The sequence below is a fragment of the Dasypus novemcinctus genome, chromosome 22, assembly GCF_030445035.2.
Source record: "Dasypus novemcinctus isolate mDasNov1 chromosome 22, mDasNov1.1.hap2, whole genome shotgun sequence".
In the NCBI taxonomy this organism is placed as follows: domain Eukaryota; kingdom Metazoa; phylum Chordata; class Mammalia; order Cingulata; family Dasypodidae; genus Dasypus; species Dasypus novemcinctus.
Genome location: NC_080694.1, coordinates 43,509,399 through 43,797,756, shown reverse-complemented (window position 1 = coordinate 43,797,756; position 288,358 = coordinate 43,509,399). Strand labels below are relative to the sequence as shown.

Genomic DNA, 288,358 nt, shown 5'->3' with positions numbered 1-288,358 from the left:
CACCAAGGCCAGAAGTCCTGAGACCCTGATTTTTAGATGAGCCACGACAGGGAGAATAATCTTCATTTTCTTCCCTTGTAGAAAAAATATATAAAAGCAAGTGTGTATTAAATTCTATTTGTAAAGGGTGCATTGATCTGAACAGAGGAAATGAGGAAAGGTGAAGAGCTCTGTCACCAAACCCCACTAGCAAAACGTCTCTTAACTATTTGAAGTTCAGATTAGGACAGTGGTTCTGAAAATGGGGTTCCCAGAGGAGCAGCATCAGCCATCACCTGGGACCTTGCTAGAAATGCAAATTATGGGGCCCGCCCCAGCCTTATGGACTCCGATTCTGTGTGGTTCAACAAGAACCGCAGCTGACTCTGATGTACTCTCAAGTTTGAGAACCACAGATATTATGCAATTTACTACATTAAAGATAGAGGTCTCTAAATTTAAGTCACTTAGATGGTGTGGCTTACTGGTGAGATAATTACAGGGGTAGGACTTCTGAAGCACCTGAAACATATTCCTAGCATGATCCTCATGCTTAAGAAAAGAGTGTAATGAAAGATTATAGAATACGTTTTATTGCTTTTGTTTTGTTTTGTTTTACCAAAGCTCTTTCATGTAAATGGGGGAAATAAATTGTGTTACATAAAGGTAAAAAAAAAAAAATCCACTTAGATTATCTTTTGTTCTTTACGATAAGAAATATAACATATTCAAGTTTCTCTGCCTTTTGTAGTTAGCAACTAGGAATACATGACAAAGGCAGGCAAAACAACCCAGTTTTACATTATGGTTAATTAAAGGAGAGACACCAGATCTCCATATGAACTTATTTTCTGGAAGGGCAAAAGCTTTCATTAATTATATCACTTTAGTACCCAGTCCACTTCTTAGTCTGAAATAGGTGTCCAGTAAATAATCATTGAAATGAGGGGAGAAGATAAATAAAGGAAAAAGACATGGGAAGTAAAAAGAGAGAAATTAAATTAAAATAAATAAATAAAAAACCCTGGGAGTAGAAGGAAGACACCAAAAAGGGAAACAGAAGATGATGACAGAAGGGAAAAAGCAGAGAAATGAGACCTGGAGATAGAAAGAAGGGAATTGATGTCTAAATGATAGGAAAATGGCTCATGAACTTCAAGTTCAATAACCTAGCTTTTAAGGTACAACATCGCTCCTAAAAAATATTTATGAAAATCCTCGTCCCAAAATGCTGATCAAGTTTTGAGGACCAAGAAGTAGACACTTAGAGAGGTCAGATGCTCTGGAGTGGGGGGACCACCTCTGGTCACGTGGAGCTATTCAGAGGAGCTCAAGTCAAGCAGGACAGGTAACGGTGAGGAACATGGCAGATGTATCAAAAGCAGGGGTGGGAGGGAGAGCGTGGTTCCTTTAAAATCTTCAACTTTGCTGAGAATATTTCTCAAAGTTTCGACTCTCAGCAGCTGTTTCACAGAAATGTGAGCATAGGAAACATGGCTCAGTGGACCAGGCCTGGGAATGTTCACCTCAAACCATAATTCACCGTTAACCCCCCAACCAATCACTGCCTAGCTCATGCTTGGTTTCATCTCTAAAATGGGGATATACTCTACTGTCAGTTATGCAGAACGACTGAGAAAGGCGTTCAAAGGACTTAAAAATGCAAATGCTTAATAGTCACCTTTTTAAATTGGTGGGTAGTATCTTATAGCTGTAACTGCATATTTTGAGAGCAGTTGTTGGCAGGGTGGGTCTAGGGAAAAATATGATCTGACATAAATATTTACAGGAAACATTCCACCCATTCTTGAGGAGAGTGGTTTTTTATTTTTAAGAAAGAAGACTTCAGAAAGACAAACTATCGCAACACTAAAAGAGGGTTCATAGTCATGTTTTAGTCATAGGAGTTAATCTAACTCTGGAAAAGGTCCATCTTTCTTTCTTCTTTCTTTCTCTCTTTCTCTTTCTTTCTCTCTTTCTCTCTCTCTTTCTTTCTCTTTCTTTCTCTCTCTCTTTCTTTCTTTTCTTTCTTCCAATTAATATATCCATTCCAAAAAGCACCAGCCTTTGCTGTAGCTTCACCAAATGATGATTGTCCTGGTTTGTCTTTTGTGGACCCCAGAAAATTATGTTCTTAAGCTAACCCACTCTTGTGCCTGTGAAAGCATTGTAGAAGAGGCCTTTTAATCAGATTCAGTTAAGGAACCTTTAATTTAATCACTTTTGTTTAGATTGTTTTAGGCTTTTGATTAGACTATGTCACTGAAGTGTGACCCAGGTGAGGTCTCCACCCTCTTCTTGGGGTCTTACATAAACTGATAACTGAAAGCAGAAACACACAAAGAAAGACAGCCAGCATTTGACCCTGCCATGTGAGAGAGAGACCAAGAGAAGCCCTGAGAGGCTGAGAGAGGCCCCAGAGGCTGTGTATGCTCTAAATCAGTAGAGCACAGAGGCATGGGAAGAGGTACCCGAGAGGCTAAGCCCATGGAGCAGCTCAAAGCTGAAGAGATGAGCCCTGCCATGTGCTTATCACCTCTAGCTGAGCTCCGAAAGAAAGTAGGCTGGAGAAGGAGAGAAGAGACCCAGATGGAGAGCTGCCATTTTGCCTTGGCCTGTGGCAGAAGCCAAGGACCTGACCGGGAGCTGATCTTCGGTGAGAAAGCACCTCTGATGATACCTTGATTTGGACATTCCTGTAGCCTCAGAACTGTAAGCTTTTACCCCAAACAAATTCCCTACTATAAAAGCCAACCCACTTCTGAAATTTTGGCATTAGAAGCCTTAGCATACTAAAACAATGATCATATCATCATCTTGGGCAATAAATAAGAGACAACAATGTGGAGGAAAAAACCCACACTTCTATTCTTACTTTTTAAACTCAATATGTTTATTTATTGGAAACTGAAAATCTCTAATAACATCTCCAACTGATTGGATGAGGTGAGTCCTCTCATTGCTGAAGACAATCTCCTTTGTTGGTGGTAGATGCCAGCAAATATAGATGCAATCAACTGACTAGAGATGCCAATCCATCTATCAAATGCCCTCACAGCAATGATCAGGCCAGTGCTGCCTTGACCAAACAATTTGACATCACAACCTGGCCAAACTGACCCATGACATTAGCCATCACAATGTGTAGAGAGGTAAGAATGTCCGTATACTAACATATACTATCCTCAAACACTATGGAAGGACCTCTTCTTTGCTCTCAGGAAAGCCTTGTGAGAGATAGGGATTTGTGTCCATCTCTCACTGGTCCCCTCATGCCTTCTTATGCACATCTTCAAAGTAAAGAGTATTGGGTCAACAGGAAGAAACTTTTCCTTGTGCAACACTATCTCACCTGGTATAATAATTAAGACTGGAACTTCATGTGCATGATTCTTAAGTCAAGTGAGCTAAAAAGGCAAATAATATTTAGTATTATTTTGGTATTATTTTATTCATCGATAAAATATTTTAAAATATGAATTTAGGGCATTTTCTATAAAAAGTTATCTTTAGACCTTTTTTTTTTTAAATCCGATCAAAGAAAGAGGCAAGACTTTGATTTTATGGCTGCCAAGAAATGATTACACAGTGATGGCCTTGGGTAGAGATTGGGAGGCAGCACTTCCTCTGCCGGCATCAAGAGCTGACTGATGACACGTGGTCAAGGTTAGGGTGTTCTGGAGCAAAGGGAAATGGGAAACAGGTATAGTCCATTAATGGACGGTTCTCATCCTGGCATTTGCTTTCCCACTTGAAGTAAATACTGGGTTGATTTTATCAGAACCTATTATTAGGTTTCCAAATCAGCATGTTTTTTGAAATTGTGAATAGACTCTAGCAGAATGTAAAAGAGAGAGGAGACAAATCAGTTCTTAAGCACCCTTGTACACAAGAAAAATAAAGTGGAAATGAATTTTTTTTTTAAAGAAAACACATTTCTATTTTCTGAGATCACATTCTTCTCTTGCCTTGTAAAAGTTAAGAGAATGAACATTATTTCCTTAAAATTTCCTTTAATTTTCACATCTAAGCAAGGTAGATATTATTATTATCCCCGTTTACAGATGAGAAAACCACAAGCAAGAGGATAAAAAACTCAGTGTTACAAGAGAGCTAGTGGCAGAGGTGGGATTCAAACTAGTTCTGTTCAATTCCAAAACCAAGACTTCCTTTCATAAATTATTACACCATTTTCTAGCAATATCAACTTGGAGTTCTAACATGTCTTCTCTCACTCGTGGTTGTAAAGAAATAAATATTATATATGCACCCCCACACTCCTCTATCTATATATGTGCCTTTATGAAAAGTGATATAATGTGTTACAGAATGAAACTGCTTGGGTTAAAATATCAGTCCTGTCTAGTTGTGGAATATGGGGCAATGTGCTTTGCCACTCTCTGCCTTATTGGCCTCATTTGTACAACAGGTATAGTAATATTAGATGTCTCAGTTTGCTAAGGCTGCTGTAACAAAGACTACTTACTGGTTGGCTCAAACACCTGGAATTTGTTGTCTTATACTTTTGAAAGCTAGGAGTCCAAAATCAAGATGATGGCAAGGCCATGCTTTCCCCGAGGTTGGTAGTGTTCTGGTGAGGGCAGTTCTCTGTTGTCTGGTAATCGCTCTCTCTTCTCTGGCTTTTTGTCTTCTGGTTCCTCTCGACTAACTGCACTGGAATTTCCTCTCTTTAAAAGCCCTTTAGTCATAGATATTAAGGCCTACCCTGACCCAGTTTAGGCTCATCCAAAATGGGATCTTCTAAGATTCTATGCACAAATGAAACCACACCTTAGCTAATAAAAGCATCTTCAAAGGTCCTGTTTATAAATGCGTTCACACCCACAGACATGTATCAAGACTTGAACATGTCTTTTGTGGAGCACACGATTCAATCTCCAACAGCATTTATCTCTCTCTCTCTCTCTCTACCTATCTATCTATCTTCTTTGTTTTATTTATAATTAATTTTGTTTTATTTTTAAAGAAGCTTTAGATCACATAAATGTTAAATAAAAAATATAAGGGATTTCTATATGCCCCCTTCCCCCTCCTCCCACACTTTCCCACATTAACAACATCCTTTATTAGCATGGTATATTTGTTACAATTGATGAACCCATTTTGAAGCATTGCTACTACCATGGACTACAGTTTACATTACAGGTTTCACTCTGTCCTGCATAATTTTGCAAGTTATGACAAAATATACAATGGCCTCTATCTGTCACTGCAAAGTCATACAGAACAAATCCAATGTCCCCAAAATGCCCCCATGTTATACCTATTCTTCTCTCTCCATTCCTCAGAACCTCTGGTGGCCACTGCCTTTATATCAATGATAAGAGTTCTTCCATTGCTAGAATAATAATAAGTCTATGGTAGAATAATAATAAGTCTACTTCAGACCATTGTTCGTTCCCCTGTCTTGAGGATTTGGGGATTCTCCGATAGTATTTGTACCATTAGAATGGTATTTGGGACATTTCAAGCATTATACAAGTATCTGCCATAACTGTTATATCAATAAGAGCTCTTGAGTACTATTTCTCATTCAGTTTACCTTGGTTGAAGCAGTATGGGCAATAAAAATTAGTGCTAAGTAGGCCAAGATTAAAATTTAGATCAAATTATTGACCATTTTAAAATTTCTGCTCCATACCCAAAGATTCTCTAACCCCACTCAGCTATATAAATGAAATTGTGTATCAAAAGGGATCCTTGAATTAGAACAACTCTAACCACTCTACAGAATACATTATTTCATGTCTTTTTGAGAGCTGGTAGTAGGCTAGTCAGTGAAATCAGCTACGAACCTTTCGTGGTTGCAATTAAAAATACTGATTTCAGTTCAAACCAGGAGTTGCTCTCCTGGAGGTCTCCAGTTAGTGGGAGGGGCTGTGCTGTGACTATCTGGAAGGTCTGATGGAATTTTTGATGCATTTTCCTGTCAACAGCCCAGCGCAGTGCTACACTGTGGCTGGGATTCTTTGATTCTTTGCTAGGGGAGCTACAAAGATGACTGTTGAATGAAGGAGTGTGCGTGGAGACAGGTGCATGTGGCTACCCCTAAGGGGTCACCCTGTTGAACTTCTCTCCACATGGAAGAACAGGTCAGGGCTACTGGATCACACGATTGTCAGGCATAATGGTCTGTTTCTGAGTTTCGGATGGCACCGTTAAAATTCTAGGCAATATCCCAGGGTCCCTTTATTGGTACCCATGTCTTTGCATGGCCTTTCAAGGTCAAGTCTCCAGTTCAGAATTTGGGCAATTCCCCAAAGCAGGATAGTTGTGCTGCCTTGTGGATCAGACCTATTTAATTTCTGTGATCAATGGCTTCCATCTGAACCCTTTAGTCAGCTGCATATCCATTCTTTAAAATGTTTGTGAATTTCACAAGCATGTCTGAATTCCATACCCATTATATGGAGGAAGGAGGACACATTTCAACACAAATGAGAGCCATCTGCAAGTATAACATATTAACTAATAGATGATTATCCTTGAAATAGTAGCGTAGTATAAATAGGAATCTATTTATTTTACTAAAACCATTCATTATCAGTGTTAGCACAAATTCTCTATCCTCTCTTTGACTACTTTCAAGTGTGTAAAATGTGTGAGTTAAAGTGTGAGTGTATAATATCTCTGTTACATGGTATAATGAATTGTAATGTGAAACATATATGGTGTAATGAAGTGTGATTTGAAGTGAAGTGTAGCTCACCATCAAGAATAGACACTTTGTCTCTGATACCTGTGACACCTACCACCTCTTTGAAAGAGGGCACTTCTCAAATCGCACTCAGTTGGTTTTACAGAAAACAAAATGCAAAGCCACAATGTTTCACCTTGAAAGTCTCGTGATTTAAACGCTTTTTAAAAATAGAAGCCATTCCGAAGCCTGAAAGTTACCTGTTACTGTAAAGAGGCCAAATTTTTACCTTTGACCACAAAGCTGCAGAGAGGTTTGGTCAACCTACACCTGCGCTTTCCGTCAACGCCAACCTTCTTTGCCCACGAAGAGGCCAGGGCAGAACCCAGCTAAGGAGGGGAAGTCGCTGTCAAAGGACTGAGATGAAAGCAGCACTGGAATCAAATGACTCAGTACAATGACTGATTCTCTTTTGCCCCATCTGAAGAACCGACCTGTCCTTGGTCTTGAAAACTGTTGCTTTCAGAACATCAAGCTGACAGGGGCTGGAGAGAAGCCACGGCAGGTGAGGCCATTGCATATGATCAGTGGGTTCTGGTGGCAAAAAAAAACCCAAGTGATTCTCAGGTCCCAGATGCCAATGCCGAGCCTCTGGGCCAGCAGAACTGTGCTGGTTCTCAAGCAACCCAACCTAAGAAACTGAAAGTGCCCTTAGCAGGAACTGTTTCAGCCAGGGGTTGCAATCCTTTTGATGAGAAGGGGAAGTGGGTGCTTTAAATCAAGTTTCCCTTTTGAGTTCCACCGAGAACAGGTGTGGGCTTTGCTCAGGGAAAGATTTCACAGTGGTGATTTCATGCATATCTAAAAGCAGTTAGTAGGTCTTTTGGGCTATTAAAATGTGGTTGATTTACATGATCCGAGCATTATTGCTCCAGTGGCTTTCTAGACGTATGATATAAAATATGTACCTGTGTTGGTGTGTACACAATGCCTGAATCCAGGTAGAACCGTCGCTCCCCATTTCCCCAGCATTCCTGTGAATATTTGCAACATAAGCGAGTTATCTTCGTTTTCTAGGGCTGCAGTAACAGGTACCTCAAACTGGGTACCTTAAAACAACGGAACTCCAAAATCAAGGTGTCAGCAGGACCATGCTCCTCGGAAGCCTTTAGAGAAGGATCCTTTCTTGCCACTCTCAGCTTCTGGAAGCTGGGGGCGCTTCTTGGTTTTAGCAGCATAACTCCAATCTCTGCCTCCTTCTTTGCTCCGCGTGTCTCTTCTCCTCGTAAACCAACACCAGTCATATTGGGTTATGGCCCCCAACTCCATATGCCTCCTGGTAGATTTAACTATGTACCCCAATATAGACATGTTCTTTTTTCATTTTCCTTTCTCTCCACCCCCCCCCCCAGTTGTCTGCTCTCTGTGTCCATTCGTTGTGTTTTCTTCTGTGTCCACTTGTGTTCTTATCAGTGGCACTGGGAATCTGTGTCTCTTTTTGTTGCGTCATCTTGCTGCGTCGGTTCTCCATGTGTGTGTTGCCACTCCTGGGTGGGCTGTGCTTTTTTCATGCTGGGCGGCTCTCCTTATGGGGAGCACTACTTGCATGTGGGGCTCCCCTACACGGGGACACCACGTGTGGGATGGCACTCCTTGTGCGCATCAGCACTGCACGTGGGCCAGCTCATCACACGGGTCAGGATGCCCTGGTTTGAACCCTGGTCCTCCCATGTGGTAGACAGACACTCTACCCTATGAGCCAAATCCACTTCCCATAGATATGTTCTTCATCTTAACTTGCCTTCCTGTGGGTGTGAGCCCATTGCAAATAGGATCTCTTAAAGATGTTATTTTTAGTGAAGCAGTGGCCCAACTGAATGAGAGTGGATCTTTTTTTTTTTTTAAAGATTTATTTTTTAAAATTTATTTCTCTCCCCCCCAAGTTGTCTGCTCTCTGTGTCCATTCGCTGTGTGCTCTTCTGTGACCACTTCTATCCTTATCAGCATCACCAGGAATCTGTGTTTCTTTTTGTTGTGTCATCTTGTTGTGTCAGCTCTCCGTGTGTGCGGCGCCGTTCTTGGGCAGGCTGCACTTTCTTTCGTGCTGTGCAGCTCTCCTTACGGGGTGCACTCTTTGCACGTGGGGCTCCCCTATGCGGGGGACACCCCTGCGTGGCAGGGCACTCCTTGCGTGCATCAGCACTGCGCTTGGGCCAGCTCCACACGGGTCAAGGAGACCTGGGATTTGAACTGTGGACCTCCCATGTGATAGGTGAATGCCCTATCCACTGGGCCAAGTTCACTTCCCGAGAGTGGGTCTTAATTGGGATTACTCGCGGCCTTAGAAGGAGCAGAAACTGGAAGTCAGGGTCAGAAAAAGCCACAGACAGAAGCAGGGAGTCAGAAGGAGCCCAGGTGAGAAAGAAGAGGGCATTACCATGCAAAAGGGAAGCTGAGGATCCCCAAGGCTCACCGGCAGCCAGCACCAGATCCCTGCAATCTTTGGAAAAAACATACCTTGCTTGCTTTGTTAATGTTGGACTTCGGGCCTCTGAAACTGTAAACCAATTAATACTTACTGTTTAAGCCCAACCATCATGCGGTATTTGGGATAGCTGCTCAAGAAAATGAAGACACACCTCGGCTCAATTAATTATATCTGTAATGATCCTATTTGCCAATGAGCTCACGTTCTGAGGTACTGGGAGTTAGCATTTCACATGCCTTTCTTGGGGTCACAATTCAACTAATAATAGAGGGACTCTCTTCTCCTCGAGTTTTAGTAACAGAAGTACTTTATACACAATATCTCTTTTAATCTTCATCATAATCCAATCAGATAGGAATTATTATCTTGTAGCAATTTAATATTATCAATGAATTCCAAAAAGAAATATTGGATTATGCTTGTTATCTGATCTGTACCTGGCATGATCGAATTATGATTAGGGCATTGGGGTGGGGACTCACAGATAAAAGCCAGGACAAAGAACAGTGTTGAGGGTTTCTGATGTTGGAATTTTGATATTGGAGTTTGATGCTGAAGACTTAAGCTGGAGTCCCGGGAAGTCAGCACACAGAGGAAAGAGAAACCAGCCCCAGGAAGAAAGGATCCTTGAACCCAGAGAAAAGCAAGCACCAGGAACGTAGGAACCCAAGAAGCCTGAACCCTTGCAGACGTTGGCAGCCATCTTGCTCCAAATACACTTTGGTGAGGGAAGTAACTTATGGTTTATGGCCTGGTATCTGTAAGCACCTACTCCAAATAAATACCCTTTATAAAAGCCAACCAATTTCTGGTATTTTGCATCAGCACCCTCTTTGATTGACTAATACATATCCCTACTATATAGATGGGGAAACTGATGCTTAAGGAAGTTGAAGGAATGGATGTGACTCAGGAGATTGGGTTCCCACCTACCATATGGAAGGTCCAGAGTTTGATTCTCGGGACCTCTTGGTGACAGCAAGCTGGCCCACAGGGCAAGCTGGCCCAAGTGGAGAGCTGACCTATGCAGAGTGCTGGCCCACATGGGAGTGCTGGCCCACACGGCAAGCTGGCCTGAGAGGAGAACTGGCACAGCAAGATGATGCAACAAAAAGAGACACAGAGGAGAGAGACAATATGGGGCACCGCAGACCAGGGAGCTCAGGTGACGCAAGAGATTGAGCACCTCTCTCAGTCCAGAAGTTCCCATGATTGATTTCCACCTAAAGATCAATCCCAGGATTGATGCCACCTAAAGAGAAGACAAATAGACACAGAGGAAAACACACAGTGAATGGACACAGAGAGCAGATAACAGTGGAGGGCATGGAATAAATAAATAAATCTTAAAAAAAAATAAAGAGGTTGAATAATATCTAAGGTAGCATAACCAGGAAGGGGCAGAGTTGGGATCTGAGCTGAGAGGTCTGGGCTTTGCTCTCAGTTGTGCTAACACAATATAAGTAGCACACATTGTAAAGGCGGCACAAGACGCCAAGAAATCCTGGGCCGCCATCTGTAAAGCCCATTCAGCTACTGATTTCCCACTCCTTCACAGGGCTGGCCCACAAGCCTTTAAAATATGGTACCACCTCTCCCAGCACTCCTCGGCTTATGCGGCTGCTAATGCTTTCCAAAGTTAATTTGACTTAATTTCTCTCGAGGGCCCCCAAGGCCAATCCTCACAACAGTGTGCACTGAATTATCGAGTGTGCACTCATATTCCCTAGTGGAATGGGCATCCCTCTATGACTTCTGGAAATACAGTTTATGCAACTGTAACTAGCTACCTACTCTCCTCTTTTCTTCAACTCCTTGCTTGTTCCATAAGGAAGAACAAAAACTCCGCTTTGCTGTGATCATTGACTCTTCTCTTTCCAACCCACCTGTATGTCTTTATGCTTTCTCTTTCTGCTCTTCACTTGGGTAGATTCTTTAAGAGGCTGAATTGAGTTTGTGATGTTTAAGTTCACATATAAACGTGGCTAACTTATGTTGTCTAATATTTGGTCAAGCAAGTTCTGGCTTGACCATTGCTTTCAAGGTGTTTCATATTGGGTTTGAATGTAAAGTCAGCTGATTGCATCTACAACTGATTGCATCTACGATAGACAGAGGATATCGCCTTTAGTGTAGAGGGGCATCTCCTTGTCTTATCAGATGGAGGTCATAAAGCCAGAACTGAGGATTCCAGAAGTCAGAAAGAATTTCTTTCACTCCTTCAGCCAGCCAGCTTCTCCTGGGGAATTCAACTTCATCTTAATTGGGGTTTCTAACTTGTGGCCTGTCCTATGGAACTTAGACATGCCAATCCCCCTGGTCATGTGAGCCAATTCCTATAATAAATCTCTTAATATTTCTATATCTACACATGTATGTATGTGTGTGTGTGTGTGTGTGTGTTTGTGTGTTCTATTTCCCTGGAGAACTCAGATTGATGCAATCGTGCTATGTTTCTGGAGTATGTGTATATGTATGTGTGTATTGTTGGTCTGGAATCCCTCAGAAGGAGACCCTGAGATAATGATTGACAAACAAGTAGGAAACATTGGTAGGGGAATGGAGAAGTGAGCAACAGGGAAGGAAAGAAAACTCTTTAAAGAACAATAATCAAGCAAATTACCGTAATGGGCATATGGGTCTTAATTCCATTGAGGAATTCTGGGTGACAGTGTAGAATCTTGTTATTCAAAGTGGATCAGCAGCATCATCATCTCAAGCTCCACCCCCAAATCCACTGGATCAGAATGTGCCTTTTAACAAGATTCCCAAGTGTGAAGCATTGGTATAAAACATGCCTCAAACTTAATCTAACTAAGGGGCAAGAAAACTGTCATATTTATCTGCCAGCTCCCTCCTTGACATTGGTTGTGAGCTGCCTTTTGAGGGTTTTATTTCTCTGGCCCTTCCAGCTTGCCCTCTGTGTGAACAGAACATTCACGTTCCAGTGGCCAGGAAAAATGTCCTCAGAGAGAAAATCAAAGGTATTAGCCATAAGCAGCCCTTAGCCTGGCCAGTGACTGCAGGTTCAGCCTCTGTGCAGTTAGATGCCCACATGATATTAAAGCTGAGGTTAACTTGCAATAATAAGAACAATATTATTCAATATTGGATTCAATAGTAAAGATGCATTAAGTAGATTGAAGCAAGCAGGATTTCATCTAGACTTTTATTCTACATAAGGCAGTTACAGAGGAAATGTCACTATCACAATTAACTTTAGAGGTCATAGGCATTCAAGTAACTATAGCATTGTGTTTTACTCAGTCGTTATTTCAGGCTCTCTCCAGCAGGCCATCAGAGAGGTTAGGAAACAAGTTTTCATGTTTCCTTTACTTGTTCTAATTCCTGACATTAGCCTTTGGGGGAGTGGGACCATGTGACCAGTGTACGTCACTGCAAGGACAAGCTGTGCACCACACTTCTTCTGGAGTACATTCAAGAGTTGAAATGATAGTGGAAACAGAGACTTGACTCCTATAACGTTAACCACTGGTAAAGAGATTTGGATAAAATCCAGAAAAATCCAAGATCGCTCCCAGACACAATAAAGTAACTACACAAGCAATGAAGTTTCCATGAAGATGTTACTTTTGTTACCCATAGCTTGTGTTTTCAAGGGGTATCAGAATATTCTGTATTGTACAAGGGAAAAATGTATTTTATTCAGAAAATGCAAGATCCATGAGAAGTCTCTAAGTCAGCTTGGGGAAAAAAACAGAATAGAAACCTCTTAGAAACAACAAGCTTAAATAAATAAATCCCCCAAAAGATTTTTATGTTTAAGTAATGGAACTATAGAAGAGTGTGAATCCAAAATTGTTGAAGATGGAAATTAGGACCTATTCATTTATGACTGCAAATGATAAATTCAGCTCTGTGGGCTTCAACAAATAAAATTTAAATTAAAAATACATTAGTGATATATCCTTCTTTACACTTTTTTTTTGCTCAATGCAACCCCGGATGAATTTGTAATAGATGCACAATATTGTAAAATTGTGCTTTATGTCCATTTATTATCCAGCTACCAAATTAAAAAAAAATTCTGTCATTTAGAAAATGAAAAGGCAATGAATACGGGATTTCCAACATGAAATAATAAAATCCTCCAGACTATTTTCTTCCTAGACCTCCTGGCTCTCGCTGGCCCTTCCTTCATCTCCTCTCTGCCCTTTAGCTTCCAGCAGCAAAAGCAACTTTATATCTATTAAATAAGTCTTGGCCGAGTCCGTTCAACATAAAATTTTCTCTGCATTTCATCACAGCACAAATTGGCTGCCTCATTTAGAATAAAATCGAGTGGAAATTCTGCTCCTGCTAAGGTTGTCTCTTTCCCTGCTCCAGCTACAGCACTCGGGAAGTCATTAGTAGCTTTAAGTCATTGATTTATGTCCAATATCGTTAAAAGACTCTCATTGATGTTATGGAGAAAATCTCTACCAAATTTGACAACCCACTCCTTACTCAATCCTAAACATTTTTATTTTAAAAAAATAGTTGGGAACACTAACTTGATTGAAGGGAGTCATTTCCTCAGTCACTTAAAATTAATACCCTAGCACCTGAGGTGTGTGGAGAAGACAACTTGTTGAGGGGTTGAGGTGAGAATGCTGGGAGGTAGGCTAAGGAACATTTACCAGCCAATGACTCGCTCCCAAGACTGCAGCTAGGAAGTTCGCAAAACATCATGAGTCTCTGGGATGAGAATAAATCTGAGACCACCAAGGATCTACTGTGTCAAAAATCAAATGGGATGTAGAGCACTGCTGTTTGAAAGAAATGTAATGTGAGCCACAGAAGTTAGCCACATGGGCAATTTTATATTTTCTGGCAGTCACATTAAAATACTAAAAAGAAAGAGGTGAAATTAATTTTAATAATACATATTATTTAAACAAATATACATGAAGTGTTATCATTATTAACATCAGTGATATATTTACCGTTCTTTTTCTATTCCGTCTTTGAAATTAAGTGTGAATCTTATTCTTATTGTGGATCTCAGTTTACACTAACAGGACATGTCAAGTGCCCCAAAGTCACCCGTCATGAGGGGCCACATGTTAGTCAGCTCAGGTTTAGACAATCTATTAAATGAACTAAACTGCCTTTAAAATAATTGCAGGGTCTTTAAAACCCACATCAACAGTACTACCTAAATTAAGGAAGCCAAAACTACATTGCTACCAAAGTGACTGCTCTCTTTTATACTTAGAACTTCAGCCACCTACGGCCTTTTCTCTAAGGATAATTTTGTAATCCAATTCAATTGTATATACTCCCATTCATTCTTCACACAGGCTAAGAGTACCCTCACCTCCTCACCCCCAAAGCTCTCATCCCCCAAACCCTGGGAATGAAGAAAATATTTGAATGCTGATTCAAGTTTTGAGTGCAAAAAGCAGTGTCAGTACGTTCTGCTGAAAGATGTGATCTAAGAACAGAAAACCCTTTACGTCAAAGCTTTATCCAGGTCTTTGTGTGGCCATAAGAAGGAGAGCAAATGGTTCTGTTGCTTGAAAAAGTAGTGAGTTAGGGCTCATTTCTAATGTGTTGTGAGCCTCTGGTCAAGTTTAGGGATCAGGAAGGAGACGAAGGGTAGCCTAGCACTTCCGTGCTTAATTAAAGATACTGCCAAGCCTTGAGGGAGTGGTCTGTGCAGGCCATGCTGTAATTAGACAAACTTTCTCACCCTTAATATGGACCTATTTTGAAATGATGCTAAAGTGTAATGTCTGTCCCAGGAAGAATGGTATATTTGCAGATTACAAAACCAGGGAGATTTCAGAGAACACTGAACTTAGAGTGCTAACATTTATCCTGGACTGTGCTTAGAAACCCCTCTATCTCCCGGTGATAGTCTATAGAGAATAATTCATCTTAATTCAGAAAATTTCCTGCTCCAAGTTATGGCCCTAGAGACTGCACTGGGTATAAAAATGGGTAGGATGGGAATTCTAGGACATGACTGACCCCTGAATAGGTTATAGGATTTCTCAAAGGGAAAATGGAGATTCATACTGTGGTGGCTTGAAAAAAGAAAGTCTTCCTTAAAGGAGTGGGGGGATCAGGGAGCAAGGCTGGGTGTGGTGTGTATACTTATGAAGGGTGTAACTCTGAGCAATTTTTTCTTGGAACTTTTGGAATAGTTTGTGAAGCAGACACTATTGATTTTTTTCTCCTCCTATATTGTAATTTCCTTTCATTTCTTCCAACTTTCGAATAAAACTCTGGTGTGGTTGAATTAAAGTAAAACTGGCTACATGATTTGCAGGGCCAAGTGCAAAATGAAAATGTGGGAACCCTTGTAGTATGGATTGAATTGTGTCCCTCAAGAGACTTGTTCAAGTCCTAACCCCGGTCCTGTGAATGTAAGCATATTTGTAAATAGGATCTTTGAACATGTTATAAATTAAGATGAGGGCCTCAATAAACCAATATGACTGGTGTCCTTATAAGCAGAGGAAATCTGGACACAGAGAGTAAGAGAGTGAGAGGGACAGGCACACAGAGAGAGCTGGCCATGTGATGGAGGCAGGGGTCGAGTAATGCCACAAGCCAAGGAACGTGATGAATGCCGACCAGTGCCAGAACCCTCCAGCCTGCAGAGGGTGCATGGTCCTGCTCACACCTTGATTTGGACTGCTGACCTCCAGAACCATAAGACAATATATTTCTTTTGTTTAAGCCAATTAGTACATGGAACTATGGTACAGAAATGCTGGCAAGCTAAGACACGATTTTCAAGATGGCAAATGCAGAACGTTAAACCAAGGGCAGAACATCAAACAAAGCCCTGGTAAACATGGGGCCCTTTGTGACTGCACAGATCATTCACCCAAGGAGATGACCCTGGGTAAAAGGGATAAAGTAACGAAAGGAAATGTGGCCTTCCAAAATCACTTCCTGTCTTGTGGCCTTTTCAAGTTTGCTTCCTGCCTGGTGGACTTTCCGAGATCCCTTCCTGTCTGATCTCCAAGCAGGGATGGGATCAAGGAGCTTTATGGTCCCAGAGTTCCTGATAATGGTCAGCAGCAAGTAGCAGAATGCTAAAGACAGAAGAAAATCTTAAAAGCAATCAGGAAATTAAAAAACATAGATTACTTGCAAAGGAACAACAATTAGGCGAATAGCAGAATTCTTGCTAGCATTAGTGGAGGCCAGAAAACAAGAATAATCCCTTTAGGTGTTGGAAGAAAATTACTTTCAGGCCCAAAACTCTCTATAGCTACATTACTATTTAAGAGTAAGGGTGAAATCGAGACAATTTCAAACACATCAAGCTGGAGAGAGTCATGGACTTTCCCTCACTGAAAGAAATACAAAAGGATGTATATCAGTGAGAAGAAAACTAAACCTAGGATGAAGGAGTGGCATGAAAGAAATACGTTGTAATTTCTTTCTACCTCATGTTTTCTTAACAATTTTTCATATTTTCCATCCTTTTTTCTCTCCATGCTACATTCTGAGTAGTTTCTTCAGATTTTCCTAGTTTACTAATTTTCTTTATCAAGTTGGTCACAAGTTCTGTAAAATTTAAGATTTTCAGAAGTAACAGAAAAACTCAAGATAGCAGTGGCTTCATAAAAGGTATAAGGAGAAATTCAGCCTCCGGCTAAGAGGGAGTAACAGAGCCTGGATTTCTCAACTACTGGAAACAAAATAAAACAAACAAACAAATAAAAGAAAATATAAAAAGTAACCATTTCCAAGACACTGGCTGTGGTAAATTGAATAATGTCCCTAATGATCCATGCATATATGTGAGGAAATTAACTGAGGCTCTGGAAGGAACAACCCGAAAAGATTTAGAAAACAATGCCCAAACTCACAGCGCCAGAAATAGTGCTTATTATCACAAGCTTAACTAGAAAACCTCGTTCATGGTGCATGGGATAAATATATAGAAAAACCTTCCTCTTAGTGGGAATAATTAGTCTGAAATCAAGTACTGCTCCAATCGTGCCTAACAAATCTTCAAAGGATCAAGCCATTTTCAAGTAGTTTAGCTGCATCCCAGAAGAAAGCTTAAGAATATTTACAGGAATACAAAAATATACCGTAGCCACCAAGGTAAAATCCACAATGTCTACCATCCAATAAAAATTTACCAGGCATGCTGAGAAGCAGGGAAATATGATTTATAATAATTTTTAAAAAGTGATTGATTAAAACTGAGCCAGGATTGAAACAGAGTTTACAATTAGCAGATGAGGACATTAAAACGGTTGTTACAACTGTATTCCATATGTTCAAAAAGTTAAGTAGTGACATGGAAAACATTTTTAAAAGACCAAATCCAACTTCTAGAGGTGAAATTAAAATGGATTCCAAAAAAGGTAAATTGGATAGGATTAACAGCATATTAGACATTGCAGAAGGAAAGATTAGTGAACTTGGAAACAGTAATAGGAACTAAAATGAAACAGAGAAGGGAAATTTTTTAAACAAAAAGAGCATCAGTAGCCATGGGAAAATTCAAATGAATTAATATATGTGTAACTGGAGTATCCAAAGATGAGGAATGAGAGAAAGGACCCTAAAAATATTTGAAAACATAATAGAAAAAATCTTGCAAATTTGATGAAACTTATAAAGCCACAGATACAAGATCAATGAATCTCTCACAAAGAACATGATGAAAATGACCCCAAGTCATGTCATAATAAATTTCTCAAAACTAGTGCTAAAGAGAAAATCTGAAAAGCAGCCTGAGACAAAAGGCATGTTACCTACAGAGGCACAAAATAAGGGTGACAGCATATTTCTCATCAGAAGTAATGCAAATGAGAATACAGGAAAAAAATATCTTTAAAATACTGAAAGAAAAAAATTGCTAAACTAGAGATCTATACCCAGAAAAAATATCCTTTAAAAATGACGATAATTAAGGACCTTTACAGATATACAAAAGCTGAAAGAATATATCACCAGCATACCTGCAGTATAAGAAATGTTAAAGGAGACTTGCAGGCTAAAGATGGAAATATATATCTAGATAAATATACGAAGAGCAACAAAAGAGTAACCATGTGGGTCAATATAAGATTATTATATTTAAATCCATTCAAAATATAATTGGCTGTTTATATAAAAATAATAACAGTGTAGGGTGGGGCTTAATATGTAGAAGCAAAATGTATGACAACAGTAGTACAAAGGCTGCAGAGAGAAAAATGAAAGTATGCTATTATAAGATTTTTATACTATACATGAAGTGATATAACATTGCTTGAAAGTAGACTATGTTAATTATGTTTATCATCAATAGTAAAGCAACCAATAAAATAACAAAAGAAAGAGTTACAGCTGATGAGCCATCAAAGATGAAGTGGAGCTTTAAAAAATAATCCAGAAGAAGAGGGAAGGGAATGAAAACACAGGGTCAAATAGAAAATACATATAGATGATCTGATCGACTTAAACCTACCAATGTCAATGCATCCTTAAATATAAATGACCTAAGCCTCCTGTGACAGTTTGAAGCTTTTCCTGGGTCCCAGAAGAGATCATGTCCGTAGAGCTAATCCATTCCTGTGCATGTAAACCAATTGTAGGTGGGTACTATTCATTGCTTACTTCTTTAAGGCCTTTGATTAGATAGTGTAACTCAGGGTGGGTCTTTTTTTTTTCTTTTTATTTTGTTTTAAATGTTACATTAAAAAAATATGAGGTCCCCATATACCCCCCACCCCACCCACGCCACCCCTCCCACATCAACAACCTCTTTAATCATCACAGCACATCCGCTGCACCTGGCGAATACATTCTGGAGCACTACTACACCACATGGACAGTGGTCCACATTGTAGTCCACACTCTCCCCCAGTCCACCCAGTGGGCCATGGCAGGACACACAACATCCAGCATCCGTCCCTGCAGCACCATCAAGGACAACTCCAAATCCTGAAAATGCCCCCATATCATATATCTTCTTCCATCTCCTTACCATCAGCAGCCACCGTGGCCACCCTCTCCACTTCACTACTACAATTTCTTCCCTTTCTGATAACAATAGTTCCCCAGCAGAACACTGTGTGGACTCAGATATGACCTTTCTACACATGCCTCTTCTGTTACTTTTACTGGACCTGTGGTTGGTGTTTGGGTTGGTGTATACTCAGGAGACCTGAATCTCTGGACTGTCCAAGTGACAGCCAGGCCCTGGGCCTCAGCAGACTTGCAGCTCCTACCCTCTGGTTTGTTGGACTTATGCTGGCCAGCAGACAGGGAAGTGAAGAGGGTCAACCACCACACCAGGGAGCCAAGAGTACCTACAGCTACAAGCAGGAGAATTGCACCCATCATCCATGTGGAATCTAAGCCCCCTCTTGATATAGAGGTGGAGTGGACATAACCATCCCAGAGTCCACAGGATGGAGGAATAGAGTATGGATTAGAGTGGACTTACTGGTGTTCAGGGTGGGCCTTAATCTGCTTCCTGGAGTCCTTTGTAAACAGAGGATTAAAAGGATCAGATACAGAGAAAAAGATGTGGAGACAGAGAGGAGGAACCCAGGAGCCTGGAGAGAACCCAGGAGAGAGAAAAGCCACAGACATCGCAACCTGAAGCAGAGCTAGCAACCAAGCCTGGAGGAGAAGGCAGGGACCGGCAGAGCCGGTCTTGATCGCCCACCAGGCGCTTGATTGCCCACGGCTGCAACTGGAGAGACAGCAACTCTTGAGGATGCCTTGATTTGGATGCTCTCCTGGCCTCAGAACTGTAAGCTTTCAACCTCATAAATTCCCATTATAAAAGCCTGAACTTTTCTGGTACATTGCTCCAGCAGCTTTTAGCAAATGAAAACACATCCCAAGTAAAAAGGAGAGATGGTTGGGTTGATAAAAGAGCAAGACACGACCTTATGCTGTCCTTAAGAACACATTTTAATATAAAAATACAAATGGTTAAGAAAAAGGTGGAAAAAGAGATGCCATACTCACAGTATTCAGAAGCAAACTGAAGCAGCTATATTAACCTCAGATCAAAGTAGATACCAGAGCAAAGGATATGACCAGGCATAAGGAGTCAATTCCTAAAGAAGACATAGTCCTCAATGTGTATGTATACAAAGCTTCAAAATATGTGACGCAAAATCTGCTGGAACTGCAAAGATAAATACACAAGTCAATCCACCTTTCTTAAAATTAATAAATAAGCAGACCAAAAATTCAATAAAGAAAAAAAGACATGCATAACACTAGCAGCCAAACTGACCTAATAAACATTTATAGCACTCTCCACCCCAACAACAGCAGAATACACTTTTCTTTCAAGTGCAGATTGAATATCTCCCAAGATAGATCATGTTCTAAGATGTAAAACAAGTCTCAATATGTTTGAAAGGATTCAAGACATACAAAGTAGATTCTCTGACTACAGTGGAATTAAACTGGAAAAGCAAAAACAGAAATATCTCTGGACCATCCACCAACAACACACTGCTAAATTACATGTAAGTTAAAGAAAAAAACAAAAGGGAAATTAGAAATTCTTTTTAAAAGAATGAAAATGAAATCACAAAATATCAAAATTTGTGGGCTGTTGCAAAAGCTATAGTTCAGGGGAAATTTATAGCACTGAATATGAATTCAGAAGAGAAGAAAGACCTCAAACCAGTGGCCTTAGCCTCCACTTCATTGAATCAGAAAAAAAGCAAATGAAACCCAAGGTCAGCAGACAAAAGGAAACACTAAAAATCAGAATAGGTATCAATGATGCAAAAACAGAAAAACAATAAGGAAAATCAGTGAAATCAAAAGCCAGATCTTGGAGAGCAATAAAATGGATAAAACTCTAGCCAAAAAACTCAGCCAAAAAACAAAACACAAATGATCAATATCAGGAATGAGAGAGATGATGTCACTACAGCGTTTATGGATAAAAAGAATATTAAGGGAATATTAGGAACATGTTATGCCAATAAATTTGGCAATTTAGATTGAACAGTTAAATTCCTTGAAAGACAAGGTATCAAAGCTCATTCAAGAAGAAATACAGTGCTTCAATTTGTGTTCATCAATTGTAACAAATATACCACTGATGAAAGAGGTTATCAATGTGGGGAAGTGTGGGAGGGGAAGAGGGTGGGGTACATATAGGAATCCTCATATATATGTATTTTTTAAAGTTTTATTTATTTATTTATTTCTCTCCCCTCCCCCCCCCCCCCCCGCCCCAGTTGTCTGTTCTCTGTGTCTATTTGCTGAGTCGTCTTCTTTGTCCGCTTCTGTTGTTGTCAGCGGTACAGGAATCTGTGTTTCTTTTTGTTGCATCATCTTGCTGTGTCAGTTCTCCATGTGAGCAGCGCCATTCTTGGGCAGGCTACACTTTCTTTCGCACTGGGTGGCTCTCCTTACGGGGCGCACTCCTTGCGTATGGGGCTCCCCTATGCGGGGGACACCCTGCGTGGCAGGGCACTCCTTGCGTGTATCAGCACTGTGCATGGGCCAGCTCCACACGGGTCAAGGAGGCCCAGGGTTTGAACTGCGGACCTCCCATGTGGTAGACGGATGCTCTAATCACTGGGCCAAGTATATTTCCCCCATATATTTTTGATGTAATATTTATGAAATCTAAATCTTCTTTCAAAATAAAAAAAATTAAAAAGACCTATATAAAAAGAAGAAGAACTACATAATCCAAATAGCCCTACATCTACTGAAGAAATTGAATTTGTAGTTAAAAACTCACAAAGAAAACAGGCCCAAATGTCTTCACTGGTGATTTTTTCCAAACATTTCAGAAAGAAATAATACCAATTCTATATAAACTCTTTCAGAAATTGAAGAAGAAAGAAACTTCATAACTCATTCTATGAGTCTGGAATTATCTTAAAAAATACATTATAAGACAAGAAAACTACAGATCAACATTTCATAAAAGATAAGATGTAAATATTGCAATATTACTGTTAATTATCATCCATAAGTTATATTAGTTGCAATTTTCCCAAGTATCACCATACTCTTAACATTTTGTAAAAGAACATTCCTATATGTATTCTATTAACCATTATCTTCATCCACCACTAAAATGACGCAGCAATGGCAAAGAAGATATTATATCAATTCCAAAGGACAACAATATGGGAATATAAGGAGTATGGGATTTTTCCTTTTGGAGTAATGAAAACATTCTAAAATTGACTGAGGTGATGACAGCACAACTCTGCAATGAAAATGAGAGCCACTGAGGGTGCACTTTAAATCGACTGTACAAAGCATGGGACTGTATAACAGGGAATCCTGTGGTGGAAGATGAACTGTGGTTAACAGAACAAATATGAGAATGTTCTCTCATGAAATATATAATACTAATACAGGCTGTTAGTAATCGGGTGGGTTGGGGGAAAAATACACCAAATGTGAGACATGGGCTATAGGTAGTAGTAAAATTTTGACGATGCTCTTTTATGGTTTGTAACAAATGTTTCACGACAGTGCAAGGTGCGGGTGGTGGGGTGATGTATGGGAGCCCTGTATGATGACTTCATGGTTGTTTTGTAAGTTCACAACACGTTGTTTATGTGTGTTCATGTATGAATGATATACTTCAATAAAAAATAGATGTAAGAACTCTGAACAAAATTTTAACAAATCAAATCCAACAACGCACAAAAAGGGTTACCTATCATGACCAAGTGAGGTTCATTTCAGAAATGGAAATGTAAGGTTGGTTTATACAGTCAATGTAATTCACCATAATAACAAACAAACAAGCAAACAAAAAGAAAAATCATATAATCATTTCAATAGATGCAGAAGGTCTTTGACAAAATCAACATTCATTTCTGTTTCAGCAAATTAGAAATAGAAGAGAACTTCCCCAACTTCATAAAGGGCATCGACAAAAAAAATCATACAAATAACATCAAAGTTGATGTTTTCAACACTGAATGTGTTCCCTCAATAGGAGGAAAAAGACAAAGATGTTTGCTTTCACTATTTCCATTCAGTATTGTATTGGAGGTTCTAGCCAGTGCAATAAGGCAAACAACAGAAACAAAGATGCCAATTATGGAAAGGAAAAAGTGAAACTATTTGCAGGCAGTATGATCACTATACAGAAAATTCAATGGAATCTCCAAAAGAGCTACTAGGACCAATAAGTTAGTTTGGAAGTTTGCAGTATACAAGATCAATATTAGAAATTACTTGTATTTCTGTAAACTAGCAACAAATAATTGGAAAATTGACATTTTAAAAATACCACCATTTACAACAGTACAAAATTGAAATACTTAAGGATAAATCTGACAAAGGATGTGCAATACTTGTAACCTGCAAACTATGAAACATTGCTTAGAGTAATTTAGGATAAATTAAATAAGTGGAGAGTTATACCTTATTCATGGTCAGAGAGTTCAGTATTGATAATATTCTATTTTCCCCAAGTTACTCTATTGAATTAAATGCAATCCCAATAAAAATCCTGGCAGCCTTTTTTATAGGAAATGAAATCTGATTCTAAAATTTGTCTAGAAATGCAAAGGCCCTAGAATAACCGAATTTGGGAGAGAACAAAATTGAAGGCCACTGCTGGACTTTGAGAGGAAGGGGAGGTAAGAATAGGTACAAGGACTTAATAATAAGTTTGTCTGGAGTGTCTTCAAATTAAAGGCTATAAGACATTTGTTATGTGGGGATATAGTAAAAAAAAAAAGATGGGTATTGCATCACATAGATTGGCAAAGTATCATCTGGACTGAACCCAATAAATACTTCCCAGATTTAATAAAAATCAGTTAGGCAATAAAGGATCTTAACCATTGGGGCACATTAGAAATAAGCATCTTTTAAACTTGATAAATACAATTTATTATTGTTACTCCACCCACTTCTAAAAAAGACTTTCGAAGTAGCTAATAATTAGCAAGAAAAATAACCAAGGATGTAATACCTTAAATATGCATTTCAAACCCTTGCGCATATCTTCAATTCTCCTTCGATCAGAGGTGGGATTTCAGAATGGTTTCCATTCTATAATACTAAATAATGGGGGGAAATATGGATCTTCTATATATTTTCCACTGTCTAGACTTCTTGCTTATTTTAGATCCATCCAAAGCATGAAGGACAATGGGACATTTTCCAAGACTAGAAGACGCGGCATGCAATGGGAGTTGTCGTCATCCTCTTTCTTCTATGTTAGGAAATTTCCCATCATTGTTCCAAGAAGGCACACCCCTGGGAACCACACTGCAGGAAATGACTGGTTTCCAAAAAATGGCCATTTGCCACGCAGACCACAGTGTCATACAATGTCTTACAACGATGGCATTTCCTACTCAGCATCTTCCCTTCCTGATCTTTTCTAGAGAAGAAATTTGTAACTGAGGCTTTACGCTTTCTCTGGGAGAGAAGATTTTCTCCACGTTTATGAAAAATAATATTAGCAATAAATGAGACTTAACATCAGGCCTTACGACGACATTTCAGCCATGCCACTGCGTTGCCAGGAATCAGGAAAGTCTTACACGTGTGAAGAAAGTGCTATTTTTTTTTTTTTTTTTTTTTTTGAGGGAAGGGAGGACATTTAATAGTTCGAGAGTCCATGCTACTCTGGCATGGTGAAGATGACTTTCCATTTAAATCTTATAATAATTGTAAAGGAATAAGGGAGACAAATGAGCCCACGGGCTTCTCCCTGGCCTGATCTTTTCTCAGCATGTGGATCTGGGGCCCCTCGTCTGAACTCAGACAAAGTTTCATGGGGCCTAAAGTGGCCTTTCTAAAACCGAAGAGGTTTCTTTCTTCCTCCTACTGTTTGTACCCCCTAGTGTAGTTCACCAGAACCTTCTTGATCTAGCGCTTACCTCTCTAGCTGCATTTCCTTCCCCACCCTCCAGCATCAGGCACCCACACATGTACTAGCCCCTCTTCCACCCGCCCTATTCTACCCACCCCCCTCTAGGCCCCACACTGACACCCGACAAGGCAGTCGTAGGAAATCAGTTCAGTTCCATGTATGGCCAGGCTCCCACGGGCCCCGGGAACTTTGTTGCATCTGCTTAAAACTCTGCATCCCCCATCCTCTTTGTTTGGCTAATGTCCACGGAGCCTCAGTTTCAGCTCACAGGGCATTTCTTGGCAACATTCTTGGTGGGCTCTTCTAATCGAAGGTTCCCCAGTCTCCCCAACCTTACTACTTCTGTCGCTGGGTTTGTGTGTGGTCGTTTGAGGCTTTGGGGGATGGCAGAAGATCAAGTCCTCAGAGCTAACCCATTGCTGTGGGTGTAAATCTGTTGTAGGTGGGAGCTTCCTTTGATTAGGTCGCTTGAGTAGGACATGGCCTACTCTTACCGGAGTTCTTTATTAATGGGATGACTATGAAGAGGGAAAGCTGTCGAGATGGAGAGAAACCCATGGAAGCTGAGCGAGGACACCATGGAAACCAGGAAGCTGAAAGTGACGAGCCCTCCATTTGACACAGGAGTTCAGGATCCATGGCAGCTGGTCTTCAGGGAGAGATACCTTGATTTAGACATTTTCACAGCCTCTGAACTGTCAGCTTTTTAAAAAAAGATTTATTTATTTATTTATCCCCCCCCCCCCGGGTTGTTTGCGCTCGCGGTCTGTTCTCTGTGTCTATTCATTGTGTGCTCATCTTCATTTTTTTCAGGAGGCACCAGGAACCAAATCTGGGACCTCTCATGTGGGAGGGAGGCACTTCATTGCTTGATCCACTTCCATTCCCTGCTTGTTGTGTCTCTCATTGTGTTTTCCTCCTTGCGTCTCTTCGTTGTGTCATCTTTGCATCAGTTTACCATGCCAACCCATTGCGGCAGCTCGCTGTCTTGCTCACCTTCTTTAGGAGGCACTGGGAACTGAACCCAGGACCTGCCACGTGGTAGGTGGGCACCCAACTGCTTGAGCCACATCTACTTCCCAGAACTATAAGCTTTTAAGCTAAAAAATCCCCATTGTAAAAGCCAGCCCATTTCTGATGTATTGCTTTTGGCAGTTTTTAGCAAAGTAAAACATCGTGGCAGATTGTATGTTTTACAGATGTTCACAGCAATAGCTCCTAACCCTCCTGCACCTACTTTGCCATTCCCTCATCAAGATATTGGGGCAGAGGTTGGGGGACTCTAACTCTCCTCCCCTTGAATCTAGGGCAACTTCAGTATCACAAAGAGAATGTGGAGAAATGATGCCACATGACTGCCAAGGCTGGGTCAAAAAAGGGCGTGTCTGTCAAGATGCTTGCTCTGGGCGGAGGTCACCATGTAAAAAGTCTAGGTATCCCAGACGGGCCTGCTGGAGGGGGCACATGCAGGGGTGCAGCAGCAGGCTGCCTGGGCTCCCAGATGTCAGCCAGCATGAATAACCAGACACAGGAGTGAAGACAGTTCTAGAGAATTCCAGCCCCCAGCCATCATCACCTCAAGCAATAGCTTCTGCCCAGCTGAAGCCCCAGACATCCTGGAGCATAATAAAATGCTCATAATTGTTTTAAGCTGCTACGTTTGGGGGTAATTCGTTACATCCCACTAGTAAGTGGAACAGTATTATATAAATGGTATTAAGCTATGTAGGCTGTTAAGATACCATATCAGACAAGCATGAGGGACCACATTCGTTTTGTTTACCAGTACATCCTGGTACATTGTATGGATTTATTAAATGATCTGAACTAAATGAATAGATGGATGGATGGATGGATGCTTTCTTCCTTTAGCTTTGTGTTTATCTACCCCTTTCCTGTACCTTAGTTTGGTGATCCAGTTAAGATAGGTGGTGTGCCCAAGACATTGTTTTTCTTGGCTGTCACGTTCCATATCATTAATCCCTGCTGGGTTTCTCTTGACCATTCCTTGCTCCAGTGCTCTGTGTTTTGGAATACCCAAGTGGCCAAGGGAAAGTGTCATGCCATGGGCCTCAGAAGCCTGTCTGTGACAGCTCCAGGATGGTCCTACTTTCACCTAGAAGGGACCCGAGTGGTATGAGGAATAGCTGGAGACCATAATCTTTCAAATCCTGTGATCTTCCTGAGGGGCTGTATTAGTCAGCCAAAGGGATGCTGATGCAAAATACCAGAAATTGGTTGGTTTTATAAAGGGTATTTACCTGGGGTAGGAGCTTACAGATACCAGGCCATAAAGCATAAGTTACTTCCCTCACCAAGTCTATTTCCACATGTTGGAGCAAGATGGCTGCTGACATCTGCCAGGGTCCAGGCTTCCTGGATTCCTCCCTTCCAGGGTCTTGCTTCTCTCTGGGTTCAAGGTTTCTTTCTTCCCAGGGCTTGCTTCTTCCTGGGTTCAGGGTTCCTCTCTTCCCAGGGCTTGCTTCTTCCTGGGCTCAGCGTTCCTCTCTTCCTAGGACTGGCTTCTCTTTCCTCTGTGAGCTTACTTCCTGGGGCTCCAGTTAAGGCTTCAGCATCGAACTCCAACATCAAAACTCCAACATCAAAACCCCCAACTCTGTCCTTTGCCATGTCTTTTATCTGCGAGTTCCCACCTACTCCAAGGGGTGGGGACTCAATGCCCTAATGATGTGGCTCAATCAAAGCCCTAATCATAACAATCATGCCCAGGTATAGACTAGATTACAAACAAAATTCATTATCTATTTTTGGAATTCATAACCACATCAAACTTCTACAGGGACAGAACCAGCCATCAGACAAGATGTTGCTGCTCTCTTTCCAAATGCCCATGCACAGCAGGAGAACTGAGGAAACTGTAGAGGGAGAGCAAACATAAAGCACCCAGCATCAATGCCCCATGAGTTGATAAGGGGGCAGGTGGAGGTGAGGGGCACTGTGCTGTATGAGATAACAGCTCTGCCTTAAAAAGTCTGTGCCATCTTTCCTCTACACCCCACCCCCTTTTGCTGTCCTCACACACACTCATCCACAAACACACCTGGCCGGGTGGAGGCGTAGCATCCTGAATCACATCTGGTGTTTCGCCGCGTGGGTGCAGCCTTCAACGCTGGAGTACTTGCTCCAGTTATTGAGACACAATAAGGATAATAATAGAAGGAGAAGAAAAAAAGAAGAGAAAGAAAAAGAAGGGCTATCTTTTATTTCATGTTTCATGTGTACTATATGCCATGAATTGTAACTTAATCTGCAGCAACAACTCTGCAAAAATAGTTGTGCTATCTAACTTATTGTTGAAAAAACTCATATTCAAAGAGTTTAAGTAACTTGCTCAAGATCACATAGTAAATGTTTTGTGTTTTTAGGAGGTACCAGGGATCAAACCCAGGGACCTCATATATGAGAACCAGGCAGCCAACTTCTTGAGCTACATCTGTTCCTCTACATAGTAAATGTTGAAGCCAGAATCTTTGGCCAGGTCTGACTGCCTCTCAATTCTAGGCTCTTTCCTGTCAATTAGGCTAGTGGGCTTTTATCATTGCCTAGAAGTGTCTACAACATAGGGATCACATTGAACCTGGCCCTGTATGGAACTCCCTGTTATATGACTTGTCTGAATTCCACTCTCTCCACACCAGTACCTCAATGCCTGCACACAACCAGGAACTCCAGACTGGTCTGGAGTACAGTGTCCTGGCCATGCCTCGGGGATGCCGGATCAAGGCCAGAAGATTCCAACACAGTGCATGGCACCATGGAGCAGATAGTCTAGGAATCTGATTGCTGCCTTTCAGCCATACATTGCTCTATGACCAAAAGTGAATCCCTGCTTCTGGCAAAGGAAAAGTAATTTCCTAAGATCCAGTCTGGTCGACCAGTTAGTTGTTCTGATCCTAGCAGCCACTGTGAATTGAGTTGGTTTTACTATTTCCCTATTATACAGTGTATACAAGCTCTGTTTTCTAAGGCAACACAGAGCCAGTAATTTCTCCAATTTTACAGTAATTGACAAGAAAACAAATGGTCAGAAGCAAGTGCCTAGTTTCTGGATCAATTTACTTGAAGATTACAGGAAATTCTCAGAAGTATTTCAAAGTTTCGGGAATAGTCTTCCTTGAAATACAGGCTTGTGCTGCTGAGAACACAAGCCTGGGGTTCTCTATCTGACAACCACACCACGAATTGTGGAATGACCCTCCAGCAACCACTTTAACTCTTTGTCTTGTTTTGCTTCCAATTCAGCAAACATTTCCTGATTATTCACCACTGCAGGACACTCTGCTTGGCAAATTAGCCCAACGGAGGTCACCAAGAGGGAAAGAACATGACCCCAAGCCAATAGTAGAGTCTAATGGACAAAACATAAGGACTTAACTAACAAATGCCCCAGAGGGTGGGAGCCTCTCTGCCCCTATGCCAGGGAAGCAGGAGGGGGAAGCTTATTCCAACCAGCAGAAACGTATTTCATTTTGATCATGGGTTTGATTCGGTTTGACATTTGAAGCCTCACTGTGCACTAGAAATTAAGTTACAGAGCAGAAATAAAACGTCCCTACATTCTGAGTTCAACTAGCTCACTGTACCTAGTGATTATAGGAAAGAACTTACATATTTCAACAGATTACTTTGTCATTTACTACTCTTTGGTGGGTATGAACATAATTGTTCAAAACACATGTGTGCTGGTATTTAGTTCTCCAAGACAGGCTGTGTGGTTGACTATGTAATTATAATAGATGATGAAGTATATACGAGTTACCAGGCCAGTAAGTGGCACTTAGGCTGTTCGCATGGCCACTTTCTCCTACATCGGGGAAAAAGTAATGAAGCGTCTCTCTATAAATTGTACTTTTGAGAATATGACATAAGAAGTTGAACTCTACCTTGAGACCTGTTTGGCAGAGTGGCAGTACTCTATCTTCATGATAGAAAAATCCAGACTCCCCAGTGGAGATGGTTTACATTAACTCCAAAAGAGAAAAGAGGGAAGTGGGTGCAAGGAAGAATAAAAACAGATTTTAGCTCCAGAAGAAAAGAAGGAGAAAGTTAGGGAATTAAGAAAGAAAAGGGAATGAAAGGAAAGAGAAAAGACAGACTGAACACGTCAAAAAAGAGAAAAAGTCCGAACAGCAACCTGATTTCCTGTAGTCCATCACTACTTTGCTAATACACCCAAAATAGAATTCAACTTAGTTCCAATAAATGACATCAAATGCCAAAAGCAACGAGTGACTCATAACTTAGAAAATCAGTTGAATGAACTATGAAAATGAACCTGAGTCTATCTTTAGTCTTGGTAGAGCTGTTTCATTTTCTTCTAAAAATAGGCCAGAACATACAATGGCATTCTCTAAGGACTAAAACGTATTTAAAAATATCGCGAATTCTATTTTAACATGGTACTCTCCTCTTTTGATTTTATTTTTAGTTAAGTGTATTCCAGAAACACTCAAAAAACTGTCCAATCCCGATACTTGACGAAGAGGAAGGAGTTATCACGGGGGTGCGATAGTAGAATGAATTACAGAATTAATCAAAGCCGTAAAAGTGGTATTGGACGTGATGCTTCTCACTTTAGTATCTTGATATTTTTCCAGGTTTCAAAAGTTCATTGTCAACTACATTTTAATAGGCCTTACTTTATTGAATCTATGTTTTCTCCACCAGAGACTTTTGCTTTTACTTTTAGCTTGTAGTCATCCACCGCATAAAAATACCAAAACTAATAAGATGATTGGATGAAAACGCAGCATAATAACCATGTAATATGTAATATGCCATAAATGCTGTGGACACACATTATATATTATGGCAAACCTTAGTAATTGCCTGTCTGGTTTAATTTTCAGCTGAGTAAAGGGAAAACAATCTGAGGTTATGCTATCTTCTCCTCTAGTATTATTATTATTACAAATATCTGTGTTGGTCAGGGAACCACACAAATCCATCACTCCTGTTTTATAGTTTGGTAGGGGAGGAGTTGGAAGCTAACCTAAGGTAAAATACTGACCCAAGCTTAGCGTTCCAGAGTTTTCCTACTTTTCTCATCAGAAATGAATTTTGAGTTAACCTTTAAATAATAAGAAACAAGAGTTGCCTAAGAAATTGTGGGATAGTGAAACGGCAGGGGGTGGGCAGGAGGCATGGGGCAAGAACATCGTGTGCTCGCTCGTCCTTGTTACCAGATGGCTTTAATCAAGAATGCTCTTGAACCTTGGAGTCTCACTGGGAGAGAAGTAGAACAGAGAAGGTGTCATGTTTGGGGAGATGAGACAAGGAGGGCGAATACCTGGGCAAAATTAGGTCGGTAATTCCAGCTTCCCATTGTTCTACCTTCTACAGTCACTTAGTTTGCCAGGGCTGCTGTAACAAAGTACCACAGACTAGTTGGCTTTCAACGACAGAAATTTATGATCTCACAGTTCTGGAGGCTAGAAGTCTAAAATTCAGGGTGTCAGCAGGTTCATGCTTCCTCTGAAGTCGGGAGGGTTCTAGAAGGGGCTTGCTGGCCATCCCTAACTCCGTCTGTGCCTCTGTCACAGGGTCCTCTCTCTCTCTCTGCATCAGTCAGTCACCTTGTCTCTGTGAAAATGTTCCTCTGTTTATAAGAACTCCAGTTGTACTGGTTTGGGGTCCACTCTAATCCAGGTTGGCCCCATCTTGACTAAGAGGAACTTCAACGATCCCATTCACAGATGAGTTTACAGTCAAAGGATGGGGGTTAGACTTGAACATCATGTCTTCTGGGGGAACACAGTTCCATTCACAACAGCCCCTATCCTCTAAGTGCAGAGGTGGCTTTTTTCCCTTTGGGTCTCTCCCCGAAGTCTTCTGTGTCAGATGGCATTTTCTGAGAGGGTCAGGAAATGGATCCATTTAAGTCACTGGACAGCTCAAGCCTCTACTCTGGTGGCTCAACCCTCAGGCTTCAGCAAACCTCCAGGAAGGGTCTATTCTCTGCTGGTCACTGTGCAGAGTCTGTGTCTGCTGGTGATTCAGAGCCTAGTAGAGGAGTTCAAATTCGAGGGACTGAGCGTTGTACAATCCCCACCTCTCCACGCTGAGCTTCTTCTCCTCCTGAGGTACAGCACTCCGAGCTTCTACAACCCAGTGCCATTAGGAACCCCTACTTCCAGTCCCAGCTCCTCTCTTACTTCACTGCTTTGCTCAAACATTCCACAAACCTTTGGGGTGCCATTTTGGCTTGAAAATCTATACTAAGCTCCAATCTGCTCCCCAGTCTTTGCCAGGCACTTCTCCCCATCCCATTCTTCTCTGCACACAGACACTCCTTTGTGTCGATGGCTCTTTATTCTAAGGGGTTCACTAACAGAAAAATTTCAATTTAATAAACATATTTTATGTCTACTGTTCTAGGTTCTACTCCCAGAACACACACACAATCCAGCCTTGAGTGAGAAACTCGAGTCTATTGAGGGACAGCTAGACATAAACCATAGAGGAATAGATACTTTGGTAGGGAATAGATACTTTGCCCAGGCTGGGGGCAAAGGAGAGGAAGCAGGGAAGGCGTCATGTAAAAAGAGACCGCTAGGCTGACTTTTGGTATATGTGCAGTAGGACCTCTCCAGGCAATGACATAAAAGTGGAAAGGTGGGCAGCTGGGGTAAAAGGATGCTGGGACAGGTAAGTACAAAAAAAGGGACTGTGTAAAAAGATGCTAATATTACGTACTGGAAACCTCAAGGGAATAAAAAGGAATAAGGAGAGAGGAGGGTAATACATTTAAAAGAGGCAGGTACAAGCTGTTTTCAACAGGTACAAACAGCATTCCCTGTTTTATTAATTGTCTGTCATTAATTGTCAATTTACCATTATTAATAGGAGAAATGAATGCCTGTGAAAAGGAACTGATTGCTAAGCCTCCTCCCCCACTGACTCTGTTACTCTAAATCCTGAGACTGCCCTTTCTTTGTTCACTCAATTCTGTGTGGGCTAAAATAATAGATCCTGACCCACTGTAAGGGTAGACCTATCTGAGACAGTCTTATTATTTAGCTATGTAAACAGTGGCTTCTGCAGAAACCCACTGGCATGCCCAGCTCAGGGCTCTGGAAGATGGCACAGCTTTCGCCAGCACAGGCCTTGAAAGTCTCAGCTGGACATGGAAGACTCGCTCAGTTGCCTCCTGTACCATCAGTGGTTCATGGGTTGCTATCACTTTGTCACACTGGTCCTCAGAAGCCTACCATGTACTGTTGAGTTGAAGACAAACATATTGCCTCCTTCACCTGAAAAGAGCGCTCTTCATCCCCTGATGCCTTCAAATGAACATCTGAATTTGGGTAACTATAAAAGTTCATCAGAGGGTCAAATAAGTCATAAAGTTTAAGGAAGATTACTATGAGGGCTGAAAATTTTTATTGAGTCTGTGTGGTAGTTTCAGATTATTTATGAATTCCAAAAAGAGAGATTATGTTTGTAAACTGGTCTGTTCCTCTGGGTGTGACACCCTTTGATTGATTAGATTCAGCTGAGATGTCTGATTAAATTATGTTAAGATTAGGGCTATGATTCAATCACGTCATTAGAGTGCGACTCAGTCTTGACTCGCAGCCTCCTTGGTGGGCTGACAAAGCAGACTCTCACATGGAAGTAGAAACATAGAGAAGATACAAGGGAGCAAGACAGCTCCAAGACATGGCAGAGGCCCTGGGAAGAGCAATGAGCCATTGGCCTGATAGTTCACACCTGACCTTGTGAAGAGACCAGAGCAGCTGAGCCCAGAAAGAAATGAGCCCCGGGGAGAAAGATGAGCCTTACTGCGTCCTACAGCTGAGATCAGACGCTGGGACCATGGAGCCTTAAGAGGAAGGCTGAACCCTCTCAGACATGGCCCGCCATCTTGTGTCAACACATGGCAACAGGGTTTGGGTGAGAAAGTATCTCTTATGGTACTTTGATTGAACTCTTTAGGGCCTCGTGACTATAAGCTCATACCCCAAATAAATACCCTTTGTAAAAGCCAACAGATTTCTGGTACTTTGCATCAGCACCCCTTTGGTTGACTAATACTATCAGCACTAAACACAATAAGGTGGAAATACGTATCTCACTGGTTGCATAATCTTCAGCTTACTTTTATAAACAAAACCTCAATGTTCTTTCAAAGCAGAGTTGTTATCAGAAAGTACACAGCTGATGTCATTCACTTTTCTTGCAAGTCATCAGGAGCCTTGACTCTGTCTTGTGCCTTAGAAACGTGTCATACACATGCCATTTGTCATCTTTTAGATTACACTGTGTTGGTGGGAAGGGGGGTGCTGGTGAGAAAATGAAGAAGACACATTGTACACATAAGAATCCACGTACCAAGAATAAGGGCAATAACAAAGCCACATGGGTAACCATAATTTGGCTTCTAAACCATACAGCAATTTGTGTTCCCTGCCCTGAGTCTTGTCTGCCTTTTTTCAACCCAGCTCTTTCCCAGTGGTTTGTGGTGCGGTACCCAGAGAGTCAGCACACAAATATCCTCAGGTCTTAGCCTCCAGCCCACCAGAGGAAGAGGAGGAGAGACTGGGATTTCACAGGCCAGGCTCTGGAATTCCGCCCCATCTCTAAGCAGGAGGGAGATGTGTTTACCACTGCCATCCGGTTTGGGGTGGGTGATTCCCTGAGACCCGTTTGGTACAACAGGAATCCTGAATGATGATGCAGAAAACAATCATGGGATGGTTTTGGTAAGAACTGAATGGATGCCTTTTCTTTCCGCATTCACCCTTAGTTATTCTGAGGGGTCATTGACAGTTTTGGTTCAAACACTGCGTGGCAGAGAAGGGAAAAAAGAATTAATTAATCAGTTTGGTATATTCTCATTGCAGGGCACTTTATGCTGGGGGATGCAAAGAATGATTCAGCTCTGTGTAAGCACAGACCTCGCTAAGACAGTTTTTTAAATTATTCAGCCGTGCCCAAGGTGGCTTCTCGAGAACCCAGACTTGCCAGCTCAGGGCTGCAAAAGGTGACCCTACAAATCAGCTTGGGACCTGACTGCCAAGCTGGTTCATTGTGTTTTCTTGGTCACTCCATCTCCAACACCTACCACAGTGTTTCCTTAGGACCTTCTCCATGCCCAACAAATGTTTGTCAAAGAAATGAACATGCCCAACACCACGGGAGGAGAGTAAGACTTTTCCAAGCACTCCTGGCTTGGGGATTAGGGAAGCCTTCCTGAAGGAGATGGAATTTGATCCACACTTTCAGGAAGGGGTGGGATTCTACCGGGTGTGGGGGGTGTACTTTTTCAGAGAAACGGAAAGACCCAGAGTATTTTCAGAAGGAGAGTGGCTGGAGCGGCGGAGGCCAGGGTAGCCTGGAAAAGGGGACTAGAATCCGCCTGAGCAGGGAGCACGGGTGGAGCAAGGGGGCATCTCAAGGTCTGGCCAAATCGCCTTGCCTCTGGGATCAAGTGGGGAACTTGAGATAAACTGGAGCGCTGTGGCCGGGGAGAAGTGGACAGCAGCAGGACTGGGAACCATGCCAGCTGGTGCTCTGGACCTTCCTGGCTTCATGTTAACTTGTAGATAAGAACATTTCAAAACAAGCAAATGGCAACAAGAGAAACCCTCTGACTTCCGGTGTACTCTTCCAGGTGAGTAAGGAAGCTGATCAGAGTCACGATTTTGGAATCAAGAGGTGAGTAGGATGAACAGACCCCCAGCAGCCCCAGGAAGCCACCCTGGCCCCAAAGTGTCTCAGGAGGGAAGACACCATCTAAGCTCTCCTCTCCCCAAGGTCACGGGGCGAGAGACGGAGGAAGGTCGGGCTAGCAAAGGATATGGGGTGGGGGAGTCCTGGGCACTGAAGGGCTTGGGGAAGAACAAAAGTAATTTGGGGGGGAGTGGTGTAGCTCCGTGGTGAGTGCCTGCTTCTGTGTATGAGGTCCTGGGTTCAATCCTTGGTGCCTCCTAAAATAATAATAATAACACTTATTATTATTTGGGGCATTGATGTACCTCTCCCCACACTACTACGCTTTGTGTCTTGAGCAGCCCCTGTGTATGCGGGAGCTGAGTTGTCTCTTTTTTTTTTTTTTTTAAGTTTGTTTGTTTGCTTTCTAAATTTTTAAAAAAATTTTTTAATTTATTTCACTCCCCCCGCCCCCCAGTTGTCTACTTTCTGTGTTCATTTGCTGTGCGTCCTTCTGTGACCGCTTCTCTCCTTATCAGTGGCACTGGGAATCTGTGGGTTTTTTTGTTGCTTCATCTTGCTGCATCAGTTTTTTGTGTGTGTGGCGCCATTCCTGGGCAGGCTGCACTTTCTTTTGCGCTGGGCGGCTCTCCTTACAGACTCTTTACATGTGGGACTCCCCTATGCGGGGGACACCCCTGCGTGGCAGGGCACTCCTTGCGCGCATCAGCACTGTGCATGGGCCAGCTCCACACGGGTCAAGGAGGCCCGGGGTTTGAACCGCAGACCTCCCATGTAGTAGACGGACGCCCTAACCACTGGGCCAAGTCCGCTTCCTGAGTTGTCTCTTTTTATCTTTGTAATTTGAGTGTGTTAAGACTTAATGGTCTTCGGTTAAACTGGACAATCTCCCTAATGGTAAAACAAAACAAATTAGTCAGGCGAGGGGAGAGAAGAAAAAAATGCTCATGAGATTAGATTTCCCAATAAAGAAAAAGTTACAGGAAATTGTTTCTACTCCAGGAGAGAGGAAGTTTCTATAATTAACTCTCCTACCCGTGTGGCCATGGTCTCTCTCATTCACGTAAATTGGAATTATCCTGCCGCTTTGGTCTTTTTCTTGTTCTCCTGCCTCTTGGCAGGCTGGGGGCTCCTGGGATGGTAGGAAATTATCCACTTATCTAGAACATTCCTTGGCTCAGAGGAGGTGTTCAATGAGTGTTTGGACTGAAGTGGACCTGGGAGGGGCTTTGAAGGGCAGTGTCATTGGGTCTTCCTTAAGGCATGAAGGGCAGAATGACCTGCCATTGAAACCACAGACGACCATCGACACGCATGCACGTGCCCGGACACATGCACATCGGCCCGAAACAGGCAATACTTTTTGAATCATTTGGTGTATTTCAATATCCAGAAACAAGTCCATTTTCTGACCAGGGCATCATTTCCTCCCTCCTTGAGGCTCGTGCTTCGCACGCACATCCTGAAAGATGTCAGTGCCACCCTCTTTTCCCACTCCACTCTGCGCCCTCAGGTGTACTCCAGGCTGTAGGCTGAGCCCCTGACCTTGCCCTGATCTTTGCCCCTGACCCCTGGTTACGAAATCCAGGTTCAGGAAGGACCTCGGAACCCAAGACAGCTGGACAAAACCTGGCTTTCCACCTGCGAGGCCCCATCCCTTGTGTTCCATCTCAAAGCGACTTTCCACTGGAGGAAGAAGGACCACGACTGACAGGCTGTACCAGGACCACCCACCCCTACCTCGGTTAGACTGGGGGGAACGGGTCAGCTGAGGGGAGTAGACAGAGCCGAGGGGAGCCATTTACTCTTCCGGTTACCAAAAAAAAACCAAGCTCTTCCAGTTCTACAAACAGGATCGCACAAACATGTCACAAACGTTGGGCAAAAGTGGAAAGTAGGTCATTATCTGCGAGCCGAAATGCTTTGGGAAGACTCTTCCAAGCAGTGGGAGGGGAGTGCAGATGCTTGAGCATGCTTTGGGTAGGTGGGATGGCGTGGGGGGGCAGCGGGGGGGAGAGCATTCCTGGCATTCCTGCCTGAAGGGTCAGCCAAGCCCGGAGCTGGGCGGGGCTGCCAGTGGGGTGTGGGCACGAGCGCCTTGCAAAGGCAGCGTGTGCACGTTTCTGTGTGCATGCGTGTGGCTGCATCCGTGTGAGTGGTAGGAATGCGTGCTTGTGCACTGGCCCACATATGTGTTCACAGAAATCTTGGTTTGCATGCCCTGTCCTCAAAACCCTTTCGCCCCCCTAACTTTCATCAGCAAAATAGAGTGCATTAGTCACCATAAGTGTCCCATGTTGGTCAAAGGGCAAACAACTGAAGAGGCGCTTTCAGATTTTTGCCGAGTTCATCGCATTGCATCACTGCCTCGTTGGAAGTGCCCCGACCTGTACCCACTCCTCGAGGATGCTTACCTGGCTGGTTTTGTGCTTGAAAAACACCCTGAGCTAAAGGGGTGGCTGAAATATTCCTTCTGTGCTCGGAGAAGCAGATGCAAGTAGGCACTTAACCCTCACTTGATTTCAGAAGTCTGCACCCCCCAGGAGGGCCAGGAGAGCAGCAGCACGAAGCCCCGGGGCGTTCTTCTTCAGAAGGGAGGGTTGGGGCTGGGTGACGCTGTTGCCACCCTAACCCCACTATTTCCACACGGAGGGTGGGAAGGAGCTGGAAACCCATCCGGGGAGTCAAGGAATGCAAACCCTCCCCGCTGCGCACGCACTCCTGCCAGCCACTCCCCACCCGGTCCAAATAAGGGAAAAGCGTCATTGGGCAAAGCCCACCTGAATGCAAGCCCCGGCTGGGGGGGGGGGGCGCTGGACCCAATTCTTCCCCGTCTGTTGGTTGAAAGCCTCACGCTGTGGGGGACCACGGACCCGTTCCGCAGACTCTGCCTCCCCTGGGCTGTGACTCGAGGCAGGCCCGCGGCCCCTGCGGGTGGAGAAAGCATTCTTAAAGACCTGGTTTAGGTTTCCTGGAGAAAACATAAGCATGCGCGGTGCAGCAGGCCCGACCCCACCGTGATCATGCACAGGCGTTGGCCCTCGACTGTGAAGGAATGGGCTTTGGCGCCGAGGCTTACCCCTCTGCAGTCACCAGGCAGGTTCCAAATTCTAACAGCTTTCCAGGTGAAGAACCACGGCATCATAATATGATTTTTGAAATGGCGGTTATTATTCGCGTGTATGTGTGTGTGCTTACTCCAAGCCAGGTGCTATGCTTAGCTGAGCTATGACATCATTTAGTCTTCAACCAGCTTATGAAGTAGATATACTCCGTCTCCTACCTGAGAAACCTCAAAATCCCGAGGGATTGAGCAACTTGATCTTACAGCTAATAAACCACAGCACTGCGACTTCCATCGAGGCTTTTCTAACACCCCCTCACTATTTGGAGGAAGGTACAGTTGCCGCATGTTAATTCATTCTTTCAATAAATTTTTATTGAGCTCCTATTAAGTACCTGGAGCTGGAAACACACCTGTGAGCAAGACAGACGAAGTTAGGACTCCCTTTGAGTTTACTTTCTGGTGTGTAGAGACGGAAAATTAACCAAAACATAAAACGTTACATGGTGATAAATGCTGTAAGAAAAAACCATGGCAAGGGAGAGACCTCCAGGGTGGGAAGTTTTATTTACAAAGGAAATGAAGCCTTCCTAATGATAGAACCTAAAAATCCTTTCCACCCTGTCAGGGACTCCTGGAAATTGTCATATCCAACTGTGATGACAATATGATGGTCCCCAGCCAGCATCAGGCGAGCCCTTGCCAAATAGGTATATTGCAGCTGATTGGAGAACTCGGTGGGATGGAAATGTTATGGCACAGATGGACTGGATGACGGGGGAATGATTTTAACCCTGGGAGCTTCACTTCCCTCTACCTTGATTGGGTGCTCAGCCCCCCCTTCTTTGTTCACAAGGAGGTTTTGAAAACTGACCCTCCTCAATCTGGAATCCATTTGGAGACTCCCAAGAGAAAAGGGCTGTGTACCAATATGATTACTGGTATTGTTTTCATTAAATATGACATGATTGGGAAGTACTGGGGAAACCATTGGTGATGAAGGTGTGGGTCTCCAAAGATGAGACAAACGAGCATGTCTAAAGACTAGTCACACAATCATGGGGTTGGTGAACTATCAATGTTTCTAAGCTGTGTAAACAGGCAATTTTATAAAGGAGTGGGATTTAGAGACATGGAGAGAAGATGGGCCCAGGCTTTAGAGTACGAGTTATTTAATAATGTAACAATATACTTTGAAATATTGACTTTCCCCGGGAGTAACAAGCTTTGTGAATACCCACACAAAGGATAGGGATTTCTTTCATCCAAACAGATCTGGCTTACTGCTTGAAAGACTGTAAACAGTCTATCAAAATTACAGCTGGAACACTCAGTAAAATCCAAAGTCCTTTGCTTAGGGTGAGTTGGAAATTACTCTCAACAGAAAATAAATCCATATAAATCCATAAACTCCATCATGCTATACATTTCTCTCTCCCCTCCAGCAACTTCAAATGCTTTTTGGTAGTAAATTAGGTATCAACCCTTAATTAATTTCTTAGGTAATTAACATAACAACCATTTCAAACTCTACATATTCTCATTTCCTGTTACCTGGAAAAAAGTAAACTTTAATTTTCAGAAATCAGTTTTTTAGAATTCATAATATAAATAGTCTTGTTTCTATTATACATTTGTACACTTTAAACCTTCTTATACAGAAAAGAAACTAAGGTGACTTCTCCAAATATACTAATATTGTAGCTATAAGTATAATATATATATAAATAAGGGCTTTGAAGCCATCTGAATTTTACTCTGCGTGTCTTAGCTCTATAGAATTCTTAGAAGAAATGTCTAATAAAATCCAAAGTGCTGGTGGTGACTAAACTGTTTAGTATTGCTTTATAAGTGCTATAAATGTATGCTGTCCAGCCCAGAAGCCCCTAGCCACGTGTAACTGTTAAACATTTGAAACATTGCTAGTGTGAAGTGAGATGTCCTAGAAGTGTAAAACACACATTAAATTTTGAAGAATTGGTACGAAAATGAGAACATGAAATCTCTTATTTATAATTTTTATACTGGGTTGCATGTTGAAATGTTGGTATGGTGGATATGTTAGGTTGAATAAAATATATTAAAATTACTTTTGTCTATTTCTTTTTATATTTTATAAATAAATATATATTTCATATATTTTTTATTTCTAGTAGCTACTAGAAAATTAAAAATTACATGTGTTGTTAGCATGTATTTCTATTGTATAGCAGTGCTGTATAAAGTTTAAGAAGGCATCAAGAAAATGTTTCTTTTGGTTGGCCTCAAAATAGTTGTAAAGTCATTTGGAAGTTGCATTTAAGCAAAACTCACCCAAAAGGGGCATCAAGTTTGGATCATCAAGTACAAGCTTTGCAGTACCCTCCCTGCTTCAAACATGAACAGTAATGGAGAAAATGTAAAATAGATTGATAGATCAACCAATCAATGAATTTTTAAAAAGAAACAATCAGGTTCAAAGTAAGATATACATCTACAAGGATGAGGTATAAGGACCAGAAAAGCAAGGGAAGCATTAGTGTATGGTGCAAATTATGGGTCTGCTGATTTCTAGAGGAGAAAGCAGGCAGAGGCAGGTGGGGGTTTGGCTCACTTGAGTGAGTAAAATTATTCTATATGAAATGGCGACAGGTATGAGGCCAGAGAATGGGGTAGAAATCCACCTGACTAAAAACAAAAACAGAATGCTGAAAAAAAGCTTCTGCTTAATTGTTGCCTGGAAATATTTCTCCTACGAAGTTAGTAGAAGGTAAAAATAATCTCATCTCCAGGAACTGAAATAAACTGTTGCCACTATGACCAGAAGGATCATAAACTCAATATCCTTGAAATGTATGAACCCATAACCTGCAATTTAAGACTTATTTCTATCAGGGAGCCTCAGGAGCCAGGGAGGGGCAATCACAAAAGCTATGAGAGAGGGAAGGATGGCTAGAGAGGAAAGGAAAAAAGTTAACTCCTTCCCAAAATAAGCCTGCAAATCATAATACGAAACATAAAGAAATGGAATGCAAAGACAGATAACCAATATAAATTAGTTAGAAGATGCATGTCTACAAACAAAATTAAAGTAACAGTCTGACAAAAACTTTAAAATAAGCACATAAAGGAAAGAAATCAAAGAATAACATCCACTGAAAATAGAACACAAATTTGGCCCATAAAACAAAAAGAAATTCAATGAAAGAGATGGACCTAAAGGCAATAAGTAAAAAAATTTAGACATGAGAAATATCCTTAGTTTAAAAATCTTAAAGACATGAGTCTTTAAAGCAAATGTTTAGCTCAAGGATCCAAAAGGATAAATTTATATTAAATATATATCTTAATACATGTAGTAAGACTACCAGTCATTGAGAACAAAAAAAGAATAATCTTTAAAGCTACTGCAGAGAAAAAGACAGGTTACTTACAGCGTATTAACAGTTAAACTGACAGAAACAATAGATACCAGAGAATAAAAGAATAACATCCTCAAAATGCTAAGTGAAAATAACTCACCCTAGACTTTTATACATGGACAAGCTATCATTTGAAAATTAAGAGGAATAAAGTCACTTTTAGACTCATGAAGAAAGAACAAGAAAGCTTACCATCAATTGACACATGTGAACACAAATACTAAAGAATGTACTTAAGCAAAAGGAAAAGTGGACCCAGAGGGAAGGCATGGGATACAAGAAACAGTGGTAAATGTATTAACAAAACATATTGATCAATTTAATTTCATGTTGACTATTTAAAAGTCAATTCTAGCAATTGTATGGGAAATAGTTTATAAACTCCAGAGGTGCTTATTCAATGGGCAAACATGCCAGGGTGTTGAATTTATAAATTAAGGTGAGGACTATTGCCTTCTTAGCAACATTGCCTTCCAATCCATGAATATGGGATGTCTTTCCCCCATGGTGTCAGAAGTGGCCTAGGAGAGAGTTGGGACTTTTACCACTACCCGGGGTTACAAACCACACACTCCTATGGGGAAAATGAAGTTATGAGACACTCCCCCCTTCCCAGTCAAGTTGGTATCAGTGGAGGACTGATTCCCAGTCAAGTCAACTTCCCAGTCAAGTTGGTATCAGTGGAGGTATCAGTGAGGACACATTCTCCCCATCCAATTGTAATAAGAACCTCACCCTCAGCAGTCAACAGAGCTCCAGTGGAGAATATGGCAATAATGAGGTGGCAATCACCCTATCTCTACTGGAGCAGTGTCAAAGAAAGTCGGCTAAAACAGAAGGTTTAAATAAGATCCAGAGTCTCATAACATAATACTAAAAATATCCAAGTTTCAGCAGAAAATCATTTGTCATACCAAAGATCAGGAAGATCTCAGACAAATGAAAGAGGGATTGCCAACAGTGAGATGACAGAGAAGTTAGAATTATTTGACAATGATTTTAAAGCAGCCATCACAAAATTATTCATGAGTCATTAGAACATGCTTGAAACAAATGAAAAAAGAAGAGTCTCAACAAAGAAATAGAAGATACAAAAAAGAACTGTATTAGTCAACATTTGCCAGAGAAACAGAACTGACAGTGTGTGTGAATGTGCATGTGTGTGAAAAAGACAGAGTGAGAGAGAGAGATTTGTTGTTAAGAATTGGGCTCATGTGGCTATAGGGGCCAGCAAGTCCAAATTCCACAGGGCAGGCTGCAAGGTGGAAATTCTGATAAAGGTGATGTGAATGCTTAAGCGTTACCTCCTGAAAACTTCCTTGTTACTCAAACATGGCCTCTCTCTAAGCCAAACTCATCAAAAAAACTCACTACCTTCCCCCAGCATGGGATATGACTACTGGGGATGAGCCTCCCTGGCACCAAGGGATTATAACCAAAAACCAACCAATGGTGCATTTAGGGACAGACCTTGACCAAAAGGGGGAAGCATTAAATAAAAAGGAGTCCTTATGACTAAGAGATTTCAATGTGAGTCAGGAGGTCACTCTGGAGGTTACGCTTATGCAGGATTCAGGCAGATTTAGCTAACTGCCACAGTAAACAAAACCTCAACCAGGAGGGCTCCAGAGACATCTGGACACTATAGGCAAGGCACACAGCCGCATGAAATCGGTGGGCCCTATTTGGTAATATACAATGAAATTTTCCCCCAATATAACAGGGATAGACTCAATTATAAATTCCCTACTCACTATCCTTCTATCTCTTTTATTTGAACCTATAATTATCACTATACCTGTTAAATATATGTCTTAGAGACTTAATTCTTTGGACTATTCATACGCTGGTTGAGTTCTGAGTCCCAGTAGAGTTGTGGCCAAATTCTACTTTACAGTTCTTCAGACTTGCGCAGGACAACTAGCAAAATGATGATGATGGACAAGCCCCAATCTAAAAAAACAGGGAGAATCTACAACAGCAAGCAAAATAGTTCCTTCGATCTGCCCCATAATATTTAAACCCTCTCTCAATCTGAACCAGTCAGAGTAGACATCATCCCAACTTCCTCAAGATTGAGAAAGGAACAAACATAAGGGGTGGAGGGTAACCATGGGCCAAGGTAGACTTATTGTTATTGTAGGTATTATCATATGGTAAGGGAAAAACTTGTAACATTATATAAAGATAGTGGTTACCAGGGTTTGGGGGTGGGGTAGGGGAGCAGGGATGAATTGGTGGAACACAGGGCATTTAGGGTAGTGAAACTGTTCTGTATGATACTGCAATGATGGATACACAATAGTATACATTTTTCAAAGCCTATAAAACTGTACAGCACAAAGTGTAAACCATAAACTACAGACCTTGATTAATATCAGTGCTTCAATTTAGTTAATCAATTTTAACAAATGCCCCTCCCTAATGCAAGATGTGAATAAAAGGGGAAAATGTATATGTGGGTAGGAGGGAGTTATATGGGAATCCCCTATACTTTTTTGTAATCTAAAACTTCTCTAAAATAATTATTTAAAAAAAAAGGTGACTGTGAAGTCTGGCAAGTCCGAACTCGGTAGGGCAGGCCACAAACTGGAAACTTGGATAAAGGTAATCCCAAATTTAATTCCAAATTCCCCTAGAAAAACTTCTGGGTGAAGTTGAGGCAGAAATTATTCTTTCTGATCTCTTAAATGCTTAGCTCTAGCTTTTAAGACCTCCAGCTGATTGGATGAGGAGACTCCCCTCATTGCTGAGGGCTATCTCCTTTGTTGATTGTAGATGCAACCAGCTATAGATGCAAACAAATGGTTATAGATGCAAATCTATATGTAAAATACCCTCACAGTAAAAATCAGGTTAGTGTTTGCTTGACCAAACATCTGGACACCATAACCTAGCCGAGCTGACACATGAAATTAACCACCACAAAAACCAAATGGAAATTTTAGAACTGGAAAATGTAAGAACTGAAGTAAATCTCATACACAGAAAAATTACAATGTGTTAAGAAAGGGTATCTTCAGAAGTTATCAATGGACAACTTACAATCATACACACGCAAAAATGACCCAAGAAAGTAACTGAGTGTTAAAATCAGCACAATCAATGCAACTGGTGTGAAAAACACTGCAAGTGCTATCACAGTGATTGTCTTTTGAATATATAATGATTTTTGACAGTATTCACTCCTCAATATTTTCTAGGCTTTTCTATCAGGGTCCTTTTCCCTTTCTTTCCTCCCTCCTTCTCTTTCTCCTTCCCTCCCTCCCTCTTCCTTCCTTCCTTCCTTTCTTCTTTCCCCCTCCCTCCCTTCCTTCCATCTTAGAAAACACTCCTCACATTTTTGTCATTCCTAACCAGTGCCTTAGCTGAATCTTATATCAACTGGTAATTCAGTCCCTTAGTAACCAGCTCTACCACAGGTTCAAATATAAACTTAGAGGTTTATATAACAAAATTTTCTTACACCAGAAATTGTTTTCTTCAATTAACACATAAACAGAAAATGTGACCTGTTTTTAACTTTAAAATTTTAAATTTTATGGCCATATTTTTACTTTATGTAAAACTAATTTCTTTTTATTAGAGAAGATAAGCTCATTATAGAAGAATTAGAAACAAAAGAGTAGGTAAAGGAAAATATTTATTCCTATTTCCACTTCTAACAAATAAAATTTTGATATAATTCCTTCCAACCTTTTTGATATTCTATTCTTAGATTTACATAGCTGTGATCTTACAATTACTTTGTAACTGTACAGTTTTGCATCCTGTATTTTTCATTTATTGTTGTCATTAGAATTTTAATTATTTTTATTTTTATTTTTTTTAAAGATTCATTCATTTATTTATTTATTCATTTATTTATTTATTTATTTATTTATTTATTTCTCCCCCCCCGCCCCGCCCCAGTTGTTTGATCTCTGTGTCTATTTGCTGTGTCGTCTTCTTTGTCCGCTTCTGTTGTTGTCAGTGGCACGGGAATCTGTGTCTCTTTTTGTTGAGTTATCTTGCTGTGTCAGCTCTCCGTGTGGGCAGTGCCATTCCTGGGCAGGCTGAACTTTCTTTCACGCTGGGCAGCTCTCCTTATGGGGCGCACTCCTTGTGTGTGGGGCTCCTCTGTGCGGGGACACCACTGCGTGGCAGGACACTCCTTGTGTGCATCAGCACTGCACATGGGCCAGCTCCACATGAGTCAAGGAGACCCAGGGTTTGAACCGCAGACCTCCCATGTGGTAGATGGACGCCCTAACCAATGGGCCAAGTCCGCTTCCTGTCATTAGAATTTTTTTATATCGCTGAATAATATTAGCTATGAATTTCTTTATTCTCTTTCATTTCTTTCTTTTAAGTCACTTAAAAATAAACACTTCCCAAATATTTAGGGTAACTAGCAGTGAATAAAATTCTTATTAAATGGCAATCATGTTACAATTAATAGAGACTACATGCGTATGTATTTTTGCGTATATTGCATACACCTGACATACTTTTCTTTCTGCAGCTTAGAGGTGTTAAATTGTGTTTTTATGTTACATTATTTTGTAAATGTTATAAAGGGGAAAGTAGAATGTAAAATAAAGGAAAAGTAGAAATGGAGAATTGGTGGGGAGTGATTATTTTCACAAAAAAATTGTGATACTCTTTACTGTAATGCATTGTAGACACCAGAAAAGTTGTAGGGAAAGTGGATAAAACCCTTTTTCCTTTCCCTAGCATGGACTAGGAATGAAAATAAAATAATTTTTTGAACAAAATTCCTCCTCAAGGACATGAATCTTCCTCAATCTCTGCAAAGCACTCAGGTCATAGTTCAGTTATGGTGCTTGATGTTCTAAATCTTACCGTCTGGATTATTGGATTTACCCTGGCCAGGGAGGTGAAGACAGTCAACCACCACATCAGGGAGCCAAGAGTGCCTACAAGTGCAAGCAGGAGAATTGCATCCATCATCCAGGTGGAATCTAAGACCCCTCTCAATATAGAGATGGAGTGAACATAACCATCCCAGGGTCCACAGGATGGAGGAATAGAGTATGGATTAGAGCGGATATACTGATATTCTACTATGGAACTACTGTGATTGGTAATGGAAGAAATTGTAGCATTGATGTGGAGAAAGTGGCCATGGTAGCTGCTGAGTGTAGGGAGAGGGAAGAAGAGCTATGATGTGGGGGCATTTTCAGGACTTGTAGTTGTCCTGGGTGGTGCTGCAGGGGACTGATCCTGGACATTGTATGTCTTGCCATGGCCTATTGGGTGGACTGGGGGAGAGTGTAAACTACAATGTAAACCATTATCCATGTGGTGCAGCAGTGCTCCAAAATGTATTCACCAAATGCAGTGAATGTCCCACGATGATGAAAGAGGTTGTTGGTGTGGGAGGAGTGGGGTGAGGGGGGTGGGGGGTATATGAGGACCTCTTATATTTTTTGAATGTAACATTTTAGAAAAAGAGAGAGAGAGAGAAAGAAAAAGAACATTATTATGTTTAGTTTGCCAAAATCTTTAGGCTTTTTCTCTTTTTTGCAGATTAAGATGCTGATCATCAACCTGGAAAGAGAGTTGAAGATGACTGGTGTGAGCTCGTGTGTGTGTGTGTGTGTGTGTGTGTGTGTGTGCCCATGGCCATGCCTGTTGCTAATTGATCTGGACGATTGGTGGGGGGGATTGGGAAGTGGATTGTCTTCCCTTTAGGACATCATGACTGGCATGCACATAAAAATCTGAACGTGGTGAGAAAGGGCTTCTTCCAAAGTTGTCAATGGAAAATTGACAATCACACACGCACACATACAAATGACCAGAAAGTACACTGAGTGTTACCATCAGCACAATCAGTGTAATTGGTGTGAAGAACACTACAAGTTTTGGCAACAAATGAGGACACACCATTGAAGAGAAGTTAAAGGGTAACCCTTTTAAATACAAGGCAATCTTAAGACCCAACAAGCAACAGTATGCCTCAGAAATATGTATAACCAACTTCAAAGCTCCTATTAATTTCAATAACATGGGTCCCTCAAGCAGATCTTTAAAATACTTTAATGATTTGGAGGACTTTTCTAGTATCTGATAAACAGTCACTTTGAATCAAGAGTGTGTGGTAGTATAATCCTAGGGAATGTGTGGCTAGGGCCTAGAAAGCCCCATTTCCCTCATTTCCCTCTGAGATTAAAAGCATCCAAAAGACAGGTATTGTGTTTGCTCTGGGACCATGCAGCCCCTTAATTCCCATTGGCACCATCTAGACTAATTCCATTTTGAGATCAAGTAGGCGAGATCTCTCAATCTTTGTCAGATCTCTTATCACAAAGTCAAATCTGTAAATAGCAGTGGCTTAGCCCTTCTTCCCTTGTATTGCCATATAAAGTGTTAGCCCTTAATGACTCCATTGGAAAAATAGCAGAGGAAATCGTAACTTAGGAAATCTGATGACTCATAAGACTGAGCTCATGAGTTTAAAAGGGGGGCCACTAAAATACTAAATGAACGGTGGAAAGAACTTAGTTTCTATTAATATCTTTAAGTTACAAAAGTAGGGCAAAAGGTTCAGATGAAGACAAACACGTGGATGAAAACATAAAAAGAGCTTTCAGCTAAGGAATGCCTCCGAAAGACAGCACCAAGAGATGGCTTATTTTATTTTATTATGTAATAAAAAGGAAAAATGGAGGGATTTTTTTCAAGGATCAGGCCAAAGAAGTTTGGGGCATGTGCTATGCACTCATTCACAGAGGCATTAATATATTTTAGGGCAAAGTCATCTAAAAATATCTTGCTTCATCAGTTCAATCTTTTGCCAAGAATCCAATTAATGTGTGTGTGTGTGTGTGTATTACTTTCAGGCAATTTTATATGGCTTTTATATCTCATATTCCTAAATAAAGAAAATTCATATGGTCAAGTGAATAATACATGATATGTGAATAGCTAAGATGCTGAGGCTTAGAATGCAATTACTTGATTCCCTCTAGCTCAGGACATTTATAAAGATTGTTTAACTCAGTTAAGCTACTTTTAAATCTCTCTTCCTCTCAGTCCCCTGGTTCCACCATATTTCACTTCTGCAAAGAGCTGGGGCTCAGACTCTCTGTCTCTGTAAACCTGACAGTCAGTGGGCATATGAAAAAAAGACAGAATGAGAAGTAGGTGCCAGGCATGAACTTGCATTCTTGCTCAGAGCTCATGCAGGCAGGCACCAGGAAATGTTTACATCTAAAGGGTGAAGATGGCCTCTCTTCCTGGCGCATCAGTCAATAATAATAACAATAACAATATGAATAGTAATAATAAACTATGTCAGATAGAGTAAGGAATAGGAGGCTTGTGAATCTGTAAGGTAAAACATGGTAGACTTCAAAGCTATTTCATGATTATTCTTTCTAAGTGGGCTACTTTGGGCTAAGTCTCCTGCCTCCTGGAGGTCTCTTTCCACACATCACAAAGCCTAATTTCAGGAAATATCTGTGGTGGATTATTTATTTCTGAGGGGACTATTATCAATCAAGCAAAACATTCAAGACAGATCACCATTAGTTAAGAATTTTAAAATTGGAGTGGGCCTTAAAGATAACCTGGTCCAACCTCATGTTTTAAGATGAAATTGAGAACAATGATAAAATGTCGAGAAAGGTCCATGGTTAATGTTCTCCAGGTACTGTCCGATCAGCTATTCTCAGATCACACCCTCCCATCTTTGATTACTATTTTCTTTTTACATACAATGCCTTCTCCCCATAGGGAAAGCATACTCACTATTCAAGACCCAACTCAGCCTTGCCAGAGGGCCCTACTTTGGAATTTATGCTCCCCCATGTGACAGAGATGGACTCAGTTATGGTTTCGCTAAACATGGCTCTTCTGACCCTTCTATTTGAACCTATAATTAGTACTAGCATTGATAGGTGTATGTTCAAGAGGCTAAAAATCTTTGGGCTTTCCATGTGCCAGCTGGGCCCTGCATCTCAACAGACTTGCAACACCTACTCTCCAGTTTCCTGGACTCACCCAGGACAAATAACTGGAGATGATGATGAACAAGGATCATCCCAAGGAACCAGGAGAGTCTACAACTGCAAGCAAGAGAGTCCCATCCATCTGCCCCATGGGTTTGAAGCCCCTCCTCTATTAGAGGTGGAGTGGGCATCACCATCCCAGAATCCTCAGGATTGGGGAATGAACTATGGACTAAAGTAGACTTACTGGTATTCTGCTATAGCCTTATTGTGATTCTAGCAATGGAAGAAATTATATCATTGATGTGGAGGCAGAGGCCACTGGAGGTGCTGAGGGCAGGAAGAGGGAAAACAGGTGAAATATGGGGGCATGTTTGGGAGTTGGGAATTGTCCTGACTGACATTACAATGACAGATAGAGGACATTACATTTCTTGCTATAACTTATAAAATTGTGTGGGAGAGAGTGTAAATTACAATGTAAACTATAATCTATGCTTAATCCACCCCACTAATGAAGGATGTTGTTAATGTGGGAGATGTAGGGAGAGGGCATATGGGAATCCCTTATATTTTTATGTAACATTTATGTGATCTAAGTCTCTTTAAAAATAAATATATATTAAAAAAGAACCCCTCCCTCCAAAAAAATGTATCTCCTTGGAGAAACCTTTCTCTGCTCTTGCAGCTAGAGTTAGCTACTTCCTCCTCTGAGCTTAAAGGAATTTAAATATAATTTTGCTTTAGTCTATCCTGTCTTAAAAATTTAAGTAAATAATATCCCTTCCTGAGCCTACTATCAATTGCTGCCTTTCCATTTCCTCCTGTCACAGCTAAGATTCTCAAAAAAAATTTTCATATTCATGTCCTACTTCCTCACCTCCACTCATCCCTCAGTCCACCCCACCAGTTTCTATTCCTTCTCTTCCCTAAGATAATACTTGGTGAGGGCACCAATGATGACTTGGTGACCCAATCCAATGGCTGCTTTACAGTTCCTATTGTACTTGCCCTCTCTTAAGCTTGTTACATAGTTGACCAGCCTCCTTAAAGCACCCTTGGCTTCTGTGACACCACACACTATTGGTTTTCCTCCAATGACCCAGGACATTTTTTTTCAATCTTCTTATGAGCTCATCTTCCTCCCTGAGACCTTCAGTATAAGAGTTCCTCAAAGCCTAGACCTCAGTACCCTTCTCACTCTCTTTTTTGTTCATTCTTGGTTATCTCATCCTCACCTGTCTTCAAAATCTATGTCTATTTCAATAACTTTCAAAAATATGTCTAGAGGTAGATTCTTTTCCTGAGTTCCAGACTGTAAATCCAACTGCTTACTTATATCTACAGGACTGGCATGATTAAAGTGATAGAATTCCACCAAGAACTAACTAAAACAAAATGAAACAGAGAGCTAGAGAGAGACAGAAAAAGAAGAGGAGAAGGAGGAGGAAGGAGACTGAAATAGTGCTAGGTTAATAGACAGATACTGACTCTATTTGCTTACATAACCAAACCAGGAGCAGAAGCAGGAGGACTCAGATGTTTTTAGGACTCTTTCTGTCTCTTATTTCTCTGCCGATCAGCTTCATTCTTCCAAGTCAATGTAATCACCACAGTGGGGACGTATTCACCAACAGCTCTGAATTTATAGCCTCACAGTTTTGTAACCAGAGTGTACCAAACTATAAAAAAATCTTTCTTCTCTCTGCTCCGATTAAGAGAAGGAATTTGATTGGCCCAGTCAGGTTCATGTGTTTCTATGAGTCAGTCACTGTGGCCCGAGAGTCAAGATGTCATGATTGGTTTAAATTGGGCTGTATGCACAGTTCATAATTACTGGAGGAATAATATGGGGCCAGGCAGTCACTCAACATATATCACTAACCTACTCAACATTTCAACTTGGATCCCTCACAGGTATCTCAAGTTGATGGAATCCCTAACTGAACTAACCATGTTCCTCCAGAAAAAGTAATTCTTCTCCAATATTTTCATTCTCAGAAAAATGACACCAGCATTTATGGAATCTCTCAGGCAAGAAAATAAGAATAGTACTTGACTCTCCCTCTCCCTTACTATTACCACCCACACCCTTATACAACTATTGTGTCCTATTAATTCCAAAATATGTTTTGGATCCATCTTCTGTCTGTTTTCAATTGTCATTTCATACCAAAATACTGCAATAGCATCCTAATTGATCTCCTACTGCCCACTCTTGATTTTTTTCCCCATTCTTTATCCACAAAGCAGAGTTATTTTCTGAAAATTAAAACCCACCATACCTCCCTTCTGCTTAAAACCTAAGAAGAACTTCCCACTGCTCTTGAGAGGAATCCAGCATTCCTAACTTGCCCTACTAGGACCTGGTGATCTAATCTCTGCTCTCTTTCCTAATCTCATCTCTTCCCACTTTCCCCTTCCCCTTATACAAAATGTTTCAACTATACCCATCTTTCAGTTTTACAAAAGTAATTTGGGCTTTTTATGGGCTATAGTGTGCTCACATGAGCCAGGCACACATGTCTTTTATATGCTCTCCAGACCTGGTGCTTCTTCACATCATTTATCACATCTCATACTTATTTGTCCAAATTTTAAACTTTAAGATCCTTAATAGCAGAGATTGCATCTGTCTTGCTTGACATAGTACTTATCACTTAGTTGGTGATAAATCACTATTGGTTGATTGAGTGAGGAATTATCCCATTTTATTGTCTTTCTTTATATCTGTCTGGTCTGCAAGAATATGAGTCCATTTGTTCATTCTTTCATTCCACAAATATTTATTGAGTGCCCACTTTTAGCCAAGTTATGAGTTGGATATTGGGAACAGAGGTGTAAATGAGATAGAAATGTTCTTTACCTTTGGAAGTTTGTAGTCTTTTTTACTATGCAGAAGTTGGTTTTCATCTCTATATCTCAATTGCTGGCATGTGTTAGCCATGTAATAAATGTTTTCTGAATGGATAGGTGAATAAATTAGTGAACACTCTGAATTTGACCATCAACTTCTCCCTGGTTTCTTGTCACCATTTCTAATCCTGAGTTTTGAAATGTCCAAGTGGCCCATGGCAGAGAAAAACATGGGTCATCAAGCTAAGGGTTTCCTGTCTGGCAGTGAGCTGGGCCAAACATGATGATCACCCACTGGGCAGAAGTAAGGTAGGGAGTTCAAGCCGGGACACTGGTTCAAGGGAGAAAGGAAGGCTCTAGATGCCTGGTACCTGGGAGTCATGAGGCAAGGGGAGGGGAGAAGAATTTTAACATCAAGAGAGTAAGAAAGGGAGAGGAAGAACTGGGGGTAAAGCTCAGACCTGCCCATTTTTCATTGCAATTTCTTATTTAATGCCTGTCTCCTACTTTGTGCTGTAAGTTCTGTGGCAGCAGGAACAATATCTGTGTTGATGATGAAATTGTGCCCAGAGCTGGACAAGAGATCACACATCTTTGATCAATGCATGAATGAGTAAATGAATGAATGTTTGTGCAAAGCAGACTCCAGGCCCCAGGATTACAGCTTCAAGAAGCTGATGAGACCAGGACACTTGTTGCTATGTAAGAGTCTCCCAGGTAACACACATCCAGGGGCTGCTCCTGCAGCTCACCCTCTACAGATAAGAAGGAAAACTTAAGAAGAGGTTCCCACACCAGGTCTATAACCTGTCCCCAACCTCCAGGCACCCCAAACCGTGGTCAAAGGACAAATGGATTCTTTAGCTGCTGGTGAATACCTGAAAATTCTCAGAAGAAAAACCCCAAGCCTTTCATAGTTAGAGATAAAAAGTCTAAAAGTGCATTCATACTAGAAGATCAATTATCAGTATGAATGAGTAAATGACATTGGGTTACTTTTCCAGAGATGGGGAAGTGGCTGTAGGGCAGTATATACTCTAGGAAGGCTAGGGTACCTAAAGTGAGGAGGGGTGGCTTTATGGAGAGAAAGGAGATACAAATTAAGGAACCTGAAGACAAGACCTCAAATCTAAACCTAGGGGGGATCTTCTACCCAGAGCAGACCTTTTTAATCTTCATTTGGGGAAAAGGTGTATTTGTGGGCCTTTCCTAAGTAGAAGCAATATCACATCCCAGCTAAACATGTGGTCTCTAAATCTTGGGCCCCTGGATTTGAGTCACGGCGCTACTGATTGTGGACCAGTCCCTCAGCATCTCTGGGGTTGAGTTATCTGATCTTACAATGAGGAGAGTAATGAGACCATCTCTTAAGGTGTTGAGAATATTAAATGAGGGAATCCCCACCAAGAAGCCGACACATGGTGAGTGCTCAATAAAGAGTCTTTATTACTATTACCCTCACAAATGACTTGGCAGGAGGTGCATTCACCATTTGAGCCAGTCTGTAACCCACCCTGGGGACTCAAGGAGAAGCAGATGAATGTCAAGAATCTTTCTAGAAGAGAAGAGTCCAAGCAGAGCTGGGCACCCAGTCAGTGCTCAGTAAATGATGACTTTCCTTCCGTCCACTTGTGTCATTTCGATATTGCTATGAAATTGAATCTGAAGTGTAAAATTCGTCCTGCTCTGCCTTCAAGCTCTCCTGTGCCCGCTAAAGCTTTTTCTAGCATGGAGACAGCTGGGCACAGCCAAGCAGCTGCCCCAAGGGAAAGAGGTCAAGAACACAGATCAAAGAGTTTCCCTTGTAAAGATAATATGTTTTAAGGCAACCGTCCAGATGCACCGCTCACTTTAGAATCTAATCAAGTGCGGTTAATGCAAAGTTATAAAACCAGATTTTTTTCTTCTTCCTCTTCATTGAGCATTTTAAGGGCCCTCTGCTCAGGAAGGGGGTGGGTGGTTGTTTCCTGGCTCTGGGCAGACGTGTGAAGGAAGTGAAGTTCATTGCCACGTCCTTCCCCTTTCCCCTTCCCCATTCTGCTCCCCCAAACCCTTTGCCCCTTGCTTGTGACCCAGTGCCATCCCCTATTTCCCAGTCAAGCTCGTCTCTCAAGAAGGATCTGAAACTCATTTACATCAAATACATGTGAAAATACAAATTAAAAAACAACGGAAAGTGTTACCCTAAGGATTGCTTTTATCTTAAGCCAAATCCCTTGGCCACATTTCAAACCGACTCCAGCGAGGAGTGGAGATGCTTCTTCAAGAGACTGCATAATCTTGCTAGTGGGTATTTTTGAGATGAATTCCTGAAATCTCACTGAGTCGTAAACTAATCAGCAGAGGTTCAAAGACTCTAGATCCATCCTGATGGCTCGAGATCAAGCACAGACAATGTGAAGTTTTAAAACCCAGGGAGAGCTACTAGTACCCCCATAATAGTAAGCCTCCTTTCATTCTTTTTGGCAGAGGGAGACAGAGACGAGCTGAATTTAAGTCACCTGAGGCATTTATATCTATAGACATTCTTATAGTTCAAGTCACTGCCCTGACGTCTCTCCATAGATCCAGGTTAAAACCCTGGAAACGGATTTTTGTGACAAGCATTTTGGGGTGATGGAGAGGATCAAATAAGAGATTAATGAGAAGGACCTGACTTCCCACATCTGGGCTCCAGCGAACTGGGCATTACCTGGATCTCTCATCTCACTTGCTGTGACCTCGTCTGTGGAGCCCCAAGTCTGACTTCCCAGCTCAAGCTCGCATTAACTGTCAGGTGCAGGCATTTCCAAACCGCTTCACTTTCCTCGCCAAGCCAGGCTACATGCTGCTGACAGCCATCTTTCTATAAAGTACAGTTTTGAGCATGTCCAAGTTGTTCACACTCCACCCTTTTCCCTATAACACCCTTGCGAGCCAATCTTCAAGAGCAGCAAGAGTTATCTTTTTTAAAAAAAGAATTTAAAAAGCCCTTTATCATGGCATACAAGGCCCCTCCATGACCCGCACTCATCTTTGCAGCCTCATCTCACACCAGCTTCCTCCACTCCAGCCACACGGACCTCTGACGGATCCTCCAACAACTCGTGCCTCACCACTTCCTCTTGCCTCAAGGCCTCCAGCTTGCTGTTCCTCTCCCCACGGTGCTCTTCCCCCAGATTCCTGCAGGCCTGGCTCCAGTGCATTGTTCGTTCTGGGCTCAGAAATTCCCTCCCATTAGAGCCATGCCTGCAGTCTAAACACACCACCCTTTATATTATTATTATTATTTTTTTACCAGCACTTCCGCCATCTGTAATTCCCTGTTTATTTATATGGTCTCGTACTCATTACCTGCCTGCCCCCTCCCGGGTGTAAGCTCCATGAGGGCAGGGAGGCTTTCCCATTCACAGTTGTATCCCCACTGCCAAGATGGCAGCCGACACAGGGTTGATTTTCAATAAGCTTTTGGCATTAGAACCATGTCGTTCCTTCTGTTCACATCCTTGCATGCTTCTATGTTGTCATCAAGTGCAAATGCACATCGCTTGGCTTGTGATTGATCAGCCTCTATGTTTTGTTTCAGCCCACTTGCTAAACTATGTTCGTGTAGCCGCTCTATTAAAACAATTCACACATCACATTTAAATTATCTGCAGGAGAACTCCAGGGTAAACTATTATCTGTGTAGTGCAGCAGTGCCCCAAAATGTGTTCACCGAGTGCGATGAGTGTACTGCAATGATGAGGGAGGTTGTTAGAGTGGGAAGAGTGGGGTGGGGGGTATACAGGATCCTCATATTTTTTAGTGTAACATTTTTTTTGTGATGTATATATCTTCAAAAAAATACAATTTACAGAAATAATGTGGTGGGGGTGGGGAGTGGGTTATATGGGAACCTCTTATGTTTCTTGTTTTTTTGTGTTTTTTAATGTAACATTCCTTGTGATCTATTAAATTTAATTTTAAAAATTTTTTAAAAATTATCTGCAGGAGTTTCTCTGCTAGAGACCTTTGCTTGTCAAAGTGTGCTTTATAAAGTGGCCTTATTGGCTTGTTGGAAATACAGAAACTGAAGTCTTGCTTGGAGCCGGCTGAATCAACCTGTAGCTTAACATGAGCCCGGAGTGACTTGGACGCACAATGAAGTTTGAGAAATACTGTCCTCCACTAGTGTGTGAGCTGTCCAAAGGCACAGACCAGGTCTTATTAGTCACATTGTAAGCCAGTGTGCCTCATATAGAACATCCGCAATATTTGTTAAGCTGAACTAAAAAAACCTCAGTCTAACTGGGAGATCACCTAAACCATAACAACGTGACAGCCTACTTAACAAATGCATTGAAAAAATGAGGAGGCTCTCAACTAATGAGGAAAATTTGAAGGATATTAAGGCAAGAGAAGTGACAGAACGTGGTCACCAAATGGCTTAGTTGCCTAGGACTGCTCTAGCAATGTGCCATGCACTGGATGGCTCGTGACACAAGAGAAATGTCCTGTCTCACAGCCTGGAGGCTGGAAGTCTGAACTCAGGAGCCGTGCTCCCTGGCCTCTTCTAGTGTTGTGTGTTTGCCGGTCATCTTGACCTTCATCCCATGGCTAGTAAATGTGTCACTCCACTCTCTGCCTCCGTCCCCACATGGCCTTCTCCCACGTATCCATGTCTCTTCTTATAAGGTCACGAGTCACACTGGAGTAGCGCTCACCCTACTCCACTAAGACCTCGTCTTAACTTTACTAATTCCATCTGTAACAACCCTATTTCCAAGTAATGTCACATCCTGAGGTCCTGGGCATTAAGACTTTGGCCTAACTTTTTTTGGGGGGAGGGGGCATAATTTTATCCATAATAGGAGTATTACGGAGGATGGGATCAGGAATGATCCCCCAGGCTTCTGCTCTGGAAATGGGGAGCATGGCGGTGAGCGTCTCGGAAATAGCATAGGAGGAGCAGGCTTGGGGAGGGAAGAGAGACACTGAGTTTAATTTTGAAAATGTTGCATTTGCAGTGGCTGTGGGGAAGCTGGGGGATATATATTGGTAGGCAGGTGAATATATGAGTTTGGAACGCTGAAGAGATATGAGGGTTCAAAAATAGATTTCAGAGCCAACGTGCACTGGCCCATGTTCATTTTGTATTTACTGCCCTCAATTCTACCTTTCCCGGGTCCATTTACTTTCCCACCCTCTAAGATGACTTTGCCACAGCCAGTTCTTTGTCCTTAAGCTTCCATCACCTCCTCCCCAGACTTTATTCTTAGTTGATGGCCTGTTTCCTATTTCACGGAGACAACAGGAGGGTTAGAAGAGGCCATGTCAACACTCACTCTCCTCACTGGTGGGCTGCACTTCCTCCTGATAACAGGCCAGCCTCTCTGCTAGTTTCCTAGATTCCGTCTCCCTTCCCCTTTGCAAGGATCTCACTCCCACAATTCTCCCCCTCATTCCTGCACCAAAAAAATTTCCCTTTCAGGTGAGCACGATGCAGCTCGTGTGGTTGAGCGCTGGCTTCTCACATACAAGGTCCCGGGTTCAATCCCTGGTACTGCCTTAAAAAAAATTTCCCTTTCCATTAGATTCCTTCTGTTGTCACTCAAGCACATGAAATCTACCTTAAAATGAAACAACCCCCCCTTTCCTGAGCTCCCCAGCCTCCTACAGCTACCACTCTGTTCCTTTGTTCTCTTTTACAGCAAAATTCCTTAAAGGTGTCATCCACAGTGCTGCCTCCAACTTCTCTCATCCCGTTCCCTCTCTCTCTCCCCTTTTATTTGAGAAGTCGTGAGTTTACAAATCAAGCATGCATACCATACAGGATTCTCATCCATTGCCCCACCACCAACGCCTTACGATGTTGTGACACATTTGTTGTAACTGACTGGAGAACACTGTCATGATATACTGCTATCTATAGTCCATAGTTTATATTTGGTGTATTTTTCCCACCACCTATCCTGTTAGTAACTCCATGTATTAGTATCATATCCTGGTTTTCTCTTGAAACCACAACTGCTTTGCCAAGGTCAAGGTGACCTCCGCATTATTAAAGCCATCTGTCAGTTCACAGCCCCGTCCTACCTCCCCTATCAGCAGCTGGGTTCTGTCTTGCCTCTTCCCAGACACTGTCTCCATGTGTTTTCTGGGGCACTGCACACTTGTGGTTGTCCTACCTCTCTGGCTGCTCCTTCTTGGTCCCCTTGTTGGTTTTCCTGCTCTCCCCAACCTCTACGTGTTGGCATGCCCAATTGTCAGTCCTCAGTTGGCTTCTCTTTTCTATGTACACCCCTTGGTGATCTCATCCAGCATCACTGCTTTCAAGATCGTCTCTATGCTGGGAACCCCATAGTTCTAGCTGCAGCCAAGACTCTCCCCTGAAACCCTCATAACTTCATTCTCAATGTCTACAACTGGATGTCTAATAACCATGTAGAATTTAACCTGCCTCAAATATAACTTTATGTTCCAATCCTGCCACAACTCCCCTATGTCTTCCATATCGCTGAAAATGACAACTCCTGCCATTTGCTGAGGCCAAATCCTTTGGACTCAAATTTGAGTACTCCCTTTCACTCCCCCACATCCAACAGAATATCCTGTTGATTGCACATGAAATGATAACCAGAATTCATCTATTTCTCACCAATTCACTGCTACCACCCTGATTCAAGCCACAGTTATCTATTGCCCTGAGAGCTGCAATGTCCTCCTAATAGAAATCCCTGCCTCTATTCGGGCCCTCCTATGGTCAATTCTTTCTCAACATAGCAGCTAGACGGATCCTCTAAGAGTGTAAGTCAGATCCTGTCACTCCTCTCCTGAAATCCCTCAATGGCTCCTCATTTCACTCACTGCAGTCCTTACATTGGTCCACAAGGCCCCCCCAACCCCATTTCCTCCCTCTTTCCCCATTGCTCACTCCATTCCAGCCACACTGGCCTCTTGGCCATTCCCACTTGGGGTGGTTGTGCTGGCTCCCTCTGCCAAGCCTCATGGTTTGCTCACTGGCTTCTTTGAGGTCTCTGCCTAAATGTTATGTCATCAAGAAGGCATTCCCTAAGTACCCTATAAAAAAACAGAGGTTTCCCCTGCCTCATGCCTGCCCTATCTTACTTACCAAGCATTATATTTTCCATAGCACTTACTCTACCTAACGTACAAAATGTTTTTATTTATTTGTTCACTGTCTGTTGTGTATTGCACTGATATTAATGATCTTGAACCCTAAGAGCATTGCAAGCAGGTTGGCCACAGTTGAAAAAAAATTATTTTTGTAGCAAATAACCAGACATCCATGCACGGATATGATTATGGATTGGACTGACATCTGCCAGAAGGGCATTTCCTTAGTAAGGACATCAGGAGCCAGACCTCTGAGGCATAAAAGCTCAGTGCAGATGCCACGCGGGGTTGTATCAGGTAGAGGCAGACTGGTGCAAGGCTTGCTGCCATCCTCACTGCACTGTGACCATCACCTTGCACCAGCATCTTTAGGTCCTCCCCTAATGCTGTGTCAAAATGACTCCTGAGACCTCCCATTAAAGGTATCTGCCTGCCATGTGTCATCCCTTGAGCCGACAAACTTGGGAGACTCCAGTATCCTCCACCTTTAAATGTGTTGTGTCCCCTTGACCTGGTGATTGACTACGGGTTGTACTGGCAGCTTGCGATTAAGCAAGCAAATAAGCTTCACTGAGCATCCAAACTGCAGTCATGCTGAATCTGCTTTCAATCTACAATCATTTCTCAGGTCACTGTACAATAATTTTATGACACCGACACCATACCACCTGTGTCTTCTCTACCATGTAAGCTTCATGAGGGCGTGCATTTGTCTATTTTGTTTATTGCTGTATCTCAAGCATGCAGAACAGTACCAGGTATACAGTGGGTGTTCAAAAATATTTATTGAATAAATGATTGCATCAGATATGAATTAAATATTCATTGACTGTCTAATATGTGCCATGAGCATATAGGTGGGAATTGAAGACAGGGGAATGGATGAGCTTTCATCTCAGGGGTTCACAGGTAGAGGACACAGTTCTGTAGAAGTAAAAAAAAAAAGAGGACCCTGTAAGAGAGCATGAAAACAAGTTGCTAGAGGAGTAGGAGATAGACAAGGAGAAAGTTGTCAGGGGACACAAGGAAAAGTGGGTTTTCAAGACAGGCTGTCGCCAAGAGTAGCAGAGCTGCAGAAAGTTAAAACAAGAGAAAAAATGGAAGGCACCCCTTGGATTTAGCAAAAGCATTGTTGGGGAGCTCAGTGACTCCTAGAACTTGTGATATTATTGTCTCCCCCAGGAAGTCTGTACATATGTATATCATAGCGCTTCTCACGTAGAGTATTACCTGATTGGAGTACAAGACTGAATCCTGCCCGAGAACTTTGAGGAAGGGAATAAATAGCATATACTGGGTAATTCCTCTGGGCCAGGCACTGTGCTAGGGATGATGCATATATTAATATATTGATCCTCACAATAACCCAAAAAGATAGATGCGATTTCCCATTTTACATATGCAGAAATTGAGGTTCCAAGAAATTAAGTAACTGATCTGAGCTCTTGCAGTAGCAAAACTGATACTGGTCCCTTGTTTTTTTCTGATTAAAGGATAAGGGAAGGAGAATGTGGTGGCTTGAAGCTGTATGTACCTCAGAAAAACATGTTCTTAAACTTAACCCATTCCTGTGGGTGCGAACCCACGTAAGTAGGATCTTTTGATGAGGTGACTTCAGTTAAGGCATGGCCCAAATCGATCAGGATGGGTCTTAATCCTGTTGCTGGAGTCCTTTATCAGCAGAAGGAAATTTAGACAGATACAGAGAGGGCCAGAGGAAGCAGCCAGAAGCTGGTGGAGGAAAGCCAGAAGACAGGGGAGGGGTCAGGAGAGGCCACCATATACATTGGCATGTGACAGAGGAGCCCAGGAACAAGGATCACCTGGCTGCCAGCCCCAGAACACCAGTCTTTGGGAAGAATGCATCGCCTTGATGACACCTTGATTTGGACTTTATCCTACTCTCAAAACTGTGGGCCAATAAATTCCCATTGCTTAAGCCAGCCCATGGGTGGTATTTGCTTGAGCAGCCTAGGAAACTAAAACTGAGTGTTCTCCCCTTGCCTCCTCTGTCATCTAGGAGTCCCATACTGTAGCAGTTTGATATTATTGATGAATTCCAAAAAGGAATATTGGATTATGTTAGTACACTGATCTTTTCCTGAGGGCATATTAGATTATATTGGACTCATAGGTTTACTTGACTAAGTAATTCCGTAAACCTCTTGTGCCAGTAGGGTGTCCCCACCAAAGGGTGGGGACTCACAGATAAAAGGCATGGCAAAGGACAGAGTTGAGGGTTTTTGATGTTGGAGTTTTGATGTTGGACTTTGATGCTGAAGCCTTAAGCTGGAGCCCTGGGAAGTAAGCTCACAGAGGAAAGAGAAGCAAGCCGAGGAAGAAAGGAACACTGAGCCCAGGATGAAGCAAGACCCTAGAAGGGAGGAACCCTGAACCCAGAGAGAAGCAAGACCCTGGAAGAGAGGAACCCAGGAAGCCTGAACCCTTCAGACATTATCTCGCTGCAACCTGTGAAAATAGACTTTGGTGAGGGAAGTAACTTATGCTTTATGGCCTGGTAACTGTAAGCTCCTACCCCAAATAAGTACCCTTTATAAAAACCAATTTCTGGTATTTTGCACCAGCACCCCTTTGGCTGACTAATGCACATATCAAGGCAGATGCTTCTGGTTTCTTATCCAATAGCCATGCCTGTCCCTGTTTGTGTACAGGGTAGCCTTGTACTTCAATGGATATTGAGTCCTTTCCTAACCCCAGGGGGCAAAGTTTCACTGGTCTAAGCTAATTATGACAACTTCATTTGCCTTTCTGTTGATTGGCTTAGGAATTGGTTTGTGACTCAGTTCAGCATCCCAAGACTTGGAGACATAACTGCTGGGGAATTGTTGTGGGTGATAGTGGTGGTGGTTCCTTTCTAGGAAAGGAATCATCTCTCAGAAAGAGGTATGGGGACTTAAAGAGAGGAATGTCTCCCTACTGGGCTTTTTTGGTTGTTGTTGCATTTGGATGTAGCTGAGAATGCAATGCCTAAATCTACTGCAGCCACTTTGTAATCATGAGGGAACCAACCTAAGGACAAAGCTGACATGATGGCTTTTATTGAATCACTGAATGAACCAACTCTGGGACCACACTATCCCAGGTTTCTTGTTCTATGAGACAACAAATACTTTTACTGCTCAAGCCATTATAAGTTGCATTTTTATGTTATTTATATGTAGCCCAAACATCCCAATACATATATTACACTGTAAGATTTTACTCACTAGTTTATTCCCAGCCCCTAACATGGTGCCAAGTGAGAATTGATTGACTGCATGAAGAAAGTTGTGTATTTCTGAGTAAAAATTATTGATTTTAAGTAATTATTATTGGGTGAAGGAAGTTGAGGAGGCAACACACCACCAGAGTTCTCTCTAAAAGCACACCATGAGGAGAAGAAAATAGCATCCCACGTAGAAAAAGCCCTGATCTTATGTAATATGGCAACATCCCAATTCTCTGCCGGCAAAGTGCCATCAGGGAAAAGAACTTGTGCTAGACCGCTCTCTACCCAATGGCCTTTTTCTCCCATGTAATTAATTGAAATTTGGAATCAGCTTTTGTCCCCGGTTACCTAAGCCCAGACTAAAAACAGACCAGAATGTTCTCTCAACCAGGAGGCGGCTGTATTTAAAATTTGTCTTGGCATCTCTGAGCTGTGACCACAGCACACATTTTTGTGGGAAATATCAGATGAAACTTGTACATTCTTCCATGAGGGAGGGGGTAGTGGTGGCAGGGCTCAGCATGCCCAAGGAAGCGTTTCTCCTTCTGAAAATTGTTTAGACTCTTGTTCTTTCCAAGTTTATGAGACCATTTCCCCCCTTTGAGGCAAATGTAACTGGAGGAAGAAATGGGTGCAAAATTTAGAAACATCAGAGTCCCGTTTCCAAATCCTTATTTCGCAAGGCCCCGTGTGGTTTGCGGGAGTAACTTGAGGTCTTGGTTACTGATAAAAATGATATAATTCTGGAACTTTCATAAGCCCATGTGGTCTCTAAAGGTCAGCAATTAGAGCCTTAATATAACTCCAAGAAGTTACCTAAGCTGAAGCTCTTCCTTTCAAAATGGCGGCATTCAGCATTAGCTCTGGACACTGCTCTCCTCCTTTTATCCAGCCCTGCTCACATGCAGGTCAGCTCCAGAATTCTAGTGGTTCCCAGATATGTTTAACTTCAGCGGGGATAGAAAGAAATTCTGGCCTTGGATTTGGAGAAGAGTCTGTTTGCGTCCACCTAGTCTGTGGCCCTTTTCTGAGGGAAGAGACCCTCCATGATTTTGTACACACAGCTTGTCCTGGCGGATGGTACTAGGAAATGACAGTGTCTTTGAAGACTGCCTTACATAACCTGACTGGAAGCCTGAGAGGCCTTGGGGGAACATGAGATTATGCCAGACCTTTTCTCTTAGGGAGTTTGAATGTCAGACATATGGTTCAAGTGTAGGAGGTCCCAGATATCCAGAGATTCCTGGAGAGGAGAGCCTGTGGGTGGGGCCTCAGGGCTATAAAGACAAGAATTGAGTGTTAAAAGAGGGACACTGGAGGGAGTTAGCTGGGGTCAGAGAAGTGCTAAGAGTGAAAGTAGAAACAAAGGCCAGAGATGCCTGCTGTTGAGAGGTCAACGAGACAATGGTGTCAGAGATTGAGAATGGGGGCTTGATTCTATGTCTATTCCAACTCTTTGCAGTCCTTCCTCATATCCCTTTTCTCATAAATTTCCATTAGTTGAGACTCTGATTGTATCTTTGGACCTTGCAGTCTAAGAGAATTTAGCTAATAGAGTCAAAGTTTATCAGCTTTGGGACATCGAACAAGTCACTTAAGCTCCCTGAGCATTACTTGTTTGATCTCTATATGTGACAGGCAGACTAATGGCCCCAAAGACGTCCACAGCCTAATCCCTGGACCCTGGGGCTATGTTACCTTGCACAGCAAAAGGGACCTTGCCGATGTGACTATGTTAAGGGCCTCGGGTTGGGGAGACTGGCCTGCACTGTCCACGTGTGCCCACTCCAGTACCAGGGGTCCTTGAAATGGGAGAGGGGAACCTTTTCCTGCTGTGGTCAGAGGGAAACATGACTACAGACAAATGGCCAAAGAGATATGACAGTGCTGACATTGAAGATGGAGGAATGGGCCACGAGCCAAGGAATGAGGTAGCCTGTAGAAGCCAAAAAAACGTCAAGGAAAAGGAGTCTCCCCTAGACCTTCTAGAAGTAGCACAGCCCTTCCAACACTTTGAGTCTAGCCCAGTGAGATCTGTGTTGGACGTCTAACCTGTAAAAAGAAAATCAATTTGCCCAGCTGTGGCATCCTATGAGCTATCCAGGAAGTTGCTAAATTGCCCATCTATATCTTGCCTCTCCTTCAAATCAAACCCCAGGTCTCAACTCCTCTGTGAGGGGATCACCGATTTCAGATCTCTTCTGATGCCTTTACTTTCTTTTCCTCTGCTCAGGAACATTGTTTGTATTTCACCCCATTTTGGTATGTGTGTATGTGTGTTTCTATACTTTTGTCATGTGTACTTTTTGAAAGGTTTATTTCTTTGGTAAACGATAAATTGGACAAATATTTGTTGAGGAGATTCTGTGTATCCTCTTGAGGTTGTTCAGATGACACAGTCTCCATTAGGCCTGGTGTTGCTCATTATGACAGATTTCATGATTGTGCTAGTAGAGCTCAACATCTACAAAAGAAATTTTAAAAGGAACGCAGATGTGGCTCAAGTGATTGAGCTCCCACCTACCACATGGAAGGTCCCAGGTTCAGTTCCCAGTGCCTCCTAAAGAAAACAGTGAGCTGGCGCGATGGGCGGGCGCATCAAGATGACACAACAAGAAGATGCAATAAGAGACACGAGGAAAACATAATGAGAGACACAACAAAGCAGGGTACAGAAGTGGCTCAAGCAATTAGGCACCTCCCTCTCACATGGGAGGTCCCAGGTTCGGTTCCTGGTGCCTCCTATACAGAAGACCAGCACCCAACAAACAGATACAGCTAATGCAAACAACGAGGGGGTGGGAAGAAATAAATAAATTCAATTAATCTTAAAAAAAAAGATTAAAAATTTAAAAAAAATAAAGAAATGTAAAAAAACATTTTAGTGCCCTCTTAGACAAAACAAAGCTCACCTGTTCTCACAAGGGCCCAACAGCCTAGCCTAAAGTCTGAAAATTCTTAGGGCCCATTCCCAGTCACTGAATGTCAACAGGGAGGCCACTCCAGCCTTGAGAGTTGCTGCGATAAGCACAGCAAATAAAGCAGTGAGACTCATTAGAAGGGACTTGTGAAATACTTGAGCTTCAGTGTTTGGTGAGTTAAAAATTCAGAGTATGCCAGCAATATCAGTTCTCACTTGAGCAAGAATTTGTTAGTCCTCTTATCAAAGCCAACCATCTCCAGGGGCTTTGAATGACCCTCAACATTATTTGGCATTGGGACAGGACAATAGGTACTATTCACCACCTGATCAGAGAATAGGACAAGGCTGGTTGCCATTAGGTCGCTTTGATCCAAGGCTGAGCCAAATTCCCTGGGCCTGTCCCCAGCCAAAGACGCCCCAGAGGAATGAAGGAAATAGAGCTGAGTTTTACAAGTATCTATCTCAGTACTTTTCATCATGACATTATTCAACAAATATTCAGTAAGCACTGCTGCTACGTTGTCAAACTTTCATGTGCGTAACAATCACCTGGATGCTTCTTAGATATACAGACTTCTGGATTCCACTCCCCAAACAAGCAGATGTGCCGCTCCGCTGTGGGCCTGGGAATCTCTACTTAGGAGCCTCGTGGGTGATTCTGGTGCAGGGCCTCCAGGGGCCACTTTGTGAAATGTTTAGTCTGGGCCTCACAAATGAAGCAGCAACAGCTCCTGCTCTTCCCTGCCCTCAGGAGCCTCGAACTGCAGGAGTGGGAGATGCTGTGTGACATGATGAGATAACGCGAGGAGGGGAGAACTCCATCCATGGCAGTGGGGTCTTGAAGGCCGTTGCCAAAAAGAGAAAGAGGTAAGGAATTCCAGGCAGGGCAACAACCTTAAAAAGCCATAAATGAGGCAGGTTAGTCTAGGGAAAGGGAACACAAATCTACGACCTGGCATGAAAACACGACTGCCAAGCACCGTGGCCATAGAATCCCGCCTGGAAACCCCTGGAGGATAAACCACCACCAATACGGCTGCCGGAAGCACCCGGCGAGAACCCCATTTGGAACGAGATCTCATTTGGGGTCAAGGGAAAGTCCCGGATACCCTCAAGGGGCCTCACCATTGGCCCGCTGGGGAACTGACAGGTGGGGTAACCAATCAGAACAACAAACAGCTGGGGCCCCTCCCCCAAACATTAGCAAGGGTAGGAATAATTAAGGGCTTAATAGAGGTAAGCACCCAAGTCAAATCGCTTTCTCTGCCTGGAAGAGCCTGCACCTTCACCTGGGGTGTATTCTGTTACTTTCTCTCATTTCTGTCCTTTTCTCTCATTTTCTCATTAAACTACTGGCCAACCTAAAGTGGCATGTTCTTAAATTCCTCTATGTAATGTAGCCAAGAACCTAGAGGAATCCATCATCCCCCCAACTTAATAATTATGAGAAGTCATGGAATATTGGGCAACAGTGAGGCGGTGTGGGTGATGGGATGTGAAGGGCTCTGTAAGGGTAGAGGAGGCAGGAGAACATCTAAGAAGCCATTGTAACTTCTTTCTGTAGGCAACAGGGAATTGGTGGAAGGTTTTTTGCAAGCAGGGACAGATTTGAAAAGGTGTCTTTGAGACGATCTATTATTGTGGGGATGTTCATTCAGCGACTGCCCAAGGACCTGCCATGTCCAATAAAGCGCTAAGGATTCAAGGTTAGAAGAGAGCTGTAACTGCCAGGAACTGTACAGTCCAAGTGTTAGGAATCTAAACTGAGGGGGTGGCAGTGGATATACACAGGGAAACTGAATTGGACAACTAAATTTGAGATTTCATTTTGTTAAAGCAGAATTTTGTTAAAGCAAATTAAATTTAAGAAGCAGGGGAAAGTTTTGCAGTGTTGGGAGGCAAAGACTAAGCTTACGGTGATGATATTAACATGAAGGAAAGGCTTATCCCCCGATCTAGATGGAAGAGATGAGACCACCCAGAGAGGGCAGTTGAGTGAAAATGTGAGAGGTCCAAAGGCAAGCCATGGGTAACGGTAAGTGGGTGGGGCTGTTGTGAACCATGGGGGACCCAAACCAAGTCTGAGTGGTATCCCTGAAAGAAAGTAAGGAGGAGTCTGAAGAAGGAAAAGAAGGGACCCATCAATTTAAATGCAACTGAAAGATTGTGTTGGGCAATGACATTTCTTTTTTGGGGAGGTACTGGGTAGTGAACCCAGGACCTTGTTCATGGGAAACAGGTGCTCAACCACTGAGCTACATCTTCTCCTCAATGAGAGTTGGTTTTTTCATTTATTTTTAGGAGGTAGCAGGGATCAAACCTGGGACCTCATACATGGGAAGCAGGTGTTCAACCACTTGAGCTACATCCAGTCCCCAAAGACAATGACCTTTTAGGTCATCTCCTGCCTCCTCCCGCCTTACCGAGTCCCTCCCACTAGTGTCAGTGAGGATGGTCGGGTGACATTAGCAAGGACAATTTCAATGGAGGGCTGCCGGGTGGGAGCCCGATGTTCCAGGGAAGGAAGGCAATGAAGAGGGAAGGGATGGGAGGTGTAGCGTTAGGCAGGGTAGACTCCTCTTTCAGGATGACTGACTGAGAAAGGAAGAAGAGGGAGAGAGACAAAATAAGGAGAGTAGAACAAATCCAGGACCACACACAAGGCTTTTGTTTATGTGATAGGAAAGTTGTGGTGAAAACAGGACAGAGGAATTGGATTTCCTTTTTAAATTGAACGGTCTTAGAGTAGAATGAGTAGAATGACTATATACAAATGAAAGAGAATAAACAGATAGCATTTGGGTTTTAACTACTGGGGTGCAGTGACAAAAATATTTTTAAATTTTTAAAGTAGTAAAACCTTCACTAGGGGATTGTGAAACACAGGCTGCTAAGGGAGCAGGAAGGAGGAAAATGTCCAAGGACACAGAGGGTTCAAGAAGCAGCCATGATAGAGAAGCACCTGAGGGGCCTCCCAGTGACCTCAGTGTCAGCTGTAGCATCTGTTCCTCCAGAGACGCTTGATTTGACTTGACTTTTTCAGCCAAGGTCATTGTGCGGGTAAGCAGGAAAATCGGGAACACTGCTTTCTTCAGTGGCTAACGGACCTCTGGCATTTGATCCGGGAATCTACTCAGAGGCAAATCCGTCGGATGTAAATCCACATTTTCATACATTTAGAAAACAAATGGGCAAAAATCAGATAAACTGAGGTGGCTGACTTCCTCAGTCATTGAGAGCAGCCATGCAGTTTTATTTTTTTGTATTCTCGTGAATAAGATGTTGTTTTCAAATTGTTATTTCATGTGAAACCAGAACAGGAGTTTATACAGTTCCCTCAGAAACTGAGCATAATTGCATGGTTTCATTCTCATGTTCTGTTTGTGTATACAAGCACGCGCAAGGGGAAAATTGTACATGTGCACAATTGCAAACTGACAGTGACTACACATGTTTATATAAATGCATGGACGATGTCTTGGGAGAAGACATCAAAATAGCAGCAGTTAATTGGAAGCTAAATGGGAGGAAACTGAGGTTAAGGCTGATGGTCAAAAGGCACTTTATACCCTTATCTGCAATGGTAATTTTTCACATGATAAATTTATAACTTACATCATTTGAAAATTGGCTTTTTAAAAGTTACAGAAAAGTTAACACTAACAAGATTTCCCCCATCTTCCTATTGTTTTTTTTAGAGAAAAAAAGTCCTATTTTTTTTAAGGAAGTTGGAGACAGATCATACAGAAGGTAGGAATTTGGATATAAGTAATGGAGAAATTAGTGCTGGCCAGATGCCTACATGCGATGAATACTTCCAACATATCAGAGTCTCGATTTTGCCATCAGATTTCTCTTCAAAAGAATTCAATATTTCTTCCTTTTTGCTCTTACAGGTGCCCATTTTTCTCCAATCAGCCATTCTGTGAGCCAGAAGAATAGTTCCAGCTTCGGAAATGTCATTTGTCCCCTAATAATGTATCTCAGAAAGATTTGCTATTACTATCACTTTCAATCAAGCGGCAGTGCTTGAAGCCATAATTCAAAAGATTGAGGAAAACACAGTGAGCAGGATGGAAGGATCAGCAAAAGTCTACAGGGAAGACAAAGGAGACCGAAGGAGCTAACATCAGCAGCCCTTGGCCTCAGTGTGAGAAAAGTTTGAAAAGGATGCTGCAGAGGACCTGGAAGGTGAGAAAATGATTCCTGAGCTGCAGAAGGACCTCAGTCAAGCTTATAGTCAGGGAGAATTTGCAATGGAACAAATTTTCCTTTGGTGATGTTCTCCAGGGAGTCTGGATGACTCTAGACTATGACAGCAAGTGGGTTGCTCTTCTGCTCAAGACTGGAGATGGGCAAGGTGAGCATTCAGAACAAGGACAATAACTAAACACCATATGCAAGGCTGAAATAGCAGTCTGTGGGGTTCTGGCAGCATGGAGGGCACGGCTAATGGCACCAAGACTTGGCTAATGGACTTGGAGAATAGGAAGAGGTGGAAGACAAGCCTGCCTTGTTAAAAGAGAGATGTAGAGGAAGAGACAGAGGTAGAGGAAGAGGTAGAGGAAGAGGTAGAGGGAGAGGGAGAGGAAGAGGTAGAGGAAGAGGAAGAGGTAGAGGTAAAGGTAGAGGAAGAGTAGAGGTAGAGGTAGAGGAAGAGAGGAAGAGGAAGAGGTAGAGGAAGAGGTAGAGGTAAAGGTAGAGGAAGAGGAAGAGGCAGAGGCAGAGGCAGAGGCAGAGGCCGAGGCAGAGGTACAGGAAGATTTGTTAGCAGCCAGAAGAAAGCAGAAGGGTAAGGTTCATTTTGCTCTGCCTAGTAGATTGCAATCTTTTTGAGGAAAGAACCAAACTAATTCTCATTCATTTCTTATTTATCAAAGCACATATTCATTAAATGTTTTCAAAATCATGAAGGAACCAATTAAGGGGAACCATTATTTCACTAGGTTAATCTCCCCACTCAGTTACCCAGGGAAGCTCAGGGAGTTTGCAGGTACACAGAAGTTACTAAATAGATAATGAACAGGAGTTTTATTTAGCTCGGATTTCCTCATTTAAAAGTGAAAACCACAAGACTGACTCCTTTTCCTGAACAGGACTGAGGCCTGCATTATAATACTAGTCAACTTTGCTCTTAAAACTTGCCAAACCAATGTTTGAGCATATTCATTTAAGTTCTTCAGAAGGCAGCTGATTCCTCCTGGCTAATATTGTCTTCAGTCATGGAAGGAAATGAGTCAAGCAAATGGAATTATAAATACACACACACTCATGCACCACCATGGCCATAGATTTTTCAATTTTTTTATCTTCTCAAAGTCTCCCCAATTCTCCTTCCTCCAGCCCTCTTCCTGCATCCTCCACTCCACATAACAGTTGCTTCTTGGATCAAACATACATGACAAATTCAAAACAGTTGTCTGGCATTTGGGTACTGCTTAACAGGTAGTTATAAACTATTCTGTGGTGCTAACCAAGATTCCAGCTAACTGAGATGGCATGAAGAAGCTAATTAAAGCAGTCAAAAGGACAAAATAAAAATGAAAATGTAAGTACCTTCTTCATTGAATGAAATGACTGGAAATTATGGTTGTTTGTGTTTTGTTTTGTTTTTTTGTCAGAATCATCTGTGGTTTGTCAAAATCTTGACATGTGGCATAACCTGTTACTAATTAAAAAGAAAAAGAAAACAAAATTCCTTTCAAAAACAACACCAAGACTTTAAGTAGGAAAACAGACATGGCAAGCTGTGTCTTTCCAAATGGAAAAAATATTTAACTTGTTTCTTTAAAATAAGTCTGATCTTTTTTTTTTTTTTTTTACAAAGTCTCAGGTCCTTAGTTTGCCTCAACTGCTATGTCCTCTCTCCATTCTAAAAAACCCATCAGGGGAAGTCCAGGCAGTTTGAACTGGGAAAAGAAACTATGAGGATGTAGGTTAGAGAACAGAGCTAATGAAGTGGCCAAACTCAAAGTACTTTATTTAAAAGAAATCTAGGCCTAGCTTTTTTAGTCTATATGGAGACAACTTTAGGCATTGATATTCGAGTTGTCCTATTTTTTGTATTTTTTCTAAAATTTACACATTTCAATTTATACAACTTAAAATCCTAATGAAGAAAATAATACCTGATATGGTATGATAAGAAATGCACAGAGGGACTATTTTTTTAAAACGTTTTTTTTATTTTATATTTTTAAAAATATTTTTTAAAAATTTTAATATCTGGACTTCTCTGCCTCCATCCATTAAGTAATTAACAGAATAATACTCGGTACTATGAAATAATGGGAGTAGAATAATTCTACCTCAAATCTACATATCTGAAGCAATTTCTGATACATAGCATTTACTCAAGAATGGTTTGTAAGGATAGGGAAAGAGGAAGAAAAAAAATAAAGCACCTTGATGACATTTTCCCCCCCATGGATTTTGTTAATTACACTTACAGATACAATATATGTATGACGATTAATTTATTCCCAATTGCACACAGCATGGAACTGAGTGTTGATATCAGGGTTTGTTTAAATGTGGCATCTTCTTGGCAGAGTATGCCTGAGCAAGGTTCAGACCAACTCAGTTTTAAATAAATGAAATGGATCTGAATTTCAAAGAAGTCTTAAAGAATGTGAAGGTTTCAATTTTGTGGATCCAAGAATAAGATTATGATCTTGAACTAACCCATTCTAGTGGGTGTAGGGTCTTTTGATTGTATTAAATTCAGTTAAGGGGCCTTTGATTTGATCACTTGATTAGATTGCTTTAGGACTTTTGATTAGACTATCTCAGTGAAGTGTGACAAACTGAGAATACACAGATAAAGGGAGCTCTACCATTTTGTCCCTGCCATGTGAGAGAGAGGATTCCAGGTTCAACTATAGCTGAAGAAAGACAGTGAAGTCCCATGAGGCTCAAGGAGAACAGCCCAGGGAGAGATGCCTGATCACCCACAGCTGAGCTCCAAGAGAAGGTAGAAACAGACTGGCAGACCTGCCATCTTACCTTGCCACATGGCAAGACTCCAGGATCTGCTAACAGCTGACCTTTGGTGAGAAAGCATCTCTGATGTTCCCTTGATTTGGACATTTTGCAGCCTCAACACTGTAAGCTTTACCCTAATAAGATTCCCAGTATAAAAGCCAACCCATTTCTGGTATATTGCATTGGCAATCTTTGGCCAGCTAGACAAGGAAATTAAAATAAAACAATAAAATAGAAGTCAAAGACCATAACGTAAAACATGAGCATAAAGTCGTAAGATAAAGGGAAGGGCCATGGGCAGCCCTTTCCTTGTCTTGGTAATAGAGTAGGTGGTGATTATGAATAATACTATGAACCCATGAATAAACTTTAAAATTAGTTTATTACTTTCTATTTTAAAATTCTGTGGGGATATTTATTGCAATTGCATCAGATATATAAATTTAGGGTCAAACCCGAGTCTCAAACAAGATTTTCAAGTTCCTTTTATGCAGCGTGGGGAGTCAAATGGTACTTTTGGAGCAGAAAAGTTAGGTACCCCTGGGTCACTTATGGAGTATCTATTGCTCAAATCATCTCTGGCTCCTCAACCTTCCATGTCCATAATTCACTTCCCAGTCACCAGCGAGGGGTAGGAAATGGGGAAGGGAAGAGAAAAGCCAAGGTCAGAGCTGATAATAACAATTTGTCGGGAAACGGACTTGGCCCAGTGGTTAGGGCGTCCGTCTACCACATGGGAGGTCCGCAGTTCAAACCCCGGGCCTCCTTGACCCATGTGGAGCTGGCCCATGTGCAGTGCTGATGCGCGCAAGGAGTGCCCTGCCACGCAGGGGTGTCCCCCGCGTAGGGGAGCCCCACGCGCAAGGAGTGCGCCCCGTAAGGAGAGCCGCCCAGCCCGAAAGAAAGAGCAGCCTGCCCAGGAATGGCGCCGCCCACACTTCCTGTGCCGCTGACGCCAACAGAAGCGGACAAAGGAACAAGACGCAGCAAATAGACACAGAGAACAGACAACCCGGGGAGGGGGGAAATTAGATAAAAATAAATAAATCTTTAAAAAATAAAAAATAAAATAACAATTTGTCATTAATAATACTAGGAAGCTCATATAGTGGTATCGGAGATTGAATCATGTCTCCCATAAGGACATGTTCAAGTCTTAATCCCTGCTCCAGAGGATGTGAACCTATTTGTAAATAGGACCTTTGAAGATGTCATTATTAGCTAAAGCATAGACTCAGTTGTGCATAGGATCTTCTAAGAGCCTACTTAGATGAGGTCGAATTGAATTAGGGTGGATCTTAATTCATACGACTGAAGACCTTATGAACAGAGGAAATTTGGATGCAGTCAGTGAAAGCCAGAAGGAGAGACCAAGGAAGTGAATCACCATGTGATGGGAGACAGAGAAAGGATTGCGGCAAGCCAGTACCAGGTCACGACAGACCGTGAGAAAGCATGACCTAGTGAGACCTTGATTTTGAACTTCTAGTCTCGGAAATCATGAGCCAATAAATACCTATTCTTTAAGCCAGCCCATTGTGTGCTATTTGTCGTAGAAGCCCCAGCAAACTAAGACAAGTCCTTCTGTACTAGTTTGTGCCAGGCACTCTTTACATGCTTCACATACATTAGTTCATTTAATTCTCACAACAATCCAATAAGCCAGGAACTATTTATTCCCATTTTACAGATGAGGAAGCTGAGACACAGAAGGGTGAAAAGCTTTTAATGGGTGCAACCCTAATTCAAACCCAGGTGGTTCACGTCAGAGTTAATCCACTTGTCTACTACTCAAAAGCACAGATAGAAGATGACAACTGATTTGGGGTGAGATAACTTTCAAATTCCTTTCCACATGTTCAGATCGAGGCCTCCATACCACATTGTAAATAAGAGACGCTCTGTTGGGCTACAGAGCCCCAATTGCAGTCTACGAGCTCAGGAAATATTTGTCAGATGAAAGGATGTTGCATGTTGATCTACAGTAGAACCCTCTGAAACATAGTAAGTCCATGAAAATCCCAAGTTCCCAATTTAGTTGGCTAGAAATAGCCTCATTTTTGTCTCAGGGCAGCCTAGAAAGGAGCTCATGCTACCCAAAAAATATTCCACAGACTTTCCTTGAAACAGTCACTTAGAGATCAACCATCATTCTAAAAATAGAACAGGGTGCAGATTAGAACTAGATTTCTTACCTGCCCCTAAACTACAAAGCATCTTCAGTTAGAGGGCCTCAGAAGGTCTGACAGTGAGGGAAAAAAAAGAAGAAGAAGAGGCACAGAGAGGAAATCAACAGAGACAACATCGCTCCACAGCAACCGGAAGGAAAACACATGCACACATTCGCCACTCGCACAGTCTGTTTGTGGTTGCTCGGTAGGGAAATGCTTACAGCTGCCTTGCGAAGCAAGTCTGGTTGTGGCAGCAGGAGAGACGCGTAAGTGTGCAGCGCGGCTGAGCCGTCACCACCTGCCCAACCGCCCAGAGAGAGGACCAGGGCGCCATGGAGACGAGCTGGTCCAGGGACAGGGGTTCAGCGCCCAGGTGAGTCCTCAGCCTCTTGCTGTGGCCTGCGGGGTGGGAGGAGGGGACACTTGCCCAGACTCTGCCACTTCCTGCGTCAGTGTGGGACTCTGGTGATGTTCCTCGCCGTGAACAACCTTTAACCAGGGCTGGCAGGGACTCAACGTGCCCCAAAGAAGGAAAGGCTGGCCTCAGTTCTCCTGCCCATCGTTTTGGAGGTACTGGGTTTCAGCGCAGCTTAAAACCGGCATGGTTTCTGCTTTTTAATCATACCAGGTAGGTGCTTCCTGGTGCCCCAAATCTGGCTCCTCCCCGTTTGCTACTTTGGTCAGAGGGCTTGCCCTGCAATGGATGAGCCTCAGCTTTTCACTTTTCCTAAGTTATTCCGGGACTTTAAAGTGTGGATGGTCCCGCTTTGGGCTGGAATTGAGTCATTTACGTCAATTTCAGTTTCTCTTGGGTGACTCTTGAGGGCAAGAGATGGGGCTTGAGGCTGTGTGTGTCCAGCTCTGCCAAGAACTGCTTGTCAACATCATCATCTCTATATTAATTAGTTCTTCTGTCATTCATTCATTCAGTTGCCCTCCCACAAAGGAGTTGCAGCAACATCTTTGTCTTGCTGAAATGACTCTAAAATGAATAATGGGTAACCTTTAAAGGGGTGTATCTAGTTTAAAGCCACATGGAAACTGGCGAGCGATTTTTCCCTTCTGCTGGAGATGATGTGGAAGTGGATGTCTCTAGCCTTGGAAACTCTGCATGGGAAGCCCCTCCTTTCCACTGCCCAGCACCTCACCCCTGAAAGCCGCTTTCCCGCCCAGAAGTGGGTGTGGCGAAGGTTGTCCTTCACTGAACCGTGGGAACTGGCTAAGTAGTTTTCCTCCTTGCTTCCTTTCTCCTCTAAGCTTTGTTAATTTCAGTGATAGTCCTATTCTAAGAGTGGGGCAAAGTGGAGGGGTGGAAAGGGAAGGATATGAAGTCAGGTTTGAATTAGAGCGCCACCAGCGCTCGTTAGATGATTTAGTCGTAGAATCTACTGAGTCTGCACTATGTGGCAGTCAGTGAGTAAGTCAACACTTATACAAGAGGGAGGGAAACTGACGTTCCTGCCCCCCAAAAGCTTACAGTTCTGGAAAGAGACAGACATTACTAAGTAATTTCAAAAATACATAATTACAAATTGTGACCAGGACCAGAACCTATTACAGGGAATTCCGGTCTCCTTGGGGAGCCAGGGAAGTTTCCAGAGGAAGATGAGATGAGAACTAGAAAAGGCAGTGGCATTAAGGCAAGGTGGGGGCGGGGGGGGGGGCACGTTGTGCTCCAGGCACGTCAAATAGCTTAAACAAAGCCCTGACATGGGGACCACAGAGGAGACTAGTGAAATTACGGCCAGCGTGGTTCGAGATTGAAGAATAGTGTGGCACCAGATGAGCCAGGAGGAGGTAAGCCTAGAGACCAGATTGCCCAAGAATGTGCAGCCAGTGTTAAAGATGCTGTTTACTCTAAAAGCCGTGGAGAAGGTGGGGAGCTGTCATCTGATCTGCATTCTTAAGCGATGGATGGGCGTGACCACGTCTGTAGACAGGACACCAGTTAGAAGGTTGAAGCAGTCATCCAAGCAAGAGCACTTACCAGTATAGAGCACCGCGGTAGCAGTGGGGCTAGAAGTGGACAAACTGAAGAGTCGTTGAGAAAGGGAAATCCACAGGACTTGGGAGTGGAGCAGAAAGGAGAGCAAGGGTGAAGTGTCAAAGGTGATTCCCTGCTTTTCTGGTTTGGGCCACCAAATCAATGGTGGTGCTGGGACCCAAGCCCTGGAAGATGACCTGGCAGTTGTGAGTCCAGTTTTGGAACTGATGATTCTGGAGGGTTTTGCAGACACCCAAAAGTAGGTATCAACCGGACAATTGGATATGCTGGTCTGGAGCTCAGAGCAGAGGTCTTGGGCAGTAAATTTTGGAGTCTTTGGCCTAGAGATGGTAACTGAAGCCATGGGTAGGGATGATACCCGAAGATGGGGTGAGAGTGGATCAAATGAGAAAATAGGAGCAGTGGGCTGGCACAGAATTGAGCCTCAAGAAATTCTAACATTTAAATGGTGGGTAGTGAAGAATGAGCTGCCCAAGAAGACTAAGAAGGGGTAACCAGAGATAGAGCAAAAAAACCCAACTGCATGACCTAGGTTAAATGATGTAACTCCTTGGTGCCTCTTCCTCTGTATGTAAATAAGGGGAATGGCTCTCTTGAAGGGCTGTGGTAAGAATTAAATGGGATAACACAGTTTTTCAGTATTTAGAACAAAAGAGATCTAGTAGCACCAGTCTGAAGCCTGCCTTCTCCCTTCATGCCCCGTTACTTTGCTGACTTCCAAGGCCTGAATATCTTATGATCCCAGGGGTTTCTCCTGGCCAGGTAAGGCCTTTGCCATCGCCCAAAAGGAAACTTTGCGATTCCTATAATTCTGTAATCCCTGTAATTCCAGGGATTGCCATCTCCTAGAAATTAACTTTCCAGAAGTATTATCCTATGGGCTTTAAATATCTCCCTTAGCCCTAAATGTTATAACTTTTAAAACTTGTCTTTTACTCTTTCCCAGAGTTTCCCCCATGGCCTTAAGCTCCAGTTACCCAGAAAGGTAGCTGCCCTTTACAGCTCCCTTCCCTTCCAGTTTCACTTCCCAGCAATGACACCTGTCATCATCCTTTAAATTCTTGCACTAGAGTCCTGTGTCAGAGTCTTCTGGGGATACTTTAGCTGAGACAACCTGCTACTTGGTACAAGAGATACTCAGAGAGTTGAGTCCTCTATCCTCCAGGCAATTCCATTTGACCTTAGAGGTCTCTCACTTCCGGGCAAAGACTGTCACAGGGGAGGGTCTCCTGGTCCCCTCCTGAGATCCACTTTCAGCAAGGAAAAAGCTATAGCTACAGAAGTGCGCCTTTAGACCTGGCACAGGTGGCCCACTTGGGTACACATTCTACCACAAATAACCTCCACTTTCCTTCTACTTACCTGCCTCCCCCACAACTCGTTTGATCAAAATTTCCAAAGCGTGGGCCACAAATATGAAGAGTTTATATATAGCACGAGAGGCACAGATGTGGCATCAAATCACCCTCAGTCCAAAGATAGAAAATATTTCCTCCTCACTCTTTTGATGCTTCTGATCCAATCTAGGAGAGAGAGACTCACTGTTGGCCTGATCTTTGATGCCCCCTAACCCTTGCTCACTTATCTTTCCGGCAAAGACAAAGTCAACCTTGGGCTGTGAACCATCAGCAGGCAGCTAGAGCTAGCTAGAATTTAACAACATGGCTGTGCTTTCATGTACTTAATTTTTTAAATTCCCTTCTATGAATCCCGATGACATTTGTATTCGTTTCCTAGAACTGCGGTAGCAAATTACTCCAACCTGGGTGACTAAAACAGAAATTTATTTGCCCGGGAGTCACAGTGTGGGCAGAACCAAGTTCCCTCTGAAGACTCTAGGGGGAAATTATTTACTGGTTCTAGCCGCTGAGGGCCCCCGGGGTGCCAAGCTCCACTTCCATCTTCGCATGGCCTTCTTCTCTGTTTCTCTTTTCTTTTATGCACTCCTTCTCTTGCTTTATAAGAACGCCAGTCATGGGAGGTAGGCTCCATCCTAAATCCAGGATGGTCCCACCTGGAGCTTAACTGAACCACATCCTCAAAACCCATATTTCCATTCACAGAACCTTGGGTTAGGATGAGGAGACATTTTTTAATCCACTATGACACTGGTTTTTTATTGGGGGGGGTATAAAAATTCCTTTTAAAATATAAATTTCTCTAAGTAAAATTAAAAAGCGAGTCCATTCATAGCACTCCTCCCCTGGCAAACCCTCGAGGGTGGGATTTGAGTAAGAGAAGATGCCTGTGCCAGAGCGAGCTCCTCAAAGGCACAGCTGCATCTCCTCTCACCCCCCAGGGCCATGTTGGGGTGGCTGTCCTGGGAGGCAGGTGGGCAGGCCACCCTTGCTAGCTGCAGGCTTTTTCAGTCATCAAAGGACGACCTCGCAGTGCTGGGGGCGAAGGCCACTCCACCTCGGCACACCGCAAGGTTCCGGTGAGGGGTAGTTCTGTCCCAACTAAGAATCCTCGGGGTCCAGAAATAACTCAGCAGTGGTGAGGTGAGGTGAGATGACAGGCAGAGGTGTCCGTCCATCCACAGTCCTTTTCACTTTCACTTTAGATTCCAAGCTTAGGAGAACCGAGGTCTAGAACTCTATGAGCAACAGGTTCACCGTTGAGAAGTGTCTATAGACAGCTGTCCAAGGAAGGTGATAAATGAGGATTAATAATCTGGGTATATTTATCATTTAAAAAATATCAAGAAGTATCTCACACTACAAAAAAAGTACATATGAGCTATATGTACATTTTAAATAATAATAGAATTAAGTACATGTTTGCTTACTGCTCACTTTACCAACTCTCGAAGCCTGCTGCATGCCCCTAACCAACTGCATCCATTTCTCCTACTTCTCCCACAAAGGGAATCGCTGCCTTGAATTTTAAAATATATTTTTATTTATTTTTAAAAGATACATAGATCACACAAAATTTAATTTTTATATTAACCATTCCTTTACTTTTCCTTTTAGATTGACCATGTGCACATGAACATGTGCATAATTTATACGCAGCTTATTTTTGCCTGTTTCAAAACTTTAAATAAATGGAATCATATCATGTATATTCTTCCAGGACTTGCCCTTAGGCTCAATGGCTCTTTGAGGGTTATCCGTGTCAATGCACACAGGCATTGTTCATTCTAGTGCATGCTGTTGGTGGAACAACTGCGCAGTGAGTTTTCCAGTTCTGTCCATTGACAGCCCTTGGCAGTTGTCAAAGATGGAGGCTGGAAATAGGATTTCGGGAGGGCACAATGTCCTCCCAATCGTTCCCTTCTGACTTGGAGTTGTCCTGGGTGGTGCTCCAGGGACAATTGCTGGACATTGTATGTCCTCCCATGGCCCACTGGATGGAACGTGGGAGAGTGTGGGCTATGGTGTGGACCACAGGCCATGGGGTAGAGCGATGCCCAGAGATGTACTCACCAGATGCAACGGATGTGCCATAATGATGGGGGAGAGTGTTACTGTGGGGGGAGTGGTGGGGTGGGGGTGGTGGGGGTGAATGGGGACCTCATATTTTTTTAATGTAATATTTTTTAAAAAATGAATAAATTGAGTAGAATTTGGGAAAAAAAATCGTTCCCTTCTTCGGGCACAAAATAACTAGCAGCAGAGATGGGCGACTTTGTCTCAGGTTAGAAAAAGTATGAGGTGAAGTAATTAGGGACCTGAGAGCCAGAAGGAAAGAGATTCAAAGAAGCGGAGGGGCCGTAAGCGGGAGCAGGCGGAAGAGATAAAGATGACTCCTTGCCGTTGTGCCTGGGCCAGCACAGGGACTGAGGGTGGATTGAGGAAGACTTTCACTCTCACTGTCCACTTCCCCTACCACACACACACTCTGTGAGGGGCCTGTGTGAACGCACCTTCCCCAGGCCAGCAAATGGGGCTTTTACTCACTTTCTAGATCCTGAGGAAAACTCAGTTTTGTAGCAAGTGCCCCATTGATGTGCTTTTTCTATTCATCATTTCCTTTCAGTACCTGAGACTCATGAACTACCCACAGTCATCAAATGGTACAACGTCCATGAACCTTTAGTAACCTCTTCACTAGTTTCCATGACTTTGAAATTCCCCCACCCACAGCTTCACTTGTGAGGAGTGGAAATATTTAGAGGAAGTGATACTATCAGCGGCTCAGCACTGCCATGGGAAATATTTCCCCCTAAAAGCACAGTAGTAGGCCACCCCTCGGATCACACCGTGGGACTTGTCTTCAGCCAGTAGAACGTTCTCTCAGCACCTGTTTCTCCAGCTAGAGAGTGTGCTGGGCCTCTCTGCCACAGAAGAAATGAAATGTGGAGGAGGTAATGATTTCTGCTCCTCCGTCAGAGTAGAGAAGTTGAGGCCACGTGCTTGGGGTGGGTTTGGATTTGGTGACTGTGGGGCTTCCACAGGGGAGTAGGGTTCCTGGAAAATGACATACATTGATTGATTCATGGAGAGACTAAACCGGTGAGAGATACCATATCTCGTTTCAGAAAATGAGTTAGTAGTTATTGACTCAACATTTGTTATGGGCCCACTATGGGTGAAGCACTTTGCTAAGTTCTGGGGATTCAGCCAAACGGACAAAACTCCCCTTCTATGTTGGGGGTTGAGCTTACATGTTGGGAGTTGTCCAAATAACTAAAAACATGTGCAGGTTTCATCATGCACTGCAAACACAACTAAAGCCAATCAAATACAATTTTTCCTTGTAAATACGGTATTGGGGTAACACAAGCTCTACCTTCTACCTTCATGAACTTTACAGCCTATGGATGACCTCATATCCAAATTATACGATGGCCAGAGACACATTTTAACAATCCATGTTATGTTATCCCTTAGAAAGTTTTCAAACACACTCACATATATATAACTCAGCTATAAATGATGATGAGGATGAACAAATTGCATAAAATTTTATTTAAAAATTACATGACCAGGGTGCTTTGGACCTAGGTCATTTTTCCCACAATTTATTTGTATGGCAAAAAAAAAAAGATAAAGTTGTTATGATTTCAGGAAGATTTATTTGGGAAGACTTAGAACTACTCAATGGTTTTTGTTTTCTTGTTCTAAGTTGTTTACTTATTGACCTGTTTTTCCATTGTGTTTCTGTCTTGTTTTGCTTTTGTTTTTGTCTGAGGCTAGGGCAGGCATGAGAAATGAAGGCATTAGTTCATCCTGTTTAGAGTTATGACTCCATCTTCTTAAAATGGAAAATGCATCTCTTCTGGCTTTCCATAACTTCTATACATTGCCCAGGCATTGACATGCCACATTCATTCCTTACATACCTGAAGAACATCTGTATTTTTGTATTAGAATATTTGAGTGTCACAGGCTAGTGGAATAAGCGGATCTAGACCCAAGGATGTGTCCTAAAGATTAGTGGACTTCCAAGGGTGGGATTTTGTGAATTAAATCACCACCACCACTCATCACCTGTCATCTCCAACTGGCAGCCCCCAATGCCAAGAAGCTTGCCTTCAGGTTGAGGAGACTAGAGTGTTTGTAAAACAACAATCACATTTACAAAGTAGCTCGATGGCTTCCTTGATGGTTCCCAAAAGGCCACGCACTCGCCCAGCTCAGGATTTTTGCACTTACTGGTCCCTCTCCTGAGGCCCTTCCCAGAGATACCTGCTGGGCTCCCTCTCTCCTCATTCAATTCCGGTCACACGGCACCGTGGCACCGTATCTGCATGGCCCTCCCGTACCATGCTATATAAAATACACCCTATCACCCTGTAGTGATGCAGCAAATAACCATTCATTTGTCTGTAGCCTGCTTCCTCCCACTGGGATGTGGACTCCGTGGGTGCAGGACTGTCTTCACTGCTGTGTCTCTGGCACGTGTTCAGAAAACGGTTGTCAAACGAATGAACGAGTGGGCGAGTGACCGAATTGCTGCGGAGCTGGCGCTAGAGACCGAGACCGGCGCCTGGGTCAGGGGAAGAAGAAGTCTGCTCCGGGGCTGTGGGGCTGGGGCGGCCGGTGCACGGTAGGCAGGATGTCGAACAGCAGGAGGACACGGGGGCCACGGGAAAGCTGGCCTGACTGCTGCTCCGGGGCACGAGGGCGCGCCAAGAGTGCATCCTTTTGTCTGGAGCTCGGGATCCGGCTGGATAGCAGGGATGGAGAGGCGCTGGGTGAGTGAGGCCAGCCCACCCCCGCTGGCCCTCCCTCGTCAAGCCCCTTTGGATCTGCCCCAGTATTTGAATAACTATCCCCCTGGAGATGCAGAGTTGTACTCGATATAACGGAGCAAAGAATATTTTTGACCTCAGCATATTTCGAGGAAATGTTACTCGTCGCTTGTTGCAGCCATTGGAAAACCCCAGTGATGCTTTCCAGCGATGTCTGGCTCTGAGCAGGAGAGTGATTCATTGGGAGAGGGTGGCCCTTCTGCGATCCTGCCAGGGTGATTGAGCTTTGCACACACCAGCTAACATCCCCAGCCACGATCTTTCAACACCCAGTTTGAGAAGAGTTGGTCTCCTCGGTCATATTTTCTCTTTGCTGTGTGATTTCTTTTCCCCAAAGTGTCGAACAGCTACTTGACCCAACACTCTCCATTTGAATACAACCTAGCTTGAGTTTCTTTGTTGTGAGGCTGCTTGACATGAACTTGTGCACGATATTGGAAACCTGTAGCCAATCCAAATGTCCATCGGTAGGATCCTTTTTTCCATTTTGGCAATTCACTTTGGAATGCTACGTTACTGTTAGAAAAGAATGAAGGAGATCTATACTCAAAGACATGGAAAGATGGGAACTAAGTCCAAAGCACTGACTACGACAGCATAATATTGTTTTTACAAAATAATTATTTTAATCTATCTCTTTGTTTAAAAAAAAATAGTCTGGTAGAATAGACACCAAAATTCTTAAAACTGTTTATATGGTTTATATCCGGGGTTGGGATTATAAAGCAGACTCACATTCTGCAATATACGTTGTCAGTATTTGGATTTTTCTTAAAATTTTTTTTTCAGGTGCTGGGGCAGTGGATTGAACCCCGGACCTCCCACGTGGGAAGCAGGCGTTCAACCGCTTGAGCCACATTTGCTCCCCTGTATAGTTTTTAATGAGTATGGGTTGCTTTCGTGTTTGAAACAGAATTTAGAACACATTTTTGTCTTTCGTGTGTATGTGCAAAAGTGTGTGTGTGCATTACTTTATGCATGCAAGTGTGTGTGCAAGGGAGTGCCTGCACACAGGTGTGGGTGTGTGTGCACAGGTGTGTGGGTGGAGGGGGCGGTTCCACATCTAAACAAAATAACTCTCAGCTTAAAAATAGTTCTTCCATCAGAAGGCTTACTTTTCAAATATTACCTTTATTTTTGTTTGCTCCTTCATTTGTTCATCCTTTAATAAATAATTGGCAAAATAAACCAATTCGTTTTCTTAAAAGAAAATATCAGAAGCCGTCATGTGAATTCCACTTAAGAAGGTCCATTCTCTGCAGCATTGGAACAGTCTCCAAACAATTCGCAAACAGCATAAATTAGAGAAGTGATTGTAGGGTTCAGAAAAGAGGCAGATCCGAGAGAGCTGGGACAACGTGGGGGATGGAGCAGTGTGTACGGGGCAGCACTGCAGCCGGACGGCCTGGGCTCAAATCCCAGCTTCACCAGGTGTGTGCTTTTGAGCAGATGACTTTCTCTTTCTGTTTCTCAGTTTCTCACCTGCAAAAGAGGAATAATAGTGGTCCCAGCTTCACACCATTGGTTGTTATATGAGTTGATATATGCAAAGCACCTAAAGCAGGAGCTGGACATTAAATGCGCAATAAACATTAGCTTGTAGGAGGAAGAGAGGGAATGAGTTCTCATAAAAGCAAAGGGGCCTGAAGAATGAGTCAGGTTTGACAATAAGAGGAAATTCCAGAAGAGAAGAGCATGGAAAACCAAAACAAGATGAACAAAACAAACAAAGAACAAGTACTGCTTCTAGGATGAATGAAATGATCCAGTTAAATCCAGCTCAAACCCTGTAAAGAAAGTCAAATTGATAGATCACCCCTTACTCTATAAGTGTAAAGCTATTTAAACTAGAGTCAAGGGGGATTTTAAAAGTCAGCTTTTCCTTGCTGTCACATAGGCCATTGGGGCATCAGTTATCAGCCAACCAATATTTACCAAACCTCCGTAGTGTCCAGGGCACTGATGGCAAACCAGACAGAGGCAGTCCCTGCCAAACGGAACTTTTTCCAAGTGAATTTAAAGCTGGAAAATGATTGGGATCACTCATTTCACTCTGCTGATTTGTAAAGTCCCCATGTGTTGTGGTACTTATCTCAGTGACTCATTAATGAACAGAAGAAAAATTCCTCGTATTATTTTTTTTAGATTTATTTTATTTTTTAAATTCCCACCCACACTTGCTGCCTGCACTCACTCTGTTCTCTGTATCCATTCACTGTGCGTTCATCTGAGTCTGCTTGTCTTCTCATCTTCTCTGTAGGAGGCACTGGGAACCGATCCTGGGAACTTCTGACATAGTTACTCACTCAATTTCTTGAGCCACCTCAGCTCCCTGGTTTGTTGTGTCTCTCATTGTCTTTTTCCTCTGTGTCTCTTTTTTGTTGCATCATCTTGTTGCGTCAGCTCTCCGCAGCACAGTCCAGCTCGCTGCACCTTCCAGCTTGCCTTCACCAGGAGGCCCCAAGAATCGAACCCAGGACCTCCCATATGGTAGATGGGAGCCCAATCGCTTGAGCCACATCCACTCCCCCCTCTTATTATTCTTAAAATAGAGGCAATTCTTGGTTCTCTGTGCTAATGAGGAGTCACAATAATAAGAATAGTTTGTAGATTAAATGATGTTTATTTCATCTATAAAATAAACTATCTTCCTTGCTTAGCCTTTTAAGTTTACACTTTCTCTCCATGTGTTTGGGTATCTGGCTTCGTCTTTCCCCATCCCTCCTCTACTTGGAAATGGTCATGGGGGCCTCCGGGACGGGGGAGAAGTGTCAGATTGTCCAAGGCGCATTCTAAGCAGCCTGGTAGTAATTGAGTTGCGCCTAGTAAAATGGAAGTGAATGGGCCCCTGGGACCCTGGCACTTGTGCCTGCCGCCCCAGCACAACGAGGAGTCCTCGTAAGAGCCAAGATCCAGTCTGATATATTCCAGAGAGTTCAGGCAGGAAGGCCCAGCGTTTTCCCGCACTGCAGGATTTATTTGCAAGGGGTGTGCTACGGGGAAGGTACCCAAACTGCTAGGCGCTAAATTTGAGCAATTACCATAATTAGTCCGTCTGAAGGAGTTCCATTCAGTCTTAGAGTAGTGTTGCCAGAGCAAACTGGGAGTACGGTTTCCTGGGAAGAGTTAACAATCGACAGGAGCCGCTGCAAAAATTTCCACTGAAAAATAAGTTCCTGGTAAGAGAAGCTGAGAGACTTGCTAATTGCAGCTTACTCTAAAGTTAATGACAGTCTGTAGCGTTTGTGAAAAAAGCATAGGAATTTTGAATGATGGTGAGGGGTGGAGATGGGGGGCCTCTGGATCCGTCAGGCATGCTGGCTCCTCTATAATGATGATCCCTTTTAAAGCAAACAACAGTAAAAGATTTATACAGCAGCTTTGTACTGCTCGGTTTCTCAAAAGGTCAACCATGTAATAACTTTAGCAGGCACATCATACGAGGCTGCCTAAATTTCAAACATTTCCTTGAGGTAGGATGATCACAATAGAAAGGAATGTTATTCTTATCCAAACCATCGGTAAGGGTTTGTCTTCCTTAATCCCGGAAACTAAATCACTGTGTGCTTCAGAGGCTCTGATTTAAATCTTAATTGATGCCCACTGCTTTTTAGACGGCTGTGTGATTTTAACCAGACAAACCAAGGAGGAAGAATTAAGGATACCCCAGTGAGGAAAGGCTATTATTTCGACCAGCCATTTTGCAAAACGCTTTCCCATTGCAATTTAGTTTTATAAGACTCTCCTCTTGAGGCAATCATCCTTTATTTATTTTTTTTTAAGGTACCAAGGCCGAGGATTGAACCCGGGAGGTGGGAAGCCATTGCTCAACCACTGAGCCACATGGGCTCCCCTGAGTTGGTTTTTTCATTTGTTTGCTGGTTGGTTGTTTTTCTGTTTTCAGGAGGCACCAGGAACCAAACCTGGGACCTCCCATATGGGAAGCAGGTGCTCCACCGCTCAAACCACATCCATTCTCCAAACCGTCCTTTCTTAATGTTTAATAGAAGGAGAACCAAGTTTTTATTCTATGTTTTATTTAGAATAATCTTGGTTCTAGTTAACATCATTGCATCAAAATATTCATAGCCAAATTTAGATACTAATTTGCAACTTACTCAGCACATCGACCCATATCATCTTATTTAATTTTCATAGCAGTCTTGTGGAATATTTGCCCTCCCCCCACCCACTCTACAGATAATGAAATAGAAGAGAATGCAGTGGGATAGATGGGAGGACTTACACAATGCAGACAAATGATCAGATGACACGGTAGGACTGAAACTCAGGTCTCCTGACCAAGTCATTTGCTTAAAGGAGTTCATCCACCGACTTCAGGAACTCCTTCTGTGTATCCTTATAGAAAAGGTGTCCTTGGTGCGAAGACATTTGGTTTTACTTAGAATAGAATGCCTTTTTTTTTTATCCCATTCCCTGGCCGCTTTTTGTGTGCTGTCTGCTCTCTGTGTCCATTAGCTGTGCGTTCTTCCGTGCCTGTATTTTTAAATTTATTTCCCCTTGCCCCTTACGGCTTGTTTTTGCTGTCTGCTCTCTGTGTCCTTTTGCTGCACGCTCTTCTGCATTTTTTTTTTTGCTTGTCTCCCCTTTTTGCTGCATCACCTTGCTGAGTTGGCTCTCCATGGCGCTTGCAGGCTGGGTGGCACTCCATGGCACCCAGGCCAGCAGCTCTCTGCAGCATGCAGGCCAGCTTGCCTTCACAAGAAGGCCCTGGGGCATGAACCCAGGGCCTCCCATATGGTAGACAGGAGCCCAAGTGATTGAGCCACAGCCGCTTCCCTAGAATGCATTTTATTTCAAGAAAGAAGCTTTTTGTTTTTATTTCCCCCTCTCACATATTGTTTTAAAAGTGTTGACCCATGGGCTATCCCACGGAAAAATTTACCACACGCATACAGTGCAGGGTGACTCTTTTTACCAGAAACTTTACTACCTAAATCCCATTTCCTTTGCTGGGCACCTGTGATGACCAAGTCTTCTTTTTAAATACCTACTATCCTTGGGCTTCTTCCAATTTTACTTTGTCAGAACGTATTTGCAGGGAAGGATTTGGCTTCATAGATCTGACTAACTTAATTCCAAGTGACTATTCTCCTGCTGTTTCAATTCTATTTAAAGTTTGTGTTTCATACTCTGAAATAAGAAGGGAATTTGAGGGAGCTGATGAAGAAGATGAGATTTTAAATCAGGGATGTCTTTCTTTACCCCCAAAATTCTATTATGTAGGTCTACTATATTTTAGCCAACTTCATCTCTATGTTGGACATGTTGATCTACCAATGAAGCTGTGACTTACTGCAGACAAGACAATTCCAGCAAATAGCATGTCTAATATTCTGTTGTGAGATGTGTTCCAATTTGGGGGGTAGGTTGGATAAGAGGGGCACTGTAATGAAAGGGGCATGACCAAAACTGCCCATCCTTTCTGCTTTTGCCCTATTCTTCTAAACACCATCCGCTATATCCACCTTCATCACTGTCACCTCTGTGTCCAGCCCCTGTAAGCCGCAGACCAGAGTGACACCAAAGAGGCAAGGAAAGAGGACAGGCACTGCAGAGGCTCCATTTGGCTCGATGGCAGGTACTATTGTTAAAAAGAAAGAGCAGCAGGATGAATTCTGTACCATCCCCTTCCTCATAGATGTTTCAGACACTTTTCAGAAACATTTGACTTGTTCGTGGAACTGTGGGAAATATGGAGTAGGTGTTCTGGTGGGGGTGGGCTGTGAGTAATAATATAATAATAGAAAAACTGTATTTTTTGAGCTCTTAGTATGTTCTGAGCCAATGCCTCCTTTGACTCACAACGACCCTATGGGGGAGGTATTGTTTTATTATTATTATTATTTTTTAAGATTTATTTTATTTATTTCTCTCCCCTTCCGCCCCCCCCCCCCCCGCCGTTGTCTGTTCTCTGTGTCCATTTGCTGCATGTTCTTGTTCACGTCTGTTGTTGTCAGCAGCATGGGAATCTGTGTTTCTTTTTGTTGCGTCATCTTGTTGTGTTCGCTCTCCATGTGTGCAGCACCATTCCTGGGCAGGTTGCACTTTCTTTTGTGCTGGGTGACTCTCCTTACGGGGCGCACTCCTTGTGCATAGGGCTCCCCTATGTGGGGGACACCCCTGCATGGCAGGACACTCCTTGTGCGCATCAGCACTGCACGTGGGCCAGCTCCACACGGGTCAAGGAGGCCTGGGGTTTGAACCGCGGACCTCCCATGTGGTAGACGGATGCCCTAACCACTGGACCAGGTCCGCTTCCCTGTTTCTACAATTTTAGAGCCACCCCAGGACCTGGAAGCAAGGGCTCTGCAGCCAGCCTGCTTGGTTCAATCCTGGTTGTGTCACATGCCTGCTATGTGGCCTCGGGCTGCTTGCTTAACCTCTCCATGAATCAGCTTCCTCCTCTTGAAAATAGGGATAACAAAAGTATCACCCACCTGTGCCAGGGGTTCCCCGGACCACCCCCGATGCTGATGATTCTCTAGGACTCAGCATATAGTCATACTCACTGCTACGATTTACTACAGCACAAGGATACGAAGCAAAATTGGCAAAGGGAAAACGCATGGGGTGAAGTCTGGAGGAAACCAGGCACCACAGGATGTGCTTCATTCCTCCAGCAATGAGTTGTGACCACATATGTTTTGAAATGTCCGGGGGCTGGCCCTGTAGGCACCCCTTGCCTGGCATATACCATAATTCCAGACTCCCAGAAGGAAAACCAGTGCTCATCATAAACCATGTTATTTCACCAACACTTTAGGTGGTGAGCCATTCATATCAGAGAATGGGGGGGGGGGGGGCAACCTCCCAAAACCCAAGTTCCTAGACCCCAGCCAAGGAAGGGCCAGCCTTACAAGGAGGCCTTTCTAAGGACTGTGGTCTCAGACTCTCAACTCTTCTGCACACCACCTCTTTGGAGTGTTGTGAGATTAAATGAGATAGCATATATCTACTGCTTATGACAGTGCCGGACACCAGGGAAGCTCTTTAAAAAAAAACTTAGCCATTATTATTAGCTGGGGGAAAATTACTGAGGTTTACAATGATCACAGAGCCAAGATTGGCCCAAATGAATAGAACGTGAATTCCTATCTTCCCAACAAACGTCCATGCATTTATTCATTTCACTCCAGCATGACCAAAGTTAGCATCCTTCTTCAAACCTTGGCTCAAGGTGGATCCTCCCCTTTTCTATCTCACAGGAGACGGAAACCTTAAGCATAGTGACAGTTTTGAAGATATACACTTCCTTGATCTAGAAGCAATACCCTACTATGGCACAGAATCCTCACTGTTTACACCTACACGTAAAGAGTAGACAGTGGTCTAGTACGTCAATGTCCCCATTTGAGTGCATAGTTACACTTTCCCTCCTACCTTCCCTCTTGTTCAATTAGGCATGCTTTCTTGATGTCCCTCGTTTTTCAAGACACGCATCCATCATGCTCAAATAATTTTATTTTCTAGGGTCTACGTAGCGAATACTCACGTGATAACCAAAATCGTTGTAAACCGCTTTCAGGTTTAAAAGAAATTTCTCCTGCCCACTTCTTCACAATAAACCAGTTCATCTATTTATTTATTTATTTACAACTTTATTTCAAATTCACACACACAAAAATAAAAGAATAGAAAGAGGCAGCTCAACAAGTTATGGAAACATTACCCCTAAACATTTCTTTTTCAGGTGCTTTTATCTCATTTAATTCCATCTGTGAACTCAGTTGTCCTTCTAGTGTTCAGAAAGATACACAGATGAACACAGATTAGTTAAATAATGTAGTCAAGGTCTCTATTAATGAAAAAAATGACGAAGAGAAAAAAATGCTTAATTGTATTCACATCTCACAAAAGCATACCCTATATACTCTTTTTACCTTTAAATTAATATAGTACAAACTTTTCTTTTGCTGCAATATTACAATGTTGTTGTTAACTATAGTCCATAAATTACATTAGTTATATTTTCCTATGTATCGCCACATTCTTAACATCTTGTAGTAGAAGAGCATTCCTGTACTTACATTATCAACCACAATCCTCATCTACTTCCAAAATCATTATAACTCCCAATATTATCCTCCAGCTGTCCTCCATCTAATATTACTCTTCCTAGACTACTTGTTTTAGCCACAAACACATCCATAAATAAACAATGTTTCTTACTTTCACTAGAATGTATTACCTTCAAACCCAGCCATTCTACATATTTACATTCGACCTTCTTAAACATTCTGTATACACCCAGCATCTTCTCCCCCTTCTCATCCCACATTCCATCTCCCACCTACCTACCCTGCATAGTCCAACTCCATAAGTCTACTCATTGTATTTAGTTCATATCAGTGAGACCACACAATAGTCATCTTTTTGTGTCTGGCTTATTTCACTCAGCTTAATATCCTTAAGGATGCTACATGTTGGCATGTGCTTCCTCAGTTGATTTCTTCTTACACGGGAGGCAATATTCCTTCATATGAATATACCACATCTTGTTTATCCGTTCATCAGTTGATGGACACTTAGATTGTTTACATCTTTTAACAGTTGTGAATAATGCTGCAAAAGAACAGAAATATCTGTTTGCTTCCTTGCTTTCTTTTCTTCTGACTGTATTCCTTCCTAGTAGTGGGATTGCTGGATCATATGGCAGTTCTGTATTTAGTTTCCCGAAGAACCACCAGCTCATCTTCCACAGAAGTTGCACCATTTTACAGTCCCGCCAGCACTGAAGGAGTTTTCCTCTTTCTCTACATCCTCTCTAGCACTTGACGTTTTCTGGCCTGAGATGACATCTCACTGTAGTTTTGATCTGCGTTTTCCCCAATAGCTAGTGATGTTGAACAACTTTTCATGTGTCTTTTGGCCATTTGTATTTCTAATACTTTGGAAAATGTCATTCAATTCTTTTGCCCATTTTTAATAGGCTTGCTTGTCATTTTGTAGTTAAGTTGTGTATTCTCTTTGTATAAAATGGAGATCAATCACTTATCAGATTTATGGTTTCTGAAGATTTTTTCTTAATAAACCTCTGCCTTGAAATGGGGTCATTGACTGTGGCCAATTGAGAGGGAGCTATTAGTTCAAAAATAAAAGGATTTAGAATAGGGGTTGAACTCATAGAATCCTTTGGATTTTGCCTCAACAGTTAGATTCCATAAAAGAAACTTTGCAAGGAAAGAATGTTAAATAAAAGAAAAAGAAGCAGGATGCCAAATGGTCATAGAATATGCTGAAGCAGAGTCTTAGAGCAATAATTTATTTTGACAGTAGCATAGTTAGTTGTTCACGGACCTGTCTCTTCCAATAACTTAAGCTTTTGAAAGCTTCTTCGTCACATCTGTCTCTCCCAGAGCCTAGCATAGAAGTTACATGTGGTGAATGTTCAACCAAGGTCTCTTCCTTCAATTCCTAGTACAGTGCCATCTAATAACAGAGATTTACTTTTGGGATAGATATTCCAGGGTGGCTTAGTCAACACAGGGCCAGATTTTGACATCTATACAAATCTCTCTCTCCAGTAAGAAAATTAAGAGACAGAAGGGAGATATAGTGAAATGTCCCTGGAGTTGTCTGACATTATTTGAAGAATAAATAATGGGATCTAGAAAAATTACAAAGTGGAGCTCAGGGATGTGAAGAGCAAAGTATTCATCGAAGCTCTCCGATTGCTAGAAGATGGATCCCAGGATGCTACTGAAAGGATCAAGACATATGCAGAAGAGAAGCCAGAGGCAGCAAACATAAAATGGGGAGACAGAAAAGGAGATGAAAACAGACTGATGCTGGCAACACACAATTCATAAAGGCTTCCTAGTTCCCAAATGGAAAATGGTGCCATTTCCCAAATATTCCTTGACAATCAGCATCTCCACATCTTCACTCAGATTAATTTTTCCTTCCTACCCATCTGCCAGACTTAGCGCACACACAACTTCCTTCATGATATGTGTTTCTTGACCACCTTCACCCACCTCGGCCCCTAATGCTTTCTCCCTCATCTGACCGCATATAGTTCCATTTTAATATTGGATATTGTTTCTTAGGGTAACAATTAGCTCTTATATATATATTTTGTATGTCCTAAATTTCTTGTGCAAAACTGGCATGCTTACATGTACCATGAGATTAGCTGGTACAAAACCATCTACTGTGAATGGGGTAAAAGAGAGTTTAACCAGGGAAGCGGACTTGGCCCAGTGGTTAGGGCGTCCGTCTACCACATGGGAGGTCCGCGGTTCAAACCCTGGGCCTCCTTGACCCGTGTGGAGCTGGCCCATGTGCAGTGCTGATGTTTGCAAGGAGTGCCCTGCACGCAGGGCTGTCCCCCGCGTAGGGGAGGCCCACGCACAAGGAGTGCGCCCCGTAAGGAGAGCCGCCCAGCGTGAAAGAAAGTGCAGCCTGCCCAAGAATGGCACCGCACACAGAGAGCTGACACAACAAGATGATGCAACAAAAAGAAACACAAATTCCCCGTGCCACTGATAGGGATAGAAGCGGTCACAGAAGAGCACACAGTGAAGGGACACAGAGAGCAGACCACTGGGGGGGGGGGGGGAAGGGGAGAGAAATAAATAAAAATAAATCTTTAAAACAAAAAAAAAGAGTTTAACCAGACTTTAACTAGGATTTCCCTTCCCCCAACTCTCACCCCGTTAGCTCTTCTATTTGAGCACATATTGTTTCCTTTAACAAAACCTCTAAGCAGATTGTGTCAGGCAATTTTCTTATTCTAGATCAGGCTGCTTAATTCTGGAGATGATTTGTCCACTATTTCCTTGTTGGAACCCAGCTTGAATAACCCAAAAGCAAATGACAATTTAAAAATGACCATAACCACATACACACATAGTACACAGATGGTTTACCTCTGGGTGCAGGAGTTGACCTGTCTCTAGAGTTTGAAGGAAAAAATGCTACAAACCCTTTCTGTTCTTGGTTCTATTACTCTGTGCTTGTGAAGATCTGCCAGTCTTCTCACAAAAGCTCCATGCAGACAGGGAGTCGTTCCTTTCCCTGGCTAAGCAGGACCATACAATTCTTATTTGGTGGGATTATTTCATTTTCACCTCTTCCCTATGGTTCTCTTTAAGTAACTAGCAGACTCAGTATCATTTTCTCCTTTGGTTGTTATTTTGCCCATCTTGATGTGCTTGGTATTTAACCAAGCACATCATTTCCCCTCAAATATCATGTCCTTGTCACCCTGAGTGGGCCAGTTTGATCTGTCTTTAATCAATTCATATGTTCCCTTTTGGGTGACACTAAACTGAGCCTTGTTCCAACAGCAGTTCCCCTGGAACCACAGAATGTTGGAGCTGGGAAGTACTGTCTTCTCCCTACTCAGGGACACACTGACACACCAGAAACCTGCAGAATTTTGTCATCAAAATGGACGGTTTAGTCATGATGTCCTCTCTAACTTCTGTTAAGATACCAACATCCTCCTATGTCATGACATGGGTAGGGATTTCAGATTATTTGATCCATAGGTTATTATTTTGTTTTAAGTGCCAACCACACTGCTTCAGATGTGGTTTGTCACTCAATGGCATGAAACGGGTCTCAGGGGAACACCTATCCAACAACAAGATGGTGCACCTATGTATTAGCTCTCCCAATAAGAGAACATCTTGATGACAAAGATGGTGTTTAATGGATTTGATGCCACCTTCTATGTCCTTCTGTGTCCAGGGCTACAACAGGTGGCAATCTATTTGAGATATTGTGAAAGAGAAACATTTTCAATCTGCTTAATAATAGTTGGAGATCTAAATGTGGCTCTTGAGGAACTGCTAAAATGACTTCCAACCATCAACATGGAAGAAGATACCTAGAGGGGATTGAGGGTAAACTATAGGTTGTATGGAGAATGAGGGAAACTAATGGATAACTTGGAACCAGTATATGTATCTCTCTATTAATGTGAATTTACCAAAAATTAAGTAGCCAAACTTGTGAAACACAGACAGGCAAGTACTTGTTCTCTAAAGCAAATTGATTATGTTTTCATGATGCCAGATCATTAGGCATGAGAATCCTCCATCTGCTTCCTCAGAGAAATTTAAACACAACAGATGACCCCTGCAGACTTCTGGGCAAATGCCCATTGCTTCTGGATTCCTTCAAGTGTAAACAGGAAGGCTGTATTGAAAGCCGCAGGCTGCTTCCTCAACAACTTCCCTACAGAGAAATAAATATGTATCCTCCCCTCGGCACCATCTCCACTCCCCTCCCAAATGCAATCCTTGCTAGCTCTCTCCCTGGAACTGATCTGACCTAGACCCTTGTGTGCTTGTCCACCCACATGGTAGAATTTTTCTATTCTCTCTGTTACATACAGAAGCTCTTGTGGGCCTCTCTAAGATTTCAAACTGAATGTGTCTTTTACGAAATATTTTTCCTCACCCACCTTACAAAAAATGAACGTTGGGGTTTGCCTAGTTCCCCCTTAGTCATGTTACACCTACAGTTAAGTCACGAAACTGCTGGCGCTTCTCTGCTTTCTGAAATGATGTGAACTGGGTCTTTCTCAGTAATGGAGGCTCCTCAGCCTTTATGAATAGTTTATGGCGTAAAACTTTATGAAATAGTTTTAAAATGTTTCCTTGCAACCACCCACCACCCACCAACACATTATCTTTCATATATAGGACTGGACAAATTTGTAAAGCTGAAAGAATACATATGGCAATTTCAGATCAAGAGGTGGTTATTAAGAGTGCCAGGCTGGCCACATTTCCTCCCTCCCCACATAGGCTACTCCCCCCCAAAAAGTTCCTATTTTCCCTCAAGATGATTTGACCCTCCAAATGACTTCTAGGTGAAGAGCTTTTTTGAAAGGTTTGACTTTTAAAAACACTGTTTAACAAGATAATATCTTGTCTACCAGGTTGTAAGATGTTTCCTGAAACTCCAATGCCACCAACAAAGTTTGCAGAGACCTCAAAGAATTTTCTTTTCTACAGTTGCAGGCCAGTTTGCACTAGAGAACAGTTCTGCCCTGGCAGGCCTCTCTGGTGTTTCCGGCCTCAGGGTGAAAGCTTTGCTCCTGGAATGCAGCTGACATTGGGCAAAGCAGGGCCACTGCTCCCTCAGTTGTCGAATAGTCACAACTAGTGACTGCCCTGGACGGAAAAGGCTGTTCTTGCTCGTTGCCACAGACTTGGCCATCTGGTTAGGTTGATGTTGCAGAACTGACTTAGAAGGGATTATTTCTCCATAAGTATAGGTTCTGATCATAACCAAACCCTCTTTCCAGGGAGGAGTTGGGAAGGCTGTTTCCTGCCAGTTTGGACATACATCTTGTTTTCTCAAGGGTAATGAGACTGTCTACCAACTAATCAATTGTCCATTTGCAATGCCATCACGGGAGCAGGAATCTGAAATAGAGAGAGAGATTATCTCTTTAAATTCTACCATTAGCAGTAGTAAGAATGATATTATTTGTGACTGTTTGCTGGATGCTGTTTCTTATTTCAAGTAATTACATAAAAGTCGCAAAACCACTTAAACATCATCTGAATGTCCCTCTAGAACTTGGACTCTCTTCTCCCCTCTTTAGTGGCTAATAATGGTCAGTGGCTTTCTCTTCCTTTCTGACTTTGTTTGGGGTATATCTAGCCTTGAAATCTGGGCTGTGGCCACGTGGAGGTCTCTGTAGTTCAAAAGCCATTTCTTGTACTAATGAGGATGGGTTGGAAGAGGGTGCCAGGGTGGCTACAGCTGTTTCGGCACCCAGAGAGAACAAAAACAAGGCAAAAGACAGAGGATGTTGGGATAATTAGGGACCTGCACACAGCCTGAGCAGAAGTTGCAGTCGTCAGTTCTTGGATTTCCAGGGGATAGTGACAAGTTTGTCGACAGGAATAAAGAGTTATATCAACCAGAATATGCTTGTGTAATGTCCCGGCAAATCCATTAAGAAATTTAAGTATGCTAGCAAGCGGAGGAAAGCCAGAATGAAATTGGTGGGTGAAAAGGAAATCTAACAGCCGTAGATAGTGAAAAACAAGCAAAATGGAGCCTTTGAGAGAGTCCAGTAGGCTTGGCCGGAGGCCCCAAGATAGAAAACACACACACACACACACGCACAGGCAGTTGATTCTTTGTATTCAGCACAAAGCCCCCTAAAGCAGAGAGCAGGAAATCCTGCCATTCCCACCCATGTCCTAAGGACCCAGGAGACAATATTCTCAGTTCCTTAGTCAGCCAGCCAGCAGAAACCCTTCATACATACTAATGGGTGTAGGTCACAATATTCTTTAGAAAGTTGGTTGAAAGGCGGATAAAACATTTACCCATGCATTTCTTTCATCAATAATTTACTGAGTACAGCAAAAGGGAATGCTATAGTGATTGCAAAGGTTAAAGATACCAGACAAAACTTTCAATTGAGCTTATGGTGGAAAATGATGCTCAGAAAAATATCTGACTCATACCTGGGAGCTCCTTAGAAATGCAAATTCCTGGGCCCCAGCCCCGCCCAACTGACTCAGAACCCCTGGGGGTGAGGCCCAGCTACCTGTGTTTTAACAACACTTTCCTGTGCATGGCAAGTTTTGAGATGTGCTGGAATATAATGCCTCAAACAATGGTGTGTCTTGTCCATTGTGAGGTGTATGGAAAGTGATTTATTATTAATAATCATTAACATACCAACATTTGTGAATAATTTATGTCTGTCACCTACAAAGATTTTTTAAAAAACATACAGATCCCTGGCTCTACCCCAAGTTTTGCTGAGTAGGGATCTCCAGGTGTGGGAGCCAGGAATGCATAGCGTTTTAAAGCTCCCGGATGACGCTCATGATCAGCCAGGTGTGTGAACCCCTGTATCTCTAAGAGCCATTTGCCCTTTAACAAAGGAAAATAAACCCTGGAATTCTAGAGGGAAGTCCCTCAGAGAGCAGGTTTCCGTGCCCCCAACAAATCTTATGCATTCCCCGATTTTTAAAACAGGCAAAAGAGAAACTCCTGTGACCCAAGCAAGAGCTGAAGTTGCACAGTGCACCTGGCCCTCCTGCAATGGCCGCTGTGGCCCCTTTATAAAAACCTGGAGCTCCTGGACCATGGTTCCAACCAATGATAGTCCTGCCCTCGCCTTGCCCCACCTCCACCCTATTCCCTGGGAGGAACCTAGGCTCAGAAAAGTAGTGACTTGACCAAGTTGGAAAAACAATGTCCTGCTGTGCCCGGGACCTGAGGGGATTTTACAAAAGGGACAGTCTCAAACAAACCAGAGCATCTTGGCCACCCTAGACCAGAGCTTAGACTAAATGCCTAAATGCTCTTCTTGCCTTTGGGATGGTTCTCTATGATATTGTCACGGTTGTTGTTTTTATTATGCCACATTACTGCAAGAAGAATTCAGATTACTGGTTGGTATATTTGTGTGTGTGTCTGTTTGCTCTATTTGTTTTTATTCTTTAATTCCAGAAGTACCTAAAGAAATAATACCATTGTTTTGTGTCTTTGAACTACTCTGAAACACTTCTGTAATTATTCATGTGTTCCTGTCTTCTCCATCTTACAAGTCTTAGGATCTAATATGCCATGTGCACACAGATTGCATCTGTTCTCTGGCTGCTATGTATTTTTGTGGTATTTGCTATGGTGCCTACCGGGCCTTACTGAGATCTGTTACGGGTCAGAATTCTGGGATGCAAGTGAAAGACTCCTAACTTATAATCATTTAAGAAAATAGGGGGTGGGGGCAGATTGCTCAGAAAAGAGCTCTAGGCACAGCTGAGAGCAAAGGCTGGAACTCATCAGGCCTTTGTCTCTCTCTCTCTCTCCCTCTCCACCCCTGAGCTGCCCTCACACAGGTTCAAGGTAGTTCTTCCAAAGCAGTAACAAGATGGCCGCCAGCAGCTCCAGGCGGCGCCCTATCCTCTCAGCAGCCCTGTGGAATTCACCTCATTCCAAGTAGTTTTGTAAAAGCTCCTAGGATTGGCTCTCTGTGGACCGACTCATTGCACGTGACCATCCCTTAACCAATCGCTATGCGCAGGACAAAGGAATGCTGTGATTGGCCAGGCCTCAGTCATGTGCCCACACCTACCACCGGGGACTGAGAGTGGGGAAAGGTGAAGCCCCAAAGGAAAGTCAGGATGTGGCTCCCAGAAGCCGGGAAGGAAAGGCTGCTGGGCAAGTGAAAACAAAAGATGCCCAATGTAGGCTTAAATTGGGCCAAGAACCCCATCCAAGAGCTCTGATCACTCCATCAATAGTTTCTTCCTCCACGCCACCTGGCTGAGCTCTGTGTACTGTTACATCCGGTACCACCAGGCTGCCTAGGAATCTGCTTGATTTCAAGACCTTCACCGCTTCTCATTTTTTAAGATGTGTAATAATTGACTGAAGCTCACAGCAGTCCCAGAACCCATGAGAGTCCATCAGAGAACATGGATAAGCCTTTGCTGGACTTTGAGATACGGAGCTCCTGAAATTTGAGAGCTGGCAACTCATGCCCTATGGCTCCAGCTGGTCCCACGCTTTCGAGCTGGGTCTGTGACATGTGACTCAGTCTTTTCTCCAGTGTGTGCCATAGAAGAGAAATAAACCGCCCTGAGACGCTCGCTCTCTTTCTTCCTGTAATTTCCTCGCAGGCCAACTCTGCTTTGTTGCAACCATAGTGTTTCCCGGTGCTCTGCAAGTTCTGACACAGCTACTTGCTTTATTCTTTATCCTCTGTTAAACCAGGGGTAAAGTTATACCTTGTGGCTAAGTTTTAGTTTGTAAACCTTATACCTTGGTAAAGCTGAAATCTTAGATTAGATCAGCATGGAAATGTCAGCCCCCCTGGGACCCTTGAATTATGGCCATGTATTGTTTATAGCAGGCTCTTCCTGCCCCAACCTTCATTTAAAAGAACTTCTACAAGTTGCTTTCTTTCCCATTAGTAAGGTGGTGTTTTGAGTCTTCTTAAACAGTACATCTTCCTTTTTTTTGATCACTCTACCCCTCTCCCTTCTAAATAATTTCTAATTATATAATATACCTATAATTTTGGCAACTGGCTGTGAATTTTAAAGGTGTGTTTTGGGAATATTTATCTCATAAGTTAATAAACCTTCCAGTTATGTGAACTCTGACTAGTGATTGGGTCAGGAAAGAGAGAACAAGAGAAAAACACAGGGCAGGAAAAATAAATAAATAACTGTGGTTTTGGGCTACCAAAAAGGAGACCCCGATCAGAATTCTCAGAGGATACTTGCTCAGAAAGAGCTTAAGACCTCTGACAGGAGCATCTTGAGCGCGAGGGGACAGGCCCAAACACAAAGGTGATAACGTATGGATGGAGGAATCCAGCAGAGAAAAAGAGGCAAGGGCACAAACATGATTTAAAAGCCTACTATGTGCCAAGGACTATCGTTAGTGCTTTACATGTTTGATCACATTGTATACTCAAATAAGTAAAAATTAATTGCTATTATCCTTATTTACTAGATGGGAAAGCTGAAGCTCTGAGTTAGTAGTTAGATGCAGGTCATACCGCTGTAAGTAGATGAGCAGGCTCATCTTCCTCATTGCCATTGTCATTTTTCTATTAATAGCCATCAGTTCTCACATGCCGATGATGCACCAAGGACCTTCCATGAATTAACTCAGATCTTCACAGCTCTGAAATATATAGTCAGCATTATACAGATGTCTAAACTGAAACTCAGAGAGGTTAAGTAACTTGCTAAAGTCACATGGTCTAACAAAGACACTCATACTCAGGTTTTTCTGACTCTTAAAGACTGTTCTTACCATTACGCGATGTTGCCAGGGAATATTAAGGCATCTAAACTAAGGTTTACTTCACTTCAGAGGAAGAAGCTGCTAAAAGAAAATGAAGAGTTATACTTGAGGCCTAACAAAATCCTGCAACAGAAAAAGAGTGTGTTCCTGGGAAAACCAGCCAGAGTGAAGAGAAAGTGGTTGGCCAGCTTAGTGGTTGTGAAAGGGTTAGCCAATCCAAAGGGCAAATGCCAGAGAGCCATCTTTGGCTAAACCACAGCAGTGTTTGGTGTGTAAATACCTGCGCCACCCACAAAGAGAGGATCTGTCCACTCCATCTAGCCCTGATGGTTGCTTGACTGTCTGTGGTGTAAATGACTCACTTCTCTACAAGAGAGGCGAGGGCATCGAAGGGGAGACACTGGCGTTTCCAAGCCCCGTGTTTCAGATGAGAAGCCCTCCTGTGTCTTAGGAGAGGTGGTGGAAGGGCCTGGTCTTCTTAAACCTGACAAAGAGAAACTTGGGTGGAGCGGGGATAGGAGAGGGTCTTCAGACAGTGAGAACACTGCTGGGTGGAAGAGCAAGGAGACGAGTGAGGGCAGGTCCACGCCCATCTTCTTGAAGATGGCAGCATTTGAACATAAATTTTGCTAACAACTTGATCTGTCTCATAGTGGAATGAACTCTCATTCTACTCTCTGTAGGAACCTTGACCAAACCTTAGGGACAGTTTGTCTAGCATCCCCTAGCAAATGTGCTTTTTAAAACCCATCAGAGTGGTGAAAAGGGAGAATAGATTTGGAATATTTTTGGAAATCACATATCTGACAAGGGTTTCATATCCATGATATATAAAGAAGAAGCATAGAGAGATTCAAAGGTGATGAGGTTTTTTTGTTTGTTTGTTTGTTTTGTTTTATTATTATTGGAATAATGAAAATGCTCTAATAATGATTGAAGTGATAAATGCACAAGTATGTGATTATATCAATGCCATTGATTGTACACTTTGGATGGATTCACGCTTTATTAATATGTGTCAATAAAATTAATTTGTTAGAAGGAATTAAAAAAAAAACCTTCAGAGTCCCCTATTGCCTTAGGATGAAGTACTAACTCCCAACAAGCCCACGAGGCCCTTCCTGCCATGGTCACGCTTTCCCGCTCCAGTCTCACCTCCCCCCTCTCTTTGCCTTGAATTAGACGCTCCAGACATGGGACACTCGCAGTTCCCTAAATGCGCAATGAGCTCCGTTGCTCTCTGCGGATCCTGGTCTCCCTCACCCGTATCTTCACCCTCTTGTCCCTTCTCTCTTCTTTACTCATCACTTCCTTTCTGGCCTCCTTGCCCTGCACATGCTATCAACTCTGTCTGGAACGTCTTCCTTCACCTTCTGATCTTCTGCTGGCCCACTCCTTTCTTCCTTCAAGGCTCTCCCGCTTCTAAGAAGCTTCTTCTGATTCTCCTAACCCTGGATTTCAGTCTTCTCCCTTGAGCTCTCTGAGCATACACCTGTACTAATATTTATCAGTGTGTCCCCATCGCTTATTGAATGGCCTGCCTTCCCCTTGAGGTTGGGGACTGTCCTGTAGAGTATCTTGTTCACCACTTACGGCACCCGGTATAGTGCCTGGCACAGAGTAGACACTCAATAAACGTGTTGACAACTGAAGACAGTGAGGAGAGGCGCGGCCCCCGGGTCTCTCTGATTCCTACTCTGAGTCTGTGGGTCTCTATTTCTACACCCACGTTTAGTCTCAGAGGAAGTTGCCAAAACCAGTGAGGGACTTCTGTTTGGGGTTGCCCAGCTCTGCCTGGTCTTTGCAATTTGTAATCAGGGTATTTGAAAGAGAAACCAGGCAAGGGAAGAACATGGTTTTGATGAGGCAAGAATTGCAAAATAGTTGTGTAAGAGCACCAGTGGCCTCGGAGAACATCTCTGACCCTGCCCAGATTATACGAGACTTTGTATGGGGTGTGCTTGGGCCAAGAGGACTGTTGCCAAAATTATAACGTGAGTATTCCCAAGATCCTTCTCTCTTAAGGTATTGCCTCTAGAGGTCGGCCTGACACCTGTAATCCTCACCTTAAATGCTTGCCTATTGAAGACTGAATGTAAATGAAGAGATTGGAGAGTAATGAATATATGATGCCTCAATGGTGCAATCCTTGGGAAGCAGATTTGGCTCAACAGATAGAGCGTCCACCTACCATATGGGAGGTCCAGGGTTCAAATCCAGGGCTTCCTGACCCATTTGGTGAGCTGGCCCATGCAGTGCTGATGCACGTAAGGAGTGCCCTGCCACGCAGGGGTGTCCCCCATGTAGGGGAACCCCACGTGCAAGGAGTGTGCCCTGTAAGGAGAGCCGCCCCGTGTGAAAAAAGCGCAGCCTGCCCAGGAGTGGTGCTGCACACACGGAGAGCTGATGCAGCAAGATGACACAACAAAAAAAAGATACAGATTCCCGGTGCCGCTGACAAGAATGCAGTGGACACAGAAGAACACATGGCAAATGGACACAGAGAGCAGACAATGGAGGGTGGGGGAGAATGGGAGAGAAATAAATTTTTTAAAAAAAGTTTAAATGGTGCAATCCTTGAAGATATTTTTGGCCATTAAGAGCCCACTTGAAATTATTTTGTTGTTTATTAGAGCACACTCTATTACCCAGACTAACTCCCAAAGAACTGTGAACGCGGCCTGGAAGCTCTGTTAAGACATGAAGTTTGTATATCATCCATTATCTGTTTTGAACTGAGAGACCCCTTGAGCTATACAGGATGCATTTCTGTCCAAAATTTACAAAGAAATCTCTGTCTCAAGTGCAGTGACTGGCTCACAGTTGCAGGTCATGAAGATTAAAGGAAGGGGTCCAGATGATCTTGACCCCTAGCTGTGCCCCAGCTACTGCTGATGCTGCACCTCCTGGCCTGCTCTTCTCTTGGGGAAGCAGAGTCCTGAAGTGACTTGGGAGTGGAAGTGGAGGTTCTGGTGGGGGCCTGGCAGAGCAGGCTGGGTGAGCTTTCCATGGGGGCCCTGTGGCCCAAACGGGGATCCATGAAGGGCTGGGGGAAGGGGGTGGGGGCTTGGAAATGCAGTTGTGAGGACAGGACCAAGAGAGAAGATGGATTAACCCATCACAACTCAGCTTTGGGCCAGTTCTGTAGCTCTGGACTGAAGCCAGCTGATGGGGGGCTCCCATACAGAAGAGAGGTTTCTGCACCCTCTCCACATGGGTGCCCAAGAGCTGGGACCCTACCGAGCACAAACTCAGAGCTGCAGCACCTGCTGGCTGAGAAGCCAGGTCCTTTCTGCCTGTGAATTCTAGCGTGTCCAGCATAATGAGATTTATTCTACCCACTCAATGGAGGAAACCTGGAACCCCTGGGGGCCTCTGAGAATTTGTATGCCCATACAACACAAGAAGATAAGCTAGCCACAGGAATTTGCTTCCTTAATAAAGAACATTGCTCTTTGGGGGGGGGGGGGTCTTTAATTCTTTTTTTTTTTCAGGTGTGTCCACATCATTGTATGGAAGTAGGGCTGGGAGAATCTGGTGGATCAGTACCTAGTACAGAAAAATCCCTTCTATGTAACATAAAAGACAAATACTATATGTAAATGGACACCTATATTCAGTCAATGAGTACTTGCTGTGTGTCAGCAGTGTCCTAGGTGATGGAGAAGATAGACAAGACCCCTGTTGGCATGGAGCTTATGCTCTAAGGATGGAGAGACAAAGAAACCAAATAAATAGGGTCACTGGATCATGTCAGAAAGTGATAACTGCTGTAAAGAAACGAAACGTGGGTGATGTGGTGGAGCAGGCACGGTAGACAGGGAGGACAAGGGAGTACCTGGAGGCGGGGTTGGGGTGGGGACAGAGACTTCAGGCAAGGAGATCATCAGGTGCAGAAATGGTGTTTGAGGAACAGCAGGGAGGCCAGTGTGGCCAGAGGGCATGCGACAGAGCAAAGGGGTATGAGAGGAGCTTGGAAACTGCTTGCACCCCCATCTGTCACATTGACCAGGCCTTTGGAGCTCAGTTTTTTAAAAAAAAAAACACCTTTCACTCATGCTTAATACCTTCTTGGTATTTACAACCAATGCATGATGGGTTGTATACTTTCAACTCAGAGATAGGTTCCCTACAGGTGTTTATGGAGTGAGTTGAAGACAATCATTTCTCCTGGAAACTTGGGGGCAGGGCGGGGAGCCAAAGGTAGGTTCTGTCTGGGGGTCCCTGAGGTTTACCTGGAGATGAAGGCTGTTCCTGAGGTGGTGACAGCAGGGGGGCAGGGGACAGGTCCTGGAGGAGAGAGTCCCCTTTTAAGGTCTTTGGCTACACGCTCACGCACGTGTGTGCACATATGCACGTGCACGCACACAGCCCTGCTGTCTTCTTGCTCCCTCTCCCATCTTGGCCACCGCAGGGCTGCATACCAAGATAACTCCAGGCGCAAGTGAACTCTGAAACTCCTTCACTGTCCAAATGGACAGACCATTGAAATAACTCGTGCATGCCCCTGTCTCCTGTTTCTCAGCTCTCTGGCTTGGGTTGAAAGCTTTAATCTGCTCATCCTCTCCATCTCTCAACCCTCCTGGCCCTGCAAGCAATTTCTTAGCATCTCCCTTATTAAGCCTAAAACGCTCTCTTGGGTGGGTTTCTTCTCCCTGATTCTTCTCTTAGCATCGTCATGGTCATTTTCACTCTCATCCCCCCTTCCTGTCCTGGCCCCTCTTCCCAGGCACCCTCTTCCAGAAAGGTACATCTTCTTTTACAAAACATCTTTCTTCTTTGATATCTTTCTCGATGTCCAGTATCCTCCCAGAATCCTTTCCATTCCATTTAAAAGGCATTCTCCTGGCATTCATAACTCTAACAGCCAGAAGGACATGGGATGGGAAGTACGAGGACTCCCCTCCTCTCTCCCCACCCCCGTGTCCCAATCCCTGGTGGGGGAAAACGACAGGTAACATTCCTTTAAATACTCTCCAATGGGGAGGGCTGCAATAGTAGGGGGAAGGAGAGAAGGAGGAGAAGGAAGAAAAGAAATTATTTATTTTTTTAAACAGAGTAGGAGGTGATGTACCTGTTAGTTGGACTTTACAGATGGAGAGACTGATATTCGTGGGGTTGGCGGGGGAGGACGCAGCACTGGCTAGCACCAGGAGACAATGTGGCATGTGGTCACACGCTGGAATGTGTGCTGGGCAATCCAAGTGTGGTAGAAATCCGAGCGAAGCTGGAATTTGCCCGGAAGGAGGTGGTACTGAGGTCGCACTTGTCAGAGTCGACCAGATGGCTTAGTAGGGTGGAATCTTCTTTAATGAGCTATTTACTTGCAATAAGCCTGCTGTGACTTGAGACTTGGAATTCAGTTGGTTCTCTTCTTTGGAAGGGTGTGGCTCTTGGAACAGGATTTGTGTCTCCTTGGGAAGCTGCTGTGTCCATGCCTCCTTCTGAACCTTCCCCTTCCTAGAATGAGTGCTCTATCTTCAAGGTAAACACCTTCAACACGGTCAGCCTTCCTAAGGGTGGACCAGGTGGATTTTTCCAATGACCTGGAATTTGATGCGGATGCCTACATTCAGTAGCATTGAAGCCACATTCATATTCTAATATGTCAGTCACAAGTACTTCTGAAGCACTTTTCTGTATCCAGTGATGCGTGAGGCCCAGGTGTCACGAATTCGTTACACTTAAGAGGATTTACCCTTATTCACAGAAAGAACGAAAAGGGGGACTTGAGGTGGCAGGTAGCTGGGATGGGAGAAGCAGGCCACCCGCCTCTATCTCTTGCCAGCTACAGCCCTACTCCCCTCCCTGCTTCTTACCCTGGAAAGTCTGATGCAGAGACGTGATTTCGGTTTTAATGGGATCGACTGGCTATTGAGAAGAGATCTCAAGGACGAAAGCCAGGAAGCAAGGACAATGGCAGGCAGGTGAGTTGGAAGACCATGGAAATTATCCTTTAACTAAACTTGCAGATTAGTTACACTTCTACCTTATTCAAAGTTGGTGGTTGGATTTCCACCAATTTCCTAGCATTTAGAACATACTAAGAGGCAGGCACCTGAATGTATAAGAGCACATTATCTGAAGCCAGATTATCTGTCTGACTTCAGGCAAGTGGCTTCAACTGTCTGTCTTTATTTCTACAAGAGGGGCATGGTAATAATACCTAGCACACTAAGAGTGTCATGACAATCAAATGAGCTAATTTATGGAAAGTTCTTAAAATGGTTCCCGCTGAGTTAGGGCTCCGTAAATGCTAACCATTGCTATCTGATAATCTCATTGTCTGTTGATCATCAATTTGCCCAGCAGACTTTGACTGAGCCCCCACTCTGTGCATGAGGGGTACATAGACCCTGCCCTTATCCTTAAGGTGTGTGTGAAGCTCAGTACAGGAGGCAGACATGGAGCAATATCTTTTAACAACACAGAAAGAAATAAGCTAGAGAGAGGTTCATGTTTTCAGCTCTTGAATAAAGATGGAATGCTCTTCATTCAGAGCAGGGAGGTCTGCAAAGACTGCTGGTATACAATCATTCAGTTAGACTTTGAAGGATGAATGAGACACAGATATTCAGAAAAGGAAGGGAGATGATATCATGCATGTGCTGACTGGCCTATTTGAATGTCAAAGACTCACACCATGTTCCGAGTGAGTAACTTCTGAAGATCACCTGAATTTGTGGCCATGGCTCTTGACGAAAGACCTACTTTGAGACAAATTGAAAAATAACGGGTTAGACACGGCTACTGTCTCCTTAAGTTCACAATCAGTATCAACTATGTGAATTAGGAGATAATTATTATTATAGCTGAATGACATTATTAACTTATTTTTTTGAAATTAGATGATGAATCCAAGTACAGTCTAGTTTAACAAGAAGCATTTCCCAGTTGTCTCTAAGAGAAATTAGGAGAGGCTCAAGAAATACAAAGAGAACTCAGATGAGTCCTGAAGTCCCAGCACAGAGCATTTAGGAAGTGAACGATGGCTCCTGACCCACAGGAAGGTATTGGATCTACTACTCAAAGGTTTTGACTGATGTAGGTTGTCTCACATTTCATCTGACCCACCATGTATCCAACTGATCATGTCTGGCATGGGCCATTAAAGGAAAAAAGCTTAAGAAATAGGATCTGGTAAGCAGAATGGACCAGTCCTGTGCCAAACCTCAGCACCATTTTAGAGACACCTGTATAAAACATGAGGAAAGCCAGTTTTTCATGGAGCTCAGAACCTACCTAACGACCTCAGAGGGTGAAGAGAATATCCATTCATTTAACGGAGGAAGCAGCAGTGGGCAGGTTCCACTCCATCCAGGCTCTGTCAGGTGGACTCTCTCCTGAAGGGATTTCTTTGAGAATGCTCTGTGTTTGTTTTGACTGAGGAAGTCAGTTGAGAATTTATAAAGAAAATACAACCATCAAAGAAATACCATGCAGTCACTAAAAAGAATGAGGCATTGGGGCTTAAATGGTACAGTTTCCATATGGGACAATGGAGAAGTTTGGCAATGGATTAACAGCACTGAATTATATATTTGAATTTGGTTTAAAAGAGGAAATTTTAGGTTGTATAAATATTACTAGAATAATTTTTTTTTAAAACCCATAGAACTGCACCATACAGTGCACCTGACATTAAACCATGGATAATAGTTAACAGTACAATACTTAAAATGTACTTTCATTAATTGTAACAAATATATTATACCACACCAAAGCAAGGTATTACTAATAGGGCGGTATATGGGAATCCTGTATTTTATGCACGATTGTTCTGCAAACCCACAACTTCTCTAATTAAAAAAAAAAAGAATGAGGCAGATTTCTGTATACTAATAGGGAAGGATCTCCAACATGTATAATTATATAATTACATGATAAAATTAAGATACAGAATAATGTTAATGATAATGACCATTTATGTAAAAAATGACATAGACAAATGTACATATGTGAGAGAAGCTACCTCTAAGAAGGGTACTGAGCAGCTGGGGCTGAGGATAAAGAGGTGATTTCTTCTCAATTTCTGTTCTTTTGTATTTTTAAAAATTTAATTCTATGTATTACCCAGTTGGAAAATGTAAAAATATAGGGAAAAAGAAAAGAACAGATACAATTTATTTTTTTAAAGATTTATTTTATTTCTCCCCACCATCTTGTTGTCTGCACTTGCTGTGTCTGTTTGTTGTGTGGTCATCTTCCTTTTTTTTTTAGGAGGCACCTGGGACCAAACCCAGGACCTGCTTTGTTGATCTCTCATTATGTTTTCCTCCTTGTGTCTCTTGTTGCATCATCTTGTGTCAGCTTGCTGTGCCAGTCCATCACGTCAGCTTTCTATCTTGCTTATCTTCTCCAATAGATGTTGGGAACTGAACCCAGAACCTCCCCTGTGGTAGGCAGGAACTCAATTGCTGGAGCCATATCTGGTCCCATAATAATAGGTTCTCACCTTTCCTGTTTGTAAAAGGAGTCATAATCATGCCAGATGCTGGCTACTAAAATGTGAGTTCAGGAGATTTAGGATAAAGAACTCCTTTCTGGTATTTCATTGGAGGGTCTCCAAGAAAGACTTCACTGGTCCAGAATTAAATTGCTTACTGAGGGAGACAATTCAGGAGATGTCTACAAGGCACAGCTAATGGGACATGTCTCCTCCTGTCCCCAAACTTGAAGTGGATGAATGCTGGCATGGCTGAGTACCTTAAAATTTTCAAGTGCATTGTCATCCTCTGAGGAGAACAAGCACTTAAAGTTGCCTTACTAAAAATGGCCATTCCTATAATAAGAGCAACAAATCAAAAAAAGTAACTTCAGATTCCCTCCCTTTCTGTTCCCCCCATCCATGCCGACCAAGGGCATATCCAGTCAATAAGTGTTTATTAACAGATTTGGGCAGAACATCCTCCTGCCCTTCAAGTGGAGAAAAGAGACACAGAAATCAATAATTATATTGATGCAGTAAACACCAACATGGAGGTATGAATAAGTCAGAAAAGCAAACCCTTAACCCTACCTGGAGACATCAAAAAAGGCTTCCTGGGAACAGATGTAGCTCAAGTAGTTGAGCACCTGCTACTCATGTATGCGGTCCCAGGTTCAATCCCTGGTATCTCCTAAAAAGAAACAAACAAATAAATGAAAGAAAATACCAACTCTCAGTGGGGAGTGGATGTAGCTCAGTGACTGAGCACCTGCTTCCCATGCATGAGGCCCTGGGTTCAATCCCCAGTACCTTCTTAAAAAATAAAAGGGCTTCCTACGTGAAGTGACTTGAGAGCTGACCCATGAAGGTTGAGTCAGAGAGAAAATGAGGTAAATGAGGGGAAGGAAAGGTGGGAAGGGGGAGAAGGAGCCTTCTGCAGGGGAGCAGCCTGTTCCAAGCAGGAGAGATCCACACAGACTTCTGGTTACCTTGGAGGAAGACATGGCACTGAAGTTTTACCTCGTGCAGGGACGAGATTCTGAAGGGTTTTAATCTTGCACCTGAAGGCTTTGGACTAGCCTGACACAGAAACCTACAGGATTTAGAGGAGTCACATGATCAAATTTGCTTTTAGGAATAACTTTATGGGAGAGGATGAATAACGGCTGTAGAGATTGACAAGAGGGTGACATGCAAGCGAAGTTTTGCAGGTCAGGAGAAAAATGAGCAATAAATTGTGGCAGTGGCGATAGGAATAGACAGGTCGGGGGAAACTTCTTTTCTCCTTTTTGCATTCATTCTCTTCATTTTCTTACAGTTTTGGTATGATTTTTTCGATTATAAAAGTTAATATGTGCTTACTGTAGAAAATCTGGAAAAATGTAAATAAATGTGTACGGAATAAAATGAAAATGACCCTTAATTCCACTCCAGGAATAAGCATTTTTATTATTTTGTGTGTGTGTCTTTTCAAAATTACATATACCTACTGTACATTCATTTATTCGAGCTGCCTTTGAAAGGTACTCTTTCCACTTTATATATTGTATTTCCCTCTTCCTTTAAGTGGCTCTCTGAAACTCGATTTTTAATTGATGTGCCATACTTATTTAGCCAATCTAGGGGACAGATTTGAAGACTGTTATACATAGCAGCAGGAGCACGAGGTTACTGAGTAACAGATGGTGGATGAAGGAAAGGTAGATACTTGGAGCTACAGGATAAGTGAATATATGTCATATGCAACCTTGACAAGGTTGAAAGTACTTACTGTTCAGGGCATGTAGACATAGCCCACTGTCAGAGTGGTCTTTAAAGTGGATAAAACAGCATGCAAGAAAATCCTCAAAGGATGTGGTAGATAAAGCGAATATACTGCCAAACACAGCTGCAGGCTGCCAAAATCCCCAGCCGCCCTGGGGGAGCAATGTCAGTGCGGAGCAGGTGGGGCCAGCCTGCCCTGCCAGCAGGGGACCTCTCTGGGCTTGGTGGCCCTGGCAGCGGGCCCCTGCCCCTGTCACTCACCTCAAGTCGTCCCCACATCCTGGGAGGAGATGTTTGTCTTTCCACAACAAGAGGAGGAGGCGGCATCAGTACCTGTGAGATATAATTAGTCCATTTGAGGTTAATCATAAGGCTTATTCATTTCTGAAAAATTAAGAGTCAGCCTCAGGGGAGGTGTTGGGAAATAACCTAATTAATCAGCCCTTCATCTTGGACTGGCGTGGGTTTCCATTGCCTAATGACACTCTCTCGTGGTTCTGAACCTCTTTAGAAAAAGTATCTGGTTGAAACACAGCTTGCATCGCTTGGCTGATTAGGAGCTGAAGGATGTTCCTCATTTAATCTCATGGAGGGAACTCAATATATTTCAGTCTCTTCTTTTTGTTCATGGACTAAGCCACAGAACAAGATACAAATGATCCCTCCCTTTTCTTTCACCTGAGGTAGACTTTTTCAGGAGGTAAAATCTCCTTCCTTCCTTCCTTCCTTCCTTCCTTCCTTCCTTCCTTCCTTCCTTCCTTCCTTCCTTCCTTCCTTCCTTCCTTCCTTCCTTCCTTCCTTCCTTCCTTCCTTCCTTCCTTCCTTCCTTCCTTCCTTCCTTCCTTCCTTTCCATGTGAAGTACTTCTGTTCTTGTTATTTTCAGGAAAACCATGGAGTTTAGAGAATATCCTTCATTATGAGGAACTGACATCAGGGGGCAACTAAGTGCCTCTGTGTTGCATTTATTCTGCCAAAGTGAAAACATGAGATGAGCCTGTGTCAAAAAATTCTTCATGATACCCAGTTCAGAGAAGCGCAGCTGTTCAAACATTAAGCATGCATTGACCTGTTAATGCATTTGTGACTGGCACTGCGGTTGGGAGGTAATTTAAATACGGCGTGACGTGTGCTGTAATCAACCTAAGTACAGAGTGCAGAGGAGGATCGGATTCAGGGTGTGTTGAGGATGACGATTCTAACACGAGGGGATAGCATGTGCTAGGGGGTGGCGTTACGAGAGCATGGGATCTGGAGAAATGGAAGTAGCTCAAAGTGAGGGAGCAACGGTGAGAGGTATACATCCCAACAAGGAGACTTCCCAGCCTGGGAGTAATGGAGAACCACGGATGAATTTTAAGGATTTTAAGAAGGGGCACAATGTAGTCAAATTTAGGCTCAACCAAGTATTGCTTGAACCATTGTACCTTGTACCACTACATATGAGTGTCGTTGTCTTATTAAGAGCTGAGAATCTGATGGCAAAATCCACTCTACAGTCCTTGTAATAGAGACAGAATGGTAATGAGGGACTTACAACTTTGAATTGAAAAAAAAGATCAAGGGCATTTCTTAGATCTTACTGCCTTGGTTTTTCTCTTAAGGCAAAACACACATAAGAAAAAAAGACCCTCAAATGGTGCTCACTGTTACCAACATATTTTTTTAATCTTACATCTTTCATCCTAAATGCTCATGAAAGACGTGTTGCTTCTGGTTCAAACTCAGGCTAGCAAAGCTTTTCATGTTTGTTGACCCAATAATCAGTCGTTGCTCTCAAAGACTTAGAGTGGATCTGTTTAAAAACAGCCATTAGCGTATTTGAACTTCAGCCCTCCACGATGCGTCTGGACTTGCCGTTGTGCACAGAAGCCCCTGCCTCTAAGCAGGAATGACCATACTGAGAGAAATAGCGTTCAATTGGGAGAATTTGCAAGATCAACTCTGTATGCTGATCTCACGTTCCCTCCTATGGTCGATAATTTGTCGAGGAGCTGCTGTTTTGTATTTAAACATTTTTTGAGCCCTCCCGACTACCACCACCATACAATATATTAAATAACACTTCTTTTGCTGTCCTAATTTACTCCACCCTCCAGTTTCCAACAAACAAGATGACTTGTGAACAAGTCAAAGCTCACACCTGTCCATGCCCACAGTCCCACATCTGTCTCAGCTGTTTCTTTTGGGGCAGAGGAAGTTTCATCTTTTTAGCTCTCCTTACATGACAGTTGCCCCCTCTCTGTCATAATTTTGGTGGATTTTCGCTTTGGGCTCAAACTCCATTCTGCCCTACGGGATAATCAAAACAGATGTGGCCAAAAGCTCCAGTTGAACCCTCCAGAATATTTAAAAAGAGAAGAGTGTTAGTTTTCCAGGGCTGCTATAACAACTACCACACAAGGGGTTGGTTTAAAAAGTGGTCATTGTCTCTGATTTGGAAGGCTAGGAGTCAAAATCAAGGCCGTGCTTTCTCCTGGACTGTGTGGCATTCTGGTGAACCTTGGGGTTGCTTGGCCTCCATCACCTGCTTCTCCCTCTGGCTTCTATTCCTCCTGCTGAGTCATCTGTGTGTCTGTCTAGATTTCCTCATCTTTAAGGACTTCAGCCCTATGGATTAAGACCCATCCTGATTCAATTTGGCCTCAACCAAAAGAGGACTTTGAAGATCCTAATCACAAATCTACATCTTAGCTAATGATAGCATCTTCAAGGGTCCTGTTTACACAAGGGCTTATACCCTGTAGCAGTTTGATATGGTTATGAATTCCAAAAATTGACATTGGATTATGTTTGTAATCTTGTCTGTACCTGGGCATGATTGAGTTATGATTAGGGCTTTGATTGGGCCATGTCATTAGGATGTTGAGTCCCCACCCCTTGTTGGGTGGGGACTCACAGATAAAAGGTCTGGAGGAAAACAGAGTTGGAGCTTCTGATGTGAGGGTTTTCAATGCTGGAGTTTTGATGTTGGAGTTTGGGGCTGAAGTCTTAAGCTGGAGCCCCTGGGAAAGAGACAGAGCCATTTGCCTGATAGTCTACAGCTGACCTTGTGGAGAGAGGCAAAGCCTAGAGAACCTCAGAGTCTATAGCTGGTCTTGTGGAAAAAATGGGCTAAGCCCAGAGGCACCCAGGAAGCCTGAACCCTCACAGATGTCGGCAGCCATTTTGCTCCAACACATAAAAGTAGACTTTAGTGAGGGAAGTTACTTACACTTTATGGCCTGATATCTGTAGGCTCCTACCCCAAATAAAAACCCTTTATAAAAACCAACCAATTTCTGGTATTTTGCATCGGCACCCCTTTGGCTGACTAATACACACCCATAGGGACATGGATTAAGACTTGAACATGTATTTTGTGGGGAACACATTTAGTCCCCAACAGAGGGTTTTTGGTTTGGTTTGGTTTAGTTATTACGCTTTCTCATCTCCAGGAATGGAGCTTACCAAGTAAAGCTGGGAATTTCCTTTTCTAGAAACCTTTACAGTAGAATAGCTGTAAAATATTCCAACTATGAAAACCTGTACGATAGACTAGCAATACAATGAACTATGTAGAAAATAGGACTTAATCCTCAGAATCTAAAGCAGTGCTGGATTAGCAGGAAGGCACATCCTTGCTTAGGGCAACAGCAAAAACCAGAATAAGCCTACAATGTATTTATCCAGAATTATGTAATCAGATAAAAGAGGGGGAAAAAAAACCATTTTGTGGTTTAATACCGCTTTTATTTTGGTTGACAAATGGGAAGAGACACCACAACGTTTCAGTGCCTGGGGACTTGGCCCAAGAACCAAAGGCAGAGAGAGAGGAAGCAGGGAACAGGCCCTCCTTTGCAGTATACTTTATCTTTTCTGCCTGCCTTTGGGCTCTAGTTTTCAAAAACCATGTGTCTGAATGAGAATTTTGAGGATTTGACTTCTGTCTCAGCAGAGTTTATAAAATAAGCCAGGTTTGCTGTTGTAACTCCTAATCCAAGTCTCCACCTTCTCCCGGTTTAGTCTAGATGCTCCCCACCCCCCACCCCTAAAACACAGACTCTGCCTAATCTCATGTGTCTCCCCCTTTGCCTCAGGGTCCTCAGTGCTCTGTGCTCCTATCAAAATATCTTTTGGCTCTATTACTTATTTTTAATTAGGATCAGTTATTTATAACTTACAGAGCATCACCCTCCCAGGGAAAATGTCAGATCAGTATGGATCAAAGTCTTAGCTAAAACAGGGATTATCTAATTGTGGAATTTCAGTGTGAAACCCATGGAGAAGAAAACTGGCTAGAAGCAGGCTTCTAAACTCCCATTACACAAACCTACCCGTCCAAAACAGTAGCCACTAGCTGTGTGTGGCTATTTAAAATTTAATTAATTACCATGAAAAATTCAGTTCCTCAGTTGTACTGGCCACATTTCAAGGGCTTAATAACCACGTGTCTAGTGGCTGCCATACTGGACATGCAGGTGTGGAACATTTTCATGATCACAGAAAGTTCGATGGTTCAGTACAGATTCAATCTCCTTCTTGGCTTAGGCAGAGGTCAGGTCTACTATCAAGCCAGGGCAAGGTTTCTCAGCCTCAGCACTACCGGCATTTTGGCCGGAATCTTCTCTGTGGTGGGAGGCTCTCCTGTGCATTGTGGGATGTTCAGAAACATCCCTGATCACTGCCTCCTGGGAGTCAGGTGTACCCTCCCACCAAACTGTGATGTCCAAGATGTGGCCAGACATGGACGAAGCTTCCTTGAGGGGGCAAAATCGCCCCTGGCTGAGATCCTCATGAGCACGAAAGCACCTGAAGCTCTGGGGGTCAGAGAGGACCCCTGTAAGTATGCCTGTAAGCAGAATGAGTTCTGGGAGTTGAAATCTCTTAGAGGAGGGACTCTGCAAGGGTCCCATTTGAAGGGCTGTTGAAACCTTGCAGAAGGGAAGAATGTCCGACTGACCTTTGAAGCCGAGAAAGGTATTCTTCTCCTGGCCTTTGGGATTCCCTGGATTCTAAATTGTCTTGTGTGTCCAAGCCCTGAAGAACTGCAGGGAGAGCTGTAAATCTAAAGGCAGAGAAAAGGCCCACGGGACAGATTGCGGGTGAGTTCATTTATTCCGGCAAAGGTGAAGGAGGTTGCCCCCGGTTTCACTCAGAGATTTCCATCCTGGTGTTGCTAATCTTCCCATTCCCAGAGTGGCCATTCACATGTTAAATGGCCATTACTGCCTCCTCAGCAGCTTGTCAGCTGTAAATCCTACTCCCAGGCGGGGTCTCTCTTCCCAAGACCAAAGTCATAAAGACGTTGGCCCTTGCTCAGCTCTTGACATGTGCTGGGCGGCCTTCGTGCATTTGTCTTAGGGCCCCCTTGAGAGCTTAGCACTTCTTCTCCCTGACCCAGGCAAAGCGTGATTTGGTGTGCATTCCTCCTGCCCGCGATGTCAGGCTCATACCTCGCCGTGGAATTCTGAAGCCAGGCGCTGCTGGTGGATGAAGCCAAGAGATTGGAGGACTTAAAAGGCTTCGACACACAAATGTTTTTCATTATTCGAGATTTTAAGGAACCCAAATTCTGAAGCATTTATTGTCACGGCCTCCCCTGTGAGTCGTCAATGACCACTTGACCTGTAGGGGGGGCCTTGGCCAGCTCCCGTGGGGACCACTGAGTCACAGCAGGGCTGGGCTGATCATTCGGTGGGAAGACTCGAGAAAAGTTTATTGACCACACACTTCTAGATCGACAACTGCATCAGCCTGGTGCAGTGACTTGGTTATTTCATGCCGACAAAAGGTTCTGATGGACAGAACTTTGATTCATTACATATTAATTATCATTTGGCATGGTCCTTTTGAAAACATTGGCGATTTGGGGGCAGAAAGACTGGGGAAATTGATGTAGAACAAGTGTCTGTTTTTTTAAGAAGAAGTTGAGGTCCAGAAATGTTAAGTGACTTGATGAAATTCAGGCAGCTAGTTAGTGGCCTAGGATTATTGTGACCATGTCAAACCAGGACAATTCCAATTTGTGCCTGTTGTCCCAACATCATTATTAATAACACTTCTTTGACTCTCAAAAGAGTCCTGGTTTGGGTAATAAATTACATGGTCACCCTCTCTAAAATCCTAGTCTCCTAACTGCTGATCCTAGTCTCACTTTTCCCACTACAGTGTACAACTCTTCCTCTTTCTCTCTTTCACATGGTTCTAAAGACATTTCCTCCTGTTTCATCCCATGTAACACCTTTGATGAAACTAATCATCCGCAAAGTTCGGGTGTTGGTAAGTGACAATGCCAGGTCCCGACTGCTGAACCATGGGGCCTCTTGTTCCGGGCGGGGTCCCAACAGGGGCAAGATCGGCGGGGTCCCAGGAAAGCACCCAGCTTTGACAGGTCTTCGACAGCCAACCACGAGCACCCAGTTTCTCGGTATCAAAGGCCAGGGTCGGGTGAGGGTGAGGCAAGGGATTTTTTTAGAAATGCATTTGCACGGGACTGAAAAGAAATACAAATGTAAAACCCCTCCCAAAAGGCTATGAAAGTGCAGGCTGTCCAGATGCCTCGTCTACGGTGGTCATATTCTTTATTAACACTTGTAAAATAACTCCTCTGTGAACAATAAAAGCAAAGTATCAGAGAGAAAGATTAGTTATTCCATAACAAAAGAAAATTCGTTTTCTGTGTCTGCCTGGTGGGGCCCCAAATACCAGCGTTTCTAATCGGTATATCAGTACCACCTCAAGAATTTCTTACGTATCATAAACACACAGTGTGATTTTTAGCAGAGTCCTGAAGCAAGCTGTAATCATAAACTCAGAGGAGTTGGATTCTGCAGTTGTGCTTGGTTTCTTTACTGCTTTCAACTCCACCAGAACTGAATTCCTGTGTCAGCACGACCTTCTGATCAGAAAGCCTCGTGGACCTGAGAGAAATTGCTTGAAGTCAAAATTGGTTCCCTGTAGAGTTGGCATATAAAAATGGCATATATGTATATATACAGATATATGTGTAACTTTGCACTTGTTTTATTTAAGGGGCTGTGTACAGTACAGTTTTTCTTTCTGATAAGCAGTCTTCCTGAGACGCCTTGGAAGTACCTATTCATGGGAACAATACAGACTTCAGAGGTCCCAAACCTGGTTTTGACTCTATTCTATTGTTAGAGAAGCTGTGTGATCTCAGGGAAATTGCTTAACCTTTCTTAGGCTCAGTTTCCCCAATTGTAAAATGAGGATATGTATACCAACTTCATAGATACTATTGTTTTGTTGTGAAGAGTAAAGGTTCATGTAAAGTACTTAGCATAGTACTTTATCATTATTATTCACTCAGTCAAATACTTTTGAGATCAATTATGTGCTAAGTATTGCATAAACCAGCGGGGATTCAAAAATAAAAAAGACAAAGATTCTTCCCCAAGTATTCACACAAATAGTTATGTAGTCATATTATGTGGTATGGGAACAAAAGATTATCTTTGAAAGGTTGGAGTGGATTGCTTGTGAGTTGAGTTTTGAAGGATGGATAAAAATTTCACCAGCACAAAAGGTGAAAAGGCATTCTAGAACTACTCAGGTAGAGTAACAATGTATCCTAGATGAGTGGAAAAAGAGAAGACATTGATTTTGATTCGATAAACATGGGAAGCAGGCGCTCAAACCACTGAGTTACACCCACTCCCCAAATCCTGTTGTTTTTAAGTCTTATTTTTCTGTCCCCCAACCAAAGCAAGCAGAGAGGCGAGCTCTGTGGTCAAGAGGCTTTTCGGTAAATAGGACATGTTTCCAGGAGTTCTGAGCCACCTGGCCTTAGTTTGGGGTTGGCCCAGATCTGCCAAGAATCTTGCCTGGTCATTGAGTGGCCCGTGGTGGGGCAGCTCTCCAAATTCTCTCTGACCTGCACGGAGAGATTTCACTATTGAAAGTTTCCGTATTAACCTTAAAATCCACCTTTTCTGGAAGACCCCTTTAGGAACTTCCATCGTGTTGGTTTCCTACCCCACAACCTGATCTCCATCTCCCATTGACGCTTCGCCAAAACAGCAACCTTAGGTAGAGACGGTATTGGGGAGGGCAGGTGAGTTCCAAATCTCGTTTGCCTGGGGCCCACATCCTTGGAGATGTAGGCATGGTGACCTGGGATGATTGGAGGTGGTTGCCTAGGAAACGTTCCCAGGGGACACAGCGAGGATGGGGAAGTGGGGCCAGGAAAATGAGGAGCAAGCAAAGGCACAATGTCAAGGAAAGCCACACACAGGGCCACTTTGGCTCAGTCGCCAGGGGAGCTTGGAAGCAGTGTAGGCTGCACTCCAAGGTTATACTCATCAGTGACAAGGGAGCTGGAGAAGTTATTTATGCTTCAGAGTCTGTCAGTCACTTGTTCAGCGCTTCCCTGGGGGAACATAAATTCTCAGGCACTTCCTGCTCTCTGTGCACCCAAACAAAGTGAGTTTCCACAAAGAGACCCAAGTTCTGGCTGTGGGAAGTAAAGCATATGAGTAGGGCCAAGGCAAAATGAAAGCGTGGGCACCTTTTGTCCAAAAAAGCGGGAAAAAAGTTGCCGTTAGATGTACTAAAATACAAAGCATTTTCCTTTCTTCCAAAGGCGGGCCCTTGGCTTGTCCTGGTTCATTTTATTTGCTAATAATGTAATTCCAAGTAAAGAAAAACCAAATTTTAAATTATTAGTTTGAATTTTTACCATTTATTCTTATATTGTACAAAGCTTTAAGTGCAAATTTAAGAGCACTTAATTCTTACGCAAAATCATCAAAGGCACACAATTTGTATTTTGAGGCTCTGCATGCATACGTATTTCATTCTTATCATCACTGTGGAAGCACTGCCCCAAACTAACTCAACTGCTTTTATGTCACTTCTTGATATACACATATTCTACCACCACTCTCTACCTTTGGCTCTCTAAGGAGTATGGAAGGACAGAAAGGAAAAGGAATAACGGGTTGCCCTATCTTTCCCTTTCCTTCTATGTCATCATTTTTAGGGTAAGTAGTTGGGTAATAATCTAGAAATAACATGAGTAAAAAAGGATAATATAGGGTTCCTTAGTTGATCATGCTTCTTAAAACAACATGCCTACTTTCTGCATTTGAACCTAGTTTCATTTTTTTGTTTAATTTTTTTTTTTAATGTTACATTCAAAATATATGAGGTCCCCATATGCCCCCATCCCCTCATCCCACTCCTCCCATAACAACAACCTCCTGCATCATCATGGGACATTCATTGCACTTGGTGAATACATCTCTGAGCACATGGGGTCCACATTATAGTTTACATTCTCCTTCAGTCCACTCAGTGGGCCATGGCAAGACATACAATGTCCACTAACTGTCCCTGCAGTACCACCCAGGACAACTCCAAGTCCTGAAAATGCCCCCACATCACATGTCTTCTTCCCACTCCCTACCCTCAGCAGCTACCATGGCCACTTTCTCCACATCAATGCTACATTTATTTCCATTACTAATCACAATAGTTCCAGACTAGAATATCAGTAAGTCCACTCTAATCCATACTCTATTCCTCCATTCTGTGGGCTCTGGGATGGTTATGTCCATGCCACATCTATATCGAGAGGGGGCTTAGATTCCACATGGATGATGGATGCAATTCTCCTGCTTGCAGTTGTAGGCACTCTTGGCTCCCTGGCGTGGTGGTTGACTGCTGCAATCAGCTCACAATAGGTTGGCTCAAAGGGAAGCCAATGCAGAAATAAAGGTAGAAACACAAGAGGCAAGACAAACCTGGGACCAGGGGACTCACAATTTCTAGAACTGAGAGCCTCAACCCTAGTTTTCCCATCGCATTTATTAGGAAACTACCAAGTAGCTGTTTGCTATCTGAACTGCAACATCATTGACAATAACAGGGAACAACTGCAACATCTAACAACCGCTACATTTAACAGGTGTAACATTTACAATAACGAACAGGTAAGCCAGTTTCCCACAACAGTTGACCTTCTTAACCTCCCTGTTAGCTGGCTTGGGTAAGTCCAATAAACCAGGGAGTAGGAGTTGCAAGGCTGTTGAGGCTCAGGGCCTGGCTATCACATGGACAGTCCAGAGATTCAGGCCCCCTGAGTGTGCACTAAACCGCAGCGCCAACCACAGGTCTGGTGAAAGTGACAGGAGAGGCTTGTGAACAAAGATCACATCTGAGTCCAGCTCCATCACACTCAGGAACACAAACTCCAAAGAAACGCCAACTGACATGGCACTGGACTCCATCTGCCATGACCATAGAACCTGTGGGTCTCTGAAGCCCTCAGAAGAACCAATAACTGGGGTTGTAGCTACTTTATCTGTCTCTGGGACTCTGCTGAGGTGTGCATAAGGGCGACCCCTCTGATGACCTCCCAGCTCTTTTTTGGAGACTCATAGCCATATAAACTTATCTGTTCTTTCCATTTCCCCCATTTATTCAAGGTCAAAAAGCAGTTTTAACTCCTGATATTACACGTAGGCTGAGATATTCTGCTGGTCTGAGTTGACATTTCCATAGTGGTTCCAGTTAAAAACGACAACTGAGGGAGGGCTGAGTTCCTGGCCAGGGGAGCTCTATCACATTCCCTAATGGAGCAGCAACAATCTCCCAAGTGCAACGATGAACCTAGTTCTGAATCAAATGGAAGCTTTGCCCTCTGCCTATCAGGGTCCTTCCCAACGTGCTCAGTCATAGGTGAAACATTTACCTGTCCTCACTTGGAGTCTCTCTGAACTCCTGCACATGATGGGTTCTTTGGAATTCTGCGCTCATGGCGCATGTTGCATGTGAGCGAGGTGGCAAAGGAGGGGGGCAAGTACGTTCTGCAAATCTCCTCTGCTCTTGCTCCATTGTCCCATCGGGCATCTTTAGGACCTTGTGTTAGGTGGTGTTTTCTTAGACTTTACACCAGCATAGGCAACAAAGGAAAAAAGTGGATAAATGGGACCTCATCAAAACTAAAAACTTTTGTGCATCAAAGGTCTTTATCAAGAAAGTAAAAGGACAACTTACAGAATGGGAGAACATAATGGGGAGTTAATGTTCAATTGATACGGAGTTTCTGTGGTGATGGGGACAAAATTTTGTGAATATGATTAACACCATTAAATTGAACAATATATACAATTGTATAATTGAATTTGAAAAGTGATAAAAAGGGAAAGTTTAGGCTACATGTAAGTTACCATACACACACACAAATCTAGTACAATACAAAGAGTGAACCATAATGTAAACAGTGGGCTAAAGCTAAGAGCATAATTATAATAATATAGCTTCATGAATTGTAACAAAGCTATCAAATACTAATGTAATATGCTAAGAATAGGGGAAATTGTGTGTGTGTGAGGGGGTATATGGGAACTCTGTACTTTTTGTGTGGTATCTCTGTAAAACTACAACAACTCCAATTTTAAAAAGGGGGGTTCTGAACAGAATCTTTGGACTTGATGTTATGGCAAACATTTACTGTCTCTTCTTTATACATTTTTACACTGTTTGAATTTTTCACAATAAAAATGTATCATTTTTATCATTAGAAAGACAATAAAGCCATTTAAAGGAAAAAAACAAAATCCAAGATGCTGATTAACCAAGACACTAGACTGAATGTACCAGAAGAGATTCAAGATACAAAGCTGAGAGTCACACAGTGTAGTAAGATGCTTGCAAAGGGTTATCATAAACCATCATTCAGACCCAATTTCTTTTTATATATATATATATATTTATTTATTTTCTCTCCCTCCTCCCCTCCAGTTGTCTGCTCTCTGTGTCCATTTGCTGTGTGCTCCTCTTTATCCACTTCTGTTGTTGTCACCAGCCTGGGAATCTGTGTTTCTTTTGGTTGCGTCATCTTGTGTCCGCTCTCCGTCTGTGCGGCGCCATTCCTGGGCAGGCTGCACTTTCTTTCGCCCTGGGTGGCTCTCCTTACGGGGCACACTCCTTGTGCATGGAGCTCCCCTACGTGGGGGACACCCCTGCGTGGCAGGGCACTCCTTGCGCGCATCAGCACTGCGCATGGACCAGCTCCACACGGGTCAAGGAGGCCCGGGGTTGGAACCGCGGACCTCCCATGTGGTAGACGGACGCCCTAACCACTGGGCCAAGTCCACTTCAAAGCGCCCATGGGATTGGAGGTGGCTCCTTATCATGGCAAACCCCAGTGGGACCACCTGGACTCCTGGGTCTACCCTCTTGACTCAAGCCGATTTCTAGGAAGCGGAAGCCCGCCCTCCCCTGCACAGTGCAAGGCCTTCAGCCTTTGCGAAGCTCCGGGAAGGCTTTTCCTCGTCTCTTCTTTGTGGAAACCAGCAGGAAGCTTGCTTCCCTGTGGCGCTGACGTGGAACGGGGTTAATGGTTATCAGGCAGCATCACGGGACACTGTGAGATTGCACCACACAGCCCAGCAAGCGGAGGTGTTTAACGCTCTGGAGGCGGCGGGCCTCTGTCTGTCAGAGTGACTCAGCCTCTGTGTTGACACTCGGTCACGTCCCACCCTCTGTACCAGGAACCTCGCGGGCTCGAGTACTTTGCTTTCTGTTAATTTTTCTGTGCATTGTCGGATACCTAGCAGCGTCCCTGGCCCCCGTCCACTCAACGCCAGCAGCATCCCCCTCCTCAGTTGTGACAACCAAAAATGCCTCCGGGTGTTACTGGATGTCCCCTGGGGGGTGGGGGCTGTAAGTCCAGCTGGGGACACTGACTTAGAGCTGATGGGTTTCTGCTGAGGAACCTGCCTGCGAGGCCACCCCTTTCTCCGCAGGCTGTTGCTACACCTCTCACTTGACTTTTACTTTATTTATTTTTTATTCTGTCTCTCTTTTCTTTTTCCTTACACTTTTTAAAATTAAAGTTATTAGATCACAAAGAACACTACATCCTTAAAAAACATAAGAGGTTCCCATATAACCCACTCCTTACCCTCCCATCCGTCATTTTTGCAAATTGTGTTTTTTTGAAGATATATACATCACAAAAAAATGTTACACTGAAAAACATAAGAGGTTCCCATATATCCCCCACCCCTCCCACCCTACTCCTCCCACACCAACAATCTCCCCCATCACTGTGGCACACCTCACACTCGGTTATCACATTTTGGAGCACTGCTGTACCACATGGATAATGGTTTACCCTGTAGTTCACACTCTCCCGCAGTACATTCAGTGGGTTATGGCAGGATATATCAAGTCCAGCATCTGACCCTGCAATATCACTCAGGACAACCCAAAGTCCCCAAAATGACCCCACATCACATCTCTTCTTCCCTCTCCCTGCCCTCAGCAAGTACTGTGGCCACTTCTCCACATCAATGCTACAATTTCTTCCATTACTAGTCACAATAGTTTTATAGTAGAATATCAGTAAGTCCACTCTAATCCATATTTTATTCTTCCATTTTGTGGACCCTGGGATGGTGATGTCCTCTCCACCTCTAGATCAAGAGGGGGTTTAGAGCATCCCACATGGATGATGGATGTTCACTTCACTTTTAGATTAGCCAGTATCTGCTTTCCTGAAAGGCTCTCTTCATTGTCTCCTCTTTCTTACCCACCCCACTCTATTAGGAAGGCCTTAGTGGGTTGTAAACCTGTTTGCTGGGTCAATCTCAGTGAACTGTGTCTGCCTCTCCAAAGAGAGTTGTACCGGCCTTTGAAGATCAAGGCCAAAAATATATATATCTTGAGGCCTGCAAAGATTTGTTTGGGGCTCCCCTCCCTTTTCTAACTCCCGAGCATATTATGAGCTAATATTTATCAAGACTCCGCTGGTTGCCAGCCTTGTCATGCCTGCCATCGTATTTAGTCCCCCAAGATGAATGTAAACAGCCCCTGTAAAATAGTATATCCATGTTGATAGGAAAATAAGGCTGGGAGGGAATAAGTAACTTGCCCAAGGTCACCCAGGTGGTAACAAGTTTGAACTTGGGTTTTCTGGGCCCTAATCTAAGACAATTTCACGTCTACCAGCAATTCTCAGATTTAGTGCATTTAAGAGTCATGATCTTGTTTATGGATAATGCAGGTTCCCAGGCCCCAAGAATCTGGATTTTAAGCACATGCCTTCAGTGATTGTGATGCAGGCGGTCTGTGGCTCTTGCTCGAGAAACCCTGCACTCCTTCCTACTCCACTCTGCTCTGGATTCTGGTTAGATGTTGGAGTAGGGGGAGAAGAAGGAAGAGAGGAGTTCACGGGAGGAGGAGGTGGGAGAGGGTGAAGCCCACTTGTGATTGTGGGGTCAGGAGTCAGTTCCCCCACTTTCCCCCATGTCCCCCCAGGCTGCACGGAGGAGACAGGCCGACCGGTTTCCAAGTTTCCAAGGCTCTTTGCTGCCCTGGGGAGGTGGAGGGTTGAGAACGGTCTTCCCTGTGATTATGTCATTGTTTGTTGGGCTTGTTGCCGTCACAGAGCTGACCACATATTTTCGACTCCCGGTGACTTATGGACATACTTTCCAAGGGGCCGTTATGGGTGTGAAATGTTCCTCTTTGATGGAGTTGGAATCCTGAGCAATATATCACAAGCCTGGTCTGTGCAAAAATGGAGAGCTGTCCTCTCTGTGCTCTGCCCTGGTGTGTTAGCCAGCCAAAGGGGTGCTGATGCAAAGTACCAGGCATCTGTTGGCTTTTATAAAGGGTATTTATTTGGGGTAAAGTTTGCAGTTACAAGGCTCTAAAGAGTCCAACTCAAGGTTGCTTTCTCACCAAAGTCTGTTGCCATGTGTTGAAACAAGATGGCCGCTGATCTTGGCGAGGGTTCAGCCTTCCCCCAGGGCTTCCTCTCTCAGCTGCAGGCTGGCACAGGGCTTATCTCTTGGGGTTCTCTCCCTCTCCTGGCATAGGGCTCCTTTCTTTCTGGGCCTTCTTTATCAGTCTCAGCTCTCTTTTAATAGTCTCTGTAAGCTATCAGGCAAATGGCCCATCTGTCCCCGGGGTTGCAGGATCAAAAATGACAGAGCGCCCTCTCTTCCTGTGTGTCTTCTTGAGTGAGTGTCCTTTTATATTGGCCCACCAAGGGAGTGGGGGCTCAATCTGAGTCATGCCTTACTGATGTGGTCAAATCAAAACCCTAATCTTAACAGGTAATTTAATCAAGGGCCCCTCAACTGAATCCAGTATAATCAAAGGGTATCACACCTAGAAGAATAGACTAGTTTACAAACATAATCTTTCTCTTATGGGGATTCATAATTAATCTAAAACTGGCACTCCTGGTGTCATAGACAACACCTGAGCTTGCCACCTCATGAGTGTAAGCCCAGCTCCCCTGGGCTGTAGAGCTTTGGGAAAGATGTTTTGTTAGAGCCTCCATGCTCAGATGAAGCAGTTGCTGAAATGGTCCACTCCTTTTTGTTCTAACTCCATGCTCACCAAGTGATCACATTAGGTGCTTGCCAGATACCTCACCACCTGGATCATATTCTGCCTTGGATCATATTTTGGTTATTAGAAGGGGGTTTTGCAGTTCAACTTAATACATTGTCATTCTGACTTTTTACATGTGGGCAGACCAGATGTCTTAGTTTGCCAGGTCTGCTGTGACAAATACCATATAATCTGTTGACTTCAACAACAGGAATTTTTTTCAGGAGGTACTGGGGATTGAACCCAGGACCTTATACACGGGAAGCAGGTGCTCCACCACTGAGCTACACCCGCTCCCCATAGAGAGTTGATTTTTTCATTTGTTTGTTTGACAGCAGGAGTTTATTGTCTCACAGCTTGGAGGCTAGAAGTCCCAAAATCAGAGTGTCGGCAAACCAGGCTTTCTCCGGGAGTCTGCAGTGTTCTGGTGTGTTCTTGCCATGCTCCTACGTGTCCCTTGGCTTGTAGAGTCATCTCTGCCTCCTTCGCCTGGAGTCCTCTCTTTTCCCCTCTGACTCCAGCTAACTATGTCCTCTGCTCATAAAGACTTAGCCATATCGGATTAAGGCCCACCCCATTCAGCCTGGCCTCATCTTCCCTAAAAACATCTTCAAAGGTCCTATTTACAAATGGGTTCTCAACTACAGGATGGGGGGACTTGAGCATGTCTTTTGTAGGAGATGAGACAATTTGGTAGACAGCACCAATCCAAATTTCCTGCTAGAAACACAAAGTCCACCAAATGTCCTTCTGAAGGTAGCAAATACCATCTGTCCACGGCCAAAGGGGCACTCACTTTGCATCCGTGTGACTTGGGCCATTCGCATGAGACTCTGACGGTCTCCATTCATCAGCACAAGAGATGGTGGAGAAGTCAGCGGTGGTCGTCGTGGGTGGAACCTGGCATCGGGAGCAACGGACTGGCTGCGTGGAGGAGGGATTTGTTTTGGTTGTCAGTGTTCCTTGGAATCATGGGGTCAAGCTGACTTTCCTACTTGTGATTTCGTCCTTCTGGGCTATAGCTTCTACTCAGGCAGGTTAGATCCTGGGGCTGGGTTTGCTGGATTTAGTGAAATAAAAACACAGGACACCCAGTTAAAATGGAATCCCAGGTAAACAATGAATACGTTTTAGCATATTTTCTGTGTACGATTTATTTGTTGTTTTGCTGAAATTCTGGTTTAGCTGAGTGTCCTTTATTTTGTCTGACAACACTACCCAGGGCCATACCAAATAAATTTATTTTCTTCAGGCCCCCTCTTTGGTAGAGGGCGAGGAATTGCCTCCCCTGTGAAAATCTATTCCAAAGGAAAGAGCAATATAATTGTACTGTACCCAAATGTGAGTCTGGAGTTACCGTTTCTCTCTCTTGGACCTGGAGACATTTGAAATCTACTCTTCATTGCAGAATATGAGGACATATGGGCTTTATCTCAGGCGAAGGAATTCCCAGAACTGCATGGGTTTTTGGGGTCTCCTCCTGCACCAGCAAAAGGCTCTTCTTGGGCTCGGCGGGGATGGTAGAGATCCTAGGTCTGCCGTTATTCCTGCCACTCAGGAGGCCAACGAGGAGGCAAGAATGAGCAAGACACGAGGCTGTGGCCACAGGCAGACCCTTTTTGCAAGTGTGTGTCTTTCACCCGATCCCTCCGCTCTTCAAGGAGGAAGCCGTTGAACGTATCTGCTTTTCTGAGAATAACCAGCCAGGAGTCTGATAAAACAAAGGCATCGTCTCCGGTGGCAGCCACCGGGTTCCTTCCCCTTTTTCTTTCTTTCTTTATGCAAATTGATTTATTTAACCAAATTTATTTATTTGGAATAATTTCAACACATGCTTTAAAAAAATTGCTCAAATCTATAAAAAGGGAGAGGGTGAAGAAGTCTTTCCCTCTCCTATCTTCTATGTAAGCCGTCTTCTCCTTCCCCTGCTGCGCACATCTTCACACACACAAGTAAACCACTGGTATTCGTTTGTTGCTTCTCCTTCCAGAGTGTTTTCAATGCATCTATAAGCAAATTTGAGTAGATAGTCTTAGTCTTCAAGTGAAAGCATACAAAACACACAGTTCTGCCCCTTGCTTTTTTTCACTTAACCGTTGTAGTTTAGAGATCTTTCCATGCTAGAACAAAGAGACCGTATTCACTCTTTTTAAAGCCTCACAGCCTTTCATTGGTACAAATTAGCATAATTTGCTTAGCCAACCCCATATGAATAGAACTTTCCGTAGTCTCTGGTGTTTCATTATCACCAACCATGCTGTAAAGAACCTTGCACTGGGTCTGAGTATCAATTCCTGTGCGTGTCGTTGCTGGGTTGACAAGTCTAGGTACATGTCATCCTGGTGGAGATGCCCTTGCACACTTCCACCAGTGTGTAAGGGGGTGTGGCAGTCGTTGCTGCTTCTAGTTCCTGAGGCTTTCCTAGGATAAGACAGGAGAGGAGAGAATATGGGAAGTTATCTAATAAGCACACTGGGATCCCCATTGAACTCAGAGCTGCCCACGTGAAATCATTAAATTTGAGTTTTAAGTATCCAACCTCAGGAGGGAATAGTTTTAGTTTTGTAATCATAAGTGAGTGAGTTAGGACTCTTGGTTGCAAGGCCTAAGTTCAACTCAGCTTGGGGGAGAAGAAAAAGGGGGCTCCATGGAAGGACAAGGACATGTGTCCTGGTTCCCAAAGGCAGGGGTGCAAGCTTCAGGAAGGTGCAGCATCCAGGGGCTGGTTGGCCACCAAGAACCTGAGGCCACCCACTCCTTCTGCCTGGCTCTGCCCTCTGCCCTGAAAGCCCTTGTTCTCTCTTCTGCTCACCCTACCCTGGAGGTTCAAAGCCGGCTGCTGGCATCTACTGAGTCTGCAGGTGGAATCAGCCCGAGCAGGTGCCCGTGCGTGTGCATGTGCCTGCACACGTCTTTCTGCTTTGGTTCCTCATTCCTGGAGAAAGACTTTGGCCCTGACCTTGGGTCGGGTGCCCATCCCTGGTCCAGAAAGCTGTGACAATGGTGCACGATCATGTTGCACCAACTGAAATCTGGGGCCCGCCGTGCTGAGTGAGCAAAGCATTTGGGGGAATAATTTTGACCGGGTCAGGTAATCTGAACGGTGACTGCTGCAACCACAGATAAAGCAGTTCATCTTCATCACTATTTATAACAAAAGATTATAAAAACGGGGCAGAAGCAAAATAAACTCTCAGTGCCCAATAAATCTCTCACTTAAATAACGAATGGTTTCTGAGGTTATCATATGCCTGTGGCAGACGTGAATTAGGTAGGAGCTGGCCAGATTCTCACCTCTGCTGTTATTTCTACTCAGCAGGAAGTTTCCTAGGGACTGGGTTAACAGAACAGCTGTGCAGAGTAAAACAATAAACAAAAATTTTTAAAAAATATATTTTTAAAGAAAAGTTTCTCTTCCATGAGTATCCAGAAATATCGTTTGCTTCAGGGTTAGTGTATAGGGCATATTTCAAAAGGAGGTGCAATATCACTTCAGAAACGCAAGTTCCTTTTCCAACCCAAAGACCAAATGGCCAGGGAGTAACAGCCCAGCCCCTGAATAATCTTATTGAGGGGTCAGTTTTCTAAGAATGACCTTATGCTAGCATCAGCTCCTGAGTAACCAGAACACAAGCCTAGTGAGGAAGCCCTCGTATAGGAGGTCAGCCACTCTAAGGCAGCAAAGTCCGAAGGCTCTTTCTAATTGCCCAATGTGAATGACTCACCAATGCCATCAGTCATCACAGATGGCTCAACAGGTTACTTCCCTCTCCCCACATTTTCAAAGCATGTGGGTGCACAGCTCTTGAGCTCATGGACCCCATTTCTCCCACTCCTTCCTTTCCCACTCCCTCCATTCCTTCTCCACTCCCTCCATTCCTTCTCTCTCTCTTTTTCCTTTCCTTTTCCACACTGCATGGCTCTGTTCTTTTACACACTGGCCATCACTGTCTGTGTGTAAGACCGCAAGCTCTCAAGCTATCCCCTCTAGTTCCTCTTTCCCTTCTCTCCTTTACTGCAAAGTTTCTAGAAATAGAAGTCTAGGCTTATTATCTGCAGTTTCTCATCTCCCATTCACTGTTCAAACCAACGACATTTGGACCCTGCCCCAACATTGCAGACAGTGCTCCATGATCAAACTCTTCCATGCTTTCCTCGCCTGTTTTCTGTAACACCCTCCTGAATTTCCTCTTACCTCTCAGGTCCCTTCCCTCTGTGGCACCATTTCTCAGGGTTCGGCCATCTTCCTTCCTTTCTCCTTAAGCCCTATCTGATTGATGTCATATACACCGGTGTTTTAACCAGGCTCTTGACTTCAAAATCCAGAGCTCCGATAGTCACCTTTCTCTGAATCCCTGACCCGTATATCCAACTGTTTAGGAATTCTCTCCCCACGTGAAATTCCACACGTGAAACTGAAACGCAACATGTCACATTAAATTCATCATCTTCTCGCAGGCTTGATTTGTCATTGCCTCTCTCTCTGAACTACGCTCTCGTCTATCCAGATGCCTGACTCCTACCTGGGACACATTTGTTCTAAGTAGCTCCCTCCCCCTCGCCTCCTAATTCCATTCAGTTGCTACGTCCTTTCCATTCTACTTCCTGAATATCCATCTTCTCTTCTCCACGTCTCTGCCCTTGGCATAGTCTTGACCCTCATCGTTTCTCACCGGGATAACTAGTATAGCTTGGTCATGGATTCCTCCCCACCTCCATTCCAGCTGCCCTTCCAACTCATCCACTATATCCAGGATGCTTTTAATAACAAGGAAAGATGATCAAGCATTTACCTTGCAGTTAAAATTTTCAAAGGTGTTCCCCATTGCCCTCAGGTAGAAAGCAAGGGTCCAGGTGAGAGACAACGTGATGCTGGAGTTAAGAGGGAGAAGTTTGGATGGAGAGACGGGGGAGGAAGGAAGGGAACTGGGAGATCCTGAGGAACTAGAAATGACGAGACACCACTAGTGACTTCATGTGGGGAGGGGGAGTAAAGGGAGAGCTGGGGAAACCGTGCCATTTCCAACCTGGGGAACTGAGCGACTTGTGGTGCCATTCTCTGAATAGGCACCTCGAGCCTGCTTGTCCTCACGGACAGCAACGAGTTCTGTTCCCTGGGTGGAGCGCCATGTCTGGGCAAGCAAGGCCTTCAGGAAACACAAAGCTCTAGACAGAGATGAGTCACAAACTTCAAAAAGAAGAAGAAATAAAAATGAATACCAGACAGTCGAAGGAGGTGGCTGGACGTCTCCATGAAGAGTCAATGTCCAGGAACTCTACAGGAATGGAAGGTGTGGCAAAAAAAAATGTCCTCTCTTCTGCCAGGGCATTCCTGAAAATACACTGGCAAAGACGAGGAAAAGGATCAGGACCATACGCTCAGCAAGACATTCCCTAAGGATGGAAAGTTTTAGAGGACTTAGAATTCTGACTTTTACTCTCATTTATTTCACGCACATGCTGTTTCTTTTTATTCTTGGTCTGGTGTTTTAACCATAGTTTGGAATAACTTGCTGTTGGTAGACAATGTACAAACATGAACAGCTTTGCTTCTGGGCCTCCAGGGTGCACATTTGGACACGCTGATCAATGAACCAGGGACTGCTCTTTCCGGCTCACTCTTTTTTACCGAGTCTTATCCATTTAAAACAAAGGAAAGGGTTGCTTTGTAGGTATTAAAACTTATACCTGATGATTTCCAATTCGCTTAAAGGTCAAGCCTCTCCAGGGCTCATTCTGAAAGAACATTTGGAAAATTATAGGCCAACAGCATTTAAGCTGGTTGGATGGAGCCAAGCCGCCCAATTTGACTTTTCAGACTGAGAAATTCAAGTTGAGTCCAATGTGTTAGAGTATTAAAACCCCAACAAAATCTTTTTTTTTTTTTTTGTATGTCTGACCAGATCACTGGGGTTTATTGTTTTTATACCTGGAAAAAAATATATACCATAATCAAGAAGAGGTTTTCCTGGATGACTTGGTTAAGATCCTGAACTGGACCCTGTGAAGGCTGAAGAACACAATCTTTCTTGCTAAGGAGTTTAGAAAATTCTGTCATTTTGCTGTGCAAGCAAGTGGACTGTTCTACAAAGGGCTTAATTAACTCTGTCTCTCCGTCTTAGTAACTACCCAAATAAACGGTGCAAATCACAACAAGGCAGGAGGACTCCATCTTCAGCTGGCAAGCAAAAACCTTGATAATATTCCATGGCCTGGGGAAATGAACTTGGTAGGGAAGATAAATGAGCACGTGCAGATTTGAGAGGCCTCAACTTTAGACGCTGTCTGTGGCTGGGGGGGGGGGGGGGGAGAGTGTGTTCTGTTGGGTAAGTTAGTCATGGGCCCAGAGTTGCCCTCAGGCAAAATCATAAGGGGGAGCGGGGGCCGACTTGTCTCTGGGTGCTCTCCTCCTCCTTGTCTCTTGAGGGCCCTGTTCCCCTGCTGTGGGTCTTCCTGACCCCTTCACCCATAAATCTGACCCAGGTCAGGACCCATTCCCACAGGACACTGCCAGGTGGTGACAGGCTAATCAGACAGGTGTACTCAATTTATGGGGTTCAAGGCTAATAAACGCTCGGCTTCTTCCCCTTTTAGTTCAGCAGCCCTGCCTTTGTCACAGCGGCCTCACTGCCTTATTGCACAGGCACTGATAAAGCAGGGATGTCGCGCAGTATGAGAGGCCCAGAGAAAGAGAGATTTCTGGTTAATCATGCCCCTCTGGGTTTCCCACCAATTACATATCCAGGTGATAACCTAAATTCCCTCCAGATCGGAGGACTCGGTTTTGTCTCACCCCTCCGTTTTGTACCTGAAGGGACGGAGGCCAAGCAGCGACATCTGGCTGACTTGCCCAGGCCACTCTCAGGGGTCCTGGCCCCGCCCTCCAGCCACCCTGCCTTGAGCATCCTAGCACGTTGCTAGTTGCACATGGCTGAATAGGAGGTACCGAAGGTTGAAGAGTCTGGTTTATCTTAGCAGCCGCCCAGGCACCTGCCCCCTAAAGACCTTAAAATAAAGGATTGGGGTTAGAGAAGCATGCAGGAGAGCCTGGAAAAGTGTAGGCTCAGTGGTCCACAAGCCTCAGCGCAGGGAATGAAGTGAGTCACCAGGAAACCAGGACCTTAGACAGTCCTGAGGGGCTCTAAGAGTTGCATTTACTCCACCCCACGGAAGGCTCCAGGCCGCGAGCAGGAGCCCTGCCATTTTTCACGCACGCCTGGGCCGACAGCTCTGCCCCCTCTGTGGCTCTCGCGTCCACCCCAACCACTTTTCCTTTAGAAAAAAGTTCTTGCCCTTTTGTATGGCCACAAATTCTGACGGTGCCCCAGTGAACACCCCGTGTTCTCATTCAACACATATTGAGCACCTACTATGTGCTAGATACTGAGCTAAGTCATGGGGAAATAGAGATGGAGCAGTGCCAGCTAATATCCTCAAGTTCTCATTGGCTTAAGGACCGGCTCATTCAGTGCTTGCTTGCTCATGGGTCCCACAGCCCCCGTTGGTCAGTGAGCATATTTCTAAACCCCAAATCCCAACATATGGGCCAATAAATGACAGCTTTTCTAATTTGTGAATGTGTTATGTGAACACCTTTAAAAGTCTTAAAATTAAATTGCATTAAGTTACTCCTTGAACAAATTTCCTTTACTGAAAAGAAATAATTTTTTTATTAAATCACGCTTTTTAAAATTCTGTGCTCTATGTTCATCAAACCCATGTGCTTGCGCTTATAAAAACCCTTTATAATCATAGCCTTTTGCAGGTGGAAAGAATCTGAGATGTGACCTAAGCCATGAGATTTAATTTATGTAATATAAACAGTGAAAACTTTTTAAACCAAATATTGCCAAGAGTTACAAATTATAAAACCATCAGAGCTGGAGCTGCTTTGGTCAATGTAGAGGTGGAGAACTCAAACCTTTCTCTTCTAACCTCCATCTCCCATCTCTGTACCTCTGCTCCCCACAGAATAGGGAATACAGCCCAAAAATGATGACCTGTCTACTCTTCATATCATGATGTCACAATTGAGGAAACTGAAACCCTAAGAGAGTAAGTGAAAGGTCCAAGGTCTCTCAGACAGTCACCTGCAAACCAGGGTAGGAATGCAGGCTTTCTGACGCCCCCTTCCCGTTCTCCATCTATTACCCATCCATGCATGCATGCATCCATCCATCCATGCATCCACCCATGCATCCACCCATGCATCCATGCATGCATGCATCCATCCATCCATCCATGCATGCATCCATGCATCCACGCATCCATCCATCCATCCATCCATGCATGCACCCATCCGTGCATGCATGCATTCATCCATCCATTCATCCATGCATCCATTCATCCATGCATCCATGCATCCATCCATCCATGCATCCATCCATCCATCCATCAAATCCTTACTAGGCACTACGTGTTGTGCACTTGGAAGAAAGGTAGACAAGAGCCAGATCTTAAAGGGTGTTGTGGGTCACCTCAAGAATTTTGGACACTGTCTTAAGGAAAATGGAAAGGCATTGCAGGTTTTTTGTTTTGCTTGAGTTTAGGGATTAGTTGTGTTTTTTTAATGTTTTATTATAGAAAATTTCAAGTATGTATAAAAGTAGAGGATAGTATCAACCACCCAGCTCCAATATCTCCCTGCTGTCCCCACCCCATTGGGTTATTCATCAGCAGATACTCATTAGGTATCTCAAAAAGAGGAAGAGTCTTTTAAAAAAGAAATCAACAAAATACTGTTATCACATCTAAAACATCTCATAATAATTCTTTAATATCCTAAACTACTTGGCCAGTTGGCTAAAAGCGTTATAGGGGAGGATCTAACTCCATCAAATGTATAATTTAGAGAGCTGCTCTATTTGAGAGAACATGGTGAAAGAAGATAAAGATGAGTGATTGAAAAGCATTTGGATGATGTCCCATATCCAGAGCAGATGGTGGTGTCCTTCACCAAGAGAGGAGACAAAAACTCAAAAGGTCCTTTTGGGTTCAAAGATGAGTGTGCGTTTGGGATGGGAGGAGCATTAGGCACTAGAAGGGCACCCACGTGGAGCTGTTGGGTGGGGAGTCTGGAGCCAAGAGGAGAGGCCTGGGCGAGCCCCGCTGAGAAGAGCGCGGGAGGAGAGGGCTGAGGACCGAGGTCGGAGGCTCCACACAGTGGCAGGAAGGCAGTGGACATGGAGGAGGAGATCCCAGACAGACCCGCACCAGGGAAACACATACTTGGAAAGGGGAAGCTGGCAGCAGTGCCAGAGGCTGCAGAGATGTCAAGTAAAATGAGAATCGCAAGTCCCACCGGGTTTAGGAAGGAAGACCCAGAACAGGGTGGTGTCAGGAAAAGCCACTTTGGTGAGAAGAGGGTGAATTGCAGAAGGAGGAGGATGGAGGAGGAAGGGGTGGCGGTGAATAGAGGATGTTTTCACAACAGCAGCTGGCAAAGGGAAGAGAGAGACAGGGGAGTCGCTGGAGGAAAAGCAGAATTCAGGGAGGACTTTTAAAACTGAGATGTGGGGGTGTTTTCGGGACTTGGAGTTGTCCTAGGTGGTGCTGCAGGGACAGTTACCAAACATTGTATGTCCTCCCATGGCCCACAGGGTGGACTGTGGGAGAGTGTGGGCTACGGTGTGGACCATTGACCATGAGGTGCAGCGGTGCTCAGAGATGTAGTCACCAAATACAATGAATGTCACATTATGATGGAGGAGTATATGGGGGGTATATGGGGACCTCATTTTTTTTAATGTAAAATTAAAAATAAATAAATACAAAAGAAAAAGAAAAAAAAACACATGCTCTGTTAACACTTACCATCCAAATACCATTTCCAGGCACCATACTCGCCACTTTCTCTGCTGCTTCTTTTTTAATCCTCACAAAAATCGCATGCAGTAAATGCTCATTGTGTCCCCAAAGATGAGGAGATTGACGCTTGGAGAGATAGACTGGTGGTCCTGGTAAGTGTCGGCGGTGGGATTTAAAGTACACGTTGCCAGCTGGGGGGCAGAGCGCTCAGTGGCTGGATCCTTTCCTGTTTGGATGAGGGTCTGTGGAAACAGAAGGGGTCGGTCACTCAAGGCAGCACCTGGTTCCAGCTTCTTAAGGGAGAGACTTGAGCCTGTTTAACGACCCCTGGGAATAAGTCAGGAGACAGAGGGCATCATTTATAGAGAGATGGGGAGGGACGTCAAAGCCCAGGTGGCAGGGTTAGCTTGGGCACAAGGAGAAGAGGATGGAGAAAAGGAGGGGTGGTGATGTAAGTGAGGCTAAAGACGTGGAGGAAGGAAGGGGAGGGAGTTTGGGCAGATGGCTCCTGCCTTCCTCGTGACGGGAACTCATCACCTGCTGAGGTCGACAGCGGGGTTTTGAGGTTGCGGCTAGGTAGAGGGGCAGAGACTTGAGGAAAGCGGGGAAAGTTTGAAACGGCTGCTGTGTACAATCTACACCCGCCAGCCACGTACAGAGTAGGCACCCACGACATCACTGCCGGAGGGCATCTGTGGCGATTTGAACAGACAAAGGGGAGAACGGGAGAGTGCACTGACCGGGGACACAGGGACGGGCTGCGTGCCAGTGACAAGGTCCCGGGAGATGTGGGTGACCATGAATGTAGGGTGCAGCATCTGCAGGGCGTGGGGTTTTTCCAGAGATGGATGAAGATGAAAGAAAACAGGTGCGTTCACCCAAGGCTGGGCTCTCGCCAGGTGGGTGCGTCAAAAGGATGAAGGGGCAAGCGGGAGGGAAAGGGTGGACGCTTGGGGGCCTAAGGGGGCGGCGAAGGACGTGGACGGCATGTGAGGACGCTGTGCCTGTCTCTGGGGGGGGGGCCTGGCTCGTGGTCCCTGCTTTCTGCTGACAAGGGCTCAAGGTCCCTGCTGCCTGGGGGAGAAACAGATGCTGCCTGCTGGGCAGGCTGAAGAGTCGCAAGCAGGCACTCCCCAGCTGCTCTTCCCCCACGACAGTCCTGACTGGCCCCAGCTGGGAGGTTCAGCCACCTGTGCCCCGCGCTGCCACGACTGTCAGCGCATACTCTGGCGACACACACATTCTTAGGAGAGAAGAAGGCCGGTGCCAGCTGCATAGCTGGCATATTCATTTACCCCTACTTCAAGCCGCTAATTTGTAATTACTTAAAAATGCTTAGATCTTGCATTTTGTTTCTGTAAATCTTCCAAGGCTGCAGATCTGCTCTTAGCTGCCATGTGTCAAATAAAAAAGTATGGGTATTATTATAATCATTATTGTTACTATGATAGACCTCAGCTAATATTATTAACCGTCAATTTGGAAAGCAAGTTACCATGAGCGCTTTAACGTCTTCAAATAACTGGGAAAAAATACCATGAAGTTTTTAGAGGAATGGTGGCATAGAAAGATATATTCCTGAGTGTGCTGGAACTGGACTCGGGTGTGACCTTCCTACACATGCCTCTTGTCACTTTTACTGAACGTGTGGTTGGTGCTAGAGTTGGTATATACTCAGGGAACTCGAATCTCCGGACTGCCCGTGTGCCAGCTGGGCCCTGAGCCTCAGCAGAGTTGCAACTCCTACCCTCTGGTTCATTGGACTTACCCAGGTCAGCTAGCAGGGAGGTGAAGATGGTCAACCACCACACCAGGGAGCCGAGAGGGACTACAACTGCAAGCAGAGGAATTGCATCCATCATCCATGTGGAATCTAAGCCCCCTCTTGATCCAGAGGTAAAGAGGACATCACCATCCCAGGGGCCACAGAACGGAGGAATAAAATATAGATTAGAGTGGACTTACTGACATTCTACTATAAAACTATTGTGACGAGTAATAGAAGAAATTATAGCATTGAGGAGGAGAAAGTGACCACAGTAGTTGCTGAGGGCAGGGAGAAGGTAGAAGAGATGTTATGTGGGGGCATTTTTGGGACTTGGAGTTGTCCTAAATGATATTGCAGGGTCAGATGCTGGACTTTATCTATCCTGCCTTAACCTACTGAATGTACTGGGGGAGAGTGTGAACTACAGGGTAAACTACTATATATATGGTGCTGCAGTGCTCCAGAATGTGTTCACCAAGTGTGATGAGTGTGCCACAATGATGGAGGAGGTTGTTGGTGTGGGAGGAGTGGGGTGGGGAGGTGGGGGGTATATGGGAACCTCTTATATTTTTTAATGTAATATTTTTTGTGCGTGATGTATATAGCTTTAAAAAATACAATTGACAAAAATGATGGGGTGGGGGGGTGGGGAGCAGGGTATATGGGAACCTCTTAAGGTTTTTATGTTTTTTTTAATGTTTTTTAATGTAACGTTCTTCGTGATCTATTAACTTTAATTTAAAAAGTGTAAAAAAAAAAAGATATTCCTAGTGCACAATGGTTAAAAATAGAAAGAAATCAACATAATTGCAAGGATGAGGAACAATAGGAATTCATACCCTGCTGGGGTGACTATGTGCTACCACATTGGAAAATAGTTTGGTATTATCGACTGAAGTTGAAGACAAACATATCTATCATCCAGCAATGCCATTCCTAGTTATATGGGCACCAGAAGTAGACAAAGATCCACCGCAGTATTAATCAAACTGAACTAATAATAGAACCAGCTGAACTGACCATCCGCATTAAACTGGATGGATAAATTGTGGAATATCCACGCAATAGAATACTATACAGCAATGAAAATTACAAGCTACTTAGGCAACAGCATAGATGAATTTCACAAACTTAATGCTGAGTGAAGGAAGAGAGCACGAAAGAATTACATACTCCATGATCCCTTTATACAAGGTTCAAAATCAGGAAACCATAACTCTAGTATGTAGGGATGAAGACTTAAGCAGGAAAAAGTAAAGCAAGTCAGGAGAGGTACCTTTAGGCAGGCCCACCCCTAACATTTGTAGGGCTGGTAAAAGTACGATGGAGTACCACGTATCATGGGCCAAAATAGTTCAAAGTTATAAATTAAACTAACGAGCTGTTCATTAAAGATGCCCTGTCTTTCCTATCTGGACAAATACATTGTCATGGTGACTTGGAAGTCCATGTTGGACCCGAGAATTCTTGGGCTCCTTGGAATGGCTTGCTGGAACATGTGACACAAAAAGAGCCAGCCCCTGGCCCCCAGCCCCCTGGCCCGTCTGCCTTTTCTTACCACCCACTGCTCCATCCCATCCTGCAAGGACCCTTGTGTCCTTGAGTCCAGCCTGGTCCACAGCCTTCCGCAAATAGCTGCCCCTCAGGAAGGCAGACACGGGGCAGGGCCTGGGAAAACATGCACGTGCACTGACAATGGTTTGGACGGGGAACCCCAAAGCTTTAGGACTTGATGCACGGGAGACCTGGGTTCCAGGTGGGTAAGGCTTGTTGTCCCCTCCGAGAAGGGGCATGGCTGCCCAAGGCCCAGCGCAGGGCACCCTGGTGTGGGGCTAAGGGTGGTACGGCCTTTAGGGGAAAGAAAGGGGGGGTTATTGGGCAGGGCACGCTCCTGGGTTCCTGGCAGTATCCTCTGTCTTGCCCTGAACGGCAGTCAAATGTGTAACTATTTATTAAGCTCCACATTTGTTTTATACAGTTTTCTGTATGTGTGTTATATTTCACAATAAAGAATGAATGAAAATTATATATACATATTCTGTAACTCCTGGTGCTGGGGTTTCCGGGCTTCCCCACAGGCAAATCGGCTGAGGGGTTGCATGTGCGTTCTGACGCTTTGGGCAGTTCAAGTGCCTCAAGGCACGAATGCCTTAAAGGGGATATGGGCCCAAATGCTGAAAACACAATCTTTCCATTGCTAGAGTCACGATGATTTTATAGTAGAATACCAGTAAGTCCACTCCATTCCATATTTTATTTCTCCATCCTGAGGACCCTGGGATGGTGATGTCCACTCCGAGCGAAGAAGAGGTGTGATATGGGGGCATTTGCGGGACTTGGAGTTGTCCTGAATGATATTGCAGGGACAGATGCAGGCCATTATATATCCTCCCATAACCCACTGAATGGAGTGGGAGAGAGCGTAAACTATAATGTAAACTGTAGTCCCTGCCGTGCAGCAGTGATCCAAAATGCATTCATCAAGCACAATGAATGTGCCACACTGATGAAGGGGCTGGGTGATGTGGGAGGAGTGGCGGGGTGGGGAGTGGGGGCATATGGGATCCTCTCATATCTTTTAATGAGACATTTTGTATGATCCTTGTATCTCTAAAAAACGAATTTCAAAATCTATTAAAAAAGAAATAAATACAAAACAAAACACACAAAAAAACGCAATCCTCTTGCTGCTGCCCCTCTCCCCATCTGTGGCCAGGACACTTGGGCCACCACGGGTGGGGATTCAGGCAGAGCAACCGAGTCATGGGCCCATGGCCCCTTGCCGCACCGCAGCGAGTGCCTCAGAGGAAGACCCATGCCCCCAACCAGGATGACAAACACTGTGTTGTGAAACCCAAATTGCCGGAGGCTGCTCCTTCCTCGCAGGAGAGGAGAGGCCAGCACCCGCGTGTCGTCTGTTTGGAATGCAATTCTAGGAACGTGTCCCTTCTCCCCCAGGCAGCTGGACGCGCTCATCTGACAGCTTGCTGCGCTCCTCTTCGGAGCCTGCCTCATTTTTCTGTCCCACGTTTGAAAACACCCTCTTCATTTGGATTTTTCATTCTTGATAGGAAAAACACTTTCCTTTCACTCATTTCCAGATTTCCAGTTCTCAAAAAAGATTTTCATGTGCCCCACATGATTTAAATACCAGGGCTTTTCTAAGAATACTTATTTTAGCTATGAGCCACACACACACACATGCCGTCTCAAAATTGAACCCTACAACTGTTGAGATGATGAAAGGGAAGTGAAAAATGGGCCAGTACGAACCCTTGAAAAACCCAGTCAGTTTTTTTCCCCCTAAAATCAAATTCTGGGCTTCGCATCTAAGCTGTTTAAAAGTCACCTTGCCAAAGCACCAGCTTCCCTCATTTTGGGGAAACAAGCAAAGCATATGGCTGCAGTGAACTTCTCAAGATGCTGGCGAGAGGTGGAGTTAAGTGATGGCTTCAAACTGATAAAAACAGCCGCACATTAAGTTGGTTTAAAGGGAGGAAAATGAGGTAGTAGTGGGGTACGTGTGAAAAATAAGCTAAATCAGGGACAACAGTAAAGTTGTAGATCACAGACAAGAAGGATCATTCTCACCTCTACCACCTGGCAAAGAACCACTTGGTGAGCATCTACCCATTGCTCAAGATTCCAGCGTACCTGTAGCATTTTATGGCACTGAAATTTTAAAGAAAATTTTCCCTACCAGGTTGTGGGCTTCTTGAAGACGGGAACACATTTTAAAAATCTTGGTAGCTCCAGTTAAACACCTGGTCAGAACGCCATAAATGCTTTCTTTGGTTGAATGAATGAGTGCTGGATTCCAGTCATGAGGCTATGAATTTTGTTTTTCCAAATGCTCGGTAGCAATCCTTAAATGATAAAATGTGTTTCAGCCACTGCCAGAGTTTACCCACCTTCACATTTCTGATTTCTCTTTTCAGGTTCATTAAACTCTGGGTTCCATAATGTCATAAGCCGGCACGAGAATCCCACGTGTTCTTTGGGTTGAGCTATGAAACAGAAGGAACTGGTCAGCAGACTAAACACTGGATTCATCCTTTGCAAGATCCAGAGCACCAACATTCCTTGGTTTAACTGAAAGAAGAATCCGAGAAAATGTGGGCAAGGGTGAGTAGTGATTTTAAAATAATGTATATTTTCTGCGATTCCTTTTCACCCAGTTCAACTCAAACTGATTGCTCTGACACGATGATATCAACAGCATTTTGTTCTAAAATAGGTTCGCAACTACTTGAAACGGAAGGGTAAATTTTAGGCCACCAGATTCTTCTCTGTATAATGATTTTTTTTTTACATGGATGCACTGATGCCAGAGTGGAAATTTCTTCCACTCAGAATTCTCAGGATGGTGGGAGAGCCATCTATTGGGATATAATTAGAGTATTCCACTTGGTATAACTAGTGCTGAAGCAAGCCTAGAATTTGAATCACTGAGCTATACATAAACTGAAGGCACAGGTTATGGATTAGCCATTTCTCTCATGTCTTCTTTCTCTGTCTGCCAGTTACCTTTCATTCATTTCATGGTCATTCAGTCATTTCACAAGAAAATTGTCTTGGCCTGGAGTGGAGATTAGGGTTAAAATAACCAATTCTATCTAACTAAGGCTTCCTAAAGGTTTGATGGAAATCAAGTAGAAAAAGTGATATGTAATTGCATTCATTCATTTCCTTCTAAGGGAGATGGCAGTATGGCAAGATGTATTCTGGGGATCAGGCAGATTTGGACTTGAGCCCAAACTCTTTGTAGCAGAGTGATCATGAGTCAGTTACTTGACCCTTTTGAATCTCTGTTTCCATATTGTTAAAATGGTAATCAAAGGATTGTTTTGAGGATGAAAAGAGAAAATGCCCATAAAGTATAGAGTGTGCAAAAGAAACAGGTTAATTCCCTTATTTGTTGTCTGTGTGATATAAAGAACTAATCGTCAACTGCAGCCAAACAAAAGGAATGGCCAGTCCATTTCAACCCAAATTAATTTGCAGGACAAAGGGTAGATATTAAATATAAAGACAGATGTTTTCTCAACATTCTGATAAGTAAAATAAGGATTCCCCTGGAAGTTTTTAGAAACAGGCTAGATTGCCATCTCATTCATATGTTTTATGATAAAGTACTGATGTCTCAAAAAAACCCTCTATCCCACAATTCTATGATAGAAATCTGTCTCAGAACTGGACACTTCAGAGGCTTCGGCCAAACCAAATTACTAATCCAAACTGGAATGAGTTATATTTATTTATTTGTGACCCTTCCAAGTCATTCAACTCAAATACTAATTTTTTACTCAATAGTGAAAATAATCTCTTCTCAGTTTTTCATACCTACTCAGCCAGTTTGAATGTATGGATTTCCTAAAGTTATTAAAATGAGAGAAAAGAGAGAGGAAAAAAGTATTGCCCACGACAAGCCTGTATTTTATCCCATTTGAATCCCTGCTATCAGCATTAGCTGTGGGTTCTTTCAAATACATGTTGATTCTCAAGTTTTGGTATTCTAGACCTGAAAACCCAACCATTTCACCACCTGAAATCTTCAATTTGCTTTAGAATTGGTTATGTCCGGAGTCCACAGTTCCTTTGCGATCACTTCCATAACTTCTGGGTGCTTTTCTTTTTTTCGAACTTCAATTCGACATTCCACATACACACTAACATGTAGCTTCACACTCGAGCAGGTAGAATGAAAATATTTGGAAATTATTTTTACTGCCGGCTCAGTAACAGGGGGGTCACCTAATGAAAAAAGGAACATTTACTTCTTGTCTTCAGGACTTCCTAAAGGTATATTACTATGGTTATTTGAGGGCGGAGGGTAAAGCGCTGGTTAAAATGACAGACCCTGAAGCCATGCTTCCTAATTTGAATCTCAGCCCTGCCTCTAACAGGTCGTGTTGGCTTTCGGCCTGTTATTTAACCTGTCTGAGCCTCAGTTTCTTCATCTATAAAATGGGCAAGAGCATAGCACCGACTGCAAGGGCTCATTGTGACCATTAGATGGGTTACTATTAATATATAATAAATAATATATGTAATCTATGTAAATTGTTTAGCATTGTGCTTAACACATCGTAAGCCCTCAATAGATGCTTTTAACTAAGCCCTGGGTTCTACAGCACACAAGGAGCAAAGTCTATGCAGCTAAAAGAAACGACTAAAGGGCGGAAGCTGGGAGCTGCAGAGCGTAAGGAAAGAACCGATGAGCCCACGGGTGTGTGGGAAGCTGGGCTGGGACGAGCCTGGCTGCTCCCCAGATCTGTCCTGAGCTGTGATCTTCAGGTTCCAGTAGCAACAATGAAGGCACAGCCAGGAGAGTCCTTTGGGAAGCCCATGCTACACGCAGCAGTACTCTTAAAAGCAGCCCCCTTGCAAAAAAACAACAACAAACCCTCTGCAAGTAAAAGCAGGCCCTGAGGTACCGGCGCCAAAGTCAACAAGAGGACAGTGGAGGGACCCCACTGGCTCCCGGAGGGCCACCTCAGGGCTCCAGGGAGCTGGACACCCAGGCAGTGTCCTTCTGGATCAGTGGTGTGCTGGCAGCAGGCCGGCGGTGCCCGGTGACTTCACCTTGGCAGGGTGCTCTTGGCCCTGGCGGAAGTCCTTACGCCCCAGCAACTGTCCAGGGCTGCACGCTGGGGCTGTTGGGTTCGGTCATCAGAGAGCTGGTTGTTATATTTACTAGCACACCACTGGGGTTGATAACGGGGGCGGCGCAGAAAAACGGAAAGACTGAAAAAAATTCCTTCTCCTTCCCCTTCGGATGAGGGCAGAAAGCTCCCAGTTGGGTATTGTCTATCATGGTTTATCTAAAGAGAGAAAGTCTGACTGAACTCTTGTTTCAGAGGGCCAAAACGTGTTGACTCACGAAATTGAAAAAAAATTTTTTAAAGATTTATTTACTCTATTCCACACCCACCCCCAGTCCCCTGATGTTTCTGTCTCTATTGCTTGCTTGCCTTCTCCGGGAGGCACTGGGAACCGACCCCGGGACCTCCCACATGAAAGGGGAGTACCCAATGGCCTGAGCCAATGCTCCCCGCGGGCTGCCGCATCTGCTGGCTCGTGGCACCTGCTTGCTGGGGCAGGGGTGCAGTCTAGCTCATTGTGGCGGGAGGCACTGGGACCCAAACCTGGCACCTCCCATGTGGTAGGTGGGCACCCAAGGGATTGAGCCATATGTGCTTTCCAGAAGGTGAGAATTTTGCACTTTATCCTGTTAAGTACAAATTATCTACTAGGCCACAGTAGTCGCCTACCTTGAGTATTTATACCTCCCATAGGTTTTGTGATAAAGATTCTAAAAAGGCAGCTACAAGGGAGTAAATCAGTCTTTTCTCATTTCTTCAAACATATGAATGTTTTGGCGTATTTTCAGGAGTATCTAAAACTCTACCTATTAAGAATCATCACCCTACCTCATTATACCTAAAAGATGATTTAACCTGTTCAGATTTCCAGGTTGTTCCTGAAATGGAAAGAAGCCAGAGTAGGGACTGAAATGGAGAAGCATCTCTCAATCTGCGTAAACATGAGTATCATTTATCCACAGGGAAAATTTGATTTGGTAGCATCATAGGTTGAGTTCCTAGTGAATCAATCTCTGAGACAGATGTTTGCGAGTAGTAGGTCTACGGGAGAGTGCTCAGGAGCACTCAGGAGGGGCACAGGAAGCAGGACTAGGCCCAGGGAGAAGGTGGACTGCAACTCGGTCCAATGAAGGCCTCAGCCAATCCCTGGGTGGTCCTACCGAGTTGTCCGGAATGGAAACAAGGGAACTCGGCCTTTATAGTCCAGCCTGGACTAGTTATTGGTGGGGCTGTAACAGGCAGAAGGCTCGACTTGGGCGAGGAGGCTCTCTTCAGCTGGGAAACTTGGGAAGAGGCTCTCTTCAGCTGGAAGACTTGGGGAGGAGGCTCTCTTCAGCTGGGGGACTTGGTGATGAGGCTCTCCTTAGCTGGGGGAATTTGGTGAGGGCTCTCTTCAGCTGGGGGCCTTGGGGAGGAGGATTTCCTCAGCTGGGGGACTTGATGAGGAAGCTCTCCTCAGCAGGCAGTCTTGGATGAGGAGGCTCTCCTCAGCTGGGGGACTTTGGTGAGGAGGCTCTCCTCAGCTGGAGAACTTGGGGAGGAGGCTCTCTTCAGCTGGGGGACTTGGGCGAGGAAGCTCTCTTCAGCTGGGGGAGGGGGCTTGCCAGCTGCCGGTCAACAGCCCATCAGTAGCTGAAGAATGACTGCTGCATCCTCAAGTCTCTGGCTGGTGCCTCACAGACTCCATTAAATATATGAAATTTTTCTCCCAAGTGAACAGCAAGGTTTACTCGTCTCTTCTCAAGAAAGCTCTTATAATTTCTCTCATGAATCAAAGGACAGCCTATTATTAGCCCTCAATCATTTGGCTCCATTCTGGACACATAGAAAAATGCCCAGCAGGACGGTTAGCCAGCAGGGCTGAGGGCAGGTAGTGTACACACTGAAGCCAAACAGACCCAAGTTCAAGGCTCTGCTCTGCTAGTTACTATTATTTCTCACCTTTGGTTGTGGGTTGTGTTCCCCTCAAAAACACATTCAAGGCCCAACCCCTGGGACCTGTGAGAGTAACCAGAGATGACCTGTAAAGATTGTTCACATGTAGATTCCGTGACCCAGGCCTCAGTGGATCTAATTCCTGGGGTTCTAGGGTGGGGCCTGGGAATGTATAATTTTTTCAAGCTCCAGTGGTGTTTCTGACGTCCAGGTGCACTGCTGGGGCTGGGGCCCTTCTCTGTGGATGCTGACCTTGTAAGAACACTCTCTCTGTATCAGAACCTGCAGATACTTCCATGGCCTTAGTTGCCACTAGCTGTGTCGATAGGGATACACGTGATTTCACAATGACCTCTCCCCATGACATAAACACTGTGTACTCCAGAACTAAAACAGGCATAAAGTATGTCAGTTAATCCAATGAAACCGAGTCTCCTTTTCGAGATGCACTTTTATGGAGGTTTAAATCACCACTAATAGGTAATTTAGTGCAGACAGGAATTTTATTGGGGGTGGGGGATGGGGATGCAGATCCCCTGAGCTTGTCTGGAAAATGAGAGCGCGTTTGAAGGTAAAGGGGCCTGTAGGTGCAAGAGTCGCTGGGCCTACGAGGAGGCATGTCTGGGCAGAGATTTGACTTTTTCCCTGAAATTCAGCAAAATTGAGCTCCCTTGGATGGGATCACTGAAGACTTTCTGTGTTTGATTATGGATCACAAAGCCCAGTTGCACTGCAGAAATTATACTGTCAAAAAGAAGCCAGACCAAGTTCACGAAAGTAAACAGGAGCCGGCATATAGCAAGGGGAGCCCTGAGCTCAGACGGCTTTTCACATCCTTACCAGACACTTTCCCTGATTTAACGTGGGTCATGTGGTTTCTCAATGTCCTCTGTGGCTTTCCTTTCCCACAGAGAGCTTCATTTACTCTAAAATACGAATCTTTGGGACTTTCTTGAAAATGGCACTTGCAGTAAAAATAAGTCAAGATGAAAATGCTACTTGTGGGCATTCATTCTGAAAAAGAATTAACATAAGAACATGAAAGAGACAGTTTGTTTTCCCAAAATGATTAGGTCTCCAAACCTAATCATTTTCCATATATAAAAAATAAATCTGGACAAAATCAGCACAATAAAAATACTAGTTAAGTCTCTGAGAACCCTAAGTAGACTCAGTACTCACCATCTCCACACAAATTCACTAGTGAAGGGATGGGTGAGCCTTTTGGTCCTGAGATATAAGTTAATAACAAGACTCAAACTGAGCACTCTTCTTGTAGATGAAGGATGTTTTCATCATCGTTTTCCCCCAGTTTGCCTTTATTCTCTTTTCAAAAATACTTTCCCAGGTTTGACCAAAGTGTTGTAATGCAAATGGAGTCTTACACTTAAAAAAACTATGCAACCCTTTCCTTTAAGTATATTTAGACTCTACTTGGTACTTCCACTGGCTCATTTACAGAAGCATTTGGGGATATGACAGCCAGTTAAACTGAGGTCTACAGGTTCACATCCAGTGCTTCTTGCCCATTTGCAAACCATTTTCTACTTCTGCCATTCCCTACAGACAAAGTTTTAGTGCTGGAAGAGCATATTAGTCAGGGTTGTGCTAGGCTAAGTTGCAGTAATAAATAAGCCCTAAAATCTCAGTGGCTTAGCACAATGAGTTTAGTGTTCATTCATGTAACAATCAATGGCTGTCCTGAAGCGCTGTCATCATGGATCTGGGATTCTCCCATCATGGTGGCCCCAGAGTTCTTCACTTCCAGTGATACAGATTTGGAAGGAGAAGGCATGGGACGTTTCAGGGACTGGCTTGAAAGTGGAATAAAGTACTTCTGCTAGTATTCTATTCACCAGAATTCACTTACAGTCCACCTGTATGACTGGTCCACCAAAGAAGGCTGAGAAAGGTAGAGAAGTGCACAGATGCTAATGGTGGCTGTCTCGGAGTCTTTGGATGCTCCTTTCTTTCATGTTTGTTTTTTTAGTTGAGGCCATTGAGACTGAGAGCACATAATGAGGACACATAGCCGATCAGTGACAGAGCTCAGTTTAGTGCTTACCAAGTCACCTCGTCCATTCCAATTAATTCCAATTGATGTATAAAAGGGCTCATAAAATCTCTAGATACAGTGGAGCACTGTTTGCAGTCCTTTCTCTCCAAACTGCAGTATGGCCACCCTGCTCTGAAACCCACAGTGCCAACGCAGTGCCTCTCACGCTCAGAGCTGGACAGATGAAGCTTTCAAGGAATGAGTGCCAGTAGCAACCCCTAATTACAGGAAATGCTTCTTGGCTTCTCAGGGACATAAAATTACTTGGGGAATGTCAAGGAAAACAGAAACAGAATACTCGGTAATGCTTTATTCTGAGGCCAAGTATCACCTATTAAGGCTGGTGTTTTGTGCTTTATTCTGTCAGGATAGTTTAATGGGTGGAGAGAGAGTTTATAGGGAAAGAAATTCTGGATGGTGTCAGCCTGGTTTGCAACCATCAGGTTGGCTGATGGAAAATATGTCTTGAAAGGTTGCCATCTGCACAGTTCAGAGCCATTGTGAAAAGAAACAGAGGCTTCCAAAAAAGACCCAAAGAATGAGGAAATGGGCACAGTCGAGTTCTTGATAGGTTCTGAAGGCTGTCTCAGAAATACTGTTTCACTCCTGGAAAGAACACCTATGTAAAAATCTGCTTAAGTCTTTGCCACACATGATAAACATCTACATCCCTGATTACTAAGCAGTTAGTTACACACCTAGCTTTAAAAATTCTGACTTTACCATCATAGAGGCTATATAACTGATTATTTTGTCTGAATTTAAAATTTTTCATGTGGAGATATGGCTTTGACTTGTTGAAGACTGCTTATCAGTTCTCTTAATTTAAATGATGGTGGACAAATTATTGAACATTCTGATACTTCCTTCTCTCACCTCCATAACAGCTAAGGGAAGAAAAGAAATAAAAACATCTGCCACCTGGAAATCATGGTGCTGATTTAATATAAATCTGTTCTTTTCATAAACTCAAATAATAGAAAACAGGTTTCTAACAGGACCAAAATTATATTACTTTATTTGGCTGCCTTTTCCCCAAAATAAAATCCCATTTCCTAGATTTTATAGATCAGATATAAAATATGTAAAACTACAGAATTCAATAAAAAGTGGCTTCATTTCTCAACCTCCACCTTATTATCTTCTTTCTACGCTTACTGCTTTACCTCTAAAAAATTTTTTTAGCCTTATGTGTTGGGGAAAATATTGTGTCTATTTTAAATAATAGTCTTATTGAAGTCAACAAGGTGAATGGATTTACTAAATCAAATAGTTTCTGGCAAACCACAGTCTCAGAATAAATCATCTGAATTAGGGGAGTGGGGAAGTGGTAGGCCAGTTATATACCTCCATGAACTTGGAAGTAAGGTAGCTTTCATAGATAAACTAGTAAAAATCACAAATAAATAAAAACTCCTAAAACAAAAGAGGTATTTTTAGCTAATTGTGGAAGAAAGCCAAGAAATCATCCATCTAGACGTAAAAGAAAAGAGTGGAGAAGCATGTCCTTCAGTTCCACTAGCCAGGAATTGCAAGAAGAGGATGTATATGTGACTGACTGCATGTCAGTGAGAAGATGGCTAAGTGATTGCATCATGCCCTGTTTGCATGAAGGCTATGTGACCAGAAGGAGTTGGTCAGCCAAGGAAGCAGTAAAAAAGGGAAAATTAGAGAGTCACAGAGACCCTCTGCATGGCAGAACTCATCAACATGAAACCATCGAGAGAAGAGTCTTTGCAGAGTTGACCAAAGCATTATGGTTCCCTTGGTAAGACTATGCCTATTGTGGGCTTGTATTTCTTGAACCACTTACAGTAACATTTAAAAATCAAGTAAGCCCCCATTCTGATCCTCTAGGCACTAAGTAACCTTGTGGCTATTTATGTAGTGAGCTTCTTGATAAGTGTGACAGTTTGAATTTTGCGAGTCCAGAAAAAGGCTATGTTCTTCAACTAATCATTACTGCGGGTGTGGGGCCCTTTGATTACAGTAAAATCAGTTAAGGGGACTTTGATTAGATTTCTTGATGAGATCACTTTAGGACTGTTAATTGACCTATGTCAGGGAACATAAGCCAGCTTGGTTCTACGGCCTCTTATTGGGGCTGATATAAATGAAGACACACAGAGAGAAAGATACACACAGGGAAAGGGGGCTCTGCCATTTTAACCAGGCCATGCAAGAGAAAGGACTCCAGGTTCATCTCCAGCTACAGAAATAAAGACAAGCCCTAAGAGGCTGGAGAAGACGAGCCCAGGGACAGATGCCTGCTTGCTCACAGCTGAGCTCCAGGAGAAAGTAGAAGGAGACCCGCCATCTTGCCTCACCACATGGTAGGATTACAGGTTCTGCCAGCAGATGACCTCTGGTGAAAAAGCATCTCTGCTGATGCCTTGTTCAGGACATTTCATGGCCTTGGAACTGTAAGATTTCCCCCTAGATAAAATTCCCGTTATAAGAGCTGACCCATTTCTGGTACTTTACATCAGAAGCACTTTGGCAAACTAAAACAACAAGATTGCCTCAAAACATTCTGATCTACTTGCCATTTGTATTTTTTTCATTTTAAATTAATAAAAATATATCTGATGCCATGAGCCGGTTCCCCCTTAAACATGCCAACCAAATCATTTTTATGGGCCTTTAGATCATGATATATTCTTCGAGGTAAACACCGTGTTATGGGCTCCACATGGGCAGACAGCTAATGTTTCCCCAGGCATACCTCAGGTCTCGCTTTGTGTTCTTCATGAACTGCAGCTGAACCAGCCCCATGGAATTTTGATTGGGCCATTTATAAAGTCAAAATCCTGATGTTATAACAATATGACGGCTCTTAGTATCAGACAAAACAATTGCCATACTGTAAGCCAGACACAGTCTGCAGACTGAAGGGATGGAAAGATCGTAAGCCATTTTAACGGGCCACGCGCTGATTTTCAATTGTTTCTGGGAAGCAACCATGGACAGCTTCATCAGAGATAACAATGTAGCTGACAGAGTAATGTTTTCCAGATTTTTTCACACTTTATCCAGTTGCAGTAATTGTTAGGTGATAAATACAGTGACAGCTCATTACAAAACTCTGCTTCCAGAAGCTGAAAGGGCAGGTGGCACCTCTCACCTGCTGGGTGGATAGGTTAACATCTTACCCTTGTCTCTTCCCATTCTCCATCCCCAGCTCTGTTAGGAATCTTGTGCTTTCGAGGTACTAGACTCCACACAAAACCAGTTGAAATGAAAATAAACTCAGAAGGATCTACTATAGACCCTTGGGTAGGAATGTATACGACAGTACATAGAGGGCAGTGGATACAGAAAACAGCCTAACATTTCAAGTTTTTTGATGTATGTGTGTCTGTGTGGTTGTATCTGTCTGGGTGTCTAGGGAGAAGGGTTCAGACACTCTTGTGCCTTCATACCAGTTTGTCATGTACGTATAAGACCATGTCCATAGATATTATTTGTTTTTGCTAAAAAAAAAGTTTTATTGAGGTATAATTGATATACAATAAACTGCGCATATTTAAAGTATAAAATTAGATGGATGTTAACATATGTACACACCTGTGAAACCTTTACTGTTTTGAACATATCCAAAGTTCCTCAATATTTCCTTGTATCCCATTTTAATTTATGCCTTCTGCCTCTTCCCAGCCCCCACCCCATCACCAGATAAGCCCTGATCTGCTTTCTGTCACTATACATTAGTTCACATTTGCTAGAAATTTATATAAATGGAAGCATACAGCATGTAGTCTTTTTTTTTGTCTGGCTGCGTTTACTCAACATGATTGTTTTGAGATTCATCCATGTTGCATGTGTATCCAGGGTTCATTCCATTTTACTGCTGAGGAGTATTCCATTGTATGTGTTTATCCATTCACCTGTGACAGACATTTGGGTTATTTCTAGTTTAAGGTTATTAGAAATAAAGCTCTATGAGCATTTGGGTGAAAGTCTTTGATTGAGTGTATGTTTTCTTTTCTTTTGAGTATGTAACTAGTTGTGGATGGCTAAGTCATATGGTAGGTGCATGCTTAACTTTCTAAGAAACTGTCAAACTGCTTTCCAAAGTGTTTATGCTATTTTTACCTTCCTATCAGCCATTCTAATAGGTATGTAATGGTATCTTATGGTTTTCATTTGCATTTCCTTAATGACTAACAATGTTGAGCATCTTTTCATGTGCTTATTTGCCATATGTATGTCTTCTTGGGTGAAGTGTCTGTTCAAATCTTTGCCCATTTTTAATGCAGTTTCTTTTTCATGCTATTGAGTTTTCAGAGATCCTTAAATATTCTGAGTACAAGTCTATTATCAGGCATATGATTTGCAAATGTCTTCTCCCACACTGTGGCTGGTCTTTTCGTTCTATTACCAGTGTCTTTCAAAGAGCAGAAGTTGATAATTTTGATGAAATATCATTTATTAATATGTTCTTTTATGGATTGTACTTTTGGTATGCCTTCTAAGAATCTCACCTAACCTGATATTGAGGATTGAACTACATTCTCCACAAAGGCATGTTCAGGTTCCAAACCCTGGTCCCAGGGGTGTAAACCCATTTATAAATAGGAACTTTGAAGGTATTAATAGTTAAGTAGTGCCTAAGCTGAAAGACAGTGGATCTTACTCTAATATGGCAAAGAGAATTAGACAAAGAAGAAGCAGCTCTGGGGAGCCACCAAAAACTAGAAATCAAGGGAACCCAGAAGATAAAGGAGAGGATGTTGCTATGTGCATTGCCATATGATGGAAAAGTCAAAGATGGCCAGACAGACAGAAGGTACTGACCCTGGGTGGGAGCAAGTCTTCTAGCCTCCAAAACCATAAGCCAATAAATTCTTGTTAAGCCAACCCATTGTATGGTGTTTGTTTTACTAGCTAGGCAACCAAAACACCTGAGTCACAAAAGTTTCTCCTGTATTTTCTTCTAGAAGTTTATAGTTTTAGATATTATATTTGCTCTTTGAACCATTTTGTGTTAATATTTTTACATGATGAAAGGAATGTGTGATGGTTAAGGTCATATGTCAACTTGGCAAGGTTATGGTGCCCAGTGGTTTTGTCAAGCAAGCACTGGCCTGATTGTTACTGTGAGGATATTTCCTGGATTTAAATCATCAACTTAAGTTGATTGCATCTATGGCTGCATAAATCTACAATCAACTGAGGAAATTACCTTCAACAATGAGATAAGTCCCATCCAATCAGTTGAAGTCCTTAAAAGGAGAACTGATGATTTCAGCAGTCAAAAGAGAGAATTTCCATCTCTATGTCAGCCAGACAGCTTCTGCTGGGGAATTCACCGAAAACCTTCATCCAAGTTCACAGTTTGTCGTCTTCCCTATGGAATTTGTACTTGCCTATTCCCACAGTAATGTGAGGCAACTATTATAAAAATCTTACAATATTTACAGATATCTCTTGTGGGTTGATTTTATTTTCCTAGACAACTCTGACTAATTCAGCTTTGGTACCAGGAGTGGTTCTTGAGAAACAGAATTTTAAGGATGAGATTCCTGAATTGGTTCTGAGGTTTTTGGACTTGGTTCTCTAATTTGATAGATTCAATGGCACTAATAGTCCATGGTGTGAGTTGGCAATAGAAATATGCAAAATATCATCACTGGATATGGCTACTCAAATGCTTATAAAAGACAGGGTTCTCAGTGAGAGTGTTTTTGACACTTTAACAGTTTTGTGAAGTTAAAAGGGTTGGTTGTTCCTAAAAATGTTGAATATGGTTATGAAATAAAAGGATGAGCTCAAGGCTTCAAATTCCCAACTTATGTACTGCATGAAGGACATGAGTGTTTCTTACGTGCACCCAAAAAGAAAATCATATTTTGTGTAGCCACAAAGGAGATTTCTGAAAACCAGACCCAGAGTCTCATAGTGCATGTGGCTGAATTACAACATAAACTAAATCCCCAACATTGCAGGGTGTCTGCTGGTAAAGTAAGGGCATTGATTGGAAATGAATGGGATCCTGAAAATTGAAATGGGGGCATATGAGTTGATGATGGTGATGGTGGGGACATTGAAACCCTGGATTCTGCTAAGTCTTTGCCAGATAAATCTGTAATGGTCTACTTTGAGCAAACATTCACCTGACCTCCAGTCTACCCTGAAGAACCAGCCTCCCAACCTCCAGTCCTCCCTGAGGAACAAGTCTCTGACCTCCAGTCTGCCCTGAGGAATCTGCCATTCAAGCTCTACCGGAAGAGATTAATCCTGCTGTGCCTGAAAGACCTGCAACCACCTCCCCTGAGGAAACAACCCTCAAGCCTCTGTATAAAGAGATTACTCCTATTTCACCAGATGTAACTGCAGTATAATGCCCTGAGGTAGTTGGTTTGCAAGACACTTCTAATTCTTCCCATAACTCATCCTTACTGCCCTCTTTTCCTCCAGGCCAATAACTAGACTGAAATATAAGATATAATATAGATGAGGGGATCCAATGGTTTAGAGAGATTATAATGTTAGAGTGGATTTATCCTGTAAGACCTCCTCACCCACCACCAGCAATGTCCAGAGAACACACCTTTCACCAGGACTGTGAGGAATAAATTTTTGAAACTAATTCCATCATCCATGAAAAGCTCTATGGTTGCTCTTCTCTGTAGGTCAGATATTATTGTGGGAATTGCTGTTACTGAACTGGGATCCATAAAACACAATAGGGATGATCGGATCCCCAGTGGCAGAAGCCAAGTGGAAGCACTTAAGTCACCAAAGACAAGGTGGGTGTGGCTACCATAATGGACAGCGGACACAAAGCAGAAATCAAAATAGTCTAACTTGCAGAGACCTATGACATTGGCTAGTAGATCATAAGATACGTAATATAAAATAGGTGGACCGGCTACTAAATTCTTAGTTGATCTGTATAAGCAGATCAACTTGAATTACAAAAACAGAATCATGGCTCATTAAGAAATCCCCAGACTTGAAGCAGTTTACAGACCCAGAGCCCCTTGAAAGAAGGGAAGGCTGGGTCCCCTTGGGTAAGGACCATGTTACACTGCCAAAAATTTATATGGTTAATCTTCCTCCCAGTTTTCCCCAGAAATTTTTGGCCTTTTACCAGTGTAATTGTTCATTGGGGTAAAGGAAATGATCAAACACTTCAGAGACAATTAGACACTGGCTCAGAAGTCAAATTAATTCTGGAAGACTTAAAAAGTTGCTGTGGTCCACCAAATAGAGTAGGGGCTTATGGACATCAGGCGATCAACAGAGTTTTAGCTTAGTTGACTGAGGAAGAGAAATTTGGGCCAGGTTTCAGATGGTTCTGCACCATATACAGGTACCGCCCTAAAGTGGATAGCTGCAGCACTGTAGCCCCTTTCTGGGACATCCCTGAAAACAGTAGTGAAAGGAAATCTACCCAGTGGGTGGAACTTTGAGCATGCATTTTGCTTGGAAGGAGAAATGGCCAGAGGTGCCTTTGTATAGGTTGGGGTGTCAGGGACTTAGAAGGATCATGACTGGAAAATTGGTAAGAAGGAGGCCTGGGGAAAGGTTATGTGAATAGACCTTTCTGATTGAGCAAAAAACATGAGGATATTTGTGTCCACGTGAATGCTCACCAGAGGGTGACTTCAGTAGAGGAAGATTTAAAAAATCAAGTGGATAAGATGAGTGCTTCTGTGGATACCAATCGGCTTCTTTTGCCAGCCACTCCTGTGATTGCCCAATGGACTCATGAACAAGGTGGTCATGATGGTAGGGATGGAGGTTATGCATGGGTTCAGCAACCTGGACTTAAACTCACCAAGGCCAACTTGGCTACAGCCCTGCTATGTGCCCAATTTGCCAGCAGCAGAGACCCACACTTAGTACCCCATATGGCATCATTCCCTGAAGTGATCAGCCTGCTACCTGGTGACAGGTTGATTACATTGGACCACTTCCTTTATGGAAGGAGCAGCATTTTATCCTAACTGGAATAAGCTCTGTACCAATTTGATGCTATTGATGAATTCCAAGAGAAATACTGGATTATGTTTGTAAACTGATCTTTTCCTCTGGGCATATTAGACTAGACTATACTGGATTCATAGGTTTACTTAAGTAATTATGTAAACTTCCTGTGCCAGTAAGGCATTGAGTCCCCACCCTTTGGTGTGTGGGGATTCACAGATAAAAGGCATGGCAAAGGACAGAGGTGGGGGGTTTAGATGTTGGAGTTTTGATGTTGGAGTTTGATGCTGAAGTCTTAAGCTGGAACCCCAGGAAGTAAGCTCACAGAGGAAAGAGAAGCAAGCCCCAGGGAGAGAGAAACCCTGAGCCCAGGAAAAAGAAGCCTGAGGAAGGGAGGAACCCAGGAAGCCTGAAGCCTTGTAGACATCAGCAGCCATTTTGCTCCAACACAAGGAAATAGACTTTGGTGAGGGAAGTAACTTATGCTTTATGGCCTGGTGTCTGTAAGCGCCTACCCCCAATAAATACCTTTTATAAAAACCAACCTATTTCTGGTATTTTGCATCAGCACCCCTTTGGCTGACTAATACAGGCACATATTGCGAATATGGGTTTGCCTTCCCTGCATGCAATGTTTCTGCCAAATCTTCCATTGATAGACTTACAGAATGCTTTATCCACCTTACAGTATTCCACACATCATTGCTTCTCATCAAGGAACCCATTTCATGGCAAATTATGTACAGGGATAGGCACATGCTCATGGAATTTACTTGTCTTACCATGTTCCACAACATCCTGAAGAAGGTGGATTGATAGAATGGTGGAATGGCCTTTTTTTTTTTTTTGGTTCTATGATCACTTTATTTTTTTTAAATGTTACATTAAAAAAATATAAGAGGTTCCCATATACTGCCCACCCCCCTCACCCCACTCCTCCCACATCAACAACCTCTTTCTTCGGTGTGGCACGTTCATAGCATTTGGTGAATATATTTTGGAGCCCTGCTGCACCACATGGATAATAGTTTACATTGTAGTTTACACTCTCCCCCAGTACATTCAGTGGGTTATGGCAGGACATATAATATCCAGCATCTGTCCCTGTAATATCATTTAGGACAACTCCAAGTCCCAAAAATTCCCCCACATAACATCTCTTCTTCCCTCTCCCTGCCCTCAGCAAGTACCGTGGCCACTTCTCCATGTCAATGCTACAATTTCTTCCATTACTAGTCACAAAGTTCCATAGTAGAATATCAGTTAAGTCCACTCTAATTCATATTTTATTCCTCCATTCTGTGGACCCCGGGATGGTGATGTCCCTCCACCTCTAGATCAAGAGGGGGCTTTGATTCCACATGGCTGATGGATGCAATTCTTCTGCTTGCAGTTGTAGGTACTCTCAGTTCCTTGGTGTGGTGGTTGACCATCTTCACTTCCCTATTAGCTGACCTGGGTAAGTCCAACAAACCAGAGGATAGGAGTTGCAACTCTGCTGAGGCTCAGGGCCCAGCTGGCACATGGACGGTCCAGAGATTCAAGTCTCCTAAGTATACTAACCTAGCACCAACCACAGTTTCAGTAAAAGTGACAGAAGAGGCATGTGTAGAAAGCTCACATCTGAGTCCAACTCCATCACACTCAGGAAAACAAATTCCAAAGTAGGGCCAACTGACACGGCACTGAATTCCAGAGCCATCTGCCATGACCTGGAATGGAATGGCCTTTTGAAGACTCAATTATGGCACCAACTGGATGGAAATACCTTGCAGGGGTGGGGCAATGTTCTCCAGGTGGCTGTGTATGCTCTAAATCATCACCCACTCTATGGTGCTGTTTCTCCCATAGCCAAGATCCACGGGTCCAGGAATCAAGGGAATGATTACCCCTACTGATCCACTAGAAAAAAGTGCTTTCTGTCCCTACAACCTTAAGCTCTGCTGGTTTACAAGTCTTAGTTCCAAAAGCAGGAGTGCTTCCACAAGGAGACACAACTATGATTCCATTGAACTGGAAGTTAAGACAGCCACCTGGTCACATTGGGCTCTTCATGCCTCTGAATCAACAGGCAAAGAAAGGAATTACTGTATTGGCTCTGGGTGATTGATCCTGACTATTAAAGGGAAGTAGGACTGCAGCAACCCAATGGAGGTAAAAAAGAAGTTGCTTGGAATACAGGAGATCTCTTAGGGCATCTATTATTACTGCCATGCCCTGTGATTAAAGTCAATGGAAAACTGTAATAACCCAATCCAAGCAGGACTACCAAAGGCCCAGAAACTTCAGGAATGATGGCTTGTGTCACCCCACCAGGCAAATAACCATGTCCAACTGAGGTGCTGGCTGAGGGTACAGGAGAAATGATATGGGTAGTGGAAGTAAGTAGATATAAATATGAGTTACAAACATGTGACCAGTTACAGAAATGGGGACTATAAGGGTTATATTTTTTCCTTGTTTTGGTATGAGTGTATCTGTATATATACATAAAGCAGATATTGTTTTCTTCCCTACCTTATCCCCTTAGCATAAGAAGTCATATTAGCTTCATGTCATAGTATCTAAGTTATAAGATATTGAGTTTAAGAGTGAAGATTACCCAAGAACTGGCACTCTTTCCTTGAGAAAGTAAGTGTATTTCCAGTTGTTTACAGGACAGTTGAGTATTGTTAGGTGAAAAATGTGACTGCTATTGTTTCTATTTAGAGATCAAGTAGGTTTAAGGTGATGAATTTGGCTGCCACATTGACAAAGGGTGGACTGTAATGGTTAAGTTCATATGTCAATTTGGCCAAGTTATGGTGTCCAGCACTGGTCTGATTGATAGGAAATTTCGTGAACTTAAATTATCAGTAAGTTGATTGCATCTATGGCTGATTTCATCTACAATCAAGTGAGTAGACTGCCTTCAACAATGAGAGAAGTCTCATCCAATGAGTTGAAGGCCTTAAAAGGAGAGCTGATGATTTCAGCAGTCAGGAGAGAGAAATTCCATCTCTACTTCAGCCAGCCAGCTTCTCCTGGTGAATTCATCAAAAATCTTCACTGGAGTTCACAGTTTGCAGCCTGCCCTGTAGAATTTGGATTTGCCCATCCCCACAGTCATGTGAGACAATTCTTATAAAAATCTTGCCATATTTACAGATATCTCCTATGGGTGGGTTCTGTTTCCCTAGAGAGCCCTGACAAATGCAGTATGTATTGAAGTTCATTTTTTATGTGGATATTGAGCATCATTTGTTGAAAGGATTATATTTCTCCACTGAATTGTCTTTGCACTATTGTCAAAAATCAGTTGTTTACATGTGTGTGTCTGTTTCTGTTTTATCTATTTGTTCATCTTTACACTAATACTACACCATCTTGATCAGTGTAACTTTATAATAAGTCTTGAAATCAGGTAGCATTATTCCTTCAGCTTTGTTCTTTTTAAAACATTTTTTTGGCTCTTCTAGGTCCTTTGCAATTCCATACAAATGTTAGAATCAGTTTGTCAGTTTCTACCAAAAAAAAAAAAAAAAAGCTTGTCAGGATTTTGTTTGAGAATGTATTGAATCTACAGGCCAATTTGGGAAGAGTTGACACCTTAATAGCGAGTGTTTCGATCCATGAACACATTATCTCTCTCCATTTCTTTAGGTCTTCTTTAATTTCTCTCATCATTATTTTATAGTTTCCATTGTGCAGAGAACTCTAAACACTTCTCAGGTTCATACCATAAGGAAGGATGATTGATTTTCCCTTGAAGACTGGCAACCTTAAGTCTCCAGAGGCTTACACTTCTTACGGCAATACAATGAAGGTGCTATAAAGAGGAAATGATAGTATCTATTTTGAGAATACCTATTTCCTTGAGCCATAAGCATTAAATGAGAGAGCACAGGTATGTAGTTTAATATAGAATAGGCTATGAAGTCAGATGGACTGGGTTCAAATCACATCCCCACCACTTATTGCTGTGTAACCTTGGGAAACTTCACCCTTTCCCTAGAACTCAGTTTTCTGATCAGTGTGCAGAACCTCATAAGGGTCCTCGTCAGATGAGCTAAACACTTACAACTACTCTTGCCACAAATAATAAGCAACTCCTAAATATTCGTGATAGTTGATTTTATTATTAGCACTTAGCACAATATCTGGAACAGAGTAAGCACCCAATAAAGTGTAGATACTGATATTAGTTTAAATACCATCCTAGGCCACTTAACACCTTCAGGTGTGTGTCTCCTCAGAGTCAAATATCCGAAGGTGAACTGAATTTTCTGGAAGGAGGTTTATTCTTAAAAGACCTGGCTTTGATACTGAACAGAGACTCCCCACCCCACTCATGGGGTGCTGCCCTGGGGACTCTGCCTTACATTGGCCTACCCAGGAGCTCACCTGGGGATTCACCCCACCGGACCCTGCCCCTCCCCTGCCTCCTGCTATGGGGTGTAGACGTGACTGATCACCCTTTGTGTATATGGAGTAACAGCATTTCCAAAGCTAGGAAGCCTCTGGCCATCTCCTGTCACTCTCCACCACTACCTGCCCCCAGCGCACACACACACACACACACACACACTACCTTCTAACTTGCTGGCATAAACTGCTTCCTTGGAGACCTATTTCTGTGTTTGATGACTTTGTTCCCTATAAAAATGCAAATTACCTTAGGAAAAAAAACACATTAACTTAGGCACAGAAGCAGAGAGTCTGAAGTAACGTCAAGAGCCTTAGGCGATGAGGGTGAAGATGTGGATTCCACTCCGAGCTGTGTTCCTTCCTCCACTGTCTTGCAGTGTCTGCAGCAACTATTCACTGACCACGTACCGTGTGCCAGTTTTAAGTGCAAGGAACAAGGTTGTGAAGAAAACAAAATCCCTGTTCCCACGGAGCTAAAATTCAAGTCAGAATGACAGATAATAAATGCATAAATACATAGGAAATAGAAGGGCAAAGAGTGGTAAGTTTAAGAATCCAAAGCAGGGACTTGAGCAGGTATTTGTATACCAGCGTTCATGGCTGTGTTTTGCCGCTGAACCCGCGCAAGGCAATCGCTGAGAGTCTGTGCCCAGGAGCCACATCCCAAAGAACCCCCAGCCCCAGACCCCATGTACCTGGGCTAAAAGTTTTTTTCAGGGCCAGGCCAGGGCAGGAGGGAAAGAGTTAGCAGGTGTGGCGTAGGCAGGGCTGGCATGGAGGAGGGGAGCAGGGCGGTTTGTTTGGGTTGGGAATGGCTAGTGTTTAATCACCTCTTGGTCAATGCCCTGGCTTCTGGGTTCACTGTGGGGACACAAGTGAGTTGGCCAGCTCTTTCAGTTGGCCACCGCTCTCGGCAGAGCACGAGCCTTCATCACCTTACACCGTCAGCTTTCAGCCGGCAAGCATGCAAACAAAAAGGCCAGGCACGAGAAACAGAAGAAAAGAATCACAGCTGTTTGGTCTGCTGTCAGGAATGGATTGCTGGAATATTCCAACCCCAGTGCAAAAGGAACGACCAACAATAACAGCGAGAAGACAGCGTCTGGCGTTTAGCTACACTAAGCCTTCTTTTCCCTGGTGCCGCAGATCATTTCCAAAAGAACAAACCGCTGGCATGGCCATTTGTCTTCCCCATGGCCTGGTGTGCTCTCTTGCTTGCCTGATTACCCATGATAGGACCAAAAAAATATAAAATTGTCATTTGTGCCCAGGGATCAAGAGCAGGCAAACTTAGTTTTTGGCTAAAGGTCAGCAGGCACACATATTTTGATAAACGTTTCTGTCAAGACAGCCACTTCTCTGTCATTTGACATCTATAGATCAAGAGGGAATATTGTAAGGCAATCAATCATACAGTTCAAGTTACCCTATTTAAGCATAAAACTTAATAATTTAGCCTTTGGAGATGAAAGGCTTTCTAAAAAGTATACATTTCCTTTGCTTCAATAAATAAACAATTCCACCTTTTTAGGTGACTTAGGACAATTACTGCAAGGTAATAACAATATGCCCTCAGAGATTTTTAGGGACACTTTACCTAGGCCTCAAATGAACATGATTTATAACCCCCTCCCCCTTTTTTCCCTTCTTTGGTTCTTGTGCAAACACCCCATGGCTCTTCTTTATCCTCTCTTTGTGTGGCTGCCAACCCTTGCTCTTGTAACACCTGTCTACCCATAATCCCTGCCTTCTAGTAATTGCTGCGATGGTAGGACAGTGTGTCTCAATTTTGACAGCCAACTGAAACCACCTGTGAGCTTAAAAATAGATTAGTGCTTGCAGACTTCTGATTTAATTAATCTGCGCTATGCCTCCTACCCCTGGGACAGGAGATCAGATCTCCAGTCCTGTTGGAATAGGGCATAAGAGACGAGTAAATATGGTCTGAGAGATGTCCTATGAGTTTGCTTTAGCAGATGAATCTTCTTGGCATGGATTTTAGAACTCTTTCTACCTTACTTTCTCTTCCTTAGCTATGTGCTGGGGAAGTAACTCAAATTAAGAGAGACAGGTAGGATGGATGAGCAGTTCTGTGCTAGAGTCTAAAGGTCAACTAACTAGGTTCAAACCTGGGCCCTGCCACTTACCTTGGGCAAGTTTCTTCACCTTTCTGTGCCTCAGCCTTATCCCTCAAATGAGGTGAGGTGTTGGAAGGAGCCAATGAGTCAGGGCACACACGTGGCTTAGAACAGCCAGGTGCAGGATCACACTCAAAGTTATCAGTTCAAGGTCAGCAGGAAACAGAAATGACTTCGGATAGTTAAGGTGGAGAGACAGGGTACAGAAAGCAGGGCCAAGGGAACAAAGGAGGGGTGTTGCAGCCAGAAACTGGCAACTGTGGGAAGCTGTTAATTACCAGCCTAGGCCGGAAGGGGCAAGGAGCAGTGAGTTAATGGAAACCACCAGTGAAAGCTCAGGCTATGGATAAGCACATCAATGGCCAGATACGAGGCATAAAAGTGAGCAGGAGCTGGGAAGAAACACCCTGGCCACTCTCCTTCCAGCCTCTGAACTCCTGCTGGTGGCTTCCCGTTGGCCGATCCCAATGAGAAGCCAGGGAATGGGCTGGAAGTATCCCTCAGGGGTCAGCCTCCCAGGGCACGCAGTAAAGCAGAGAACAGCAGAGAATGAATCTGGGTGGGAGGCAACTGGGGAGCAACCAGCAGTTAGCTGAGATGTCACGGGAGAGGAAATCCCTGTTGCCCTAGAGTGGGAAAACTTCATACAGCACCAGCTGAGTTGCCCCTCAAGCCAAATCCCTCCTAGAAGAAAGGTGCCTTCACCACAGAACTTGAGCATCAAACTGAGTTGATTTAACACTGCGTGGGCAAAAGCCCAACTCAAAAAGTAAAGACATGGGCTCCTCGGGCATCTCAGGGCTGTGGCAAAGCCCTGCCTCCCTCGTACTGGTTCATGCTTTTCTTGCTTGCTCACCTCTGTGTTCTCATCTTTCCAAAAAACAGACCACCTAGCTCACTTCCTTTGCTAATTGAAACACATTCCTGAGCCCGGCTTGCAGCATACTTTGGAATTTTTTCCTCCACTGCTTCCCCACCCCCGAATGCCACCTCTTTTTCTCACTCATGAATGTTGACCTTTTCTCCAATAAAGACTTCAGTCTTCCCACCTCCCACTTACTGCTTACACAGCCCTTTTTGGCTGTGTTTGCATTTGCCCTACAAAGCCCTCCTTCAGAGCTCATTATCTTTTAAGTAATGAGTGGCCAAAGTAGAGGCAGAAACCTCTATCTTCTAGCAATTTCCATTCTAATGCTAGGGTATAAAAGACAGTGCTTGGAGCAACTGTTGGCTGTCCCAGTGGACATCTGTATAGTTTGACAGTTTCCACTCCATGTTTTGCCACTGCATCATACTGCGAAGGAAAGTTACTAACTTTTAGATTCTAGCCTGGGTGCTTCTGAAACTTTCTTACACTGCTCTGATTCTCAGGCTTGGTTCCATTGGACAGCCTATGGGGACCCTGTCTCTATTTCCCTAATTGGTTTTTTTCCAGGTCCTATGACTACATATTCCTTAATCAGGTTTAATTGCACTATTCATTCTTGTTATTCCATTATGCCCATTCCAAATACCTTTGGCTTCATGCCTTCCATTACATATCCACTGTGCTATAATAAAAATCATTACACAGCTCTGTTCTCAAATGTTACTAGTATCCACCTCTGAGTAAAGAGAGAAGATGAAATTGTTTCTATTCCCCTCCCCATACTTGGGCTCCCTGAAGCAAAAGTATGATAACGGTAAGAGCTAAGACCTCCTGAGTGGAGCTGAGGGTTAGACTTAAAAGAGGCCTGGTGAGCTCTGACTTGGCAGGATTTTTTTTTTTTAAGATTTATTTTATTTCTTTCTCTCCCCTTTCCCCCACCCCCGCCGGTTGTCTGCTCTCCGTGCCCATTCACTGTGTGTTCTTCTGTATCTGCTTGCATTCTTGTCAGCTGCCCCGGGAAACTGAGTCTCTTTTTTACTGCATCATCTTGCTGCATCAGCTCTCTGTGTGTGCGGCCACCACTCCTGGGCAGGCTGCACTTTTTTCGCATGGGGCAGCTCTCCTTACAGGGTGCACTCCTTGCACGTGGGGCTCCCCTACGCGGGGGACAGCCCTGCATGGCACGGCACTCCTTGTGCGCATCAGCACTGCACGTGGGCCGGCTCCACACGGGTCAGGAGGCCCTGGATTTGAACCCTAGACCCCCCATGTGGTAGGCGAATGTTCTATCGGTGAACCAAATGCACTTCCCTATTTGGCAGGATTTTAACCACTGATTTGGGTTCAGGATTGCGCAGAAGCATCAGTTGCAGCAATAGCAGCACCCACTGAGCACATACTTCTTACAATAAATCCTGGTCCTAAAGGAGCATATATTTTAGATAAGGAGAGAAGACTCAGCCCCCAAAATATATAATAACCCTGGCCGGCATAGAATGAAGGCCAAAGAAGTAGTCTATAAATAACAAGGATTAAATCTCATTTTAAAATCTATAACACAGGCACTTCCCTTAAGACTCACTTTTTCTCCAGGTAGTTTTTATTTCACTTGGTAATTGTGGGGTTTCCTTGTAGCTCTTAATCTGCCTCTGTCTCCATGCATGACTTCAGTGGCTCAAAGATGTTTCCCATCCCCAAACTTAGTGTGTTGTGCGACATTTTGAATTTATGACATATCCACAGATTGATGAAATGTTTATCCATCAGTATCCTAGTATGCAACCTGAAATGACTTCTCAAGGTTCAAATACTCTAGCATGGAAGTTATCTAAAAATGATCTCACCATTGGGTAAGTTGAAGGACGTGCTTTAGATCTGCGGTTCTCGGTTTTGCTTTGTTTCCTTTCCAGCGCGGGCACTTCTTTTAGCAAAACTAATAACTCCAAGAATATCCTCCCCCATTGGCTCACTTGTGTCCCTGGAAAAGAAAAAAACGAAGTCCAATATTAACCAGTACGAGCGATTCGAAGCCTGCCCCAGCTCTCACCAAGCCCTAATGAACGTCGTAACGAGTAAATCATTCGCTGGGCACAGGGACGCCTGCTCAGCTTGCTTTGTCTGCTTGCCCATGTTTCTACCCTAGGCCTTTTCGCAAGGTCCCTTGCTCACTGCCTCTGCTCACATCGGCCTGCCCTCTTGACCAGGCACTCTTGAGAACACACAATGGGACTTATTCAGCTTGGTATTCCCCAGATGGAGCAGGCTCAGGGGAGGGTGGATGGATAAATTGATCAAATAACTGGTGAAAGAAAATGGGAAACCAGAGAACAGGGATAGACCTGTGAGTGAGTGTAAGGAAAGGAGGATTATCTACAGCGTCCATAGCCTTGACTGGCCAAGGGGCCGAGGGTCCCCAGCTAAGCCCCATTTGCAGCGGAGAGTTGATGACTGAGAATATGCCCATGGGGTCCCTCCCAAGCTGGCCGCACCTGCACAGCAGGCCGCTGGGAAGGACTGCCAGGGCAGGGCCCCGTTACCCTTCAAATCACAGCATAGAAATGCCCTGGGGACACTTAGCCCAATCCTGTCCCCTTTTAGGATAAAATACTTCATTATGACACCCATAATACTTGGAGAGGGGACACATGTGAACGAGGAGACATTCGAAAATGCTCCTAACACACATCATTGAAGAAGAATTTAGTTTCAAGGGGCTGTGGGATTTTCCTTGGAAGATGTTGAGAAAACTTTCAGGGAGACTAAATCCCACAGTACTTTCTGATTTACCTGGTAAAGGGGAAAAGCCCATTTGGTGAGTGAAATGTCATTAATGTCAAGTGTTTCCAAACATCTCTTGGTTCAACGTGGGAAGAAGGAACAGACTCTACACAATAGGCTGGCAGATGCCGAGGTACCCGCCCCCACAGACAGTAGCGTTCTCCAACCTTGACGGTGGAATCAGATCTGCGTGAGGCTCTCTGGATTTTCCAGGGACCAGCCTCCAGCTGGGCGACGTGCAGAGACTGTGACTCGCTGTGCCTGGCATGATTCGGGCCTTGACAACAGTTATTTAAAATTTCAAATAAATGAAGTCCTCTTGAGTCACCAGCAGACGTAATCTGCCGCAGGAAAGGGAGAGTTGGGGTTTGGCTGAAGGCAGGTCTACGTGAAGGCCGCAGAATGAATGGACACAGATAAAGCCCAGTCACGGGGCCGTCACGCCTCAGCCTGGGTGACACTGAGTGGAATGTGCCACGATTCAGGTGTCCTTTCATTATGCCGATTCAGCCTTTGGCACACTTGTTTTTATAAAGAAGCTAAACCAGAGGCAGCTTGTTCATTTAAAAGCTCATTTTCATTTATGTAACTAGTGCCACTGCTGCATGTAAATATCTTTTCTTAAGTTTCAACTCAAATATACATATTCAAGAATGTATCTGTTAGGTAAAGTACATTCATATAAGGAAGGATAGATAAGTAATCATTGGGCTATTTTGTTCTCAGTATTGTAATCTTGGACACTCCTTTACAATAAACCTTAACTCTGTCTACACACAAGAAACCACTTCCTTAATTGAGCTGAATTAGAAAGCCATGAGGCGATAGGAATGCCAGCTCAAAGCCAATAGTCCCAGCCCTTTGCTGCTCTGTTCCTGATAAAGACGAGTGAACAAGGAGTCCCGCGTGACAGATATCCTCACCAGGCCCTATCTTTGGGGGAGTCAGTGTTTGGGCATGGGCAGGCTGATGGTTTCAGGGTCAAGAGAGAAGTGATGAATCAAATGGGGGAGAAGAGAGATGAAAATCGAGCAGACAGTTATGAAAAACAGATTAGAAGAACAACGACCCAATGTCTGTGGGGGTAAACAGCACTGCCCTTTGCGTGCTGGAGTACGTTCAATGAAGTGTGGAGAGAAGGAAGCCAGAAACAAAGACGTGGTGCTGCCAGCTGGCCTTCTGGAGCTTGGCTTTCATCTCCTTAACTCGGAAACCTCCTCCAGCCTCCATCTTTGGGCTCTACACCTTGATCACACTCCTCCAGGGGCTGCATAAGCCAAGGGCAATGGAGGGAGGGGAATGCAAGGTCCCAATCACGCTAGGGATGTGGGTAATTGTACCACATGATGGTGTCTTCTCCAGCCTCTCTTCTCCTGGGCTCAGATATCCTCCCTTCCCTGAAAATATTGCAACGAAGAACAAACCAAGAAGGCAAATCAGCAATGGGGCAGGCAGAAAAACAAAAACCAAAGCCCCATACCCTTAAAAGTAGGGAGCAATTGCTTTGTTTTGTTTGAATTTTTAAAATCCGTCACACACTTGCTGCATATTAATATTCCAGCTAGCTCTGGTCTCCCCAGCTCGCTCCACAGGGCATTCACAGTTGGGAGGAACAACAGTTGTGACTGATGAAGGAGGAATTGAGGGCGGGGAGGCAGGGAGTGACAAGAGCTGACTTGATTTCTGCAGATCACCAGCTATGGAGATTCCCCAGTCTTGAGCCTGGGGAGGGAAGGTTAAAGCAAGTCCCCAGCTATGGACCAGTGGATGGAACAGAGTGGAAGTGTTTCCTGATACGGCGTGCTATTTCTTCTCTGAGCTGCCCTCTGATAGGACAGCTGGTCTGTGGTGGGCTGCTAAGATGTTCTTGGAAAAATACCATCTCAGCACCCAAACCAGAAGGAAGCATGCTTTAAAGGAAGGGATGTGCCTTGTAGTCCATTGCGGTTTCTTAACACATGAGCCTGGTTTTCACAGCAGTGGCATAAATGCAGCTCTGTATCATACTGTCATACTTAAGTTATGTGCATGTTTATCGTTTCCTTACCAACAACAGCTGGAGAAAATGACTAATTGAGCTTGGGGAGGAGGGAAGTAGAGGAGAGTCCAAACATCAGAAGAGCCGACCTTTCTTGACGAATGAAGTTCCAAGATGCTGTGACATGCAATTGGTGTCAAAATGTTATGACTCTGCATTTCTCCTTCCAAACACAGAAGAAGTATGGGTGGACAGAAGGCGGGATTGTTCTAATATAGCTGATCAACCCAAAGACTTGTACTTTGGTTTCTTAAAGTTTGCTAATATATTTACCACCTGCCTACGTTGGGCCCTACCTTCTTTTTTTTTGGCAGATGCAGCTCTTTAACTGCTTAGAATGCACCTACGGTCCCTTCTTTTAGGGGGCAACTGGCCCCCAAACTGTGCAAGAGCTCAGTTTGCACCTGCTTTCTGTCAAAACCCAGATCCCAGCTATGCTTCCAAGACATTCTGCAACTGGAGGCAGACTCATTCTGCCTAAGCAGGTCCTTCTGTCCTGCCAAAGGCTGCTAAAACAGGGAAAACTGATTGTAAAGGAATCTGAACCTTTAGCAATGGATCGATTGCTTTTTCTCAACAGCTTGTCTCTGCTCGCACTGTCAACTCTGCTGGGACTACCCTTTCTCTCACCCCACTACCCCCATTAATTCCCTTCTACCTGCCATGGAATTATTCTTCTTTCTCCCATACTCAGCTGAGGCATTGCTTCCTCCACAAAGCCTTCCCTGAAGTCCCCAAGCAATTCTCTTCCACTGACCTTCCTTTTTGGCTTCTTAAGTATCTCTATGGGTTTGCTGGTTCAGCTAGCCTGAACAGCTCTTGGAGGCAGATGCCATGTTAATTCCTGTCCAAAACTAATTATCATGGGAAGCGCTCAGCTCATGTTAGGTGAATAAAGGAATGACATTAAAATACATCTGTAGCCTTAGATATACTCACAATGGCAAAAAAAGGCAAAGTTCCTTTTTTTTTTTAAAGATTTATTATTTATTTCTCTCCCCTTCCCCCCCCATTGTCTGCTCTCTGTGTCCATTCGTTGTGTGTTCTTCTGTGTCCGCTTATATTCTTTTCAGTGGCATTGGGGATCTGTGTCTCCTTTTGTTGTGTCCTTTTGCTGTGTCAGCGCTCTGTGTGTGCGGCACCACTCCTGGGTGGGCTGGGCTTTTTTCACTTGGGGCGCACTCCTTGCACGTGGGGCTCCCCTACACGGGGGACACTCCTGCATCGCCCAGCACTCCTTGCATGCATCAGCACTGTGAGTGGGCCAGTTTACCACATGGGTCAGGAGGCTCTGGGTTTGAACCCTGGACCTACCATATGGTAGGTGGATGCTATCTCAGTTGAGCCAAATCCACTTCCCATAAAGGCAAAGTTTTTGTTCCTATATTGGCCATTTAGTCCCAGTGCTACCAAATGGTCCATTAGCCCAAGCCAGGTATCTCACAAAATACATAAAATATTGAGGAGGGGAGACCACGCAATAGCAGTGGAAAGATCATTGTACCCTTAATTTGACTGCTAGAAAATATAAATGTCAGGAACTACTCGCAGTGGGTCAGCATTGCCACCATTGGATGAACGGTAAAATATGCATGCACTGCCGTATTCATCCACCAGCCTAAAGCTTCCATCTGGCTTTGTCTTCCCACTGCATTCCCTAAAAGACCACAAGCATCACAGACCACACAGGTTTCAGGTTGTATCCCCGGCTCTGTTAACTTAAGAGTCCAGCAGGACTTAACTTAAGCTAGCATCGTACACAGGTACTTAGGGGACTTCTCCAAATCCATTCATTTCAGTAAGTTCTGAGTTTAATTTGGAAATTCAGCAGAGAAACACAATTTATACCTTGTTGGGTGGGAGTGACAACAAAATGCCAAGATGTAGCTATGGGCTCAATGTTATGCTACCATCACTACCATCCATTACCAAAACATTTTCATCATTCAAAACAGAAATTATACACCAATTAAGCAATAACCCCCTCTTCTCCCTGCCCCTGGTAAACTCCATTCTACTTTCCATCTCTATGAATCTGCCTGTTCTAGATATTTCAAACGAATGGAATCACACAATATGTCCACCTTTGTGCCTGGCTTATTTCACTTAGCATAATGTTTTCTAGGTTCATTCATGTTGTAGCATGTAGCAGAATTGCACTCTTTTTTATGGTTGAATAGTATTCCACTCTATGGGTATGCTACATTTGGTTTGTCAATCCATCTGTTGATGGATTGTTTCCATCAACAGATTGGGTTGTTTCCATCCTCTAGCGATAGTGATAATGCTGCTATGCACATCCATGTGCAAGCATCTATTTGAGCACCTGCTTTCAATTCTTTTGGGTAAATACCTAGAAGTAGAATTGCCAGGCCATAAGGTAATTTTTTTTTCACTTTTTAGAGTAACTGCCAAACTATTTTCCATACTGGCTGCACCATTTTACTTTCCCACCAGCAATGCACGAGGGTTCCGATTTATCCACAGACTTCCCAATACTTGTGTTTTCTGGTCATTTAAATAATCCAATGGACTCTTGACATGCTCAAATCACAGTCACATAGAGAACAGACTCTCCTGTGCTTGTAAATGAATAACGAGGGTAACTGCACCGTGAGTGAACACACATAAGCTTCCAAATTGCCTTATTAGTCATGTAATTTAACCTTTTTGAGTCAGATGAGAGCACCAGAGAAGCTGGTCTCTAGGGTTGCTTCCTGCTCCTGTGTGCAGACGTGACACTGCTAAGGATGTTGCTATGCATAATAAAGTTAATTACTCCACAACTACGCCACTGGAGGCTGATAAGCTGTGGCCAAGAGCGTCCAAGGCCGCCAGCTGTCCTGGAAGTGCCTCCTGGTTTATTTTAGGTAGATAAGTGATGCTATTAATATTATTTTGGGAGGGTAGGAAATGCTGGGGGCTGGAGATCAGTGGAGACTTTAAAAACAGTGTGAAGATACGTTGGAATCCCTGGCATATTAAAAATAAGGGAGGGGTAAGAGAACCACATATTCTGCATTCGATCATCTGTAATTATAGCTCCCCTTAATAGCAGTTAATAACTACTTACTATTTTGTAACCTCAGGGTAATGAACACCGTAGCTTTGCTTGTGTTTTCAGTTGAGAGAATGCTAGAAAGATCCCCCATGGCGAACCCTTACATCAGCGGAGTGTTTTCTCTTTGTTTGTCAGTAAGGGCGTGTTTGTTTATTTTTCATTACTCTAGGTTTAATTCTGGGGAAGGGAAGAGATTACTCTCAAGGAACTCCTTGGGGGGAAAAGTCCAGTCCTTTGTAGTTGAGGACTATTTTAGTACTTAAACTTGGCACAAACCAATTAACAAGTGAGTTCCATTTTACTACCACAACCTGAATTTAGCTCTGGGAATAAAAATATACCCAAACAAATGGGAACACTATGATTCTCCCGACCCTCTTCCCCAAGTTTCCAGCGGCTCTCTAAATAGCCTCCAGAGAAGGCCAGAAACCAAATGTTCACGTTGTTCATAGCCACAAGAAGACTGAAGTCCTTTTGCCTAACTGGACCATGAGGCAGAAGAGGAAAACTGCAGGTGGAGAGGGTCCATTAAGGTCAGCTAAAGAAGGTCCACCTGCAGTGCCATCACTAAACTTCTTCCCATCTTCTCAGAAACCTTTGGCGGATACTCCGTAGCCAAAGGGTTAGATCCACACAGCTATGGTTATATTCAGATGCTCAAGTTTGCGTTAAATATTTTAGAACTAAAAGAAGATACCACTTTTGTGTGATAAAGGAATTTCAGGAATTTGGGCCTTTTCTTTAAGTTTACAGATTCTGAAGTCAATTTTCACCTCTACTGAGATTTCCGAAGTAAGTTTTCCCTTCAGGCAGATTTAAATGTCTCTTAAATCTGCTCAAGGTTAAGTCCGCCCAAGGACCTAAAGTATAATCGAGTGCTCCCATCTCTGTCCATTAACAAATATAAATTTAGCCTATTTCCTCTAATTCTGGCAAATTCTTTATTATCATTAAAAGCCAACAACTTTAACTCAGTCATATTTTATATATCTGCCCTTTTATTCCTCTTGTACTATCCATGGAATACCTTTTATATGTATATAACTCTATTGTTTACCTTGATTCACATTCAATATTAAAATTGCTAATAGATTATTTATAAATCAGAGAATAATTCAGTATAAATTCACTGAAGATCTACTTAGTTTCTACCATATTTCAGCAAAATAGCAACTACATCCAACACTGTGCATGTTCCAGAAGATATGCCTCCCTCTTTTTTCATTTGCCCCACGTTTCAGTTAGAGGTTGAAGAAACAGAGCCGCTAATTGAGGGAGATCAATTAGCCTAGCTTCTAGGGTACGCCCCTCGAAGTCCAAAACATGAAATTGATCCTTGTTCCAGAGTTCATCAGACTTGCAGGAACTGACTTAGACTAACCAAATCTAAGTATCAATGTATGACCTGTAGAAATGAGATGAGAAAGAATGGGTGGGAAAGTTAGGTAAAGCCGGAAATGGGAACTACCCCACCAGTGGGAACTTCTAGAAGGTAGCCATATTCTAGGAGCTGATGCTCTGCTTCGAAATCCCAGAAACTTGCTCTTTTCTGTGCTCCAAGAGCGACATCAACTGAAATGCCCATGTGCTTAGGGTATCCTCTAGAATGTCTCATCTATTCAAGACACAGTGATGAATGCATTTATCCCACGGATGGAATGCTGCCTTCATGTGGACGTGCATCTCTCCCTGCAGCCAGGCTATCTGAGAAGCTATATCACAATCAGAAGTTATCTTATTGTTTCACCTTGAGCAACTGCTGTACACTGGAAATTCATGTGATCCCTACCCAAAAACCTACACAGACAGCCAAGGAATAACCAGAAGGGGAGCTTGGGGTCCCTAGAATCAGAACAGGAGGCCTTAAGTCAACTGAATGATAATGGAGTCAAGTTCAGAGAGCCTGGGGCACCCATTTCATAATTGGAATCATCTTGCCAAAGATGTCAAAAAGAGTCAGTCTAATAGCTACACTGTTAGCTATTTTCACATTATAGATTTTCTTGAAACTAAAACCCCAAAGTCCCCAGTTCAGTCTTTCTTCCCCCTAGGTAGTGTTTGATGAGGACTGTCCATGTGGTCAACATTTTTTTTTTCCACTTAAAAATATTCTTATTGAAGTATATCATTCACACATGAACATACATAAACAGTAAGAGCATAGTAAAAGTTGTGAACTTACAAAACAAGCACGCATATCACCCTACAGGACTCCCATACATCACCCCACCAACAACACTTTTGTTACAAACTATGGAAGAGCATCGTCAAAATATTACTACCAACTGCAGCCCATATCTTGCATTTGGTGTATTTTTCTCCCAACCCATCCAATTATTAACACCCTGTATTAGTAGTACTCATTTGTTATAGTTCATGAGAGAACATTCTCATATTTGTCCATCTTCCACTACAGGATTCCCCGTGTTATACAATCCCTTGCTTTGTACAATCCTTTCAAAGTGTACACTCAGTGGCTCTCATTTTCAGCACAGTGTTGTGCTGATATCACCTCAGTCAATTTTAGAAGGTTTTCATTACGACAAAAGGAAAAAATCCCATACCCACTTTACCCTCCTATAGTTGGCTCTTAAAATTGATATACTATCTTCCTTGCCATTGTTGCAAAATATTACAACATTGCTGTTAACTATCGTCCATAAGTTACATTAGTTGCAGTTTTCTCGTGTCCCACCATATTCTTAACATTTTGTACAACATTCTTATATTAATATTATTAACCACAGTCTTCATCTACCACCAAAATCACTGTTACACAGTCCCTAAATTATTCTCTAGCTTCCTTCCAATTGGCATTTACATCCACAGACTACCCCTTTCAGCCACAATGATATTTATAAATCAGCAGTATTATTTATACTCACTATAAGGTATTACCATGAATTCTATTCATTTCCACACTTTTACAATGAACCTTATTAAAAATTCTACATACATTAAGCATCAGTTTCCTGGTAACCTGTATTCTAGAGTTTACCTCTTTGAGTTAACTCATTGTATTTAGTTCATATTAGTGAGACTGTACAATACATGTCCTTTTGTGTCTGCCCTAGCTCATTCAACATAATATCCTCAAGGTTCATCCATGTGGTCATATGCATCCCGATTTTATTTCTTCTTTCAGCCGAATAGTATCCCATTGCATGTATATACCATATTTTGTTTATCCATTCATTGGTTGATGGACATTTGCATTATTTCCATCTTTTACATATCTTCTGAACATATCCCTAGCCAGAATTGCTAGATCATATGGCAGATCTATATTCAGTTTCTTGATGGACTGCCAAACTGTCTCACACAGAGGCTGCACCATTCTGCATTCAACCTTTTGCCATCCTTTTCTCTACATCTCTAAGACCAATCAACCTTCTTCACAAGGCCTTCTGAACTGGAAGTCAGATATTCTCTTTCAGGCAATTTTGCACTAGAAAGGTCGTGAAATGTTCCTAAGGCTTTGGCCAAATGTCTTCCCAAGCCATTCAAGTCCATATTCCTGATACCTGATTCTGCCACCCAGGTACACTGACTCTGGTGAGGAGGTACCCCAAACACTGAGAAAGGTAAAAAAACACCCTGTTAATTAGTAAACTGACATATGGGCTTATACCTTGAGGATATGGAGGCTCCTGAAAGGTACCCCCAAATAATTTGAAAATTGCAAAACTAAGACTGCCACCTGAGAACTAAATGATAAGATCGATGTGTAGCGTACTTCTAGGTATGTTTATTTCTACATTCTCCAGAGATTCACCTGCTTGAGTACTTCAAAGATAGCACATAAGATTGCATTTTGGCATAGTCGCCTAGGAAAAAGGGTCTAGAAAGGGACTGTGGGAAAGACTGCTTAATCCAAGGACAGCCACAGACACCAGGGGTGATGGAGGGAGTGGGGGATCCTTCTCTCCTTCTCCATTCCTAATATAAAATCAGACAATGAAAAGGCCCTGAGTGTGAAAATGCTTAGTAAACAATACAGTGCTATTCAAATGTAACATGATTAACAATAACTGGAATCTTTACTGTCGGTAATATAAAAGACCTAAGATTTCATTTATTACAACTTTAGCATTAAACTAACATTTCTTCGAAGAGGGTGGTAAAAGAATCAAATTAAGAATAAAATCAGGGAAATTGACCTCATAGAAAATCTAGTGGAAGTCAACACAAAACACGTGGATTCATGCTTGTTCAGGAATAACCAATTTTGAGGTGGTTTTGAAATGTGTGCTAAGGGAGACTTAGGAAATAACCCAGTCCCCAGGAAATATTACTTTGCAATTATTTGCAATTCAAGTCAATTCTCATGATTTACAGTAGTCATGTTCCATAAAGTCACAGTTATAGAATACTGAACCATTGCTCCTCGGGGAAATACAGAGTTAAGTTCCTGTGAGCGCAACATTTTTGTCAACATGTCAGTATTTAACCTTGTTTTATTTGTATTTCTGTTTAAAGACAACTTATTGAATAGATATTGTTGATTTGTTAATATCGAAGTCAAAGTCAGCAACATTGGGAACAGATGTAGCTTGGTGGTTGAGCACCTCCCTCCCACGTATGAGGTCTCAGGTTCAATTTCAATTCCTGGTTCCTCCTGAAAAATAAAAAAAGCCAACAGCACTATAACTCATGCCTGAATGAAGTTTATCTAACACGTGTATTTTCTCCATAAGGCACAGGACATATCGCAGCCTTCTTGGACTTAGGAACACTAGACAGCACTTCAGCGCTACACTGGGGGGCCACTTTAAACAGCAAAATCACCAAAAGGAAGCATAAAAATGGGAAAAATGAGACCCTAAATAGACCAGGAAAAAGACACTTGTTCAACCTCAGCTGGGAACAAGTATGTCAGGCAAATGAAATTTTTTGCTGCTCTGTGCATGTCCACAAATGACCACAAAAGTGCTGTGAGTATTGATTCAGGGATTATGAAGAAATTTTAGGGAGTAGGCAAATTCTCAAATACAAAACCTGCCCCAAAAGAATCATCCATATATTACAACTTGCCTGGAGAAATACTGATCTGTAGAATCGTGATGGACTATATGGAGTCTAGATAAATGGGAGCCAAAGAACCATCTGTTTCCATTCACAGGGGGTGTAGGGGTGTGTGTGGGGGGAAGGGTGGCAGCTATGGGAGATTAGGAGCACTATGGTGTGCAGGGGAGAGGACACCCTGAAAAGCTAAATCTATGAAAGTTCTAAGATTCATCCACCCCAACATATAGTACAATTTGTTCCTCAAAATCATATGCAAAATTCCCAACAATAGATTTGCATCTTGTGAGGAACAGATGGTTCCCAAAGAACTCAAGTTTATTATAATATCCTTAACTAAAGTTTAGAGCGCAAGAGCAGACAGTCTATTTTCAACATTTCACATGTGTTCTTTAATTTCATTCTTTTTCACTACAAGTGAATAAAACCAACAAGCTTATATCCCACGAGTGTTCATTTGAAACCTAAGGTTTGCTACTTTGGGTTTGTCTAAGGACTCAGTTGAATTAGGTTAATGAGACCTATGCATCTAGACGCTAGTATCGGCATTTCATTTATCACTTTATTTTCCATGTCCTTTTAGAAAACAATAAGGAAACTGAAAAAATCAGATAATTGTACAATTACTGCACAAAGAAAGCCAAAACACTAAAACTGAAGTCAGTTGGTAGGCAACCTCACCACACAGTAGCCTGAAATACACCGCCTCAGCTGATGTCCCAGTTGAGTACACAAAAGGCAGCTTCAGAGTATGAAAATATAACGAAGAAAAGTGAAGGCTATTCAAAATGTGTACTTGGAATCTATTGATTATGAAAAATCCATAATTTAAAAACCCAACCACAAATGCAGTCATGTCTTATAAATGTAAATATTATTTGTCACTGCAGATCTTAGTTTGCCAGGGCTTCTGTAACAAAGTACCACAGATGGGTTGACCTGAGACATCAGAAATTTATTTTCTCATAGTTTCGGGGACTAGACGCCCAACATCAATGTATCAGCTGGCCATGCTTCGTCTGGTGTTCGTAGCATTTTGGCAATCCATGATTCAGTCTCTGCCTCTGTCACATGACCGTCTGGCCCCCTGCCTCTCTTTTCCTACTGTGTCCAAATTTGCATCAAGGCCCACCCTGATTCAATTTGGCCTCATCTTAACTAATGCCATCATCAAAGATCCTATTTATAAGTGGGTTCACACCCACAGGACCAGGGTGAGGACCTGAACTTGTCTTTATGGGTGACGTGGTTCAATCTATAGCAGCAGGTACACACATCTGTGAATTCCTAGAGCACACATGTGCGAAGCATTATCCATTCAATCTATAGATTGGATGCACTTGTAGCTCATATGGATTCCATGAAACCTAAGTGTTCTGACTTAGTTGGCAATATGTCTCACTTTAAATCCATTCTTGTTCTAGCTTCCACTGCAGTCACCTCTTTGGAGTGTGATGACTAAAAGGTTGCCTTCTGAGCCTCATCAAGCCTGGATGAACTAATTTTGTCAATTTTGAGGGCTTGCAAAGCTGAGGCCCAACCCGGGCTGTGGTCCAAGATGCTCAATTGCTCTCAGACGAAGCCTGACAGGTTTTTACATTTCTCTACTTAAATTCAATCTATCTTTATGGCCTATACTTAGGAATAAACCTTGTTATAAGCCTTAGATATAATATTCAGATTTAATTCATTGATGGAGAACTGAAGAAAAGACATTTTTTTTCTCCCCCAGACAAGACCCATATCTCGACAGAGGTAGACAATGGCTCCATATTTTATCTTTTTTCACTTGCTGACTAGTACTGCTTTGGCAGAATTGCACAAATCCATACACTTGCTTCCTAGTGTCACTCTTGTACATTGGTGATCTATGCAGCAATCAGCTATTTAGCTATAAGCAAATGCCTCCAACAGCCCATGAAGCCTAGTTTTCTACTCCAGGACTGACGTATTCTATATTGCTATAAAGCCAATTCTACATTTCTTAAGCTATATAAAATAGAGTTAAATCAAATACAATTCTTAAGGCATTATGAAAAGCTATCCCTGCAACCAGGGGTAGCATTTTATTTCTGCAAAGGCTTCTGACCTTATCAAAGATTTATTCCCAGAATTCAGTTCATCAGTTCATCTGGCATCTAATAAGCACAAGAGTCATTGTCCCTTGTATAATAAGGTCAGATGGTATGTCATAAGCCATTTCCAGGTTCAGTTTTCATGAAAAGAGACATTTGCAGGAAACACTGCCAGAGAAGTGACTGTGGCTGAAATAAAATAATTGGCCTTGGGGATACTGAATTCCGAAAGCAGCCAGAGATGCTGAGATGATCACAGGAGGGCTGTTTGTAATCATAAACCAGGCAGGTCCTTCTAGCTTGTGCAGAGTTTCTTTGGCATGAGAGCTGTGAAAACTGTTGGGCTGACAGCAAAGTCTCTCTACCCCTGAGATGATCCCCACCCCTGAGATGATCCCCACACACATCCATTGATGCTTTGCCCCCGATACACAGTGATGGATGGTCCTGATGATGAACCAGGAGTCTATTCCTTACACATTTATATACTAAGGCCAGTCCAGTTTGCTGATGTCAAGGAACTGAGTCTAGGCCATCAAAAGATTTCACAGAGACTTCACATACTCTAGCCGGGTTCATTAAACCAGTAAGGACTGAAATCAGAGACCAGATCATTCAAGGTCACTGAAGGTGGAAACTACATCTGCCCTTGGTTAGACTTGAACTGCTGATTACAATTAAAATTAACCATCCCTTGGTGAAAAATATGAATCTGTACTGTTGTTGAAGACTAACTGGAGACCAAAGGAGAGCAGAAAAGTTCTTTTTTTTTTTTAAAGACTTATTTATGTATTTATTTATTTATTTCTCTCCCCTCCCCACCCCAACCCCGGTTGTCTGTTCTCTGTGTCTTGCTGCGTCTTCTTTGTCTGCTTCTGTTGTTGTCAGCGGCACGGGAATCTGTGTTTCTTTTTGCTGCATCATCTTGTTGTGTCATTCCTCAGCACCATTCTTAGGCAGCCTGCACTTCCTTTCACACTGGGCACCTCTCCTTACAGGGCGCATTCCTTGTGAGTGAGGCTCTCCTACACGGGGGACACCCCACAGTGCCAGGGCACTCCTTGCGCACATCAGCACTGTGCATGGGCCAGCTCCATACGGATCAAGGAGGCCTGGGGTTTGAACCGTGGACCTCCCATGTGGTAGACCGATGCCTTAACCACTGGGCCAAGTCCGCCGACCAGTAAAGGTCTTTTTAATAAAGGTACTTGACTAATGACCGCAGTGGCCAGAAAGAGTAAGTTCAGCTTCTTAGAGAGCTTTCATTTCCATAATTGGATCCTAGATCTCAGGGCTCAGTGTTGTGAGTGAATTGTCTCTATAATGGCTCCTTTTCCAAGAGCTGAGCGTCGGGTTTCTCAGCCTCAGCACTGTTAACATTCTTAGTTATGGGGTATGGTCCTGTGGATTGAAGAATGTTTCATAGCTTCTCTGGCCCCTGCCCACTAGATGTGAGTAGCGTTCCTGCCCTCAGGCTGTGACAACCCAAAATTTCTCCAGACATGGCCAAATGTCCCTTGTGGGTGGGTACAAAATCACCCCCAGTTGAGAACCACTGGTTTAGGACATTATTTAATAAAGATATCCCATCTGTACCAATGACACCTCTTCCCCAACTCTGTGCCCTGAAATCCTCCAAAAGAATCGTCTCTTGTTCTGTAAACACATGACCAGCTTTGGTTTAAACCATTTTCCCACTCATACTGCTGGTTATAAGGACAATACACTAATTGATTCAATAGTTATACCAGGAAAGAGTTCTCAGAGAAAAGAATTTCCATCTATATACATCTTGAAAAACAAAATTTAAATACTAAAGTTAAATATAGCACAGTTTTGTTAAAATATAAAATAAGTGAAGCAAAATTAAGTGAAAGTCCAGCAAATGCAAAAAAGAGAAATTCGAGTAATAGGGAAAATTTTTAAAAAATAACATTTTCAAATGACCCCTAATCCTACCATGCAGAAATAATCATTACTAATATTTGATCAGCATTTTTCCAGATATCTCTCCATATCTTTACAGGTATAAAGCCTGATATAGAGAAGTTATTCTACAAATTAGCACAGGATCTATTATCCCATAACTCCATATGGACATGTTCAAAAAGAGCCTATACTTATGCAATCTTAAATTAATAAAATTAATCTTCCTAGGAATAACAGATGAAAAAGAAACTGAAAAGTGAAGAAACTAGTGAAATTTGGGCAAATATTTCTTCATTGATAAAGATATTAGTTCTTTAAAAAATCCCCCTAAATTAAGAAAATATTTATGTGAAACTTTAAGAGCTGAAATTATTGTTATTTTTAATGTGTACCTTTCAACATCAGATGGTATTTACTGGCTCCTTGTTTGGATAGATGAGGAATTACTTAACTCAGATTTTTCCTACTTCTTTTCTACCCATTTCCAAATTGATTAGTTATAATATTTACAGAGGACCTTTAAATTCTCTCCTTTAGTTTTACTTCCCTTAGACTTTGATTTTAAATGAATTCACAGCTTTTCTATTCCTGAGTTCTTTATTTTGACTCATTTTTAAAAATTTAGTTGGATTGGGTTTCAAGGCAGTTGTTAATTGCAAAAAGGACTTGTAGATGCTACATTTCGTGAGATTTTAAATATTGACAATATTTCTGGTGCTTTCATGCAAGAACAACTTGGCTGGAGTTTCAATTCTTGAGTGACCTTTCTCTTCTCTCAGAGCTGCTTTCCCTCATCCCTCCTCTCTGGGTATCAACTCACTGAGGCTGTAGCTTCTGTGTATCCTTATCACCTTGGGGCCACTGCCACCCCTTCAGAAGGTGACGGTGGCCTGGCTCTCTCACCACTTCTCACCACTTGTGTCCCTTCCGGCCACTGCTCAGGCTCAGTGCCTCCTCTGGGTCCTGGCAGGGGAGCCAGCCGTCTCGCCATCTCTCAAAAGGGCAGCAGGAGCAGATCCTCCTCCTCCGCAACAGCCCTGCCCCCTCACCCAGGACAGTCTGGTGGCTGTGCCCACCCTTCTTCTGCTTTCCTCGCGTTGGACCTGGGAGGCACAGAACAGCTGCTCTCTTCCCTGAAGGAGTCACCTATTCTCTCTTCCCCTCTCGTCCCCTTTTCTGCTGCCATCTGCCTCATCCCCCACTCAGGACTTGCCATTTAGTTCCACCCTTTGGCCATTCTGCTCTAGTGGGTGCCAGGGGCATCTTTTTGACATTTCTTATGGGGCCTACTGATTTCCAAAAATGTATTTATGAAAGAACCAGGGATCAGTGACCCCATGAGTCCTCCCAGATGTTCTGGTACAAACAAACATGTGCTTTCCTGTCAAGGCAGGTGAAGCTCCGACTCCTTCAAGAAGTATCACCAATTCACTCTAACCTCCTCTCACCGACCCCCCAAATTGTAGCTGCATTTGCAGTCTGCAGATAGAAAGAACAGATTTTTTGAAGTTATCTTTTTAGATTGTGTAAAAAAAAAAACCAATCTCTCAAAACGCAATACCCTAAATACCCTATATGTACAAGTATGTGCTAAATATCTGCTGATAAAGAGAATGTACTGAGAACACTATTAACATATTCCAGGGCTAGGGAAAAATGGATGTAGAAGGAAATGCCAAAAATAAGTGAAAGAACAGGAGATAGACTTGAATGATAGTCACAATATTAATTGATGCTTTCCATGTGCCAGGCACTGCTTTAAGTTCTTTACACAAAATGTCTTGTTCCATCTTTACAAGGGAAGCACTATGACTGTCCCTACTTTACAGGTGAGGAAACTGAGCCCTTAGAGGAGGTAAGGAATTTATCCACGGTCACAGAGCTACTCAGTGATACGGCCCGAATTTGAACCCAGGAAGACTGGAGACACTTTAATAGCTACATAGAATTTCATGAGGGAAATGGGCTAGTCTCCATCCTGACTACAGTTTACAAGGATAGAGGTTTAAGGAGCCACACATTAAATTTTTTTTCATAAGGTTTATTTTTTATTTATTTCTCTCCCTCTGCACCCCCCCCCACCATTGTCTGCTCTCCGTCCACTTGCTGTGTGTTCTTATGCGTCCGCTTGCATCATCCAGTGGCACTGGGAATCTGTGTCACTTTTTGTTGCATCATCTTGCTGCACCAGCTCTCCATGTGTGTGTGGTGCCACTCCTGGGCAGGCTGCACTTTTTTCACACAGGGCGGCTCTCCTTACAGGGCACACTCCTTGCACATGGGGCTCCCCTACGCGGGGGATGCCCCCGCGTGTCATGGCATTCCTTGATTGCGGCAGCACTGTGTATGGGCCAGCTCCACACGGGTCAGGAGGCCCTGGGGATCGAACCCTGGACCCTCCATATGGCAGACGGATGCTCTATCAGTTGAGCACCATCTGCTTCCCCCACACATTAAATTTGACTCAGTGCCTACAAAGCAGGAGAATTGTATCCATTATCCATGTGGAATCCAAGCCCCCTCTTGATATAGATGTGGAGTGGATACAACCATTCCAGAGTGCACAGGATGGAGGAATATGGTATGGACTAGAGTGGACTTACTGATATTCTATTCATGAACTATTGTGATTAGTAATCGAAGAAAATGTAGCACTGATGTGGAGAAAGTGGCCATGGTAGCTGCTGAGTGGGAAGAAGAGATGTGATGTGCAGGCATTTTTGGGACTTGGAGCTGTCCTGGGTGGTTCTGCAGAGACAGTTACCAGACATTGTATGTCCTCCCATGGCCCACTGGGTGGACTGGGGGAGAGTGTAAACTGTAGTGTGGACCATTGACCATGTGGTGCAGCAGTGCTCAGAGATGTATTCACCAAGCACCATGAATGTCCCATGATAATGGAGGAGGTTGTTGTTATGAGAGGAGTGCGGTGAGGGGGTTTGGGGTATATGGGACCTCATATATTTTGAATGTAACATTAAAAAAATAAAGACAAAAATTTTTTTTTAATTACGATTAAATAAAATAAATTTGACTCAGAACCAAGAATGAGCTTCCTTTCTGCAAAAGCGATAGGCCCCCGTCCACCAAGAGAGGTGGCACGCTCTCCCTGTAAATGTCCCAGGCAAATAGGACACCTGCCCGTGTGTGACCTGAACGCGCTCTCAGAGTTCAACAAAATGGTGAGCTGGGGATGTCAAAGGCCAGGACCGCGAATGGGGAGCAGCCACAGCCCGCCTGCACTTTCCAAACCCAAACCATCTGCTTTTTCTCTGGAAACAACGCCAGCCTGAGGCAGAGGTGAGGAGAAACTCCTGCCTGCGTTGCTGCCCAAGCAGGCCCTCTCCCCAGCTCCGGAGCGCAGGCCGCGTGCCAGAAAGATTAAACACTCGGCGAACTTGACCCGAGCCCTCCTGTGAGGGGTTTTTTCCACTACTCGCTAATCCAATGAAGCCTGGGTTGGCAGAGGGAGCTGGCTGGAGAGGGTGACTAAATATGCGGAGTCCTTGGAGGTTGGAGAACAGTCTGTCTAGAGGGGAAGGCGTTTTTGCCTTAGACTGTCTGGATTTCTAATATCTGCAGCAGACTCTTAATCATGCAGTCCAGACTCGGCAGCGTCTCTGAATAGTTTTACATTTCATCAGAATCGCCCCCCTGCCCCCTGAAAATCTACGGAACTCTGCCAGGTAGTTGGATGGAGGCGATTTTAAGCATTTAAACAATGTTTTACCTGGATTCTGTACCCCACGTTGAGTGTATATTTAATAGCTTTGAAAGGGACTCAAACAAAACGAAAAATGGAATTACTGTGCTTATTGTGAGATCCTGAGAATTAAAAATTAACCGAGGATTTATTGTTCATTTCCTTTAGCTTTCCTGTGAAAACATAGGTTTCCCCCCATTTGTCACCATCTGAAGTACCTTGAGAAAAAAAAAAAAACTGGAAAAACTCGTTTTCTATAGGACAACTTCCTATACATTTTACCAGCTGAGGATTTGACCCCAAGTTTACACTTTCTAGTACGATCGTGCATTTTAAAATGTCTCCTGTTTTTATTCGTGACCTTCGCCTAAAACAGAATTCATGGTCTACAAAACCAAACCAATCCGAAGTCAGTGACCACCCCTTCGGTGACATACCTTTTTCCATGTATTTCTCGGGCTTTCGCAAACTGTATTCTCTCCACGAGCCCACACCATGCGTAACTGAGGGTTTTGGGTTTTGGTTTTCCGGGGTACGTGGACGGCCGCGCTGTCCTCTCGGAACCCTAGCCGGGATGACAACTGAAGCCGGATTGGCAGCGTGCAGCCAGGCTGGCACTCAGGTTTCAGAGTTAGCGTCACTCCCCGTCCCAACCACACAGAACGTCCTACACGTGCTTCAAGCCCAGAATCCGGGAGGTGAACCGAGGCCACGTTTTCTTTCGTCTGCACTCAGAAGGGCAGGTTGTGTTTGCACCTTCAGTCTGGGGGGAACTCGAGACCTACATGCGCCACAACACGTGGTGGGTGGGGGTGCCCGCAGGGAGCAGGCATTTACCTCGGCCTGAAAGTTGCCTGAGTGCCCGAATCTGTCACCAATGCTCCAAGAGAGCTGCGAGAATTTTGCAAGGCGGGGGAAGGAAGCCAACCTTTAAAGCAGGGTTCTTAACCTTTTTTTCCTCCAGACCCCTTTGCCAGTTAGATGAGGTGAATACTACTCTAATGAATTTATTGCATACATTCGTAAGTGAAGGAAATGCTAGATTTCAGTTAGAGGTTAGAGAAAATAAAGATAATAAGTTGGGTTTTTTTTTCAATTCAAGCTCACAGAGCCCCTGAAGTCTGTCCACGGACCCCTGATTAAGACCCCCTGCTTTGGAGCCAAGGCACTCTGTGCTTTCTTTTTTTTTTTCATTTATGTCTCTCCCCTTCCTCACCCCTCTGTTGTCTGCTTTCTGTGTCCATTCGCTGTGTGTTCTTCTGTGACCGTTTGTATTCTTGTCAGCGGCACCTGTAATCTGTGTTTCTTTTTGTTGAGTCATCTTGCTGTGTCAGCTCTCTGTGTGTGCAGCACCATTCCTGGGCAGGCTGCACTTTCTTTCGTGCTGGGCAGCTCTCCTTACGGGGCGCACTCCTTGCGCGTGGGGCTCCCCTATGCGGGGGACACCCCTGCGTGGCACGGCACTGCCTGCGTGCATCAGCACTGCACGTGGGCCAGCTCCACACGGGTCAAGGAGGCCCGGGGTTTGAACCGTGGACCTCCCCTGTGGTAGGCGGATGCCCTATCCGTTGGGCCAAATCCGCTTCCCTCTCTGTACTGTCTTTACCTTCCTCCTGTGCGTCCCTTCTGAGCTCTAGAGTGTATTCACCACCAGGGCACAGCCAGCAGGACCTGGGCCGGCACCTGGAAAGCAAAGGGCCTCACTGCATCCCAGATCGTTGCAGATCTGGTCTGGGCACATCCTGGGCACCAAGTTTCCAAACTGGGGAATTTTCCGGAATACCGAAGGCTTTTGATTGGTCTCTTCCTTTAAAAGAAATGCTTCAAAGTCAGGTAACGGTGAGGAATTGGGGAAGGGTTTAAGGTGGAGGCTTCCAGTAGGAGCAATTCCTCCAGGGGGATCAGTTCTAAATCTGGCACCCTCGGGGGAAGGCAAGAATCCGCACATCACAGCGGTCGTGATTGTGCGGTGGCCTGCAGGCTGCCACGGCGGTGACCTTTCACTGCGCAGACTTCTGCTGTCTGGGCACATTAGTGGAGTGAGAACAGGAGAAAGCAGAGAAAATGAGGTAAAATGTGGAATAACTAAGCACCAGTAACCTATGTCCTGGATTTTTCCATGACCCGTGCTCAGTTGCTTTCTCTAGTTGTTCCTATAAAGGCATTCATACTTGCCAGGATGTGTGGATCAGTTTTTAATTAGGAAAATTACAATTAGAAACGTGGTCTAATGTGTAATTATAAACTACGTGGAGTTTATTTTTTAAAAAGCACGGTACAACCCACAGCTTCTTAAGGCCTGTGATTTTGACTTACTTATCTTTGTCATTCTAATACTTATGTGACACATGGCAGATTAAAAGAGCTCAATAGATGGTGAGTGCATGAGTGAATGGATTGAAAAATGAATGTGCTGATAAAAATCAAGAGGAATATGGGAGAACAGCGATTATTTTTATTGTTCTACTATTTTACTGCTATTACTGACAGTCAGTTTAAACTAAGAATCAGAAGACCTAGGTTCTAATTCTGGCTCCACAGATTGTCATTGAGAAAGTTATCTAGCCTCCTAAAGACTCAGTTTTCCCGTCTATAAAACAGAGACAACAACTGCCTTTACTAGCTTACAGAGTTGTTACATGAACCAGCTAAGATGGTAAATGTGAATATGTATTACATGTAAAAAGGTCCTCGCAAATGTACGTTTTTACCATTATCATTATTATCACTAATCATCAATGCTCTAATACACCAGGTTGTTCTGTCAATTTAAATCTTGCCCCAAAGAAAACTGCTCGTGGCCATAACAAACCGCATACCACATCTGAGCTTCCTTTTCAAACTGGCTTTTTTTTTTTGCAGTTTTTACAGTCATTAAACAAATAACTCTTACCATGTCATGATTTCTCTCCATAGCGAGCCCAGCCAGGGCACAATCAGGCTTTGGGAATTACAGAGCGCCAGTGCTAGGAAGAGTTCTTTTCTTTCCCTTCTGCTCCCCACCCCCACCCCCCACCCTGCTGTTTCTGCTGTCCGTGTCCATTCTCTGTGTGATCTTCTGTACCTATTTCTCTCTTTGTCTTCTTGTCTTTCTCCTCTAGGATTCACCAGGATTCAATCCTGGGGGCCTCCGATGTGGAAAGAGGTTCCCCGTCAGCTGCGCCAGCTCAGTTGCTGGTCTCTGCTGCACTTCACCTTGACTCTCTCTTTCGACTCTCTTTTGGTTGCATCATGATCTTGCTGCGTGACTCACTTGCACAGGCACTCGGCTCGCCACATGGGCACCCACGTGGGCGTTTAGCTCACTGCACGGGCACTCGGCTCACCGTGCGGGCACTGGCTTGCCGCACAGGCACACTTTTCTCTTCTTCTTTATCACCAGGAGGCCCCAGGGATCAAACCCGGGTCCTCCCATTTAGTAGGTGGAAGCCCTATCCCTTGAGCCACATCTACTTCCCCAGGAAGAATTCTTTAGCAACATACAGGCACACATACGTGTACACACATCCACACACAGCGAGGCATAAATACACAGAGACACACAGGCAGGCACACATGCATGCACACCTGTATACACGTACATACGTGCAGGCAAACACAGTTCCACCTGTCACTCAGCATGAGGATGCTTTGAGGGTAGGAATGTTTGATGGCAGATGTGAAGAAGGTCCACCTGCAGAAAAACCGAGAAATAGTTTGTCTTCTATGATGAGGAAATTTCTTCCTCTTCAATATTCTCCTTTACTCCCAGATGCCCAAGACTCTCCTAAACTTTTACCACTCCTGTCAACTCAGACCCCTTCGCTCAATGCCCATGACTGTTGAAACAAAGAGGGAGCTGAAGAAATCATTATCTTCTTCATCATCTGTCTGAACTTCATTTACTGAACATTTACTATGTGGCATCAAATTTTAAGCAGTTTGCCCAAAGGCGTAAAACTTCTAAATGGCCCGGTCTGGATTTTTTTTTTTAAGATTTATTTATTTATTTATTTCTCTCCCCTCCCCCACTCCCCGGGTTGTCTGTTCTCTGTGTCTATTTGCTGTGTCTTCTTTGTCTGCTTCTGTTGTTGTCAGCAGCACGGGAATCTGTGTTTCTTTTTGTTGCGTCATCTTGTTGTGTCAGCTCTCCGTGTGTGCGGCATCATTCCTGAGCAGGCTGCACTTTCTTTCGTGCTGGGCGGCTCTCCTTATGGGGCGCACTCCTTGCATGTGGGGCTCCCCTATGCGGGCGACACCCCTGCGTGGCAGGGCATTCCTTGCACGCAACAGCACTGCACGTGGGCCAGCTCCACATGGGTCAAGGAGGCCCGGGGTTTGAACCGCGGACCTCCCATGTGGTAGATGGACGCCCTAACCACTGGGCCACGTCCACCTCCCCAGTCTGGATTTGAAACTAATTCCATTTCATTCCAAAGTTCTTAACTACTTCCCTCTCCTGCCTTCCTGAGTGTTCGCTATCTCAGGAGATTTTTTGGTGTGGTAGAGCAAAGATTTGCAAAGAAGAAAAGGTCTTTTGGGAGCACCTTAATGTAAATTCTCTACTCTGTTTATGCATTATCAACTCACCGCTTTATTTCTGAGCCCTTTTCCATATACACGGCCAACCAGCCCAAGCCCAAAGACATACTGGGAACTAATTATGTCTAAAATACAAATGACTAATACTGATTTAATTCCCTTTCCTAGGGTTATCTGTATTTTAAAAGAAAGGCCATGTCCTATAAGCCGAATAAATGAATTTCTAATGGTGCAATATCTGACCCTGAGGCAAGCAGATGGTGAAGCAACTTTGTTTCTGTGGTATTTGTGGTGTTGTTTGTGTGTTTCTTTGTTTGGAGGGGGCAGTCAGTTACCACAGTCTTTACACTGTATCATTTAAGCAACCTCTAATTGGACCTCTTACATAATTTCACCCTGAAAGTTATTATTCCCAGTGCCTTATCCTTGATGTCAAAACAGTCAGTTAATATTTTGGCCTCTCTATTATTTGTACAAAATTTATGTCCGTTATTAGGAGAATCAGAAATCACGCTGATTATTCCTAAAGATGTGACTTGGTTTCCTAATGCAGGGAGGGTGAGGGGCTACGTTCCAGATCACAGGGTCTCATTCGTTTTTGTAGGACATCTTTTTTGCTTTGAACGAAGAGCAAAACTTCATTTAATGAACAGTCAATTTCGCTAATAATACTGCATGTCCAGAGCCCTAAGTATTAGATGTCCTAATAAGATCATTCACGATGGTACCCTTGACGCTGTGGGCATTGCGGGCACAAGACCAAAAAGCCCCTTCGAGGTTCACCAAGCTTCTGTAGAGTCCTGCTATGCTTTCAAGGAGAGGGTCAGCACTTGATTGACAGAACCTAAAATGATTTGCTTTTTTAAAACACTCACAGCGGCCCCTCCTCTAAGTCACTCTTTGAGGATGAAAGCTCTTTCCTCTTAGGAGATTGTGCCAGAGAAGCCATTTCCCAGGCATACGATGCCTTCCAGGAATGCCCTCACTTGCTGCGACAGCTCTCCCCGCACAACTGTCAGAGATAAAGCAATGGGAGGGGTCTGCCCACTGCCAGAGGGTCTACATTCAAGGCCTCTTAGCCTACTTGGGTCACTGGGTGAGGAGGGGAAGGCACGTCCCACCTGGATAGCAGAAAGGTCCAGCAGGTGTCCATCCTGGCCTACAAGTCATGTCCTGCTCCTTGGCACAAACTGTCCATGGCTTGGTCACGTTTCCAGTTCCCCCTCGATCCCGCACAACCCAACTCCATCGGACCCTGGCAACTCAGAGTGCCAGCAGGGAGAAATGAGCTGTGCTTTTTCTGGCTTCATACTGCAGCTCTTCTAGCTCCTCTTACCACCGAAACAACATCTGCAATGTCAGAAGGCGGTGGAGTAATAAAGAACCCTTCCCCAACCCTTCGTGAGGTTGCACCTAACTTTGAGGCATCATCAGCTCCTCCAACCTGGATGGCCATCACCCGCTCAGGGATTTTTAATGGCCTTGTTCAGCTTCACACTGACTCCAGGACGGCAGTGCAGGCGCAGTCTGCCTGGCATCAGGCAGCTCAGAGCCTACAAACTTTAGGTGAGATTGTAAAAGAAGAATGCATGCAGAAGGCGAGCTGGCTTTCAGAGCAGGCCCAGTAGCACAGATGCTTCTTCGGGTCAATAGGAGTGGAATCCGAAACTTAAATGTTATATAGGCATTAAAACCTACAAAACCACTTCCCTTCCAATTCTCGATATTGAACACACTAGACCATGAAGGGAAGCGTGCTCTAAGTCAAGTTCAGAGAAGAACATTCACACCTTCTACAGCAGAGTCCAGGTTGGGGGAGAGGGTGGCAGAGAGCTGGGGCCCAGTTCTCACTTCGATGTCCTACCAGCAAAATGCCGATTGATATGCAAGCAAACAGTGGCCTGGTTATGCTTTGTGCCTCCCGGTCGGGCAAATACCACCCTCGAGAATCCCAGGAGCTTATTGATCTGAGTCCTATAAAAATGCAACTGTTGTATGTGCTAAGGGGTGCTGTATGTGCTAAGGGAAATCTGCTGTTGTATGTGCTAAGGGGTGCTGTGGTGAAATTTGAGTTTGTCTACTTTCACTTTGAACTTTAGTTTTAGATAGTTCATTTGGAAAGGATTTGTAATTGTACGTTAAAATAGTATAGCCAGTTCTACAGCTCCTGGCTCTAAGAGAGCCCTCTCCCATTGGCCTTTGCCTCTTTAAAGATAGCCCAACATCAGTGAAGGTTATCATTGAGGCTATTATCACTTATTTACATCTTGATGTGTATGAAAGCTCTGAGAGTTAGTTTTAAAAGCATGGACATAAGGACACTTGTCCATGAGCAGGAATCGAACAAGTAGGACAGAGAAAGGAGATAAAAGGGGATAAACTTTTATGCCACACAATTTAAAAAATACATACACACATTTTGTGCCTAGTGCCATGCTCGGCTGCTGGGGATGCATAAAAAGCTTCAGGCCTCATCCCACTTGGAGTCTTGCCTAAGACTGGGTCTTTGTTGGAGCGGAATTCACCTCTGCAAATCTCTTGGTGCTCCCAGACTGACCTCGGGGCAATGGGGCCGAAGAGAAAAATTGAGCCAAAGCGGTGGGGGGTGATGGTGGTGTTTAGAGAGAGGGCATTGGCTGACAGAATCCACGTTCAGAAACATGCCCTCTTTTGGGGACCTTTGGAGATAGACTCATGCTAGGATTCCAGAGACCTGAGAGCTATTTCCAGGATTACCTCCATGTAGCTGGGGACCTTGAGAAGTTACAGTCGTCTCTTCAGATCATAATTGTCTAGTTAGATCAATGAGGAGGCTGGAACACACCAGTTATCCTCAACTGGGGGGTGATTGTGCCCCCAGGCAATATTTGGCAATGTCTGCATACATTTTTTGGTTGTCACAACTGGTGTGACTGGCATCTCATGGGTGGAAGCCAAGGACCCTGCTAAGGAGCCTATAATGTACAGGACAGACCCCAGATCAAAGATTTATCCATCCTAGAATGTCAAGAGTGCCAAGGTCGAGAAACCCTGGGTTATATCACTTCGAAGGATCTGTTAAGCTCTAATAAGATCTAGGGGGATGATGGCCCCAAAGAGAGTATTTGTCTGAAGCCAAGAGTCCAATGGCCATAATTTGCATTTGGACCTGAGCACCAAGGTGACCCAAAATTTATAAATTTTGCCTTATTTCCTGACATTCGTGAGCATGTGTTCAATCTACCCAGAGGTTGAGTAATGCTACTCAAAAGGATGATTTGGCCTGGAGTAAAGTTGGAAGGTGCTTGAAAGTGGATTAGTCAGCAAGGATGACATTCATACGGGGGCTTCTCTGAGTCTGCACAAAGGATATAATGTCATCTACATTAAAACATATTTATTGATAATAAAGTCTACTCGCAAGGGCTCTGTTGAATACATAAGGTGTATCACAAGCATATTAAAGAGCTAAATATCCAAGAATCCTATGAAAGAGATACGACCCACGCTACATGGTCATATTCAGTGAGGACAGCCGAGAGCAGACATGCCCCTCGTGGTTAGTGTGAGCTGAAGAGGTTTCCAGAGGTTGTCGAGAGTGATAGAACTAGTCTGCCCTCCTGCCGTAAGGAACACCTGGCAGGAGAGGAACCAATGGAGAAGGAAAATGGCAGTGCCCTGAAGGTCTGAAGAGGAAAACGCCAGCTCGAGCAATTGGGGCTCTATGTTGTTACATGCTTAGCATAGGAAAGATGGCTCTGAGGAGCCACGTCCAGTTGCCTTGTGAGTCGCCCTGCATTCCACTAACCCTCTGAGGCTTGAAATATTCCCTCAGGACTCTCCTGACCGGCCACTGATCTGTTATGCTACCCACGCCCTACACCCTCATGCCCCCCTCCTCCCTTAGCAATACTGCAGCAGAATGACTGGGGAAATTCTTGTTCCTTTGCTGGGCCTTTGGGAGCCAGGCATTCTGTGAGCATACTGATTGGAGGCCCGGGGGGAAGCGGGGGGCACTCACAAATTCCACAAACACATACCAGAAATATTATCAGGTGAGATGAAGAATATAGGTTCCCCTCAGCTCCTGCCCAATTTGCTTCAGCAGCTTCTATCTGGTCTCTTCATAGCCCACCCCACCCCTCTAATCTCCTCCCACCACAGCAGCCCAAGTGAGTCCTTCAGACTCAAAGCTAATTAGGTCACACCCTACCTAATTACTTAAAATGACTCTCCAGGGCTTTGGGAATTAAAAGGAAATTCCTTTACAGGTCTCCGAAGGCCTTGCCTGGATCCAGCTGCTACCTGCCTCAAGCATAAGTTCTAGCACACTGGCCTTCTCTCAGTTCCTTGAATGCCATCCATCATTTGTACATACTGTTTCATCTGCTTTATATGCTCTTCCACCCAGACCATCACCACCCTTTGTCACCTGGCTAATTCTATTCTTCCTCCCTGACCTCAATTCTGGAAAGCCTTGTCTGACGTCCCTCATTAGATCATTCTCCACATGCTGCACTAATACGGCACCATGTTTCTCTTCTTCATAGTTCTTGAAGTGATGGTAATTTTACACGAATTTGCTCATTGGTGTTCTAGTATAGAGTAGACTCTCTCTGACCACACATTCCTATTTCTGTCTCTTTGGTTGTTCCATCCTCTCAGTTTGGGAAGCTGTTGATTTGCTCCTTTGTCCACTGAGAATCTTCTTCCTCGAGCCCAGTTCACCTGCCACTTCCTCCATAAACTCTTCTCTGATCTCCCCCTCCTCGCAGAATGTCTTCGTCCTTCTCTGTGATCCTGTAGCAGTTGTGTCTTCTCACACTTTGCCTTGAAGTAGCATCGGTGGTATCCGTGTTAGTCTTCCCTTGTGGATTCTGAACTCCCTGAGAAGAGAGACTAGGCCTAGGATAACATTCTGCAGTAGCATGTGCTTAATAAATATTTGTTAAATTGGAATGCATGCCACTCGTTGAAGTTCAAGTGGAATGTAATAATCTCAAGTAGCACCTCCAAGAGAGCACCAATACCAGTGATGGTCCACCTGCTCAAGCTTTTCAGAGAGGGTGTAGATGGGAAGAGGCACTCTCCCTATGGGGACAGTGGGGTTGGGGATGTCCTGAGTTTTCTCATTGGGCCCTATGGGATTTTTTCCTCTTGTTCCAGATGGCTGCTTGGTTATAACACTTCTTTTTCTCTGCACATAGGGTTGTCAGATTTCGCAAATGAAAACACAGGACTCCAAGTGAAATTCGAGTGTTAGAGAAATAAATCTTTTTGTATAAATATGACCCAAATATTCCTTCGAATATTCCTTATGCTAAAAAACTATGCACTGTTTCTCCGACATTCGAATTTCACTTGGCAACCTGTTTTTATCTGGAACCTTAACAACGTTGCGAAGATGCCTTTGAAACCTGCTCATGAAATAAACTGGTGCTTCCAAACAGCAATGCTCAGAAAAACTAATACAAGCACAAAATGAACAGGCATGTGCAAACCTTTCTCAGTGTTTACTCATCTATTGCCTGTAAAAGGACAGTCTGAATCATTATTATCTCAGAGAGCAGGTGCTGGGACTATTTTATTCCTTTTATGCAACCCTTAGGCTGATGTTCTATTCAAATTAAAGTATTCTTGTGTTGTTGCATGTTATGTCCACCAGGAAGGACTGCACTTCAGTGATACCTTTTATAATGTTCCCATAGAAAGTTTAGAGTTAAATTTCAAAATAATAACGTAGTTTTCCATACATAAAGTTCTACAATACAAAACAACAAAATAGAAAAGTCAAAACCAGTTTTGAACATTTTAAACAAATGAACATGAAGCTTCACAATGTAACTTAATGCTCAAATGTGACTTGTCCCAAGGCATGCGGGTCTGCAGGGAAAGGAACAGCGTACAATCTCCAGCAGTTTTCTTGGAAACATATATTGTTTCAAGCAGGAGGAAATAAAAGTGAAGAAAGAGACCTATACCCCTATCAAATTTTACCTTTAGAAACACCAACTGCCACAGTACATTGACTCCCTACAGTTGCAATGGGGGAGACCAGGTTCCTACAACTAGGGAGGCTGCTTGATTCCATTATATCTTTTCCTCCCTAACAATCCTGCAAGGTGATACTTTTTTTTATTAACAAGAATTAAAGTTCAGTTTGACGTGACAAGTTTCGTGAGTTTAAGGTATCCCCCATTAAATGACTATCCGTATATGCATGAATGGGACAAAACCGAAATAGGGCATTCTCTCGATGAGAAACTAGATGGAAACTTCCTCGGACTACAGTCCATGAACTCTCTTTTTGATCTTAACCTGTCTAGAGGCTCTCGAAAGAGTACTGGCTCACTTCCTTGTGTCTCAGCTGATTTCAAGAATCTTAGATCATTAAGACAAATGTAAGCACTCTGATGGCCCTTCTGTTTCCCCAGAAGATAATGGTTTGTTGCTGAGCGATAATCAGAAAGCATAAAAAACATCTAGCTCAAGCCAACTTTTCCAAAAGTATTATCTTTTTGTTGAAATTTAGGGAAATACCAGGCTAGGAGTTAGTTTCTTTCTTCTATTTCGTCATTTCCAACTTTGCAGAACAAGATAGTAAATGCCATGCATATGCACAAGACTCTACCTAATTAAACAGTTGTAAGTGACATGGAACTAAGATGTCTATTTATTAGTAGCCCCTTTCTGATCTCTATAGTGTTTCTTCGACCATAGAAGAAGGAGCTTCAGGAAGTCTGGGAAAAGGTCAACCATAACTTCCAGGTTCTTTAGAGTCAATTTGCAGTTAATTGCATTTTAGTGTGTGTCTATGATTGTGTGTGTGTGTGTGTGTGTGTGTGAGCTGGGGGGTGTGATGTGCCTACACGCATGTGTTAATTTGTTTTAATCTCTCTAAGGGAAGGAAAGGGTCCACTCCTTCCCATGGAGAATGATATTAGCAATGGTTTTGGTGAGGCATTAAAATGAGCTGAGATTAATGAGTTACCACAATGTAGGCGCACGAGAGCTGGGTCAGATATTTCAGTAGGAACCTACTGCTCCCTCGCTTGATCAGCACCCTCTTAGGGCCTCCAAAAGCCCTTTTGGATTTTCATGTTCATCTTTAGTCTCGGCTCCCGATGGACCAGAAAGTTTATGACATGCCTAGGCTGGTAGAAAATGAAAATACAAGTTGTCACCAGAGAGGCCCTCACTGCCATTGCTAAGCCTTCCCCAAAAACCTAGCAGGTAGAGTCTATAAGGCCTGGGGAGAGAAGATATGGGCTCTAGTTCACATGGAGAAATCAAAACAAAATCCGTGATAGACAAGAATCAAATACAACCTTGAACTTGGAGTCAGCATAAAGGCATACAGGTGAACACAACCGGAGAATTTTGTCCCTCATTTTGCTCCCCCTCCACACCCACCTTCCTGTCTCCCACCCCACCCTCAACTCATACAGGGCAGAGCCCACAGCATCCTCCTGGAATTGAGCCCCAAAGAAATTAATCAAAGACTCTGGGGGTAACTGCTGCAGCATTCAGGGTGAATTCTTTTTAGAAACACCCAAAAAGGGACCACATGCCCCAGCTAAATCATGCCCCTCCTTTGCTCCACTTTGTTTTCTCCTTTTAGCATTGTCCCTAAATGTCTGAAGTGGATGAGCACCTGTCCCTGAAGCTTGGGGCTTTTATGGGTCCATGGAAAAGAATCTAATGAGAGCAAAATTGGAGTAGAGGTGAGCATGCCTGCAATCAAATGACTCCTCAAGAATACACGTGGGCTTCGGTTTTTCCATGTCCAAAACTGGGATTCAAATATAAGTCCCCACCCACTTTAGAGTGGAGGGAGAAGAGTGAGAGCTGAAGGTGCTTCAGGGCATAACGGCTCTACAAGGAAAGTGTTTATCATTTTCCCTCTGCAATTTGGATATGAACTCTGGACTCCACCGAGTCCATCTGTTTCATACCAAAATCTTAAGCCCTTGGAAATGTCCCCATCATAGGTATCCTATTAACAGAGGATAAAGAGGTAAAGAAAGGTGATCTAAATAAAACAACAAAACCTCCCTAAAAGCATTATCTTTCCAGAAATGTTAGTGTGGTGTTAACTTCATTAGTGAAGTCTGAATTAACTTTCCCATGTTGAGAAATTTAAGATTGAGAGAACGGGATGACAGCCAAGCAATTTTGACAGGCATTTATATTCTATAGGATTGGATTTATTCTCTGCATTATAGTTTGTATTTCTTTAAAACCCCAAATAAAGGGCCACTTACTCCATACCCCATGGTCTCCTTAAGTCTTCTTCTAGGATCAAAATTCCAGAGACATTTCCACATGTGGAATATCCAGGCGTAGTGCCCAGAAAGAAACTAAAATATGGCACATGTATTGGAAGTTAAAGATAAGAGCAGGGGTTCTTAACCAGGTGTCCAAGGACCACTTGGATTTCAGGGGGTCCATGAGCTTGAATTGAAAAAAATCAACGTATTATTTTTATTTTCTCTGACCTCCAAAGTTCAGTGTCATAAAACTATCTGCTGGGAAGCGGACTTGGCCCAGTGGTTAGGGCGTCTGCCTATCACATGGGAGGTCCGCGGTTCAAACCCCGGGCCTCCTTAACCTGTGTGCAGCTGGCCCACATGCAGTGCTGATGCGCGCAAGGAGTGCCGTGCCACACAGGGGTGTCCCCCATGTAGGGGAGCCCCACGCGCAACGAGTGCGCCCCGTAAGGAGAGCCACCCAGCGCAAAAGAAAGTGAGGAATGGCACCGCACACACGGAGAGCTGACACAGCAAGATGACGCAACAAAAAGAAACACAGATTCCCGTGCCACTGACAACAACAGAAGCGGACAAAGAGGAACACACAGCAAATAGACACAGAGAACAGGTGGGGTGGGGTGGGGGGAGAAATAAAATAAAATATAAATAAATCTTTAAAAAAAAGAGTAATGCTATGAGTTTCCATAATATATTTTTTAAAAACTATCTCCCGCTACATTCTGAGAGAGGGTCCATGGTTTTCACCTGACTGGCAAAAGGACAAAAAAGGTTAAGAATCCCTGGATTAGAGTTAAAGGCAATTAGGAATTTGCAGGTGTGTTTTTATCCCTCAGTCAAGTATGAAGAACCATTTGAATATTTGTTAAGCAGGAGATTCAGTATGGAGCCCTGTTAAATTGACTTGCAAATAGGCATTTTGAAACATTCTGGAATGCTCATTCAATCCCACTTCCCTTTCCCAAATTAAGAAACCAAAGCCTGGAGAGGTAAAGGGGCTCATTCAAAATCACACCACTAGTTAGTATAGATTAGATAAATCAGTTCAATAACTTTTCCACTTTAAGACATTGCCCTGAATTTGATATATTTATGTATTTGAAAAAATTAAGATGCAAGTCCCCAAATGACACTCCTACTTAGATAAAACCCTCAGGTATTATCTTTTTTTTTTTTTTAAAGATTTATTTATTTCTCTCCCCTTCCCCCCTGGGTCTGCTCTATGTGTCCATTCGTTGCCTGTTCTTCTGCGTCTGCTTGCATTATCAGGTGGCACCGGGAAACTGTGTCTCTGTTTTGTTGTGTCATCTTGCTGCTTCAGCTCTCCATGTGTGCAGCACCACTCTTGGGCAGGCTGTGCTTTTTTCACATGAGGCGGCTCTCCTTGTGGGGTGCGTTCCTTGTGCGTGGGGCACCCCTACACAGGGGCGCCCCTGCTTGGCATGACACTCCTTGCACGCAGCAGCACTGTGTGTGGGCCAACTTCCCACACAGGTTAGGAGGGCCCGGGTATCGAACCCTGGACCCTCCATATGGCAGGCAGATGCTCTATCAGTTGAGCCACATCTGCTTCCCATCAGGTATTATCTTGAGAGTAAGGTGATTGTCTCTATCATAACCAGTGTACACTAATATATAACCGGAACAATGACAACATAGTAGCCTTCATGGTTCAACTTTTTTTTCCTTTTTTTTGGTGATGGCAGAAGGGGGGTCCAGCCTAAGAGGAAAAATGAGAGAGAAAGGATGAACTCTGCGCCTTGGTTTGAATGAAGGGATAGGAAGACCCATAACCTTGTGTTAGGGGGGATGGAGCTCAGATGCCTCCATGGGGACAGGCACGTTGGAGCAAAGCTGCCATTTGGTGGGACGAGTTTTCTGAAAGGCTGGTCAGAGGAGTAAGTGGTGGGGTCTGGATGCCTGAGCCCACTCTGGAAACTGAGAACCGAGGTCAGAGTGCATTCCCCAATGCCCTTAATCCGAAGAGGGAAGATTCACCGTCAAGCGTGAACACTGGCTGGACACAGCCAACAGGTCTCTCGGGGACCTGGGGGGAGTAACCCTGGCTCATGGGGAGCATCTGAGAACCCTGCATGTAGGTGGAGCACCCTGAGGGGTCTCTGGTCATAGACCTGGCAGCCGAACCCTTGTTGGTAGATCCAGAATGTGATTCTGGGCAATTAGCAGCCCTCCTTCTGGGTGTCAAGGACACCCAGGGAAGCGTCCCTTTACCATTTATGATGCTGAGGACAAGGGATGTTGGAAGCCACCCTGCAAAGGAAACTAGTGGAAGGTGCCATGTGGGGATTCCAGCAAGGCCAATCTACCACAGTCTCGTTTTCACAGTGCGTCAAATTGAATTTAGGATCTGGCTACTGTGCTTGTCATGGGGCTCTAACTCTGTCTATTTTTGACCTCCAAGGACAGGGGCCAATGGGGAAGAGGAGCAGCAGGGCTACTCCCAGGCTCTCCTCCCTCCCTCTCTCTGAAGTGTGGGCTCGGGGCAGAGGTTTGGCTAAGCCACTGGCTACACCTAGCCCTTGATGCATCCCCTTGTGTGGAGTGACAGGTACAGGGAGGGCGCGTGGCCCACCTCAGAACCCTGTCGGTCGTGAAACAGCTGGGAAGGACGTGGCTCTGACAGACGCCTCTTGGTGCCTTCACCACTGCCTGCACCCCTCCACACATCCCAGGGGAGCAGGCCCAGGAGGGCAGCCCCACCACTGGGTGGAGAGAGCCTGACCACTGCGCTAGAGGAGGCAGATGCCAGGCATAGCCGGCTCACCCAGTGTGACGGTCTGGCAGGAGCAGGGAGCTCTCCTGATGGGCAGCCCAAGTCTGGCAAATACACATTCAACAAATCGCTGTTAAGCGCCTACTACACGTATTTACACAGTATTGGCCAACACCAGAAGTCAGCCTCTGACACCCATTCTCCCCTGCCTTGGCAATGGAATCCCAGTTTTTAGCCTGGATATGACCACCCAGAACGGAGACGGTATTTCCCAGCCTCCCTTGCAGCCAGCAGCGGCCATGTGACCACGGTCTGACCACTGGGATATGAGCAGAGGGTCAATGCGTGACTTCCAGGGAGCAGGGGCACCTCTTTCACCCCCTGCCTCCTTCTTGCTGGCTGGAATGTAGGTGTGATGGCTGCAACTGGAGAGGCCTTGGGCTGTGTGTTGAGCTCAGCAAGTCAGCAGAGTACGTGGATCCAACCTTCCAATACACAAGAGGAAAATAAACTCCTTCGTTTAAGCCTTTTCTTCTTGGGTTTTGCTCTCATCCACGGTCAAACTGACAGGACTCATTTGTTGAATGACTCAATGACCTATCAAATGAAAAGAGTGAATGAACGCACTCCTAGGTGGACGGCGCTGTGGGCTGGCCTCGACCAGTAAGCACGAGAGACGGGGTCCCTGCTCCCGTGAGCTCATGACCTCGTAGGAACGCTTGGTTTGGGCTAAGAAATAACGTGCAGTGAACATTCACAGGAGGGTGGCGTGTGGTGGGAACATGTAACCGTGGGGTCTGCCGTGATATGGAAAAGCCACATTTCCAATGACCCTGAACCTTGAGGAGAGCTGGCAGGTGCGGTGCTCTAGGCCCTGGGGTGACAGCCTGCATTTCAGGCCCTGGAAGTTCTGTGGCTGCAGCGCTGCCTCCAAGGTGAGAGGCGAGGGCCGAAAGCAGGGGTCGAGGGAAGGGGCCCGGTTGAGCCTGGACTTGGAGTCCCTGACCTCGAGGCGAGGGCTGTGGACAGCAGCCTCGGCAGCCCAGGGAGCTTTGGCCACACCCTGATTGCAGAGCCAGGAGCTGCCTTTTAACCTGAGCCCCAGCAGATTCAGGTGTATGTGGGAGCTTGGGAAGCACGATGAAAAGCCACATTAGGGACTGCTGTTTTGTTTCTTTTGTCTTGAGAAAATGAGGATGTGACCCTTTAAGCTGAAAAAAGAGCATCCTCAGATTTGCCTTTTTTGAAAGTCCTTCTGGTTCCAGGCGGAGAATGATTGGATGACAAAGTGGATGTAGAGTGATGCCTGGCAGGCACCAGACGACACGGGGGGACACTGGATGACACGGGGGGCCACGCAGGGGCCTGAGCTTGAGACGGCACCCAGGGAGAACTGGGAGATGTGGATGGCCCGAAAGAGATGTGGGGGGCACCAGAACGAGGACGGGTGATGGGCTGTGAGGCCCCAGCTCCTGGTGGAAAAGGTGGCTGGATGCAGGGGTGGCTCCCATGGGGACTTCAGAGGATGAGCAAAGGCTGAGGGTGGGGAGCACATAAAGTGGGGTGACTGCAAGCAACCCGAAGCAGATGCTCAGTAGCCTGGTGGCCATGCGTGTTGAGATCACAGAGATGAAAGCTGGGGAGTCGTCAGCGCACGGAGAGGACAGCTGAGGCATTGCTCCTGGGTGGGAAAGCTGGTGGAGGAAGGGGTCCCCTGGGGGCGTCGGTGCTTACTGATCAGGCGGAGGAGAGGGCAGGGAACTGGCAGGAGCGAGGAGGCGGGGCACAGCATCTCCCCCAGAGAGCCATGCCCGGGGCCAAGGTGGGGCCTCTGTCTCCCACAGGGTAAGTTGTGGGAGCTGCGAGAGGAGCGGAACTGCTGGCCTTCAGGGAGACTCAGTGCCTGACCCAGAGGGATGGCCTGGAGCACCTGGCGATTCTGTTTCTGGAATCAGAATCCGATTCCGACTGGAACCTGCTGGGAGCCGGCAGCCTGCCAGAGCGGCAGAGGCTCTCATTTCCCAGGGGGCACGTTGTAGAATGCCCGTGCCTGCTTCCTGGCTGTTTCCCTTAGGACAGCAGTTTCCTCATCAGGGTAGCTTGGGGGTGGTACCCTGAGGACCTGTGGGACCACAGTGCCCAAGAGAAGTAACAGGATGTTTTTAAGAACTGGGCATTGGGGAAGCAGATTTGGCTCAACAGATAGCGCATCCGCCTACCACATGGGAAGTCCAGGGTTCAAACCCAGGGCCTCCTGACACATGTGGAGCTGGCCCATGCGCAGTGCTGATGCATGCAAGGAGTGCCGTGCCAAGCAGGGGTGTTCCCCACGTAAGGGAGCCCCACGCACAAGGAGTGCACCCCTTAAGGAGAGCCACACCACGCGATAAAAGTGCAGGCTGCCCAGGAGTGGTGCCGCACACATGCAGAGCTGATGCAGCAAAATGATGCAACCAAAAGAGACACAGATTCCTGGTGCCACTGACAAGAACAAAAGCAGACACAGAACACACAGCAAATGGACACAGAGAGCAGACAACTCTGGGGGAGGAGGGAAGAGAAATAAATAAAAAATAAATAAATCTTTAAAAAAAAAGAGAACGGGGGATGGGAAGCCTGACAAACTCAGGCAAAGCATCAGCTGTGTGATCCTCTCTGAGCTCACTTCTCTGAACATCAGTCTCCTCATCTAGAAAGTAGGATCACTAGGCTCACGTGGATGGTTGTTGTAAGATTAAATCATGTGCTGAGCTCTATCTGGCTTTTGGTAAATACAAAGGGATCATCAGTCTGCGTCTGTCAGATCTCATGTCTCCTCTCTTTCTTCCAAAAGCCTGCTAAAGCCTCACCAACCATCCCAACCTCCATTTGGCTTTCCCGTTCTGTATTTTATTATCTCTTTGTGGCTGTTATCATCATTCTATACCACCCCACCCCCAGTGTTAAATGTATGTATGTGTTCAAACAACCTAAACAGTCCTTTTAAATACATACAAAAAAAAAAAAACCTTTATAGCAGGTCTGATGTTTGTGTTAGCCTTCAGAATTGTGCTTGAAATAAAATACATGAAGTCAGGTGCAAATTGCCATTACCAGACAGAAAATAGTTTAACAACTGGAGGGGGCTGGAGGAAGAGGGAATGGGCAGTGACCGCTAATAGGTATGGGGTTTCTTTTGGGGGGCAATGAAAATGTTCTAGAATTAGAAAGTGATGATGGTTGGACAACTCTGTGAATATCCTAAAAATCACTGAACTGTACACTTTAAAATGGGGTATGAATTACACCTCAGTAAAAAATTCCCCCCTTGCCCATGTCAATAAGGGATTGCCTGTTTCCAAGGTCAACTGTTACATGAAGATTAGGCACTTGCCACCATACAAGGTACTGCTAGGGACTCACAAATGGTATGCAGTGCCTCCATTGCCCTGGTGTTAAGCCACGTAGACCCGACCACAAGCGTAGCGCGAGCTCAGGAAAAGGATCCATCAGTGGAGGCCAAAGTGATGGCCTAGGAGGTGAGACTTGGACGGAGGATTCAGGGAGGAATGGATGGACTTGAAGAGGTGAAGACAGAGGCATTCCAAAGAAGAATCCAGAAGGAGGGAGAGAGCACAGTGTCTCTTACCACTGTTTTTCCCTTTATTTAAATGTCATTCCTTCCTAGGGTATTTTCAAGGGGAGCCCAGAAGGCTCGTCTTGATGTGGGAGGATTGGAAGCCATTTTAGGCTCCTGAGCGAAGCTGGGCAGGTACGAGGCCTCCATTCTGAGGCATTAGAACACCTGTATCGCATGTCATACACCTTGAGGTAGGACAACACGTCAGAAAGAAAGGTTTTGACTGGCGCGGCCTGTACAAACTTTCACTTCCAAGACATATCTAACCTCTGAGGGAAACAAGGGGAAATAGAGTGTTACGTGGCGGAGGGGGACTTTCCTAGGCAGCCATCTTCTTTTATGTGGGCATGAGGTGAAAAACTTCTCACTTTTCGTAAGGCCAGTAAAGTCTGGGTGGAGCAGGCGTAAAAGGCCTTATAAGCCGCTTTGAAAATCCACCGTGGGATTCTTTGGCTAAACCACAGCCTGTCTGGGGAGCTTCAGTGAACATGAGGCCTTGATTTTTCCGTGAAAGGGCCAGGGGGTCGTCGCCGAGCTGCCATTTCAGGAAACCTGGTAAAGGAAGGCCACGCCAGGGCGGTTTTCTCCTGGGAGCCTGGTGGCTGGGCGAATCTACCGTTGCCTCTTTTGAGGGAACGGGGACTCGGGTGGGGTGAGTATGTCGGGGGAAGATGGAAAAACCAAAGAAGCCAGCGATTCCCTCAACCTGAGGCCGACTGTACCACTTTCCCAGGGGTGAGTGCCAGGGCGCCGAGTCACCAACCAAGGGGTGTTTACCTCGGTATTTTTAGATGCCATTTTACCGGAATGTTTTGTCATCTCCTTCTTTGGGGCGATGTATGTCTGGGTCTATGGTGTCCTTTCATCTTGTCATCTTATTATTTTGCTAGCAGTGTAGCTTAATTCGACTGCTAGTTAAATATGCACCCCCCAAAAAAAAACACCAACGGTACTGAAAAGAAGTGGTTTGGCACAAGGTGAAGGTTTTTTAACATCCATTTTCCAGATGGATCTCTTTGTTACATTACAAAAAATGTTTTAACCATGCAGAATGCTCCTAAGTGAATATGATTGTTTACTAGACTTCTTATTCCACCTTATGGCATTTTATAATAAAATATCAGCGAGCTCGTAAAGAGGGTTTTTTTAAGGTCCGTAATCTTTCTAACCATAACAAAAGGGCGGTAAATATATTGTACAAGAGCATGATGGAAAAATGTGCTAAAGTATTTCCATAAATCAAATGTAGCACTTTGGTATGGGCTCCAAAGCATTAAATTAAGTAAATTAGAACCAGATGATTTTAAAATAGAAACTTACATAACTTTACAGTGTGATTTTTTTTTTTCCCAACACAAGTTTATCTTCATGAAGTCCCTTTGGCTGCTACTGTACTAGGTATTTAAGAAGTGAGAGCAGTCTGAGTCTTATTATCCCTGTGTCTCCCCCAGTGCCTAGCATTATATTGGTAATTAGTAAGTGGAGGACGGATGAATGAAATCACAGCAGTGATTAATGTTCACATTTATTGGCAAGAAAGTGTAATATAAATATTTATGCGGATATATACATCGACACAGCACTGCTGCCCCATAGACGAGTGAAAATACATCTTGCTTTTCGTTTTGTTGTTAAAGCTTAATGGATAAAACAATGAATTTGGAATAGAAGGCTAGATAGGCTTCTCATTTGGGTCACCGTGCTCCCAACTTCCCTTGCCTTGGAATTTTCCGAATACCTAAGTCTCCATTCTATTTCTGCCATTAAAGGTACAGGAGAAAATGTTCTGTTCTGACATTTCCCTCTCTCCTCTCCCTGGCTGGGAATTCAGTGCAACACCTTTTCCGAGGACCTATCATCTTCAAGACCCTACATGTGGGGAAACGGACTTTGGCCCAGCAGTGAGGGCATCCATCTACCACATGGGAGGCCCGCGGTTCAAGCCCCGGGCCTCCTTGACCCGTGTGGAGCTGACCCATGCGCAGTGCTGATGCGCGCAAGGAGTGCCCTGCCACGCAGGGGTGTCCCCCGCGTAGGGGAGCCCCATGCGCAAGGAGTGCACCCATAAGGAGAGCCGCCCAGCACGAAGGAGGGAGCAGCCTGCCCAGGAATGGTGCCGCCCACACTTCCTGTGCCGCTGACGACAACAGAAGCGGACAAAGAAATAAGACACAGCAAAAAGACACAGAAAAAAAAAACAGACAACCGGGGGAGGGGAGGGGAAGTAAATAAAAATAAAAAATAAATCTTAAAAAAAAAAAAAAAAAAGACCCTACATGTGGTTCTGTGCAGGTTGCGAGTGGATAAGGTGTCCTCTTTGCCTTCTAGGAGAACTTTCTGGTATTCAGTTAGTTAAGACACTGTAGGTGCAAGTGAAAGAAACCTGGATCAAACTAGCTTAGGCAAAAAAAAGTTTGTTGTCTCATGAATTGGGTGGTCTAAGGTACACATCAGGTGTGGCTGGATCCAGAGGCACAAATAATGGGACCGAGGGTCTCTCCCCCCTCCACCGTAAGTGATTTTGCTTCTTTTTGCATGGGGACCCATTCTTTGTTGCTACAGAAGCTTACTAGAAGGAGGAAGAGCTATACACTGCCAACCATACATTTATAGTCTATGATCCAAAGAAAGGGAGGTCCCCTCTCTGCAGATTCTTCATATACAAAATCTCAGACTGACTCTCTCTGGGTAAACTGGCCAATTCCTTAGCTTGACCGCTGTGGACGAGGGGATGGGGTTCTATGCCTAACCAGGCCTGAGTGGTCATCAGGGGTCTCCATTAGTGCCATTAGTGTATGGAAAGGAGAAGAATTATGCCATTTACACTGAGAATATTGGCAACCGATTGAATGTGGGAAGCGGGAGGGAGAAACAAAAGATCAACGTGGGCTTTTTTATTCTAGGTGATTGGGAGAAGGGTGGTGAATGAGCAGAAATGGAATAGTTAGAAGTCGATGCTGTTTCTTGGGAAGTTCATGTGTGAAGATGATGAGCTTGTGGCGTGCCTCTGGGAGGTTTGTGTGCAGTCCGCGGGCAGGAGGAAATGAGAGTCTGGGACTCGGAACACAGGTCAGGAGATGTGATTTTCATCTGGGTAGAAATGAGAATGGCAGTCATTGGAAAGGGTGCACTATTGAAGAGAGAGGGCTCCGAAGAGGCAAATGGAAGCCTGCAGAAAGCCCAGCTGCCAAGAAGACCGAGAAGGATTGGCAAAGGAAGGAGAAGAACGAGAGGAGCCCACTGCTGGGAGAGCTGAAAGAGGGACCCATGTCAGGACAGCGGAGGTGTGTTCAGTTTGCTAAAGGCTGCCAAGGCAATGCACCAGAAATGGGCTGCTTTTACAATGAGGACTTACTAACTTAGAAGCTTGTGAGGCCGTGAAAGCGTCCAGATCAAGGCATCAGGAGGAGATGCGTTCTCCCCGAGCCGCGGCTGTGGGCGATCAGGGACATGATGGCGTCACGTCTGTCCGCTCTCCTCCAGGCTCACTGCTCTCAGCTTCGGGCTTCAGTGGCCTCCTCTCAGCTTCTGTGTTCCGTTGATCTCAGCTTCTGGCTTCTGGGGCCTTCTCCCTCACTTCTGGGGCTTTCTTTCTGGGTTTGCAGCCTTTTTCTCTGTATCCTCATTCCATTTATAAAGGACTCCAGTAAGAGGACTAAGAACCACCGTGGGCTACTGTGCCTTGCTGGAGTAATCTAATCAAATACCCCTTAACTGATTCTCATCTAATCAAAGGTTCACAATAGGTTCACACCCAAGGGAATGGACCAATTTTTTTTTTCCACATTTTTTTTATTTTTTAAAAGATACTTTGGGGAAGCAGCTGTGGCTCAATCAGCTGGACTCCCATCTACCATATGGGAGGCCCTTGGTTCTCATCCCAGGGGCTCCTTGTGAAGGCAAGCTGGACTGCGCCTGCAGAGAGCTGGCGCAGCAAGATGATACAACAAAAGGGAGACAAGCAGACACAGAAGAATGTGCAGCGAATGTACACAGAGCAGACAGCAAGCAAGTCACAAGGGGGGGGGGATAAATTTTTTTAAAAAGATACTTCAATTATGTAAATGTTACAGAGAATATTTAGGGGGTTCCCATATGCCCTGCTCCCCACATCTCCCACATATTCCACATTAGCAACATCTTTCCTCAGAATGGTATATTCATTGCAATTGATGATCACATTTTGGAGCTTTGCCACCAAGCCTGGATTATAGTTTACATTGTAGTTTACACTCTCTCCCATTGACTCTAGGTTATGGCTGGACATACAATGGCCTGTACCTATTGTTGTAATGTTGTAATGGACCAATTTAAGAACATAATTGTCTGGAGTCCACAAAAGACTCAAACTACCACAGGCGGTAGATAATGTCAGGAGCTTGGAGCAGTCCTGGGGTTGAAGGACTCAGAAGAGGCTCTGGCTTCCATGGAAGTCAGGCAGCCTGGAGCAGTGCTCCCCAAGATACCATCTGCAGACACACAAGCCCAAACCCGGTACCAGCCACAGCAAGACCAGTGCAGAAGCTGAGAGTCAGCACTTGGAGGTTCAATGGAGCAATTTGGCAAAAGTCATTTGACATCTGTTGAATCCAAGAATACTTATATTAAAAATAAGGCTTGTCCCTGGTGACTCCCGGGGATGAGCCTCCCTGGCACTGAGGGATTACTACCAAGTACCAGTTGATGATGTAACTAGAAAATGACTTTGAATAAAAGGGTCAACTTGGACCAGCAGAATATCTCAGTCTACATTTAATAGCAGGTGTTAAAAATGCTTTTTGACCTGAATAGAAGGGGGAAATGGAAAGGACAAATGTGTTTATATGGCTATGAGTCTTCAAAAAGAGACGGGAGGTTATCAGAGGGGTTGCTCTTATGCACACCTGAGCAGAGTCCCAGAGACAGATAAAGTAGCTACAACCCCAGGTATTGGTTCTTCTGAGGGCTACAGAGACCCACAGGCTCTATGGTCATGGCAGATGGAGTTCAGTGCCATGTCAGTTGGCCCTGCTTTGAAGTTTGTGTTTCTGTGTGATGGAGCTGGAGTCAGATGTGATCTTTGTCCACAAGCCTCTCCTGTTACTTTTACCGGAACTGTAGATGGTGCTGGGGCTTAATGTATACCCAGGGGACCTGAATCTCTGGACTGACCATGTGATAGCCAGGCCCTGAGCCTCAACAGATTTGCAACTCCTACACTCTGGTTTATTGGACTTACTCCACTCAGCTAACATGGAGGTGAAAAAGGTCCACCACCACACCAGGGAGCCAAAAGCGCCTACAACTGAAAGCAGGAGAATTGCATCCAGCATCCATGTGGAATCTAAGCCCTTCTTGATATAGATGTGGAGTGGACACAACCATTCCAAGGTCCACAGGATGGAGGAATAGGGTATGGATTAGAGTGGACTTACTGATATTCTATTCATGAACTATTGTGATAAGTAATTGAAGAAAATGTGGCACTGGTATGGAGAAAGTGGCCATGGTGGCTGCAGGGGATAGGGAGTGGGAGGAAGAGATGTGATGTGGGGGCGTTTTTGGGACTTGGAGTTGTCCTGGGTGGTGCTGTAGGGACAGTTCCTGGACATTGTATGTTCTCCCATGGCTCACTGGGTAGACTGTGGGAGAGTGTGGGCTATGATGTGGACCACTGACCTTGAGGTGCAGCGATGCTCAGAGATGTATTCACCAAATGCGATGCATGTCTCATGATGATGGAGGAGGTTGTTGTTATGGGGGAAGGAGTGGGGTGAGGGGGGTGGGGGGTATATGGGAACCTCATATTTTTTGAATGTAACATTAAAAAAATAAGGCTTGTATTTTGTGTGTCATTTTTTAAAGATTTTTTATTATCTTAAAGTAGCTATAATGTAAAATTTGCCATTTTAACATTTTTAAGTGTACAAGTCAGTGGCATTCATCACATTCACGGTGGTGTGCAACCATCATGTGTGTTTTTTTAAAATTTCATCCTTCTAGTCATCCAGTTTTTTTTTTAAAGTATTGTCCTTCCGGTCATTCAGTTTTACGTACTTTATGATACATCGGTTCCTGATGGATTGGACATTCAAGGCCCTGGCCTTTGCCATGGAGAGTCGGAGAAGCTCTGCCCCGGATGCTTCTCAGTGGAGTGGGTCTCAGATGCAGAGGCATGGGGGGCCTGGGTGGGAGGCAAGGAACTGTCGGCAAGGTCTCGGGACTGCTCTTTGGACATGGCAAGAGAAAAAGAGAGAAAGGGCGTGGCTTCCTGTTGGGGGAAGGAGAAGTGGCAAAGGGCAGGCCAGAAGCCCTAGAGAATGGATTAGTGGCCCGTGCTCACTTATGCACAACTGCGGAATATAAACACAAAACAGGGGTGCCTGACTCGCTTGGCAGCAGAATCAGAACAGCGTTGACCAGAGGCGACAGTTTGCCCCTCTTGGTGTGAATTTTTGTACATTGGACTGCAGAAGTACGAATGCGTTTGCTTACGGGGTGTTGGCCCCGGTTCCCCTAGAGGTGTTTTGTCTAGTGCAGTATATGCACTAAATAGCTTTTCTAAAATCTGCAACATTCTGAATTCCACCACCTGCCTGGCCTCCAGGTGTTTTGAACAAGGTGCCCTGGACCTCTATTTAGGGTGAGGGAGGCAGGAACTTAAGACAGCAGGGTGTGGGAGATTAGAGATGCAAATGAAAGAGGGGAGAGTTGGGGGGCTGAGTCCCGGCGGGGGGGCAGCTGGAGAGGGGGAAATTAAAAGCACAGAGCTTTTGGGGTAAAGAGAAGAGATGTCTGTATTTTTCTGGTGACCAGAACTGCTTTGGGCAGCGGACTTGGCCCAGTGGTTAGGGCGTCCGCCTACCACATGGGAGGTCCATGGTTCAAACCCCGGGCCTCCTTGACCCGTGTAGAGCTGGCCCACGTGCAGCGCTGATGCGCGCAAGGAGTGCCGTGACACGCAGGGGTGTCCCCCGCGTGGGGGAGCCCCACGCTCAAGGAGTGCACCCCGTAAGGAGAGCTGCCCAGCGCGAAAGAAAGTGCAGCCTGCCCAGGAATGGCGCCGCCCACACGGAGAGCTGACACAACAAGATGACACAACAAAAAGAAACACAGATTCCCGTGCCGCTGACAACAACAGAAGCAGATAAAGAAGAAGATGCAGAAAATAGACATAGAGAACAGACAAATGGGGGGGGGGGGAAGGGAGAGAAATAAATAAATAAATAAATCTTAAAAAAAAAAAAAAAAGACAGTGCATCTGTACATGGATAACGCCACCCACAGAGCCCAAGACAGCAAATTTGAAAGCCGGGGGAGCACTTATTAGAGGACCGTCTTCTAGGCTCGGCGCGGGACATGAGCCTCCCTTCTCACCACAACTCTCCCGGCTCCGTGAGCCCAGAAGCTCCGAAGGCCGGTTAGAGATGAGTCATGAGAACCGCAGGCTTCTGGGTTCAAGAAAACCCTCGCAACATCCCTGTGGACGGCCTCAAGCCCAAACCACCCGGTGCCAGCGCTGCAGTAAGGGCAACGCGCTGATATTTAACACGCGTCAACCTCAGGGGTGCGAGGGCGTGAGGCCATGAAAGTCTCGTCCCGGCCGCCGCCACCCCCTCGACTTTTCCTCCACATGCTCTTTCTGGCCCAGTGTCAGGGCGCAGAGAGGAAGGCGCTGTCCCCACTCCTCAAGGCAAGCGCGGGGTGGACACCTCTCTCTGCACCACCAGACAGCTGGGGCCCGTTGGAAGAGGAAAGAGCGCCGAGAGCTGCAGCGCTTGGTTGGTTTTCTCCAGAAAACGAAATGCTCCTGCATCTTGGATTTCACGGTCTGGTGCGCGCCGCATCCCCACACCGCGCATCCCCACACCGCGTTGCTCCCCTGCTGCCCGCGCCCCGCTGCACTACATTACTGGGATTCCTTCTGCGCGCTCCTCAGCGCTAGCTGGTGGGCCCGGCCAGTGTGGCCCAATGCCCTGGATCGGGGCCTGCAGGACTTCGACGGGCGCCCAGGTGAGGAGGGCAGTGGGGGGCAGGCAGACTCTCCTTAAGGACTGGGCTTTTTGGGGTACGTGGGAGGAAAATGCCTTTTCAGCCTCTGGAGAAATTGCTTTCCTTGGGTCTCCAGGAAAAGGGTGGTTTGTGTTTAAAACTCTGCCCCTTGCATCTTCATCCATTCTCCCCTCCTCCACCATGGGTATTTTGGTTGCTTTTAAGGGGCCAGTTTACTCCGGAGGGTGACAAAGTTTGGAAATAGACTGGAAACAGAACAGGCAGCCCCATACAGGAATTTACAGCACAGAATCCGCAAGCCTCTACTATTTACTCCACTTAGAAAAAACTGGAGAATGGGGGAGGGGAGTGATTGCAAAGTTCCATCACATGGAACCATACCATACCATACCATACCATACTATGTCATCATGTCATATCAGATCTTGGCATTTATATAGCCTAGATCATACCATACCATATTGCAATGTGTCATGACATTCTGTCATATCATATGCCATACCATACCATATTGTACTGTAGCATGTTATACCAGGCCATGTCATATCATCCCATATAATATCACATCATGTCATAGCATGCCATATTATATCAGTTATATCATATAATAGCACATATAGTGTTACTATGTATGAATGGAGAAGTCAGGAAGATTTTTCAAATTTAAGAAGGTTAGCAAGAAGGAAGCATGGCGCCTTTGTCCCTTTCTAGTTGGTATTTATGATGTACCAATATTTTAATGTTGGGCAGGGCATGGCCTTCAGAAGGAGTGGAAGGCCGTCCTCAGTCAAGTTATGGAAATCCTGTTTATTTGGTCTTAGCAGATCACCTTGACCCTTGTAAAAATCCACCATCTCAGGTTTCCACCAGCAGAAGAGATTTCCGTAACAGTTTCATGTAACAAGTTGTTTATTTGGACAATGTAAAGCAAGGAATAACAGAACACCTCACCGTTACTGAAAACAGGAGAAAAACTTTGCCAGTCAGCCTGCACAATTTTACCATTAAACTCCTTTGGTTCCATTAAACTTCATTCTTTTTCCCATCTGGAGATATATAAGTAGTGAAATGGTAGAAATTTGAACCTTTGCACACTTATGAAGATAAATAATGTCTAATTTTTCTAACCCCTAAATTAACTTCCCCAAATCCTTCATAGAAAGAAAGTAATAAATGCTAAAATGGAGCCTCACAATTGCTTGTCAAATATCACCAGTCTTGAGAGAATGTATTTAACGTGTCATTTAATCTGTTACATTATTTATGTCTTTGATTAAAATAAAAGGTAATAATTATGTATCCCAAAGTCATAATAACACTAAACATCAAAAATTTCACAACTGCATAGTTCAAAAATCAAGTCAAGGTTTTACCTTCAATCACTAGGTTTTCAGTAGCATATTAGTGACAAGGTTATTATAGGAACTCCTTCAAAGAGGATCTCCTTACTGACAATCGTGGTTTATCAAGGAGGGCCAGGGACTAAATCTTAGCAATTCACCCTTGGGAAAATTAAATGCCAATGCAAGAGTCTGGACTGGAAGGCAGAAGGAGGCAGGAGCTGGGGAGGGGGTGCGCTTTTTAAAGAGTAGTACAGGACACACGGCTTAAGCTTGGTGTGACGTGCAAGGGGCGACTCGGCCTTGTAAAGTCTTCACAGCGCAGGGATCCTCTGCATCATGCAGTAAAGAGAGTTCGGAATCCTTTCTAATCTACGTTAATCAGAGCTTCCCTCACCCCAGGTGTCATTGCGTGAGAACTAAGAAATAGGAAGGAAAGAAATCAGAAGTAATTCTGGGATCATGAGGCATTGAACCTTTTTTGTAAGAGTGGCCCTCTGTTTGCAGAAACAAAATTTGTAAATAAAGACTTTTAAGAACACTTTCAGAGTTTTTTCCCTATTGTTAAATGGGAGGTGGGGAGGGAGGAAGATGTGGCTTCTTGTGCCAAAATATCAATGGAGGGAAAGTGAACCAAAGGTCCTTTCCAATGTGCAAGGAGCAGCTCAGATCGAAGGCTTTTCTCAGAGCTTTTCTGTAATAAATTTTCATTTCTTCCACGAGCCGGATGAGTTTAATAGAAAAAAGGGTTCTTGTCTTGAAGTGAGATGTGCTCATTCCCCTCTCCCCAGGAGAAGCAGCTCTTTTTTTCCTGCTGACTTCAGTAAAGGCGGTGTGCGTGGACAAGACAGAAGTTTGGAGAGAACATAAGATGAGACGCAATCACCTACACAGGTGAAGACAAGGCTATGACACAAGAAAAGACAGAATCTTCTTCTACAAGTTGCTTAAAATCTCCTTGTGGAAAAGAAACTCTCACAGATGAAACAGCACCAGACAATAACTAAGCACTAAATGATAGGCCATAGACGTTAAACTGTGTGGAGAATCATATGAAAATCTTTTCAAAAGCATAGATCCCAATGCTTCACATTAGGTCTACAGAATTCACTTTAAAGGGGAGAAGCTCAAGCATTCATAATTTTCTTTTTGTAGGACTGGGCTTTCAGGAATCCTCCAGTCTGGCATTCACTCAGCTTCTAGATCGTTCCTCTGTGGATGTGAAGGATCTTTACTTTAGTGTGAACTTAAAGGCAGATATATATTGCCATATTCTAGAGTAGGGGTTGGCAGACTTTTTCTGTAAAGGAGTAGATAGTAAATTTTCTCAGGTGTGGACTTTATAACCTGTCACAGCCAGTGGACCCTGCTGTTGCAGCTCGAAGGACAATACGTAAATGGACATGGCTGCGTTCCAATAAAACTTTACTTAGAGAACCTGAAATTCGAATTTCACATAATTGTCACAGGTCATGAAATACTATTCTTTTGATTCTTTTTCCAACCATTTAAAAACGTGAAAACTACTCTTAGCTCGTACGTCCTACAAAAACAGGTAGTGGGCCAGATTTGACCCACAGGCTGCAAATCTGCCGGCTCTTGTGGTTGAGCCAGAATGGGCAACACGTCTGGAGCTGGTTCTGAAAAGGTGCATCCTGTCTCCTCCGCTGCCTCTAATAAATGCAAACTGCAACATGGCCCTGGAGCACGTGTTTCCCCACTGCCTGCCCGGGCCCCAAGCAGAACCTGGAGGTAAACATACCTTCTTTGAAATCACATTTGTCTTCTTCTGTACCCACTTAGCCAGTATTAATATTTACGTAGCTACAGGGCATGAGACACTAAATTAGGTACAGAGGGACCTAGAGGCAAAGGAGCTACCGGCCAACCCCTCCAGAGCTCCCACTCCAGTAGGGGAAGCAGACATCTACAACATGGGGAGACAACATGGAAAAGCCCTCCCATGGGAAGTGTTCAAAGTACATCCAGGTAGGGAGGCATTAGCTCTGCAAGGGCGAGGTGGGCAGGGTGGGGGTTGTTGACAAAGGACACACAAAGAGTTAGTGGTGGGGCTGGGCTTGAGCGCAGGAAAGAAGAGGGAGGCTTTTCTGTGCTGGGGACCCGTCTGTTGAGGCAGAAACGCACACGCGAGTTTCAGAATAGGTGGGGCCCCTGGGGTGGCTGGAGCGCAGCGTGTGTGTGTGTGTGTGTGTGTGTGTATGTGTGTGTGTGTGGCTGGGTGGGTGGGTGTAGGGGACAAGGGTGGAAGATGAGTCCAGAAAGGGGGGAGCGCCCAGAATACAGGCTAGGTCCAATCGTCCAGACTCTGTTCTTTAAGGCTGGGAAGTGTCACTAGAGGTGTTACAGGGGGAGTGTGGAGAATATAGGGGAGCGGGGAGAGATTTCAGGCGGAGAAGCAATCAGTGGAATAGGTCAGGCAAGAGATCACAGAGGTGACCTTCAGGCAGGGACCGCTGTTATCCACCTGGTGCGCTCGAAGACCCTCGGCCTCTCTAAGCAGCATTTCCATCCTCTGGGGGGGATGGACTCCAAGTCCAAGGTCACTTTCCGCCTGACAGGTGCTGCTCTGTGACTTGAACCTTCACTCCGAGAGAGGAACACGTGGGCTCCATTCCAGCTGCAGACCACGGCGTCTCTTCCCTCTTGCCTCCTCTCGGATTTGGGGGCCATTTCTGCACCAGTGCCCGGTGGCAGCAGGGGAATTGTTTGGACGGTAGCCGGGGCCGCTTCCTGGCTCCCACATGCATGAGCATCTGGGAAGACAGACCCCGTGGCAGGCGGGCTGACAGGCTGCGAAGCTTCTGAAAGGAGTGCTGGCGAGCACAGCTGGCCCATTCGGGGAGCGCACCCATGGGACTTCTGGGGCCGCTGCACAAATCAATGGGCAGTGCTGCTACAGCACATTTTAAACATGAGCATTTTTACATCCAGTGTCATAGGTAGTGAGGGGGTTGCTTCTCTCTGAAGGAAACAGACTAAGTGACACTCATAAAGTTATTCATATCCGCATTATTTAACCCACGTTAAGGCCCGAGTTCAATATGTTAGCTAATGACCTACTGTCTTTGAGTGATAAAGCAAAGCATGAAAACGGAGAGGAGCAGATCATATCATTCCTTCTCAAAAGCTCCAGTGACCTCCTGTCCCACTCCAGGGCAACTCCTGCCTCCTTAGAGCTAAGCTCTCGGAGCTCGCCTTCCCCATTCCACCCCCTGCCAGCTCCAACCTCGGCACCCTTCGCCACTTACGCTCACCAAGCTCCGGGCCTTTCCATAGGTCATTCGCTCTGGCTGGAGTGTTCTTTCCCCACATCTTTGAGTGGCTGCATCCCTCATATTCTGCAGACTTAATAGCACCTTCTCAGAGGGGACTCCCAGACCCCGCCATCAAAAATGAGCCCCACCTTGGCCCATACTTCTCTAGTAAGTTTCCCAACTTAATATTTCCTCGTAGCATTTATCACTCCAAAATCGCATTCTGTGTTTATTTGGTTTCTTTCACGCCCACAAGAATGTAAGCTCCACTTGGGCAGGAGCTTTGTCTCAGCAGTTGCTGTGTCCTCCCCACCTGGCACCTGCATGCCAGGATATTTGTGGAAGCAGAAGTCATCCTGAGCAAGGATGGCACCCAGATAGAGGGGATTCCTCCACCTTTTTGGAATACACTTAAACTATGTACAACACGGTCTAATATTAATAATAAAAGTAATAACAGCAAAACAAGCCGTGATTTATTAAGCTCTTACTATGTGTCAGGTACTATTAAATTTTATCCATATTATCTCATTTAATCCTCAGACTATATAACCCTAGCACACAGGTATTATTTTCCCCGGTTTACTCTTAAAGCCATTGAAATTAAGAACTTTGCTGAGATCTCAACAAAGGTTTATCTGACTCCAAAGTCCTTGTTTTTTTTTCCTTTATGCATTTAACCATCCCTTGACTCAGACTGTCTTGAAGTGAACTTCCAGAAAACAGCACAGCCATTTGGTGGGAATTCAGCTTCATAGCTAGAGCATGAGATTCACTAAAGCCCTAGCACATGTTTGGGAAACCTGTTTTAAAGCCTTAAAATGGGGTGGGATGGTCTTTAACTGCTCAAAAGTACTCATCAAACAAAACAGAAGGAGGAAGCCAAAGGAATGTTATCTAGATCTCTTAGAGGCACACAAGACTCATCTTACAGATGGAAGTGCCTTTGGCTCATTGTCCTCCCTTAGCCAGGCAGAGACCAAAATCAATTTCCTGCAAACTACCAAATCTGCTGTAAGTCTGTCGGGTACTGTCAGGGAGATCCTTGCAAGACTATGCTGAATGTTTAATTTGTGCACAGAGACCTTGCAGAATCCCTCAGGCTCGTTTTCACTCTAAGGCCAAATGAGGAACAGCGGGAGGCGGGAGCCCAAGCCGTGGCCGTGCCAGTCCTGAAGTGCGGCCCGAACACGCGTGTCGACCTCATGAGGACTGCCTGTGGGTCATGTCCAGGGAATCGGCACCACGTTCAACTTGAACTAAAATGTGAACCCTGTATGTGGAAACCGCTTTTGTAGGACAGCTGCTCTTGTTGCTTAGATCATAAAAGTAGACTTTTAATCCACTGGGAATTTGAAGGGGGAAAAAAAACAAAACAAAAAAACCGGGACACTGATCCAACTAGGTTAGGAAAAAAATAAGGGCTGCTTTTTCCGTCCAAGTCCTGAAGTCTGGTTGGATGGCCATGGTGTGGATTCACCAAGTCTCAGTCCTAAGGCCCAGCAAAAAGGAATTTTCCTCCTCTCCATTCCGTCCTTCAGAGGAATTTCTGAAGACGCCTGTTTCTGTCCTCTCCCGGGTGATTCTCCTTCTCTATGGAAACCATGGAGAGAAACTGGTCTTTTTAACCAGGCTCATCAAACAGTGGGCATTTCTTTTTTCTTTTTTTGTTCCCCAGGATAAAAAGTGTTGGTGGGTTCATGGGTCATCTTCAGGAGAGAGGTCAGAAGGAAAAACTGCAGTGTTCAAAGCTGGAGCATGAAGGCCCACAGTCCCCACAGCGGACGACGATGATGTATGGGGCGTGCACTGGCCAGCCGGGTCCCAGAGGTCACACCCAACCTTTCTCCGCAGCGGGGCTAGCCCAGGGCGCTGCCGAGCGGGACCCCAGCGCCGGAGGCCCTCGTGAGAACCTTCCGCAGGCGGGTGCCCCGGCTGGGAGCGCCTTTTCCCTGGGGGGATTGTATTCTGACTCGGTGCAGGCTGAGGCTGGAAGTACTTTGAACATTGAAAAGAACAAAAACAAAAAAAAAAAGCAAACAGTCACAAAGAGGGAGAGAGAGAGAGATAGCAGCAGGGGTGGTTAGTAAAAAGGAGACGAGACAGAAAACCTTTTGTTCCAGGGTTCGTTTCATGTAGACATTGGGAGGTGAATGGCTTTGAAATAAAATGGGTTTATGAAAGAGTTGCTAGGTCACAGGAAGCGGGGCTGTCAGGCCGCTTTGAGAAGCCGGGTTCCTTTTTGTGTATGTATGTGTGTCTTTTCTTATTAAAACTTAGGTTAATCTTAAAGATTTTATCCCTTTTACCTGGTTTCCCTTTTTCCCTTTTGGGGAAGCCAGGGTCTGAGGTGGAGGGATATTTAGGTTTGGAAGGGTTTCCCACTTTCTCTTTTATTTTCCAACCTTTTTTTATAACAGGGTGGGATATGGGAATCCTGTACTTTACGCACGATTGTTCTCTAAAGCCACAACTTCTGTAATTAAAAAAAAAAAAAGTCAGAATCTGGAAAAAGAAAATGATCACATTACAATTTCTTTGTCAGTTTTCAAAAGCAGGGGGGTGGGCGGGGCGTTCCCAGGGCCTTGCCCCCCTGGCCAATCAGGGAGCGATATGCAAACGAGGCGGGCGCGGGCCGCCCGCATCAAAACAGTGAGCGGCGCCGCGCGGGCAGCCCTGGGAGCGCGCGGGCAGCCCTGGGAGCGCGCGGGCGCGGCGGCGGCGGCGGCGGCGGCCCGAACCCTCTCCTGCCTGCGGCGTCTCACCCCATGGAGGCGCCGGCGCTCCGGTGCTTGAGGCGGTCTAACTAGTCGGGGAAAACGGCGCAACCTACCTCGGCCGAAATGAAGTACAAGGTAAGGGCTGGGGGCCCTGTCTTACGGCTTCCTCTGGAGCTCGGGGCTGTGCCTGCGTGTGGGGGAGTGCGCAGGCGGGTGCGCGTCTGCGTCGTGCCTGCTGGGGCATCACTTTAGGTGGCACGCAAGCAGGCTGGCACCTGGTCTTTAGTGATAGTTCCCGGCACGAGCCGGGTCTACTCAAGCTGCCGGGAAAAGGACCTCTAAGTTTTGCTTAGAGCCCATCTACGGCCGCCGCGGCGGAGCCCAGGGGCTCTAAGTTGAAGCGGGGAGGGTGTTAGCTCGGGGCGCGCCTGCTCCGGTGGCCTGGCCGCCCCGGGACCCCAAGAAGAGACAACTAAGAAAGCAGTGCTGAGTCGCTCAGGCTGGCTAAGGCCAAGGTTTTCAGACTTTGCTGTAGGTGTTTTGCTCTTCGTCTGGGAAGCGGTCTGCCGTATCATGTGGACTTTTGGTTGGAGGGGATAAAGAGCCCCAGGTACTGTGGAGCAGCTGATGAAAGAGTATTTGGACATCCTTAGGTGAAGGTGGATGGCTATAAGGACAAGTGAGCGTTAGCCACTTTTTGAAAACACTTTTACCGTGCCTGAGGCTTTACAGAGTCTGGTCCTAATACTTTGGCAGCAGTATTCTCTCATGAATTTACACCGTTGGGTGCTTATTCGTGGCTAAAGGATTAGAACTTGCCCAGCCTGTCCCATTTTGAATGAATTGGGCGTGCTTTTTCCTTAGGTTGATGAATACCTCTATACTAAAAGAGACAAGTCTTAACACTTTTAAACAAAAGTGCCTTCGCTGAAATGAATTTTGGCCAGGAGGTTATGTTTCTGGATTGACAACTTCTTTGACCTGCCTGACCTTCAGGATTGTGTCAGCTGAGAGTGGCTTTGCTTTCCTTCCAAATGGTCCAGCTCCCGACCCATCCTTTCTTATTGTGAGGTTGTAAATGCTGGGTGTTGTCTAATAACCACTGGCTAACATCAGTGATAAATCTTTTGTTCAAAAGCTATAAATCTAATTTTCCGAAGTCTGTCATAATTAATGCATGCATTACAGTACTCCTAGGAAAGGTCATGACTGTCTGAAGAAACACGTATCCATTTCTATGCTGTCAGCTTTCCCCCAAGTGCATCAGTAAGGAAGAGCAGAGGAATGGACAGTCCTGGAGACGTTAACATTCCACTTTAGAATGCACCTAGAAACAAACCCTTCTACCTGGCAAGAATGTTCCGTTTCTTCAGGTGGTTCACCCTGTATTTCCACCCACCATTGCCTGGCTTGTAAAGAACTAGATAATACTTAGCCTGGGGAGATTTTTTTGTTCCTCGTCTCCCTGTTGCTGAGTGCCTTGATTTCTTAAAAACTGGCCTGTGGTAAAAAGAGAAAATAGGTCCATGCATTTATTATCAGAGAATATCCATGGCTGAAATTAACCTTGCGTGCTGCAAATCTAGAATGTGACAGATTGCAAAGTCTGGAGTCACTTTTATTCAGTGACCTCATCATGCTTAGCTTTACTCTTATGGAAAAATAACATCAGGGCAGCTGGCAGTGTAAACTGTGATTGGCATTCGTGGGGAAAACCTACCGTCTGCCACATTTGCCAGTGTGGAACACCCTGCTAAATGATACGACCACGTGTCCTTTAGCATTTATTAGCATGTAGATGCTTTCATTAGCAAAACAGCTGACTTCTCCGATTGAAAAAGTGACAGCTTGGACATCTTGTGATGACCATAAAATGAATCATCTGCTGGAATAATCTGATTTCCCTTTCTTATAAAGTCCATTTTCTCTCTAGTTAATAATGGACAGCCTTGCTGAAAAAGAATTTTGTCCTTTCAGGTAGAGGAGGTGGCACAAAGGTGATAACCTATTGAGACTTACCATGACAACACAAGATCATCAAACTTAACTCCCAATAACTTTGAGGTAGGCGTTGTTATTACAGAGGTTTTCAAATGTGGAAATCGTGACATACAGAAGCTAAGTAATTCATTCATTGCCACACAGCTAAACAATGGTGGAACTGGGTCTTGAACTGAGATGGTAGTTTCCAGAACTCAAGATTTGAGCCACTACTGAGAGTAAGGGAAAGCACCATCTGCGTCTTATATGGTTAGGTGTTCTCTGCCCAGGAAGTTTAAGACTCTTTATTACATTGCAAGTATTTCTGCAGGACGGATTTTTTTTTTTTTTAACGCTAACTATACAAAGCAAAGTGAAGTGCACGTTTGGCAGTTACTTGTTTAATTTGAGGCACCCTGGTAGTAAAACCAGATAATTATTGGATTGTAAATTCCTGGAGCCAAGAATTACCTTTTAAATGCTATGTTACTCCCTACCCCATAAATGTAGCACAATCAGACTTTAAAATGTTTCATTGAGAGATTAATAATTCAGGCCCTGTAAGAGTTTTAAAAATGAGATTATCTGCTTTGGCTGCTTCAAGGATCACACCTGAAGAGCAACCAAATTCCACTTACTGTGCACTGAATATACACAGGCAGCAGGCGGACTGCTCTGTATTTACATGAATCTTGACAACTGTGGAATGTGAGCTATTACTTTGGGTGGACTTTTTTTGTAAGCACCTATAGGGTCTGTTTCACTGTATGGTTTTTATTTGTTCATGCAAAGGCTGCAATGACTCTCATGTGTACTTAGAATTCCAATTTTCTTTGAAGGCGTTCAGTCTGTGGTTATATGATAGTAAATTACAGGGGCTTCGTTTATAGAGTTTTCTACCAGCTTCCATGAATGGCAGAACATGTTCTGATTGGGGTCCTCTGTGGCCTCGCCTTGCTTGCACAAAGAAAGCTCTTGCCTCCTGAGCTGGCAGAGGTGCGTGGTGGTTGCTGTTTTCTGAGAAGGCCATTGAGAGTGGGCGGCTCTTTTTGAGACTCCACCCACTTGGCATCAGATCAGGCCCTATGGGTGGCCAACCAGTGTGCTGTCCCGCAGCTCTTTGTGGCTTTGCACAATTTTTGACCCCTTATGCACCTACATTCAAATTGTGAATTATGTGTCTAGTCTCTCTGGAGATAAATTCACTCTTAAACGTTTGAATGAAGAAAAGTACAGCTGTAATTCATAATACTATTAAGAAAGCTACCATCTGAAGCTCAGATTTCCGTGTCCTGGTTGAATGGGAGGGAGGTAGTTGGGGGAGCAAGATGACCTTCTGAGAGGACTTTGGCAACGTTTTCCTTTTCTCAAGTTAGCCTGAGAAAAAATAATGGAGGGTCTTCGGTTTAATCAGTAAGGCCATTTATGCCCTATGTAATTCCTAGTTCTGTCCTTGATGTGATATATTGGTCCTAAATTCTTTATTCTCCTTTAAATAAGATTGTTGTATCTAATCCAAATTAAGGACACCTGCCCTCCCCTCCCTCCCCTCCCTTTTAAATTTTCTATGAGACCTATGAACTCAAAAGCACCAAAAGATACTTTGAAAAAATAGTAACTTATTTTTATTTTTATTTTATATTTATATTTGTAGCAAACCCATTTTTGGAGCTCAATGACTTACCTACCCAGAGATGAAAGCCTTTCTAGAATTGAAGGTGGTGTTCTAATCACACCAAATTTAGCAAGTTGCAATGTGTATGTAACATACCAAGGATTCCTTTAACATCCTTTCATTGCTGGAGTACACACCAGTCCTCTTCTCAGAATTCATCAGTGGCTTCCTGCCTGAGCCGCAGTCTTCTAAAAACATCTTCCTCTTCAGTTTTCAAGCCTTATTTGCAAATCCGCCCCCCCACCCACCCACCACTTGTATCCTTATGACCTCATCGTCTCATTTTTTTTTCATTCAAGCCTCCTTTATGCTACTCTAACACCAGAGTTCTGTAGTTCTCTCCTCTCCCACACACACGGACGTGGCACCCTTAAAGCACACCCTTTCCCCCTTATCTCTCCCCCTGTCCTTCTCCGCAGTGGGAAATCTGAGTCCCTTTCTGCTCTCCTTCACTTGCCCCTGTCTCTTTGTGCCTACGTGACTTGGTTGGCCTGTTCTTTCCCATCTTCAGCTATCCACTCTATAAAACAATCAAGAGCCCAACCCTTTGTCTCCTTGACTAGCCTACAATCCCGTAAAATAGACTTTGGGTTTTTCACCTCTGCCCTACTCTGTTAGCACTGCCTTACTTATTAACTTCTTTGACTCAAGTCACTATCTACATGATACCCAGTAAACATAGGTTGCTTATTGGAACTGTGCAGTTTTAAGTAAGCCCCACTGGATACAAGAGAGACTCACCCTTTATGTGTATATAGAGGCAGATTGCTAGACAAGTCCTTGAATAAAAAGTATGGTCTGGGATCTGTTAAGGCCTTTGGGAGCAGAGACTTGGGCTTACATATTCTTGTATTAGAGACTAGATGGAGTGTGGGCTTTGGTCTAAGTAAGGCATGTCTGTTTCTTATGGCTTAAAGTTTTGTAACTTTGAGCTGGTAAGCCTCCTGAGCTTATCTGTAAAGTAGGGATAATAATAACCACCATATATGATTGTTGTAAGGCCTAAATAGATAATATATGAATATAAAGTACTTACAATAGTAAGTAGACAATGCTAGCCATCCCCAGCTACCCTTGTGTAGTACGTGCTCAATAGATGTTGAAAGGATAAAGTGGCCATAAGACCTGGTGAAAAGATTATGTCAAGAGTCCCAGGTCCTGGGTTAAGACAGCTGAGTACTGTAGGGCCCCAAATATGTGCTGTAGAAATGCACATCTCTAGCAGGTGGGCAGGAATTTAAAAAAAAAAAAATGAAATGCGCATCTGAGTCTTTGGAATTTATCAGCACACCTTTGCACATGACCCTGCTTGTATATCTATAAATGACTTTGGCATCTTTATTAGCAATAAGACCTGATATTCCTTAAATTACAGGACCTTGCCCATAGTAGCTACACAACAAATACTGAATTCGATTTTGAATTGCATAAAATTCACAAACGAATTGCTATAAAAAGGAGTTTTGAGCTATATGACGTAGGGGAAAGGACATGAGTTTCATTTCAAACCCCAGTTTGGTTATTTTCTAACATTACAATTTTAGATAAGCTACTCTAAGTCTCCATTTCCTCATTTATAAAACAGGAGTGATAATATCTATAGCATCAAATGTTTATAAAGATATAAAATATGAAAATCATCTCCTTAGCACATAATAATCACTTAATAAATGTCTCTTATTATATGACACGTTATAAGACACACACTTACAGATGTATATCTATAGAAGCATTTTATGGTTAATAAACTAAGAGGAAAGAGTCACTAGAATTGTTTACCCGTAGTAAAAACATTCTTGAGAAACAGAAAAGTTGACAATACGAAAAGCCAAGCTGAACTGGCGGGAGTGGGGGTACAGAAGTTCAGGGTCCACTATATTCTTTATCCCGTGTCAGCCAATCAGAGGGACGCAAATGTCAAGTAGAGGGCGTGGTCATCTAGTTTTAGAACATTTTAGGGTTAGAAGGAAACCTAAACATATTGGCCTGAAATGCTTGCCACCAGGACCGTGCAGTAACACATAGACTGGATGGCCAGGCCGCCTTGCCAAGGCAAATAAAACAGGGTCATGGGGAAGAAACGCTCTATCTCCAACTTAAAATACCAGAGAGAAGCTGCCTGTTTCCTAGGCGACAGATGACCTCGAAGAGTATGGGCATGAAAAACGGACCGAAAAACCCCAGAACGCCCTGTTGATACTTGGTCAACAAAGCCGCCTCCCCGTCTTATCCGCCCTGAGCGTCCCTGTGACCTCGCTGTGGTAGTTCTGGCTGTTGATGAGGACTCAGGCACCGGGAACAGCAGCCCAGCTGCAGAAGGCGCTCTTCCCGAGGAACCCGGACTTAAAGCTCAATGGCCTTGCGTGCTGCCAACCTCCTCCGCTCTCCGCTGGCAAGGATGATTGTTTCAGGAGGTGGTTTTAGCAGACAGTGTGTCCTAGGTGAATCGAGGCATCTGAGGGAGGTGGAACAGGCACTCCAGAAAACAGTGACGGTGTGCGACAGCGACTTTTCATAGCTGATATGGGGGTTAGGGGCCCTGATTATGGTGATTTAAAAAGTGCCAGTGGAATGGTTTCCAATATGTATCCCTGGGCCCCACTGTGAACTACTAAATCTCCATTTATTCTTAAGAGGAAAGTAGTGAATCCCTTTCTCCCCCTCTCCCCCAGTCCTCTCCCCAACAGTTCAGCCATTAATGGTGTTTAAATCATGTTTAAGGAGGTGGTTCATGATCCTTATTCAGAGGCTGGGTCCAGTGATTTGGTGGTATCATATTTCTTTGCAAATCTCCTTGGTGTGTATATTGCAGATTAGAATTTCTCTTGATATTTCTAATATGTCAAGATAATAGTTACAAAAAAATGTTCCTTAAGTGGAATGCTAATGTGTGTGTTTGACAGAAATGAAGATTGAGCAACCATGAATAGGGAAAAGTGCAAGCACTGCAAATAACAAGAATGCTTGCTGGCTCCTTTGAATTTAATTATAATTTCTTTCTTTACTCTTTGGGGGGGTGGATTATCTGTGAAGCTCAATCAAAAGTTGCAGTAACCCCAACATATATAAGGGTAAGATTTGAACCAGTTTTTCTTTCATCTACCAAATAAAGCATTATGTATTTAGGCAATATTAGGTCCCATTAATATTTTTTCCTGATATCTTTTAGTTATGGGGAAACACTACACTTCTTCTTTGTATTAATGAATTTCCTTCATCTCATTAATTTCTGATATTTATCTTGTTACCCTTAATCCCACAGGGGCTCTGGCGAACTCAGGAGCTCATCTAGGCTTCTCTGTCCCCCAGCCTTTGTTCCTTACTGAGAGAGAAAACTGGGCTTCTCCTCTCATAGTAACATGCAAAGCCAGCAGAGAGGGAATAGCAGTAAAGTGGAGTTGTGGACAGTCCAGACTGCTTCCTAAAGTTCAGAGTCTTTAGTATCTAGCAGGACCTATCCTGGTCAGTCGAGTTTTTGGTCTTTTGGTTTGGTTTAATTAGTCATTTGCGGCATGACTTCGAATTCGGCAGGAAGTGGGTTAGTGGACCAGCAGACCGGCAGCTCTGTCACAGACAGCTCTAGAAGAACAAAACGTAGAAATCCTCTTGCCCTCAAGTGCTGCTCTGGGAGAGAACTGGGGTGCCAGACTCGGACTGGCCAGTTGCTTTCACTCTGCGCTAAGTGTGATGAGCACATCCTTAAATGGGGAGAAGGGAATAAGAGTACAGTTAGCCCAGAAGCCTTCTTTCCCTTAATAACCCCACTCATGGGGAAGCTGGACTTCTAAAGAGACACTCTCACAGGGGCACAGAGGCCCTTGGACTATTCCTGGATCCCTTATAAAGAGTACATCATCCAGAAGCAGGTGTGGCCCAAGCGTTTGGGCTCCCACCGACCACATGGGAAGTCCGTGGGTTGGTGCTTCCTAAATAAGACAGCGAGCTGGTGCGATGGGCAGGCACAAGTTGAGGCAGCAAGAAGCACAAGAAGAAAAACATAATGACAGACGCAACAATGCAGGGAGCAGAGGTTGCCGGTGCTTCCTAAAGAGGATGAGCAGGACAGGGAGTTGGCGCAATGGGCAGGCACAGCAAGCTGACATGACAAGATGACACAAGAGACGTAAGAGGAGAAACGAGAGAAACAACAAAGCCGGGAATGGAGGTGACTTAAGCAATTAGGGTCCTCCCTTCCACATCGGAGGTGCCAGGTTTGGTTCCCCGTGCCTCCTAAAGAAACAAAGAAGACGAACAGACATAGCAAGTGCAAACAATGAGGAAGAGATAAACAGATAAAAATAAATCTTAAAAAAAAAAAGATTACCTTGTCAATTAGAGAACATGTACAGGGACCAAATCAAACACTCAAATCATTATCTATCTTTTTTCCTCCAAATCCTAAATCCAACCAAGGCAGACCTATTAGTAAGAAATATACTTGCATGCCATCCTTTATTTTCAGTTTAAAAAATTTATCAAATAGATAATTTGTGTGGGTCCGTAGCCACGTTTTACAAACCAGAAAAATGGGACATCTAGCCTGACAATGGGAAGGATATTTGAAACTGGGACAGTCTTGGAAAGTTCAGGAATAAGTGGTCACTCTAGGTGGTCAATGCGAGGTGCCCCAAAGATCAATCACCTGTTGAAGGCATTAACCTTTTCCCTTACGACAGCCTTTGGCAGAAGATGATTGAAGGGGCACCTTTTTAATGGACTCAGGCCACGTTTTCACCTAGAGTCGTCAATGACATCTACTTGTAAGTAATGCAGTGTTCCTTCCTGATCCTTTTTCCTTGTAGAAATAGGCATCTTTAGAAATGAGGGAGAGCCCATCTGGAAATACGGGCCTGGCTTGGAACACCTGAGCTGTTTGGCAGCCAGGGGGATTGTATTTCAGTTGTTCTCCTTTTAAAGCTGGCAGAGCAGTTCTCTGCCTCTTAGCCCGCAGCGTCTGCGTTGAGCCTCTGCCCTCCTTTATTAAGATCTTAATTACAGATGCAGCTCACTCCGTTGCTGGAGGGAAAGAAGTTCGTTTCTCTGAACTGTGCCTGTTTTTGGTGTGGCAGGTGGAATCATGCTGAGATCATTTCTGGTTTGTTTTCCTGGAGGACTTTTAAAAAAGTTTTTGGAAGGGGAGGAGTACAGTCCTTCAGATGCTATTTCATGAGCTCATAATAGGGCAGTAATAACTGTGCTTTGATTTTAGAGAGTCCCTTTCTTCTGCAGAAATCGGAGCGCTTCGCGTGTAGAAGTTTATGAACCCTCCTAATAGTCTTATAAAGAAGATCATGTTCATTATCTCCATATTGCAGGTGGGGAGACAGAGGCACAAGAGCCAGTGACCTCATGGTCACTGGTCTTAAATCATTCAGTCTAGTGCCCAAGGCTCCATCCAGGCTCTCCAGCCTCGGCACCCCTGCCACCTCGCTCAGACAATTCTGTTGTAGGATATTGAGCAGCATCCTGCTCCGTTACCTGCTCGATGTCCCCCCAACGATTGTAACAACTAAAAAGAAACTTCCTCTTGATATGTTTACCCCCAGTTTGTTCAAGTAAATACCACCCAATACTAAGAAGCATAGGGTCTCACACAGGTCACCAGGCATCTCTAAGGCAACCGTAATTCTCCCAAGTTTCCTCTGGCTTCTCTATGATCTCAGTAGACCTCATAATGGGGGCATGCATTTGGATGGGCCTTTAAGAAAGCTCTCTTATTCTCATTACTGTTGACTAATATACACATGTAAGAGCTTGTCTGTACAACTACTCATTCAAAAATTTCATGCGGAGGGTTTCAGCGCCTCCCTTATCCATCTTTCCTTCCTCTTCCAGCTGAGAAGCTGCACTTGCAGTGTTGAAAGCATACGCACTCTTAGCCGGGCGTAGTGATCCAGTTTTTATAATCCGGTGAGGACCTCGCCAGTTAAGCGGGATGACAGCAATCAGGCACCGACACCTAGGTCAAGTACGGGCCCAACAAGGGGTGGCTCCCAGGTCCCACCAGCTGGGTTGTGGCGGTGGCTGCCAGTATATGGAGGTATTTGACTTGGTGGGTTTAGACATAACTTCATACCTTGGTGCAGTTAAGGTGTGCAGGAATATAAGGATAGAAAGACTTTTTCCTGCTTTAATGTACTTAATTAGGCATTATAACTTGTGTGTTTTGACTTTTGAGAAATGATTTTATTTTTTAATATACCATAATGTAGTGGATTGGCGTTTCCTACCTCTTTATAACTTAATTCTCATTTCTCTTCTCCAAGTACCTGGATGTTAAAGGGATTTGTCTAGACGGGCTGAGAGACATGATCCGCTGCCAGCATTGTAATATTGGCCAGAATCCAGGTGGTTGTTTTATTGTTAATAAAAGCTATCTTTTGCGTGAGTGGGTGTTGGGCCTTCATGGTTAGATGGCGCCTGTCAGATTTATCTAGGGACAGAACCCCGAAAAGCGTTTGTACTTGCCCCATGCTTTTGATCCTTTGCCAGTAAACTATACTTAAATCTATCAAAACCAGGCAACCTGGGACTCTTCCAGGGTGTAATAATAGCAGCAGTGCTAAATTCTTAGAGAAGATTCTCAGGAAGATACAGCAATCTGGTCCAAAAAAAAAAAATCCTAGATTGAGAAGGGAACCAGATGCAAGTTCTGGCTCTGCTGCTAGCTTACTCTGTGGCCCTGGACAATACACACTAGGGCTCAGGAGCTGTAAAACAAGGAGATTGGGTTAGAATGATCTGGAGGATCCCTTCTTTCTCTAAAATTCTCATCTAGGCAGCTAGGGTACCTTCTGGTTCTAATAGCCATAGACACCTTGGCTTTCTTTCCTCTTCTTTTAGTCTCCGGGGAGTTGCTTGGATAAATCTCAAGGACCACAGAAGAGTAGAGAATAGAGTTTCAAAGACACATATATTAGTTACGATCATCAGACTTGTGAGGGGAAGCTAAGTTATTTTTCTCAGGGATTGTCAGCAAGTTCTTCCTGCACCACTGGGTGAGAAATAACAGAAGTTGACTGGGAAGAGGCACAAACCACACCCACACACTCCTCTACCTACCAACCCAGGTAAAATTTTGTCTTAAGCAGGAGATTTCGTTTGTGTAAACAAATCTCAAACTGTGACCATTTCTGTCCTGCACCAATTTCAACGGAGAGAGTAGATGGCATTCGTTCTCCTGCCAGGAAAGAAAGGAGCCTGGTGTTCGAGAAAACACTTTTTTTTTCCATTTAAAACTTTTATAGGAGTATGTATAATATCATTCATACATAAACATACATAAACAGAAAGTGCACAGTAAAAGTTGTGAACTTACAAAACAAACATGCATATCATCCAACAGGGCTCCCATATATCACCCCACCACCACCCCTTGCATTGTTGTGAGACTTGTGTTAACAAACTATGAAAACGCATTGCCAAAATATTACTACCAACTATAGCCCGTGTCTTACATTTGGAGTATTTTTCCCCAACCCACCTGACTATTAACACCCTGGATTAGTATTATACATGTGTCATAGTTCATGAGAGAACATCCTCATACTTGTTCTAACCACAGACCATCTTCCACCACAGGATTCCCTGTGTTGTACAGTCCCATGCTTTGTACACTTCATTCAAAGGGTACTCAGTGCCTCTCATTTTCATCCTAGAATTGCGCTATCCTCACCTTAATTTTAGACTTTCTCTAAAAGGAAAAATCCCATACTCCCTTATTGTTGTCCCTTAGAATTAATATATCTTCTTTGCCATTGCTGTAAAAATATTACAATATTACTGTTAACTATCATCCATAAGTTACCATAGCTGTAATTCTCCTGAAGAAACATTTATTTTTATTGTGGTAACGTATATACAACATGACATTTCCCATTTTAACCACTTTAAAGTATACAACTCAGTGGCATTAATTACATTTACAGTATTGTGCTACCACGTCACCATCTGTTACCAGAATTTTTCATCACCCCAAACAGAAATTCTGTACTCATTAATTACTAACTTCCCATTCCCAATCCCTACCCAGCCCCTGGTAAACTCTAACCTATTTCCTGATTCTGAATTTTCTTATTCTAGCTCTTTTACGTAAGCTGAATCATATGATATTTGTCCTTTTGTGTCTGGTTTATTTTATTCAACACGATGTCTTCAGGGTTCACCCATATTGTAGCATATATCAGAACTTCATTCCTTTTAATGGCTGAATAGTATTCCACTGCATGGCTGCATCACGTTGTGTTGATCCATCATCTGTCGATGGACACTTGGGGTCTTTCCACCTTTTGGCTATTGTTAATAATGTCGCTATGACCACTGGTGTAAAAATATTCCTCCGCATCCTTGTAAACACTTCTTATTTTCCTTATTTTAAAAAGAGCCATCCTGGTAGATGCGAAGTGGTATCTCATTGTGTTTTCAAAGAAACACCCTCTAACCTCAAAGCTATGTTGACGAATCATGTCACCAAATCTGATAAGATAGGAAATCTTTTCTGAGATCCAAATACCCAAATTTGTAATAAGCTTCAGATCCGGTCATCAGCTCTGAAGAAGCAGTGTAAACCCTTAAAGTAGTGCCATGCTCTGAATGACCCTGCATCAAAAAGGAAAGGTGAATGTGGAAGAGACGTCAAGATTCCCGAACCTGGGCGCACTGTGGGTGACTGCGCAGGGTGCTGTCCCTCAGTGTATACAGGGATTGCTCACTGCGTCTCCTGTGGCGGCTGCTGCCACACCAAAGGGTAATTCTTTGGGACGCGTGTGTCAGATATGGCGGTCCTTAAAGCATCCCCCACTCAGACACGCTCAGAAGAGACTGCTATGGCCACAGCTCACAAGGCTGGCAAATCTACGAAAACTTGAAGAGTGGGGACAAAGTGGATGAAATAAAGATTCAGAGAGGAATAAAAAGATTTGGGGTAAGCCCTATGATTTGTGACATTCACAGGCCTTTAGAAGAAGCACACGCCAGAAAATAAAGATCGCTGGTGAAAAGGCAGTGTGGGTGCCTAAGGACTCTTTGGTGGGAAATACTGGACACTCCTCACCAGTGGGCAGAAGTGTGAGTGGGGGTTAGTGGGACCTGAGAGGGCACCACTGCTGCCTTTCTGTGAGCTAGCTCAGATCAGCTCACGAAAACCGTGTGAGAAAGCAGTCGACAAATATTCAGAAAAAACAGTGCCGTGCACCTTATCATCTCGCTCTCGCACTTGAGAGCTCCTTACCTGCCACTTAACAATCCCAAGGGGATCCAGCTCTTAAAGAATTCAGCCTTGCACATCTTCAGCTGAAAGACCCCAGGCCTAAGCCAGGTATCTCGGAGAATGAAGATCTTGACCCTTGCAAACATCCATGTATTCTGCCCAGAACCGTTACCTTCCTTTGGAAAAGGCCATGATATCCCCTTCAGGCCAAGGTGATGATGGTGGAGGAAGAAGAGAGGTGCGCCCACAGTTGTTTGGCAGCCCTCGGGCTAAAGTGGATTTTTGGCAGGAGGCAGGATCAGGGGCTTTCCCCCTCAGGGTGGCCTGGGGCTGACCTTGATGACGGTCAACCCCGCAGCCACTTCCCTTAGGGCTGATTTCCTTGACGATGGCCATTTCCTTCCCTGGGTGTCTGTGTCTCCGGATCCGTCTGGTGCACACATGCGCGTGTGCACAGGCGCGCGGAGACCAGGGCTGAGCATGGGGGTGTTGGGTGCAGGAACGTCATGTAGCTGAGAACAGGGTGGTCCCGAGGCCTTGGCAGGCGCTCCAGCCTGATAAATACAGAGGGAAGTAAACATAACAAGAGGAGGCCAGGCCATTGATGATGCCCTCGGCCATAAGGGGGTGGCACGCCGTCATTGGGTCTCATTTCTCTTCAAAGGGCAGCTTGCATGGTCATGGAAAATACAAGTCACACCTCTCTGTATTGGGAAAGGCAGATGGTTTCCCTGGTAGCAGGAGTAATAAGCTCTCTTGACATTTTGATAGCACCAGGGGAAAAAAGCCTGGGTGGAGTGGGGGCTGGGCGCTGTCATGTGACTCTGAGCTCCCTGTACCCACAGTTGCACCGAACCCACAGTTGCGCTGCATTTTCTTCCCACTCCTCAGGCATCGCCTGGGACCCAGAACTGGCAGAGCCCAAACGTTAGGGCACAGCAGACTCAACCCTGACGGGGGGGAAAAGGCTCTTCAAGAAACCATGGTATTTGTTCTCTCTGGAATGGCCAGTTCCTCCTGGCTTTCCTGTTTGTTCAGGGGCTGTCAACACCAGGTCCAGGCTCCTCTCCACGTCACTGTCCTGCTTTAATAGGGAAGGGCAGGTGCTTCCCTGCTGGCTGTTTCCTCTGTCCTCTGGCTAGGAGGCTTGAGGGACACGGAGGCACCATTTGTTTCTGGTTCAGTGAGTTCATCTTCCCCTTGCTCCGCTCAAAATCTTTAACCACCTTGCTGGACTCGAGAGAAGACAGTTTCATTCTCTCCAGAGAACCAGGAGATCAGAGTCTGGAATTCATTCCAATTTAGCAAATATTTAATGAATGTGCCTTATGTTATAGACCCTGCGAGCAAAAGCTCTGGAAATGCAAAATGAATAAGGCGGTCCTTGTCCTTGAACGGGGCAGTACAAATCATACCGTAAGAGAGATTATTACAGAGAACAGGGGAGGGAAATGGCCAGAGGGGTTTTTTGAAAAACTACTGGGTTTTGAGGTGGAAAGAGGTGGAAGGTGGTTACACCAGTTGGGAAGCAAATTGCAGTACTCCAGAAGAGCAGCTGCGAGGGACTGAACCGGGAGTGGCCTGGGGTGGAAAACAGGGTCCAGCTGCAGAAGACTGTGGGTTGCAGCTCTGAGCTTCCTAACTCGGGCAGTTGTGTGCAGGCTCTTAACCAAGAGAGGTAAAGCAGGGGCAAGAGGGTTTTGCACTTGTTGAGTCTGAGGTGAAGATGCCCAGGAGGCGACTGGAAATGTGGGACTGGAGAGCAGAAATGTCTAGGCTAGACATGTGTTTAGATGCTATCAGCATGGATGAGATTTCTGTAGAGAAAGAAAACCCAGAATGAGAAGAGTTCAAAGGAGAGGCTAAGGGATGGGTAAGGAGAGAAGAGGGAGAACCAGGAAGTGGTATCAGAAGCAGAAGAAGAGTATCAGGAAAGCTTGGGTAGGGATCAGTGCCAGATGCTGCTACAGTTAGGGTTCCTTTAAATGGCATTATGACCCCAAAGACCAATTTCAAATTGCAGTTAGAGCCACAGCTTTTGTAATGTGTCTTTGACTGTAGGAAATACTGGCATAATTATGGAGCTAGAAACGGGAGGCCTGAATTCTTGTCCCAGCTCTACAGTCTTGCCAGGTCACTTGGGCAAATCATTAACTTCTTGAGCCTCATTTTTCGCATTTGTCAGTGAAAGAGTTGTTCTATAATTGTTTAAGGTTCCTTCTAGCTTTCAAGTTCTGTGCTTCAAGTGGTTTGGAGCTTTGCCAAGATGTAGCTGCGTTTCTAACTGCCAATCTCTGGGGGCTAACCCTCCAACTAGATATAGAATTACCATAGCTCTCTTATCTCTCATTTATTTGTTTCTGTGTTGACCTTCCCCTGCCCTGGAGATAAATATCCGGAGGAGTGGGAAAAAGAATAGATCTTGAAGAGAGGAAGGCCTCTCTGGGGTTTTTCTAAGATATTGAGATAGTGGGCTTCTAACTTTGTGACCTGAAGGAATCACACCTTTGCTTTAAAGAGGAAGGTTCCTCCTCCTCCTCCTTGCCAGAGGAATTAACTTTTGCCTTGCCTACTTTTGAATTCCTTGCCTGTGCCCTTTTGAGGGAGACAGGTCTGTGTTCCAGCTGAAGCTAATTTGGCTATTACCTTCTTACTGAACTTTTACCCCAACACCAAGCATTTTCAAAAGCCAAGTTCCTTAGCCATGTCTTTAATACTTTTGATGTATTATATTCTGCTGGAATCTAATGGGGTTTTTCTTATCATTTGTCCAGTAATCTCATTATTATTATTATGTCTCAAACGATCTCTTGATTGCAATCAATGGTTCGTTACATGCTGTTTGTTGGCAGATACTTACAGGGGTTGCAGGGACCAGAATTCATTAACTCATTATTAATTCAGTGAAACAGGACTTTGAGAAACAGTTCTTCTGAAATGTAATTGTGAGCAAGGGAAATATCAGCTTTGTGTGAATGTGTGTGTTTGTGTGTATGTGTAAAAGAGAGAGATAGGACCAATTCTTTTTTTCCTTCACTTTTTTTCTCCATTGAGGAATACTTGAGGTACAGTAATATGCATATATCTCAAGCATCCAGTTCAAAAACTCTTGTTTGACGAATGAGAGGAGGTGAAGTAGGTAGGGAGCCTCATGCCAACTGCCATACTGCAAGTTATATAGTCATAATAGCGTACTCTGTCTCAGGCATTGTTAAAGTACTCTACGGGAATTAACTCATTTAATCTCACATCAAACCTATTCTTAGAAGGATAATAGATGAGGAAACTAAGGCAAAAAAGAGAAAAGTAACTGGCCCAAGTAACACAGCTGGGACTTAACACACTAAGACTCTATTCTATAGACATGAAAGACATGAAAAGAATTGGTCATCTTTAGAACAATGTTTTAGAAAGGAACTACGTGCAGTTCGAAAGACATAGTGTAGTAGAGCTATTGTAGCACAGAGTTCCGAGAAGAGAATTTAATGCGGGACCAAGAGATCACAGTTCTAGTTAGTGTCTTCTCTGCCACCGTGACAGTGGAGCCTTGGGCCAATGATAAACTGGTTTCCCCTTTTCTGTTTTCTCATCTGTTCAAGGAGGTGATCTCAGAAGATCTCTGGAGCTGTAACTTTCTGGATGAAAGGTGACTGGAATTAGACACTAGTTCTACTGTAGTGCTCTCACACTCCTGGCCAGCCAAGGCTGAGGATATGTGTGAGTGTGTGAAGAGGTGTCAGGCTGGCACTGGGGTCCCTGCCAGGAACAGCCGTGCCAAATGCGCTTTCTAAATACTAAATACTGCGGGCATGGGGAAGACTGCTGGGAAATAATGGGCCACCAATTAGGAAAATGTACCCACCAGTGCCTCAGTTAGCACTGACAAAAGGCCCTCGAAGTTTTCCCTGCGTAGCAGCTCTGTGGGCCCAGTCTAGAAACATTAGCATGCTGCTTGGCAGGTGGGGCGAAGGTTACTGGGACAGGAGACAAAAGAACTTCCAGAAAGACTCCCACAGGGGGATTTCTCGCTGCCTCTACTCAAGCCTGCACCAGTTCCGTTCCAGCCCTGTGTGGCTTGGTGGTTCAATTGAGTTACCCACTCCACAGGCCTCGGGGTTATTTTGTAGAGGAGGTCCGTAGACCTTTGCTACTCGACTGTTTTCTGTTCCTCTTCTTTCCCTTCTTTGTAGCCAAGGTGATTGCACAGCTCTCAGCCCTCAGCTCCAATAGAACCGGCTCCAACCCTGTGAACTTCTCATTTCATCTCGGGGCTGCCTTCCCCGCCTTCCAGGTGTTGACTGGACTCGGGAGGAGGGGCCGGAGTCATGGTGGTCATCGCTCTCCCTGCTCTCTAGCCACAGTGCAGCTCTGGCGGAGTAATTTCCATGAGCTCATTTTGGTCCAAAGGGCCAGAATCTTGACTTCTGCAACTCTGTGGCTTTTCTTTTAAATTACCAGTCACAGAACACCCAGAAACACGGAAGATGGCAACCAGAGGAGGCTTTAGGATTATGACGCGTGCTTAAATGGCTCCACAAGCCAGGGTAGGGCGCCCCACGATTTTATCTTTGTGTATGTGAACTTTTTGTTGTTAGAAGGAACCCAAAGCTTCCTAGAATATGAATACTAACTAAAATCTGCACCCAAAACACAAACCTCTCAGCTTTCCTTTAGCTCCTCTTATCTCACTCACCTGTCTATGTCACCGGCGTCTTGGGCTCTCCTAACCGTCAAGAACAACGACTTGATCCTTATTTTGAAGAGGCACTGACCCCTGTGGCTTTACCTCCTTTCCTTAGGTTGAGGAGATGCACTGACTGCGAGGAGCTTGACTGGCATAGAAGGATCTAGAGCCCCTTCCCAACTGCGGACTATACAGCGATCCCTTGCAGCCACACCGCAGCAAACACCCAGCCCCCCAGTGCCAGACCTTTGGCTATGGGGCATAGAACAGAGGGGAGCAATGAATGTCAGTTATTAAAGAATGGACAGCACGGGGCTGAAAGTTCAAGTACACATTTCTAGAGAAGAAAACAGGGGTGCTAAGTCCAAACAACCCCACATTCCATAGATAGGGTGTGATGTGAGATAAAGTAACCAGCACGGTGCCATCTAATCTGCAATCCTTTCTCCACTCACCAATTACCACCTCCACACCTAATTCATGTAAACTTTGCCAGCACCAGAGGGATCACTTTTAGTTTTTCGAGTGTTTGCAGTGAATTGATGATGTCCTCTGACTTTGTGCTGGGAAGGACAGGCCTGTGGTAATGGCTGCCAATAGGCTGGGAAACGTTACTAATGCCAAGAAACGAAAGCTGCGGAGCCTTTGTGAGGTTTCCAGGAATGTCTGCACGTCCTGCCTGCCCACTCTCTGCTGAATGACTAGTCCTGAATGTGCCAGGCAGGCCTCCACACAAAGAGGGAAAGTGTTGGGGGCCCTTGAAAGGGGAAGGCGCAGCCCTTCAGATGTGAACGGCGAGATTCACGGAGTGGATGATAATGTGGCAGGGTGATGATGGGTTCCCGGGAAAGGTCTCGGTAAGAGTCCAAGAAGAGAAAAGAGTTAGCATCTACCTACGTGTTGTAAATTCTCTGTGGTTCTTCACCATCAAATCTGGAATGGTTACTCCTATCAAACTGTGTTCCACGCTGGTTTATCATGGAAGAATCACTCACTCATATCTTCCTATATCCAAGGGACTCTTCCTCTGCTGAGAATAAGATTTTTTAAGCCCTTCTCCCTCCAAGGCAAAATATACGTATACTTTTGTTTACATTTCAATACCAAATATAAATGCCATTTGGACTCTTCATTATTTGGGATTTTGACTCTTTTTACCTCCAATATGTGGTAAAAATTGAGAAATGTCTGTTGTAGTACATCTGAATACCTTGGAATATTATTTTCCTTAAGCTGGCTTCAAGAAGGGAAGAAAAATGTCTTTGTATACTGACACCATCCTCTGACTTTTAAAAAATGCTACTCCTAATTCCTTGGCACAGCCTTGACGCTAGAGGAGCGAGTGCCTTTGGCGTTCCGAGCTCTTCCGAGGAGGCAGGCTGATGTCATTGGTGGCAGACGCAGTACGTACGTATCTGTCTTTTGTCTGCGCCATCTGTTTTTCTCCTTACAGGCTATTGTTCAGAGTTCTTCAACTCTTTCCAGGAAGCATGCCTCTCCATAAGAGGATGGGCTTTAGGTGTTAGACTGAGCTAGTATTGTAACACCTTTTCTCTCTATTCCTTCCTTCCTAGAATCTGATGGCAAGGGCCTTGTATGACAATGTCCCAGAGTGTGCTGAGGAGCTGGCCTTTCGCAAGGGAGACATCCTGACGGTGATAGAGCAGAACACAGGAGGACTGGAGGGATGGTGGCTGTGCTCCTTACACGGCCGTCAAGGCATCGTTCCTGGCAACCGCGTGAAGCTGCTGATTGGTCCCGTGCAGGAGATTCCGTCCAATCAGGACCAGCCTAACTCCGGACTGATGCACCAGACCTTCGGCCAACAGAAGTTCTATCAAGTGCCAAACCCACAGGCTGCCTCTCGGGACACCATCTACCAAGTTCCGCCTTCATACCAAAATCAGGGAATTTACCAAGTACCTACTGGCCATGGCACCCAAGAACAAGATGTGTATCAAGTTCCACCATCGGTGCAGAGAAGCACTGGGGGGACCAATGGTCCCCACTTCAGCAAAAAGGTAAGTAACCGAATTTTTGTTCCGACTTATTTTTTCTCTTTGCACTTGGAGCAATGGAAATGTTCCCAAAGTAACTCCTGGAAACTGTCAAGAAGTAACTATATCCAGTGCCCTAGCTCGAGCATCATTTTTCCATTATTTTTCCATTCATTCTTTCGGTAAAACTTTCTTGAACTCCTACCATGTGCAAAACGCTATTATAAAGTTCCTGCATCATTCTGGCTTATTGAGTTGTTTCTCTTGATCTTTCTGATAGATCTGCTTTTAGACCTAGGTTCTGTGTCCAAAAGGTTTCCAGTCTTTTTCTTCTGTGACTGGAACAAGGCAAGAAATGTTGTACCAACACAGTGATGCAGCAAAGAACCTTCTTTGGCCAAAAGGTGAATAATGATCCCATTGGCCTGATTGGACAAAGAACCCAACAGAAGTAGAGGGAGCAAGAAGCCAGAAGTGGGTCATGCCCACCTACTTGTGTATCACCTGCTTAAAATCTGACTCACTGAAAACACATAGATGTAGTGACCTTGGAAAGAAGCCACCCTCTTGTCCTTCACATAATTCCCATAGTCATACCTGTGGAGTGGGTAAGAAGAGTGGGAGCAGGATATTTAGGAAGGCCTCACGTTCACAAAAAAGGGTGGGGGGAGCGCTTCAGCACCTGGCATAATTCCAAACACATAACAGTTTGAGACTGATAGAAATTCATTCATCGAATAATGGATGTTGAGCATCTAGTCTGTTTTTGATGCTAATGATGTAGTGACACATCAAAGGGCAAACAAGGCCATCATGATGCTTACATGGCTCTGCTTATGTCTCTCCCAGCACTATGGTGTTTCTGGGAAGGAAATAATGTCGGTAGGATTATGGGCAGGAAGAGCTAAAACCAAGATGATGCCTTGGTGAGCACTATAAGGGCAGGAACTTTCGTTCTCATTTTAAACTCCAAAGGCCTAGAATGGGTCCTGCAAGATTTACTATGAAGAATGGACTCATTTAACAGAAAAAGAAAACGAGCTTGAATTACAAAGAGGAAAGATGCAGTTAGAGACCAGAAAGAGCTTATAGACTCCTTCTGGCACTAAATCTAGGTGTACCCTGTCTCAAGAAAATCTAAAACAAAGTCTGGATTTACAAACACAGGTAAATTGTCTATTTGCATGATGACTGAATCCTCTTGAAAAAAAGGGAGAAAGGATTTACTGTTGAATTTCTTTAAATAGCAAAACCACTAGTGCATTTTCAAATCACCTTGTGTATGAAAAGCCTGTTTCATAGAACACTTCTCCAACATACACCCATGGCATAGAATATATATGTATATTGTGTAATATGTGTATATTGGGGGGATTCCTAAAAGAAGAGGGGGGCAGCTTCACGGCTTCTACCCCAGGACAGTAATCTCTGTCTAGAGGGGACAGACTGTACAGGCTGTGCAATGACCTTTCAAAGTCCTTCCCACCCCCCTGATTGTAGATTACAAGGGAAAGCCAATCCCAGCCACTCTCCCTAGAGGGGGAAACGAACAGTTGAAAGGTGTAACTATAAATAAATAACTCCTCTCATTCTTAGGCCTCGTTGTTTGCACCTTAAAAATAGCACCCCCTCAGCTGAGAGTGAGGCAGACCAGGGAGGCGGGAGCAGGAAATGCTTGGCTGAACGGTGGTGGGGTCTAGACTTTCATCACAGTTCATTCTGGCAGAAAGGTGACATGTTTTCCTTTTTCGATGCCACCGTAGCAGTTCCAGGTCTGAGAAGTTGCAAACCTCAGGCTCCTTCCATTTTCCTTGCCATGGCTGCACTGCACATTTGCTCCTTGGCTCACTGGCCTTTTGGAGGGGAAAGACTGACACAGCTTGCCTTGGGTCTGTGGTGCTCCGTGGGCTGCTGGGGTTCACCTCGGGCACTCCGAGTGGGCTCTTGGGGAGACATCACCGGCGCTGGGGAGTGATTCAGCCTGGAGCCTTAAGCTGTGAGCTGTCGGGGTCTGAGGTGGTGAATGTGGTGAGAATGGGAAGGGCAAGAAGGGCTGGCCCTGCTCTTTGGCTGCCAGGCACTGGGCACGTTCCAGGATCTGGCGTCCTCATGGAGAACGTCCCCTCAGTGCCTCTGTCCTCTAGGCAGCCTGCCTCCATCCGCAGGGCCACTGGCTCACACCCGCCCTGACGCCCGCCTGCTTTCTTCCTCTCTCCTCCCTCCCTCTCTCTCTTCCCTCCTTCCTCCTCCTCCTTTCTTCTTCTCACTCCCTCCTTCCTTCCTTTTCTCCCTCCCTCTCTCTCTTTCTTTCCCAAATAGTGGGGATGGTTTGGCTGCTAGGACATGACTTTAACTTTCTAGGGGATAGCAGCTGCTCTAAAGTCGGGCCAGCATCACTCTGTGTAGGCTTATGATTCAGCATCTTCTGGGGGGGGGGGGTGCCGCACTAAGGACTTAAGCCAGGCCCCCAGGGGCAGTCGCTGTGCAGTGTGTGCGGGTCACACCTTCAGCCATTTCACTGAATTGCCTTTCATTCATTCATTTTCTCTCGTAATCTCCCATCTGCAAAATGGCTGTGAACCCAAAGTTAGATATTCTTGGTAGTTTAAGATGTGGGCTTTAAAAGCTATTTTAAAGGGGGACACAGTAGAATCGTGTTCTGAACCACTCAAGTGTGGTTTTAAAATTTTAGCAAACATAATCATCGGAAGGGTTAGAGAGGACTCGTTAAAATGCAGATCCCCAGTCCCTTTCCCTCAGGAGCTTCTAAGACGGTAGGTTGGGGTCCAGCAATCTGCATTTTTGGAAGCTCCTGGGATGGTTCTGGGGGAGGTGGTCGAGGACCACACTTGAAGAAACACAGTCAAGGGACTGGGAAGGGGCTGGTGATGGTCCAATCTGATTGCGATTCGGGGCTTTCCATAGTGAAACATTCCCTTTATGTTGCTACAGACTGTGGGCCTCAGAAGTTTGATCTAGCACAGATTTTCAGATGAATCACTTAACAACAACAACAACAAAAGCCGCACTGAATCGTGCCTGCTATCAGTGCCTACTATCAATTCACTGTGGCTCTCCAGGGAAACTCCAGCCCCCACCCACCCCCTGGGATCCACATTAACTTAGAGTCAGAAAGGCAGCAGTTAGGGAAAAGGAGAGAGCCGTGCGACCCCAACCCTTTTAGGAAGCAGGAAGACAGCAGGAGCCTTGTGAAGTGCTTGGGCTCTGGAGTCAGGCAGGCCCTTCGTTTTTTCTCTTTCTGGCTGTGTAACCCTTGGTGAGCTACCTAGCTTCTCTGAGCTTGGCTTTCTGCATCTGTACAGTGGAACTGATCGCGACCACATCAATGGTGGTTGTGAGAATTAAATGAAATGATATCTATATGAAGGAAGTGACACCATGTTTAGCATAGTAGGGGCTTAAAAAAATTAATTCCCTCCACTCGTCTTTCTTTCCTTTCAGTTTACTTTGAACTACAGCAGTCCCTGCTGATGTTTCAGTATACACCAAATGTACCCTTTGAGTTCCCGGTTCTCTCTCTGGTCCTACGAGAAGTTTGCACAGACTGGAAAAGAACTCTTAAAAAAGTTATCTGGAAACCATATAGTTGGCATCTTTGCTTAATTGCATTGCTCTTTTTCATTGGAGGTTTCGTGTGCAGGGCCGTTTTATCCATTAGCCATTACAGGCAGAAAGCCTGGGCCTACAAGGATGTTTGAGAGCCAAATAGAAATAATTTGGCTCCAAAATCTGAAACACAATACCTTCAAAATAGAAAAGTAATAATCATTTAGACCAGGAGTTCTTAACCTTTTTTGTTCCATGGGCCCCTTTGCCAGTCAGGTGAAAACCACGGACCCCTTTCTAAATCCGTACTGTTCTGTGGATTATTTAATAAATACATCACACCTGCACCAACATGTCCCCACAAGAATAAGGTTATTTTGACTTTCAGTTCATACCTACAGGCCCCTGGTTAAGAGCCCCTGATTTAGATAAATGTCAACAAAACAACATCATGTCAGCTTCATTGATTGTCACATTTAAGGCTTGTTAAGTTCATTACATTTGAAAACAATTTGTGGGTTAGAGGTTTTTGCACTTTGTAAACATTTCTGAATATGCAGCATGATTGCCAAGAACTCACACGCAATTCTAAATTAAAGGAGTTACTCACAAGTTGAAAAGCTAAATTTTATTTTTTTAATAGAAGTTTTCAATTTTTAAAAAAGGCCAACTTTTCCTTAATACGGGAATGTGCCTTGGAGTGGAGGCTCCAAATGTCCAAAAGATTCAGGCCTGCAGAGGTCTAAAATAGCCTTGTCTCTCTACTCCCAAGATGAGTAAAACTGCCCCCCGTCCCTCCTTTTCATGCTTATGTTCCTCCAGTTCTCTGGACATGTCACTTTAACTCTGGCGAATGAGATTTGCTGTGCCTCCTTGGAACGACCGGATTGGGGCTAAATGATAAGCTTCGCTGGGGTGGGGAAGTAGAGCTGTGCCTTTACGGCTATAGGCCAACCACAGAGCAAATGCCAGCACACAGGTAACAGCCAAATGCACGAAGGGGAAGCAAGGCATGACCCATTTAGTTGGAGCTGACCTTTAAGTCAACTCGCAGGTGGTTCTGACCCTATCACCCACCTGCCATCGTCACTTCAGATCCCGTCGTGTAGTTCACTTTAGTCTCTTAGGACACATGGCAGATTATAAAAGGGGGACCTTTGAGCAAGTTCTCACCTATTTTCTCTAGAAATAACTATATAAACATAACAAGTGAGCAAGAGAAGCATGGCAGATGTAAAATGGGACTTGTCTGAGGGCTGCACCTTTATGCCCAGGAGACAAGGTGAGTTAACTATTTATGTGCAACAAGCAGATCCATAGAAACAGATAGTAGGTTATAGGCTACCGGGGCTGGGGAGTTACTGCTTACTGGGTGCAGAGTTTCTGTTTGAGGTGATAAAAGAGTACGGTAATGAGTGTTGGTGATGTAACACAGTATTTGGAATGTAGTTCATACCGCTGGATTGTAAACCTGATAGTGGTTAAACTGGGAATGTTTTTGAGTTGTATATATGTTACTAATGTTACTACCAATAAAAAGATTAGCTGACTATTCTGTGGTTGCCTAAAGAGGAGAAGTAGGCTTTTTCTATAGAGGAGCAGAGCATCATTTGCATATGCAAATCACTTTACTTCGAATGCCCTTCCCACTCTAGACCACCAGGTGAACTCCTGCTCATTCTTTAAAGCCCATTTCATTGTTCATCTCTGTGAAGCTTTCTCTTCGCAGTCCAGCACAGTTTTTCTTCCCTTCCACCCCCCTAATATGTCGTGCAGTGCGCTTAAGTCAGGGGAGCTCACGGGCTCATTCAGAATGTAATGACATAACGTGTGTGCTGGGCCAGGCTGAGGTAAGGACTGTTCTAGGGGTGGCACTTGGAAAACTCAAGTAACATTAAGATTTATCAGGACCCATTACATCATCTTTAAGGAACAGTTCTTGCCTTCCAAAATGGGACCCAGCCAAAAGTTGGCAGGAAATGATTCAAAGATTTTAGGCAGGTCTTCCAGGTCCATTCCTATAAGGTAATATAAGAACCAGAAACAGTTTAGCTCTAACGTTTCTGCCTTCTTAGATACTAAGACATCATGAACTGCACACAGATACCCATAGCCATTGCCTAAGGAGCCAAGGACGTCCCTTACTGGGATGTGCCCTTAGCAACACGTAATTAACAGACAATTAACTGCTATTTAGTAAGTGGTATGATTTGTCTACCAACAGGTGAAAAAAGATATAGAGGAAATGAAAGCTCCCAGATAAGATAAGCTCTGAGTTCAATTTCCTTTGTTCCCTTGCCACACGTACACAAACATACACGTACACACCCCTGAAAAATATTATACTTCCAGGGTAGAGGGGCCCACCAGTCTCTTCACTTATAAACTGTATAATAAAATACAACTATGTTCCAGAATTGTGTGTTTGCATATAAAGATTATCCTAATTTAAGTGAAAAATTTCCCCTCAATAACACGGCTTCTGGGGCTATGTCGAGAAGTGAACTTTCATCTAAAAAGCTCTCCCCTCAAGAGTCAAGATAAATTTTACATCTTATACTAAATTGGAGGTCCTTGAGCACTTGACGGGCAGGGCTTTATGAGCTCATTTCAAAAATGAGAACTATCTCTTCCCAGTCGAGTCACCCATGCCAGTGCAATGAGCAAGCCGTAACGCCTCCTTAAAAATGAACAAAGATCCTTTTTGTTTGGTCAGGGCCAAAGCCCTCAAATTCAGTTGCAATTTGTTATAAGTCCTGAAGATAAGGCATACTTCTAGGAGTGCATCAGTCACTCTTACCAACCCACACCAAAGCAAACAGAGGTAATCTTCCCTTCTCAATGATTTCATGCTTGGTGACGGTACCTATCAGGGCGGGTGGGTGCGATACTGTATGTTCTGTGATGGCTGGCTAAGTGCATCATATTCTATTTGGGAGGGAGAGAAAAGAATATATTTCATTTAATGATAAAGCTGAGACTTAGTATTGGTTGAGCACATATGAAAAACAGACTTGTTTGAGTACATTGTGCAAAATGCAGAGCCAGGTGTAGTCGGAAATCAAAAGGACTGGGTTCTACACCGTTGTGCCATCAACCTGGATGTCAAGAAGCATTTCTAGAGAGCTGGGCTGCCCCTGTTTAAGGACAGGTGTGACTTCCTTAAGATGGTGTGCCTTCCTAAAAAGTCAAAGTAGCTCCAGCAACATCTGAAGTATGCCAAGGAGTCACCTCTTCAAAGGGTCCCTAGAGCAGACCAGGTTTTTTGAAGCAAAGAATCCTTCAGCAATACACTAATTACATTCGATTTACTTAAGTGATGTTTTATCACATTTTATTTTCTTAAAGCAGGATGAGCTTGAACCAGTTATTTGCCAGAATTGTTGTTTTCTAATATACCATCAGTCGGCTGAGTAATGTAACTTGAGCGTGTTATTAAGTTGCTCACTGCTTCCATTTCACTCTTCCAGATAGCCTGAGACCTGAGGTGGGACGGGGACCTTCAGTTCCCCCGGCCTTGACTCCCTGTTAGGTCCGTTATGTATGTAATCTCATTTAATCCACTGAGGAGCCGGTGAGGTGGGTGTTGTAACCTTCACTTGACCGATGACCGATGAGGGAATCCAAGGTCCGAGAAGTGAGTTAACTTGCTTCTAGGAAGAAGCAGAATTGATATTTGAGCTCACGTCTGCCTAACTCCAAAGCTAATGATTTTTATGTCCTGATTAATGATTGATGTTGTCAAGCCCTAAAAATAAGGGCATATGTAGACACTTCTTTAGCAGTTTCAACTCACCAGAGTCCCGGGTGCTACAGAGCCTCCTCTTGGCCAGGAAGAATAAAAGTTGCTTTAGAAGACTCCCACTTCAGCTCCAGGGAAGAGCCTAAATGCCAAGGCTATCAGAGTCAAGGAACATTGTGGCAGTTACTTTCAGAGCAGGCTGAGCCAAAAGTCCTGAGCAGGTCATTATGGTGATACGAAGACCGTGGTAACACTGAAAACATTGCCATGTTGGCTTCCTCTGCCGTGTGGAAATACCATCTTTTCAAATGACTTCAGACTGCTCCGAATGGACACCTTCATTTAACCAGGTGTAGTTAAATCTCCCACAGTGGGCTTGCCAATGAAATAGGGAACCCGAAAGAAACATAAGGCACCACCCAGTTTCTGAGGAGTGCCCCACATAGGAGGAAGTGACTTTCTTTGGTTATTTATTTGTGAAGTTAGAAAAGTAGTACATTTCTAATCTGCATTGCTAGCATAGGAATCAGAAATTGAGGAGAATAAGCTAGACTGCTAGACTGAGCTAGCCAGAGGTTCTAGTTCACATCTCTGTCATTAGCAGGCTTAATAATCCCCCAGCCTTTAGTTCCCTCAGCTGTGAAATGGGGCACTAATGGTCTTTGCCAAAATTTTATGATCCAGATATCCTTCTCCAGTTCTTTCCCAGAATCACTTGAAATGTTAAATGAAATGACCTGACCCCCAAGATCCTTTAAAAAAAAAAAAAAAAAGCTATTCTGCCACTTAAATAAATTTAAAGTGACCCCTATGCTTTGGCATATCCGTCTTACCCTTCTTTGTGGGTCCAGTCCATCTTCCTCCCCAGAAACTGTCTATCTAGAAGATGGAGCCATGCCAAAAGAAAAGCAAGGAACAAAAGGGAGCAGGGTTTGGGGTGTGCTGAGGATGGGAGAATCAGAATTTGACAGTCCTGTGACTGAGAAAACTTCCAGAGAGTTCCTCATTAAAGAGTACTCTCATCTCTGCTTTGTTACCAAGACCAAAGAGAGCACTTCCTCTTGGAATGTGTTCTTTTCTGCCCGTTTTCCTCTGTTTAACCCTCTCAGGTTTGGCACAGTCCCTTGGTGAGCCTGGTACCTGCCAACATGGCCGCCCTTCCTGAGATGGCATCACATCCTGCCACAGGAGCTGGTTTGCTCCATCAAACATCAGGTCCTGGTGGCGGACTTGGCCCAGTGGTTAGGGCATCCGTCTACCACATGGGAGTTCCGCAGTTGCCACACAGAGGTGTCCCCCGCATAGGGGAGCCCCAAGCACAAGGAGTGCGCCCCGTAAGGAGAGCTGCCCAGGAATGGTGCCTCCCACTCGGAGAGCTGACAGAACAAGATGACACAACAAAAAAACACAGATTCCCGTGCCGCTGACAACAACAGAAGCGGACAAAGACAATGCAGCAAATAGACACAGAGAACAGACAACCGGGGTGGTGGGGGGGGGGGGGGGGAAGGGGAGAGAAATAAATAAATAAATCTTAAAAAAAAAAATCAGGTCCTTTCTCCCAATCAAGCTGAGAACTCTCCTATTTAGGAGGGAACAGTAACAACAGCTATTTGGGTCCAGAAACTCTCATCCTTTACTTCTTTTCCATAAGAGCATTCCACTTGGGGCAATCTGTGACCTTCTCTCTTAATTCCATTTCAGAAATCCAGATTTAGTGCTTAGCATCCTGTTGAATTTATTTGGACATCAAAAAAAGCCCAAATGTTTGTGCCTTTTATAGTTTTCATTCAGAGCACATTTCAGTCCCGGGGACATAAAAAAAGGCTTTGCTACATCCACTCTGTCCCAGGCTGGATTTGGCGCTGCCCTGACAAAGACCTCTCCCACTTGAGGCGTCCAGACGTCATTTCCCATCGCGTTCTTTCCTGTTAAATGCTTCTAACTGCTCTTTGACGCTTGGTCGCTCCATAACTAAATATTGCTTTAGCACTCGCTGTACAAAGAACTTCCTGTAAGCCACAGGGGGAGACATGGCAGGGACTTAACAATGGGGCACTGTTTCCACCAAGTGTTCAGCCACACAAATGCTGCATCAAATGACAGTGACTCGAGAGCCCTGTTCCACTTCTGAGCTTTTGGTTGTGACTTTTTTCCTCATCTGGGAAAAAGAGGCTGGCAGGGGTTTGAATGTGGCTAGCAAGAGAATTAGTTCTAGCATAAAAAGCAGGCACCAAAATGCCTTTGATGGCAAGTTACCTCCCAAAAATAAAGGGGAAAATTTTTCAAGAGAGCCCGAGAAGTATTAGGAAGGGTTAACCAAGGCCGAGGCTATGTGTATTTTTAAGGCCAGACTCCGTTTTCATTATATTGTTGCTATGCAAGTAAATAAATGAGCTCACTGCTACACCCAAGCTGGGCAGAGAGAATTTATAGAGAATTAATAAATCCATTGTAGGCAATGTGTGGCTTTTCCTTCTGGTCATAGAAAAGCAACTGGGAATCTTGGATTTTAAACAGATAAACTTCTGTAAACTTGGCCGTTTCTGAAAATTGCACCCAAGTTTGCAATGATAATGGTGATGGTTCTTTTCCTGGGGTTTTTCTTTAAAGGGAAAGGGTCAAATAGCTCATGGGCTTTAAGACAAAGAGGTCATTATAAAAGCTAAAATACACTATGTGGCTCTGTTAATGCTTTATAAGGACATCGAAAGGAAACAAGTCCTTTGCAATAGGCTGTCTTGGAAATCTAAATACCCTTGTTAATGCATGAGGGCCAGAGTGAGTATAAATGAATCAGTGGGGTCTGGGGGATTAGAGATAGAAAGGAAGCAATCTAATTTTACTTTCTATATATGCCAAGAAAAATGCAAATAGATGACTGCTAATCAGTGAAACATACTTTTGAATTCAGCCCATCTTAGGGTACTGTATTAATGGCAAGGTTATAAATATGAACTTTGTCATCATAATCACGGCACCCGGGCACTCTTGAACTTCCATCAGTTCTCCACTATGATTCCTGTGCACCACCGAAGTAGCTTAGTGCCTGACTCGACCCCTAGGGCAGAGCACCAGAAGCTGGTCACTTTCTGTTCTCCTGGACTCTCGTGTCCACACTGTTGTTCAATAATCAAGGCCTCCTCCAGATATCAGTGGCAAGGCATTGCGTAACTCAGGCCATTCTGAATGTTGCTTTTGGTGGTAGAGACTGAGGACACTGAGACTTAGATCATAGGACCCAGAAATTAGAATAGGTACAGAAGACACCACCTGTCCTTCCAAGTGAGATGTTTTTTGTGGGTTTTTTTGGTAAAAATTATTTTTAAAAATTAAATTTTTATGATTTTCTCTTTTATATATACATATACCCTGTAAAACTAGTAATAATAACGATGATGAAAAGACGAGCCCATGCCCCCTGCTGTTGACATTACCCGTGTGCTCTCCCTCGGGCTCTCACCCACCCTGTCTGACCCTGCCTGTGAAGGGCAGGGCTTTTCTGTTTCTTTTTACTGTTTTTATTCTACCTTGGAGTTGCTGGTAGCATATAGAAGGAGGGAAGGATCCATAACAGGGCAGCAGGATGGCAGAGAGGGATGTGAAACGATAAATGGTGAACCTGGCGTCAGAAAGAAGCGTAACCAAACAAAACACGGCCAGACCTGATTCCGTATTAGTCGCCTTTGGCAGGATTCCCTGGGGACAAGAAGGCTGTGCCTTTGTGAGTGGCAGGAGCCCCCTCGCTGCCCACTTCCCTCAGTGCTCCTCCACTGGGCCACCAGCATGCAGCTGGGAATCTGAAATTCTCCTAACTACAGGGCCCCTGGGCAAGGCCACCAATCCCAGGCACCTGCTTTAAGGAGGTGAGGCAGAGGCCCGAGGTAAAAAGAGGTTCCTGAGAGAACTAGCTGAGACCTTGGCGCAACTGACAGTATGTGAGCAGAAACTGTCTGGCTTCTAGACATTACAGAGAAATGGCTATGTGCCCTCCTTCTTAGGGAGAGCCTCGTGACAAATCCAGATTATGATCGTCCACTGAAAAGAGAAATAGTCCTGAGCCAGGGACCTTGCTATCTTTCTCTTGGATTGATATCTGCATTTCCAAACTTGATGAAAGTGTATTTGTTCCCCTGGGGTTTTCCACTGGAGTGCCTTGGGCTGTTATGATGATTGATGTGATAAGGGCAATGCTCCTATGGCCAGAGTAATAATACCCCAAGTGAATCTACTGATGGTCATCTACGGTCAAAGAGTTGTCGCTTATTGCTTTGATTTGAAATTCCCATCGCCTCTTAGACCTCACTAAGAAAAGAAGACTTATGCACCTGTGAAGATTAATTTCTTTCTATCTGTTTTAAATCTGAGAATGATTAAATTTTGTTTTCCCCTGTGGTTTAATCATGAAACATTTTGGAAGCAAACAGCCCTGAGAGCTCTGATTACTAATGACACACAGCAACCTCCTCATATTAGAAAGTTCTCTTTCTTGTCTCTGTTGCCTTGTCTCTTGCATTCCTGGTTATCTTTGGTTGTGTGTCAGACATTGTATTTTTTATATTACTTGTGGAAATAATGCGAGGCCTAAGAAGATGTTCTTTCCCCCCAGAGAAGATTTTGTTTTCTCTGCTAGCCTCAGAGTAGCACGTAAAACTAATTTCAGGTTTTGTGATATTCTGGGCAATCCTGATGACTTAAAGCTTGGCTTTAGCCTATGCACGGGTGGGTTTGCTTCCAGTTGATCCCTACTGTTGGGTGTAGCCCTTAGGGTTGTAGCCCAAAGTGGGATGGCTTGCCAAGGTCCCTACCTCGGTGAGTCCTAGATTCCAATGTTTTTCCCTAGCCCAAAGAAGCTGTAAAAAGCACAAGGGAGCCTCTCAGATACCAGCTGCAGATCAGCAAATGCCCCCAGGACTAAATCAGCTTCAAAATTTGGGCTCACATCTATATTTCCTCCTCCACATTTTGAGCTGCTAATTCTTAACTGCCTTGTAACTCTTTGACTCTATTTAGAAGAGCTTTCAGATCTTTTCTCCAGTTTTTTGTCTGTTGTCTTCAACAGGATGGTTGATCTGAATGACCTAGTCCACCATTTATGGAAGCCAGAGTCCAAAAGCAGAATCTGTAAGCCTTGCTGACAAATAAAAGAACAATAGCTAAGATTTAAAGGTTTACTCTGTGCCTGGCACCTTGCTAAATATTTTACATACTTGATGTCATTTAATACTCAGAATTGCCTATGAGACAAGTATTATTATTTCCATTTTATTAATGAGGAATCAGGCTCGGAATGGGTAAGTAACTTGTTAAGCCTCACAGCTAGTAAATGGGAGAGCCGGATTTCTACCCAGCTCTCCCTGACTCTAGCTTGTATTATAACCCCCCTGCTCCCCATGGCCTCTTCAGACCTAATTCTTCCAGTGCGCTAAAGACACTATGGGGCCATGTCCCTGGGACAAATAGCTTCTCATGGCCCAGGCTTGCCACGTATCCTCAGAACCAGAACAAGCCTGGCTCCTGTTCCTTTACGTTATATTTGCTTCCTGATGGTGTGGTAAAAAATAAAACACACACAACAAAACAACAGGGATTGTTTTGATTTCCTTTTTTCAAAACACTCGCCCTTACGTTTCTGGCTTGCAGCTGAGAAGAGCTCAGCTGTCTCTGTTGCATGCAGGGTCTAGAGTGGGGAAAAGAAAGCGTTTAGTGATTTCATCCCACTGGTGATGCAGCTGCTCATTCTTGCATGGTTTCTGCTTTAGTCTCACAACTTTATGTACCATTCAGTCTGCTTTCTGGGCTCCCTCATTTGCCCAACGCTATTACGCATGGCTCGTAAGATGCAGTTCTGTCCTGTATCTTGTGGCCCCGCTCAAGAGCTGACTTACCTGGAAATTAAGCTTAGCCCATGGAGGCAGTCTCATTTAGCATCCTCTCCACATCATCCTGCTTAAGAATAACCTTGAGTTTTTCTTTAGTTTCCTAACGTAGTCAATACATTTATCAACTCCTACTATATCCAAAGCATTGTGCTAGGCCCAGCTCTGTCTATATCAATGAGTAGGACACCGTTTCTGTCTTCAAAATTATGAGCAAAAAAGAAATGAGATGCACAGAAACCACAAATGATAAAATACCAATAGAAATGTATGGCTAAAATGCTCAGGGAGTTCCAGGAAGGGGACATCTATTATCTCAGAAAGCCTTAGTAGATGAGAGGCTTTAAATTTGGCCTTGAAAATGGATGACAATTTGAATAAGGAAAGGAAGAAGAGCATTCTCAGGCAGAGACCCAACAAGAGAAAGGCACAGAAGCGTGCGTGTGCAGGGCACACGCGAAAAGCTGGCAGTAGTTGTCTTGCCAAGGCATGGAACTGGTGGAGAGCTGGCAGGCCCTGACCCCAGAGACTTTCAAGGTCATTTGTGTGAAGGGCACAAACACATACCTGAAGGCAAAGTCTGGTGGCCTGGGGGTCCCAGCCAGCCCCCAGGCCTGTTTAGTGTGGCCAAGGCACTGTTTAAAAATTCCCTGCCAATTTTGAAAATCGGGGGGTTGCATGTACAAAGGCGTAATTTCCAGCTCCTTGGTAAACATGCAGGAGCGGGCAACAGGGTGCACCTCTGCAGGACGGCAGCGGGCGGGGCTGAGGAACGGCTGCCTCCCCTTGCGGGGTGCAGGTTCTGTCTCCCCAGCACAGAAGCCTCGCTTGATCCTCCCCTTCACCGGCAGGCATCTGGGTAGGTAATCCTTGCTCCGTCTACAGGAACAGACCCCAGGCAAACCAAATGCGGACACAGGACTGGTTGAGCCTCCACGTGCCCCTTACAACTCTCCCACTTTGACACACGCTGGTTTTCAGTGTCCCAGAGTCCTGCCACCATCTCAAACACAGATTCTCTTCTTTAAAATTCCAGTGCGCTCGGCTCTTGAAATGCTGTGACATGAAAGGACCGAAAGCATCTCTGTAAGCACATCAGACCACGTAGGACCTGGGGCTCACGATGGTGTGCCTCGAACCCCAGCACAGGGTGTGCATGTGGGCAGGCACAAACTTGTGTGTGTGTGTTTTCATGTGAGCATATTAATTCAGAGAGCTGACATAACCCCGTCTTTGGACTTTTGCTCTTACCCCTGCTAGGGCCTGGCCCTGGAGATGTATTAAATGGACTATTCCTTTTCTGAATTTCTCCAGTCCACCCTTTTCTCTGCTTCGAAACTCTTCCCAAAGCCTCAGCCTTCAGAACCTCCTCTGAGCTGACAAGAAGAGTAGTGAAGTCTGGGGAAGGCTGGCTTCCTCACAGGGACAGAAAGTCCACATTTGGAAAATTCACATCCTCTGCCAGGGTAATCAGAGAAGCAGTTGCAGTAGCAGTGGGTCACAGGAGACCCCACAAGTCAGCCCCTGTTTGTGGCAACACTAATGAATTAAGAGGTCAGTTTGGTTGTTCCTAAGGCTAAGCCCTGGTAACTATAAATAAATACACAGAATGAAAGGCATGCAGAAAAGAAAAACAAACAGGGAAGAAAGGAAATTAAAAACCTGACTTGATTTCATTGAGAAAATTAGTTTTTAAACGCCCTCTGTGGAGCCATTCCATCAATGCCTCGCTGTGCAAATGCCCAGAAGAATCCTTCCAAACTTTGCACCCCTTCCGTGCCAGACTCCGTGGCCCTCTTCGGCTGAGGTTCAGGAGTTCTGGGAGGCGGGCACAGGGAGGGATAGTAGAAAGGGGTTTTTGTACTTATGTGAAGCAGGAAGAAAAAGACGTAATGAACCACAAAAGTGGATATTCTACAAGGTACAGCAGTCAGCATTTTCCTGGGAGTAGGGAACATGCAATTGGCATGGAAGTAACCCAAGCGGTGGTTTGAGGAGAGTGTCCAAGCTGAGAAAAGAAGACGGGCAGCTCCCGTCCTTCCAGACGTCACAGAGCGGCTGGCTGGATCCCCTGGTTGTGTCTGACCATTTGCAAAACGGTGGTTCCATTCAGATGCCCCTTGTGGATCAGGGTGAATTCCATGGTAGCTTTGAGGAATGCTGGAATCAGGGGTGGCTGTGTTTTGTTGGCATTTTCCCCCTGTGGTTTTCACCATCTGTTTCTTTTAAGGCATAAACAAGGAAAATGACTGGCTTGGAATGCAGAGTTTTTCAAAGACCAGATGACCGCAGGCATTCTCCAAATGAGAAAGAGAGAGCAAGTTGGGATCCTGTAACATTTGGCAGGAAGCGAAGTTTTAAATACCGGGAAGCATTACTGCTTGGCCGGGGAAGATCCACAAAGCAAGGAAAAGCTTTGTCCGTGACCCTGTTTTTCTGAGGTCGCATTATGTGTTTACATTTCACCAAGTGCTATTTTCAGAAACCAGTGCCACCGCATCTCTCTCCCAAACCCCCTCCCTTCTTTTTTTTAACCAAAGATTAAACAGTTAAGCTGGACTTCAGTAGAAGCAGCCTTGGTTTTCCATTTGCATTATTACTTACTTGGATAGAGTCCACTCTTAGAAGCTTTTAAGGACTGAACAAAAGCTGCGTTGTGAGCAGGTTCTATCATAAAGCCAAAGCAGAAAGCTATAAATAGAGGAGCCGATGAGATAGACTAAGAAGATGCCTCATTTCTCTCCTGGACAATAATGAGTGGGAAAAAAATTGTCTGAGGGCATGAGGAACCCAGTGTGTTTTTCTTGAGCAAAAAGCATCCTGCTTTAAAAGGGGAAGATTTGCTGTGCACAGTCCAGTGGCCCCTCTATAAAACGGTTGCCCAAGTCCCATGCCAGCAAACCTTAAAGCAGGAGGTTCCTTTTTGAAACCCGAGGCAGTGGAGGGAGCTGGTGGAGGCATTGCCTGCATACTAATCTCGTTTACCGTTCCTTGCAAGAAATAATCAGTCTTAAGCACCAGGGATTTAAAACCAAATTGATCTGGGGGCATTTTAGAGCCCCTGGGGAGAAGGGCATCGGAGCATTTGGCCCAGTTCCACTCATTTCAACATGACAGACATGGAGCATTTTTCACATAGTTTTGCAGGCAGCCTGACGCCAGAGTTTTCACTTCAGAGAAGGGATAAAAGATGATGGTTTCTTAGGGAACAACAGACCCTTCCTAATTTGCGATGTCTGTCCTCCTCAGGGACGTCCTGGGCTGTTCCTGAGGTGGACACTGTTCGGAATGGGGATGGGCAGTGGAGATGAGGCAGAAACGAAGCCAGCCCTGGTGATTTAGAGCCCCTTGGAGGAGTAAATGTTCCAAAATGAGTTACAGTCATAATTCCTCTGCCCGAGCTCGGGCCCGCAGTGGGGTTTGTAGGCTTGCCAGCGTGAGCCTGTCAGGTGACCGGTGCCTTTCGTTTACCTTGATTCCCGCCAGCAGAAGCTGTGAAGAGCTTATCCGACCCCTGATGTCCCTCGGATGTATTCACTGTCTGGACATTTGCTTCCCTGGTGGAAATGGGAAAATGAGTAGCACAAAAGACCAGAGGTCAGGAGACCTGAATTCTGCTCCCCGCGGCTCTGTGGTTCAGTATTTAATTTGCTTCCTACGTTAGAGTGAAAGCTCCTGGAGACTTCTGAGGACGGCACGATTTGGAGTTAATACTCCAAATTTTGTAAGAGGCCTCAAGTGACCTATGGAATTTTCGTTATAATCATAATCATGTTGGACCAAGAGACAACCTGGGGAAGTATGAGAGGAATTTTAAGTGGCTGAGCTCTATTTGCATTATTCACTTTACAAATAATTTCAGAGCCTTGAAAAAAAGAAAGTTCCAGTATGCTATGATCTTAATGTAAGAAGAAGAGTTTCATGAATCCAAAGGGGTAATGCAGGACTTTCAATGATTCTTCCTTACAGTGTATTTTGGGAATCAAGATTCTGAGAAGATTTTGTTACCATAGAAAAGGGAGATAGTGGTATATGGTAAGGACTTGTTCCTCATTGAGCTTCACCAGGGAGTTAAAAGTTTTGTGACCTGCTGTCTCCTTGAATTCTTTCCTCTTCTTTTTTCTTTTTTTTAAAGAATAGGGACAAGTGTCTGATTCGGAGGCTAGGAGATTTGCTCAGGACTAGGACTTCTGGAATCTTACCTTTGTGTGTCCTCTTGCCTGCAGGTGGTAACGCCCGTGAGGACAGGCCACGGCTACGTGTACGAGTCCCCGTCCAGATACCAGAAGGACGTCTATGATGTCCCTCCATCCCATGCCCCTCAAGGGGTAAGTGCTGGGAATGCAGTTCCAGGCGGGAGGAGCTCTCAAGAGCTGCTTTCGCCTCCTCCTGACATAGAGGTGCAACAGACACAACCAATCCAAGGCCCACAGAGAAAATGTGGCGTTGGAATGGGAAAAGTGGACATGGTGGCTGATGGATATGGGGAATGGCAGGAAGAGATGAGATGTGGAGGTGCCTTTGGGACCTGGAGTTGCCCTGGATGGTGCTTCAGGGGCAATCACCGGACATTGTAAATCCTCCCAGGGCCCACTGGATGGAATGGGGGAGAGTATGGGCCATGATGTGGACCATTGACCATGAGGTGCAGAGATGCCCAGAGATGTACTTACCAAGTGCAATGGATGTGTCATGATGAAGGGAGTGAGTGTTGCTGGGGGGGGGAGTGATGGGGTGGGGGTGGTGGGGTTGAATGGGACCTCATATAATTTTTTTTTTAATGTAATATTTTTACAAAATTAAAAAAAAAAACAAAACAAAACTGCTTTCCTTCATGCTTGGCCTAGAGACGAAGGGAGTCCACAGAGTATGGAGATTTAATATGACATTTATTTAGGTTGTCCCTCCAGGAGGCATTTTAGCCAAGATTATTGAAGTTCTATTTCCTGGATTTACTTTATCAAGAAATCCTAGTCCTTGACCTGAGAAAGGTTGTGCTGCTGTAGCTTTTTTTTTTTTTTTTTTTCAGGAAATCTAAAATTTAAACTACAGTTTAAAGACATGGTATATTTCAATTAAGGTCAAATTTTTTAATGCAATCTAAGTCAAAGAGTACAAAATCTTAAAAGAAAAATTCAGTCAAACCTTTATTACATGAAATACTGACAAAGATCAGGCCTCTTTATAACCTGGTAAATCTATAATTATACACTCAATAGTGTAAATAACTCTATAATTAAAAGCTAAGTAGCATCAAAACAGGACCAGTGTAAGACATTTGCATGATGGGTAACTCAAGTGTTTCTCTTCAGGTGTACGACATCCCACCCTCATCAGTGAAAGGCCCTGTGTTTTCAGTTCCAGTGGGAGAGATAAAACCTCAAGGGGTTTATGACATCCCTCCTAGTAAAGGGGTAAGTGAGCAACTACAGAGCAGCAAAAGGATGTGTGTGTGTGTGTGTGTGTGTGTGTTAGTTTATTGGTATAGAACAAGAAACCTGAAAGGGGAAATGCTAGTCTTGATGAGAGTATAAACAGAAGGAAGGAAGGAAAGACAGCCAGTAATTAAAGATAACGCTTTAATTAGATAACTTCTGTATTTAGGGACTCCACATTTTACAAAATAACATAGTAAGGAGAGCCAACTGGAAGGGAAGATAATATTTCAGTTTGGCATCAACTACTAATATACCTTATATGTCTATAGGGTGTTCCAGCTTACTCAGTCCCTATATATGGGCTAATTCATTTGATTTCACTCTGTTCCTGTCTGGGGTAGGCGTGCACAGGAGGTATTATTATCCTTATTCTACAGATAAGGGAGCTATAGCTCAGAACATTTAAGCAACTTATTTAATTATTGGGCATCTGGTAGACCTAGGAGTAGACATCAGGTCTTCTGACACCCAGTCCTCAGCATGGAACAGATGAGGAAAGATATGCAGGGGGTGGGTGGCCAGAAATGGGGGGCAGGGTCCCAGGGGAAAGCGACTCAGCAGGGAGGGCTGCACATGCAAGTTATTGCTGAGGCACATGTGGAAGGGCTGCGCCAGGTGAGAACAAGGCACAGTGGAGTCTTGGGGAACGCCTCCTGTCGGGGTGCCAGAACAGGGGCCGGCACAAAAGCCTGAGCATCCGGGGCTTCATGCGAACAGTCTTCACGGTCACCCAAGCCTAGCCATCACGTAACAGTTTGAGTTCCTTTACTTACTTACTGTGTGTGTTCCAGGTATATGCCACTCCACCCTCCGCTTGGCGAGAGGACGCAGTGCTTAGGGAAAAAGAGTATGACTTCCCGCCTCCCATGAGACAAGTCGGACGGACTGATGTCAGAGCCGAGGGGGTGTATGACGTCCCCCCCTCCGGCACCAAGCCAGTGGGGCAGGACCTCAACACCAAATACAGCTGTGATGGCCCCGGAGCTGCTGAGCTGGGGGCCCGGAGACACCAGAGCCTGTCCCTGAACCACGCGCCCGCACAGCTGGGGCCATCCGTGGGAGCCCAGAGCGATGCGTACGACATCCCCCGGGGGGTTCAGTTCCTTGAACCGCCAGCAGAAAGCAGTGAGAAAGCAAAGTCCAAAGAAAGAGACGGTGTCTACGATGTCCCACTGCACAACCCAGCGGACGCCAAAGGGTCTCAGGACGTGGTGGATGGCATCAACCGGCTGTCGTTCTCCAGCACAGGCAGCACCAGGAGTAACATGTCCACGTCTTCCACCACTTCGAAGGAGTCCTCGCTGTCCGCTTCCCCATCTCAGGACAGAAGGCTCTTCCTGGATCCCGACACGGCCATTGAGAGGCTTTACCGGCTCCAGCAGAGCCTAGAGGTGGGCGTCTCCAGCCTCACGGCCCTGGTCACCACCGACTGGCGGTGTTATGGATACATGGAAAGGCACATCAACGAGATTCGCGCGGCGGTGGACAAGGTGGAGCTGTCCCTGAGGGAGTACCTCCAGTTTGCCAAGGGCGCGGCCGCCAACGCGTCCTGCCTCCCAGAACTCAGCCTCCACAACAAGATGAAGCGGGAGCTCCAGAGAGTCGAAGACTCGCACCAGATCCTCAGCCAGACCAGCCATGACTTAAACGAGTGCAGCTGGTCCCTGAATATCCTGGCCATCAGCAGGCCCCAGAACAAGTGCGACGATCTGGACCGGTTTGTGATGGTGGCAAAGACGGTCCCCGACGACGCCAAGCAGCTCACCACAACCATCAGCACCAACGCCGAGGCCCTCTTCAAGCCAGGCCCTGGCAGCTCGCATCTGAAGAACGGGCCCGAGAGCATCCTGAACTCGCCTGAGTACCCGCATGGTGGCTCCCAGGGGCAGCTGCTGCACCCCCGGGACCACAAGGCACAGGCCCACGGCAAGCCGTTGGCCCCAAGCCTGGGCAAGGAGCAGCCCCCTGACTGTAGCAGCAGCGATGGCTCTGAGAGGAGCTGGATGGATGACTATGATTATGTCCACCTGCAGGTAAGGAACCACACTCCTGAAACACCTGCATTCACATACATTCAGGGAGACCGGGAAGAACACCTGTGCGGCTGGGCCTACCAAAAGAGCGGGCGAGATTAAAGTTAAGCCAGGTGGTTCACAAACGGAAGGTGGTGGTGGACAGTGTAGGAACACTGGATCGACAGTCCTGAGTATGGGGCTCCAGACCTTTCTCTGGATTAGATCCAACTGATATGTCTCCGGCAAGCAGAAGACCTGAGTGGAATAGTGGGCCCTCTTAGAGCCATACCAGTCCCACTTCTGTTTGTATTTTATTTTGTAGTTCCACATAATACTTTACTTGAAAAAAGGGCTCCATTGTTAAGACCTTAGAGAATTTCTAAGGTCCCCTTTAGCTCTGCGGTTCTTTATGTGTGTGTCTGTGTGTGTAACTGCTTACAGAGAAACTCAGATTTACCTGGAGGCCCACTGGGTATTTGCCATTTGCCCTTTAGCTTAGCCCGCATATGGGAAATTGGCTGCCCCCAACAAGTGAAAATTCTACCAAGTTGTCTTGGGATCCTGAACTATTGCCCTGTCACTTCGGGAGATCAGAACACCTGACTGAGATCCATTATTCAGAATTTGGCTTACTAGTTCTTATTCAGTCATCGTTTTAATTTGACTGAGAGCCACCAATTATACTGTGATCTATTAAACTAATTGACCCCTTGAGTAGAAGAGAGAAGCTGGGAGGGGAGGCTTGAGCCACACCTACTACTCAGTAAAGTTGTGGGGGAAGGAAAGGTGAAGGCATTAAGCATTTTCCTCCCTGACTGTCCACCTCCACAGACTGGGAACTACTCATCCCGATGGCCTGTGGCGTGTGGACCACTTGTAGACTGTGTTGGGAGTTTATGGGAGCACATCTAATCTATTAGAAAAGAGCCCTGAGAAATTCTACCTCATAAAGAAGTTTGAAGGGGATCCTGGTTTGCCCTCAGAAGATGGTACAGTGGCGCAGAGAGCATTGTACCTCCCGTGGAAAGTGGTTTTAGTTTTCAGGCTCAACCTAATTGGGCATGCGGGAAATTGCCAGGGCAGTGGAGAATAAAAGAGGATTTACACATTAAAACTTGTTTGTTCGCATAAGTGAATCACAGTGGTGATGTAATGTGTTCTTTATTTTGAAAAATAATAGGGTAAGGAGGAGTTTGAGAGGCAACAGAAAGAGCTATTGGAAAAAGAAAATATCATCAAACAGAACAAGATGCAGCTGGAACATCATCAGGTAAGTTCAACAGAACAAAAACTACTTGGTGCTGAAAAGATTCCCCACTTTGTATGGAAAGTGTTAACTTCAAAAGATTATGATTTTGATCTTTTCGGCACACACTGGCGTACATAAGCATGAAGGCATATAATAGGGTTTAGGAACAAAGAGAAGGTTTATAGCCTTGCTAATCCAGTGGCAGGTACCTGGGTTATGTCCCAACAGCAATTTTCCCATGCTAAGCCTGCAGAGCTAACATAGTAGGGCTATTTGGGTCATGACTCCTGGTCTCAAGAAGCAAGGCCCATCAAAGTTAGCTGGAGCAAACAGGCAAGGCCATAGAAGGGCAAGTCAAGGACAGAAAAGGAAGATCTAACCAAGTCTGCTGAGAACTAGGACTGTACATTCTCTCCTCCTCTCTCGGGCTTCCTTTGCTTCTCTCTGGAAATCTCCTTCGTTCTCCCCTTTTTTCTATGGATGACTTTGCGTCTCCGCTTCCTCAGCTGATAGTCAGCTTCCTTCTGTGGCTCATCAGTTTCCAAGAAAAAGAGTCTGAGTGGGTCATCTCACTTTTTTGGTTTTGTTTTGTCTTTGTTTGGCTAGTGACACAAGCCTGTGGTTTGACTATCCTTGTTCCAGGCCAAGGGTAGGAGGGCAGGACACAAAGTTTTCAAAATATATCCATCCCATTTTCCAAGGACGAAGGGCAAGATAGAGTCTTCCAAAAGTTGGGCATGAGTGGGCAGGAGAACAATGGGTTTCACTAGTCCAAGGACATAAAAATAGAATGGGGTTGAGGATGTACAACCCTTTTTAAGAGGAAATGAAATGGCATGTGGCAAAATGAAATGGCATGCTTCCTTCGGGACACCTGAGTTCCAGTCTCTGTTTTCTGAGCAACCAACTCTGTGAGTCACTTAACCTCCCTCAACTTCAGTGTCTTCTAGTGCATTGGGGGAGAAGGCGGAGGAGTTTACTCCTGCTCTGGGCTCTGCACTGCCTCGTGGCAAGAGCCTGACGGGGTCCTCGGCGCAGGTCGAGGGTGGTCCTCACCTGCAGAAAGAGGTGCCCCCTGAGGCTTGGCAGAAGAGCTGGAAATGAGTATAATGACAATTGAGAGCCTAGACTTACTGGGGGCAATAAAGAAAGAAAGAAGAAAAAAGTTTTATATCCGTCAAGCCTGATCCAGTGCGGGGCCCTTTTCTTTCATCCGCTCCGTGGGGCTAAAGGTTAGGATGCACAGTTAGCATCTGGGTTTCCACAGAGAGGTTCTTCCCATAAGGGCGCATTTATTCACATGCTTCATTCTTCCAGGAAGTTCTGGATTATAACGTATCTACCAATCTCAACAGAAAGAGGAGCGGAAGTAGAAAAGGGCGCTAAATTCTCATTTAATCTGAGACCCTTGATGCGACAACACGAGGCCTTTCCCCAAGGAGGAAGAAAACTGTCAGTGCCTTACTTGTCAGAGAGATTGCTACGTTGAGTTTTTCTTGTGCCGGCACTCAGCATTTAATAAATACGTATATCGAACCCATGCCATACAAAACAGTAGTCTAAACACTTTTGTACGTATTAACTCCCTTAATCTTCCTAAAGGAGTAGGTGACAGCTGGGGTTTAAACAAGAGTCCATGCCCTTACCCACTTGCCCATGTGGCCTTCTAGCCAGAGGCTAAAGAACCAGCCATAGAATACCTGAGCTGGAAGTTGAGACCTTTCTCAACCGCCACGCTCACAATTTAGTAAAGTAAGGCCCTCTGACTGAGGCCTCTTGTCTACTAAGTGTCTGACACTTACTAGGGAGTAAAATCCACACCTTTTTACTCCAAGCCCAGGATAATTCCCCATGACAACAAACTGTCCCACACTTGGTGACATCTTCTCTTTTCTTCCTTGCAGCTAAGTCAATTCCAGCTGTTGGAACAAGAAATTACAAAGCCCGTGGAGAACGACATGTCAAAGTGGAAGCCCTCTCAGAGCCTGCCAGCCCCAAGCAGCGGCGTGGGTGATCAGGACAGGCAGTTGCTTTGTTTCTACTATGACCAGTGTGAGACCCATTACATCTCCCTTCTCAATGCCATAGATGCGCTCTTCAGCTGCGTCAGCTCAGCCCAGCCCCCACGGATCTTTGTGGCACACAGCAAGTTTGTCATCCTCAGTGCACACAAACTGGTGTTCATTGGGGACACGCTGACAAGGCAGGTGGCTGCCCAGGACATTCGCAACAGAGTGATGAACTCCAGCAACCAGCTGTGTGAACAGCTCAAGACTATAGTTATGGCGACCAAGATGGCCGCCCTCCATTACCCCAGCACTACCGCCTTGCAGGAAATGGTACACCAAGTGACAGACCTTTCCAGAAATGCTCAGCTGTTCAAGCGCTCTTTGCTGGAAATGGCGACCTTCTGAGGAGAAAAGCAGACTAAGTGGGTCACTAAGTGAAACTGGAAATACTATCTGGTTTTTGTAAATGCTATCTATTTTTGTAGATACTTTATATGAAATATTTTAATGACATTTTATGGATTAGATGACATCCAGAAATTCAGGGAGCTGGAGAGGGAAATGTCTTTTTTTGTTCTGTTTGGTTCTTACGTATACATATAAGAATCTGAGACATAAACTGTACAGAAATTTGTCCACGAGCTTGTGTATGTATGCCTGTATGTTCATGTTTCTAGATGTATGTCTGATACATTCCATTAAAAACATGAATTAAGAAGCACCTTAGTAAGCACCTCTAAATGCTGCATTTTTTTTTTTTTCTGTAAGAAAACATACCAGCTGGTTGTAATGTTGTTCTACATATACTTGCCATGACTCTGAACCTGTCACTACCAAGTCTGGGAAACACAGTATATTTGTGAATGCTCACTTCCCAGCTAATGAGGCATGGCATGGCTTGTTCTTGTTCTGAAACCCCTTCCAAAATGGACTGTCCTGAATACATTAAAGCAAAATGTCCCCCACGTCCAGTTGAGAAAGCACTTGCAGAGAGCAAGTTTCAGAAAGTACGTGTTAATACAAGACCCACTATTTCCTTGTACAAGATCTGATACGAGAGAAGAGGGACACGAGTTGAGAGGCCATGTCCACATGGCTGTTTCAGCACTGAGAGGAAGCTTTAATAGCATGAGAGCTCAAGTGTTTCCCCATGGCTATTTCATCTTCTGTATCTGTGAGTGATTCCAGCATGAGGTTTTTCAAAGGATGTTTTTAGATATTAGTTGCAGCAGGAATTTTTATTATAAAGACGCCTTGGTCTGTGATGGTGCAGAACAAGGAATGTTCCATCCACAGTCGTAAGTAGATGCCTTTCTGCCCAAACATCCAGGTAGGTGCTGCTACCCCACTACCTGAGGGAAACTGGCCAGCTCCTTGTCCGTCTGAACTTCAGAGTCCCCAGGCCACAGGCTACTCTTTACTTTAGGAGAATCCTTCGCTTGGTTTGGCATCTTCCTCTAAACTCACCTACATGGACCCTCGGCTCAGGGCACCTGCACTGAGGCCACTTAATCTTTACAACGCTGGCTGGTTGCTGACCTTGCAACTCCAGCCTCCCACTCTTTCCCAGCTGGGTCACAGTAATCATATCACAGCCTGTCCCCTACACCCTTTGGTGCTCACCCGTCACAGACAAACCACAGCTCATCAGATTCGTCATTGGGAGAATAATATACTTACCAGTGGGTAAATGTATTCACGTATTACCAAGTCAAGAAACACGTCATATATGGTAATTCAATTCTTATGTAATGGTTTTATTGTAGCCTGTGTGGAAACATGTTTTTATATTGCAGTATATGCCTTGACTGCATTATGCTCGCTCTTAGAACCAAAACATTGGAACAGGAAAGGATTTAAGAAAGAATAATATGTGCTCTCAGTGTGATTAAAAAAAAAAATCAGGGAAACGGACTTTGGCCCAGTGGTTAGGGCGTCCGTCTACCACATGGGAGGTCCACGGTTCAAACCCCGGGCCTCCTTGACCCGTGTGGAGCTGGCCATGTGCAGCGCTGATGCGCGCAAGGAGTGCCGTGCCACGCAAGGGTGTCCCCCGCGTGGGGGAGCCCCACGTGCAAGGAGTGCGCCCGTGAGGAAAGCCGCCCAGCGTGAAAAGAAAGTGCAGCCTGCCCAGGAATGGCGCCGCCCACACTTCCCGTGCCGCTGACGACAACAGAAGCGGACAAAAGAAACAAGACGCAGCAAATAGACACCAAGAACAGACAACCAGGGGAGGGGGGGAAATTAAATAAATAAATAAATCTAAAAAAAAAAAAAAAAATCAGTGGAACTGATCATGGAAGGTGCTTTTCAAAACATCTGCAATTGTAGTTCTGAAAGTTCTGCTCTGCCAAATGAAGAAAGATTGAAAGTTGTTTTGTTTTATGTCAAGTGCAGTGGAAAGGGGTTGCTAAAAATCAGCAACACTTGAAAAATTTAAAAAGCATGTCCTTGTAGATTTCGTTGCATAATGTGTATTTCTTAGGAACTGGCAGATTTGTTCTAAGCCTTGTGGTGGCATTTCAAGTTTCAAAAACAAAAATGTTCAACTCTTTTACTCTCATTGCCATCTTGTATGTAGATGTTATTTTTAAATCATTAAATTTTTAGACCTCTGTTTTTATAGCCAATGGATTTTCTTTCCACATTTTTTTGTTACAAAAATAAATATTGGCTTAGATTGGCACTCCTAATATTGAAAGTTAAATGATGCTTGTTGTAATCAATGCTATAGATCTGGATTTTTGAGGGAAAATGAGGTTTTTTTCCCCTCGTGTCATTTCAGAGTACTTGCATTCAGAAGAAATTCTGGAATCTATGGCAGTTACCAAATAGCCTGTATGTTAAGAGAAGGCTAGGATCATTTTTTGCTATCGTAATATGGCTATTACCATTCATGTGGTTTTAGAGTCAAAGGAAATTGCTCCATTCATTCTGGGATAGATGTAAAGAATTAAAAAGAAAACTGTATTTGATGAAAATATGAGATTCATAACCATCTAAATTATTTTTAATGCTTGGTAACTTACTCAGGTATCTTACTGAGATTTAGGGATAAAATAGTTGGATAGACCTTTTATCATTTTGCCTATACATGGAATTATTAATGGATTTTCGACAAAAGTGTCAAGGCACTTCAAAGGGGGAATGGAAAGTCTTTGGGGAAAAAAATGGTGCTGGAACACTGAAATATATGAACACCAATACTTAGGTCACACTCTGTACAAAAATTAACTACATGGATCATAAACCTAAAGCTTAAAGCTCTTAAACTCTTAGAAGAAAACAGAAAATCTGTGTGATCTTGGGGTAGACAAAGATTTCTTAGAAGACAAAAAACAAATCATAAAAGAAAAAATTGATAAATTAGACTTCATCTAAATTAAAAACTTCTAAAGAAACCATTAAGAAAACAAAAATGCAAACCAGAGGCCAGAAGAAAAATATTTGCACCACATGTATCAACAAAGGAGGACTTATTATACCCAGAATAAGAAGACAACTCTAAAGTACTTTTTAACTGGGCAAACATTTTAAACAGAAACTTCACAAAAGAAGGAATATGAATGGAAAATAAGCAAATGAAATGATGCTCAACATCATTAATTATCAGGGAAGTGCAAATAAAAATCACACCAAACAGGATCGCTAAAATTAAAAAGACAAACCATACCAAGTGTCGGCAAGAATGGTAAGCCAATGAAAGTCTCAATACACTGCTGATGGGAATGTAACTTTGGAAAACAGATTGGCAGTTTCTTAAAATGTTAAATTTATGCTTACCATTCAGTCTTGCATTCCTACTACTAGGCATTTATCCAAAAAAAAAAACTATGTTCATACAAAGACTTATGTAAGAATGTTGGTAGCAGCTTTATTTCTAATAGTCACACAATGGAATACTATGCAGCAATAAAAAGAATTATCGACATAATACAATATGAATGAATTTCAAAATTGTTATGATGCATGAAAGATGAAAAAAGAGTACACTGGGAATGTAAAATTGGTGCAACATCTTACACATAATGTTTTCCATATACTGAGCAAAGCAATATGATGTTCCTCAAAAAGTTAAATATAGAATTACCATATGACCCAGCAATCCCATTTGTATTAGTCAGCCAAAGGGGTGCTGATGCAATATACCAGAAATTGGTTGGTTTTTATTTATTTGGGGTAGGAGCTTACAGATACCAGACCATAAAGCATAAGTTACTTTCTTCACCAAAGTCTGTATGGAGCAAGATGGCTGCCGACATCCGCAAGGGTTTAGGCTTCCTGGGTTCCTACATTCCTGGGCTTGCTTCTCTCTGGGTTCAAGGTTCCTTCCTTCCTGGGGCTGGCTTCTCTTTCCTCTGTGTGCTGACTTCCCAGGGCTCCAGCTTAAATCTTCAGTGTCAAACTTCAATATCAAAACTCCAACATCAGAAACCCTCGCATCAAAAGCTCCAACTCTCTCCTTTGCCATGTCTTTTATCTGTGAGTCGCCACCCACCAAGGGGCGGGAAGTCAACGCCCTAATCATAACTCAGTCATGCCCAGGTACAGATCAGATTACAAACATAATCCAATATTTCTTTCTGGAATTCATCAATAATATTAAACTGCTATACTCCACCCTCTGAATTCCAAAAAGACATTACAATATTTTAAAAAAACTTAAATCAGTTATAATGCAAGTACTAAATCATATCACGATCAATTTAAAGAAATATAGTTTGTTTTGGAGCAAAGTCTTATCTGCTATAAGCCTCTGAAACTTACAAAACAATTTTTCTGTTTCCAATACACAAATGGATACAAAAAGGATAAACATTTTCATTACAATAAGGAGAAACTGGGAAGGAAACATGAGACACGGTTTCTCTGCAGTTCAGTAGACCTGCAGCACATCCTCTATTCGATTTCAAAGTCTGAGAGTCATTCTTAAGATGATGGTTTCTTCTCCTTGGGGCCTTATGGGAACCCACCCTTTCCACATGCTTGACCAACGGCCATTTTCTTGGTTCCACTCTCTTCAAGCACCTGAGTATTAACCAAGCTCTAGACTTCTGCCTTCAAGAGGGTTGAGGTGATTGCCACACCTTACCCAATCTTTGGGTTAGAGTCTTAACCCCCCTAGTACAGTGACATGAAGACAACATTCCCCCTAACCTTTGGCATACAGGCTCCTCCCTCTCAGAGCAATGAGTTGACCACCTGACCTTCCCTAACCTTTAGGGGACAGGTCCACCCGTCTCAGACCTGAGGGGTACTGACCTGAACTGCCCTAATCCTTGTGGAATGTGCTCCACCCTCTCTGTACCTTGGGGTGGCAAAACTCTCCCAGAACAGCAGGTGGGAACATCCACGCTCTTCAACTGCTGGGGCAAACTCACCTCTCTGTACACATGGGTGGGGTTTCTCTCTTGGCCCAAGGTGATGTCCTAATTCCAGATTCAGCTTCCATGGTTTTCCTCTTAAAGTTGTTTCCCCTTCAATCTCTCCTTTCCATGTCCTTTTTATTCTAGGCTGACAGTGGTTTTGTTCATACAGCTCTCTCAAAAAGTCTGTTGGTTTAGCATGCAGGTAGCAGGGGTCCAAGCCATCAGATAGTAAGACTTTTCATAAGTCTTTCCGACATAACTGCATCTTCAGTCCTGATTTACAAGTTCCAAGTTTAGTTAAGCCCCCCAGTGGGGCACTTTCATCTGGGAGCTTGATCTCCAGATGCTTGGAATTTCCAGAATCATTTCCTATTTTCTTTGTACCTGACAGTTCTAGCATCAGCATATCTCTCTCATCTAGCATTTTGCTATAAGCTGCAAGCAGAAGCCAAGCTGCATTCTCCAGATTTACTTTGGAAATTTCTTCAGCCAAATGCCCAGGCTTGCCATTTTCAATTTCTCTCTTCCATAAAACACCAGGAGTTAATCTTGTTAAATTCTCTGCAACTTTAAAACACAGATCACCTTTCCTCCAGTTTCCAATAATAGTTTCATCATTTACTTCTAAGGCATCATAAAAAGTCTCCTTAGCATCCATATTGTTATCAACAGTCTCTTGAAAGCGATCTAGGCCTTTTCCATCAAGCATTTGACAATTCCTCCAAACAATATCACTTACCCATTTATAAAACCATTCCAGCATTTCAGTAATTGCAAAAGCACTACCCCACTCTCGGTACCAAATTCTGTATTAGTCAGCCAAAGGGGTGCCGATGCAAAATACCAGAAATTGGTTGGTTTTTATAAAGGGTATTTATTTGGGGTAGGAGCTTACAGATACCAGGCCATAAAGCATAAGTTACTTTTCCCACCAAAGTCTATTTGGAGCAAGATGGCTGCTGACCTCTGTGAGAGTTCAGGCTTCCTGGGTTCCTCCGTTCCTGGGGCTTGCTTTTCTCTGGGCTTAAAGGTCCTTTCTTCCTGGGGCTAGCTTCTCTTTCCTCTGGGTGCTGACTTCCTGGGTCTTCAGCATCAAACTCTTAACATCAGAAATCTCCAACTCTGTCCTTTGCCATGCTTTTTATCTGTGAGTCCCCACCCACCCAGGGGTGCCCTAATCATAACTCAATCATGCCCAGGTACAGATCAGATTACAAGCATAATCCAATATTTTTTTGGAATTCATCAATAATATTAAACTGCTACACTGTTCCTAAGCATATAACCAAAGAAAGTGAAAACACAGTCTCAAATAGACACTCATACACAAATGTTCTTAGCAGCCTTACTCACAACAGCCAAAAGGTGGAAACGACCCAAATGTTCATCAACGAATGGATAAACAAAACACGGTACAAACCCCCAAGGGAATATTATTTGGCCAAAGGAAAGAATGATGTTATGAGACATGCTGCAACATGGGAAAACCTTGAAAACATTATGCTCAGGGAAATAAGCAAGACACATAAGGACACATATTGTATGATGTGACATCTAGAAATAGCACACCTGCAGAGACAAAGAGTAGATTAGAGCTTATCAAGGGAAGGGAGTGGGGAAAGGGGGGTGTGTATATGTTTGGGATATAGATTGCGTGTAAAGAAAAGAAAAGAAAAGAAAATAAATACATACTGTATGCTTCCATTTATATGCAATTTAAGAAATTGCAGACTAATCTGCAGTGACAGAAAGCAGATCAGCCGTTTCCTGGGGATAGGAGTGGTGGGAGGGAGGGATTACAAAGGACCGCAGGGCATCTTTGGAGAGGGATGGAAAAGTCCATTTTCTAAATTGTGATGAGGGCTTCACAGGTATATACATGTCAAAACTCATTAAATTGTATACTTTAATAGGTACAATTCATTCTACATTGATTACACCTTAATAAAGTTTGTTGTTTTTAAGTAAATGGTCAAAACATTCTAATCAAAAGTCAGAGCTTCTCAGACTAGATAAAAAAGTAAGACCCAACCATATGCTATTTAAAAGACACCCACTTTAAATGGACATACCCAGATAAATTAAAAAGCAAAAGGACCTAAAGCGACATATCATGCATATTCTAGCAAAGAGAAAGCTGGAGTGGCTATATTAGTATCAGACAAAGTAGCATTCAGAGCAGGAACAAAGAGGGGCATTTCACGCAGAAGATATCAATTCACAAAAAAGATACAACATTCCTTCACATTTCAAATTACACAAAGCAAAAACCGATAGACATGAAAGGAGAACTGGACAAATCTATAATTATATGTGGTGATTTCAACTCTCCTCACTCAGTAACTGATAGAACAAGAAACAAGAAATCAGTCATAATAGGTAAGGATGGAGCAACCAGAACTAGTGTGAAATGGTCCAGCCACACTGCAAAATAGTTTGTCAACCTCTTGTAAAGTTTACTTATTATCATAGATATTTACCCATGACAAATAAAAACATATACACAAACAAAAACTGCTTTATTCCTAATAATCCCAAACTGGAAACAGCGTAAATGTCCATCAACAGGTGAGTGGATAAATTGTGGTAGAACCATAAAATGGAATACTATTCAATAATCGAAAGGAGTGAACGGATTATATGTAACAACATGAATGGACCAACCTCTGAAATATTATGCTGAGCAAAAAATGGGCAAATAAAGAATAGAAACTGCTGGGCTCCATATAAATGAAGCTCGATAAACATTTAATTTATAGTGACAAAAATCAAATCAGTGGTTTCCTGAGTCTACAAGTGGCTTTGGAGGAATTATCTGGAAAAGAGATAAAGAAACTTTTCGGTGTAATGAAAATATTTTCTATCCAACTCAACTTTTCTAACTTACACTGTCCAATGCTTCTGAAGTTTGAATGGTAGAGCTGAGGAACTGTGGTTTTTTAAACATTTTGGGGGGGAGGTAATAGGGATTGAACTCAGGACCTTGTACATGGGAAGCAGGCACTCAACCACTGAGCTATACCTGCTCCCACAAGGAACTTTTAAAAATTGTATGTAATTCTCATTAATTTTTATTTAAGCAGCCTCTTGTGGCCAGTGGCTCCTGTCTATTGAACAATGCAGGATCTATATCTTGATCGGGACGGTGATTATGTGCATGCAAAATTTATCCGTAATCTGTGGGAGCATTTCGTTGTATGTAATTTACCTCAACAAAGTTGATTTTAAAAAGAAGTAGAATTGTCGTCCCCAACTAACTCTAACATTCCTTTTGGTTTTCAAGTGAATATTATCATCAAGGCACAGAACCACTGGAGGGTCCAAAGAAAAAGGTCAGAATCAGAAGGTACAGCCCTCTAAATCTGTACAAGGCCACCGCTTTCGACTCTGCTGAGCATGACGTGCCAGGGAGGCAACTGTGGTCCCCATCTCCCCTCGTCAGTAAAAGCCTGTCTGGGAATTAGATGCTTCCCCATAAACCACATCAACATTTCTCCTAATTCTTGAGGAATTATGACAAAAGAAATGCCACTCACCAGAAGACATGAAGAACCTCAGGGATTCATTTCCTCAGTGACCACTTCCTGCCTGGCCACCCAGAGCAGAAGCAGCCCAGCCCACCACCCAGGCAGCGGCTGCCCGGGCCAAGCAGCCCTCCCGCCCCGTGGGTGCTGGTACCAACGGGCTGGGAAGGAAAGGGAAGAGCTGCTCTCTGTGGTTCTTGGTTTGAGACCAAAAGCAAACACACCCTTTAAGCCACTGAAGGCGGTTTACAGACAAATGTCCCACGGCAAGCTACAGGCGGACACTGGAGGAGCGCAGAGAACGAGAAAGGCCCCGGGACCTGGGGTGGGTTCGAAACCGCCACCTGCAAAAAAGCAGGGCTGAAGAGACTGGTGGTCCAGGAAGGGTAAGTGTGGATGGACAGAGGGAGAAGGAAAGCCGGGGAACGGGCGAGCGGTCAGGGGCGAGCGTGGCAGAGGCGGAGGGGCCGTAAGGACGGCTTGGCTACGGTCCCACCATACATTTCTGCACCCTCAGAACACGACGTAGCTCAGAACAGGTGTATGCCAAGTATTTGTCGGCTTAATGAAACCGAGCGTTAGACAGGACCCCGTGTCCTTTCAAAGAAGGAGGACGAGGATGGGGCAGGATGAGAGAGACAAGGGACCATGACGATAATGAGGACAATGAGAGGATAAAAGGGGAGATGACGGAAAGGGACTAGAAGGGCAGGGCAGGGGAGTCTGGGAGAGGAAAGAGGAGAAACAGGGAGGCGAGAGGCAAGGAAGACACTGGACCCAGAGTAATTACAAGAGACAGGGAAGCAAAAACTGGACATCGAGTGATCTATATTGTAAAGGAGTGTTTTATATTCTTTGAGACCCTAGACTTCTAGATATTTTAAGAAACAAAATTTTAATAGGTATTCCTTAAAAACAGGGTTGTGATGTTAGTTTGGAAAATGCCGTGTAGTCCGACCCTCTCCTGGAGAGGCGTGATACCCATGAGCATCTAACAGGCGCAAAAAAGGCCTGCGAAGAGAAACCCTCCTTGTCCGGTATTTCCCAATTTTGATTGGCCCTAGGACCGGAATTGTCTCTTATCACTTATGACAACCGGTGTAGGATATTCAGTCGGTCTTCATCGCCTGGCACCACAAAAGGATGATGATGAAGCCTCCAAACTGAGATTCGTTGTGCAGAAGCAAGTCTCGCCTCACCTGTATTTATCAAGGTCAAGCTTCCTACCTTTAACGACATTGTAGAACCAACAGGCTAAGGGGCAGCTCCTGTTTGACCTTTAGCATCTGTACTCATCCCAAGTTAGATAAGGCACTGGAGGCAACAACCGAATGATTAATTTGGATCAATGTCCCCAACCAATCAACTCTTTTGGACTGGGATTTTTGGAGAAACGCTTTGGGAAGGCCAATTCCACCTGAATAGTTTAAAAATAAAAGCACTTTCCAGATGGCATGGTGGATGGGATTATGCGCCCCAATTTCGACGTGTTCTCACCACTGACCCGCATTCCTGTGCGCGTGACCCCATTGTAAAGAGGACCCCCGGGACTGCCGTTTTTAGATAAGGGGTGGCCCACCTGAATGAGGGTGGGTCTTCGTCTGGGTGCCTGGAGGTTATAAGAGCCAGAAGCCGGACGTCTGCTGGAACCTGGAAGAGAAAGGACAGGCCGCCCACCGGAGGGTCACCAGCAGCCAGCAGCAGAACTCTACCGTCTTGGGGAGAAGGCATGGTTCGCCGATACTATGATTTGGACTTCTGGCCTCTGGAACCCCGAGCCAGCTAATTCCTGTTGTTCAAGCCAACCCATTGTGTGTTATCTGCAATAGTAGCTCAGGCAAACTAAGACAGACGGAAACCCAGAGAGTGAACGGAAGATGAAATACATATAGATGGAAAGAGAAGTAGAGTCGAAGACTGGTCTATCCAGGGATTTAATCTAAGCAGAGGTGCTTCATATGTGGGAACGCTTCTTGAAAAGATGGCAATAGTGATACAAATACAACCTTTAAGGAAAGGGTATGAATTCTGGCAATGTGAAGGCACGAGATTCCTGTAACGTGCAGACCCATGACTGCATAAACATAAGTTCAACAGCGACCATGTGTGTTTAGTGGCCAGTTCGTATCCGCAGACACATTAAGACCATTATCTCCAACCTCAGAGCAAACTCTAGGTAGCCCTAACTGCCACTTTACAGGTAAGGAGACTGAGTCTCATGCCTGGTGAATGGAAGTGGCTCCTGTCCTTCACTGAGCTAGCTGGGAATTGCAGTAGGAAAGGGTGCGAAGAATGTATCTTATTTAATCGCACGGTTGGCCAATGCCCCGAGAAGGACTTAGCCAATGGCTTTACCCAAAACTGGACAAGAAATATGGACAAAAGGTATTTGTATGCAATTCTGACTACGACTGCACTTGTCTATCATTTTGAATAGGTCCCTCTTTGTAATAAGTTTTCTTGATAATATAAAATTCACAATATCTATCAATAACCAGTCCCATCCCCCCAAAAGGATTAAAGTGCATTTAGCACTGGGGGGAGAGTGTCAACTACAATGTAAACTATCATCCATGCGGTGCAGCAGTGCTCCAACATGTATTCACCAAATGCAATGATTGTGCCACAATGATGAAAGAGGTTGTTAATGTGGGAGGAGTGGGGGGTGAGGTGTGGGATACGTGGGAACCTCTTATATTGTTTAATGTAACATTTTTTTGTGATTTATGTATCTTTTTAAAAAAAGACAATTTAATAATTAATTAATTTAAAAAAATATAGTGCATGTAGAAGATGCAACTGGATAAAAAGAAACTGAAGGGGGAAGGGGACTTGGCCCAGTGGTTAGGGCATCCGCCTACCACATAGGAGGTCCGTGGTTCAAACCCCGGGCCTCCTTGACCTGTGTGGAGCTGGCCCATGCGCAGTGCTGATGCGCGCAAGGAGTGCCCTGCCACGCAGGGGTGTCCCCCGCATAGGGGAGTTCCACGTGCAAGGAGTGCACCCCGTAAGGAGAGCCACCCAGCGCAAAAGAAAGTGCAGCCTGCCCAGGAATGGTGCCACCCACACGGACAGCTGACACAAGATGACACAACAAAAAGAAACACAGATTCCCGTGCCGCTGACAACAACAGAAGGGACAAAGAAGAACACACAGCAAATAGACACAGAGAACAGACGCCCGGGGTGTGGGGAGGGGAGAGAAATAAATAAATAAATAAATAAATAAATAAATAAATAAATAAATAAATGCATCTTTAAAAAAAATAAAGGGCAGAAAAATAAGGTGAAGCTGTTAGTGCAGGTCGTACACAAAATGTAAGTTGGGGAAACGGACTTTGGCCCAGTGGTTAGGGCGTCCGTCTACCACATGGGAGGTCCACGGTTCAAGCCCCGGGCCTCCTTGACCCGTGTGGAGCTGGCCATGCGCAGTGCTGATGTGCGCAAGGAGTGCCGTGCCACGCAAGGGTGTCCCCCGCGTGCGGGAGCCCCACGTGCAAGGAGTGCGACCGTGAGGAGAGCCGCCCAGCGTGAAAAGAAAGAGCAGCCTGCCCAGGAATGGCGCCGCCCACACTTCCCATGCCGCTGACGACAACAGAAGCGGACAAAGAAACAAGACGCAGCAAATAGACACCAAGAACAGACAACCAGGGGAGGGGGGAAATTAAATAAATAAATAAATCTTTAAAAAAAAAAATGTAAGTTGGAGGGTCCTACAAATGTTGGCTTGGAGCTTTGTGCAGCCAGTGAGTTAAGGAGATCTTGAATCACAAGAACCTGTATGATATAAAAGCCAACTCTTGCCCCTACAGAGACCTCGGAGAGAGCTCTGCCCTGCGTCTTGGTAAAGATGACGGTAACGCAGCGAAAGAGGCTGCACCCGCTACTCTGCTTACAGGAAGTACACTGAGACCCTCGGGCTTGCTCCAAGTCACGTCCCCCCACGTCCACCTGCGGCTTCGCTTACGTGCTGCTCTTCTTTCTCTCAAGTCAAGCACTTTGAATTCTGCAGTGTAACTTTCAGGCCCAGCTGGTGCAACCCCACATGACTCCGCATTCTCGCCTCCCCCTCCGTCCCTCTATCGAGCCCCCAGGACAGCCTCTCGGGACGCTTGATCTTCCCTGAGTGCATTCAGTTTTTCTCTTCTCTCTCCCTGTTCACCCATTCTCACTCCCCTTGTTCTCTGGCACACGGATGGCAGGGTGAGGCAGAGAGCAGGTTAGACAGACCTGGTGGGTGGCATTATTTGGCCAGTGTTCACCAGTTCTTCCCCCAAGCCTGCATTAGTATTAATATACCTTCCATCATCCATTTGTTTTGCAAATGTTTATTGAATGCCTACGACGTGTCTGGTGGTGGGCAAATAAAATATAAAACCGTGGGCCAAAAAATCTAACACTTGCCTTGCTTTGTGGAACTTAGAATCTGGTGATGGAAAAAAACATGATTTAAAAAATACACGTATATACAGGAGCATGTGACTCTACTAAATGCTCTGAAGTAAAGAAGCCTGACGCCATCGAGGGAATGCTGGGAAGTGGACTTGGCCCAGTGGTTACGGCGTCCGTCTACCACATGGGAGGTCCGCGGTTCAAACCCCGGGCCTCCTTGACCCGTGTGGAGCTGGCCCATGCCCAGTGCTGATGCACGCAAGGAGTGCTGTGCCACGCAGGGGTGTCCCCCACATAGGGGAGCCCCATGCACAAGGAGTACATCCTGTAAAGAGAACCACCCAGCGTGAAAGAAAGTGCAGCCTGCCCAAGAATGGTGCCGCACACAGGGAGAGCTGACACAGCAAGATGACGCAACAGAAGGTGAAACAGATTCCGGGTACCACTGACAAGAATATAAGTGGACACAGAAGAACACACAGCGAATGGACACAGAGAGCAGACCACTGGGGCAGGGGGGGAAGGGGAGAGAAATAAATCTTTAAAAAAAACAAAGGAGAGGGAATGCTGGGGGAACTGACCCGGGGTGTGGGCAGCAACGGTTTCCTTCAGGAAAAGACATGTGGGCTGAGATCTGATAGGTGAATGGACTTTATCTAAGCAAAGAGAGGAGAGGACATTCCAAGCTGAGGGGTGCGCCAAGGCCCAAGGACATGGAAGCGTGCCGGTTCCTGGACCTGAAAGTGGCCAGCCTGCGTGGAGCCCAGGGCAGCAGGGAAGGGTGAGAGGTGAGGCTGAAGGGGAGGCAGGAACCAGAGCCGGGAGCCTCCAGCCCTGTGACAGATTCGGCTTTTTTTTTAAAAGATATATTTATTTATTTTTATTTCTCTCCCCTCCCCCTCATTTTCTGCTCTCTGTGTGAATTCACTGTGTGTTCTTCTGCATCTACTTGTATTCTTGTCAGCAGCACCAGGAATCTGTGTTTCTTATCGTTGCGTCATCTTGTTGGGTCAGCTCTCCGTGTGTGCGGTGCCACTCCTGCACAGGCTGCACTTTTTTCCCGTGGGGCAGCTCTCCTTGCGGGGCGCACTCCTTGCACATGGGGCTCCCCTATGCAGCGGTGCCCCCGCATGACACGGCACTCTCAGCGCGCGGCAGCACTGCGCATGGGCCAGCTCATCACACGGGTCAGGAGGCCCTGGGGTTTGAACCCTGGACCTTCCAGATGGGAGGCGGACACTCTATCCGTTGAGCCACGTCCGCTTCCCGGGTTTGGGCTTTATGCTGAGAGCAACTGAAGGGTTCTAAGCAGAGGCGCGACACAGCCACGTTTTCGTTCTGAAACCACACAGCGGCTGCAGTGTGGACGGCGGGTGGGAGGGGTCCCGGGGGCTCCGTTTGGGGCCTCTAGCGCCAGGTACAGGAGAAGGGGCGGTCGTGGCCTGGATTAGAATGGAGGGGTGGGGAGGAAGGGAGCAGGTGGAGCCTCGTACAGGGGAGGCGAAAGCAATGGCTGGTGAGGGGTGGCCACGGCACCTCCGGGGGACAGCCGGGTTCAGGGTTTCCGGCCTGGGCACCCACATGGACATGGGTGCCCTTCACGAGCCAGGAAGCCCCAAAGGGATCTCTGCCCCCAGGAAACCAACTCACTGCACCCAGGGCACGGCACCGAGCAGCGGGCAAGGCGGGCGATGGCACCGCCGGCCAGGAAACCCCGGAGCATGTTGGCAGGGCACGTTCAGCCCATCTCACATGCTCCTCGGCCCTGGCATGGAGGCACATGCTCGTTTTGTAGTTAAAAACCAACAAACTCCAAAAGCATGTTCATGGTTAGAGACCAGTTGGCAGGAGAGAAACCTCCAAAAAAGTGCAAGTGGAAAAAAGTTCAGGATCCGGGCTTTTCTCTCAGAGTTTACTCTTACCAGGTGGCAACAAATCCCCCTGCAGCTCAGGAAAACAAAATCCCACCGCACAGCAGGACTGAAGTCATTTCCCGGCAATATGATTAAGAAAACTGTGAGTCGAGTTAACAGAAAGGGCCCTGTAGTTTGTCTCCTCATGGACCGTTTCCCGAGGAGACGAGCGTCAGCAAGGCCTGGTGCTGACTGAAAACACCCTCCTGATTGCCCGGCCCTCGGGATCCCAGCTGACACCAGCCTCGCCCACCCCTCCCACAGCAGATTCCACCCCAAGGCTGGTTATGAGGCTCTTTTATGACTGAGGTAGACTAACAGGGGGTTTCCAGAAGAGTCTGGGCCCTTTGTGATTTAAGTCCCTGTTAAAGAAGTGGAAGTCTCAGAAGAGGGTTGTGAGTGGGGCTCTGTAAACATTGTTAAAAGAGGCAAGAGATTCCAGAGTCTTGCACAATGTCGAAATACCAGGACAAAGGATATCCTCACCCTCTGGGCAATTATTTTTACCTGTCTAGACATGCAGTCAACACCAGAAAGGGCCTAAGAATGGATAAAAGAATATGGATTAGAGTGGACTTACTGGTATTCTACTATGAAACTATTATGACTAGTAATGGAAGAAACTGTATCATTGATGTGGAGCAAGTGGCCACAGTAGTTGCTGAGGGCAGGAAGAGGGAAGAAGAGAGGTGATGTGGGGGCATTCTTGGGACTTGGAGTTGTCCCAGCTGATAGTGCAGGGACAGATGCTGGACATTATATATCCTGCCATAACCCATTGAATGGACTGGAGAAGAGTGTAAACTGCAATGTGAACTTATTATCCATGTGGAGCAGCAGGGCTCCAAAATGCATTCACCAAACGCGATGAATGTGCCACAATGAAAAAAAAAAAAGATTACAGCTAAAAAACTAAAGTTCACAGCAAAGGCAGGGGAAAAAAGACAAGAAATGATTCATGTTTGTAAATAAAAATTTGAAACTGAAACACAAAAAGGCGGCTTTAGCTGAATAGTGGGCTCCCCCATACACACACCCCATCCTCTTTGCAAACGGAAAACCCACCAGCAAGAAGCAGAAGGTGCAGGAACGTCAAGGCGCCTTAGGGTTCTGAGTGCCTGGGAGAAGCTTTCCAGAGAAGAGTCACCTGTCTCTGCTGCTAGCAGGCAAGTGAGCGAAATGCTTGTGCTTACCCTTCCACGCAGCTGTCCTCCTTGGAAGGGGCTCCCTGACACCCACATGGAAAGCACACACTCACCCCAGGTGGCAGCGTCTTTGTTTGTGCCCGGCCTAGAACGTTTGGAAGCTTTTCATTGAGAGACCAGCAATTGTGGAGTCCAAAGCCGGTTCACTTGGGAGCCTCGGGGGAGTCTCGCATGCTGCCCCCTTGTGGCCAAGTGAAGGAACGCCCACCTAGAAGGATAACTGGGTTTTTATAACTGATCGTGCACCAACCTGCTAAAGGGGGGTGCTAGTGCAAACTTTGCTTTATGTTAATGTAGTGGATATAAACTTTAAAAACAATCCTTAAGTGCTCCACAAACATGGAGCAGTACTATTATTTCCTTCCCTCCTTTCCTCCTTATTCCACCGTCTGTTTCAGAACAAGGGCATCTTGGGTCATGAGTAAGTAACCTTCTCCATCTCATGGCGTGGCTCATGTGAGAAGCACAATTCATGTTTGTTGACTGGCTAAATGACGGAATGAATGAATTCAACTCCCACCCCAGCACTGGGGTAGTCCTTTCAAACAAAATGAGGGGGCGTGGATGTAGCTCAAGCGGTTGAGCACCCGCTTCCCCTGTACAAGGTCCCACGTTTGATCCCCAGTACCTCCTCAAAACAAAACAAACGAAAAAGCCAACTCTCATTGGGGAGCGAATGTAGCTCAGTGGTGGAGCGCCTGCTTCCCGTGTATGAGGTCCTGGGTTCAATTCCCGGTACCTCCGTTAAAAGAAAAAAAAAAGGACTTTGCAGAGTCCTCAAAAAAAATAAATAAAAACTGAAATCCCTCCCAAGTGTAGGATTTGGAGAGACCATGAGTTGTTAGATTAGTCCCTTTATGTAATTAACGTTCCATAATTGACTTTAGCACCTTTTTTTAAGGTTGTCTGACCGTGTGATTTCTCTGTTTGCCGTTAAGTTCCTGAGGGGCAGGAGAGTGGGGGGGGGGGGCGTGTGGTGTCTTTCATGGCTCCACGTGGCCCCAGCCTCCCTGCCAGCCCTTGCAAAGTCTTCGGTATAGCTCAACAAAGCCCTCTGTCCCTGGACGGGGACGCCGTGGTCTGGCATTTACAGACCGTTCCACCCGCCAATCAGCAATGACAGAAGAAACCGACAGGAGGCTCGAGGGAAGAAACGCTTTTTACCAACCGGCCAGATAAGAGGCAGCCGTGTTTGGATTTCAGCATCAGAAACATTTGATTTCTTCTGAGTAACCTATCAGCTTTTTCTCATGGAAATGAGCCTTAGGATGCGACTGACTGATTTTCCTTTTTTGCCTTTGCCACCAAGGTCAGAGACAAATTTGGTGCTCAATGGCAGTAACTGTTTATTAATAGCAACCTATAGCTTGAATATCGGGGTTCTAACTCGTCATCAGACCAACACAAAATGAGGAAGATCAGTTCCACCTGTAAAAGGTGGGGGGACAGCATAGTCTTCAAGGGCACCAGTGTCATAAAATACAGAGAGAGGCCGAGGGAATGAGTGTTTCAGATGAAAGACGACTTTATCATGCACTAGATAAAATATCTGACCTTGCACTGGAGCCTGTCCTGGAGAAAAAAAAAAACATTATTGGGTCAATTGTTAACATTGGAATACAGATGAGTACATCAGATAAAAGGATCACGTCAAGGTTAAATGTGATAAAGTTGGTCAATACTGTGTGGTCATGTAAGAGAATGTTCCTTCTCTCAGCAAATATGCACTAAAGGACCAAGGTAAAGGACCATGATGTAGGCCAAAAAGCAACTTCATACATGTTAACAACAGTGAGGGAAGTGGCCGTGGCTCAGCTGATAGAGCGTCTGCCTACCACATGGAGGGTCCAGGGTTCAAACCCAGGGCCTCCTGACCTGTGTGGAGCTGGCCCATGCAGGGTGCTGACGCGAGCAAGGAGTGCCTTGCCATGCACGGGTGTCCCCACGTGGGGGGGAGCTCCATGCGCAAGGAGTGCACCCCATAAGGAGAGCTGCCCAGCGCAAAAGAAAGTGCAGCCTGCCCAGGAGTGGTGCCACACACACAGAAAGCTGATGCAGAAGATGACGCAATTAAAAAGAGATGCAGTTTCTCCGTGCCACCAAGGGTGCAAGCAAACACGGACGAACACACAGCTAGTGGACACAGAGCAGACAGTGGGGTTGGCGGGGGAGAGAAATAAATAAAATAAAATAAATCTTTGTAAAAAAAAAAAAACAGTGACTCTTAGGAAAGGTTATATGGACAGTTCTTATTCTTGCAATTTTTCTGTAAATTTGCTTTTTCCAAATATAAAGGTGAAAAATGGCAAAAAAAATATCAGTCTTACCTGTAAGCACTTGGCCTCTGAGCTGCATGATCTCGGACTACTTAACTCTCTGCAAGCCTTGATTTCCTCATCTGTAAAGTGGGTACAATAGCAGCTGTATCATAGGCCGGTTGTAAGGTTTAAAATTAAAAATTAATATTTGTAAACCATTTACATCAGGGTCTGACAAACTGCAACGTACAAATACTGATAAATATACTTCTGAAACTAAAAGCAAAACAAACACACAAAAAACGATCTCTTCTAAACCTAAAAATCCCCCTGGGGAATCCACTGACCGACTAAATTAATAGTGAATAAGTTCATACAGGTAACGTGTTCACAGATTCAGCACGGGCTGCGTGTTGGGTGACCAGTCAGAATCAAGCACAACTTAAGCTCAGGACAGGACTAGCGGGCGAGAGCTTACACTATTTGCACAGCCACGAAGCTGTGGCGAAATGCACGTAAAATCGGATACTGTGCGAAACTAAGCCGAGAGGAGAAGCAGCATCCAGGACTGTTCTGAACACATCTTTGGATATTGCTTTGCGTTTACAGGCAATAACGGGGGGGATACGATAATATCCCATAGGGCCCAGCGTTGCTCCCGGAGGAAGGGTGATCAGAAAATCTGAAACAGCCCTCTGACAAGCGCAATTGGCTTCCAGCTTGATTTGAGAATGACTCCCGACGTCCCAAGTGCGGATGGGGCAAGGGTGATCTCCTCCGTGCGCCTCTTCCGGAGCCGCTGCTGGAAGGCAGCAGCGCCCGCGGGGCAGCGCTCCCGGAGTCCCCTCCAGGAGGGCCTGGGGCGCGCAGGGCCGAGGGGCGCCGGGGCCAGCGGGGCGGGCTGCACGCGCCAGGAGGGGTGCCCGCCTAACGCAGCCGGGGGCGCAGGGCCAGGGACCGCGTCCTGCGTGGCGGGGTCTCCCCAGGGGTGGGCCACTCCTCCGTCCCTCTGGCTACTCCAGACATGACCCTGCCCGAGCCAGTCCACGCGGAGCTGGGTGGGGGGCCGCAGCTTCGCCTCGCAGGGCACGGCCCCTGCTCCCTGCTGCGGGGTGAACAGTTCTTAAATTATAATTTAGCTTGAAAGGAAAGCCATCAAGCATTCATTTCTTTTTTTTTTTTTTAAGTTTTTGTCTTTTTTTTTTTTTTTAAATATTGCATTAAAAAAATATGAGGTCCCCATATACGCCCCACCCAAGCATTCATTTCTTTTGGAGAAGCTTTTCCCCATCTTAGTGGCAGTTTGTCTTATATGTAATAGTAGGTACAGAAAGGTCAAAAGATCGTCCTTGGTTTTACAATGATAAAGGAAACATTTTGAAGTTCTCCAGTCAAGCGAAGTATGCAAGGAGGTTGTTTCATTGTTGCTGCTATTGTCAAACAATGAGAACAAAGGAATGACACATAAAAGAAAAGTTCACTGAACATACTAGCAATGGAGAACCAGTTTTTTTCTTCACATCATCTCTTTTGATGTCGATCATGTATCACTGGCTGATTAACAAAAAAAAAAGAAAAAAAGGACAAGCAACATATACCTGGGCACATACACCAGTGACTTGATGTACAATGAAGGAAAGTGGGAGGGGGGAGAATGATAGAACAGAGAAAACAACATGTAGCGGTCAGGATGTGGTGGCACCAAATGGTAGTTTTCAAAGGGAGATCTTCTTGTCTGTGGTTCTGGAGTAAAACACATCCTTTGTATCTTCACCCTGCATTTCCAGCCGTGTGTCTGTGTCACTGACTACCTGTCCATCAGATGGGAACTGGATCTGTCTCGGTGACATACCCAGTCATTCCCAGGAGGCTTTTATTTGTTCACTAATCTTAAACCTCAGGCCACACAACAGTCCTGCTCTACCTGCTTCAAAGTTAATGCGATCACTCATCTTGCTCTTGACCCTTCCTGGGGTTTCTCAGGAGCCACGGAGGCTCCTCAGCTGTTGCTTCACAAAAGAGGCAGTGGGTCTGCACAAAACAAGCCCCCGAGCAGCAGCTGGCAGGGGTGGAGAGAAGGTTCTCAGAACCCAGGAAAGCCCAGCGCCCACTTCTCCCCAAGGGCTGATCCAGGCCCACTGCCTAACCCAAGCCACTGCCACCTGTCCCCCGGATGGCAGCCAGCACACCACCCCCCCCCCCCAGCCAGTTTCCCGCCTCCCCCAGGCACCTATTCATACTCCGTGGCCACAGAGCAGCCAGAGCAACCTTTTTTTAAAAAAAAAGATTTATTTATTTATTTATTTATTTATTTCTCTCCCCTTCCCCCCCCCCCACCCCACCCCAGTTGTCTGTTCTCTGTGTCTGTTTGCTGCGTCTTCTTCTTTGCCGCTTCTGTTGTCAGCGGCACGGGAATCTGTGTCTCTTTTTGTTGCATCATCTTGCTGTGTCAGTTCTCCATGTGTGCGGTGCCATTCCTGGGCAGGCTGCACTTTCTTTTGCACTGGGCGGCTCTCCTTACGGGGCGCACTCCTTGCGTGTGGGGCTCCCCTATGCGGGCACACCCCTGCGTGGCACGGCACTCCTTGCATGTATCAGCGCTGCACATGGGCCAACTCCACACGGGTCAAGGAGGCCCAGGGTTTGAACCGCGGACCTCCCATGTGGTAGACGGTCGCCCTAACCACTGGGCCAAGTCTGCTTCCCCAGAGCAACCTTTGAAAAGCATAAATCCCGTCGTGGCCATCGCCCCCAGCCTTCCCTTTACCCTGCGGACCAAACCCGGACTTGCAAAGTCCACGATGATCCCCGCTGGCCTCGGACCTCAGCTCGGGCCCCCCTCCCATGGGCCGCCCACACCAGACCCGGCTCTGCAGCTCAGCTGAGTCAAAGCTGTCCCTCGCGAGGCCCTGGCCCGATGGCTCCCACGGCCCCAAAGCTCCTGTCCCTGTCCCTCGGGAGACGGCTTTTCATTGTCAAACAGGCTTGGCCCCCCTGCTGTCCCACCCTAAAGGAACCGCGAAGTCCCCTCCTAGCCCAGGAATGGCTCTTCATTCCCTTGGAACCTTGTTACTGTTTCCTATTTCACTCTTACCTTTTGCTGTCTACTTCCACCTAAACTGTGATTCCCTGAGAGAAGAAACCCTATCTGTCCTGTCCACTGCTGGGTTCGCAGAGCCTAAAGTAAGAGCCTGGACTAGAACATACGCTAAGAAGCATTTATTCAACGGGTTCTAGGAAAATGGTTCATTTTGTAGCCATTGGTGTGACAGATTAGCAGACATGGGTGGCTTAAAACAACAGAGATGGGTTATGCCAGTGCTGGCAGCTGCACAGGGCTCCTGAAGGCTCTCGGGACAAGCCTGCTTTGCCTCCTCCAGCCTCCGGCGGCTCCAGGACATCTTAGTGTCTCTCCACTTGCAGTGGCATCTGCAGTCTCCCTTCAGTGTCCTCCGTGCCTCTGATTCCAAACCTTCCTCTCCCTTCCCTTATAAAGAGTTAAGATTCAAGGCCTCATGTCAACTTGGTCACATCTACAAAGCGCCGGCTTCCAAATAAGGTCCCATTCACAGGGACCCGGAGTTAGGACGTGGACTTAGGTGAGGGGAGAACACAAGTCATCTCACTGCGGCTCTGGCCACTAGGACCCTTCCAGCAAGTAGGAGACTCACTCTTCCTACTTACCCTAGACTTTTTCAACCACCACTTGGGGAAACTGTGCTTAGCTCTGGACTGATGTTTTTCTCCTTGTTTTTCCTCCTGCCCTGATGGGCTCATCTTGAAGGACTTAAAAAGGGCAGAATGCATCCCTGGGTTTCCTCAGCCCTTCATAGGATATGGCAGTGTGGGAATAAACCGGATCAGTGGCCCTTGACAACGGATTGCAACCCAGAGGTGAAGCATAACAAGAGGAAGCAGCTGCCCTGTGGCATTCACCAGCTCCAAGTTAGCGAGCCCAAAGCCAGATGCCCTCTCATCTGACACCCTGCTGAGGAGATGACAGAACCAGCCAAATCCACCACGCGAGGCCAGTGTGACAGCACATGTCAGGGCCAAAGCCATCACCAGGGCTCAGGAGAGCAGACCCCCCGGCTGAGCCCGGCTCGAGACCAGGGGACGCAAACCATGTCAGAAGGAAGCGAGACCACCGGCCATGAGGGATGAGAGGCTTTTGCATCTGGGTGCCGCCCTCTCTGGTGTGGGGGCCTCCGGCCAAGCCAGAGAGCCTGGCAAGGCTGGGAGAGGATCACGCCAGCAGGGCGACGCTTCCCTTCATCCCCCTCGCCTCCCATGTGGACCCACGATGCAACTCGGCATGCCCCTGGGCAGCTCTCGCCCACTGACCACAGGAGCTGTGTCAAGCCTTCTCCACGTTTTTCTCAGACCTTCTCGCGTGCCACAACCACACCCCTTTTGCTTTTTCCAGAAAACCTCTGAATATGCCACCTGTCTCGGTGAATGCAACTACCGTCCACCTGGTTGGTGAAACCAGAAACCAAAGAACCATTCTATTCCTTCAGTCCCTGTATCCAACCAGGGACCAGGTGTAACAGGCTTTTGCCTCTGAGGTCACAGAAGCTGTTGCCCTTTCATTATGCCTGTGGTTCTTCCTAATGGCACCTGCCATCATGGTCAGCGGGACCCCTGCAGGGGCCTCCTAACCCATCTCCCTGGTTCCACCCCCACCCCTGCCCTTTCTCTTCTAGTCTTCACCCTGCATTCGGGGTCCCCTTGCTCAAATTCCAAGCTGACTACGCCACCCCTTGCAGGTCCTCCTTGGCCAGAGCCTCATCTCCTGCATCACGCTCTTCCCACACTTGTTCTGGGCACGCATGAAGCCTCTCCTCACGCACCAAGCTACGTCGTGCCGTCCTAACTCTGCTCATGCTCTTCCCTCCGCTTGGCATGCAATGACCATTTTTCTTATCCTGGGCTGAGTCTCCCTCATTTTTCGTGAATCACCTTACACCTTATTTCTTCCTCCACTGAACCCCCTCTTTCGCTTAATTCTTCTTCCTCTCTGCTCTCTGTGTTGTGCCTCCACCACAGCACTTCCCATATTATCTGGAAATAGCCTGGCTACAGGTCTGTTTCCCACACATGACTGAGAGCCCATCCAGGACTGAGCCTGGGTCTTATGAATTGTTCGATGCCTGGCTCCTAGTAGATGCTCAATAACGCTTCAGGACCTCAACAGCTTTTTCTTTCCTACCTTGAACGTAACAGAGAACTAGTCCCAAGGGGTGAATTCCAGAGGGGTCCAACTAACTCAGTTCTTTCTCAGGGCACCCTCAGGAAGAGACCTGTGTTAAATATTAGTTTACCATTCTCTCTGTTTTCAGAGATTTGCACCTACCAGGGAAGAGACTTTGGCAGGGAGGAAATTAAATGATTCCAGATCTCTAGATTCCCTAGGTAGAAGGGGAGAAGAAGCACTGCTATCGCCTTCCATATTAATGATAAAATAATTATTGCTGTATTAGTTATCTATGCAGCATAACAAATTACCTTACAACTTTGCAGTTTCAAACAATAAACATGTATTAGCTCACTGTTTCTGTGCATCATAAAATAGCTTGGTAGTGCTGGCTCATATTAACTGAGGCTCGACTGGACGATTCACGTCCAAGGTGGCACATTTATATGGTTGTTGCGGAAGGCTTCAACCTCCTGCAGCCATCTCCTTAGGGCTATCTGACTGGCCTCATGATATGCTAACTGGCTGCCCCCAGAGAGAGTGACCCAAGAGACTGTGAGGAGAAAGCCATAATGCCTTTTACATCCTACTCTCAGAAGTCACACACCATCGCTTCCTCCATAGTCTACTTGTTAGAGGTGATGTTCACCAAGTCCAACCCACAGTAAGTAGGAAGGGATTTATTTAAGGAAGGAGCAACAAAATTTTTTGTGAACATGTTTTAAAACCTCTACAGCTACCATTTAAGGTCCCTCCACCAAGTACCAAGGTCAAACAGCTAATAAATAGCTGATGATGGATTTGTCTAATTCCTAAGTGCAGGCTCTTTCCTCCTGAGCATCCTTTCCAGTATGACAGCACCTGTTTCACACTCCTCGTTCAGTTTTTGGATGAATTTCTTTTCCCAGATTCCCACAGTCATTATGGTTTTCTTGCACATGTTCTCAGGGCATAAGGTCATATCCCTTGTTTTCCCATCTTTTTGCCATGTTAGGTCGACGTTTCATAGTATAGTAGTGTGCAGGAACGTCTCAAAAGCCCCAGTGTTAAATCTGAGTTAACGTATAAATAAATGCACTTAGAGGAATTTTAAATTTGTGTCTCGTAGGTACAAAGGAACTATAAACAATTTAAACTAGTGAAGAATTACCCTGCTGTGTGCTCTGCTCTATACTCGCATTCATGCACAAGGGTTGAGTCACAGAAAAACAATGAAGAATGCTCGTTCAGTGCTGTGGTAGGAACCACAAATGCTAAGGTCATAGACAGACATTCATTTTATGTCCCCTGTTTCCAGTAGTTTATGAAAAATTAGCCCTTCTGTCTAAGGCTTTCTTTGTCTAAGGTCAAATTTCATTTTAGACATTCTGAACAAGCTCTCTTCCAGTTAAAATGAATCGCTTGTCCACATTGTAAAAAATTAAGAATGCTTCTGAACAAAGTTGGTTGAATTTGAAGAAATGGCTGGTCCAAAGGAGTGGTGTTAACTGATATTAATTGCAAAGATTTTGGTAAAGCTGAGAAAGGGTTTCTAAAGGAAAGATGCTCCTTGGGGGAACATACCTTCTTTGAATTAGCAGTCTCAGGAAATGGGTATTTAGATAAATAATCTGAGGCTCAAGGGAGAATAAT

General features: G+C 44.4%; 1 protein-coding gene and 1 long non-coding RNA gene across 4 annotated transcripts; one reads left to right on the top strand and one right to left on the bottom strand.

Moving 5' to 3' along the window:
- Positions 1-75,294: 75,294 nt before the first annotated feature.
- On the top strand, positions 75,295-265,487 carry NEDD9 (neural precursor cell expressed, developmentally down-regulated 9). Of its 3 annotated transcripts, none has more exons than XM_012523606.4 (8): positions 75,295-75,691; positions 142,361-142,547; positions 238,547-238,993; positions 256,384-256,485; positions 257,470-257,571; positions 258,387-259,628; positions 260,791-260,880; positions 262,764-263,594. In XM_012523606.4, exons 2-8 carry the CDS (start codon positions 142,536-142,538, stop codon positions 263,271-263,273), a joined length of 2,505 nt encoding a protein of 834 aa, XP_012379060.2. In that variant the 5' UTR covers positions 75,295-75,691; positions 142,361-142,535; the 3' UTR covers positions 263,274-263,594. The 3 variants fall into 3 exon arrangements, with proteins under 3 accessions (XP_012379060.2, XP_004454335.2, XP_004454337.2); XM_004454280.4 differs by lacking the exons at positions 75,295-75,691; positions 142,361-142,547 and adding exons at positions 219,403-219,560; positions 221,403-221,489; XM_004454278.4 differs by lacking the exons at positions 75,295-75,691; positions 142,361-142,547 and adding an exon at positions 219,357-219,560 and having other exon boundaries at positions 262,764-265,487.
- On the bottom strand, positions 176,683-185,505 carry LOC139437298 (uncharacterized). Its single transcript, XR_011647037.1, has 2 exons — positions 185,413-185,505; positions 176,683-176,861 (listed from the first exon to the last, which is right to left on the bottom strand). It is a non-coding gene; the product is annotated as an uncharacterized lncRNA (long non-coding RNA).
- Positions 265,488-288,358: the final 22,871 nt, after the last annotated feature.

Bases quoted from the DNA above. Each gene is read 5' to 3' on its own strand.
- NEDD9 (XM_004454278.4), top strand. The intron at 259,629-260,790 runs GTAAGGAACCAC...GAAAAATAATAG, and splicing joins ATGATTATGTCCACCTGCAG to GGTAAGGAGGAGTTTGAGAG. The intron at 260,881-262,763 runs GTAAGTTCAACA...TCTTCCTTGCAG, and splicing joins TGCAGCTGGAACATCATCAG to CTAAGTCAATTCCAGCTGTT.